The sequence below is a fragment of the Colias philodice genome, chromosome 28, assembly GCF_061535455.1.
Source record: "Colias philodice isolate Cphi_HAF_F1 chromosome 28, ilColPhil1 Martin Lab GWU primary, whole genome shotgun sequence".
Classification (NCBI taxonomy): Eukaryota; Metazoa; Arthropoda; class Insecta; order Lepidoptera; family Pieridae; genus Colias; species Colias philodice.
In genome coordinates, this window is record NC_143113.1 from 3,770,572 (window position 1) to 4,047,601 (window position 277,030).

Below are 277,030 nucleotides of genomic sequence, written 5' to 3' on the forward strand. Positions count from 1 at the left end.
ACAAAAGCAGCCGACGGTAAAATAATTCCATGCTATCGTATTTACTGTTTATTCATTTGTTAAAACTGTCACGTAATAATTAAACTTTTTAAATAACAATTAGTTGAACAATGAGTTTAATTGATAATAGAAATTATTTTAACAGCTAATTTAAATATATGCATAAAATATTCCATTGCCGGATATCTTTTAAAAGTATTTTATCCTGTGACATTCCACAGGGTAAAAAAAACTATGCATTGACAGTTCCGAAATCCTAGTTGCCTGATTAAAAATCAAAACACATTTTACAATAAAGTGCTAACGACTTTTTAGTTATTTTACGATCGGATCGTAGGCTATAAAAATCATTTGCACACCTGTTACTAATAAAGTAATAAAATATCTATTAAAAAGAAATTTAATCATTGTTTTATGGTCGTAAAGTTGTTTCGGTTTTGTAAAGAGAATTTTTTATTATTTTTTATATGGCTATTGTTTTAAGTTGTGATTGAAATTATATATATATAAAGCTACACTACCACTGACTGACTGACATCGCTTTTCTCGGAAACTACGTGGAAAGTGGGGGGGATAACGACGTGATCGTGTAGAGGTGCGCCGAGCGACCAGAGGAAAAATATAGCGATTTCGATCATCTTCGAAAACCAAGTGGACCCCTGGAGGTGCGCAAAAACGGTGATACCTGGAGGGGGGGTGTCTGAACAAAAAATGCTCGGAACTGGTGGCGATTACCAGGGGTGGTGGAAAAATGGGGATTTTCGCGAAAACAAGATGGCCGCCGTACTTTGCCAAAATCGCCGTTTATGAATCCTTACGTCTCAAATTTGGCAAACGTGCTCTGTTCGAGCCGGCGAATCGATCGGTGCCCCGTTCGAGTGGCTCCGGGCCCCCGTTTCTGACTTTCATACATTGGAAAATCCAACGGCCCGCGGAAACGGTGCGAGTTGGGTGGGGGGTCCCGGAACTAAAAATGATCACCACCCTGGGACGCTACCAGGGAGCCGTAGTGGGACGCTCGATTTTGGAATTTTTCCATTTTTGGCGCAAACATAAAAACGTAAATTTAGACGAGGTGGCGCATCGCGGAAACACATTCACACCACGTTCGTACTCGCCCAGCTCCCAGGATATCCAGAAAAATCCGATATCTAGAACTTTCTCACAGCCCGCGGAGACGGTCAACGGCCCGCGCAAACGGTAGCAGCAACATCTGGGGTGCTCGAACTAAACTTGTAGTAGACCTCGAGCAATTACCACAGATAGTGAAAAAAATTCAAAATGGCGGAAAAAATGGCCGCCGCCATACAAATGCTAAAACGGCCATCGCTGGTCCGATCGCGCTGAAACTTGGCACAGGGGCTTTAATCGAGCCTCACATTACGTTGGAATACTCATCATCGAGTTTCCATCGCTGGTTTCCGAGTTTCATACAACGCGAAATTCGACGGCTCTCCGAAACGGCGCCAGATAGGTGGGGGGTGTAGAACTAAAAAATGATCAGGAAGATGGGGCGCTACCAGGGCAATGGAGAAATTTCAAATTGGACGCAATTTTTTTTTCAAAAATGGCCAATTTTTCAAAGCAAGATGGTGGCGCCGGTTACTTTACGATCGGTCTGAAAATTGACTTCTATGCTCTAATCGGCCAGATTTACAAAACTGCATACTCAGAATTTCTCTCCGACCCCCGGTTTCCATTTTCCATATATCACGAAATTCAATGGTTCTCTGAACTGGTGGCAGGTAAGTCAGGGTCGCCGAAGTAAAAAATGCTTCAGAACCTGGTCCGCTTTCAGGCATATAATATTTTTTTGTAGAAAGTGAAATTTTTTTTTTTCGAAAAATTTGTATGGAAATTTCCATAGTAGGAAGGGTAATAGGAATATAGCAACGGAAAAAGATGGCACCGCGGGCTGCTTGCTGCCCGCGCACCGCGCAACCTCGAAGGTCAACAGCCTCCCGGAGCAGAAAATATTTATTAACTTTTGAACTACCGCACGAGCCAAGCGAGCGAAGCGAGCGAATCACGGCAGCGGCCGGCGTAAATATTCAAAGAAGTAGCGAGGAGCGAAGCGACGAGCGAGTTAGGTTAACTTTTGAACTACTGCACTAGCCAAGCGAGCGAAGCGAGCAAGTCACGTCAGCGGCCGGCGTAAATATTCAAAGAAGTAGCGAGGAGCGAAGCAACGAGCGAGTTAGGTTAACTTTTGAACTACCGCACTAGACAAGCGAGCGAAGCGAGCAAGTCACGTCAGCGGCCTGCGTAAATATTCAAAGTAGCGAGGAGCGAAGCGACGAGCGAGTTAGGTTACTTTTGAACTACCGCACTAGCCAAGCAAGCGAAGCGAGCAAGTCACGTCAGCGGCCGGCGTAAATATTCAAAGAAGTAGCGAGGAGCGAAGCGACGAGCCAGTTAGGTTAACTTTTGAACTACTGCACTAGCCAAGCGAGCGAAGTGAGCAAGTCACGTCAGCGGCCGGCGTAAATACTCAAAGAAGTAGCGAGGAGCGAAGCGACGAGCCAGTTAGGTTACTTTTGAACTACCGCACTAGCCAAGCGAGCGAAGCGAGCAAGTCACGTCAGCGGCCGGCGTAAATATTCAAATAGGTAGCGAGGAGCGAAGCGACGAGCGTGTTAAGTAAACTCTTTAACAGTTTATTATGAAAAGTCACTGCCCGCTATCGATTAGACACCTCAAAATGATGAAATTCGGGGATCAAGTTTCAAGAATTTAACCAATATTTGAATAAGTAATTTATAAACAGTTTCGACTGACTGTAGAATCGCTGTTAGCAGATGTAACAAATGGACAGGAAATTCAAATGCATTTTCAAATGACAAGATTTCTGCCCTGGGATGAGCCGCGAGCTGCTTGCAGCTCGCGCACCACGCATCCTCGAAGGTAGACAGCCCCCCGGAGTAGAAAATATTTGAATGGGAAATTTATAAGCACTTCCGATTGACTGTGGAATCGCTGTTAGCAGATATTAACAAATTGACGGGGAATTTTTATGCATATTCAACTGACTGAAGATTTCTGCCCTGGGATGCTTCGCGGGCTGCTTGCAGCCCGCGCACCACGTACCCTCGAAGGTGGGCAGCCTCCCGAAGTGGAAAATACTTGAATGGGGAATTTATAAGCATTAGCGACTGACTGTAGAATCGCTGTTAGCAGATGTAACAAATGGACAGGAAATTCGAATGCATTTTCAAATGACTGCCCTATTGCTTCAACCCAGAGGCAAGAGAGGCTCGCGGGCTGCTTGCAGCCCGCGCACCACGCACCCTCGAAGGTCCACAGCATTTCGAAATAGAAAATATTTGAATTGGGAATTTATAAGCACTTCCGATTGACTGTGGAATCGCTGTTGGCAAATAATAACAAATTGACGGGGGATTTTGATGCATTTTCAAATGACTGCCCTATTGCTTCAACCCAGGGGCAAAAGGGGCTCGCGGGCTGCTTGCAGCCCGCGCACAACGCACCAGCTAGTTTATTTATACAGATACATAATTTATTTCGTTCAAAAATCATATGAAATATTGTGATGTTAATATCTAATAATAATTGTTATAATAATATACCTAAACGACAACTTCGTACTAACTTTTTGCTTTAATTTGAAACTCCGAATTTACATTTTCAATAGTAGGTAAAGAATAGGGGATATAGTTTTAATATAATATAACACCACTTATTGTAAAATATCGACAAATACTTATCATATTATGAAGTAAAAGTCCCATAATGATTTCTCTACTTAGATTAGGAATTAGGATAATAACCTAACTAGGTAGGTATTAAAACTTATCAAACTCTTTCCCACAATAAACAAAACATATCTCCGAGCAAAGCTATTTTTTATTACGTTGTTAAACTTTAAATTTACGCTTTTAGCAATTGCTCCTTCATATATGCTATAAGACTTTTCAAAACTGTGTTCACGGGAAGTTATACCCTGTAGGTTTCGATTCCCTTGCGAATGTCGAAGTTTGCGAAAATTTGCAGAATTACAGTCTTATAAGTATAATTTTTTCACAGCTTCAAGGGACCGTAAACTTCAGTCTTCAGTATTCAATATAAATTTCAACTTGATACATCCACGCGTTCGTGAGAAAAAGGACCTTGACAGACACATAGACAACAAAGTGATCCTGGATTCCGTTTTTACCTTTTGAGGTTAGGAACCCTAAAAACTTAGGACAGCTAGTAGAAAGTTTTAAACAGTAGTTATATACTAATTGTCGTACAGCGAATGCATTGCGCGTCCGTCGGCAGCATAAAGGTGGTATGTGATATGTATCCTCAATGCACTTCTAATTGCCGTGCGTCATGGGCCACGTTTGTCGGAACCTTATAGATATTATAATTGTTTTTGCGTTGAGTACCTAGTACTCATTTATAATACTGTATTGATTATAGAGTATAGGCTAGACGTATATATACTAATACTTACTAATATTATAAAGCTGAAGAGTTTGTTTGTTTGTTTGAACGCGCTAATCTCAGGAACTACTGGTACGAATTGAAAAATTCTTTCGGTGTTAGATAGCCCATTATCGAGGAAGGCTATAGGCTGTATATCATCTTGCTAAGACCAACAGGAGCGGATCAATGCGGGTAAAACTGCACAGCTAGTACAGTATATTTCTTAAAGAGTATAGATTATAGAGTATAGGCTAGACGTATTTGTCTATCTATCTTCTTCTTATATATAAAAATGAATCGCAAAATGTGTTGGTAAGCGCATAACTCGAGAACGGCTGAACCGATTTCGATAATTCTTTTTTTATTATATTCCTTGAAGTACGAGGATGGTTCTTATGTAGAGAAAACGTAAACATGTACCACGGGCGAAGCCGGGGCGGACCGCTAGTACTCTATTTAAAAACAATCGCCAAATGTGTTGATAAGCGCAAATCTTGAGAACAGATGTGCTTACATAACATTGCCTATATATTTTTAGAAAGAATTTCTATGACGTCATAAAAAATGTCAAAACCACCCACAAATAAATACATAACTCAAATACTAAAGTACTAGCACGTACTATCATAGTATTATATTATTATATGTTGTTAAAGGTACATGGAAGTTAAAAAATCAATCATGTCTGCCTAAATACCAATTGATAATACATTCAATATCGGAATGGATTATTTAGTGTAGCTGGTTGCGTGCCTTCACGAGTGTACGGTCGGCAAAACAGTTTTTTTTTTAATCTATACTAATATTATAAAGAGGACAGGTTTGTATGTATTATGGTTTTCACGCATAAACTACTGGACCGATTTTGATGAAATTTGGCACAGATAATCTTTAGACCCTGAGAAAGAACATAGGCTATCTTTTATTGCGAAATATGTACGACGGGCGAAGCCGGGGGTCCGCTAGTAGTTCTTATAAAGGTATAAATATTTAAATTATGAATTCATTCAAATTCAATTCAAAGAAACTAATGTCTGTTTAAATTTGGAGCTTTCAAATTTTTTTTTATTAAATTTTACCCCTGGCAACATTGCAAAATGGAAGAGGAAACGGTTATTTATTTATTATTATGTTTACTGTTCCAAAATTTTGATACAAAGCATTGTCTTTTCTGCTGGACAAAAGGCTTTCTCTTCATACATTTCCAGAAAATCAGCAGCTCTATCCATCCGAGGCTCCAAAAATATTGATATTAGTTATTCTACAATCTTCAACTTCTTAGGTCGAGTCTTCATTCTTTATCTCAAGTGTTTAGTGAAAATTATGTTAAAAATCTGTTTTCTGCATCGGTTTTACCATATTTACAAGCAGGCAATGTAAGCTGATCAGCCATTTCGTTATTCGTGTTAGACTGAGACATATTTTATTTAATTTAAAATAATTTTCAAGGCTAAAACATTATTTCAACATGCATGCATGCAACATAATAATAATTAATAACACGCGTAATTTGAATTGATGATTAACGAACAAATAAATATATTATGTACATTAACATTTCAACAAAATAATATTTAACTCTATAAAAAATGTGCGCGTTTACTAGTGTACACACGTAAGAAGTGAAACTTCTTTATGACCTTATTTTTCAAAAAATAATTTACTATATGCAACTTTACAGAAATACGTCGAATCACGCGTGGTAGGGATAAGAAAAAGATGGCGCGTAACAGAAAAATGTCACGCGTAACGAAAAAATGTTACACTAAATTTTTTTCCAACCCCGATAAAGAAGTTTCACTTCAATATTTTATTGAAAAATATTTTTTTGTTTATTTTGCTGACGCTACATCTAGCCAGCGTCCGGTGCCCTCTCACTAGTGAACAAATCTCTTTATTATGATAATTTCGATTCTTCATCTATTGTCTCATACAAGACGGAAATTATTTGCATAATATTAATTATTATTTTGGGCTTCGTACTCATTTTTAGGGTTCCGTAGCCAAAATGGCAAAAACGGAACCCTTATAGTTTCGTCATGTCCGTCTGTCCGTCTGTCCGTCTGTCCGTCTGTCACAGCCGATTTACTCGGAAACTATAAGTACTACAGTGATGAAATTTGATGGGAATATGTGTTGTATGAACCGCTACAAAAATATGACACTAAATAGTAAAAAAAAGAATTGGGGGTGGGGCCCCCCATACATGTAACTGAGGGATGAAATTTTTTTTTTCGATGTACATACCCGTGTGGGGTATCAATGGAAAGGTCTTTTAAAATGATATAAAGTTTTCTAAAAAACATTTTTCTTAAAGTGAACGGTTTTTGAGATATCAGCTCTCAAAGTCGTAAAAAGTATGTCCCCCCCCCTCTATTTTTATAACTACGGGGTATAAAATTCTAAAAAAAATAGAGGTGATGCATGCTAATTAACTCTTTCAACGATTTTTGGTTTGATCAAAGTATCTCTTATAGTTTTTGAGATAGGTTGATTTAACAGTAATTTATTATATTTGCTGCTACGGAACCCTTTGTGCGCGAGCCCGACTCGCACTTGGCCGGTTTTATTCTATTTCGGTTGGAGTGAACCGATTTTGTCGATATTATTTTAAAGTAGGTACTTACCTACTTAGTAAATTTTTTGTTATACTTAGTCGATATAATAAAGAAGTAAATTTTATATTAAAAATACCGTAATACGTATTAAGATGTAAACTGTATTAGTTCCTATTATTTATTAGCCGATTTATTTACTTTGTACCTGTGAAAAATAAATAAATTCATGCAGCGGTCTACTTTTAATTTTTAAACCAAATTTCAGCAAAATTGGTTTAGTTGTTTTTGCGTATAAAGCAAACAAATCTTTAGAGATGTAACTAAGTAGGATTCATTGAGATAATATTAATAGGAGACGACACCGCCTACATAACTTATGTTCCACTCAACATACGTCATGTGACGTATGTTGAGCGGTATTTTTTAATGGTTTTAAAGTGAAACGCATCAAACATGCCTTCGTGTGTGTTACGATATTGCACAAATAATACAAATAATACGGAAAAGTGCAAAGGAATAACTTTCATCGTTAAGTACCTAACTAAATAATAATTTTTAAAACTTAGTTAGAGCAAAAAAATGGCGCACAGATTTTGTTCGTGGTGTCTCCTCCATACGTAGTAATATTATCTCAATGGTAGGATTCAATAATTTTCGTTATAAATTCATAATGAGTATAGTATATTATTATTATATGTGAGAATTGTGTTACAAGTATATTAAAAGTATACTTACCTACTTATTATCTTGTTTGCCTGTTAGGGATTTTTCAAGTAGATAAAAAAAATTTCCAATATTTTTAAGTTATATTCTAATAAACAAGCTGCCCGTCTGTCTGGCTAGTCTGGCTGTTCTTGTAAAAAAAGTACAGTTAGATTTCAATCTAAATTTCTTATAATGTGCTAAAAATAAATTAAAATATGCTATCCTATTATTGATATTCAAATTAAAATGAGTAATGTACAATAATAATTAATAATCAATAGCGCCATTGTTATGACAAATTAGCGTAACAAAGACGACCTTTTTTGGCGGCACTAATTCAAAATGGCGGACAATTAAATGTCATTTGTGTATTGAATGCTTGATTAGCCGCGTCCAGACCGGCTGAGCGCGGCTCGCGAGCCGCGCTCAGCCTTCCTGCTCGCGAGCCGTGGCACCAGAGCTATTTGTGAAAAGTTCCGAGCCGCGCTCGCGAGCCAAGGTGAGCCGGTTTGAGCATTCAGTTTATCTCCGTATAACGATGGAAAACCACGTTTTATTAGCTGCTGCGGCGCTTGTGTTGTCTGGATATATCATAAAAAAAAGAAAAAAGAAACAAAAAATCTGGATTAAAAAATTGTACCAAAACCGAAACCAATACGGTAACAGTTTATTAAAGGAACAGGAACTCGCTTGTTTTTATTTAAATGATCTGGATCTTTCGAATTCCATAACATTTTGAAGCTTCCGTAAAGTTGTATTAAGCAAATACTGTCTTCTTTATCCATTTTTGATTCTGGCTCGCGAGCGTCGTTATGTCCGTCCACACCGGGCGAGCCGCTCGGACTGAGCCGCCTTTGAGCATCGCCAAAAACCGACAACGCATGGCTCGGGGTCGAGCGGCGCTCGGCCGAGCCAACGTGCGCCCGAGGAAGCCCGAGCGCCGTCCACACCGGCCGAGCTATTGACTCGCGAGCGGGACTCGCGAGCCGCGCTCGGTCGGTCTGGACGCGGCTATTGAATGCACAATATTGAAGTACGTTGCATGGACTTTCATTGAATTGAAACACGTTGAAACTTAGAGTATTTAATTTTCTAACTGTGTTTTCTAACGGTCATTTACATCAAACGAGCGAATGCTCATTCTAACCGAAATAAATCAAATTATTTTAGTGTAAACAGGCGTAGAGCATTTCGTTGTTCTTAGTGCGTTCGTAAATATTCTATGCAATGTTCTAATACTGAACTATACTGAATACGAGTTTTCGTTTACACTAAGGTCACGAATAAATGCTCTTGCTTTATGTTCGTTTGATGTAAATGCACCTTATTAGATAAAAATAAAACTCAAACTCGAATTTTTTCGACTCGTTTTGAGAAATGCAGGATTTTATATTTCATATTCTTCCACTTTCTACAAAATCTATTTAAACACTGAATATTTATTATTCTGTACATTCCATGGTACGCCAGGCTTAGCAAAAACTCCCTAAACTTCAAAAATAAAAGTACGCCCAATTTAAATATTATAATAAGTACTTAGTATTAGAGTATAGTATCTGTGGTATTAGTCACCTGTCCATATTCCCGCTCAACTCATCAGTTCCAATATATCATCTGTATCCGCTTGCCTGACCTCAACGTTTCATTAGCATGCTGGCTTGTACAAATCGGAAGCTATAATCTATTATATGGCCCACTATAGTTCCACCTGTGTGGTGTAAGCTTTTATTTTTAAAAATAGAATGTGCGTTCGCGCCTAAACTTGACAATTTTTATTTTTAACCATAGAGAATAGAGAATGAGTAGGTATGTTTTTTTTTAGCGCTATTGTATTTTTTAATTAGGTGTCATTTAATTAGGTGACTGACTTTTGAATAGTAATTAATTATAAGATAGTTAATTAGTATTGTATACACTCTACGTTATTTGCCATACTAGGTAGGTATTTATAGCAAGGAAAATGCAAACACAGTTAATTGTGATAATACTATTTATACACAGAAATGAGATTTTTCATTGGGTTTAGCAAATTGTTTTGCATTTGCATAACAACTTCCTCTTAAAATAGTATAAAAAATACTTTCTTTGAACTTACCTGCACACAAGATAATTTCACGACTAACTTCGTAATTTAGACTCTACATTACGATTTTTTTATAAAACTAGATTTCCGCTCGCGGCTTCGCCCGCGGTATCAAAGAAAAACCCGCATAGTTCTTGTTCCTCTGGGATTTCTGGGTAAAAAGTAGCCTATGTCTTATTCTGGGTCTTCAGCTACCTACCAAATTTCATTGTTATAGGTTCAGTAGTATTTGCGTGAAAGAGTAACAAACATCCATCCTCACAAACTTTCGCATTTATAATACATATTAGTAGGATAGATTGAGGTAGGTATGTGAAATAGCTTAACAACACGGTTATTAAGTGATTGTACATTCTTAACGTCTATCGAATGAGTCATAACGACTAAATAGGCCGAATTCTAACTAACAATAGTATTGGTCGTGCAGGATTGCTCAATTTACATTACATACTAGCTTGTTAGTCCGGCGTTGCTTGTATATTTTGAAGATATTTAAATTTTTTGATTTATTTGTGACTATTTTTGGAACTGAGAAGAGAGATTTTTGATGGATTCGGATTAGGTTAACTGAATAGAGACAAAAAAAATCTGATGAAAATATTGAATCCTAAACATTTTGTGCCCTTGTTAAAAACTTTTTACCGAATTTGAAAGTCCGATATTTGATTAGTTTGCTATAAATTTTTACACAGGATATTGGTTTTACGCTTATAAGTTACGTAAATGAAGTTTTTGGTCCTGATCTTTTAGAAGTGAAACTTCTTTGGTAAGATTCAAAGATACCAAAATCGTTGCCTTACGTGACGTGTCGGTATTACCATGACTTACTCTCAACGCGCCTAAAAAAGTTTCATTTCAAAAATAATCTAAATTTTAACAGTCGTAGAAAAACTATAGTTACTTAGGTACTGTTATATTAAAAATCAAGAAGAAATCTATTAAATAAAAATTAAAATAACATTAAAATAAACGGTTATTGTTTATTACTAGGAATAACCATTGTCCTGCGTTCACAGAACAATAATAATAAATGGTCACAAGTGACGTAAGCGCAGGATATTGGTAGTAATTCATGTCATTGAGAAAATATTAAAGCAGCCATTAGGTACATTGTCATAGAGTATAGAGTATGATGTATTTATTATCTATGTACTTACTTATAGAAAGTTTCAATTTATTTATTTTTTATATTGTGAGCGAGTTCAAACCGTCGAGATAAAAATAATAAATGAAGCGTATTCCATCAAATCCTACTAATCACTACATAGTATAAAACAAAATCCCTATATCCCTATGTATGCTTCAATCTTTAAAACTAATCAAGGGATTTTGATGCGGTATTTTTAGAAATAGAGTGATTTAAGAGGAAGGTTTTAGTATATCTAGATATAATTTATAAGGTTTTAGACAAAGCGGACGAAGCCGCAGGCGGGTCGCTATAATAATATTATAAATGCGAAAATTTATAAGTATGGATGGATGGATAGGATAGGTAGGTGTTTGTAATTCTTTCACGTATAAAATACTGAACCGATTATTATGAAATTTGGTATGAAGGTAGCTTAAGACCCAGAATAGAACATAGGCTAGTGCTCAACCGCGGGCGAAGGCGCGGGCGGAAATCTAGTTACTACATACACACTCGCATGAAATTAGACACAATAAAATAGTATACTATGCACGTGTCCCTGCAGCTTCGCGCTTCGGCTGGGATTTATTTATTTATAATTCTTTATTGTGAAAAATAAGAAAATAAATATGTCGTACCTATGTGAAATGGAGCAGGGTTACAAAAGCAAAATTTGCACAAAGGCAGCCTTATTGCTGAACAGCAATCTCTAGCAGGCAACCTGGCTGGGGATATCTATAAAAAATATTATAGGTATATTAGTACGTTTCTCGCTAAAGGTGTAGATTTCTAATCGTATTTTTTTCAAGTAGAGGTAGTTAGTTATCTATTTATTTCAATTTTCCACTTTTCACGTCATCAGAAAACTTCATATTTCTCTCATCTCAATAGCGAGTTACAACCGGTGAGAGCTCATAAATAATCTTCTCTGCAGTTCCTGAAACAATCGTTACAATTTTATTTGTTCCAGTTTAAATATATTCTTATTTTTTATATAAAAAACACACGGATTGGTAAAATATTATAAAAACAACAAAAACAACCGGAAATTGAAATAAAGTAATCAAATAAACTCAACAATTTATATACCACCCGCTTAATCCTTTACACCGTGACTGGCCGAAAAGAAAACAATGTGTAATACCATAGACAATCGCGCCAAATTACCAAACAAACGCGGCAAAGAGCTGATATTATCTGTGTAAAAAACAAAGAGTAATAAATAATAGAGTGGAAAGTGACAAAACAATATGTAAATATCATTATTTGGCGGTCGTGCATCGTCATCGAACCAATTTGTTGTTTAGACTCGGCGCCGCCATATTTGGTTTTTGGATGGGGAATAGGGGTACGAATGGAGACGTTTTGAAACTATTTTTAAATTTAAAGAGTTTTAAAGAATGCCTATGAGAACCTAAAATACTAAGTTTATATAGTGATTAATTCTGGCTTGCTTTATATTTCATAAAATACTAAATATCGTAAAAATATTCAATTAACGAAATTGTTAGGTATATCTACATTTATTAAAATTATAATAATTAATATCAAAGCCGACTGCTGTGGCTACCTTTTCATATTTACTTGTTCGGGGTAATCAGTTCAAAATTTTATCTTACTGTTATAGAAAACTTTTCCATTGTATTTCAATTATAAATGAATAATGAATAGTTATGAATCTATTAAAAGGGACATGTTAAAAAAACATTGATGTTACAAAATACAATAGACCTAAACGATTACATTTATTTTCAAATAGAAGGACAAACACATTTTTAATAACATTAATCTGCGACTCTATAAAAAAAAACATGATAACAGCGACTCCACAGCTCCCATGTCTTCGATCTACATTTAGAAATTGGAACGTAGCGAGTATAGACAATAATGATGGTATCGTTGGCCGTTTAGCATAGAACAAGTTTGGCAATGGTCGTGGGTCTGTTCAACATTGTGGAGTTATATAATTATGGGAGATGAACACAAGTTCTGTAGACACAGGGGATATTATTATATACTGTAACACACTTTACTAGGTACCTATCTATATTCTATACAAGTAATGAAATCGTAGGAAAGTCAAAACTGTACATTGAATATTTTTGAAGTGAAACTTCTTTATCGGGGTTGGAAAAAAATTTAGTGTAACATTTTTTCGTTACGCGTGACATTTTTCCGTTACGCGCCATCTTTTTCTTATCCCTACCACGCGTGATTCGACGTATTTCTGTAAAGTTGCATATAGTAAATTATTTTTTGAAAAATAGGTCATAAAGATGTTTCACTTCTTACGTGTCTACACTAGTACACGCACACATTTTTTTTTAAAGAATTCTTGGGGCGTCATTTTCACCCGATATACCGAAGTCTAAAATATAGTTAATTTTTGTCTTCAAATGCATTTAGTATGTACTTCAAATTTTGCATGAATATCGTACCTATCATAACAGGCCGGGTCAACGGGCCTAGGCTATATTGTATCATTAATATTAGCGGAGCAATGCGGGTAATACCGCGGGGCGCAATTATTTGTCTAAACTATCTGGTAACGCCAATATAATTAAAATAATTTGGAAAATCCAAAAGTGCACGCCTCATAATTTTTTTTTAATAAATATTTATTAATTATTATTTTTGTTTATTTAATAACAATTAAACCACATCGAATCAGACCCTGAAAAATGAAAGGGTTCTATTCCTGAGCATACTCAAGCGTAAGAGAAAAAAAAAGACTCGATTAGTAAAGTATTTCGGTCGCTATCGTGTTAACAAGAAAAAGGATCCGCACATACAGACACACGGACGTCCAAGACAGAACTTTTTTAAACTGTTTTTTAACTAGTTTAAATAACAAAAATGACATCAAAAATATCATAAACGTTAAAAATAGTGTTTTTTCTTAATATGTGTGTGTATGTATTATCTTACAAGTGCAATGTATGATACATAAAGACATTTTAAGTTTGAAAAATCAGATGTTTTGCGCGAAGTGACAGTAGTACCCACCTCAACGCTTCGCTTATGAGGCGTGCAATAGACTAATTTAATTTAATTTATAAAGAGGAAAAGTTTGTATGTATGTATGTATGTATGTATGGTTTTCACGCATAAACTACTGGATCGATTTTGATGAAATTTGGCACAGATAATCTTTAGACCCTGAGAAAGAACATAGGCTACCTTTTATTGCGAAATATGTACTTCGGGCGAAGCCGGGGCGGACCGCTAGTAAAATATATTCCTACTACCTACGATGTTTGACTAAACAATTTAAGTTTCTATTTTTAAAGATACAATTTATTTATTTGGTTTTGTCACTTTTATCGTGACAAAACCAAACGTTTATCTCGAGAAAAAAAGAGCGCCAAAAGTGGTTTATCGCAGATAGAACCAAAACTAAAAGTAATTACACAAAATGCTCTGACAAATATCTTGCAAATGTTTTAATATAATTGTTTATGAAAAAAAAATCATAATAAGTATTACCATGTCAAGTAGAAAAAGTGAAAATTAGAGCTAACTTGGTGATTTTTTTTTATCGAGTAAATTTTAATATTTTATGTTTTTGATTAAACAGAATCGTTGAACATATAATCTAGTTTGATATATATTTTATTTCTTAGATTTGGTCTTGCATATTACACGTATCATCTAATAGAAGATTGGTTATTTTGCTTTATGCCCCCCCTTAAAAACCTGAAAATTTTACAAGGATGTATTAGTGGAAGAAAGGTTACCAATATTATCCATACTAATATTATAAATGCGAAAGTAACTCTGTCTGTCTGTCTGTTACTCAATCACGCCTTAACTACTGAACCAATTTGCATGAAATTTGGTATAGAGATATTTTGATACCCGAGAAAGGACATAGGCTACTTTTTACCCCGGGACATAGGATAGGTTTTATCATGGTAATCCCACAGGAACGGGAACTATGCGGGTTTTTCTTTGACTGCGCGGGCGAAGCCGCGGGCAGAAAGCTAGTTAAAAATAAATTACTAGAATATTATTCCTGCACTATGATAGAAAACTTACCTAGTTAACATAATATTAAATTATTAATTAGCCTAGAACATTTCGACAAAAAATTATGGTATAAAAAATTAGATATCCAAGGTAAATGGCCATTATAATATGGCTTCCTTTATTATTATTATAAACTAGCGGTCCGCCCCGGCTTCGCCCGTGGTACATATTTACGTTTTCTCTACATAAAAACCATCCTCGTACTTCAAGGAATATAATAAAAAAAGAATTATCGAAATCGGTTCAGCCGTTCTCGAGTTATGCGCTTACCAACACATTTTACGATTCATTTTTATATATAAGATTATTAATTAGCCAAGAACATTTCGACAAAAATTTATGGTATAAAAAATTATATATCCAAGGTAAATGGCCATTATAATATGGCTATTGGCTTCCTTTATTATTATTATAAATTCTTGGACATAGAATACAAGATTCAAAAATTAATCTACATAAAACAGTAAAAATATTTTAATAGGTACTTACTAAATAAAACATAACGTATAAGTATATAAAAAAGGTTTCTGATTTAGGTATATCAAAGCTGAAAATGAAAAAATAGAGAGTTACTAACCAACTGTTTAGTTTTCATACATACCTCATTCCCAGGTGCTTATTTTTCTCTTTTATGCTTACTGGGATAGTTAGAAATGATAAATGATGCTTTCCACGAATCTTTTAAAAGTTTATTGAACACTAATAATAACTTACCCACATTTTTTGTGAAGTTGTACTTTTATTTTACGGAAATAGAAAATATACACGTAACATATAGTAGGTATGAACTATATTCAGGGTTTAATTATTTTTGAAACTTTCAAATAAATAATAGTTTAAAAAAATTCATAAAACATGATAAAACTGCTCGATTTCTTTTTAGAATTTAGAATTTAGAACACTGGTGCCATCTAGCGGGCAGTAGCAAAGGCTGCATTTCTATTTATAAACAACATGATTTGTCTATGGAATTTGGCACAGCCACTTGAGTAAAGTCAACTTTGACAGATCTTCTAATGTAACAGTGATCATTTATTTTTTTATAACCACTTGCATTTCGATACAAAATATTAGTAATTCGTGTAGTGGTATTACGTGAACAAGATGAAAATACGAGCCCACGCATTTCGCGAACCGTGGAATGCGACCCGTTAGCATCGGTAAGTGATCAAATTTATAGAGCGTACGCATTAGATGTCCTTATTTTTAACTGATTAAAAAAACTGTAGTCAATTGCCTGTTAACCTTTTAACTAAAGGCGAGAGACGCGTAATTTGACGCTGTGTCGTGTATAATTTTATTACTAATCGCCTAGCCGTTGCCTATATTGTCGCGTACCTTAGGTTGCCGCTATAACTATACTATTAGAGTTATCAAAATATAAAATATCTGTTATCTCAATTAGTACAAAATTTAAACCATTGATTGGCGCTAAACCGCTAGATAAAGCTATATAACTGAATATTATCGTGTTTTTACGAAAATTAATTGATTACGGATATTTTTACTGATTATTTTTGTTAGTGTTTAACAGTGGTGTTAAGGAATTGAACCTTTGAATACTCGGGATTAATAAAAAGGTCAGTGAATATATTTTTTTTGTGTTTCAATAAAACAAAACAGTTGTTTTATCAGTGAAATGCCATCAAAATAATCTTTGTCTGATAATAATTTCTCATACTTACCTTTGTTTTTATTTTCACGTCACTAAGATGTTTTTTTTTATAAATCCAAAATCTATTGCCATTTTATATTTTGTATTTTTATTTATTACATTCCTATACAGATCATAGATAATTTTGTAGTTTTTTGAACTGTTCACTATTCAATTTTATTATCTAATATTTTAATTGATTCTGCTGATAAGACAAAATTTATATTTAGATAGAAATATTTTATATCTCGTACACAACAAGAAGTATTATCATGTAATAATGAACTAAGTTACATAATATTTTTAATTATCTCACACCAAATGCCAATTTTGAGTTTTTTTTACAGTTGTTGGCTAAACCTATAGTTTATCTTTTTTTTTCTCGACTACTACTGTTTTTTATTTCTAGAAAGTGCACATTATGATTGTCTTTAAATTTATTATTTCATCACCTTATGAATTTTGTTAATCACATACCTAAATTATGCATTCAAGATTAAGATATTTTTAACAATTTATCTTATATGATAAAATGACTTGTACTTCTACTTGTCTATAAATTTGATTAATTTGTATAAAAGGTAATTCAGATGTAAAAGAAACAAGTACTCAAAGTTTGAATTTTTAATTCATTCTCACATATTATTGATTTTTTTTTTGTAATTTTTGTTTGATGCTTGCAAAAATAATTTTTTATCCCCTTTTATTAAATACATACTAGCTTCCGCCCGCGGCTTCGCGGTGCTTTGATAAAAGGTAGCCTATGTTCTTTCTCAGGGTCTAAAGATTGTCTGTGCCAAATTTCATCAAAATCGGTTGAGAGGTTTAAGCGGGAGAGCATAACAGACAGACAGACAGAGCTACTTTCGCATTTATAATATTAGTAGGGATTTATATTTTAGTAATAATATATATGTACTTATATATAGGTTATATAATATTCAAATTTAGATCTCAATAATATGTTACAAGACAATAAAATTTTCTAAAATCTCAATGCATTTGTTCAGTGAAAAATTTATATATGTATTTACGTTTTACATTATAAATATTAGGAAGCAATAGTTTTTGGTATGTTTTAATTAAAAAAAATAAAAAATGAATAAGTTCCAAAAGTGCCAACTGGTTTTGAAAATATTTTCCTCATTTGAGAGTTACTAGTTGGGGTGAATGGCTAGTAGGTACCTTTAATTATAATGTTTTAATTTTATACATATATTGTTAAAAATAGACGTATATACTAATAAGTATATACTATTTATTAATTTATAATATATTTGTATATTGTATTGTAAATTTAAATATTATTTTTTCGTGGCAAGTACATACCTACTTAGACAATATTTTTTGTCTTGTGGGATTTCTCTCCACTGCCTATAGTCGAAATCGAACCTCTAGTCTGGATGTTTTTTATTTGCCTCCTATAAATTTTACTATTATCAAAATTATAGGAAACATTAAATTTAGTTCTAAAATTCTTGAGAGTGAGACAACCATACAAAAAATAACGTATTTTTTACTTACTCTTACTTACTGGAGTGGCGCAGGGACCCAAAGTGAGTCTTGGCCTCCGACAATAAGAGCCTCCATTTGGCTCTATCCTGCGCCATCTCTTGCCAGTTTTCAATCTGGAGGGTGCGCAGGTCTTTGGCGATTGGCGAACGTATTTTTTTTAAATGCAAATTTGCTAACTTCGCGAACTTTGTAACGCCGCGCAGTTTGCTATAATTTTTTCGTACAAAGCTTCTCCTTACAATAAGGAACAAATAATAAAAGCAATATTTATCCAATTTGTTAATTTATTATTACATTCAAACATTTCGTTAATTATTTTTTATTTATACGGTTATCATTGCTAAATACGTAAGTATAACGAACTAGCGTCTCCATTTGTCTAGGCTTTGTCTATATGTTAGGTAGGTTTCACTATTTCATACTAAAACTTATCTGTATAACAGATATCATCTAAATTTGTTCACTACTAGTTATTTGAATCTTAAAAAGAGACAAACATATTCACTAACGTTAATTCTTAGGGCGGCCGTACACGGACCGCGGAGCCGCGACCGCGCGGTGAACTATAGACATTCATTCACTGCCGTACACGGACTGCTCGAGTCAGTCAACGACCGACCGCTCGAGCAGTCCGTGTACGTCGCTTAGCCGTTAACTGCTCGAGCTGTCCGTGTACGGCCGCCCTTATAGCAATTACCGAACGTCGTGCCGCTTCATATGTCAATGATTATTTAACTAACTAGGTGTAGATATGACATCCATGTAGAAATCGAAAATTGAAGCTACGCATGGCCATTTAAAATTTAAATTTTTCGTATCTGTGTTCTGTAATATGCACTTAATAGTTTTCTAATTTCCATATTTATTCCAGATTTTTATGATTAACAGTGCATTTCGCATTAAAAATAAAGAAGGTTGGAAATTTCACAAAGGCCCTATTAGGGTAGCCGTACACCGACCGCTTCAAGCAGTTGAGACCGACGGCTTGAAGCCGCGACCGCGCGGTAAACTGGTCATTCATACACCGCCGTACACGGACTGCTCGAGCCGTGGCGACCGCTTCAAGCCGTCAACTGCGCGGTTTATAGCGACAGCTCGAGCAGTCAACGACCGACCGCTCGAGCAGTCCGTGTACGTCGCTCAGCTTCAGTTTCGGAGCCTATTCATTTCAAAAAATCAAATCTTTCCACTCTTTAATATGTATAAGATTAAATAGAAATTTACCCATATAAAATATACCTAATAAAGTTACAAATTTCAAACTTTAACAAAAGCGGACTTTCTTACGAACTTACAACCCCTATTTTACGAACATTCTTTATATTAATTAGTGTTACTATCAAAACTTATGAACTATGAACCTCACTAAAGTTTACGGGTATTATGGTTATTTACCCTTTATGATGAGTCAGTCTTTCAGTTACTAAGTACATTAGATATCTTCTCTATATCTATACTATAATAATATAAAGCTGAAGAGTTTATTTGTTTGTTTGAACGTGCTAATCTCAAGAATTATTGGTCCGATTTTAAAAATTATTTCGGCGTTAGATAGCTCATTTATCGAGGAAGGCTATAGACTATATATCATCACGCTAAGACCAACAGGAGCGGAGCACTGGGGGTAAAACCGCGGGGCACAGCTAGTAATATATATATAGGTATATAAAATTTTCGTGTCATGAAATTTTGTACATCATACATGCCTATTGGGTTGATCTGAGAATCGGCTAACGTCTATTTTCATACCCCTAAGTGACAAGAGTTCGAGAGAAAATAAAAATCGGTTTACCTAGTCGAAAATTTCTAAGGTAACAAACCCAAATTAAATAATTGAATTCATAAAAAAGGATTTTTAAAGTCAGTTGAAAAAAAAAACCTGTGTAACTCATAAAGAATGTAGCTTCTTTTTTGTGAAAGAAATTTTCAATCGGTCCAGTAGTTTACAAAACGCACATACATACAATTTTTTTTTAATAATATTAGTTTACATACAAAAAATATTAAACCAGTAAAAAATAAAACATAGAAAGCTTAATAATAATAAATATAAAATAAATATCAATTTGTCAAGGACACATTGGAACAAGATCAATAAAACGCAGGATGCTGTTCGATTTATCTTAAAAACTAGAAGATTCTAGTTTATTATATTTGTATTAACTTAATGTCTGAACTGAATACATATTTTTCTGGTTTTAACCGGCTTTTGATTGATTATTATTATTGATAAATTAAAAAAATCTTGCCTGTGGGAGACAAATAATATGCATAAATCAACAATTTTTTTTCGATACACACGCATATCTATCGGTCAACAAATAAAAAAAATACTTAAATAATACAATGAATAATAAATAATGCTTTTAAAATTAGTTAAAAGCCTTTAATTTTTATTTTTTCAAAAATTAGATAAAATCTTCAAAAACTCGAAAAATACATAAAAAATTGTTGGTTTTTCACAAAAAAACTAATTGTGAACTTTTTAACAAATATGAGACGATTAATTTATTTTTTATTAAAAACACAAGATTATATCAATATCTAACGTATTTGTAATCTATAGAAATTAGGTTTTGTCGAAGTTGTAATTTTGCCAAAGTGAAGTAAATTTTGACCAATTAAAAAGGTTTACAAGTATATATATATATAACAAACGTACATAATATACATGTACCTACCTACATAGAAAAAACCAATAATATCACTAACATTTTTATTTAATTAAATATTAAATTAAATTAAATATTTTCAGGACAATTTTCACACACGGCCCGATCTAATCCCATACTAAGCTTTCACTTGTATTATGGAAAAAACCAGATGGCTGATAAACATACATTATATATAATTTTTAAATAAATACTTATATAGATAACTAGCGGTCCGCCCCGGCTTCGCCCGTGATACATATTTACGTTTTCTCTACATAAGAACCATCCTCGTACTTCAAGGAATATAATAAAAAAATAATTATCGTAATCGGTTCAGCCGTTCTCAAGTTATGCGCTTACCAACACATTTTGGGATTCATTTTTATATTATAGAAGATTAACACCCAGACACAGAGCAAAAATCTATGTTCATCACACAAATATTTGCCCCGAGTGGGAATCGAACCCACGTCCTCTGGCTTGGAAGGCAGGGCCACTACCAACCAAGCCAACCGGTCAGTCGTATATGTAGTTACCTTAGATATCTTTTAGTTTTTCTATTTCATCAGATTTTTTACAAAAAATATTATTTATAAGTATATTGTGTTATACATACCAATTGAAAAATCATACAATATCAATTTTTCCCTCATAAAACGTTGTTTTAATTTTAAGAAGGAATATTTTATATTGATTCAATTTATTGAATGTGCAGTTTCAAAATTTTGCACATTCAATTTTTTCCATACACATCTAATAATTGATATAACAACTTGTATGCAAATGTACATCTACCCTCATAAATTTTTTATAAGGAAGATTATAAAATTAGTTTTCTTAGAAGATAAATGTTATATCGCGTTAAATTATTGCACTTTCAATTCATAAAAAGCGAATAATCAATAACCTCGTTTTTGAAATCAGTTAAATGATCGAAATAAATTAAGATTAAACATACTTTACCAGTTATATGGCCATAAAACAGAGACAAATAATTAAGAATTCGCAAAACGAAAAGTAATAATTAAATATCGTGGGAACCGAAATGTGGTACCTTTCTAATACCATTAAAAAACGACTTAATTCTACTACAGACTACTCTAGTATGTTAATTATTATAATGCCGTTACCAGACCGCACTGTTGTGACACGTGACGCTGCCCGTGTGAAGTGCACTTAAGTTCTTATGTTTTTGTGTCTGAAAATTTACGTATCAAAAAGAAAGTTTTCGGACGGTCGCGTTGATAAAAAGTTTTTAAGAAAATTAAAAGAAGTGACCTGAAAATATGCTCATTATTTATTGGTAAACTAGCTGTGCTCCGCGGTTTTACCCGCAGTGCTCCCCGCTCCTGTTGGTCTTAGCGAGATGATTAATAGCCTTCCTCGATAAATGGGCTATCTAACACTGAAAGAATATTTCAAATCGCACCAATAGTTCCCGAGATTAGTGCGTTTAAACAACCTCTTCAGTTTTATAATATTAGTATAGATTAAAACATTATTTGAATAGATTCATTCTCGAATTTCGTATCGAATTTTAAGCTCAATCGATGCAGAACTTTTCAGCTTTTATTATCATAAATGCAAAGTCCGTAAGCGCCAGAGCACCAATTCAGTTTATATCAATTGAAGGAACAGGACAAAAATTAAATATCCATTTTAAAAATCCCTTAAGGTTAGAAATTTGACTGGCCGGTTGGCTTGGTTTGTAGTGACCCTGCCTTCCAAGCCACTGGTCGTGGGTTCGATTCCCACCCGGGGCAAATATTTGTGTGATGAACATAGATGTTTGCTCTGTGTCTGGGTGTTAATCCATACTAATATTATAAATGCGAAAGTAACTCTGTCTGTCTGTCTGTTACTCAATCACGCCATAACTACTTACTGAACCAATTTGCATGAAATTTGGTATAGAGATATTTTGATACACGAGAAAGGACATAGGCTACTTTTTACCCCGGGAAATAGGATAGGTTTTATCCCGGAAATCCCACGGGAACGGGAACTATGCGGGTTTTTCTTTGACTGCGCATGCGAAGCTGCGGGTGGATAGCTAGTTATCTATATTATAAGTAATTATTTAAAATTATATATGTATTATGTATATGTTTATCAACCATCTGGTTTCCATAACACAAGCGAAAGCTTAGTATGGGATCAGATCGTGCTGTGTGTGAAAATTGTCCTGAAATATTTATTTTTTTAATAAGGGATGAAAGTTATTACCCAAGGATTTTGTCTAAATGCAAAAGCATGAGCGATTTAATAGAAGGCTAATTATGTGTCTGGATTCTGGAGAAAGTTGTAAGGCTAGATTCATCTCTTTCCCTTGGGAATTTCCCTTGAATATGCAGTTAGAGCTAACAGTCCTACTATCCTATCCTACTAATTTAGTTTATAAATGCGAATTTGTCAGGATGGATGTATGTGTATGTATGTTTGTTGATCTTTCACGCAAATACTACCGAACCGATCACAATGAAATTTAGCACACAGATGGTGACTTGGATTAACACATAGGATAGGTTTTACCCCGGAAATCGCACGGGAACGGGAACTATGCGGGTGTTTCTTTAAAAACGCGGACGGAAAGCTAGTAGGGTAAACTCACCTAATTATGTGACTCACTTAATTCGGAGATACAACGTTTGGACTCTTTTACAGCGTTATAGGAGTAAAATACAATACATTAAAATTAACCCTATGGTACGGTAATAAAGCTTCTTTTTGTGTACAAATTTTGGTTAAAATCGTGCGGGTGAGATAGTAACAATCACGGGATTTGTCACTGCGCCCGCCATGTTTGACGCTTCACCGATAGCATGCAACTGTGCTGTCATTATTTAATTAATTTTAAATAGAAAAGGTGAGTGTAAGTTCATGATACTTTGACAATTAATTGTTAAAAACATATTCTTGTTGATACCGATAACGGTTTTAGTAATTTTTCATTTGTTTTTGCATAATACCTTATTTCCTGGGTTCAAAAAGTTAACGATTCTCAAGATTGCAACTCAAAACAGTGTCACCGAATTAACCAAGCAAATTTTTATTATTTTCAATTCGTGTATTAATAATTGTTTTCAGTACGTATACGTTAGTCGTTTAAGTCAGAAAATATTTATTTTTACTCAGGTAAAAAAGTAGGATCGCTTTCAAGCATTTTAAAAAAGTCCGTTATTTTTTTTATAACATAATTAAGTGAGTTATTTTTTTATTTTAGACAGCATGGAGGAAGACAAAAATAAAAATAGAAAATATAATGAAACAACCCTGACATCCGCAATTCAAAGTATTCTGCAGTCAAAAATGAGTCTGTACACACAAACAATTATAAAGTCCAATATTGTTTTTTATTGTTCCCTTCTTTTGATAGTATCTCGTTGATTAATAAAAACATAATTATTACTTTCAATATGTTTATATTTTTTATTAATTGTATTTTTTTTTTTACTTTTGTGTTAAAAAATAATAAATACTCGCATAATTCGGTTATAACAGAATTAGAGAAGTACTATCACCGAATTATGGTGATTGTCACAGAATTAGACAAGTCATCGCGGTTTGATTAAGCTCATTTTACGCTGAGTTAATTCATATGTGTTAAGATTACACTTGTTCCATATGATAAATAGAAGATTGATTAATGTTCCTATTAAAAATAAAAATAAAATTTATGAAGTTTAACCTGCTTTTTTTTTCATATTCTGTTTTGTCACAGAATTAGATGAGTTGACTATAACTAAATAAAGTTTATACATAAGCACAGTCATTTTTCGATCAAAATGTTAACTGCTATATAAACGAAACTTGGCTCAGTTTTATTTTTTGTTATAACAAGCCGAACCTGTTATAAATGTTAGAACCTCCAACTGTCCTGATCGCAAAAAGCGTATTTACATAATATCTCGAAGTCGTAAATTGATCTATTTTTTAATTCCGAAAATCTCTGCATAGCGATGTAATATACTTAATGTTTTTTTTTTTTTTAACTAAGAAGGAATGCCAATGGCTAAAATGATCAGTTGTAAAGAAGGCTTTTTTCATTCATTATATGACTTACTAGCTTTGCTCCGCGGTTTCACACGCATTGCTCCGCTCCTGTTAGCGTGATGTCCGCGCCTTAGCGTGATGATGTATAGCCTATAGCCTTCCGCGATAAATGGGCTATCTAACACCGAAATAATTTAACAAACTGGAACAGTAGTTCCTGAGATTAGCGCGTTCAACAAACAAAACATTTAACGTGTATTTTTCAGTAACAGTTTCTATGGAAATTTAGCAAAAACTGCACGCAGAACCATCCATACTAATGTAGATGGGAATCCTGTCCGTCTGTCTGTTTCGCTTTCACGGCTAAATCACAGTACCCTGTACCAATTTGGATGAAATCTGCAATGAAAATTGTCGAAGTGTCTTCAAACAAAGCCTCTTTTTATAACGCTTTTATTAGCGTCACGTCGTTTGCGGTTTTCCTAATAAAATAAAAATGTTATATTAGTAGGTATAGGCAGGCCACTGGCCTCAGGGCCCAGACCTCTTTCTTAATCAAATAAAATTCTTTTAGCTGTGTTGTTCGGGAAAATGCCGTTTTCTTCTAGAGAAAGCTTCAGTATGATTTGAGTAAATCTATCTGAAGAGTTTGTTTTTTTGTACGGTTAAACGTGTAATATCAGGAACTACGGGTCCGAATTTGAAAAATTATTTCAGTGTTAGATAGCCGATTTATTAAGGAAGGCTATCATAGGCTAAGACCAATAGGAGCGGAGCAATGCGGATAAAACCGCGGGGCACAACTAGTTACGAATACAGTTACAATGTAGAGAAATTAAGATATGTATAGATTAAGATATAAGATAGCAGAATAGATAGATACAGTATAGATTAGAAATTAAAAACTCAAAATAATAAATGGGAGCCAGTTCGTTAGGATTCAATTTTGTATCACTAATGTTTTCCTTATTTATTTATTTTTTTCGAAATAAACGAGCCGGTTTTAACAAAGACTATATATTTAAAATTTATATGTAAAAGCTAGAAGGCTATCTCCTTATAAGAAACTAGCGGTCCGCCTCGGCTTCGCCCGTGGTACATATTTCGCAATAAAAGGTAGCCTATGTTCTTTCTCAGGGTCTAAAGATTGTCTGTGCCAAATTTCATCAAAATCGGTTGAGAGGTTAAAACGGGAAAGCGTAACAGACAGACAGACAGAGTTATTTTCGCATTTCTAATATTATGTAGGGATTTTTAAAATCGATATGTCGTTATATAATTATGAAAGTATCCTAAATTTCAAAAATTCCTTGTTACAAACTGTCATCCCTTTTTCATTTCCCAGGGCTAGGATCCTATTCATCAAATCCTTTCCTAACGGTTGCCACCATCACAGTGGCTATCTGCATGCCAAATTTCAGCCGGATCGATCCAGTAATTTAGACTGTGCGTTGATAGATCAGTCAGTCAGTCACCTTTGTGATTTGCGAGGATAGACAGCTCTAAAAAGACGAACTACTATTATTATAATATACCTATTAGATGCTAGTAGTCGTCCAGTGAAATTCATAAATGTAACAGTGTGTTGTGTATACGCGCGTGTGTGTGTGTCAAATGTATGGTAATGTGTGTAGGTAATGTATGTTTTTTTTTTGCTTTTTTTTATTTTAGGTACATATTTATTTCTCTATTCATTTAGGTGTGCTATATTTCGTACTTCTGTATTTGCGCAATTTGCCTACAAATGGGTATAAAGTTTTTGATTTGTTATAAACTATGCTGTAATTGTAATATTTTCTTTTCTTTTCTTAACTTTTCACTATTATCATAAATTCATCACATTGTTTTTTGGTCTGTTATTCATATTTAGGGTTCCGTACCGTAAGGATAAAACGGGACCCTATTACTGAGACTTCGCATTCTGTTTGTCAGTTTCCAGCAACATTGTCAATCAACTGTTGCACAACAAGTGAATACGATTTTAAAGTAGGTACATATTTTAAAGTGAAATTAATAATAGTAGGTACTTTTGTCAGACACCGGAAATCTCATACCGGTATGACTCGATCTATGAAGACATTAAAGAGCATTTTTTTTTCACACTAAAGATATTATTCAAATTATCATTTATTCGTCGCATATTTGAGTGCAATTAACAACCCGGTTTTAATCGGTTAAATTTGTCAATCCATGTTTTTTATACATGCATGCTTGGTACTTGCGGGCTACTCACATACCTGCAGGGGTATGTGAGTAGCAGGGCCTATCCAGCAGGGGCAATATTGGAATTGCACCCTTAATTGACTCCTTAATTGTGATGTGTATAGGCAAGCAGGAGCTATTTAAGCCGGCTACTCACGTATCTGCAGCAGGGGCAATGTTGGAATTGCACCCTTAATTGGCTCCTAATTGTGATGTGTATAGGCAAGCAGGGGCAATTTAGAGATCAACTGAAATTGCTCCAACCGCCGTGCAACCGATATTTTCCCTGCAGATACGTGAGTAGCCGGCATTAGACGATACTACCAAATTTAACTCATATATGAATATGTATATGACATATAAAGGTTAATTTAAACAAATGAAGAGACTTGGCATTGATTTATTGCGAATTAAAAATAGATATTTATTCTGACTGTGGTTTATTTTATTTGGAAATTTCTAGAAAGTGAGAAAATTTGTGGAAAATCCAAGAGAACCTTACTAAATGTAACGAATTTTTATTCTAATTTAATAGTTACCAGAATTTCATGTTATCTTATATCTGGACAACGACTTGAGGGGATACCATGATGTCTTATAGCAGTATTATTTCCAGTGTGGGAAAGTGATGTCGCTAGACGACCTATATAGCGCTGTCATTTTTCCACAATGGAAGTAATACTGCTTTTTAAGATATTGTACGGGGAATGATGATGAATGAATATACCCAAAAAAAATCCTAACGTATAATGCGTTCTGAAGCGTCCTTCAAATACAAATTTAAAATGGGTTTTGCAATAAATGTTTTGTTTCTTTATTTTTTAATAGAAAATTTCAGTTCTGTAAAATATTGTCTGTGTGAAAATCATTTATGTGTATTGATTAATTCTGGTTATTTTCATTTTTATAGATAAATGAAGTCTGGTTTAAATAACGTACCAGACGCTATAAATAACCGAACATATTAAAAAATAACCAGTTAAATGTATTAGCGATGGTGTACGACTATTAATGCCTGATATTTTCATTTTTTCTAATAAAAAAGTAATTGATAAATGAAGTCTGGTTTAAATAACTTACCAGACGCTATAAATAACCAAAAAAATAACCAGTTAAATGTATAAGCGATGGATATATCGTGTAGGGGTAATGTAATAATCTTTTTTTGGCAATTTAAATAGGAATGCCGTTGAAATGCCAACAGTCACGTTTGCATGTAATAAAAATATAACATAATATTATATATTTGTAACGTGGTCGGATAGTAGACTGCTATTCGTTCAACCGACTTTTAAAAAAGGAGGCGGTTTTCAATTCGACTGCATTTTTTTGTGTTTGTTACCTTAGAACTGTCGTATTGAATAGAGTTGGGTAATTTGAAAGCTACTGCCTTCCAGTAGGTTCTGCCCATTTGAAGACGGTTTTATAGATATGGATGAAAGATTTTTTTACTCTGGTAAAAATAGCCCTTGCCCTCCTACGATCTATATCTCAAAACCCCTACCGCGACGTAAGAGAAAGACGAACGAATACTCTTTCGCATTTATAATATTAAGAAATGATACCTTTTTTTTTAACGTTGGGAAATGCATTTACGCATCCCCCTCTGCAGTTTTTCTGCGTGAGGGGGTATGTGGGACTCGCGAGAAGCCATACCCACTAAAACCCAACGGTGGCCACCATTCGCCTTCGACGGCAGGGGTTAACAGCCAGGCCTTATACCCCCACCGCCTACGTGTAAGAAATGATACCTAATAAGCATTATATTGAAATTTAAAAACCTCTTACTCGTACACTCACACACACACATGTACGCATGCGTTCACGCACACAGATGCGTGCACACACACACACGCATAAACATATTCAAATGAATCAAGTAATATTACTTGCTAGATAATGTGATATTTTCGCTTCCGTAACTATTGCAATTTGCAATCATTTTCTATTCACTTCTTGTTATTTTTGTAATCGGATAAGTACTAGATATTAGTTGATTATTAATTTGATTACGTCTTCTGAAGTTATTACAATGAATAGTATATAATATAGCTGATGAAACATTTTTCCAAAAATGATTATCACAATTATCGAAAATATCTAGTCATGTACGTTTAAAAAAAAAATTTTGCCACCACGACCTTTCTTTTTTCTCATGTATTGCAAAGAATTATAATATACGTAAAAAATACATAAAAACTATAGTTGTGCTCCGCGGTTTTGCCCGCGTTGCTCCGCTCCTCGAGAAATGGACTATCTAACAGTGAAATAATTTTTCAAATCGGACCCGTGCCCGTGGTCGACTCATAAACGAACAATATTTGTGTAAATGTGTTAAAATTTTTATGTAATACATTTAAAAAAATGCGTAAAAATATGCAAAAAAATGCATCAAAAATGTGTAAAAAATACGTGTGGTACTCGAGGACTGCCGCGGTAAAGCTATTGCATAGCATCGCATCGCTGTGCCGGTTGATGTGGGGGGTGTTAGGTTTTTTCGTTACGGAATTTTTACATTCGGTCGCCGCGCTCAAAGTCTGATATAAAAGCTATGCAATAACTTAAAAAAAACAATAAAATGCATCAAAAATGTGTGAAAAATTCTCACTTATAATATTCGATCTAGAATTTTTGTATGTATATTATTCAAGTAACCAAAGCCTTGAGAACCAGTCTAACTTAACCAGTTTACTGAATTAGAAATGCTATAAAAACCTAGGTTTGAGACAGCTCCATATCTCGATGGACTGGTTAATTAATATCATTATAATAAAACGTTTGTTTTTATATTATTAAATTTAATAAATCGGACGACATTTGAGCCGATCGAAATGCAGGAATCTGTGCAGAAAATATATTAATTAATATGATTACAAATTCTTAAATACATATGTGTATGCATAAATGATGGATGTATTATGTAACATTGGTAAATAATAATTTGAAATAAAATAATATTTTTTTTATATATAAAAATGAATCGCAAAATGTGTTGGTAAGCGCATAACTCGAGAACGGCTGAACCGATTTCGATAATTCTTTTTTATTATATTCCTTGAAGTACGAGGATGGTTTTTATGTAGAGAAAACGTAAACATGTACCACGGGCGAAGCCGGGGGGGACCGCTAGTATAAAAATATATTTTTAAGGTATGACAATATTATCTCAATTGTAAGGAGGTAAAATTCGTATTTTTGAATATATAGAATTAACTTTAAATAAATTATCTGAGTGCAAATTTTAAAAATTTAAATGGGCAATTTGGGCATATAATTATCGATAAAATATTAATTTTGTCTCAATGCATAAAACAATTTAATTTAAAATTGTATTATTTGCATTCTATTTTCTCACTATTTTATTAATATGTTTCTAAAAGTATAAAATTGTTTTATTTGTGATAATTTGTAGCAGTCAATCATACTTGAAAAATCCTTTTTTGTTTATGTATATAAAGTTTTACAAGCGCTAGGCTGTTGCCCGTAGCTTCGACCACCTGGTCAAAATAAATTTTCAGGGTAAAACTTTCACCTATTTTCTTTCCCCTATTTTCTTTCCCCTACTTTATACCCTTGGGGGTAGAATTTATCTTATTCCTTTCTTAGCGGATGCCTACATCATAGAGGATACCTGCACGCCAAATTTCAACCCGATACAGTTCTGACATTTTTCTACACTAAGATAATACTTACTGCTTTAAGAGTTAAGACAACATGGCAGTATATAGTTTGGGCTGAGCGTTGATTGATCAGTCATTAAGTCAGATACCTTTACATTTTAACGTGATAACGTTTTTAAAATCGTTTTAGTCGGGTGACATGTTCAGAAACTTGTGTCACACCAAAACCTCACGAGCGCGATCGCAGGTATAACGAGGGAGAGACGATGAGATGGGAGATCGGTCGATCTCCCGTCTCATCTCGGGCGCTGCCACCAATAAGACGTTATCACGTAAACATCTCGATCGTAAACCTACTTTACAAAAAAACAATTTTTTTTTTAAGTATATGTTGAGGTATTAATTAATTATCTTCCCGCAGACTGGATATGTCGACGCGCAGCGGCGCGGGCGCGATACGTGCGCGGCGCGGGCACAAGGAGCGCTCGAAGAACTTCACCGAGTTGGAGAAGCGGACCGTTCTCGAGCTGATCGCGCGGCACCGGGACGTGCTGCGGCAGGGCCGCTCGAACAACGCGACCAACAGGAGCAAACAGGTAAGCGCCCCACTCACACTCACTCTCACTCTCACTCACACTCACTCACACTCACACTCACACTCACTCACTCACTCACACTCGCAAGGAGCGCTTGAAGAACTTCACCGACCTGGAGAAGCGAATGCTCGAGCAAGTATACACTACGGCTACTACTAAGTGGACACTACGGCTTTACTTTGCTTGGTATTGGGTAGCCTATTTGCTAATCCAGATTGTAAACTATCTGGTTACCAAATTTACGCAGACGTGATCACCTTTTTTGCGTGAAAAATAAAGTTTGGAAGCTACTTTCAAACTTTAATAGAAATCAGCTATTTGGTTGGTCTTTAATCTATTTCAGGATTTTCAAATCTTCAAACTACATATATGTGATTAAAAAGGTTGGCATAGTTTAAATGTGCATTTTTGTTTGGCGTAATATTAATGTAGTTGTGTGTAGAAAGCTATATTGTCATATACCTGTGCAATTATTGTGTTTTCTATGTGTGAAAATACTAAAAGTAAGGTTTAGTCGGTACATACATACAGGCTACATAAATTGTGATAAAACTATTTTTTATTGATTTTTTGTATAATACCTAACCTAAGAGACAAGAGTCCGATACTGGACTAAGCCTACAATCCTTGAAACAGTCCAGTTACAACTTCCACGATAAATAGATTAAAACTAAGGTCAATGTGAAACGGTATGTTATTTTATCAATTAACTGTACCAAATGATAGTAACGTTAAATAATCTATGTGATTACGTAGATTACGTAGAGCAGGAATTGAAATTATTACATGTATGTTATGAAATGTCCCAATCTGTGAGACTTTTTTCAGTTTTTTTTTCTAAATTTTTTTTCCTACAAAAATATTTTTTGCGCCTTTTATTGTAACGACGTTCCAAAATCTTTTTTAAAGCTGCTAAGTGAAATTAAAAAAAAAAGTCGAGTTCTAAGAGAGTCTTCTCATACAATTTCATTAAATTCGGTTCAGTGGTTTAGTCGTGAAAGCATAACGTAGGTACATACAGACAGTTTTATATTAATAACATGTCAGATGTTAGATATTATAATATCAAAAAATTTATGCCAATAAAAATACGCTATTGGTTTATTTTTCTGATGGAAGCCAAAATTAAATAAAACTGATTTAGTTGAAAATTTTATGCTGATAATGTCTGGAAAAACATACTCACATTTTAATGTATATATAGGCCCCATCATTAAAGCGGCTGGACGGAACACAGGTCACAGTGGGGTTTTAGTCAGTAACAATCCGACATAACCCACGGCTCTTTCCCCGGACCCCGGGGGTCGTTGGTATATATGTAAGACTAGCTTTCCGCCCGCGGCTTCGCCCGCTTTGTCTAAAAGATAATAAATTATAATATACTAAAACCTTCCTCTTGAATCACTCTATCTATTAAAAAACCGCATCAAAATCCGTTGCGTAGTTTTAAAGATTTAAGCATACATAGGGACATAGGGACAGAGAAAGCGACTTTGTTTTATACTATGTAGTGATTTCTCCACTTAAAAAAAAAAGACTTTTTATATTCAATCCAAAGTTCTAATCACTATAATTACAATTATTAGCAAAAACTTTCATCACTTTACCATCTCTTGATTATCTATTTCGCTTTTTTATATCACTTAAATCTTTTAAATTTAAATAAATAATAAATTACTATGCAATTAAACTAGAAATTTCGTACAAAATCTAGTCTCAAATTAAGCTAGACTTGTACATATGTAAATTAGACAAATTAAACATTTTCAACAAATTTAAAAACATATTTCATATTTGAAAAGTATTAAGAGGCCGTATCGATTTAAGAGTGATTTTGACTTGTTTCTGTTATTCTTTAAAACTAAATTAGTAACAATGTGTTATAATATCTTAAATTAAAGATTTATTCAATATCTAAAAAGCGTCCGAGACAATTTATTGATTTTCATTGTCCAGTTTGTTTAATAGCCAATAACCAATTCAATTTTTTCAATGCGGGACGTTCGTGTCTTTGTAGTTACAGAATTTTCAATATAATTCGTGATGTTTAAACTAACATTGACTAGATATCGAGTATCAAAGCATAACTATGAATATGTTTGTATGTGTAAAACGATGCTAAGGAATGCTGAGTAAGCTTTGGTTCATATGCAAGTGTTATGGTATAAAGGAGGTTCTATGGCTTATTTATTTAATGTATATGTTGTAAAAGTTAAAAACTTCACAGGCAAAATTGTCAGGATATTGGAGAAAGATAGCTAATTTTAATTGTAATTCCAATCCCATCAAAAACATCCTGTAAAAAACCCAAGTCTCGCAGCTCAATCTTTCTACCGTCAAAAGTTGTGAGATCCATGTAATACCAAGTCGGTTAATCTATTTAGTGTCTACTTGAAGGACCTTCTGTCTTAAGTTATTACATAAGTTATTATCATGCCAATATTAAAAATATTTAACGTTTTAAACAAATAGATCGACTTGGACATCGCTTGATTTGATTATTAGTATGTATCACACTACACAGCACGACGGGCCAGCGACCAACAGGAACGAGAGTTTCAATCGCGTGAGGCGCGAGAGACTAAAGAATCTAATATAATATTGTAATATTCATTTTGTTTTCATGCGATGTCCAAGTCGATCTATTTGTTTAAAACGTTAAATATTTTTAATATTGGCATGATAATAACTTATGTAATAACTTAAGACAGAAGGTCCTTCAAGTAGACACTAAATAGATTAACCGACTTGGTATTACATGGATCTCACAACTTTTGACGGTAGAAAGATTGAGCTGCGAGACTTGGGTTTTTTACAGGATGTTTTTGATGGGATCTCACTTCTTTTTGTAGAGCCTTTCTTTTTGATACCATCTACTTCTAACAAATTTTGTTAAAGGTCTTATGATATTTTCTTATTTTTATATGTAGTCTTCCTCTTTTTCTTTTCCGGTACTACTTCTTGAGCTTCAGCCTCAATCGAAATTATAAATGAAAATCGCAAACTTATAGGTTAGGTTTCGAGGCACATCCGAACAGCATGAGGGCGCTCGCACGTATGCGTGCGGCTGCCGCTCGCTCGAAGGCATTCACATTTCATTGTTCTGTCATTTTGGCGTATATTTTGCTTGTCAGTCATAGAGTAAAATAGAGGCCAGTCTGTCTGTAAGGAGGCTAGTCGCGCCAACAATTTATATATAACAGATTTAAATTATAATATATTGTTTTATTAGATTTTCGTACTTCAAGACATGTCCAATCATGTGTTTTTCATTACGTCGACCATTTTACAAGTAATAATGTTGTTCAGTTTCATGGGCTAAACACACCCTTACCCACCCTATACCCCCTCCCTTGCCTCATATGGTAGGTACCTATCTACACCTATTAAATTTATAACCACCACCAACCACCAACTGCATAAATAACTTTGTAATCCCATATATTTATATGGGATTACAAAGTTATTGATGCAGTTGGTGTATTTGGAAAACTGGACCGAAATTACAAAATATTTAAGTTTTCCCATGATTAAGACACTAAACTCTATATGTATTCCAAATATGAAGCTTCTAAGTCTGCTAGAAGTGCCTTGGACTTTTGATGATCGGTGAGTCAGTGAGTGACAAAATTTAGAAACTTTAACAAGTTGTCATTCTTAAACTACTGGTTCAAATTGACTGAAATTTTAAATATTCCGTGTTTATACAATGCCGGATTAGTTACTGAAGATTCAGGTTTCTTGCTTTATCCACAACCGAATTATAGGGGGTCGAAAAAGGCCCGAATTGCTTCGAGAAAAGGATGGTACGGCCGTGCCGCTTTTTTTTTGCTCGACTTGGCGGGGGCACTGCCGTGCCCCCAGATATTTACAGTAACAACTAATAATTAATTATTTTATAATTATTCGGCAATGGGGCAGGACCACCTGACGTAAGTCACAGAATATACCTATAGTTATAATAGTACTACGGTAAAGTGGTCACCACCGCCCATAAACACTTACAACACTGGTATAATAAACATATTAAGATTAGTGCGTTTAAACGAACAAGCAAACTCTTCAGCTTTATAATATTAAGTATACTGTATAGATAACATCAGCCTTATTGAAGTGAAACTTCTATATCGGGGTTGGAAAAAAAAATAGTGTAACATTTTTTCGTTACTCGTGACATTTTTCCGTTACGCGCCATCTTTTTCTTATCCCTACCACGCGTGATTCGACGTATTTCTGTAAAGTTGCATATAGTAAATTATTTTTTGAAAAATAAGGTCATAAAGAAGTTTCACTTCTTACGTGTGTACACTAGTACACGCACACTTTTTTTTATATTTATTCTTTTATTTATTCTTCCTCAGCTAGTCTGGTCGACGATCTGCGACGAGGTGAACAAGCGGTGCGGCGGCGAGCGGCCGCGCACGCCCGCGCAGGTCAAGATGTGGTACGAGAACTATAAGAAGAAGTGCAAAATGCGTGCGCACGATACGCATGTGGTCAAGGTGCGTGGGGTTTTTTGTGATTTTTTTGTGCTCTTTTCTTCAATATAGGTAGGGTGGTAGACGCAGACTGGCTAAGAAGACATACAGTTGTATAAGGTAGATGTTTAGTCAGGTCAAGATGTGGTACGAGAACTATAAGAAGAAATGCAAAATGCGTGCGCACGATACGCATGTGGTCAAGGTGCGTGGGGTTTTTTGACATTTTTTGTGCTTTTTTCTTCAATATAGGTAGGGTGGTAGACGCAGAACAGTGTTGTTCGTCATAAAGTTGGTAAATGACGACGTTTAGTCAGGTCAAGATGTGGTTCGACAACGATAAGAAGTGGATGCGATGTGTATTATTGTTCTTATTTCAGAGCGATTTTATGATAGGATTTTTGCATCTAACGATAGTTAGAGTGCTGGAGATTGATATAGTGCTCCTTTTACTACCACGTGTATTACATCTCATTCCCATGTAATTTTTCTTAGATTACGCCTGCAAAGCTGCGAGCGGAATACTATTACTATAAAATATGTTTATATTTTCCTTCCTAATATAATAAAATAAAATAATTTCCTTCCTACTATTTTGCTTACCTAAGTTAAATATATTAATTATCTACACTATTATTATAAACAGAAAAACTTTGTTTGTCTGTTTGATTGTAATGAATAGGCTCATAAACTACTGGACCGATTTTGATGAAATTTGGCACAGATAATCTTTAGACCCTGAAAAAGAACATAGGCTACCTTTTATTGCGAAATATGTACCACGGGCGAAGCCGGGGCGGACCGCTAGTTATTAATAAATTAATTATTTGTTTCAGCAACAAAGTAACGAAACGCCGGGCATTCTCGATGGCATGCTGTGGCAGAATATTCATCCTCTTGACGTTAAAGGTAATAATAATTTAATGGCAAGTTGCTGATAAAGTCACTGATAACCTATTCATCACTTTTGAAATGTATTTTCGTATATTAAATGGATTTTTCGAGGTAATCAGAAATTTTTTAAGTGTTTTTATTTTAAGGCACATATTCATTCATCATTTTTAAATATGTACCAGTACATTAAAATTTACCGTTATAAGTACATTTAAAGATATTACCAATATTTATTTTTATGATTTTTTTTTTATATTTATTTATTTAAGGTGAGGACAACGACGCCACCACTAGCGCGGAGGCTCACAGCGTGAAGGATGACGACTGTATACCAGTTAATGTGAGTTTTGTTTGTTTAAAATAATGATTAGGTTAAAAAAATTAGAGAGAGATTTTTTTTTGTGAACATCACGAACAAAAGTTAGAGAAAATCTCTTGTGTATATTATTTATACGAAGCTGTTTGGTGTCGAAAGAAATGTAAAAAAATGCGCTTAATCTGTAAAAAAAACTAATAATACTGGGTAATATTCAATTTCAATTAGATTAGGTTAATAATTTTTACATTGTATCCATTACAAACTAAATTTAAAAATTACAACTTATATGTGTGTTCTAAATACCTATGTATGTACTATACAATCCTTGCCAAATATTTTACAAACATTAAAATTAAATAAAACCTCTCCGCAGATGTCAAACGGGCGCCTCTCAACGAACGACAGCGACGACACGATGCCAAACGTACTGGAGCCCCAAGTGCAAATCATCCCCCAATCATCCCCCAGTCCCCCCCTGAAACCCCTCCCCAACCCCCTCAACCCCCTCCTCCCCAACCTACCCCTCCTCGCCAACCCCCTGGCGATAGAACAAGCGCGTATACAACAAAACTTTTTACAGAAACTAAACGAACTATCAAATACACCATTAAACCTCAGCCACTTGGACGACGATAAAAGAAAAAATCAAGACCAAAATCACGATAAAACAGACGAACAAATTAAACACGACTGTGGTAGCGCGACTGAAGAAGAAAGATTGTATTTTACCGCTAAACGACAGCACGCTATATGGGAACACGAGGCGAAAATGAAAATTTTAAATATGGAACTCAGGCAGAAGGAGGAAATTTTTTCCCTCCAAAAGCAACTTTTTCTCATCGAATTGCGTTTGAAAATGGACTTCCTTGAAAAGGCGAGCGCCAAATGACGCACAGATTATTAATACTTTGGGCAAAGGCTTTATGTCATACAGCCAAGGGAAAAAAAAGAATTTTCTAGAAGGCGGGAAACGCAATACAGGTTCGTTGTAGACCGCCCAATACTAATTAAGTTTATATTTTTGTAAATGCAAAATGTTTAGATCCGAGTGTTGTTCGCGTTCTAGAGAATTTTTGTTTTTTTTTTTTATTTAATCCACTGGATGGCCAGTGCTATAAATATAGCGTAAGGAGGATAAATGGTTGTTTCAAAAGCCGCCATAAATACCGCCATAGTCGATTAAGTGCCATTTTAATTGTTACCGCTTTCGCGCCTTTTTATTACTCTTTATTATTTGCTCTGTGACGTTTTACGTTTTTAATTCGTAATTCAAATTGTAAAGAACGTTGTTGGAAAGAGATTTTGTAGTTTGTGGCGTTAGGTTTTGTTCCATTTTTGAAATGTGAATAAACCATAGAGTATGTATATTATTTATGGAGGTAAGGTTGTTAGTATTTTTGGTACAATTTGCTTGTAATATACAATGTGATTGTGCCAAAGTGGGTTTTGAAATGTGATCATAAAGAGATAGTTTTATTATTTTTGTATTCGTTATTTCGCATAGCTTATTTTGTATTTTTTTTTTAGTTTTAGTACATAAAATGTGCTTAGTGCCGTTAGGCGGTTCTCTTTAAGTATTATATATTTTCTTCGATGGCAGCTGATCGCGCAAATAGAAACTGCCAAATGTATAGAATTTCGCATTGTTATTTTTTACGATTTTTTTTAGTACTTAGTCGAGTCCAATGGAGTTTACAGTTTAGATATGTTTCCCGCGTGCGCGGGGGTCAATGTACTTTTGACGTTAAACGAAATGAAATAACCTAGTCTTAATAGGAATTTAATATTTTTATCTAGTTACGAAAATACAGATAAAAAATGCATCGATTTTTTCGTCCTGGCAACATTAGGAGATACTAATGTTGCATGGTGACCATAAAATAAGATAAAGCTTGACTAGCTTTAAAAAATGCGTTTGATTTATATATCTATAGATATAATTGTTCGTAACGCATTTAATGCATGTAGATTACACAGATGCAAAGTTACCAACATGAAAAAAAAATATTTTTGTGTTTGCATTATATATAGTTAAATTCTAATATATTATAATAATTTTCGTAACTACATAAAAATCAAATATCAAGTCAACAACGTGCCAACAAAACAACATTTGTTATTAAATATATAGTTATTACATGTATAAGATATTGTTAGACTTAAAAAATAATAAATACGTACATTAGACAAATACGAAAGATCAAAATTAGTAACAATATGATATTATATTATTTAAGCGAGTTTTAAAGAGATAAGTACAAAATTCAATCAATAATACCTCATTGTGAACAGTGTATTGTAAATAAATAATAGTAGATATTAAAAATAAATTTTAGACGTGTTTTTATGGGACTTACAGTTTTGTGATCAAATGTTGCCAGGTGTGAAAATTAAAACTCAATAAATATTTGTTTTTAACGATTTTTTTATAAAGACGTTACTTAATTCTGGCAACACTGTTCAAGGCAAATTTTATATTGTGATGTATTTTATAAGATCTCAATAGAAGGAAATGAAATTATCTACATAATATTTTAGTATCAAGAATTGTTTGGATACGATTTTATGTTAATCTGATGAAATTGGATATTATTGATATTGAATAAAGAATTTATTTTTTTGTTCTGATTTTATATTTTACTGCTGCTCCGCGCGGTTTCACCCCCGTGGCTCCATTCCTGTTGGTCGTAGCGTGATGATATAAAGCCTATAGCCTTCCTCGATAAATGAGCTATCTAACACCGAAAGAATTTTTCAAATCGGACCAGTAGTTCCCGAGATTAGCGCGTTCAAACAAACTCTTCAGCTTTATAATATTAGTATAGATTCTCATTAACCTGATTCCTGTTCCTTCTAATTAGATTCAACTATTTATTAATACCGCTCGCATAAAAGCCAAAAACTTGGATCACTCAGAATCTGAAACAATCTTGCTTTCTACAGATAAAAGAATTTTCAAAATAGGATTATAATTACATAAATAAACATAATAATAATTACTGTCAGCAAATTATCTGGTTTATATTAATAACTAGCTGCGCCCTGCGGTTTCACCCGCGTTGCTCCGCTCCTGTTGGTTTTAGCGTTATGTATGATAATAATTAAATATTAGTAATTATTAGTTATTAATAATATTATTAAATATTAGTGCAATTAAATGTTCGAAATAACGTTAATTATTGAAGAACAAACGATATTTAATAAAAATATTAATAATTTTGAATAGGGGGGCCAATCAAACAGTATATTTTTATTATGTACATATATTATATATTTTATTGTTAATAAACAATTAACGAACAAACAATTATTTATAGCAAACAATTAAGAACAAACCATGAACTATCGATATGGCTTAATAAATATTTAAAACTAAAAATACAATTTTGCGGGGGCCGTTGGTGAGCCTAATAATTATTACAGTATTGCAATATTGCAATTATGTATATTATTATTGCAACAATGGTGTCGTAAGAAGTAAGAACTGTCAACTCTGCAAAATTCCTAAGGCAAAATTCCCATGCCATCGTGCAAAAAGCAAATGCCAAACAGTGTTGCCAACTCAGTGGAATTTCCACTACATCTGGTGGTTTAGCTCCCCCATTTAGCGGACAAATATTGGTTTTAGTGGCTGGTGGATTTTCCTAGTGGTTTAGATGAGTTCAATTAGTGGTAAGGTACGAGTTTCAACCACTAGAAAGATTTACATAAATACTCAAAAAGAACGACTTGAACTATGTGAAACAAGGGTATGATTTTGTGTCATGTTGGTAACAGAACGAACATACGGGAATTCCCCGAAAGTTGTTTGTCGCTTTGCTTATTGCTATTGCTTGAATATTTTTGATTATAGACTTTATTACTATTGATCTAAAATATGATTTGATTCAAAAGGTTATATGTACATTGTACATTCTATATTTGTGTACAAAAACAATCTGTATAAACAATCAGTCGGTATTGGTAATGCCGCGGCCGCGCGGTAGCCTCTAGCTTGTCGTATTTTAATTAATTTTGTGAAGTAATATGGTTTTACCATAAAAGGGTTTTACATTAAATATGCCGAAACCACACAACAATTTCTTTCATAGAAATTTATTCTTCACATACTGAAACTCTAGAAGAACATTCTTCTGAAGATGATCTTTAAATACATATATTGTAACAAAAATAAAAATTACTTAGTTCAAAATAGATGTTATTTACAAATAACTCGCAAAAAATTCGCCAACGGGCATTCAATATTTACATGTCTCTGGATATTTTTTAGTGTTTTTTCTGGTGGTTTTAAAGACCGATTACTTTAGTGGATTTCTGGTGGGCCACGAGGCTCCAATATGTGGGTTCGAAAAAAAAAGTTGGCAACACTGATGCCAAATTGCCAACTTGTCAAATGTCAGATTGAGTGTCGCTCATACCTGTCGCGTTTAGGTTATTTTCAGCGAATGGAAATTAATTTTTTTGTAATTATTAAGAAGATAGAACACTCTGAAAATGAAGATTTATACAAACGATAATAATACGGCGACCCTGAAATTGCTAATAGCTGCGAACTTAGCTGAGAAAACGTTAGAATTACAGAAAGCTTCATTCGAAGGTAGATCACATAAAATTGTTCCTTTTATTTTGTTTACCTTTATTTATTCGGTAATATCTTTAGTAAATGAACATTTTGAATACATTTTATCGATAATTAGTAAATGATAAGTGTAAAAGACACTTTAATCCAAAGGTATAGCTGTTATTGCATCAGTCACTCATTCCAATAAGATGATTTGAATTAATTAACCTTTACGTAAATGCTGTGTATTGTGGTATATTCGCTTTAAATTTCCCGCTTTATTTACTTTTTTAAGGTTTATAAGATACATTTACATACATAGACTCAACACCGCTTTACTCCAATATGTCTAATAAAACAGATAAGAATAGCTGAAATATTTGAAATACGGTATTAGATAGATTAACAATTGGAGACTTGTGTAACAAAAACCATACAAACAGAGATAATTATGTTATATTAATAGATACTTGAATGCCTATGTTTAGGTGTTTATGATACATGCATGTTGTTTTATCATACATCTGCAATATGTATATAATTTTTTCATGGTATATTTGTAGACTAACCAAAAAACATTTCAACACAGACACATTCTAACATTAAACCTAGTTATAGTATGATTCAAACTTAACCACCGAGCGGCCAGATCCGACCGCGACACAATAGATTTTCTATTGTGTCTGTGATTCCGGGGCCTGATGGATTAATGGCGGCTCGGAACATCGTACAATCTGATGTGCAGAAAACAATTTTAGGTATTAGCGGGACGTTAAGGGACCTGCACACCCGAACCCGCAACTGCACCTAACTTAGTAGCCACCATTAAGTTTGAATCGTACTGTACATTATGTATTAACATTAAATTACACACTTACATGTACTTCATTTTAGTCTATAATTTAGATAACTACCTCAAATATGTCTACCCATTATTCTATATCTATTATTATAATTATATTTACAGTAGAGCGTCAATTATCCGAATTAATTGGGACCCGGGTTGATTTGGATAACTGAACAAAAACTGATAATGAAGAAAAATGAAGTGTCACACATAGAATAAACTTTAAAAAGGGCAACATGAAGTGTCTTGCCTCTAGCTTTCAACAATATCAGTTGAAATATATCCGAACTCCAGTGATTTCCAACTTATTACAACAAAACAAAATAACTACTTGTTTTTATTTTTTTATATATGCTTAGGATCAATTCGCATAATTGGCGATTCGGTTAATCGGCGTTCGGATAATCGGCGTTCTACTGTACATACTATATGGGGATGGTGTTGGTACTAAACAACAAGTCTGCATCGCAGACTATTTCGCAGGCCCAAAGTCGCTACCACTTCTGGAAGTAGATGAAGAGCTGACGTTCTTCTCTAGTAATGCAGCGGCACAGTATCTGTTTCCGGTGCTTGATCTATCTGCAAATGGACAGTGGTAAGACTTTTCTAATGAATACAAACAAAGTCAAATTAAGGAGTATTAATTTTAACAACTATTTAATAATATGCTACTATTTACAAAATATGGTATACATTTCTTATTAAGAACTACAGAAAAGAACCATTTAAATAAGTTTAATTTTTACTATTTACAATCCACATATATAATTATAATATGTGAAAGAAACATTTTTTAAATAACATGTAATGTCCTTAGCTATGTCAAGTAATTTCACACATAACATAAGTACATTATAATATGTGGAGTCTTTAAATAAAAATATAATATTACTTACATTTCCTAAGACCCTCTTTTAATCAATTTCAGTCAGCAAATGCAAGAATGGGAGGCAACACGTCTCCAACCAGCCATCGCTACAATATTAACGGCTAAAACTGTATCGTCAGATGTTAAGGAAGTGACGCAATCATTATTACGCATGGTCGATGGGTTGTTGAGTAAACACAAGTATATTATTGGGGTAAGAATTAAGAATGAAGAATTTCATATATTATTAACTAGCCGCGCCCTGCGGTTTCACTCGTGGCTGCTGCTGGTCTTATTATGTTTTTACTCTTCACAAAAACATTCCCTATGCCTTAAAAAGAACAGAAAACAAATTGCTGAATTAATTGAGCCATACTCAAGTTTTACGATTATCACTTGGCGATTCAATTGTATTATTTATATAAATTTTTGCATGTTTAGATCAGATAGAAGGCGTAATCTGATTTCAATTTAAATTCATTATACATATTATGTTATGTATAGGCAGTTTGGATAAGTAGGATTTAAATTTGACTTAATAAATGTGACCTTTTTTGCAGGAAAAGTTATCAGCCGCTGACATTTCAATATGGAGCACTTTATATCCATTAATCTATAGTCCAGAGAATAAGCAAAGTTATTTGAGTGAATGCAACAATATATTGAGATGGGCGGAAGAGTTAAATGGAGCTAAGGCTTTTAAGGTATTATTAGAAAATACACACAAGGCTAGGTTAAATATTAGTTTTAATGTAATAAGAATGTACTGCGATTCTACACAGCTACCTAATATTTGATGTAGGTAGTTGATAACATATCGCAGCAAGTCAACGACTATTAGCAAAGTGAGGGTAGTTGGGTCGTATAAACAACGTCCGAGCCCCTAGGCACGATTCGTACGAATTTGCCACGAGTCAATGGAAAGTGGCTTTAAGAGCCTTCCTCGATAAATAGGCTATCTAATACCGAAAGAATTTTTCAAATCGGACCAGTAGTTCATGAGATTAGCGCGTTCAAACTTCAAACAAACAAACTCTTAATAGATATAGATTCAGTACATACAAAACTTTTACCATAGATTATTTTTATACACCTTCAAATTACATGTAATTAAATAATTATTATTATAACAGGAAGCAGTAAAACAATGGGGTGGTACAGTAAATGGTCCGTTTAGCCCCACATCAGCATTGGGAGTACCACAAATGAATAATGTGTCCACGCCAGCAGGGTAAGTCTTTATATGGCTAGTTTATTAAGGGCTGATTTTTCAATCCTTGGTTAAAACTTATTCGTCGAATAATGTATAAAACTACCATTTTAAAAACGTATTCTAATTGCCCGTAATTGACAGTTTACGTGACATTTTAATATTATCGTGTAATACTTTATTGGCGGATAAGTTTTATCCAAGCATTGAAAAATCGGCCCTAAATCAAACAAAAATAAATAGTGACTCTATATGTCAGAAACTGATTGTAAGACTGCTTAAAGTTAAGTAATAATGATTTGTGTACGTATTTTATTTACAAAAAAATTATTACACATAGAATGATTTTTAACATTAATATTAATACACTAGCCGTATCTTTTATCCTATCCTACTCCTACTAATATTATAGGTAAATGCGAGAGTTTGTGAGGATAGATGTATGTATGTTTGTTACTTTTTCACGCAAATACGTCTGTACTCTGTACCAATTACAATGAAATTTAGCACACATATAGACGATGACTTGGATTAACACATAGGATAGTTTTTATCCCGGAAATCCCACGGGAACGGGAGCTATGCGGGTTTTTCTATTAAAACACGGGCGAAGCTGCGATATCAGTAGATTTCAATAGTCGGCTAATTAGTTCAAACAATTAAATATTCCCTCTTTCACAATACTCTAGCATAATAGAAAAAAATTGTTTGTCTGTAAAGTCGGTTTACTGACGATAGTTGAACGTGACAACGTCTGATTGTGCTTCTTTGTCGCTCGTTCCGCGCTCTCGCTCGCACTTCAAGCCTTGGAACGCCTCAGAGCGAGGTAACGCCGCATGAGTCATGTTTTTTCGTGCGTGCAGCCGGCTCTATCGAATTATAAGACGTTGTCACGTCAAAAAAATATTATATCACTAGCAATGCCCTGCGGTTTCATCCGCATAGATAGCGATATCGTTACAGTGAAAAGTGTACTATAGGTCGGACTGGTTTAATTTTTAATCACATGATAATCACCTTTACCCCGTCCCGCACTACGGCCTTTTTTTTTTTGTTTTAGTGGGGAAATCTTTCATAGATACCCACGGCCTCCGGGGGAGGGGCCGTGGGTTATGTCGGATTCCTACCGACCAAAACCCCACTGTGTTCCGTCAAGACGCATATTGGTAGAATTTCTCCATGACCCCCGCACTACGGCTTGCTCGAACAGTATACCTACTATTTTCTGTAGATTGACACTTTTAAAAATTCGTTATATCTTTTGAATGGAATATCCAATTCTTTTCATTTAAAAAGAATTTTGCTGGTATTGAAACAGTCTATAATAAAACATCATTTAATGGGATAAGGATTAATATATGTGTATCGATAACATGGTTTGATTACTGTCGGCACTTCTATTTACTTTGAAAACGTAAAAAAGTTGTTGTAGTAACATAACTACTGAAGATGGACATATGGTATCGCGGACTTTCTTGTAGATATTGATCCATTCTATAATACCGTAGAACATTTTTTTGTTCTATCTTCAATAGATTCCGCAGCGCACGCGATGACAGAAGTTTTATTGAGGATTTTTTTACACCTTGGGTTACATTATTGCATTTTTGGTAAGGATCTCTAATTTTTTTGAAAATGCAATATAGCCTATGTTGCTCAGTAAAGATGCAGCTTTCTAATGGTGAAAGAATTTTTGAAATCGGTCCAGTAGTTTTTGCGTGAAAACCATACATACATACATACATACATACATACATACTTACAAACTTTTCCTCTTTATAATATTAGTATAGATTATATGTATACATGTATTATCATTTTGCAGGTCACCCGACGATTCAGTACAAATAGGAGTGACGGCGGAAGAATTAGCTCTAGCGCAAGAGAATTGGTTGAACGGTTTGAAAAACCTACAGCCGCCGTTGAAACAAGAGAAAATTGTGTAAGTGATAACAAAAATAATACACTAAAAATGAAAACTACACGTTTTTAGAAAAATCTGTTAAAAAATGGCACTTTTAAAAAATTATAAATATACAAGTGTGTTTATCTGTTTGTAATTATCTCACAATATAATGGACGGATTTTATGATAAGAGTTTGTGTCTGAAGAGGAAAGCTCCTAAACCACTTAACCGATTATAATAAAATTCGCACACCATGTGCAGTTCGATCCAACTTGAGAGATAGGATAGTTTAAACATGTAGGTACCACGGGCGAAGCCGGGGCGGACCGCTAGTAATATTATAAAGCTGAAGAGTTTGTTTGTTTGAACGCGCTTATCTCAGGAAATACTAGTCCCCCGTCAGTAGTTTCCGTGTAGTAGCTTAATGATATTAGTATAGATAATAATAAGTTTGTTTGTTTGTTCACTTGAACGCGCTAATATCAGGAACTACAAGTTCGATTTGAAAATTTGTATCAGTGTTAGATAGTCCATTTATCGAGGAAGGCTACATGTCATCACACTGCAATGCAGGTAAAACCGCGAGGTACAGCTAGTATTTTATGAAACTACTTTCTTTCAGGTTACCAGTAAAAGGGCGTAAGAACATTTTGATAACATCAGCGTTGCCATATGTGAATAATATACCACATTTGGGTAATATTATTGGTTGTGTCCTGTCGGCTGATATTTTTGCTAGGTAAATTATTTTTTACAATACAAATAAAAAAATCTTAACTATTTTTTATTTTCTTTAATGCTTGAGAAAGAAACATATACGTTTAACAACGAAGTAAGTTGCTCAATAGTTTTATTTGATTTTCCATAAATTGTAAATAATTTAAAATAATTCATTTTGGTTATTTTTCCAATATTAATTCGAGTAAACTTTGTGTTAAATAATTATGTGAGATGAGCTATTTTTATAAAGTACCTTCGTTTCGCAATGTCACGAAAAAAATCGGAAGGAAACTACAGTGTCAATTGAAAGTAAACAATACAATATTTATAATTGACTTGTAAAGTTGAAGATATTAATTTTTCTTATTTATTTCATAAGGTATTGCCGTTTATGCGATTACAACACCCTGTATATAAGCGGTACAGACGAATACGGGACAGCGACTGAAACTAAAGTGAGTATTCTAACCCCTTGACCACCGAGCGGCCCGATCGGGCCACGATTCATAGTCATCATCATCAACATCATAGACTATTGTCAGTATTACAATTAAGTAATGTTTTTTTCAGGCTATAGAAGAAGGTCTTACCCCGAGGCAGATTTGCGACAAATACTATGAGATTCACAATAGTGTGTATCGTTGGTTCGATATTGGTTTTGATTACTTCGGAAGGACCAGTACGCAGGAGCAGACTGAGTTAGTATAACAATTATCTATTTATTTCAATAACGAAAGAGATTGTTTTATTATTCTAGAAAAAATATACCGTGACTTTTTTTGATTAAATTTTTTTAAACGTTTTTTTTTTAATTTTATTTTGTATTTTTAAAAAATTATAAGGAATATAATATTTATAAGATAGAACTGATTGGAAATACTTTCATTGCATGTCATATAGGAAAGATTATATTTTTGTATCGTTTTCGTTCGTTAATTAGACACTCAAAAGAGTATACCCTATTATCACTATCACTACATAGTATTCAAATTCAAAATTCAAATTCAAATTGCTTTATTTGCAGAATGTAGAATTACAAAGATGTTTGTAGATATAGATAATATAGATCCTTAAACATTCTGCTCGTAGTTGAGCGTGCAAATATATTATAAACTACATTAAATATAATATTATATCCCACAACACTTATAGATCCCAATACAGTAGCAGAAAAAGATTAAAATATTAATTTATGTCCAGATATGATATCCATTAATTTTAAATTACTATTTTTGATTTGTCAAGTCACTTATATCATAGAATTGCTTTGAGATTAGCCAGTTTACTAACCTCGTCCGGAATATATGTACAGGTAATTCTTTGAAATCGTCTGGTATTTTATTGAATATTGTAATGCTTCTAAAAATTATACTATTTTTCGCAGTATTTATTCTACACGTCGGTAAATAAAGTTTGTTTTGAAATCTGGTCATAAATTGAGTATTGATTTCTCCTTTTTTCGTGTAATACTCGGGATGCTTTCTTACAAATAAGCATACATCTCTAATATACATACATGTCAATGTTAATATACGAAGCTTAGCAAATATGGGTCTACAGCTGTCTCTTTGTCTCAATCCTACTATGGCCCGTACGCATTTTTTTTGCGCTATAAACACCTTTTGTTTATCACAAGATTGCCCCCATAATATAAGTCCATATGAGAGAATTGATGACACATATGCATGGTAAGCATTTAGGGCCGCCTCCATGGACACTGTGTTCCTTAGTCGTCTTATGACATAAACAAATCGGTTTATCTTGTCACATATGTATTCAATATGCACATTCCATTTTAAATTTTCGTCCAAATGGATACCTAGAAACTTGTGGCTTTTTACCTGTTCTATGGTTTTGTTTTCATAATCAACATTTAATTCGATTTGTCGACTATTTTTAGTGCAAAATTGGATCATTTTAGTTTTGTCAAAGTTGATTTGGAGGTTATTACTATTTAACCACCCTACTATATCACATAATGCTTTACCTATTTCTAATTTGTAAGAAGTATTTCTTGCATTGCCTTTCACAATAAGTGTTGTATCATCAGCGAATAAAACTGTTTTATGTTTGGTTATGTTTGGCAGGTCGTTTATATACATGAGAAATAGAAATGGACCGAGAATACTGCCCTGTGGCACTCCGGAGCTATTTAACCTTCTACTGGATTTATATATAATTTTATTTTTGTTAACACATTTTCCTAGTTCGACATATTGCTCCCTTTCTCTGAGATAGTTTTCAATCCATTCATTCGCTTTACCTCTGATCCCATATTTCGCTAGTTTATATAAGAGCAAATTATGGTCTACAAAATCAAACGCTTTACTCATGTCCAGGAATATAGCTGTCGCAGCATTTTTTTCAATAAAGGCTTGAATAACTTCTTTTACTAAATCAAAACAAGCTAAGGATGTTGAACTATTTTTTCTGAAGCCAAATTGTTGTCTAGTTAATAATTTATTATTAGTATAAAACAAATTCGCTTTCTCTGTCCCTATGTCCCTTTGTATGCTTAAATCTTTAAAACTACGCAACGGATTTTGATCAGGTTTTTTTTAATAGATAAGAGTGATTCAAGAGGAAGGTTTTAGTATATAATTTATTACGTTTTAGACAAAGCCGGCGAAGCGGCGGGCGGAAAGCTAGTAAAAATTAAAATGGACAATATCAAGGTCTTGTCATAATTAGAAGTAATGTCAATCTAAACCTTTTTTAGGTAAATTATCGGCATACATATAAAAATAAATTTTCTCTTTAACCTTTTTCAGGATAGTACAAAAGCAATTTATGAAACTGCTAGACAACGGTTTTATGAGCACGCAGTCAGTGGAACAGTTGTTCTGCGAGAAATGCGAGAGATTCCTGGCTGATAGGTATGTATAGCGTTAAAATAAATAATTACTGGAAATTGTAGTAGATAGAACCTTTTTTACCACTATATTCAATAAATAATATTATATATTATTATGACTAGTTAGTTTCTGTTGATTTAATAATGAAATAAGTATTTTAAACAGCTGTCAGCAAAGCAGAAATGTTTTTAATATTAATTCTAATAAAAGTGAAATATCAAAGAAGTCTGACTTCTTTACATTATAGATTTTGCAAATATTACTTTGGTGCTCCTCAAGGATCCAATCTAGGTCCTCTGCTTTTCCTCCTGTATATTAACGAACTTTTTGACACTTCCACTTTATTTTTCATTGATAATTATTTCTTTTTTATTATATTTAATTTAGATTCGTGGAAGGCACATGTCCGCACCCGGGATGTCTATACGACAGTGCTCGTGGTGATCAATGTGATAAGTGCGGCAAATTGATAAACGCAATAGAGCTGATACAGCCGAGGTGTAAAGTTTGCGCGCATTCGCCGAGCGTGAAACCGAGCGAACAACTGTTCATTGAGTTGGGGCAGGTGAGTGTGGGAGTAGTGAATATCTTAATATATATATATATATATATCTGAATAATATAAAATAAATAATCCATACTAATATTATAAATGCGAAAGTAACTCTGTCTGTCTGTCTGTTACTCAATCACGCCTTAACTACTGAACCAATTTGCATGGAATTTGGTATAGAGATATTTTGATACCCGAGAAAGGACATAGGCTACTTTTACCCCGGGAAATAGGATAGGTTTTATCCCGGAAATCCCACGGGAACGGGAACTATGCGGGTTTTTCTTTGACTGCGCGGGCAAAGCTGCGGGTGAAAGGCTAGTCTTAATATATATAAATCTCGTGTCATAATGTTTGTCCTCAATGGACTCCTAAACCACTTAACCGATTATAATAAAATTCGCACACCATGTGCAGTTCGCTCCAACTTGAGAGATAGGATAGGTTTTATCCCGGAAATCCCACGGGAAAGGGAACTATGCGGGGTTTTCTCTCAAAACGGGGGCGGAAAGCTAGTTTTTATATGTATGTATTTATCTCTTACCCTATTTTCAATTCATGCACTTCTCGATACGTAAATTCATCCATCACATTAATTATAACACCAATATTTTTTAAGTTCTAGCCTTATAATTAATTTTTACACGCTTTATATTAGCTTCACCTGTATGTTTGTATGTTTGTAACCGACTTCTTAGGGTGCGATTTTGACCCACTTTAAACGGCCAGATTTCGTTCAAACTTTGTAGATTTATTGAGGACCGATGACAATACACTAATTTGATAAAATAAATAATAGTTAAAAAAAAAACACGCGTTTTATAGAAAACCGAACTAAAAGCGTGTTTTTTAGTTTTTTTAAACTATTATTATTTTTCAATTGAAATTACAATTTTCTTTACCATTAGCTAGAACCGTCAATCCGTACCTGGGTGTCTTCAACCGAAAGCGGGTGGTCAGCCCCCGCCCGGGCGGTGACGAGGGCCTGGTTGAGAGAGGGACTTCGCCCCCGGGCCGTCACAAGAGATCTGAAGTGGGGGGTGCCTGTGCCCTTGCCACAGTATAAACATAAGGTAAGGTAACTTTCGTGAAAAAAAATAAACTTATGCTGGTTTTTTGAAGTGAAAACTTCTTTAGCGCTTACTCGCGTCAGGACACGTGACCTGATCGAAAAAGCGTAAGGCGCGGGATATACAGGGTGTCCCACTTTCGGTATACTAAGCGCGAAGGGACTTGTAGTTTTGCATACACTGATCACGTAAAAAATACTCAAATAACAAAATTACGTGAAAAAATTTTTGCAAAATTTTTCCTTAAAATCCATGTATTCTTCTCTAGCTTCGCGCAGCCGGCATATATCGCTTTGCTAATGTGAGCATTTTGTCTATGAAAACATAATCTTAAACGATAGCTCACGTGCGGGTGGCCAAGTTGGGCGGGTTGCTTGTTAGGGGTGTACACATGTAATTTTTAGAACTCCTCTATTTGAAAAAAAAAAATGCGTCTGGAATTTTATAAGTATTTTTTACGTACTCAGCGTATGCAAAACTACAAGTCCCTTTGCGCTAAGTATACTGAAAATGGGACACCCTGTATACAAGCGGCGGGCGCGCTGCCGGCGTGCATCGGGTGCGATATTGGCATTTTGTATGAAATAATTTTGGGGCGGCGCAACCTTGGCACAACCGTGGCGTGCCGTCTCGACGCCTGTCCAAAATTCTTTCATACAAAATGTATAAGAAGCACGTGGTGCAAAACAGATTCAAGAGGTGCGCTTATGGCACGCCCGCGCCAAGCCGCTTGTGTTTGACCCGCGCCTAAGACGGATACCATTCCAAAATATCAAACATGCTCAACGTTAATAATCAAGTTTTCACTTCTGCCGGCACTCCCCCAGTGCAACCCGTCTTTTTTTTTTCATACTTTCTGCTCCTTTTCTGACCGAAAAAATAACTTAAGTAACAGTATAACTTACCACTAATTGGATTTACAAGCTTGAAAATATACAATCTATACTAATATTATAAAGCTGAAGAGTTTGTTTGTTTGTTTGTTTGAATGCGCTAATCTCGGGAACTACTGGTCCGATTTGAAAAGTTCTTTCGGTGTTAGATAACCCATTTATCGAGGAAGGCTATAGGGCTATATAGGCGTATAATATATAATCAAAAATATATAATCTAATACTTATTGTATGCTTGTACATAACTGTAACTATAGTTTGGGTAAAAAATATAAAAAAACAAATCCCTATCGTAGGTTAGCTCTTTTTAAAATACCTTGTATTCTATTCTTATTTAGCCATGAAGTATTGTAATAATAAGACATATATTTTCTTGCAAATAAGAATAATAATATAATTAATTTATAATTTGAAATTAGGTATTCTACGTATGGTTCGATGCGCCGATCGGCTACACCAGTATAACCCAATGTGCAACTAAACAGTATGAAAAATGGTGGAAACCTGAAAAGGAATATGATGTAAGTATACATGCATTAATAATGTACGTAGAAAGACGTAGTCTATGGTCTATTAGTATATGTAGAAATCGAAATGGATTTTGTCTGTGATTCCGAAATAATTTTTAGCCGTGTTTGCCACTTTTAATTTACATGACATAACAATACATTATTCAATCACTAGCTTACAGCCCGCGGCTTCGCCCGCTTTGTCTAAAACCTAATATAAAATAAGTATATACTAAAACCTTACTAAAGCCGCATCAAAATCCGTTGCGGAGTTTCAAAGATTTAAGCATACAAAGGGACAGAAAAAGCGACTTTGTTTTATACTATGTAGTGATTGAATTATAACTATTCAAAAGCACTACTAAAATAAGTGTATCGTGTTATAAAAGAGGATCAAAAATTTGTCCGAAGATAAACTCTGCCTATGCGTGTATAAGGCAGAGTTTTCTAACAAGTGATATAATAGACTTTGAGCTTTACTGCCACGAAATAAGGTGCTAATTTCAATGAATGCTTTTGAGTAGTTGTTCAAAGTACTTCAATTAATAAATAATATCTTTGTTACAATAAAAAAAATGTTTTTTAAAATAAAATAAATGATTTTCTTTGTTTTTAGGTTAAACTCTACCAATTTATGGCGAAAGACAACGTTCCGTTCCACGCTATAATGTTCCCAGCGAGTGCTATAGGAGCGAACGATGGAACGAAATTAGTTGATTATATATTCGCTACTGGTAAGTTCGCTTTCGCTTTTGATTTGTTTTTATTATTTTCAGAAACAACAAAGAAATATGGTTTTATACGTGTAGTAGGAATACAATTTTATAAAAAAAAACATTAAGAAACTTAACTACACTCTTATTATTATTATTAACTAGCGGTCCACCACGACTTCGCCCATGGTACATATTTACGTTTTCTCTACATAAAAACCATCCTCGTACTTCAAGGAATATAATAAAAAAAGAATTATCGAAATCGGTCCACCCGTTCTCGAGTTATGCGCTTACCAACACATTTTGCGATTCATTTTTATATTATAGATATAGATTTAATTTTAAGTTTATATTTACTAGATACATACTTAAAAAAAAATGTATTTTATATTACTGCTTCTCATATTAGATAGATACTAGCTGTCCGCCCGCGGCTTCGCCCGCGTTTTGAAAGAAAAACCCGCATAGATCCCGTTCCCGTGGGATTTCCGGGATGAAACCTATCCTATGTGTTAATCCAAGTTTCCCTCTATATGTGTGCTAAATTTCATTGTAACCGGTTCAGTAGTATTTGCGTGAAAGAGTAACAAACACACACACACACACATCCTCACAAACTTTCGCATTTATAATATTAGTAAGATATTTTATCATTTATAACATTCGTTGTATAAAAAAGTATGTTATTCTAATAACACTATTTCGTTCAATACCATATTTAAAAAAATACTCTAATTTTTCAGAATACTTGAATTACGAAGAAGGCAAATTCTCCAAATCTCGCGGTGTGGGTGTATTTGGTACAGATGCACAGGTAAGTGATATTTATCCGACTCCTATAAAAAGAGGGTTATGATTCTATATGTATTTATATTTAACCAGCAATTCAGATTGTAATTACATAAATGCAACGAAATGATGATATATTCTTTTAAAAGAATACTAGATCACTTGACACTTACTATTAAAGGGGAAGATTTAAAATAATTTTATTTGAATGATAATATATAATATTAATACTAGGTTTCCGCCCGCGGCTTCGCCCGCGCAGTCAAAGAAAAACCCGCATAGTTTCCGTTCCCGTGGGATTTCCGGGATTGCGTCATTTTCCCTGGATAAAAAGTAGCCTATGTCGCGGGTAGCAAAATATCTCCATACCAAATTTCATGAAAATTGGTTCAGTAGTTTAGGCGTGATTGAGTAACAGACAGACAGACAGAGTTACTTTCGCATTTATAATATTAATATATCTTTAATGTACATGTCTGCCTGTGGCAATAATTTAGTTATTATAATAAATTCATAAATACTTTAACCATAAAGATATTACTTAATAATAAATAATTAAATTACAGGATACAGGTATCCCATCAGACGTTTGGCGTTTCTACCTCGCCAGTATTCGTCCAGAAACGTCGGATTCTAGTTTCAATTGGACTGAGCTTGTCACACGGTGAGTTTTAAGGTATATTAGGAATTTAATTAAGTGGCTAGTCGTTATATTATTTAATGTTGATCATAGAAATTGTAATTGTGGCTATCTGACGTCAGATAGGTGAAAATAAACGTTGGAAGTAAGAATATTGAATTGATATAAACAGGGTCTCCCACTATCGGTATATATACCCTGATCACGTGAAAAATACTTAAACAACAAAATTACGCCAAAATTTTGTTGCTAAATTTTTTACTTAAAATTCATATTTTATTCTCCAGCTTCGCGCAGCCGGCTTATACCGCTTCGCTAATGTGAGCATTTTGTCTATGAAAACATAATCTTAAACGATAGCTCACGTGCGGGTTGCTTGTTAGGAGTGTACACAAAGAGTTTATTTGTATTTGGAAATTAAAGATATTTATTTATTATAGATTTAATTAATAATATTTGACTCTAAGGACCAAATGCAATGGTCTGAGCCAGATTCATATAAATACTTAAAAAAAATTATGTACCGTTAAGATCTGTCTTTATTAGGATTATATCAAATTTCTACAAAAAAAGGTAAATATTGTTTTGTTCGGTAATTTTAGGGGTTATTTGCAATTTTTAAACCTATACAATCAATCAACAATATTTCATTAAAAATTAACATAAATACATATATAATATAAATAGCTTTTTACAATAAATAGCTTTGAACTTATTTCACCCCTGACTGAAAAAAATATAAAAAACTATATGTATGTTTCTCCACAGCAACAATTCAGAACTGCTCAACAACCTGGGTAACTTCTGTCACCGTTCCCTAAGTTTCTGCGTGAATTCGTTCAACGGAAAAATACCTGAAGCGAAGTTGAGTAGTTCGGACTATGAGCTATTTGCGTTGGTCAATAGGGAGGTTGTTGGTGAGTAATGAAAAACAATACCTATACATATTATAATAATAATATTTAAATAAAGACACAATTGCGTTTTTTGTTGTAACCAAAAAACAACATTTGAAGCTTTTAATCCGCTTGAAAATTCTACAATCTACAATACAGAGCGTCGATGTCACTTTGACATTTCAACAGATAATCAATCGGCATAGAAGAACTGTACATTGAATATTTTTTTAAAAGAATACTTGGGGCGTGATCTACAATAGATACCGAAGCCAAAATATAGTTATAAAAAATTTTGTATGTTTGTCTGTATGTTGTACGTTGCCGCATCGCGCCTATTGCATAGCGGGAGCATAGTTGCATCGAAGATATTCACAGTTTATTTGTAAGATGTTATGATTTATGACACCCTTATAATCTATTTATTCTAATCATAAGTATTCATTGCATAAGGTTTGAATAAACAAGTTTTTATTTGTACCGTTCATGTTTGGAAATACATTAAAATACACATTTTAATGCACGTCTTTATCGATGACCCCTTTTTTGTCCCATTATTTTTTTTTAATCGTCGTGTTCTTCTGTTTTGAATCCACAATAATTTTATTGGGGCCAAAATCTTTATTATAAAATATTTTCACAAAAGACACATTTCTTCTTCTGTTTTTTCTTGTCTCTCCACCATGAAACATCTAATTGTAACAATGTTAACATAAACAATAACAATAAAACCTATACAATTCTAACGTATTTTCCTCTAATTTCAAGCGTACGTCCAAAACATGGAGCGTGGTAGATTGCGTGAAGCCCTACGCCATGTGCTAAGTGTCTCTAGACTTGGCAACCAACACATGCAAAGTGAACAGCCCTGGGTATTACTTAAAGGCAGCGAGGAAGATAAGTGAGTATTTGAACTCAAATTCAACAAAAAATGTGTCAAAAACGCACTTACACTATACATCTCACACTGACACTACACTCACACTTTACACTTACGAACACTTTACCAACACTCACTCATTCAATACCTTAAAGCACACTTACACTGTAGAGGTATAAACCAACACATGCAGAGCGAACAGCCCTGGGTACTACTAAGTATTCAAACTCAAACTCAACAAAAAAATTAAGTACACTATAAAGCTACTCATACTCACATTTTACTTACACTCAAAACTTGACACTGACTATATACTTACACTGTACACTAACACTTTATATGAACATAGATGTTTGCTCCCTGTCTGGGTGTTAATTAATATATATATAAAACTGAAAGGTGACTGATATAGTGATCTATTAACGCACAGCCCAAACCACTGGACGTATCGGGCTGAAATTTGGCATGCAGGTAGATGTTAGGACGTAGGCATCCACTAAGAAAGAATTTCCCGAAATTCTTGCGGGAACTGGGAAAAACGGGGATGTACGTACAAAGTCGTGGGCGGAAGCTAGTTATCTATATAAGTATTATTTCTATATAAGTATCTATATAGTTTATCAGCCATCTGGTTTCCATAACACAAGCGAAAGATTAGTATGGGATCAGATCGTGCCGAAAATAGTCCCGAAATATTTATTTATTTATTTATTTTTCCCCCTATTTTTACAGAATCCGCGCAGCCACAGCGATATCCGTGTGTTGCCAGCTAGTAGCATTACTTTGTGCGCTGGCAACCCCATACATGCCGCACACGGGCCGCAGACTACTCGCGCAATTGAACGCTGGCAACACTTGCTTGAAAATCAACCCCACGTGAGTGTTTTAAAGCTTTTTTAGGCGCGTTGAGAGTAAAATTTCAAGGTCGCGTCATGACCGTCACGTCATGGAGTAAGGCGACGATTTTTGTATCTTTGAAGCTTGACAAAGATGTTTAGCTTCTGACACGGGCTCGGCACACGCACATGCTCTTTTTTATTAAAAACAATATTAAAAAAAATGTGTGCGTGTACTAGTGTACACACGTAAGAAGTGAAACTTCTTTATGACCTTATTTTTCAAAAAATAATTTACTATATGCAACTTTACAGAAATACGTCGAATACGTAAAAGATGGCGCGTAACGGAAAAATGTCACGCGTAACGAAAAAATGTTACACAAATTTTTTTTCCAACGAAAGAAGTTTCACTTCAAAAAGTAATAAATGAAAATGGATGGTTATTCTTGATAAATAAATGCTTATTTTAATTTAATTAATCAAACGTATTCCCGTTTTGCAAGAAATGGTTATTTTTGTTGTGTCTTATCAAATCTATTTTACAAACAAAATCTATATACATATATAAAACTCAAAGGTGACTGATATAGTGATCTATCAACGCACAGCCCAAACCACTGGACGTATCGGGCTGAAATTTGGCATGCAGGTAGATGTTAGGACGTAGGCATCCGCTAAGAAAGGATTCCCGAAATTCTTGCGGGAACGGGGAAAAACGGGGATGCACGTACAAAGTCGTGGGAGGAAGCTAGTTAAATATATTGTCCATAATATTTACAGGAATCCATCATTAATCCAATACTTGCCAGTCGGCCATGTTATCGGAAAACCGGAGCCGCTTTTCGCGAAAATAGCCCCAGAATTAGCGGACACTTTACGAGAGAAATACAAGGGCACACAGACGGAAAGAGCTCAGGTATTTATATATACATATCTATGGGTACTAATATTGTAAAGCTGAAGATTGTTTGTTTGAACGCGCTAATCTGAGGAACTACTGGTCCGTTGAAAAATTCTTTCGGTGTTAGATAGCCCATTTATCGAGGAATCATTACGCTATCATTACGCTAAGACGAACAAGATCGGAGCCACGCGGGTGAAACAGCTAGTCCCTTATACATGTAGTACTAGAAAAAATATTACACATTACAATTCATAATAATATATATTACCAGCTTTCCGCCTGCGGCTTCGCCCGCGTTTTCAAATAAAAACCCGCATAGTTCCCGTTCCCGTGGGATTTCCGGAATAAAACCTCTCCTTTGTGTTAATTCAATTTACCATCTATATGTATGCTAAATGTCATTGTAGTCGTTTCAGCAGTATTTGCGTGAAGGAATAACAAACATACATACATACACATACATCCATCCTCACAAACTTTCGCATTTATAATATTGTAGGATTACAAATCATAATAATATATGCCTTTTGGTTAAACTATGCATAAGTTTCAAAACATGGTTAAAAATAAAAATGATAGCTTATAAAATCTCTTAATTTCAATATCAATATAAAAGAAAGCCTTTTTTTGGATTTTGTTTAAAAGATAATTGGAGCATTATACATATTGCTCCAAGTTGCTTGTGTAAGGATATTTGACCAAATAAGAAAAAGTACTAAAAAATTATTACTTTTTTAGCAAAATGGCGAAGCAGCGAAAACATCAGGTGCATCAAATGTGGCTGAATTGGAAAAAGCTATCGCGGCTCAAGTGAGTATTCATATTTATATACTAATTTAATAACCCGGCTTTTTTGCGTACATTTTATGTTGATTGTCCTAATTTTTAATCAAAAATATTAAAACTACGGTGAAATACACAAAACTTCGTCCAAATATTTAATTTCATTTCGTTTCATTTATTACACTATGTATCAAGTTTACAAATGAAAAAGATTTCAAATTACTACAAGATTGCTCATTTTTAGAAAATTCACTAAACTAATACTAAAAACTATAATATAGTAACAAATAGACATACGGGAAAATAAAAAATATATATTTTTTGTCACCATAAGTACTGTATATTTTGAAATAAATACTTTTTTCGGTAATTTTTACTCTATTTTTTTCAAAAACAGGGCGAAAAAGTGCGCCAACTGAAAGCGTCGACAAAAGACAAATCCGTGTGGCAACCCGAAGTGAATAAACTATTGGAACTAAAGAAACAACTAACACTTGCGCAAGCAACGCCGCAGGGCAACACTGTGCAAGGTGGTGGTGACGATGTTGCCAGCATTGAAAAAGCTATAGCCGAACAGGTATGAAAATTTGATTTTTGTTATTTAATGCTTCAAAAATTATGAAAATATATAATTTTTTGTGGTTATCAACGATTGAAACTTTGTTTTTTCTTTCATAAAAATCATATTTTTTTATTTAAATTAATAATTAAAAATAATAAAAAATGCAGTAAAACATTTGCACTATAATCTCTATCTTAGTAAGTGTATTCATTATTATGAACAAGAATTTTCGAAGAAATAATATTTAAAAATCGTAACAGTATTTTCAAATATAATAATTAGTAATATAAATTTAACATTTTCATAGTAATTAGAGATTTTATTTAGCGAATATAAAAAACATTATTTTCACAGGGCGACAAAGTTCGACAACTAAAAGCATCAACAAAAGACAAAGCAGTATGGCAGCCCGAAGTGAATAAATTGCTAGAGCTAAAAAAGAAATTGGCTAACGCGCAGTCAAATCAGGCAACACCGGCCAGTGACAGCGGGGATAGTGTTGCCAGCTTGGAGAAGGCTATTGCTGAACAGGTAATATTATAATAAGTTATTTTATATAAAAAATATAATTATTGGTTTATTTTTTATATATAACTAGCGGTCCGCCCCGGCTTCGAACGTGGGTATAATTTACGTTTTCTCTACATAAGTACCATCGTCGTAATTCATGGAATAATAATATAATTAATAATAAAAAAAGAAATATCGAAATCGGTTCAGCCGTTCACATGTGATGCCGTGACAACGCGAAACGGGTTATATTTTTATATTTAGATACGCGTTTTTATAGACATAGAAGTAGGTTTGTGTGAAGAAATAAAAAAAAATCCTACATTCTACGAATTGCTTTTATAAGAAACATCTGATTTGCGATCGCAGAGAGTTTCATTAAATTCGGTTCAGTAGTTTTTATTACACTTATTATCTGTTACTGAAAATTCTCATACATAAAATACAGTATTGTAATAAAATTTTGGTATTTCGTCTATTATTTATAAGAAATATGTTTGTTTGTTTCACAAAGATAAATAAAATAAAATAATTGTTTTTTTTTTCAGGGTGACAAGGTGCGAAAATTAAAAGCGTCGACCAAAGACAAGTCGGTCTGGCAACCGGAGGTCAATGTGTTGCTAGATCTAAAAAAACGTCTTGCCGCTGCACAGAATAAATAAATAAATGACAAATAAAAGATAAAAAAGACCGTGTCAGAAGTGAAACTTCTTTGGCAACATTCAAAGATATCAAAATTGTCGCCTTACTCCATGATGTGACGGTATTGCCATGACGCGACCTTGAAATTTTATCCTCAACGCGCCTAAAGAAGTTTCACTACAAAAATTTAACAAAAAATGTTCTGAGTATTACCGTACAGTGGTTTTATTTGTATATACGTGTAGTAATTTATTATGAAAAAATAAAATTGGCGTAAATGGAGAAAAAATAAAAGAATTTTGGCTTGAAAAATCATTTTGTGCAATGTCAGATTATATAGAGATTGATTAGATGTGTCATCATTGGTATATTATGACAAGAATATTTTTTCTTAAGTATAGAAATAATGAAATATTAATTGTAGTATTAAAAATCGCTCAATCTATATTTAAAACTAGCTGTGCTCCGCGGTTTCACCCGCATTGCTCCGCTCCTGTTGGTCTTAGCGTGATAATAGCCTGTTTATAGCCTTCGTCGATAAATGGACTATCTATTCACCGAAATAATTTTTCAAATCGGACCATTAATCCTGAGATGAGCGCGTTGAAACAAACAAACTTTTCAGCTTTATAATCTATACTAATATTATCAACCAACAGAAGCTGAGTCACGCGGTTGAAACCGCGGGGCACGGCTAGTCATGTAATAATCATATTCAAAATTCACTGGTACATCTTCTTATATATAAAATTCTCGTGTCACAATGTTAGTCTGCATACTCCTCCGAAACGGGTGGACCGATTCTCATGAAATTTTCTGTGCATATCGGGTAAGTCTGAGAATCGGCCAACATCTATTTTTCATATGTACCACGGGCGAAGCCGGGGCGGACCGCTAGTTTTTCTATAGAATTTTAATTTATTGAAGTGAAACTTCTTTATCGGGGTTGGAAAAAATGTAGTGTAACATTTTTTCGTTACGCGTGACATTTTTCCGTTACGCGCCATCTTTTTCTTATCCCTACCATGCGTGATTCGACGTATTTCTGTAAAGTTGCATATAGTAAATTATTTTTTGAAAAATAAGGTCATAAAGACGTTTCACTTCTTACGTGTGTACACTAGTACACGCACACATTTTTTTTTACTTATAATATACCAATGATCTATTTTTTACATGTGTTCGTTACTACGCATTGTAATGGTATTTATTGTTAGATCTTAAGATTACTTGGAACTGATATCTCAATAAGATTTCTATGAAGTATTCTGTGTTTTATTTTACCCCTTCAATAATAGTATAAAAGCATTAATAATGGAATTTGATTCATAAAAGAAAATATTCACGATCACGATGTGGACGAAACCGCGTGCAAAAACATGTATTTCTATAGCTCATGTGTTATTCTGACGTATAACCTACATTCCTGTAAAGTTTAATCCAAATCGGTCCAGTAGTTTTTAAGCGAAAGAGTAACAGACATATATCCAGTCATACTTGCATACTTTCGCGATTATAATATTATTATAATTACCATGATGATTACTAGTTAGGTAAAAAGTAGCCTTTGAAAACGGTACTATAATGATTTATTTTAGTACCTTCCAAATTTCATACTTATCCCATGTATGTATGATAAAAAGCAATAAACACCTATCCTCATACTCATTCCTCACTTAATTTGAATGTTAATATTCAAAATTACGTTTTGCTTAATTTGGTTGATCACACCACGAACACACTCGTACTGAATCAATAGTAAAATACATATTATACACTGAAACATTACTTAAATGGATATATGGCTAAGTCAATCTTTGTCGCTATATAGGTAGGAAGTAGGAAGTAATAAAAATCTTAATTCAAATATAAAGAAAAACGCATCATATCCACTTTCAAGTGAATACAGTGCCGACTGCCGCTGATAGTTGTGGCAATATGGCATACTTCAGCTAGGTTATCTAGGGCCGCCCGAGACGATCACAGTATGGTTATAAAACATGATATTACAGAGCTGTATGTACCTTCAATACTAACAACCAGAAAAACGCATTGCAAAAATTATTATCTGTCGGTGTGGCCGCTTCCATTACATCCAGTTAGTATTGTATATTTTGTACTCGAGTAAAACCATAAAAGCGATACGGTAAAATTCAGTGGTGGGTTAGCCGTAGTCTGACCGTAGTCTGTAGTCCATCTACCATCACAGAGCAAGTTTGCTTACCGCTCACCGCTTAGCGGCGCGCCGCGGCCGCGGCCCGGCCGGCCGTTCTTCGGTGTGGCTAGGCGGTATCACAGAGCAAGTAATATAGTACTTAGGCGGTATTGTGGAAAATTTGGGAGTATTTTTTTTATAACGGAAATGATTTAATTCCACAGAAATCAAGTTTCGTTCTTTTTTTTAAAGTACGTAAGTACTTAGAATATGACAGTGAATATTAGATGCCTATAAGAAATGATTAGGTCGGTGTTTTAGAATTTCTGAAATTTGTCTATTGTTTCTGTTTACATTCATACAGGATACAGTCTTTCATCGTACGCTTATATTAAAACTTTGGAAGCATTTATCCACTACTACTGTTAGAAAGATGTAATTTGTCATGCGTGTACATGATAGTCACGTTGAAACAAGAGGTAAAATGAATCCTGAAAAAAATTAAGCTACACAGTGATATCCCTACATATTGTGTAGTGAGGATAGTCGAATCGAATAATTGTATTTTACTCGAAAATTAAAATATCGATAGATGGCGCTAGGCGTCAGTCATGTTATGATTTTAGACTTTAGAGCTTGGTACGTACTTTTAGTCAGCGAATCTGAATCGACTTGGCTTTTGTACAAACTACGAAACAATTTACAAGTTTATTTTATTTCGTATTCACTATCTTTACTTATACTTTGAGTGTATGTATTATGTTTAGATTTTAGAATAGCTTTGAATGTAACAGGGAGATGAAATAAAACAAAATATACCTTAATAATAATATTTATTATTCTGGTAGGAAGTGATGTGATGGCAAAAAACCTTTAAGCGCGTCACACACGGTGAAGATATGTACTATAATATTTTATCTTAAGATACTGTTATATTTTATATTACAGTATCTTAACGCATCCGGTATCAGCGTTCGGACCATCATTTTTCTTTTTGTCATTGCGTACTAAGACTCCTGTAGAACCGCCATCCTGTTACAAATCACCCACAAAATTTAGCGTCATCTTCACCGTGTGTGACGCGCTTTATACATTTAAATAATAAGATACTATTTATCAAAATTAAGATCGATTTTTATATTTGACTAAATAGATTATATTTTAACATTGATGCTGCCGAGAATTAAAACTCGTTAGGATTTTTTTAAAGAAAATTATAATGAAATATAGAGATCGGTCTTAAATCTCGTGACAAATTGATACATTCACACACAATAATAATGTAAAAATCAGGTACGAAGTTAGAGATTAAACACACTAGAAACTAAAAGTATAAGTAGACTTAAACCTAAATATTAGGTCAATCACTGAGCAATGAATAATACTTCCTAATTATAATGAATAATTACAATAATTATGTGGTAGGTACACACTGAAACTTTTTCAAACATAGTTTTCGAAAAATTTAATAAATTAATATTATGTATTACACGAATAAAATATAAAACTTATAACTATAATATTTCGAAGATTCGATTCAATGAATGAATTTTTTTGAGTGTGACACATATTATTAAAAGTACACAATTAAATATTATTATGTCATAATTTATTACTATTTTGATTTAACTAGAGTCTTCAGTCGAGTATAAAATTCAATACTTAAAAATAATACTTACAACGAAAAAATTAATTAACTGGCATGGCAAAGGTAATAAAAGCTTAAAATTTCCTTACAAAAATAAATAGCATTTGGCACATCATGCCTATATTTTAATACTTGTCATAGCAAATTGTAATACATGAAAATACTGTAATTAAGTGTATATTATGTTACAGCCAAAACCCTCAACCAGTAAAATTAGTCAATAAGGTTATTGACTAATTTTACCGGTCAATAAGGTTTTTGACTGGTTAAAGGTTTTCACTGTAACATACATATAAGTTTTTTAATAATTACTATCACATATAGCAGAAAAAATCAACTGTGTAATTGTTAAATGTGTTATATTGACGTTAATCAAATACTATGTGGTTAATTTATACTTATAAAAAATACTATTTTTGTGTTTGATATTACAAGAAATACTTTGTTGTTTACTTTACAATTTTAATTCTACTATTTTTGCTTCTTGTCTCAATAATATTTTTGTTTTTCCATTTAAGTATATGATATTATACATTTAAAAATTCAAAATGATGTCATGAATAAATCGTGTTTAAAAACCATTTAACTAAGTCTTTAATTACTAAATAAACAATTATTGTCCTAAACTTGAACCTGAATACCGTGCAGCAAATCCCGTTCCTTCCCATGTATTTTCAAATGCACTTTCAGCGCTGAAGCCTTCCTAAACGCTTGCCCACAGTTTGTACATACATATGGTTTCTCCCCCGTGTGACATCGAACATGCGATACCAAATCCTGTCTTTGAACAAACGCTTTTTCACAAAACGAACACTGATACGGCTTTTCACCCGTGTGTGTTCGTCTGTGATTCTTTAAAGTTCCCGATGAAGCAAATTTCATAGAACACATGTCGCAGGAAAATGGCCGTTCCCCTGTGTGTGTTCGTCTGTGTTTTACTAGAGAACTGGAGGTAGTGAAACCGTTACCGCAGTCGTCGCACACGAAGGGATGAGCACCGCTGTGTTTGCGTGTGTGCGCTACTAACTCGCCTTTTGAAACGAACCTGTTATGTTAATTTTTAAGTTAAGTTTTATAAATGCATGACTAAACTATAAGAAAAAATAAAATAAATATGTCAAGTGAAATTCGAGGTTGAGATTGAAGATGATATTAGATAGTTGAATTATTTAAAGAGTTTATTTGCTTTAATCTCAGGATCTATAAGTCTAATTTGAAAAATTCTTTAGTTGTTATATAGATCATTTATAGGCTTATATAAATCTTATCGCTAAGACCAATAGGAGAGGAGCACACAAGTGAAAATACTATTATAAAGGCGAAAGTTTGTAAGGATGTATGGATGTATGGATGTATGGATGTATGGATGTTTGTTACTCTTTCACGTAAAAACTACTGAACCGATTACAATGAAATTTAGCACACATATAGAGGGTAACTTGGATTAACACATAGGATAGGTTTTATCCCGGAAATCCCACGGGAACGGGAACTATGCGGGTTTTCCTTTGAAAACGCGGGCGAAGCCGCGGGCGAAAATCTAGTTTATTCATAAATGTAATTTGTTTTTTACAAATTTATTCTAACTCTTGCAAGATACCTTTTATCACAATTTTCACATGGAAACGGCTTCAAACCAAGATGCCTCCTTATATGTTGTTCTAAATTAGTTTTCTGCGAGAAGCTGCGTCCGCACGTCGAACATAAATACGGCTTTTCGCCTGTATGTGTCCGTAAATGGTCCGTCAGTGACGACAACATTAAAAACGACTTTTTACATATCTTACACTGATGTTTCTTCTCTACTTTATGTATTTCTTTGTGGACATGTAACGCTTCTAGTGTCGTAAAGTTTTTATCGCAACAATCACAACTAAACCCTCTATCTCTCGTATGAACTAGTAATATATGGTTATCCAAATGAGCCTGATGCATAAATTCTCGTTTACAACTCTTGCAAGTAAATTTCTGTTGATTCTCGTCATGCTTTTTTAAATGTGCGAGTAAGGACGCTTCATTCGTGAATTTACGCATACATTTGTCACACTTATGACTGTATGTTTTTATTTTGCTTGAGGTTTTTGATTTATGATTTTGTATATGAGATGTTAGTGTCTCCAAATCCGGTAGATTTACATTACATTTTGGACAAACTAAGTTAATAGCTGTGCCTTTCACTTCGTCATTTTCTATGTCATTTATTTTACATTTAGAGTGTTCGTTACTTTCTGTTTCAGTGTTACAACTTGTGTTAAAGTTTTCTTGACTATTATCACTGTTGTGACCTGTACTATCAAATTCATCATCATATTCGTTCTTTACAGTTTCTTTTTTCACACAACTTATGCTTATCTCCGATAATTCATTATTTTCGTTAATTATATTATCTGTTTGTGTTATCGGTATGTTTATAGGCTTAATTTCAATATTATTAGCAATATCATTCTTTTCTAAACTATGGTTTAATACGTGGTATTCTAAATCGATTATATTAGAGTATTTCTTAGAGCACACCGCACACTGGTAGAGTTCAGGTAATTCTGTTATTGTAATTTCAACTTTCGTGCTGAAATGGGACCTTTTTTCTGCATTTGAAAGGGTTTCTTTTAAAAAGTTTTCTGAGATGATACATCGTTGTTTCAGCTCATCCGCCTTAATCAACGCATTGTGACACTCACTACAAATCTGTTTTGGGTATTCATTGACTACAGATATATTTAAATTAGTTACAAATGATAAAACTTCGTAAATAGTACGATCATCACCATCTATATGGTCTAGTATTGAAATTTGACTTGAAACATCGCAAAGGCAAATTCTACACACTTTTTCAGGACACGATAATACATTCCTGATAATGTCCATACTGTAAACGTAATAAAATATAAAAATAATATTAATGAGATTATAAATAAAGCACAACAGTTGATTCCTTTCATGACACAAACAACACTGACATTGACACACGAAATCTGACAGTGTGCGCTATACAGATAATATATTTCGATATAACAAAATAGTATAATGTCATTTAAAATGTATGTCTTAGATCATTAAGTAATGGATAACACTCGCAGGCGTTTCCCCTTTTGCTGAGGTATAAGATTATTCGAATCGAGAAATCTTATGCTTTCATAAAAACTACTTGCGTAATCGATTACGAACACTCTGCGTATTCGTAAAACATCGAAAGGACGTCTGCGAGTGCTCCGCTAAAAATGCCGTTTTGCACTGTCAAGTCTTGCAGAAGCAATTCAAACATGTCGAATATTAAAAAAGATGGAATAACCTTTAATTTGTGTATATTTTTTTATTTTTTAACGTACATTTCTAATTAAATGCAATTTCTAATAATCGTCGATGTATCGTTTAGCGATATGATCAAGACAAATAATCGAGTCATGTTTCGAGAGAGAAAGAGACGAGACTATCATGGAAAGAAAATATACAAATTTAATCTTTATCTACTAAGAGAGAAAGTTGAATTTAAAACGCGATAATGAACCGCATTCCTTACGAGACTATCTTTTAAAGAAATACAAATTTAATCTTTATGATCTAAGTTATAAAATTGAATTTAGAACGCGATATTGAACCACACTCCCCACGAGACAACTTGGAATGAAATACAAATTTAATCTTTATGAACTTAGGGATAGAGTTGAATTTAAAAACTCGTCACTTAAAAGGTCGTAAATTTTTACGACTTTCGTGACACAAATTATTTTTGTGAATGTGTGATTGTGTTTCAATAGTGTGAGTTGCCCTCCCCGCACCAAAATCAGCAGAAATTTTAGTTAGTACATTTGCCAGCGTACTCCATCCATTATTTAATGATCTAAGATGTATGTACATAAAATTTACACAGATAATTTAATTAAATAAACTGAAAGGGTCAGTTTGGCTTTTTTCCAATTACAGAGGTCAGAGCATAATGCGACTCAGTGGCGCACAATGCCGAATTATGCTGATGCTTAATTGGAACGTGAATTAGTTTTCAAATGCACCAGCAGGTTGCGCTAAGTTCTGTGTTGAAAAAAAAATATTCATAGAGTTAGCAATAACCTCATTGGTTGAAAACTATTTACGGTTATTTTAAGTAATTTGGATTTTGATTATTTCATTAACATTTTTTTCAATGTTTGTATCTTCATCCATACTTATATGTATTTAATTTTTTAACACAATTTGAATTAACTTTGATTATTTCGAAAAAACTACAATGAAACGAAAGCTTTAAAATTTTTTCCAACAATTTATAATATTACTAACGATAAATCGATTGCACGCATCAATAGGCATGACGACAGTATCCATAAATGATCGTATTAGTGTTTTTAAGGGAAAATGTATAATAAATAAATTAAATATAGCGACTTAGAAATCTTAAAAACATGAAGATTAATGAGATTATCAATAAAATAAAACATTGAAATTCTGAAGTTCGCCATTTTGACTAAAACACGCGTGACGTCACGCATAAGTAAACAACTCACGTCAGATGTATTTTGTTGTTATGAATATGTTGAGAATACGCATTTTTATTTATTTTCTATTGTTTCACGTATGCTTTATCGACTCAGAACAGAAATATAATTGCGAATTCACGAATACATGGTTCGGGATTCTCCGCGCCAACTTTATACAATAATTTATTATTATTTTTTCGATTGAAATAATTACTAACACATTTTTGAGCATTATTTTTATGTGGATTCACACTGCAATACTGCACACCACTTATAAACTTTGTAATTCGTTTCTATAACACATATTAAATAAAGACTTTTTTAATTTTCTTCGCAATGCGTACAAATAATTACGTATTTACCAAAGTTTGACGTCACGCCTACGCCATGACACCTGCGAGCTGTTTTGGCACAGATATTAAATATTTTTTGAAAAATGGCTTTAATCTTCGTTAAATTTAAGTATATTACCGAAATATAGGGTTTTTCTTGTATAGTAAACGTATACACACATTATGGAAGAGAATTTCAAAATCTTTCGTCATGCCTATTCACGCGCATTACTTTTAAGAGTGCTCGATTGTGCGAAGCGTTGCTGTAGTTGAAACATTCAACATGATGATGGGTATATTTTTTTATATGTAGGCAACACTCCTAAGCTAGATGGTGTTTGTCGGGTATTCCCATATATTCAATGTACTCTGTGGGTATTCCCCTGTGGTATTCCCCGAAAAGAGTTTGTCAATTTCCTAAATTATTTTGATTATAGTCTTTATTTGTATCAGTATGACTACTAGGTCAAATCTGATTTGAAATAAGAAGATTTGTATATATACATCACAGATATACATGTTTGTTTCGTATGCAAGCACAAAAATATAACTTAGGCGTGACTTAGGCGTTTTGTATTGTGAATTCTGTAATTGTGATCAAAATTGTATTAAATACTCAATAAAATATTCGTTTTAATATAATTTTCTTCGTGACAACTTGATTTAAAATGTCTGAAAATATAGAAGATTACCAAGATCAAATTATTTTAGCAAGAATAGAAATTAATAATTTAAGGTAAGGGATGTATTAAACTGATAATTTTGTATGAAAAGTAGTTTTAATCATATTAATTCCATTTGAACTTTAATATTTGTGTTCTAGGCTACGTATTTCGGCTCTAAAACATAAGCACATAAAGGAAATTAAAGAAATTAAGGGGTTATTGAACGATCTTCGATGCGTTAAATGCGCGGAAAAAGGTAACATATACATATTAAGTACAAATATTTATAAAGAAAGTGCTAATCAACAAAAAATTCAGAGAATTGTTTAGTATCATTTAAATCATTCCATCTCCCTTGTTTAAATTCCTATATCATCATGCTTAATCAAGACTATGTTGATATTTCAGAAACTACCGGAATAACACCCAACTCCAGCAAAGATATTGTTCAATACCCTCAAAGAACAACCCACACCAAAACTGGATGGTCTAAGGAAAAGTGCCAGGAAATGGCAAATTCATACAAATTTCCCATTACACTGAAGGACTCAACAACTCAGAGAACCATGATAATTCAATTTATGAACTTTTACTTCACCGGAAATATTGACAACCATTATAATTTAACTGATATCCTTCTATTTGTTCAATGTTTAATATTTAAGGATGGAGCCACAACTTCAGAAGATCTAATATGGACAAACTCAGATTATATTCAAGATAAATCACCTGCCTCACCTGTATTCTCAGTTGTTAAGAGCCAGGCGGTTATTAGACCTGAAGAAGATATTGAAACTCTGGTGAAAAATGTAGGTTCATTAATGAACAAAGGTCTTGAAAGTTCATGGAAATTTTATAAGTATTGCAACAGTGTTTTGAGGAACTCCCCTTCACAGAATGCTCCAAATCAAGAATTATTAGATTTGTACAGATTATTTAACTTTGTGGCCTTAACTATGATGAGGGCCGCAACCAAAACTAAAGCACAGATGACAAGAGAATTTCTGAAGAGTCAATATAAGTCCAATGTCACTGCATTTGTTGGACGCACCTTGGGTAAGTTGTTTTCACCACCATGTTCACAAGCAGTAATAAAAACTGTATCTTATTTAAACATAAACAACCACGTAGAGGTGCAACCACAACATAAACGTAGAGTAGCATGTGTTTTTGGGAAATTACTAGTATTATACTACACCCAGGGAGCATTCATTAAATCCAGGTTGGAACACACACTTCTTGGCATGGATTAGGCATTTTACAAATGTTGTTTGATGTGTGTGATTTCTTTAGAATAACATGGGTTGAGGTGTATAATTTAACTGCCTTGACATGCACAGCTGAAACCTGGAGAGCAATATTGAATTATATGAAAACATATCTAGTTAAAGGCATGGAGGATCCGACAGTTCCATGGGCAAGAGTCATTGATGATGCCTATTTAACAGAATACAATCCTCAAAATCACGTTGTACTTGCTTCTCTTCTTAAGAGAAGCTTGGAATACGCTCAGGGAGAAGAAGGAAATGGTATTGATAACTCTGTATGGGCACAAAAAAACCATCACATAGTTGAGAAATATTCTGCAGGTTCCGAATGGCTCCTTTCTCAGTTGAATGAAGAAGATGTGGTAGTTGAAGCAGGAACTTCTAAGACTATAGAACTAGCCTCTATATTGAATGCTCATAAGAGAGTGGTAAAAACCCACAACACAAATGGTTCTAATTGGCTCCTTTCTGAGTTGAATCAAGGTGTGGTAATTAAAGCAGGAAGTCCTGAGACTATAGAACTAGCCTCTATATTGAATGCTCATAAGAAAGTGGTAATAACCCACAACACAAATTCCAACAGGGACCTATTATCAGATATCTAAATTCTTCTTTTTATAAGTGGACCTTATCCATAATGTAAGTATACTACTCCATGCCATATCTCCAACAATAATTAATCGTGAAAAGCTTTATTTTAATCTTAATTGTAACCTTTTATACTTACTTTGTGTATTCAATTCCATCATTTCACAATTGTATTGTTAATTTCAATACTAAAAGTGTATTATTTTTTTGGTTTTATAACCCAGAAGATAAAAATGTTTTTTTATTAGTTTAGAACAGGAATGTGTAAGTTTCCTTTCTTATATAAATTAGTACTAGAAAGTTCTTTTGTTTATTTGATAAAAGTAAAAATATGTTATGTCAAAAATGTGTCAGTTTGTAAGCACATTTTCTGTTATCTTGTTTTGTATGTTAATCTGTTTAAGGTAAAAAATGTTTTATGTTTAAAAAATGTGTTAGTTTGTAAGAACATTCTCTATTTACTTGTTTTGTATCCTGTTGGGAGTATGAAAAAGGTCTATCTGTTTAAATTTAAAAATGTTTTATGTTAAGAAATTGTTCATTTTGTATTATTATAATTTTTGTATTATTATAGTATTTGATTTTCCCTATAATAGTTTTTATCATAAATTTACAATGACAATTATGTATTTGCGATAGTAAATAATGTTTTATTGGAATTTGACAAAATATGTTCTTTGGGAAAAGTTGTTCAGTTTTAGGAGCTCATCAGTATTATGGGGATTTTGTTGCATTCTGTATACGTAAATATGATAATTCATTTAAATACATACACAAATACCATAACAAAAAATAAAATAATTATCCATTTACGTTGTTTTTATTTTCTTTTTTGCTGACCCTACCATACGTCAGGGTCAGCTTTGGCCGCCATTGAAGATTCGTTTCTTTATTGAAACGCGTTATACTCAGTTATACTACATATTAACTCAATGATTTTGTAAGAATTGTTCTCTATCAACTTGCTTTGTATCCTGTGGGAGTCTATCGCCTGCTCACAATACCTATTACCAAAAAATGTTCTTAAACGTCTATCTCGCTCAACCACAATATGTGCGAAAGAGACAAAGAATCAATATACATTACACATATGACAATCATTTCTCACAATAAAATAAGTTATTAAGGTTAGTGCACACTTGAAAAAGTTAATTACTAAAGAAAATTCAAAGTATAAATTATTATGCATTGTAAAATTTGTGTGTGAAAAATGGTCTAAAACAGTTGCATTAAAAATGCATATATATTTTTTAAACTTGTCTGTGTGCTACATACATCTAGCTTTGACAGCATATGTATTTAGTCCCTTAATAAATTTACGACATTTATTCGTAATACATTCTCACTTTTTAGTCAATATACATATATCGGGAATAACTACTTGAGGTATTTAAAAACGACAATAAAAAAAAATTTAGACGTGATACAAAAAAAATGAAAGCAGATCTAGATTCAGCATGTTAAGCATATTTTTATTTATAGGATTTCTTTGCAGACCAGTGTAATTATAGCGATAGTTGCCTGAAAGATGTCAGTTGTCACGTTGTAGTTCAAGGCGGTAACTACAGTATTTGTCTTGGCAATATTTGTCTTATTTGCCATGTTAACGGCACTATTGTGTAAGAAATTAGTTTAAAGGTTTTGGTTAACGGAGTACATTTATGTGTTAAACTAAATTTATAAATTTACCATGGGTGAAAAGTAAATAAAACAAACGACTCACATTGAAAATTTTAATCACAAAATTAAACAATTTCATCTATAAATCATTCCTACATTCTAAAATTACATAAATATCAATTTGGAATAACGCTTAAAACTAAAATTAGTAGAAATGCAATTAAATCTTGCTTTATTTCATATACTTACAGGTACAAAATATCTTAAAGCTGTGTAAGAATGATAAGTGAAAAAAAAATATTTACGGGTGGTAACACTATAACGACTTGTGCATTACCATATTTAAAAATTATTGTACTTTTGTGAGACAGCTAACATTTACATTAAAATACTACAAGCTTTTTTATCTGTACAAAATTATGTCTATCTCATTCCCACATACACATCACGCGTTTGCTAGAGTGAGATAGAATATGGCTTGATGCTTTCTGTACTTAGACAATCTTGTACTAATGATTAATTTTATTTTACTTACAAAAAGATGATGAAATATGGTAAAAGTGCATTATTATTTAATTGTAATAAATACAATAACTGCATAGAATGAAAAATAAGTATAATGAACTCAAAAAAAATAAAAGAAATGTATGATATCCAACGATAACCTGATCTACCAATTCTAATTGAATTACTTACTCTATGATATATTCTTCTTAAATCTACTTAAACCTAGATTATCTATTTACATTCGTTATCTATGGTCCGTCTTCTACGGTGTTGCCTGATTTAAATCATAATAAAAAGTGAATAAATGTGAAAAGCTATTTTTAATTATGAATATTTGCTACTTGCCCTAATTGTGTTTATTTACAATGAGAAGACATTGATGAACAAAGTTCGTTTAACCTTTTCGCATTTATCATATTTCCGTCTCTTTCCATCACCTAGAAATATACATACATAGAGGGAGATAGCTAATTGATGCTAAAGAATAATAATTGAAAGTAATCCATCCCTTTTTATCGCATTATATTTCCGAATAACAGGATGAGAGATGTAACAATTAAAATTCGAACAAAGGTTTTATAAGGTTACATTATCCTAAATATAACCTAAAAAAATACGTGTTCAAATAGCAATAATTACTATCTATTGCGTTATAATGCGAATCCGGTTAAATCTGAATGAATATTCAAAAATACAGTATAGAAGCTTTGTTTTGTTTACGTACTGTTTAATATTTATTCTCTAAAAATTGCACGTCACATTGATTCACTTTTTTTTTAATTCGCGCCATTAGCGCCAACCACAGATAAAACAATCTAAAAACGAGTATCACATAAAAACATCTCGCAGGATTCAAATCCCCATCGATGGTAATGAAATGAAACTTATATTTTACGCAATTCCTTTTAAAATCTCAATTTTACATGCGCACGTATAAACTATCTCCGTCTCACTCTCACATACGCAAAATGGGCAGTGTGTGAAAGAGAGCCACGTTACAAGGGGCTGACATATCAATTTTTTTTGTGCGACTTATGTCTTATAAGTACTTTATTTATATATTTTTTGTATGGTAAATTTTTTTGTCAAAAGCCCCCACTGAGTATCCCGCGAGTATTCTAGCATCTTCCATCTCGCTCTGACGTCGCACGCTAGAGCGAGAGAAACGATCAAGTTATCACATACCAAAAGTAAATTTAACCTTAACGAAGTTTTGGTCAAAACATTGAGCCAAAACAATAAATAGCACAAATTATGTATGTCTACATACATATAGGAAACGGATTAATTTTTGGCCATGTTAATTGATTAAAATCGAAAATATTAACATATAACCCAACTTTTTTGTAGTCAAGTTGTCAATACACTTGCTGTCTTGCTCATTGTCTATAGAAAAATACGGGACAGCTTTATTAAAACTTAAATTTAACACCGAACATTTCACATACAACCGTCTCGCTCACACAACACACGTGGGAGAGAGACAGCACCACTCATACCTGTTTCAAATTTGGTCACACCATCATTCAAGTACAAGTAAATTATTAAATATACATAATATTATTACAATCAAAAGGCGACAAGTAATATCAGCCAACCCGTACTTGGCCAGCGTGGTGGATTATGGCCTGTACCTTCATAATATGGATTGAATTCATATATTATAAAAATTGGTTGTCTGTAAAGTCGGTTTACTGACGATAGTTGAACGTGACAACGTCCGATTGTGCTTCTTTGTCGCTCGTTCCGCGCTCTCGCTCTTACTTCAAGCCTTACATGGAACGCCTCAGAGCGAGGTAACGCCGCATGAGTCATGTTTTTTCGTGCGTGCAGCCGGCGATATCGAATTATAAGACGTCGTCACGTCAAAAGGTGTAGATAGGTTCACAACACAACATTTGAACTTCAAAAACGGCACACTAACGCACACACAATTAGACGTCAAAGTGGCATGGCATGATATCTATTGGCCAACTATCGTTAGCGAAAAAGAGACTGAAGTAAAAAGTGGCTAATTAGCCACATTTCAACGTGCCACCCACGGAGCTCTTATAACCTATCTACACATTTTTATATTATCATTGCCTATATCCCTGCAGTGGTAATACAATCGGCTAATGATTATAATTATTATTACAATAATTTGTCCTTCTTTTTACCTCTACACGCATAATTAAATAAATACATATTATTAAAAAAATAATCCTCATACATTTATCTCGCTCATGCACGATATGTGCGAAAGAGATGAAGAACCAATTTAAGTTATACCTATGTACCAAGTTATACATATTACCAAAAATTGTTCTTATACATCTATCTCGCTCGTGCATCATATATGCGAAAGAGACAGAGAATAAACATACATTATACATATGGCAATCATTTCTCACAACAAAATAAGTTATTAAGGTTAGTGCACACATTACAAAGATAATTATTATAGAAAATTCAAAGTACGAATATTTTGCATTGTAAAATTTGTGTGTGAAAAATGGTCTAAAATAGATGAATATAATATCTTTATTAATTTTTTTTTAAAGTTGTATGTGTGCACTAACCTTTAGGGTCTACATACATCTAGCTTTGACAGCATATGTATTTAGTCCCTTAATAAATTTACTACATTTATTCGTAATACAATCTCTCACTTTTTAGTCAATATATGTAGGGGAGTAACTACATCTATCCGTGCTTGTGTAACTAATATTTCGTGTGAAATAACTACGCTATATACGGAATAGATTACTAGTTCCCATTTTATTATATGTATTTAATATACATATCTAAACAAGGTCATATATCTATACGACTACAAAAATACGCAGACTGCTACAACATAAGGTATGCCAGCGGGACAGACTTCACCAAAATCTACCTGCAAAAGATAATAATAACTTATATACTTTCAACCAGTAAATGTTTATTTTAAATAATCATCACTTGATACTACGACCTTTATATCCCCCGTCCCTGTCATATAATAACACTATCAAAAGTAGAATTAAACATCCCGCTCGAAATACTCTATACAGGGTGTCCCACTATTGGTATACTAAGCGCGAAGGGACTTGTAGTTTTACATACACTGATCACGTAAAAAATACTTAAACAAAAAAATAACATCAAAATTTTTTTGCTAAATTTTTCCTGAAAATCCATGTTTTCTTCTCTAACTTCGCGTAGCCGGCATATACTGCTTCGATAATGTGAGCATTTTGTCTATACAAACATAATCTTAAACGATAGGTCACATGCTGGTATTAAAGTTGGGCGGGTAGCTTGTTAGGGGTGTACACATAGAGTTTGAAGAATTCATCTATTTGAAAAAAAAATGCGTCTGGAATTTTATAAGTATTTTTTATGTACTCAGCGTATGCAAAACTATAACCTCCTTTGAGCTTAGTATACCAACAGTGGGACACCCTGTATAAGACATACATAGCGCCACCTACATTATTATACACAATGTAACTCAGCACAAACCACAAATCATTACTACGCATACACCCGCTCGCTCTTAATACACTATGTATGTTAAACAGCGCCACGTACCCCGCTATCTCTATCCCGCTCGCACCCTCACGCACCGTCACTGCCCACTATCTCTATCCCGCTCGCACCCACACGCACCGTCACTGCCCACTATCTCTATCCCGCTCGCACCCGCACACTACACTACATACGCACCGTCACTGCGCACTATCGCCGTCCCGCTCGCTCCCGCAGCGCTACGCCGAGTGCGAGAGGGACGGGCGCGGCACGGGCGCCGACCAGTCCGCCAGCACGGGCCCCGAGCGGTAGAACTTGCTCGATGTGCGGTTGAATATTGGGAGCAGTTCGTTCGCTTCGTTCGATAACGCCTGTAATAGAATAATTACAAATAAATAATTTTAATATACATAAATCTCGTGTAACAATGTTTGTCCTCAATGGACTCCTAAACCACTTAACCGATTATAATAAAATTCGCACACCATGTGCAGTTCGATCCAACTTGAGAGATAGGATAGTTTAAACATGTAGGTACCACGGGCGAAGCCGGGGCGGACCGCTAGTTTTATTATAAAATGTAGAATTAAAAATTAAATAATAAAAAGAGCAAAAACTGGAGATATTCCTGTTTAATTCGAGAAATGTATAAAATGTGTGACATTCGTTCCAATCATTGACTCAAATACTACAATTGAAGCGTTTAGCATATTATTATTAAATCTACATTGTACATTTTTCAATTTAACCTGACCTTTGGAAACACATTTGAATCATCAAAATACAAAACGAAATTATTTTCCATCGTTTTGAGAAGCTTATTTATACTTATTTAACAGTAAAAATAACAAAACTTACCTTCAAATAAATAACGGCGTCCGTGCCGAACCCTTCGCAGGACATCAACACCAGATCGCCGTGGAAATAACGCGCGTAAAGCCGCGAAATTGGTAAACCGTAGCCGTAACCTGGAAGAAATTATTTATTACTAGCGGTCCGCCCCGGCTTCGTCCGTGGTACATATTTACGTTTTCTCTACATAAGAACCATCCTCGTACTTCAAGGAATATAATAAAAAAAGAATAAACGAAGTCGGTTCAGCCGTTCTCGAGTTATGCGCTTACCAACACATTTTGGGATTCATTTTTATACTAGAGGTCCGCCCCGGCTTCGCCCCTGGTACATATTTTGCAATAAAAGGTAGCCTATGTCCTTTCTCGGGTATCAAAATATCTCCATACCAAATTTCATGCAAATTGGTTCAGTAGTTTAGGCGTGATTGAGTAACAGACAGACAGACAGAGTTACTTACGCATTTATAATATTAGTATGGATTATAAGAATTAAGTGTATTGTTTTGTAAGTGGTTGGGTAATATTCATAGGTATCTTATTAAAGGTAAAAATAAAATAAAATCCTTATTATATTATACTGTTTAATTATCATGTTAATGGGTTACCATATTATATTGTAACCAAGTTAACGCATAACCATAATATACTGTAACCATGTTAACGCATAACCATATTATACTGTAACCATGTTAACGCATAACCATATTATACTGTAATCAATTTAATGCGTAACCATGTTATACTGTAACCGAGTTAATGCATAACCATATTATACTGTAACCATGTTAACGCATAACCATATTATACTGTAACCACGTTAAAGCGTAACCATATTATACTGTAACCAGGTTAAAGCGTAACCATATTATACTGTAACCAGGTTAAAGCGTAACCATATTATACTGTAACCAGGTTAAAGCGTAACCATATTATACTGTAAACACGTTAAAGCGTAACCATATTATAGTATAACCAAACTTACCAGCCAGCGGAACGGTATGTGAATCAGACTTTGAAGGTTGCGGTGCCGTACTGTACATGTACTTGAACAGAAGGTCTGTCACACTGCGGGGGATACCACCGCCGCGGTCTGACATCTTAAAATAAGAAGTAATTTTATTGAAATGTTGGCTTTCATTATCTATAGTAGAACGGTATATAATTTACGGTACATAATTTTTTGATGAATTAATAAACAGTAGATGAAATAATAACAGAATATCCTTTAGTCATTCAATTAAATGTTGTTATTCAATGAACATGCTAGTCATACAATCAAATAGCAGATTAAACCAGACGACAACGACATGCATATTGCTTATAGAATATTGATTTTGAAGGGTAGTTTTTATGTATGTTTGTAATCTGCAATTTGTTTAAATAATATATTTTTTTTTATATTGTCACAATATCCTAACTTTGACCCACTTTGCCCACAATACTCACTTTGACCGATATATCCTCTTTCCCCTGTACAATGTTGACAGTGACCGGTGGCGGTGAATTCTCGTATGTCTCCATGACTGCTCTCATCGCGTTCTTGAATAGCTCGAACAGCATGTGATAGAGATGGGATGGTACGTAGATTATCGGCATTGGACGTTCGCTTGGCACTGAAATATTTGGAAAAGAAATATGTATATTATATTGTGGAAAAAAAAAATGTATGCGTGTACTAGAGTACACACGTAAGAAGTGAAACTTCTTTATGACCTTTAAAATGTCACGAGTATGGCGTAACGCAAAAATGTCACGCGTACGGCGTAACGCAAAAATGTCTCGCGTACGGCGTAACGCAAAAATGTTACACTAAATTTTTGTCCAACCCCGATAAAGAAGTTTCACTTCAATAAGAAGGTTTCCAGAAATTAAACTATCCATTTTACCTTCACCTTCCCCACTTAGTTCTATATACTCACCACTTTTCTGCATCAAGTCCAGCTCGGTCGATGCTAGATAGTACACAGAGGAACATTTCAAAAGATTCGGGAATAAAACTGCCCATTTTACCCAAGTCCCAACCCAACATAAATAAACTTACCACCATTCTGCAATAACTCCAGTTCAGGCGACGCCAAATAGTATCTATCGCAGAGGAACCTTGCGTTTTCGTACGCGTCCCGTACTACCGCTGCGACGTCACACGCCGGGTCTATCGAGCCGATGTGACGACCTCCATTGCCCATACCGTTCACTGAGGCTTGTTTCGAGCCGATTTGCTCGCCGAAGAGTAATGCTGAAAGGGATAAATAAATAAATCATTTACAAATCTAAGTGACCCAGGCTATCTATATCACTATCACTACATAGTATAAAACAAAGTCGCTTTCTCTGTCCCTATGTCCCTTTGTAATTTGTATGTTTAAATCTTTTAAACTACGCTACGGATTTTGATGCGGTTTTTTTTAATAGATAGACTGATTCAAGAGGAAGGTTTTAGTATATAATTTACATATTAGGTTTAAGTCAAAGAGGGCGAAGCCGCGGGCGGTAAGCTAGTAAGGTATATATTAGCATATTGAAGAGCACTGAGCAGAAATAAAAAGATTTGTTACTCAAACTCGATTCGTCAAAGTCAAATTTACTAGAGAAATAAAAAAAAGTTTATATTATTCTAGCAATTAACTCTGCATAGCAAGATTTGTATGAAATAATAGTCTTAAATAACCTGTGCGTAGATAATCCTTTGCTAACTTTTCGATTGATCGTTTGTATAGAGATCTTTCTCATGAGAAATGTTCTTCTTCATGAAGAACTAATCCAATTTACACGAGGAAAATGCTACAAAAACCACCCTTAACTATCTACCAAACTATAACCTCAGCTCGAGCACGCTTTGCGCCATCGTTTGTATCACTTCCACATGCCAATGACATATGATCGCACCCCAAAAACATGTTAAAGGTAAACAAAACTCACTGTGCTGGTTGATCAGCATCCGTATAGATATCCTGCTCATATAGAACCGATCGAGGAAGTACTGTATCGAGCTCTCGATCCCTGGGTCCACTTCATGCGATTCCTTCAGTTCGAGCACGCCTTGCGCCATCGTTTGTACGACGTCCGCGTGGCGGTTGCGTATGTGTATGAGGCGCTCGCAAAACCTGGAAGAGAAGTTTAAGTCAATTTAGCTAACAGAAACTGTTAGGAAAATCTTAAAAGTCAAAATAACATTGACTTCTTTGAACATATGCAACAGTATTTTTAATATAGTTTGGAAAATCCAAAAGTGCACGCCTCATAATTTTTTTTTTAATAATTATTTATTAATTATTATTTTTGTTTATTTAATAACAATTAAACCACATCGAATCAGACCCTGAAAAATGAAAGGGTTCTATTCCTGAGCATACTCAAGCGTAAGAGAAAAAAAAAGACTCGATTAGTTTAGTATTTCGGTCGCTATCGTGTTAACAAGAAAATCCTCCACCCATACAGACACACGGACGTCCAAGACAGAACTTTTTTAAACTGTTTTTTAACTAGTTTAAAAAACAAAAATGACATCAAAAATATCATGAATGTTAAAAATAGTGTTTTTTCTTAATATGTGTGTGTATGTATTATCTTACAAGTGCAATGTATGATACATAAAGACATTTTAAGTTTGAAAAATCAGATGTTTTGCGAGTAGTACCCACCTCAACGCTTCGCTTATGAGGCGTGCAATAGAATAGAATATCTTCCACGATATCAGAGGTAATATAATATATTGGAATTCGAAGAGGCATTAAGTATGTGGACCCATAATCTGCTCATATAGTGTTGCATGACTCAAATCTTGCATATAACTTAACCTTTAATTCTTCTTTTTCGTTTATGGCCAACCTTTAATTCAAGAAAGCTGTTAAAATCTAAACAGACGATACTTATTTTTGATTTTCATCAATTCTTCTTTAAAAAACACGAATAAGTATTTAACTTTCCATTGCTAATAGCAGAATCTTGCATAAATACCCTATCGGACACATTTATGGCGGCCGTACACGGACTGCTCGAGCAGTTAACGGTTGAGCGACGTACAAGGACTGCTCGAGCTGTCGCTACAAACCGCGCAGATGACGGCTTGAAGCGGTCGCGACTGCTCGAGCAGTCATGTGTACGGCAGTGAATGAACGTCTATAGTTCACCGCGCGGTCGCGGCTTCAAGCCGTCGGTCTCAACTGCTTGAAGCGGTCCGTGTACGGCCGCCCTTCGACCTGCTGTTTCCAACAAATTCTATAAAAACCCATACTTACGAGCTCAACACCGGCTGCTCGGGCTCCATCTTCTCAAACTCAATGATCTCCTCAAAAGACCGCTCGTACCATTGGTTGACGAGGCCCACTGACGGCATCCGCAGTAAATTGGCGGGTAATAGTGCTATCTCTTTCATTATGTTCGCTAATCTGAAATTTAAGAAGACAATTGGAATTTTAAAAACTTTATACGAAAAGCCACCTTTGAAATATGGTATCATTACTAATATTATAAATGCGAAAGTGTTTTGTTTGTCTTTCCTTCACGCCGCAGAACGGTTTTATGATATGATCTTTGTGTTAGATAGGCTACTACCATAGGCTTTTAACCATGGGTAACGGTATATCATTATTAATGGAGTGCCATAGTAATAAAAGAATAAATACAAATACATAACTTTTAATAATATATTTTAAGCTATTGCATAGCTTCTATCGCGGGCCTTGAGCGCGGGGACCGAATCCAGAAATTCTGTAACGAAAAAACCTCACGCTCCCCACTCCGACGGGCACGGAGGTGTGGCCAGTGGCTTGAAGGCATAGCATGCAATAGTTTAACCGCGGCAGTCCCCGAGTGCCACACGTCTTTTTTTATTAGTTTTTGGTTAGTATAATAATCGATACTTTGCTGAAAATCTAATATTATGTAATATCGCGTAACATATTTTATTATTGTTACAGTTATGTTCAAATTATCAAACATTTCATTAAATATTTGTCTTAATTGTTTAATTAGTAATAGCTAACGAGATGATTGTATATTTGCTTTCTAATTGTGTTTTCTATAGTAATAGTTTATTAATTATAAAACATATTTGATATTATTGATCAACCAATTAATCATAATTAACAAAGAAATATACAACTCTGATTAGATTCAAATAAAATATCAAGATAAGGCGTGTATCAGATTTCGTAAAATGCTATTATTACAATACATAAGATTTTATTATTTATACTAAGACTAGCTTTCCGCCCGCGGCTTCGCCCGCTTTGTCTAAAACATAATATATTATATACCTTCCTCTTGAATCACTCTATCTATTAAAAAAAAACCACATCAAAATCCGTTGCGTAGTTTTAAAGATTTAAGCATACATAGGGAATTGAAATTTTTATTGTTTGTAAGTAAAATACATACAAATCCGTTTCGAAGGACCAATTTTGTAGTCCTTCATGTGGTAAAATAAATTCATTAAACGCGCACTGATATGTTAATTCATATAATCATCATCAACCCATATACGTTCCCACTGCTGGGACACGGGCCTTGTGCCATTGTATGCTATATGTTTATTTCTAATAATTTTAAAAGTAAATATTCAATCATGTTTTCAGTAAATCTTACAATGTAGTCTCACGACTATAGCCATCTAAAAAAGGGGGTGGTCTTAAGCATATATTCCCACGCACTAATCGAATACAACAAACAATGCGTGTAAACCTAGGTCATGTATACACTATACATATACAGGGTGTCCCAGCAACGGTATACTAAGCTTCAAGGAGGCAATAGTTTTGCATACGCTGAGTACGTAAAAAATACTTTAAAAATTCCAGACGAATTTTTTTGACAAATAGATGAATTCTTAAAACTCTATGTGTACACCCCTAACAAGTAACCCCCTCAACTTTGCCACCCACACGTGAGCTATTGTTTAAGATAATGTTTTCATAGACAAAATGCTCACATTATCGAAGCGGTATATGCCAGCTGCGCGAAGCTAGAGACAAAAACATGGATTTTAAGGAAATATTAAGCAAAAAATTTTTGGCGTAATTTTGTTGTTTAAGTATTTTTTACGTGATCAGTGTATGCAAAACTACAAGTCCCTTCGCGCTTAGTATACCAATAGTGGGACATCCTGTATACACTTTTACTGCGCAGTTGATCAAGGTCAGCATCAGTTTGATGGAAGGTCTAGGCTTACGTGATCACGTAGGTGGTAGCGAGATAAACACTAGTTATGTATATAGGTCGATGCTGCTTGGGTAAATTTTAACTAGGAATTAATAAGCTATTCTATGTCACGAAAATGAACCTTAACGCGATTGAAATAGGGAAAACAACGTCTATAGTTACTGTCATAAGCTATCGTGACGTGCAAATTTGTCATCAAATTAAATTGGATTAACCGTCTCCCTGTCATTACTGTCAACGCTGGCACTGGCTCTACACACATCTACATCATACATAATTGGCCCTCTTCACAATGGGCAGCATTGGCCCAACAAATAATCGTCGATGTTTGCCGCCATTACAGCGATTATGAATAAACATCTACAATGACGGTCGATCATAGACATTTGGGTCTTCTACACTATCCTGATTGCCTCTACTCGCCCAACGCCCAAATTGTGAAGAGGACCTTTTACATAATACGTTATGGTGCATTTACATCAAACGAACATAGAGCTAGAGCAAGAGCATTATTTCGTGATGTTTTAGTGTCAACGAAAACTCGAATTCAGTGTTGTTCAGTATTAGAACATTGCATAGAATCATTTTGAACGCACTAAGAACAAAGAAAGAATGCTCTACGCCTGTTTACAGTAAAATAATTTGAAGGATTAGAATGAGCATTCGATCGTTTGATGTAAATGGACCTTTACATTGCACACGATCGCTCGGACGTCATTGCGAATGACGTGACGTCTCGTCATCCGACAATTACCGGTGTTGAATAAGCGGCAGGCGGAAATAACCCATCTTTCTATATACCACCAGCTGGCGGGTGCTAAAATTAGTTTAGTTTAGAACCACTTATGTAGTTCGCGAATTCGTGCAATAACTTCTCGTTGCAATCTACATCCGTATCTTTTTTAAGGCTATCATTAGAGCCCTGTACCATGATGTCTTAAAGCAGTATTTTTACCAGTGTGGAAAAATGACAGCGCTATAATATACAGTGGTGGACGTTTAATTAGAAACACCTAACCCGATGAATTAGTCATCAAGTATTAGGTGTTTCTAATGAAACGTCCACCACTGTAGGTCGTCTAGCGCCATTACTTTCCCACACTGGAAATAATCTAATATCTAATATTATATTATAAAGGCGAAAGTTTGTAAGGATGTATGGATGTATGGATCTATGGATGTTTGTTACTCTTTCACGTTAAAACTACTGAACCGATTACAATGAAATTTAGCACACATATAGAAGGTAACTTGGATTAACACATAGGATAGGTTTTATCCCGGAAATCCCACGGGAACGGGAACTATGCGGGTTTTCCTTTGAAAATGCGGGCGAAGCCGCGGGCGGAAATCTAGTACAGCTATAACTGCTATAAGATATCATGATAATCTTCCAGTTTAGCCATCTAATCCATCCAAAAATGAATGCAGTTCTGTAAACATATTCAGTCTTACCACAATAAATTTTAGACAGGGTTTAACTTTAAGCGCGGGTTCTCTTTAATCTGGTTTTGTCGTATTTCACATTTGACGACGCGGTTGGCGCAGTGGTAAAGTAACTGCCTACTGAGCCGACGGTCCCGGGTTCGATCCCCGGTCAGGGCAAATATTTGTGTGATGAACTCAATTATTTGTTCTTGGGTCTGGGTGTTATTATCTATATATGTATTTATTAAATATTATATTTATCGTCGCCTAGTACCCACAACACAAGCCTTAATTGAGCTTACTGTGGGACTAGGTCGATTTGTGTAATAATGTCCTATAATATTTATTATTTATTTATTTATTTATATACAACTATTAAAGTGACAGATCCTTGTTTTAAAGTTAGACTGTGTTTAAATTGTTTTATGGTAAGACAAATTAGGTCTACTTTTGAATCCAATGCGGTCATTAGAGCAATTGGTATAATCAAGCACTGGACTGCATCACTGGCCTACTATGTATGTATAATGTAAACCAAGCATAGAAGTAAATAACTCATAAATGCTCAGAAGCATATACTTAATTTATAAAGCTGAAAAGTTTATTTGTTTGAACGCGCTAATCTCGGGAACAACTGGTCCGATTTGAAAAATTCTTTCGGTGTTAGATAGCCCATTCATCGAGGAAGGCTATATATCATCTCGTACTACTGTGACTACTTTTGAATCCAGTGCGGTCATTTAGAGCTCACTGGCCTACTATGTATGTATAATGTAAACCAAGCATAGAAGTAAATAACTCATAAATGCTCAGAAGCAGATGTTGTTTACATCTTCTCAGTAATCAGTATCTCCTAACTCCTGCTTTTGGTCACGTACTCATGTGGCTGAATCATCAAAGAGTCTACTACGTTTAAGGCCAATCTATACTTAATTTATAAAGCTGAAGAGTTTATTTGTTTGAACGCGCTAATCTCGGGAACAACTGCGATTTGAAAAATTCTTTCGGTGTTAGATAGCCCATTCATCGAGGAAGGCTATAGGCTATAAGTAATATATCATCTCGCTAAGACCAACAGGAGCAGAGCACTGCGGGTAAAATCGCGGAGCACAGCTAGTTTAGTATACCCACACTGTTAAATTGTTTTCATTGTTTCTGTCAGAATATTGAATGAATAGATTACAGTTACTACTACACCTACCTAGTCCAGGAGCTACTACCAACATTACCATTTAGTAAACATTAAATATACACAAATTACGATACTAATTAAGATATTAACAAACACATGTATTAGTAATTGGAAAATCTTACCTCACTGGTAGCTCCTTCCTGAGGAAAAGGTAGGACTTCCGCTCGCAAGCGTTTAGACCTGAAACAATTGATAAATAACGTTATTTTACAGTGCCACTTATATCATTGCATACAATACAATATAATAAATGCGAAAATGTGTTTGTTTGTCTTTATTTCATGTCACAGGAGTTGGTTGCTTTTTTATATAATTTTTAGTACTTATATAATTTATTAGGTTTTAGACAAAGCGGGCGAAGCCGCGGGCGGTAAGCTAGTATCCAATATGATGCGCATTTGAATCACTACGACATAATAAATAAATTCCTCTAGATGCCGGTATATTAAAAATAATACATGTAAGACAAAAACTAGTAATTTTCTTTGATCATGTGGTCAAAGAAAATTACTATTCAATCGTAACAGATGAATCTATTTGTTTACTTACTCCAAAATTACAATTAATCTGCATCAGCAGTTAAACCAATGAAGAGATTCCTGGCAACGTCTGTGATAAAATAATTATCCTACTACTATTATAAAGGCGAAAGTTTGTAAGTATGGATGTATGGATGTTTGTTACTCTTTCACGTAAAAACTACTGAACCGATTACAATGAAATTTAGCACACATATAGAGGGTAACTTGGATTAACACATAGGATAGATTGTATCCCGGAAATCCCACGGGAACGGGAAATATGCGGGTTTTCCTTTGAAAACGCGGGCGAAGCCGCGGGAGGAAATCTAGTTTTGCTATAAATTCCTCATTAACATACAATTAGATTTCAAAAGTGACCGCGATAAATGTTCGTCACGATGAGAAGCAAAGTCGCAGGTCATGGAGGACATTACAACACTCTTTGATACAATTTTTATTCACAGCACATTTTTATTAACATTTAAGCTGATTTTATTCATACTTTCTGGTCACGTTTCTATGCTGTTTTATATTCAATTCTATTTCTTAGGTCGTAGACTATAAAATCACGTAACATGTCGAAGAGTATAGTATACCTGTAGCCTGTAATCGATTTTGCCGACCGTACGGTTTGTTCAACACTCTAGTTCTCAATTGGACCTAATGTTTGCTGAACTAATGGTACATCTTTTAGTTTGAGCTAACACGTGTTGTATAAAATGGATTCCTACTACTATCGACTAAGTATTGTGTAGGTATACTAACTCTGAAGGGATTTCCGGGATAAAACCTATCCTAAGTGTTAATCCAAGTTAGCCTCTATATGTGTGATAAATTTCATTTTAATCGGTTCAGTAATATTTGCGAGAAAGAGTAACAAACATACATACACATACATCCATCCTCATAAACTTTCACATTTATAATATCAGTACCTACGATTTAAAATGGAGCCTCACACCCTAATTATATTGGGCGACAGACTAAAACCTATTTGTTCTCAATATATTCTTTCAGGTCACCGCTCTGCAAAACACTTATTGCTAAGAGCCAGCGCGCACGAGCAACTTTGTCTCCGCAACTATTTTGTCTCCGCAACTATTTTGTCTCTCCACCCATGGGCTAGTATGAAAGTGCGCGCACGTAGCGACGCAACTCCCCATACAAATTGATGGGAGAGACAAAATAGTTGCGGAGACAAAGTTGCTCGTGCGCGCTAGCTCTTAGCGTAAATTTCAATTTACCATCCTAATGTCCCGCCATTTTCCGAGCTAATGATCGAGAAAACTAAATCCTTGGAGACATTATAGCTTCGTTCATGTGATCTATTGTCAATCGTTTCAGCTGAATGAACTGTCATTATACCACCGATAAAAATAAATAGTTTTCAAATGTTCACGACCCAACCGTATTTTTAATCACTATTCATAAGAGTTTTCAAACTTCAATTGTGTATTGAGACAACAAACTAAGAATAACATAGGTAATTACTACCTACGTTTTATGTCATACACTACAGGCCCATGTTGAAAAAGTTATGGGTCATTTGAACCACCAGGTGACCTATCTAGAACGATATAAGAGCATAAAATAATAAGATTCAGCACTATGCCGTCACTTGTAAGCTGTCCAACTGAGTGCAGATGAGAATTCGAAATGTCTAAAACCTTAATTATATACTAAAGTCTAAAAGTCTAAAACCTTCCTCTTGAATCACTCTATCTATTAAAAAAACCGCACCAAAATCCGTTGTGTAGTTTTAAAGATTTAAGCATAGGTACATAGGGATATAGGGACAGAGAAAGCGACTTTGTTCTAAAATATGTAGTGATTATATACGCAGTACCAAAGTCCACAATATTTTCGTATATATGCCCGTGTTATATATTTCTAGTTGAAGGTCAAACTTGTTTATAAATAATGGAACGGTGCAAAGTCCAACTCTTTCATTCATCCGAAAATAATTTAGCTTTCTTTGTGAATGCGTTTTACGTCGACTTCAAAAAGAAATAAATTTTAGTTAACAACGAAATTGGAATTTCGTATACGCAAACTTAAAACGTTTTACTTTAGGAACGGATTTCATTCATTTGTATTGTTCAGCACGTTTAATTTTGATGTGAATATCGCCTTTTATCTTTATTTTTAAATGAATGCGCGAGTCCAAAATATAGGTATTAATATTTAAAATTCAAATTCATAATTCGAGTCGAAAATCCCAAATCTCAAATTTTCAACGGAGCATTATATTAGTTGCTTCAACTAAATTTAAACTGAAACCTATTTGTTATCAAGATAAACAAAAATCTAGATCATTCGAAGTTCACCTAAAATTACGATGTCGGTAAAAAAATTCCAAATCCTAAATGTCATTGACATTGCGCCAAAACTAAGAGAGATCGTTTACCCACTGTGTTGTCGCGCGTGAAAAAAATTAAGAGCAATTACTTGAAAGTTCGACGTTTTTTAATGTTAAAAATTGAAAATATTACAATACAACTTCATAGTATCTGTATTAAAACACGTAAATGGTTACACTAATATATATATTTCCTCTCGTACCATCGGGAAGTGAATCAAAGTTACTTGCTACATTTCAAACTAGCAGTCCGCCCCGGCTTCGCCCGTGGTACATATTTCGCAATAAAAGGTAGCGTATGTTCTTTCTCAGGGTCTAAAGGTTATCTGTGCCAAATTTCATCAAAATCGCTCCAGTAGTTTATGCGTGAAAACCATACATACATACATACAAACAAACCTTTCCTCTTTATAATATTATTAGTATAGATGAGTCATCAATTACAGACAAAAATGCTCATCAAATAAAAACTACTGGGCCTATCCGAATAAAATTTTTAGGGGACCAATTCGACACCATGCCGCATTGAACAAAGAAAGAATCACGAAAATCGGTTCAGAAACCTCGGAGTAATCTGTGTACATACATAAAAAAAAATATACCGGCCGAATTGATAACCTCCTCCTTTTTTTGACGGTTAAAAATTATTAAATAAATAATTAAATAGATTTGATTATTTGAAATATCAGCGTTGTTATTATACACATCATTCAATTTAATCAACCCGCAATTTCGAATTGCTTTGCCCAATGTTTAATATAGAACATTGATTGAAACAATTTTCAATTCTTTGCTTTGATCACATCAAAATAGCGTAAACAACGTCTTTATTTAAACAAACATTACAACGTTAAACGAATAAACAGTAGATTTGTGTAACAATAACTAAATACCAAACCCACAGTGTGTAAATGTTTACCATTACATCGTCTATACGTAAAGAATTCTCTAGTATCGTGATAATTTTTAAATAAACCGTCCAAGGGCGACGCAGTGTCGCTCACCGAGGGTTCTGTATATTTAAACCTGTTTATTTTTATATTAAAACTGTAAATTCATGCTTTTCACACTTTTCCTTTATCTGTGCTATAATACGTTGCTTTGAACTACCAAATTTCAAGATTCTGTGTTCATGTGAAACCCTATAGGTTTTGATTCTCTTGAAAATGTCGCAAATTTGCACTTTGCAGTACAAGCGACGACAGACTTGTGTATTCAGTACATACAAATGTGCCGAGCATACGTGTCAGAAGTGAAACTTCTCTGGCAAGATTCAAAGATACCAAAATCGTCGCCTTACTCCATGACGTGACGGTATTTCCATGACGCGATATTGAAATTTTTTCACTACAAAAACACATTTTATTACCTACTCATAAATTTTCTAGACTCGTCGTGTTTACGTAAAACCGCGTTCACTGTGCTAAGCGTCACTTTATCTAAAAATAAACATAATTTACATTTTATAAATGTTTACGTTACCAAGTAGCAATCTATTTATGAAAATATCGCGTTATTATGGTTTCTAACACCTTGAATTTCCTTTACTAATTTTCTTTGCATTTATTACAACTAGCTTTCCACCCGCAGCTTCGCCCGCGCAGTCAAAGAAAAACCCGCATAGTTCCCGTTCCCGTGGGATTTCCGGGATAAAACCTATCCTATTTCCCAGGATAAAAAGTAGCCTATGTCCTTTCTCGGGTTTCAAAATATCTCTATACCAAATTTCATGCAAATTGGTTCAGTAGTTAAGGCGTGATTGAGTAGCAGACAGACAGACAGAGTTAATGACAATAAAACTTAAAAGCAATATGCATGAAGATTGATGTATTTTTTAATTGATATTATGAATAAAAATAATTTAAGTACTAAAACACCACTTTAACATTATTAGACCTCACTAATGATAGTTACACTGAACCTTATAAGCCTCAATAATACTCAAATTTTAACCAGAATCAACCTAAAACATCACAAATATTTTTTATCTCTAACCCACTTAACGCAATCAAACAAACATGTTATTATTGAACAAAGATACTCTCACTCGAAAACAGATTTAATACGAATTCAAACATTTCAGAATATTTACAAACACAATTAGCGGTGAGCACTGATCACGTCACAACTCTCTTATATCAGCTCGTATCATACTGCTATAACGGTGCATTTACATCAAACGAACATAATAAATAAATAAATAATAAATAAATAAATATTATAGGACATTATTACACAAATCGACCTAGTCCCACAGTAAGCTCAATTAAGGCTTGTGTTGTGGGTACTAGGCGACGATAAATATAATATTTAATAAATACATATATAGATAATAACACCCAGACCCAAGAACAAATAATTGAGTTCATCACACAAATATTTGCCCTGACCGGGGATCGAACCCGGGACCGTCGCGGTCGGCTCAGTAGGCAGTTACTTTACCACTGCGCCAACCGCGTCGTCAATATCATAAAGTTAGATCAAGAACATACTTTCGTTATTTTTAAGTGTAAACGAAAACTCGTATTCAGCGTTGCTCAGTATAAGAACATTGCTTGGGTTTTTTTCGAACGCACTAAGAACAACGAAAGAATGCTCTACGCCTGTTTACACTAAAAATTTGACATTCTGGGGTTGGAATTAGCATTCGCTCGTTTGATGTAAATGCACTGTAATAATGTTATCGTCACGTTGTCGATACGAGGTTTCGTATGCATACCATAATTACCGTTAACATACCTAAAATGAAATTGTATATGGCAAATCTGAAAATGAGTTCCAGATTTTGGATATTTTAATTTTAATTGAAAAATAAATCAGAAAAAAGGTACACAGAGTTATCAAAACATTGGAAAGCCCTTACTCTCCCCCTTACAATCAGTAGTAGATACAAGCCGATAGGATTATAATTCTTGTATAGTTCATGAGTAGTGAATTCGTACATACTTAGGTATATTACTTAATAACTTAAAAATGTATAATTAAACCGTTTTTATCTTCTATCTGTAACGTTTAAAGACCTTTAAAAAGTGTTTTCCTTGTAGTAAAAACAAAACATTTGGTAGCGGATTAAGACGTTAAATACACGTGGAGCCGCAAACTAGTACATCACTACATAGTATAAAACAAAGTCAAACGCAACGGATTTTGATGCGGTTTTTTTTTAATAGATAGAGTGATTCAAGAGGAAGGTTTTAGTATATCATTTATTATGTTTTAGACAAAGCGGGCAAAGCCGCGGGCGGAAAGCTAGTATATATGTATATAAATATCTTCATTCAGGTAAACCCAGTTATATTTAAATGAGGTGTACTCAACGTAATCCCATATTATTCCACTATTACTTAGGCCTTCTAAGGTAATCCTAATCAGCTTAATGGATCTTTTACGTTACGAACTAATCAAACAAATGTATTACAATAAAGAGAAAATAAGGCCAAATGTTGAATCGGTTCGAAAATATTATTTAAAAACAGACTACTGATTCATTTTCAAACTAAATAATATACATTACAAATAATCATCAATGAATAATTGAATAGGTATTTGTTTAGTGTACATTTTCTATACTACATCCTAAAGTACAGTTTCATGAATGAATGAGCAACTATTTTTGGAAACATGTCAGAGACGGCGAAAATTACTAAAATTTTGAAATGAATTATTAAATATGATTTCTTATTTACACGGATTCCTTCAAAATGTAAAAGGTTATTACTTATTACCTAAAACTCGGTTGACTTTCATTAAAATAACCATCCATTTAAGACCAACACAGAACATTCTAATGGGCAGCGTTGGGCGAGTAGAGGTAATCACGATAGAGTAGAGGGCCTTAATGTATGATCGGCCATCATTGTAGATGTTTGTAATGGTGGCAAACATCGACGATCATTTGTTGGGCCAACGCTGCCCATTGTGAAGAGGGCCCATAACACTAATCGGTCAAATGACGCAGTATGACAAGGCACCTTAACGCCCACTAGGTAAACTCATGCGCTCTCTAAATACAAATCCGATAATCGTGTAATTCACGTCATTTAGCACTTTGCTTCTGTCACGACGTGACTTGTGACGTCACGTTACATAATGACTGCTATAATTACTGCACTATATAACAGCTTAGCTATAGCCTGTAGCATATATTCACACTACAAACTAGTATTTTTGCAGTTAGTTTTTGTTCGCACCATCTGCTTCTTTTAAACCCGATTTTATTAGTTTCATCTATGTAATGTAACATACTCACACATGCTCACACTCTAGCAACAAGAGTGACCTTTACCTATAGAATATGGTATTTCTAAATTTGAGACAAGTCTAACGAATTCCTACTCTATTTTCACATATTGAAATTATAATGTATATAAAAGCACAAATACAAAGGTTTCTTATATTCGTTATAACCCTAAAATAACTAACACAGACAGTTCGATAAAATAATTCCATAGTTTTTTCATTGTCATAAAATTATACTATAGGGCACTCGATAGTTTATAACTTATATATTTTTATAAAACGCTTACCGATAGACACAGAGGAAATGCACTTGATATTCTATACAATTTTACACTTAAGGTCAAATAGGCGATCAGCATTCCAGTGATTCCACTCTGATATATTGAATTACTACATCCATCTAATGTAAGATTTGTATTGTACTAGATGGATCTGTATTTATGAGATACAATATTAATCGGTGTAAAATCCTATACCATCCTACAATTATTATAAACTAGATTTCCGCAATTTTCGGTCTTCCATTTCATCTGTACCATTAGTTTATACCCCTATAAGTAGGCAATCAAATTCTCGAACATTCCAGAACAATCGAGAACAGATCACCCCCACGTAGTACACTCACTATCAAACATGGTTCATGTCAATGACAGGTCAAGGTCAGGAAGCCCTATTGTGAGATCGGAACAATGTTGACGTGCTGAATGTGTTATGTAAACATCGTGTACTTGGGGGTATTAGTTTTCTGGCATCGTATATCGGAGATGTGGAGTCAGTTTAATTTTTATGGCCATTGTATGAAACTGAAGCTTGCTTCGCCCGCGTAGTCAAAGGAAAATTTCATGGGAATGAGATAAAGAAGCCTATGCCTTTTAACTGCACCATGATATCATCTGAAAGAATCACACCATTATATAAAGCTCTGTTGTGACATAAAAGAAATACAAACAAACATACTTTCGTATTTAGTTAATTAGTACGGATAATTTTCAGCAAGGACAATAAAATTGAATGTACATGTAATGCTATTCGCAGTATATTCAATGTATGTAATTAATAATAATTGTTATTATGAGGATATCCTCGTTATGTCTGTTATGATATTAATAGTCATAACTGTTTCGGTGAAATTATATCAGATGAAAACACACGTGGTACTTAACTAATTTACATACTATGTGGACTTACTGAAAGTGAAATATGCAAAAAATTGTAAACAGACAGACACACACACGGACAACAAAGTGGCCAGCTAAGGGTTCCGTTTTTTAATGTAATTGTTGGCGTTTGTTTGTCTGTTACGAACTTACAAATGCATAAACCGCAGCACTGATTAATATTGGCAAATAATTCTACCTAGTTACAGGTCTATTGTATACTCTTTCCCCGTCCGACTAGGGCCCTTCCGGCCTCCTCCACTCAAGCGACAGCCCAAGCCGAGGTTCGAGATCCCCGTCAAGGGGGGACGCCCTTGCGCATGTGGCTACCAGGGTGAACCTTCAGTTCACCCACGCGTCCGCGTTAAAATGTAGTAGGCAGTAGCCCTTCTGGCTAACATTGAGAATCACCACACAAAAAAGTATACTCTTTTTTAATAATAAATGTTTCAGCAGACGGTTCTAAATTTAATTTTTTATGGCTTCTTATAACAAATAATATTGTTGTTTTTTATTTAATTTCATATTATCATAACATGCGTAGGTATATATCAGAATTTTTATGATTTCTAATTTTATTATCGACTATCTACTATCAATAACAACCTTGTATAGGCCTTACATCTGGAAACATCCACTTATTGATTAGAACCGATAAAAACTTGTTTTTTTTTAATCTACACCTACGCACTTTTATTGTTATTTTTATTTAAAATGCGTCAAAGATAAAGATGTAATGTGTATAATATCATTGGGTACACTATAATCAACAAAAACGAAACAGCTTGTACGAACTACATACATCACAACTCTAACATCTTTATACGGCTTCATTACCAAACCGACACAGACAATCAACAACCAAACTAAACATGTGCTAAACATTCACAATTTCTTCCAACCTTGACACAGTGACAATCAAATTAACCCGTTTAAGGGGGCGCATAAAGCAAAATAACCAATCTTCTATTAGATGATAAACCACTTTTATCGTGACAAAATCAAACATTTATCTCGAGAAAAAAAGAGCGCCAAAAGTGGTTTATCGCAGATAAAACCAAAACTAAAAGTAATTACACAAAATGCTCTGACAAATATCTTGCAAATGTTTTAATATAATTGTTTATGAAAAAAAAATCATAATAAGTATTAACTACTATGTCAAGTAGAAAACGTAAAAGTGTGAAAATTAGAGCTAACTTGGTGATTTTTTTTTATCGAGTAAATTTTAATATTTTATGTTTTTGATTAAACAGAATCGTTGAACATATCATCTAGTTTGATATATATTTTATTTTTTAGATTTGGTCTTGCATATTACACGTATCATCTAATAGAAGATTGGTTATTTTGCTTTATGCGCCCCCTTAAGATAAGGCCTTGTGCAGAACGACTTGTTTTACACGCATGTTTAAGGAAAAATGATGCGACTAATTCGTCGTATATGCAGATTTGGAAATTGTGCCCACGTCTTTATATTTTGTTAAAGTGCAAGGATTTCTAAATGTTCATGATTTATTTGACTGTTCAAAAAGTGTTATACCACTAATCTTTTTTTTTTTTTGAATATACAAGTTGATACACAAGCTTTAAAAAAATGTTATCAATTAACGTTGGTCCAGCTGTTTAAAAGAAGCTTAAAGTTACACCAAAATAAATCAAGACTCTTATTCGTAAAACTTGGTTGTGTAAGTGAATTTATTCACACCAAGAACTTTAAACCAGGGATCTGTCACTTTAATTGTCTCTGTAAAATACGACAAAACCATATTAAAGAGAACCCGCGCTTAAAGTTAAACCCTGTCTAAAGTTTTTTCTGGTAAGACAGAAAATCTTCAACTACAACTTATGCCTAAAAGAATGCCCAAAAAAGTCCACTCACACCCATTCTGCACACAATCTTACTCATGCTAGCCAAAAATACGTTAGTAGGTCAGAATCAGATAGTAAACCAGTTTAGAGACACCACGATTCGCGAAAGTAAATAACGTTACTGGCCAAGTGCGAACATTTATGAGGTATTTTATTGTATCAATCCCAGACCCAACTAGATTTGTTTTATATGTAAGTACACTAGAGGTCCGCCCCGGCTTCGCCCGTGGTACATATTTCGCAATAAAAGGTCTATCCTATGTCCTTTCTCGGGTATCAAAATATCTCCATACCAAATTTCATGCAAATTGATTCAGTAGTTTAGGCGTGATTGAGTAACAGACAGACAGACAGAGTTACTTTCGCATTTATAATATTAGTATGGATATGTACTTATTATTTTTGCTCTATATTTGCTAATATGTATCAAACAAATTTTCTATTTACATTTTTTTTTATTAATTAACATAATATAAACTAATTACTTTTTCTATCCATATTCTCAATTAATAAAAACTCGAACGAACAACGTAATTGGTCATAACTCATAAGTTATTTTCATAAGTAGAGCAAAATTAGTGCTAAATGGGGACTTTTTTATTTCTTTGAAGCAGAATTTTTAAATAGAATAAGCCTTATTTATTATACTTAGCAGTAGAAACAAAATAACCTATTAATAATATAGTTTATTCGAGTAAAAGTTTATTGAACTAAGGGCCGATTTTTCAATGCTTGGATAAAACTTATCCGTCCAATAAAGTATTACACGATAATATTAAAATGTCACTTAAACTGTCAAATACGGGCAATTAGAATACGTTTTTAAAATGGTAGTTTTATACATTATTCGACGAATAAGTTTTATCCAAGCATTGAAAAATCGGCCCTAAAAGGCACGTGTAAATCCACGCGCACGATAATAATATTTATTTAGGTCGAAGAATGTATGATTATTAATGAGTAGAAAGGTTAATTATATGCATTGGAATCTAATTCAAATAAATGCTATTGATTACGATCTATTTACTTACTCGTTTATTAAATGCTAGAGTGTCGCTATAAGTAAAATTACTTTCTCCATTTTGAAGTAAAATTTGAACATTTTAATCTGAATACGAATTGCTGTTGCAAATTTTGCAAGAGAGTAGAGCCTAAAATGCAAAAACAAACAATCATTTACCTAATGAGAGGAGCGAGCCAGCTTGTCACAAAATTCTAAACGGAATAATAGTTAAAATTAAATTAACTTTCAATGATAAATTAATATTACATTGTTGGGTTGCCTGGTAAAGATCGCTACCTAGCCATAAGGCCGCCCTTTGCTGATTCTATATCTTGTTTTTGTTATAATTATGTATTTATGTATTTTCGATGCAATAAAGTATTTTTCATTCATTTATTATTATTTATAAGCTTAATTTAAATATCATCATCAGCCGATATACGTTCCCACTGCTGGGACACAGGCCTCCTATGAGGGTACGGGCCATAATCCACCACGCTGGCCAAGTGCGGCTTGGCGGATGTCACTTGTCTTCGAACTTTTGATTCTCCGACATGTCTGTTTCCTCACGATATTTTCCTTTGTCGTTTCGAATGAAATAATTAATTATTTTAATTCAAATGTAAAACTTTAGTTAAAGTAACCAATTCGGTTAATAAAATTCAAATGTGGTATAAATCTGACGCCAACTTGCGCAGGCGCATAACCGGTTACCACCGTGTGATTAAGCAGTACACTTTTTATCGTTTATTATTGTTTTCATTTGGGAAACGAGTTTTTAAACTATTTTCTTAGTACCACAGATTACTAAAGAGGTAAGTACTGGTAGTACATGACATGTTCTATGTACTAAACTGTGTACATGTCTTTTTAAATAGAACAAATTATATAAAACAGTGTGAGATATGAATCGTCGATACTCGATACTAATTACTTTGTAGTTTGTATGTTTGTTATGTTTTCGCTCCGCTGAATATATTATAATAAATTATTTATAATGAGAGCCTGGAATTTTTATGAGGTACATGATTAAAATTATTAAGACAAACTTATCGAAAGGAAAAAAATAAAAAATCTAATTTTATAGTAACTAGTACGCACCTAACCTTATTCGTACACAGTCATATACCTATATAAATCATATTATCTTCCCCAATGTCAAAGAAACACCGACATTCCGTAATTGTCTTCAAGCTGTTAATCAGTCCAAATATACACCCTAATCCTCATTGTATAACATAAAACATGGTAGCATCTTTACAAGGGGGCTATTATGCACAAACACTATCAAAGCCGCTATTATGTAATCGCACGATAAACTTATCTTTCAATAAAAACCGCATCAAATCGCCATTCGCAATAACAATGTGTTATGATAAAAAAACATTACCTTGAATTAAGATAACGATTTATATTTCTACATATTGCATAAATAAACACTTGATCTTTGGAATATAAATAATAAATTCTTTAAATAGACTATAATATTAATATTTAATTGAACAAATACAACAATAACAGTAAATGGATTGCAGAGTTGCAAAAATAAGATAAAGACTCTAAAAAGTTGATGCAATTGGCATTAATTGCATGGTCATGTTTTAGTTAGATTTCTGTTTTGTTTGTTCTGTCTTGTGGAGTCGTATAAACGTTTATTCCTTTCCTACTTTCTATAAAAAAAATTCATGACATCGAATAAGTACATAAAAAATAAAAATAAAACTAAGATAAGAAGCCTTCTTCTTTGAAGTGACTTAATAACAACAACATTTTCATCATTCCTAATACAAAACATTACACATCATTTCTAATGTAGTATCTCAATCTAGATTTTTATTTATCTAGACCTCGCTAAAGGACTCAGCCTTCAATAAGTACCGATAGAGAACAAAAAACAACCACTCGAACTGTATAAAAGTGTTTATGTACTTGTCACATGTACTATAATCTGTACAAATATTTGTGAAATGATAAGTGCTAAAATGTATCTATTGTTTTCTATGACGTCGATTGTTTTGGATTAGCGTTGACAAGTAGTATGTATGTATGTGTGCGCGTATGTGTATAATGGCGCGCGTGTACATGTGTGTGTGTGCTCGTGTATGCATGTGTGACGATATTCACACGTGTATGTGTTAATTAGATAATCGACTACTAGAATAATTATTATCACATAATAGATGTGATAGATACAATTTAAGAAGTTCGTCTTACAAAAATATACACACACATACACACAAGTAATTATTATGTATTTACCTTTTACTATATATGTATCTAAAGTATAGATAATCCATCTACTCAACATAATAACCTTATCAAACAAAAACAATAATACGTATACGCACGAATCATACGAATACTTACAAAAAAAATCGGTCAAGTGCGAGTCAGACTCGCGACCACAGCTCGCGACACTTGTTCCGTACATATTATACGCTATTAGCTTTGCCGCGCGGTTTCACCCATATTGCTCCGCTCCTGTTGGTCTTAGCGTGATGATATATAGCCTATAGCCTTCCTCGATAAATGGGCTATCTAACAACGAAAGAATTTTTAAAATCGGACCATTGGTTCCTGAGATTAGCGCGTTCAAATAAACAAACTCTTCAGCTTTATAATATTGGTATAGATAGAATAAGAAGCAGCAGCAAAAAAGATTTCATCTATCCAATTTAATATCGCGCCAACCGTTGATTTACCTCGAATTTATATTATGTATTGTTATAGCGACAAAAGAAATACATCGTCTTTGGAAAATTAAACTGTCTAAGTAATTATTACCACGGTTCATGAGATACTGTTTGCACGGTGACAACGAAGTCTCAATAATAGGGTTCCGTTTATCTTTCGGTACGGAACCCCAATAAAATGATATCAAAATAAAATACATAAGTAATAAAGTAAAAATGATTAAGGTGAATGTTCGTTACGATCTTGAACTTGTGAAGATAACCTCTTTTTTATATGTTTAAAATATTATTGCACATCGCACATATCTTTTGAGCAGTTCAGTAATAAAGATATGGCATAATATGTTGTATAACCATACATAAAATATACCCTTTGTTTGTTACCCTTACACGCGAAAACCATTGAACGGATTTTGATAATACTTGGCAGTGATGTAGCTTGAGTACCTAATACATAAACTACAGAAGTACTAGCTTTTGAGGTGGCGCAACTTGTTAATTAATTTATAAATTATACAAATTTAAAGAGAAGAATATTTAAGTTCTAAATATATCCCACTATCTGTGTTACACGTGATAAAATGATAATAATAATTACGCCACGGGAGCGGCTATTTTTGGCGCCAAAATATTCTTCAAGTAGCGTACAATTTACATCACCACAGACTACTTAATAGTAGCCATCTCTACATAGTAAAAAACAAAGTCGATTCTCTGTCCCATTTTCCCTATTCCCTATGTATGCTTAAAGAGAGTGCTGGAAACTGTTTTTCCTCGGTTCCACAACTGTTTAATTATTTATTTAATTGTATGACAAAAATTATTTGAAAAAAGTATAACGTCGAGGTAAGGATAACACCAAAACAATAATTTTTAAAATGATTCTTATACTCGTAATTCTTTTAACCTCATCAATTCAGAGATCAAACAATCATCTTTAGATTATATCATTAAAAGATAGAACCTACAATTACATTTAATTTTGACATTAAATACAAGAAACCCTATAATGAATCTATTTTGATATATAATAAGGCAATTTTGACCGACATATCTATTCTGATAAATAATACACCGACAGACCTAATAACGAATTTATTGTTAATTGCGTAGAAATCTGATTATTGGGGCATAATATGGAATATTTATCGACACGATACAATTTATTGGGAGCACGTAAGATAAATAGCTATGCATTACTAGTTGCTAGCACTGGATCCGCCTGTTTGTCTTTCTTTCAGGTTGCAACGGAGCGTTTTTATGGCAAAATATTGCCCGCAGCTTCACCAAAAAACATTTTTACGGTAGTATCAACTTTCATCTCCTATTTTATCCCCGTATCGGTAGAATTTACCAAAATTCTTTCTTAAAGCATACCTACATTATATCTATAATAGTGGAACTTCGTATGTATGGAGGCGGGCGTTGGCACCTGTGCCGCAGCTTATTTAAGCTTTTATGGGTGCCATCGTTCATAAAGTTTTTGTAAGGTGTGTTTTTATTGTTCCAAATAAACAATTTTGATTTTTTTTTTTGATTTTTTTTTTGATTTTGCCATAATTATGGCTATCTGGCTATTATCATTGTGGCTTTATGCAGGCTAAATTTCAGCCCGATCGTTCCAGTAGTTTTGGCTGTGCGTTGATAGATCAGTCTGTCCTTTACGTTTTATATAGGTAGTAATGTATTAAGATTTTTGTGTCTGGAGAAGGAGATAGAAGTGGGTCTATAACGGGCAAAGCTGTGGTCAAGTACCAACTTGTTATGATTTACATATATTGTTAATGATTATTACGTACAATTTCGTATGACATATCCGACATTGACCCACAACGCATGGCCGCTCGCCAAATAGTTAGTACTGTTGGCAACACAGCAAGTTTCCTCCATACTTAGGCAACGTTGGAAATTCTAAATATTCATACATGACGTGTAGGTACACTGTACAGTGATAAATTAACTAAAATTATAGTCTCTACAATTGAACGCGCTAATCTCAGGAAGTACTGGTCCGATTTGAAAACTTCTTTCGGTGTTAGATAGCCCATTTATCGAGGAAGGCTATAAGGCTATAGCCTATATATCATCACGTTAAGACAAATAGGCGCCGGGCACTGCGGGTAAAACCGAGGGACACAGCAAGTCTAACATATAATTGTATATATACTGGTACGGGAGCCAGGTGCAAATCTGGTTAATTATTTCCTCTCAAGAGATAATTCGTCAGACGCCTCAGAGTATAGTATTATAAAGCCTCGTGAACGTCAGCTGGCGCTCGGTTGGGGGGGTGAGCGGTTGTAGCCTCCCACGCACGTAGGAAAAAAAATACATTCATTCATTCATTTCCTCTCAGCTAAAAATTTGTCAAATTGTAGCTAACGCAATATCTCAACGAAAAAAAAATAATCAGCTGGTTACAACATGGTGTATTATACGTCGGCTGGTGTCTCGAACATGAAAGTTAAATTTAAAGAAAAATTTATTTTCCGTTATTTCCTCTCAAACAAAAATTTACCTGATGATAGCTTATATGTAACTGTGGATAAATATATAGGTCAGCTGGCTGTATCTTGGTGGAAAAACCGTCAGCTGATACGGGAGGCTACAACCGCTCTTCCCCCCAACCGAGCTCCAGCTGACGTTCACGAGGCTTCATAATACTATACTTAGATGCATTTTACTAATTACCGCTTGAGAGGAACTTGGTCATAAAATCTGTTCCTGGCTCCCGTACCATACCCATTTCATAATATTTAGATTACCCGTATGCTGCAGCTATAAAAATTCACCTTACGATAACAAACTGTGTCTACCAAGGCCTCGTGCCAAAAATGAAGTTTATTAATCACGTAATTGTAGCTTTAAACATTTTTTTTACTAACTAGCCAGTTTTAAACTGGGATAAAAACTAAACAAGCAAATAAAACCGGCGTAATTATGCAACTTTTTAAATTTGATAGTAATTGCAGTAATTTATTTCAACTACAGGAACTTTTAGAAATTCCATTATCTGTTTGAAGTATGTATGAAAAAAACACAGAAAAACATGTACATAGTACAAAACCAATACAAGATACACGCGCAAAAATACGCAAGTCGTAGTAATAATTAGACTTTATGGTGGCAGTACACATGGGCCCAACGTGTTGGGCCAACGGGTTGGGCCAACGTGTAGAGAGCTACTTGGCGGTATGTTGGCTTCATTAGCCTAGTTGGCGCCAATATTGGCAGGCCAACCGAATGTTGTCGGTTTTTTGTGCACACTTCAAAGGATCTTGGCGCGCTCTGCAAACAGCGTTCACACGTTGGTGTCTTGTTCAGATTGTTGTTACTCGTCAGCGGAGACAGTATCGTTGCGCGTCAATGAAATTTACGTTTCCATGTTCCGATAGCGATGGCGGCGCCGATGTTGACAAGCAATGAGGTTTTACAATTCGTAGAATTGTATCGACATGAAGGAATTTAATAATTTGGAATCGACGGCATGAACTACACAAAAATAAAAACCTTATGACTCAATAAATTAGATGTTTTATTTTCTATTTATTATATTATATTATTCTAGATGTTTTCATAACTCACTTTCATACATTTTCGAAAAAAAAAAGAATATATATTTATAAAATGAGTAAAATAGTAGGTATGAAACAGTTACTTGTTCTTAAAAATTAAATAACAATATACAATGAGCATGATTTTGATTAAATTGTGCTAATTGATCAAATATCACCAATCAATAGGTACATCCGTCCGTAATATTTCAAGTTTCGTTTTATAGGTAATTAAAATTAAATTGATATCATTGCAGACGGCAGAGTACACTCATTGTTATTGGTGCACATATAGGTACGTAATAATTAAACGCACTGTTTATATAAATTGCCGCGGCTGCAAGAACTTCTACGGACTACGTCCATCTTTGAAGCGCCAATGCAGAATGATCAGTAAGCCAATGTGTGAACAGGAATCTTCATTTTTGCCCAACACGTTGGCCCAACACGTTGGCCCCATGTGTACTGCCGCTATCAGACTAACCCTAACCAATCCTACAAATAATATTATAAATGCGAAATACGTATAAATGCGAAAGTTTGTCAGGATGTGTGTGTGTTTGTTACTCTTTCACGCAAATACTACTGAACCGATTACAATGAAATTTAGCACACATATAGAGGGTAACTTGGATTAACACATAGGATAGGTTTTATCCCGGAAATCCCACGGGAACGGGAACTATGCGGGTTTAACGGGCGGAAAGCTAGTACAAGATATACGCAATTCGTAGTTATTAATAATTATACCCGGCGCGGCCTAAGATGATCCCTATGACAGTTCGTCTTAGTGATTGCTCGTATGATGGATCGTGTCGATACTTTACTATTTTATAGGCTAAGGCGTGGTTTGCATTCAGCCACGTCGGTAAACATGTTTTTACAAATATTATAAAATGAATTTTTAACGTCTATTATGTAAACGAAACGGTAAGTAAAACGAAAGTTTTCCAAAACATTATAATGCACCTTATCATTTTCTCGTAATCTTTAACCCGTTTAACACAGTGTATATTATTTTATCATGAAAATGGAATCCCCCATTTAATTTTTCTAAAAAACTTATATTATCATAGGTAAGTAAATTAACGCGAACGGTAATTAATTAATTAATTATGCTGCGATCTTCTGTTCCATTCAATAGAGAATGAACTATAGCTTAAGCATGGAAAAAATGTGAACTCGTTTCCATTATCGAAATTTGTTTATCGATACTTTCCGCACTAGTCGATAAATGCCAACGATGTAAGTTTTGAAGGACGTAAACGTAAAGTCAGATTGATATAATTTCTCGTAAATGTTAAGAATTGTTATAATTCCAACGGAATATCATTGTAATGGCATAAAGCTACGTAAAAATTAATAAATGCCATTATTAAGGTGCGTATAAATTAAGCGCGGCAGCCGCGCGAGCCTATGTTCGACCAGAGTTGACGTTAATTTGCTGCGCGAGCCAATATGTAGATATATTTTAAGTTGAACGTAGTAGCCGCGCGCGGCAGGCGATCCATCACGAACAGACCGCGGCGGTTAGTTCAGTGTTCACTCTTGAGTATGGACGCGCGTGGTCGGGCGGCTGCCGCTTTCATTGTGATTCACCATCACCAGCCTATTTGTAAAAAAAATAAAAGAAAAAGGCGTTGGTGGATGAAAAAATTATATCTAAATAGATCGCTATATGGCGTGAAACTTAATTGTGGTATTTATTGTAGTATTGGGAGGATTTGCTGTTCCACAAAAATTCATTAGCGCCATACAATTGTAGTAGTAAACGGCACTTTTCGTTGTCCATTTTTACGTATACGCCGCGCGAGCCGAATCACCAAAACTACAAACCGTCCACACGGCGCGCGAGCGAACGCCTGAAGCTCCTTTGATGCGGTCTCAAAAACCGACAGTGAGCGGATCGCCCCGCGGCACGTTCGAGCGCGGCAATGTTCGCGTCGCCGCGCGCGGCGATCCCGTCTACATAGTACGCGGCTGCAGCGCGCGCCTATGTTCGATGGTTTGCCGCGCTTAATTTATACGCGGCTTTAGACGCCTCCAATACGTTTCTAATTTAATGGTGACGCCATTACAAGTTTGTCTCTTGAGAATAACTGTCAGTGTCATAGGGATCATCTTAGGCCGCGCCGGGTATAAACTTTAGAGACTCTTGAGTAAACGTCCGTTCCTATTGTAGTCATTATAAACGATGACGTCACTAAACATAAACATTGTTTTGACATTTCTCGCGATAATAGAGGCCGATTGAAACCGCTGAACGATAAAATTTATTGTTGTTTATTTCGTTATCGTATGGACATGTGTGTGTGTGTATCTACATATACACGCTTTAGTGTTTGTGTGCGTGCCATTGATACAAACATTTATGGGTAGTGATAAATATTATGTATACAAAATATGAAAGAAAGATAGAAACAGTATGAATATTATTAGCTGCGGATTTTTTTTTTGGAACGAAGTTCAATATCGCGCGTTGCGAAAGGGGGCTAGACGGAAAAAATTAAGACGAAAAGTTGTAACGACACTATTTGCTATAGTTTAAGCCGGGCGGCGTGCGCGTGTATCTCAGTCTCTCTGTATCCAGGTGTCCCTTGACATCTCTTAATTTTTTTTTAATTTCTTAATATAGCAATACAGAAAATTACTTTTCAACACAATGTAAAGATAACGAATTTCGTATTCATAATTTTCCGCGATCCTCAAGGAAAATTGCAATATAATTTGGTCAAAATTAATAATTACTTATAATATGACGTCAGCAAAACATTGCACCGTGCCAAGTTTTTGGCGGTTGAAACAAAACTACCGTTGGTGTCTAATCATTAATGTTTATCAAATACATAATGTAAACATACTTAGTTTTGATATTTACAAATGGGTCAAAGTATAATCTTAAAAAGAAACTGAAAACTATTCATCCAAGATAAGATAAAAGACAAAAGTATTATATTTTTTCATTTTATGTTACGATTTAATTCGAAAAAGTCGAAAACTACTAGACCGGTTTTAAAAATTATAATATGAATAATTATATTCTATAAACAGCAGTAAAAACAACTATCAACCTTAAAAAAACCTATTCTTAATTCTTATCAATATTCGGAATAAACAGTATTAGGTATATAATCATGACTCATAATCTGATTATAAATTATAAATAATATCATAAAGAGGAAAGGTTTGTATGTATGTATGTATGTATGTATGTATGGTTTTCACGCATAAACTACTGGACCGATTTTGATGAAATTTGGCACAGATAATCTTTAGACCCTGAGAAAGAACATAGGCTAACTTTTATTGCGAAATATGTACCACGGGCGAAGCCGGGACGGACCGCTAGTAAATTATAATGCAATCCATAATACTAACACAAGGTCACGTCACGTGTTATTAATTCTAATAATATCACAAAAACAATAAAATAAAGATGATACTATACCTACCACTTACCAGACTATACAATAGTCTTATGACCAGACTTTTGTATACCTAGTCTGGTCATAAGTTCTGTATTATTTTCCATTTTCAAACTTTAAATGTGTACCGCTTTTCTTTTCACGTTCGATTTCTTGAATATTGCGTATGCGTACATGCGTTTAAAAAAGAAACAGTTACGATGCATTTAGATCGAAGCGACAACTATAGCAAAAAGTATCGTTACAACTTTTCGACTTTCGCAACGCGCGATAAGGAACTTCGTTCCAAAACTAAACATGAAACAAAATAGCTATAGAACTATTTACTAGGAACGGCTTTAAAAGGTAAAATTTATGCGAGCGTAGAACTGTATTCTTAAAACTAGTATCTTTGTAAACCAGGTCAAGGTCTATCTTAATGCGAAATATCATCAAAATCCATTCAGTGTTTTACACGCTATTGCAAATCAAACTTTCACATTTAACATGTAAATCTTTTCAAATATCAAGATTGTTATGTTATACATGGTTATACTATAGAATAGATAATACGTTATATAGCTGACTCGAAAAACCGGACAAGTGAAACCGCAGCGAGGGTTCCGTATAAACTATTTTTTATAAGTAACTGTAAATAATTTATACTTTTCACAACACAATTATCTCTATAACTGTGCTAGAAAACGTTGCTTCGTATCAAATTTCAAGATTCTGTATCCACGGGAAGTACCCTGTAGGTTTTGATTGCATCATGAACGGCTTTATATTCTGATTGAAATGAAATTAATTAACCTTTACTGTTTTCAGAAACGTCACTTAAAAGGCAAATATTCACCAAATTAAATTATCTAAAGCTTCCTAATTTATTTAGCAAACTGACGAGCCTCTAAAGTCTAAACTCTGAAACTGATACTCATAATGTACGTATACATAAGGTATGTACGTGTTTGCGTACGTGACTTCAAACTGCTTTTAGCGTTAAAACTTAAATTATTTGTTTGTTCACAAAAAGCTTTAAGAATTTCACTTGCCTCATGATGCATCATGCAACATCCTTTGTGATTTTTACTGCAGTTTTCCTCAAGATACATCTTTATACATTACTCAAGGTACATTATAAGAAATAAGGTACTCGAAATTAAGCAAACTACAATGATCTTATTAACTAGCGATCCGCCATTTAACTCCAAAATACCAAAATATAGAAACGTTTCTTAACTTAGATTAATTATCCATACTAATATTATAAATGCGAAAGTAACTCTGTCTGTCTGTCTGTTACTCAATCACGCCTAAACTACTGAACCAATTTTCATGAAATTTGGTATGGAGATATTTTGATACCCGAGAAAGGACATAGGCTACTTTTTATCCCGGGAAAATGACGCAATCCCGGAAATCCCATGGGAACGGGAACTGTGCGGGTTTTTCTTTGACTGCGCGGGCGAAGCCGCGGGCGGAAAGCTAGTTAATAATAATTCGTTTGAATCATCACCTGTGACGTCACACAATTCCTATCCTTCGTTGAATCGCTGTTCTAGAACATTCGACACCAAAACAATGACACTTATATCACATAACATAAAACATACATATCACATAACATCATGCATGTACGACACTACCGCAGAACCTTGGCCAAGGTTTCACCTCAACCTTCGCAGGACACGCTGCACTTCCGTTAATAACATCTCGTGACTTTATTACGCAGTTTATCTTCACTACATAGTACATATGTAGGTTATACTATATAAATAAACATACTTTAGAAAACTAAAAAAACGCTCTAATGAGATAATATACTACATAGTACATATACAGGGTGTAATCGTTAAGTGTGCACAGGCGATTTTTCCGTAAGTATTACAGATAACAAAAAACTTTAAACTGATATCGAAAGTACTTAACCTAATGAGTAAAATGGCCGTAATAAATTTTTAAAAATAAATCGAGAAATATCAAAAAAATTATCTTTAAACCCTCCCATACATTAAGTATGTATGAAATATGAATATCCCATATACATTTAATATGAAAGATTTTTAGCTTTCTTTTTCTTTTTTGGTTTTCTGCTTTAATTACTTCGCAAATTTGAAGTGGCATTTTCCACGCTTTTTCCGGACATTTTCACGCATTTTCCGGATATTTTCCGGGGATTTTCCGAGCATTTTCTCGACATTTTCCAGGCATTTTCCACGCTTTTTCCGGATATTTTCCAGACATTTCCCTGGCATTCTCCGGGATTTTCCAGACATTTTCCAGGAATTTCCCAGGCATTTTCCGGGGATTTTCCGAGCATTTCCCGGGGATTTTCCAGACATTTACAGGCTATGTCAGGGAAATGTCCGGAAAATGCCTGGAAAATTCCCGGAAAATATCTGGAAAATGCCTGGAAAATCCCCGGAAAATGCCTGAGACATGTCCGGAAAATGCCTGGGAAATGCGTGGAAAATTCCCGGAAAATGCCAGGGAAATGTCCGGAAAATGTCTGGAAAATCCCGGAAAATGCCAGGGAAATGTCTGGAAAATATCCGGAAAAAGCGTGGAAAATGCCTGGAAAATGTCGAACAAATGCTCGGAAAATCCCCGGAAAATATCCGGAAAATGCGTGAAAATGTCCGGAAAAAGCGTGGAAAATGCCACTTCAAATTTGCGAAGTAATTAAAGCAGAAAACCAAAAAAGAAAAAGAAAGCTAAAATCTTTCATATTAAATGTATACGGGATATTCATATTTCATACTTAATGTATGGGGGGGTTTAAAGATATTTTTTTTGATATTTCTCGATTTATTTTTAAAAATTTATTACGGCCATTTTACTCATTAGGTTAAGTACTTTCGATATCAGTTTAAAGTTTTTTGTTATCTGTAATACTTACGGAAAAATCGCCTGTGCACACTTAACGATTACACCCTGTATATTGTTTAGGCAGCACACGCAACGGATTACGGAAGCCCTCAAAAAGGAGTATTTTGCCGGTCGTGCAATATTTTTCATTACTATGCCCCGCTCCGATTAGTCGTAGTGTACTTTGCAAATATAAAAAACACGTGATTGCAAACAATTGTAATAATAAAATTATATTTACTGTGATTCCTAGACACCTCATAAAACTCAAATAGACAACATAAGGATAAAGCCTAATTATATTTTTTTACAACTTTGACACACCCACCTCATACCCAACTCACCCACCCAACTATAATGATTGACCACGAAATTATCTAGTTTGTGACGTCAAAATACCTACATACACATACATAATAATTAGAAAAAACATTAGCCCTTTTCCATTAAAATCGTTTAAAAAAAGCATACAGATAACACATGTTTGTTTGTCATCATATCAAATTCCATAAAACAATAGACAATGCATTTATCATATTCGATGTAGGACAGCATTAAGTTACTATTGAATTGTCTTTCACATTAGCGTTGTTTTATTGTGCGCTGTTTAGCCGTTTAGATAGCTGTTATCATTGATATTAAAATAGTTTATCGTCAAAAGAACGTGACTTGAATACATCAGTGTTATGATATTATTAATTATCACAAATAGTTTATCAAAAATGTTGCCGGTAAGTTTCTTTAAATGCTGTCAGTAGCCAGGACAAATTTTCAAGATGGCGTCATGGCAATACGGTCACGTCATGAAGTAAGGCGACGATTTTGGTATCTCTGAATCTTGCCAAAGAAGTTTCACTTCTAACACGTGTGCTCGGCACACACGCTGTTTTTTTAATATGTATTAGCCTGCGATGTTCCGAATCCGAAACACCACGATTGTTACGTTTACGCCCCAACCACTGACCCAACGCGTCAATCACAAATATATAATTAAACTAGCGGCCCGCCCCGGCTTCGCCCGTGGTACATATGAAAAATAGATGTTGGCCGATTCTCAGACTTACCCGATATGCACAGAAAATTTCATGAGAATCGGTCCACCCGTTTCGGAGGAGTATGCAGACTAACATTGTGACACGAGAATTTTATATATAAGATTCCACTAATTTAATTTAATTCTTGAAATTACATGAACCATCGCTTTCGTCATTCCCAGTTTAATTTCACTTTCGCGAAGGTTTCGTATGAATCAACCACAGAATCAACAGATCATAAGGAAAATTCTTTGAAAACAGTTGTTTTGCAAGCTCGACCTCACAATAACAAAGTTTAATTAATAAAATACAAAAGAAACGGCGGAAATTTAACTTCGTCTTTGTTAACACTCATATTACAGAAAAAAAGAAAGAAAAAACATTTTCTTAACGATAAAATTGCGACTTTTTTATAAAGAACTAGCGGTCCGCCCCGGCTTCGCCCGTGGTACATATTTACGTTTTCTCTACCTAAGAACCATCCTCGTACTTCAAGTAATATAATAAAAAAAGAATTATCGAAATCGGTAATTGAGATACCAAATAGAAATGGAAAACATCGAAACAGCATCAATTAATCATTTTTCTGCAATGCAGATATTCTGCCAATAAAAACAATCTGAACACTTATAAATACCACTATCTTTGAACACTATGTTAATGCGTTGTATTGTTCCCATTACATATTTTATGAATATTATATTAATTTATTAAATTAAAACTGTGACTGTAGGTGTACTTATTCTAATACATACGTATAATATTTTATTTTATTGATATTTTGATTGTATGTTACTTGTTTGTACTTCAATGGCTGAAGAGATTTAGATGAAATTGTGTGAACCTGATTGTGTGGATAGAAGATGTGTTATGTACATATGATTTTTATTCATTTTAATTTAACCGTTAATAAATTTAAATTTTTACTGCTTTACCAAATTCTCTAAATACTTCACCAGTAGAAAGCTGCATTATTCCTACATAACATAGGTTACATTTTATATTGTCTAGATAGGCAAAGCCAGAGCAAGCACCTAGTCAACAATAAATAGAACAAACTCTGCCCTATTTAATTTAAACGCAAACATTGTAACATTGCTTTCAATTGAACTCAATATTCATTATTATTAATTCTCCATTCAGCTATTATTGTAGGACGTAATAACAAAACAATTAAGATATTGATAGAAGACGAATTGCCATGGGTTATGTTTGTTTCATCATCATCATATTATAGTAGACTGGCTGGTCTAGCTAGGTCTATAATTCTCACAGGACACTTTTATCAATTAGAAGAATAATAATCCATACTAATATTATAAATGCGAAAGTAACTCTGACTGTGTCTGTTACTCAATCACGCCTTAACTACTGAACCAATTTGCATGAAATTTGGTATAGAGATATTTTGATACCCGAGAAAGGACATAGGCTACCTTTAATTGCGAAATATGTTACCCCAGGACATAGGATTATCCCGGAACTACTACGAGAATGGGAACTTTGCGGGTTTTTCTTTGACTGCACAGGCGAAACCGCGGGTGGAAAGCTAGTATTAAATATTTTTTCAAAAATAAAAAATAAACTAACTTTAATGTTACTAAATTAATTGAAAAGTACAACATTTCAATAATTAATACAGTCCGTTAAAAGTGAATCAAATTTGAGTCTAAAACAGTTGGTTACAGTGGTGAGTGGGTTATAAACAAACATACATAAGTGTGTAAAAAAAAAGGTAACAACATAATATTTTTTTTTTTTATGTCAGAGCAAGCAAAGGAGCAGATGGGCCACCTGATGTTAAGTGGTCACCACCGCCCATAAACACTTGTAACACTAGGAGTGTTAATATTCTCAGGCCTACCAAATGTACAAAATAAATTCTATCAAAATCAATCAGAGCCCTTACAGGAAACAATATAAAAAAATATGTTTGGAAAGTGTTAGGTACCTACATTCTGTTTAATATTTTATTAATTTTACATTTACTTTACTAAGTATCTGTATCATTTCATTCGGAGTTAAAAATTGTTTATCTACTATGTATTATGTACTTAATTTACATTCACTGAAATAAGTCATATAAGTCACTACACTTAGACTTATATAATTATTATTGTATGATAAGCTTCAGAACATATCTTTATCATATTACTAGCTTTCCACCTGCGGCGTCGCCCACGCAGTCAAAGAAAAACCCGTATTGTTCCCGTTCCCGTGGGATTTCCGGGATAAAACCTATCCTATGTCCCGGGGTAAAAAGTAGCCTATGTCCTTTCTCGGGTATCAAAATATCTCTATACCAAATTTCATGCAAATTGGTTCAGTAGTTAAGGCGTGATTGAGTTACTTTCGCATTTATAATATTAGTATGGATAATAACATCGTAGGCCTAAACTGTATAATATATTTAAATTAAACTGTCCTTGACTGACTTTCATAACGTGTTTTAGTATCAATTATGTAGTACTATTACTAGGACCTTATTCATCCATAAATTATGGGATATCCATTTGACCTTGAAAGTTTGTTGTGATGAGATCAAAAATCGATGTGGAAGAATGTAAAATTAAATATTTTAAAAGACGAAATATTGGAAGATTTTTTTCATAAAGCAAAGATACAAAACAAACTACGAACGTATAATATAGTAAAAGATATTGCGTTCATAATGAACTCTGATCCAATGCTTGAAATGGCTTGAAAAAATGACTTGATAAATGTTGTTGACTTACCAAAATCTATAAACTGCTTTATTGAGAGCGGCGATGGATTAAATTGCGAATAAAAGTCCAACATCTTCGTCACATTGCTAAAAATCGTGCCCGCCAGCCTCATTTTTATTGATTTCAATTAAAAACACAGCACAAAATACGAAAGAGTATTAGTTATTGTTCGATAGTATCGAAAAATACTAAAGTTGATTGCAAAACATAGTGTTTTATATTCAGCGAAATACTGTATCAATTTTTTATCATCACTAATAAACACAACAACTGCGTCGCAATACAAAAAATCAACTGAATGTCTGAAATCTGAATCATCAATCATGAATGGCAGAGTGAATGACTGAAATCACTGAATGGGAGTTGGGACTTGGGACTGAGTCGAACAACGGATGACGTTTAGATAATCAATTTTTGGAAACCAAATCGATATGTCATTGACCGATGGTCGTCGATTTTACTACAGATTCTATAAAGATTTTTTTGTTGCACTAGGTATATAAATAATTATTGTTATTAATAATTAATTAATGCTGTGCGATTACCTAATTAAAACCAACTCTACAAAACACTAACAAAGACTTTTAGCACTTTGCTACAGGCAAACTCAACTTTACTTACTCTGTGCTACATAGGTAGCAACTAGCAATGTCAAATGCCAATGTCATAAGTTTTTAATTCTGACTTTTCAATTTTTTGCGAAATATCAGGGGCGCCCAATTTAAAAATAATGTAAAATGTTTTAGTTTCAAAGTATTTATTGATTAATGATTAAGGTTTTGAGTGTAGTTTTGATAACTAATTTTAAAAATAATAATTTCATCGCATATCGAGACGTTAGTATTTTCTATAATAATACCTATAATGTTCATTTTTTCACTTAACTACCATCCTACCTTATTGACTAATATTTGTATTTTAATTAGATCTCCTTTGATAGACAGGCAATAAAAGGTAGTGTTAACACGATAATATTTAGTAATATATAATACAGTAGGTATCTCGTATATGTTATTCAGGTAACCTTACTATAAATGCTTAATTGAAGGATAACTACATCATAAAATTGTTCAATTGTTCCCTGACATTTACATAAACCAATATTAGACCATATTAGACCATAAACCTATGATTGTACTATTATCATGTAATTTAGAATTAATAGTGAATGTAGTATGTATATCATTGTGATAACACATCCTTTAAACATTAAATGATCATTCAAAAGAGATCTGTTATTAACTAATACTAATTATTTGTAATTATTTTATAGATGTCTCACAAAGTATTTGTGTACGGAACGCTAAAACGCAATGAGCCCAACCACCACTGGCTTACAAACCCTGAACATGGCACAGGAACGTTTCTAACCGAAGGGATTACTAAGAATAAGTACCCACTAATCATAGCCACAAAGTATAATATACCATTCCTCTTATATAGCCCTGGTGATGGACATCATATTAAAGGTATTTCATTCATTTATGTTCATATATTTTTTTCTTTGTGTGAAATTTTATTTATATTAGTAGGTAATTCCCAACTTCTGGATGTGTAACTGTATGTTTTAACTGTCATTTTAAACGAAAAATTATGTATAATAAAGTGTGTGTGCTGAGCATTCGTGTCAGAAGTGAAACTGCTTTGGCAAAATTCAATGATATCAAATTGTCGCCTTACGTTCTGACGGTATTGCCATGACAAACGAATCAAGAAACTGGCTCTGCATTTTATTTTTCTGGACAATAGAAGTCATACATAACAAGGAAGTTGCTATTTTTAATAAAAAAAATCTGATAATTTCAGGAGAAATCTATGAAGTTGATGACATCATGCTCAGCAAATTAGATATTTTGGAAGATCATCCCAAATGGTATGTCAGAGAAATTGAAGATATACTGGTGAAGAAACCGTAAGTAATATTTGATTTTTTAAATTTAATTAGCCTTATTTTGTACTTATATAAATCATAGATAATAGAGGATCTTAGTTTTATATAGATCGAAATTAAGATATTTTTCTCTAGTATAATACATATGTTTATATGCATTATGGTTTAAAAAAATCATATATTGAACACTATAAGACTTATAGTGTTCAATATATGATTTTTTTAACGCACAAACTTTTGTATTACTTATAGTATAAGTAATACAAAAGTTTGTGCGGACTGATGTATGGTATTCTTTCTGTCGAAAACCACTGAACATATTTTGATAATACTTGGCTGTGATATTTACATATAAGAATAACACAAAAGCTATAGAAATACTTGCACGGGTTTGTACTAAAGTATTTTCTAAATTTTACTGTTATAGCATATTAGTCTATGGTTATAGAGCTTGAGTATATTAGTCTATGGTTATAGTCATGAATTTTAAATATAATATAGAGTAACAATTTTCAGAGGCTCCAATGATGAAGAAATAGTAAAATGCTGGGTGTATTTCTTGAAAAACTTTCGACCGGAATTATTGAAACGGCAACTTTTTGAATGCTACTCTTCTAGCGGTACACATGGCTTGAAATATTTGGAAAGGTCAAAACGCGATCCTAATCATAACCATTATTCTGAAGTTAAGAAATAAAAAATGCTTTTGGGTATGAAAAATTAAGTTAAGATGTCTATGGTTTTGCTAGAGTTTTTGGTAATGGCAATTCTTTTGCGATTAAGCTTGTCTATGGTGTTTTTATGAGTGTGCCCTAGATGTGCCTAGATTTTGTGAATGCGTAATTGCCAGATGGAGTAATAAAACTCCTTTACATAATGGACCATATAGAATCAATTGTTTATACTTTATGTAATAATTTAAAATGTTAAACACAGTATCTACCTACCTTATAATGCTATAGCAATTACCTTTTTATTATATGCACTATGTTAGATTATTCATATATGTATTTTATAAAGATTATAGTTAACTATACCAAATAAATATATGACACATTTTTTGTGATATAATAACATAAGGTTTTAGCACTTTTTAGAGCGTTTTCACATTATCCGATCCGATATCGGATATCGGAAGCCGATAGCCGATATCCGATATCGGAGGGAAGTAAAATGTATGAAATATGTGCCTGTCTTTCACATTGTCCGATCCGATATCGGATATCGGAGCCGACACCGATATTCCCAGTGGCTATCGGACGATAATGTTCAGTGTTGCCAACTCAATTTTCGAAAAGGCAGTATACCAACAGCAAAAAAGCACTAGTTTGTGTATTTTCAGTCTTATAGGGCGCTCAATCTTTAAAAAAATTCTTTGCTTTTAACCTAAAACCCTTTCTATTAAAAGAAACCTTTTTTTATTAAGTAAACACACATTTAAGTATTTAAAGGCATTTAAAATACGATTTATACGGCAGCTATTTTTATTTGCCGTATTAAAATATACGGCAATTGGCTGAATTGAAGTAAACAAAAATATATTGCGTTCTTAAATTCAAATATCTATCTTCGAAAACATTAGTGTCTATCATCTTTATTTTATCTCATTCTGCCTCGCTCCTCCTACTCGGATGTTGGTTGTACTGTTTATTGTATTGTTGTCATTGAGTGCTTTGTTTTTAACCGACTTCAAAAAAAGGAGCCGATTTTATTTTTATTTTGAATTCACAACAAAGAATACAAAGTTTGAAAACTCTTAATTCTAAAATAATTGTTTATGAGAATAAAATAATTTATGTATCTTTACTTACAGGAAATTAACTACAATAATCATATTACAAATATATTTGAACGAGTGACAATATTATTTTAGGATATTACAGTGTAATAAGAAAAAGAAAAGAAAATGTGAACAAAGATTGTATCACTTAATAAATTTATCATAGGTACTACATGAACTTTTATAAATGTATGTAGCGAAAAAATGACTAAATGACTAGGTACGTCTTGCTAAAAATACATTTAATAGATTTTGAAAGGTATTTACTAATATGTATGTATTACTAAAACTATTAACTAATACTAGGTTGTAGTAGGTATTGATATAAAGGAGAATGGGCATTTTACTATGGAAGTTGGGCCTGAACCCTTGAGTTGGACCAATACACATAAGATATTGTTTTTATAATAGATCATAACACATACATAACGGGAAAAATATATATAAAAAAATAATCAACCGGGTTTTTGTACAGTCACATCAAGTTTTATTTCTTTGTGTATAATATTTTTTGCAATAAATAACTGTTATAAGACAATGACAATATCTTTATGTTACTCCAATTCACTTTCACTTACAAATACTTACTAATCTTAAGCCTTCTAATAAACGAAATACACTAACATTATGTTTTGTAACAGGTACCTATACCGTGTTTATTATAATTCAACGTAGTTAGACGTTTTTTGTGGTTAAACTCAGTCACTCCAGTGACATTTAGATTTATATTTATCACTCGAATTAAAAACACCGTTATTGTGCGCAAAATAATAGCCAAATAAATAAAACTTTTTGCCTTGACTGTACAAGAACCCGGTTGATTTATTTTTTTATTTTATTTTTTTCGTAAGGTATGTGTAATGATATATCACAAAAACAATATTTCGTGTGTATTGGTCCTAGCCCAAGTTTCAGGCCCAATTTGCCCATTCTCCTTTATTTAATTTATAATGTGTTAACATATAAGTATATTATGTTATACAAATGACCGATATCAAAATTATTTAGTAAATAGCACATCTAAATAATATGCAGTAATTTGTGATATCAAATCTTTTTTTACATTTTACTTTTCTTTTTTGAAGTTGTTTTTCTTTATCGTAGTTATTTTTAATGTACATGTACAACTATGATTTCTAACATTAGATTTTTTTTAATTATACCTTTTTTTATCAACTGGCAATTTAGTTTAGTTATCTCTAAAAATTTCTGGCAACACTCATGATGATATCGGAACGATTTTATCGGACAATGTGAAAGGGCCTGAAAGGGCAAATTGTATCCGATATCGGATATCGGCTATCGGCGTCCGATATCCGATATCGGATCGGATAATGTGAAAACGCTCTAAGTCGGCTCGTATATTTTAAGCTAGTTTCGCTTTTTTTATCGAACCAGATAAAATTGCTTCTTCTGTATTTTTATTTTTGTATTTTTTTTGCAGTGAAGAGAACGAAGCAACCTTTGAAGACCTAAAAGAACTGCAGAAATAATAAATATTGTATCAATATGATATATTTTTGTATGATAAATTATTCATATATTTTATATTAATCTTTATGTACCTACCTGTGTAGTTGAGACATTCCTATGTGATTGAAAATTATACATCGTGTGTTATTATAATAAAATTGTTCCTATAGAAGATGTTTGAAATTTATTGTAAAACAACTCATTAATTAATTATTAATGGATAACTAATGCTCAATTTTATGTAATACTAGCTGTAGCACGCGACTTCGTCTGTATTGCTATGAACAATGAAAATTAATAGTGTTTCATCTCTCATTTTTAACTTATTAAATCTGAAATGATAGTCGTTTTTTCATTACACATAATTATAATATTAACTGCTTTTCTACCACATTTTTTTCATATTACATTATAATGTAATTTTTAATATTTAGCATGCTTTTAGAAAACCTTTTGTAAAAGTTCTTATTTATCTTTGTTAACTTTTAACCTATTTAAATAGTCTGTAAGTATTTGTCATGTGTCAAAATCATTCGATAGCAGCGTTCCCAACCGTACGATAATTATCGTACAAACACGATAATTTGGTGCCTACGTACGATGTACGATAGCATGTTATTATCGTACGCTGATTTTACGATAATTTCTATCAGGCAAAATTCGAGAATTTATATTATTTCACCCATACAAATATGAAATTTTGACGTGTTTCATATCGAACTTTCATGGGAACAGTGAAATTTTGTCAGATTGAATTTTAAACTTGGCGCGTTTATTGAACATAAAGTGGAAATGGAATCGGTTCAGGTCTGTAGTCTGTACCATGCGTAAAACCAAAGAGTATAATGAATATTAAGGCACGTAAACGTTTGGGTTTCAGTGTCCCGTTCATGTCCCGTTGATTTGACAAATTGACAGCGGTAGTTAAACAAAGATTAACTATAGAGAACTTGCATACTTATCAATATTACAATTTATATGATTTATTTATTTATAATTGACTTTATTCTAAAAAGTACGATAATTTCGAACCAAAAACGCCTAATGTACGATAATTTTACGCCCCTGGTACGATAATCAGCTCACTTCAGGTTGCTAACACTGTTCGATAGTCGACACTTGACCGCTTGACATAGACATTCAAAACAAACCAATGTGGTTATTTTTAGGTTATAAATATTATCATATTTAATAACAATAATTATACTTTATTTTTATTAATAAGAGTTATGATTTAATTTAAATGATATAAAGCAATGGATTTCGCACGCAAACAATTAGAAAAATATGGCTGGACCGATGGTAAATATCAACAAACTCAACATAATAATAATTATCGTCGATAGTTCTACGAATTTGTTTTTAAATTTTTTTAGGCAAAGGTTTAGGAAAACATGAAAATGGTATATCGGAAGCGCTAAAACCGAAGTTGAAGCGTAGTGTCACGGGCATTGGGCATGATGCAGCCGCGGAATTTACAGAACATTGGTGGACGAAACTGTACAACACGGCTGCTAGTAATGTTGAGGTAACTACGTTAATATATAAATATAATCAAAGTACATATATGTTATACTAGCTGCGCTCCGCGGTTTCACCCACATGGCTCCGCTTCTGTTTGTCTTAGCGTGATGATATATAGCCTATAGCCTCCCTCAATAAATGGGCTATCCAACACTGAAAGAATTTTTCAAATCGGACCAGTAGTTCCCGGGATTAACGCGTTCAAACAAACAAATTCTTCAGCTAAAATATGTATAGATATACTAAAAAATCTGCTTAAACTCATGAAATTATTGTCACTGATTGTTGATAAGTGTATGTTAGAATTAAATCTGTCTGTTTAAAGGTTAAAATCAACTCTAAAGGAATTGATTACATATAAACATACAGATGAAGCTTATAAAATGTGTTTAAAATTTATATGAATTGAATTCTTATGTAACTGAGAAGGTGATTAATAAACATTATAGCAACAAGTCGCAACACTATTAAGAGTTAAATGTTAGAAAACTGTATTATTTGGATAAAATAGTAAATAATTAACAGCCTCATACATTCTTATTTAATTTATAAATTTCAGGTTAAAGAGAAAAATGGAAAGACAAAGGCAATAAAAACTAAAGATGACGAGTTTGAAATAACAAACAGTTCTTGGACCTACAAAAAGAAGAATAAAGATAAATCAAAAGAGGAATATACAAACTTTTTTGTTAAAACCTCCATACTATCAAATGGTGGTGCTAAAACTGAAGATTTGAATGATCAAGGAATTGTAGACGAAACAGTACCTGGTGTGAAATTGAGTGATGAGGAGCTATTTGCAGCTTGTGAAGGCAGAACTGCTCATAAGTATGGGATTTGTATTGCTATTAATATTATATTTTGTACAGTTTAAAGTATGTTAAAAAAGTTGCTTATTATAAAAGAGACTTTTTTACATAAGCCTGGTCAGTACATATATATGGCATATTTCAATATCTTGATGTCCTTCAAGTACCTACTACCTTTTAATTTCCATGTAAAAATAATTTAGATAATTTTTTTTAATGAAATTTTATAAAAAACTTTTCAACTTCAAAATATTAAAGTTAGCATGTTCAATATCTATTACTATTTTAAATATCTTTGTAAACAAAAAAAGTGTCACTGTACTGTGTATTATACTGTTTCTAAAATTGCAAAAGATTTGCAAATTTTTCATTCAAAATATTATTTATCTTTCAGAGGTGCCCGTCATGGTCTAAAAGCATTAGGTAAATTAGCAAGGATTGAAATGCAAGAACAGGCATTATTACAACAGGCTAAATATAAAGGTTACTCTCAAGCCAGGAACAATAACAGTGAAGATGATATTTCAAGTGAAAACGAAAATAAAGTAAAGAAATCCAAAAATAAGTCAGTAGCACAAGAATCAAACCTTTGCAATGAGAAGGAACCTGTAAAAAAAGTAAAACGGAAAGCAAATGACAGTGATGCCAGTAGTGAAAATAAAAATGTTGAATTAAATGATCAAGATGAAGGAGTAAATGAAATTTATACTCTAAATGAAGAAACAGTTCCCAAAAAGAGAAAGAAAAAGAAAAAAGATAAGAAAGCTGTTGATGAAGAACAAATTAGCCAGACAGATAATATAACTGAGACAGATGTGCCTATAAAGAGTAAAAAGAAGAATAAAAAGTGAAATGGGATTTAAATTATTTTGTATAATTTTAGAACATTTATAAATATAAGGTTTTTATTTACACTTGTTTGTTTTGCTCTTTGGTGTCATTTTTTAAATATTTTCTGCCCGCGGTTTTGCCTACTTTGTAAACACCTAATAAATTATAAATATAAATTCCTCTAAAATCACTTTAAAACCGCACATGTAGTCGTTTTAAAGATCTAATCATCACACAGACGCGTGGATAGTTTTGTTTTAAAATGCTTTAATCTTGGAGTATACATTTAGCCTCATTTAGCCATACATTTAGCTAGCTAATGTAGCAAGCTATATGCGAATTGCGAGCCTTTTAAAAATATGTTTTAAGCACACTGCAGTTGTAACTTTGAATAAGACCGAGACTACATTATACTTTATTTTTTACTACTAAATAATATTTATTCTGGCAATATTTTAAGATCGTCAAAAAAATGACAGCAAACATCAGATACACTTTTACGTCAAAGTCAAAGGGGAAAAATACGAAATTCAGCTGATATTTTTCATACACTGTAAAAATGTCGATCGCCAAATACTTGGCGTTAGATAAAATATCCACACTTTTTAATACTATAAAACAAAACGGGGGCATCCGGAGCTCCTTGTTCAAGTTATACAGGTGATGTTTTGCTTTTGTTATTATGTAATTTATCAGGTAACCTATGTTAGATTTCTGCTCATTTATGATAGCATTATTTATAGCTTCATCATAATATAATTATTAATAGAAAAGTAATTAGTGAATGCATCCATGCAGAAAGTTACAGAATATAATATTTTGCAGTCGTGTTTCTTGTTGATGTTCAAGTGTCAGGCTAATGTTTTCATTTCTATGAGTTATCACATAGCTGTAAAATATCCATCATTTCACTATAGAAATAAAGCTAAAAAAGACTCCCAGGTCGCCTTAATGCTTATCAGTAATTAATAAAAAAAAAATTGGTTGTCTGTAAAGTCGGTTTACTGACGATAGTTGAACGAGACAACGTCCGATTGTGCTTCTTTGTCGTTCGTTCCGCGTTCTCGCTCGCACTTCAAGCCTTACATGGAACGCCTCAGAGCGAGGTAACGCCGCATGAGTCATGTTTTTTCGTGCGTGCAGGCGGCTCTATCGAATTATAAGACGTTAGTAGCACAATACCACACAACATATTTAACAGATGTCTAGATACCAAATTATTATTTTTTATTTCAGACAAGATGAATTAAAAGATGGTACACTCGTCGGCGAAGACAGGTTCGGTAACAAATACTTTGAGAACCCAAGATACTTTTTCGGCAGAAATCGATGGGTGGAATATTCAGAGAAGTTCCATATGAACTATGACGGTAGTCAGGTTCGTAATATTCTTGTTATGTATGAAGATTATCTAACTAGCCATGATGTTTCTTAATCATAAGTAGGTAAAAATATTTTTACAAGCTTTCCGCGAGCAAAGTAAAAAAAAAAACAAATTACATTTAAATCTCCTTCCTTTATGACATGATCAAAATTATAATTTACTAGTTGTGCCCCTCAGTTTTCAACTCCATTCCTGTTACTCGATAAATGGACTATCAAACAGTTAAATTTTTTTTTCTAATTGGACCCATATGTCCTGAGTTCTGTGCGTTCTAGCGAACGAACATACTCTCCAGCTTTATAATATTAGCATAGTTACGTTATGATAAGGTTTACCTCATACCATTATGAATATATCCCTGCTTATAAGTTATCTAAAATTAAATTAAATTTTTATAAAATTAATAACTAATTTTTATAATCTAAATAAATAAATAATCTAGGTTCCTGGTTGTCTTAAATCTTGTATTCTGTATCAATTGATATACTTGGTTGGTAATTTAAAGAGAGAAAGAAAGAAAAAATGTGTGGTTTTATGAAACCACGGTAAAAGTGAAACTTAGGCACAAAATTATCGTATTTGTACGATAATGACTCCGAACACTGCTTTATGCCTACTCGGCAGCCGACCGTCACGCGACATGCGCTACACAGACCAAAAAGTTTGAGACGATGTAATAAAAGTTTCACTTTAAAAAAGTTTAAATAATATTAAAATATTGTTGAATTCCAGGTGCCCGCTGAATGGTTTGGCTGGCTCCATTACAAAACTGATCTGCCCCCACATTTGGTAAGTATATGAAGGATAAGGAATATTACTTTCTAGCTGTGCCCTGCAGTTTTACCCACATTGCTCCGCTTCTGTTGGTTTCTACTTTCTAACTTTCTATAGTAATTTTCCGATTTTCAAAAATTCGTTACTCAAAAACTAAAAGTTTCCTGAGTGTGAAATTTCAGATTTAGGTTCCATAGGAGAATAACTAACGACAAAAAAATTTACGACTCACAACTCCACCCCCTATAATGTACAGTTTTACCTAAATTCTTATTGCAGTCCCATAACCCATTGTATATGATAGTGATATGACAAAGTTTTTTAGTTATCCTTAATAATGTATTTGCACACTCAACTATGAGCAGAATGTTTATGGATCTATATTATCTGTACCTACCTAACATCTTTGTAATTCTACATTCTGCAAATAGAGCAACTTGAATTTGAATGCATACTTTAACCTTGCCTGCGTTACAATTAGAAATGTATTATTTGTACCACCTCTTGAACTTAAAAAAATATTGTTTTTCAGGACCCAAACCGCCCCAAATACAAATGGATGGAAGACTGGAACGAAAATTTATCTGGTACCACTGGTCAATACACTCCATACAGCACAACCAGAGCTAAGGTTGAAGCCTGGGAGCCAAAGCCTAAAACGAGTGTTTAAAAAAATAAACCACAGACAAAAAATGGCTTGATTATCTGTCATTGTGTATAGATTAAGTAGAAAATGAAATAAACTGTTATCATTTTATTGGTGTTTGTGTTTTATTTGATTTGGTATAAGTTGATATGATTTTTGTGAATTTGCAATTGGTTGATTTTAAAACAAATGTTCAGTCAGGATACATACTTATTACCTTACTTACTTATTACTTAAGCAGCCAGACCTATATTATATTCATTAAAAATTAATAAATATCGAACAAATAAAAAACCTATCCTTAATTCCTTACTAATATTCTCAATTAAAAGTACCAAATAATTGTAATTCAAAGTGTTCCTCATTTCTTTTCTTTCGACAAAGCGTTGTAATTTAGCCTAAACTTTCATAAGTAATGCAGGTAATTGAATAAAAATAAGGCGGTGAAAATAGGGGATTGATAATTATTTAATTAGGTACCGTGAAACCTGCTTACTTTGCCACTTTTTCATGTGTTAAAAAGTTTGATTCGCTTTAAAAAAATATAATTGTATGAAAACGTAATGAGTAACCTGCACCTAGACGTAGTAAATTTCATGAAAATTTACATTATTACTAAATATCTATTTCATTTTTGTAAATTATAATATTTTAAGCATAAAAACAATTATGGCAAAGTTAGCTGTCTCTTCTGGTAAATTTGCCATATGAAAGAAAAAATGAAATTTTTGGAGTTTATGAGGTTAAAAAGTAATATATTTGCACTCATCCTATATCCCGTAAAATAAAGTAACAACTTTATATTATTTAGCACTGGTAATTTAACTCTCTAAGAAGGTGGCAAATTCACCAACCTTTCCAAAATATTTCCTATATAAGAAGAAGTTAGGGTTAGGGTTGTCAAATAAAAATGTTTTCGTAGTAGGAACAATTTAGTAAAAGTAAAAAAAAACATAATCAATTACTTCTAGTTAGTTTCTTAACTTTGAATTGTTTTACATAATAAAACAAAAAAAAATAGTATTCATTAAACTAACTAACTTTTTTTTAATATCACACATTACACGACATTCCTAAAAGATTTAAACAATGACAAATTCTTATTTATATGATCTTGATTGAATATAAAAATTGTTGTTATTTTAAACTTGATAAAATATTCATCAGAAATTTTGTGGCAGCCCTAACCTCCAACAAAACATGGCAAAGTCACCATCACAGACGTTGTGATTGGGGTTGTTGAATTTACCAATACCAATTGCGAAGTAAAGGTAGCTTGTAGCACAGTAAATCAGCTTTTATTTAGCTAAAGAACATTATGTTAACATAATATCAAAACAATACTTACGTAGGCAATGCTTTTCCCGTTTGTTTTTGTAAAAGTTCCGGAGCACTAAGTTTCATACCGCCAAAATTCGAAAAAAGTAACCGCCGAAAATTACATCTCAAAAACAAGCTGGGCTGCCACATCTCATTCGGTTTTGCCATTTAACTCATAAATTTTACTATAAAGGCATGCATACATGACAAAAAACTGATATTAAGATGTGACTACACTTTTTCCCTCAGAAGTTGGCTATGGCAAAGTCTGCAACCGTTGGCAAAGCTAGCAGGTTTTACCGGTACATGAAATGGCTATCACACGATAACGTCCCATTGCAAACAAAGCTCTCGGCAGAAAGCTTAGATCATTATTTTGCTAGTAGACAAAGACAAAAAACTAAAGCATCATTAGGTAGGTATATAATTAATCATCCAATAAAAAACGATTCACCTTCTTAAAACTATTATAATATGATAATACACAGGCAAGTTTTCGGCAAACGCCTAGATAACAAGCTAAAATGAGTTAATTCATATTGGGGCCTTATTTTATTATTTCTCTGAGAAAACCAGTTCCGTTCTACGGGTCCTGGCCTGAGGTTCTCAAATTGTTAACTTAAATTATTGTGGGTCAAAAATTATTCATTACGCGACTTTAAGTTCGTGTATAATGGTCTAAGCTCTAAAAGATTTGATAAAATATATTGTTAAAATTCATTGAAAATATAAGATTTCATAGAATCTAATGTTTTATAATAATTGAATAGAAAATGATATTTTACCATAGGTAGGTAGGTACTTATTGTGTGTGAAATTGTAATTATGTTCCTAAATATTCTAAATTCATTGTAGTAGCTCACCAATATTATTTCTAATTATTTTCTAATATTAGTTACGATTTTAAATGTAAATAGCTAAATTATTTACTAGTAAATATTTAAATCAAAAGATTTAACTTTATTTAATTGTAGTCCAACCATTAATAAAGATCAACATTCATCTGCTTGTTTATAAACGTGTCTACTATATAAAATAATGTTAATACATACCATGGTTAATACCATAAAACTTTGGAAAACTTTGATTCCGAACAACTGCCCATTACATACATACAAACGCATAATCGTGTAAAAGCTTCATTCACAAACATGTGACTTTATAGTCTATCAGCATAGCAATAAAGATCATTTTCTAATAACTCCACCGTAAGCTTTGACAACACAAATGCAATAACAGCTTACAAAGAAAAATGGTCCTTCAGTGTACACGTTACGTTCTAAATTTGGCGGCAAAATTGACAATCATGTTCGTGCACATTTTTTTTTCTGTCAGGTAAAAATATCTCGATTCCTTATTCAGTCAAAATGCGACGCGCTACAGTATTAGTATCGTCCGTGAGTTTCGTTAGTTTTAAACTGTTTTAAATAGATAAAGTTGAATAAAAGTGTTAATAAAGTAGTTATCGTTACAACAATATGGTGGCTGTATGGATGTAAGCTATCGTTTGTGATTAAAGTTTTAAAAAGTTTATGTGCAAACTGCAAAATGTTCGAGTGAACAGGATTTGTGTTGTTTTACGGTAAATAATTTGTTGTTTTATAATTATTATTGTTAATTTGATGAATAAATTAGTTTTAAAACTTTCTTTTCGTTTATACCTTGATTTTAAAACTTTAAGCTTCATGATTTTTGTGTAGCGGTATAAGTTCGCGTGGGTGTCGTATAGTAATAGTGATGTATGGTGTTTTATCGATAAATGATTGATTTACATTTCACGCAATTAAATGTGGAATGCAAATTTACGTTAGTCAATTTGAATTTTAAGTAAGGAATTACAAGTGTTTAGTTAGTGTTTTCTATACATTTCCAAATTTATTATTTCATTGTACCTACCGAATCATAAAACGAAACTAGCAGTGTGATTACTACGTTTACTTCATGCTTAAATGTAAATATTGAGTTGTTATAACTGTACCGTAGAGGTAAGATGTAAGATTGAAGCCATAAAGATTCACAATCTCGTTGGTATCAAGGAACAAAAGCGTTCATTTGTTTCGATCCATTAACATTCCGTCGTTGGGTGTCGGTCTAATTCTCTTCACGATATGACCTTAGTTCTATTAATTGAATTGGTAAAAGTATTTGGATTATCTTCTTATTATTGCAGTGTAATTTCTGCAATAATGTATTAGTTAATAAGAATCGCAGGCGCATATTCCTTTGAATTGTATAAATTGGCTATAAAAATGTTTTGTTCTCTGGATTAGTGATCCTTTTTCCTCGTTATAGTTTTTTTGTGACGACGCAAACCTTTTTTTAGGAGTGGCAAATAGCAGGTATAAATAATATTTAAAGTAGATAGTTCCATTTTATAACACAACAAAATACACTGAACTAAACTAAAATCGTTTTATAATTTGAAAGTGAATATAATATCATTGGTTTTCTGGGTATGTTTTATAAGTAATTTGTAGGAGATATTGTAAATTGTAATGGCATGGCATTTATGTGTCTTTGGGATATAGGCATCTATGTATGTAGGGATGTATATTTAAACAAAGCATTATAATCATAAACATAAACAGTATTGGTAGGTAGCAGTGTCAGAATCATCATTGAGATAACCGAAAGTCTAAATCGTTATTTTAAAATTCCTAGCTCAAGTGTTTTCATTCACCCTCAGCATTCACCAAAGCTAACTTGAATCAACAAAGAAATGTGATACCATGCCCGTCATCGCTGTAAACAGTTAATAAAAGAAACTTCTATATTCCGAGTCAAACAGTAACCATAACGAGCGGAGTGCGTGACAGTGAATGCTTTTAGATACAGATCTGGCGTTGCACGTGATTCCTCTTTTCTGGAATTCCCTAGTCGTGATCAACAGTCGTAGATTGATTGGACGCACTCAGCATTGTCACTCGATTCTTGCGTAACCGTCGTTATGTACCTACATTGTTTCACAAATAATTGTTGGAACTTGGAACATGAATTTGACGAACAGACCATAAATTTGAAGTTAAGTAGTTTGTAATGAGCTCTTATCGTGATGATTGCGTGGCATCGTCTTGTGAACTTTTTTGTTTCAATAATAAAATTGACAAATTGTAAGTTAGATCCATTGTGTTGAAAATTCCCAGTTGTTGATACACAACAGTACATAACAAACATACTAAAGGTATTTATCTCTAAATGAAATTGATACTGCGTGAGAAATGAGCAAATAGTCTATTTCTTAAGAGTTTTGGAACATATTGGCCAATATTTATAAACGAATTCATTTATTGCTAGAATGAAATTTATTCACTTTAATACGTAACCTAGATATAGTCGATACAGAAACTGGATACTCTACATAGAAGAATATTCTTCATTTTTCAATTAAAGAATGTAATGCACGCTAAGTATTTTAACATAGAATAACAGCGCGTAATTCGACCACAAAGGCCACATGTCAGAAGTTCCGAGCAAAATGATTGATATAAAGCTGCTCGATTAAACAGGAATTTCTCCCACAGTTATCGTATGTAAATAAAGCCATATTCATGCGAAAGGTATTATATTTTTACCATTTGAAGTTAATAAGTGGCTCTTAATCTTGGATGAAAACCAGCATTGAAAACCAATCAACGCAAGTTTAAGCTATATAATATTGTTTCAAACGAAAATAAGAAGAAATAATTATTAAAAATTGTAGTTTATAGGTATATAAATAAACAACTGATTGGGAAGAGGATCAAATTTTAATCTAAAAATTTGTTAGAGCCACTCAAAAGATGCAGCAGAAGCCCATAAGTAGATATATAAAAACAACCCAGTGCTTTTAAGCTTTAAAATTGAACTTAAATATAACAACATTCACATATTTTATAATACATAGGTAATAGGTAATGAGATCAATTTTGTCAAGATTTCTGGACGTAGAAATGGTTAAACGTATATTTATTATTTTTCACATAATTTTGCATTAAGTAGTTCATAAAGTAACTAGCTTTTTATTAATTAAAAGCTTAATATAGTCTTAATAAGTATGAGAACGAGGCGTGTTACTTAGCGCGGAACTAATTGTAAGGTCAATGACATTAATTGCTTATATTTATCGATACATTCTATCACATCACCATGGAGGAGTTTTTATATCTACACAATAACAATAATTTTGTAAATCTCAGCAATACTGTTTAAAGTCACCTAAGACACAGAAATTTTGGTAGAAATGGATTGAATAATCAAATCAAGTAATACAAACACGTGATTTATTATTTTAAGTAGTTATATGTAAAAACTTAAGAACACACACAACAGTACAGATTGAATAAAATACATTAAAGAAACAGTGACTTTTTTTTACCATTTTGACTCCATCAAAAATCAACAACGCTCGGCATTATCCGAAATTAACGAACTTTCGCACAAGGATCCTTTGAGAAGGGCCTTAATATGGAGAATTAGTGAATTGACCTTTGACCCCGGCCACCATGTATCATATATGTACCATATTTTTAGGGTTCCGTAACCAGAGGGTAAAAACGGGACCTTATTACTGAGATTTCGATGTCCATCTGTCTGTCCATGTGTCACCAGGATGTATCTCAAGAACCGTTGGCACGGTCATAAGCAGGATGGGTATTTTTTTTGTAATTGGTCTTAGCTGTACAGACACGAATCCTTATAGACACGAATCCGACTCGCACTTGGCCAATTTCTTATACGACATGCCGTCTCCAGATGTCGCTTCACCGAATTACGCATGCAAGGTGCATGCAGGGATATTTTGACGATAACTTTCACCCGAATAAGCATGGATAGATTTACATATGAGTACCCTGAGAAAATATCTTGTAAAACATCTGCATCGTCTTTTGTTACACTGTTCATTAATGAGCAGCTTATTTAGTTAGGCCTCCTATATGCCTCCTATTATCCTATATCCCATAGGCCTCCTATGACGGTTTAGGTCATAATCCACAAAGATAGAGAACTACATACCAAATATAGGTAGTGTGGATAACGTATATATATATCTATATATAGAAAAGTTAATTTGAAAAGTCAAATATGTTTTGTTTGAAGCTGGAGGTCCATTAAACCAAACGTGTCTCTGTTGTTCCGATAAACGCTTGTGGACAGATGTATTTCACATCTGCTGATTGATTTTTTACCTTCTGTGTCCTTAGCATTGAGGACTTTAAACTATTGAATTGAAGAATTATCGGAATAAACATAAGTAATATTAATCAATAATAATGTAATAGTCATCGGATTATTGGAACTAGGTGGTATCATATCATACAATGAAATGGAACAACTAGCCCGGCGGGACGTGAAATAACGTTCATGAAGAAGTACCTTCTGTATTAAACTTTCATTTCTTTAAAGCACATACAGCTAGAACTAACAATAAAACTGTCGACTTATTTTCATGAACATCATAAAAAGATATAATGACGATACCACAGACATATATGTATTAAGTACATGTCTGTGGACGATACTTACCCAATATCCTAATAGTACATTATATATTTTATTGAAATTCTTAAAAACAATATCATGCCTATATCTTAATAGTATTTTACTCATAGATCATGCTCTATTAGTGATACGTTACAATCCATTGAAATGAACTTTAAAACATAACTCCATGTGACATAGTTCTGCCAATTGACTCTGTACCGTCACGAGACAATTCCTAATCATAAAACATAACTGTCGCATCCCACGCGGATGGTGAATTAAGAAAGACTTGAAACGTATGTATGTATGTATGTACCTACGATCTGCATTGTGAAACGTATGTATGTACCGACAATCTACATACTGACCGTACTCTTTGGAACACAAGTTGTACTATGAAGAATGTATAATTATTGATACCTAAAGCTATATGAATTGGAGCAAAATCTTATTTATATTTATCGAAATTCTATTGTGAGTAATGTTCGCTTATACACAGGGCATGTAGGTACCTACCGCATTTTAAATCTAATGAAATAATGAATAAGCTCAGAACAAACAATGTACTTAATTTAAATATAAAATATTGTTTTTCCTGCAACTTAAAAATTGAGTATTATTTAATTTAAATTTTATCGATAACACTGCATCGGTATCACATTACTAAATTTTTATTTTCGAATTGAAAATCGTTCCATATTTTAAAAGGCATTGGTTTTATATGATGCAATTTTTAATTGTTTCCTATGCCCGTAACTATGTAAAAACGAAATCCTTGTACATACAGAAGTACTTCAGGTACATACAGAAATGTAATTTTGCAATACTAGGTTTATAACTGGAAAAGAGAAATATAAAAAATAAATAAATAATACACAAAACGAATTTGAGATTGCTTTGAATGTTCTCAATAATAATAAAAATTGATTACTATAACGAATTACAAGCAAATATTGTTGCAAAAGCTATTTAATTTAACTACTATGACCTTTAAAATACAGCGTTACATATTGTATTTTATTTTTATAACTAGCTGTGCCCCGCGGTTTTACCCGCAGTGCTCCGCTCCTGTTGGTCTTATCGTGATGATATACATATAAATTGTAGCCTAGCCTTCCTCGATAAATGGGCTAGCTAACACCGAAATAAGTTCTCAAATCGGATTAGAAGTTCCTGAGATTAGCTCGTTCAAACAAACAAATAAACTCTTCAATTTTATAATATTAAGCATATAATAGATATTTAAATAGAAAGCAAGACATAAACATTGCAATTTGCATGTAGTCATAATAAAACTGATTTAGTTTGTTTGCCTGAACGCGCTAATCTCAGGAACCATGGGTTCGATTTGAAAAATTATTTCACTGTAATACATATGTATATATACGCTATAGATATGTACATAATATATATTATGTACATATCATCACGCTGTCCATTTTTCGAAGATGGCTATAATATATCATCACGCTAAGACCAATAAGAGCGGAGCAATGCGGGTAAAACCGCGCGGTACAGCTAGTAATTATAATAGGCGTGTTTAAAACAATAAGAAAGCTCAAATTAATGGTTCAGTTTTAACTTTCTCTGACCTCCGACATGAGAACGTAACGAAAATTATCACTATTGTTGAAATTCGCCATTTATACAAAATGGACGTATCTGTGAATGAAGTCACGTTATTTTAATATCTATAATGGTGATAATTGACAGTTACTTCGTCCCGGTTTTGCTCGGTTTTAAGGTTTATCTATGATGAAGTAAATCGAGGGCATTTCTCTGTAAGCTCGTACGGCTCCCATGCAAAGGCTGTCCTGGCAATTTTTGTAATATTTTACAAAAAAAATCGTGTTCTGTTTGAGAGGAAATTAACTTTTACTGAATTTATATATATTTCTCGAGTTATTTAACGATTTTCCAAGAAATCCTGACAGGGGACTGTGTCTTCTTTGGTAATTCAACTTCTATTCTATCATTTCTTGACTCTTACTTACGTAGATTTTAAGAATTGTGATGAGTTTATTCTATGGTTATTTACTTTGTTATTTATTAAGAACTAAATTTACTTTTTCCCTTGTTGAAAAGTACGTACAAAATATTTTAGAATTTTAGAATGTCCAATTTTTAAATTTAAATTAAATAACTGAGTCCTTACTATGTTAACTCGATTAAAAGTCTAGATGGACAAAAGACTAGGTACAATTTCTAGAAAGCCAAGCGTTGTGTAATTTAGTTAGGTCACAGTTCAAGTCACGATTTGGCCTAAGTCTGTACCTATTAGACGTAGTGCTGTGTGTTTTTTCGAAATTAAACATGTTGGTTGCTAAAATACTTATGTAGGTAGTTGGAATTATCTCACCCCTGAGATTTGAAATTCAAATATTGTTTACTAGCTTACCGCCCGCGGCTTCGCCCGCTTTGTCTAAAACCTAATAAATTACATATATATAGGTACTAAAACCTTCCTCTTGTATCACTCTATCTATTAAAAAAACCGCATCACAACCCGTTGCGTAGTTTTAAAGATTTAAGCATACAAAGGGACATAGGGACAGAGAAAGCGACTTTGTTTTATACTATGTAGTGATGTCAAATGTGAAATGTCGTGTACATAGGAAGGTCATACGCAATTAGAAAGAAAGAAAGAAAGATCATTTATTTGACTCCACAATAATAACAAACACAATTGACACAGAATACAATACTTAATTATAATTAAAACAACACAACATGAAACAAAACAATACAAGTATAATAAATTAAAGAGTAAAATAAAATAAAATGAAGCCGAAAAGTGGAGCCAAGTCAGGTAGCCACTCAGCATAAGTTGCAATATAGTTGCAACGCTGATTTTCAGTGGCCCCTCTCAATTACTATAATAAGAAGTGTTTTCGTTTTTAAAATAAAGCTAAGACCAAATTAACATTCCTTAATCGATGATAAAAAATGTATACAATAGTAGATGTATTCTTAACTGAAGGATCGAATTGGAACTTTCGGTATGCAGAAACAATTCATTACTTGACCTTTTGCCTTCAGCCTTCTGTGCCTAACAAGATAAAGCCACTTTTTTTCAAGTATATTTTGAAAAGAAACCACTCATATCAACATTCGAATGGACTATAATAGTATAATAATTGTAGTAGGTATAATAGACTAGAGTAGATCATTTTTGAAACAAAAAAAAATCGCAGTCGGATGAAACCCATTAGAAAAGGAGGGGAATATGATAAAAATGTAAGGAAAAATAAATTACGGTCAATCCGAGTTTGGGAAGTGGGAGGGGAGAGCTTTTAAGAGAAAAAAATGGTCTCTCTCGATTTCCGACAAAACTACAAGTCCTATAGAAAAAAGTTCAATGGCAAAGTTGTAGGTAATTAAAAGTTCTACAACTTTTGTATTCACAATTTTTTCACATAACCTAAAAATTTAGGTGAAAAATTCAAAAAACCAAGTTTTTGGTCTTTTATTTCTATCTACTTCAAAATTTATTTTTTTTCTACGAAATTTGGTGGAAACTTACATTATTATGTCCCAAATACACTGTAATTTATTTGATTGAAAATATTTATTTTTTCGCCTTATTTTGAATTAATACCAAAAAAACAACCTAATTTTCAATCGAAAAGTCACCCGTCAAAATATCAGCTTTTTTCAAAAACTTGGGGTGCCTTTTATTCATTGAAATCTCTACTTTCATATGGTGTAAAAAAAATAAACACCACCATAGTAAATGTTCTCAGGAAATGCATACAAACAGTCTGAAAATTAGCTTTTACTAAATCAGACACACTTCTCGAACTACCTGAAATGTTTTTATCGACATCATTTTGCTTTTGAATATGCTGTAAAATATTAAACTTAGAACAGATAATTATTTTTCTTTTGAAGTATTACCGAAAAGCCGATACAAGAGAAGATATAGAGTTCAAGAAGTGTGCCTGATTTAGTAAAAGCTCATTATCACACTGTTTGTATGCATTTCCTGAGAACATTTACTATGGTGGTGTTTATTTTTTTTTACACCATATGAAAGTAGAGATTTCAATGAATAAAAGGCACTCCAAGTTTTTGAAAAAAGCTGATATTTTGACGGGTGACTTTTCGATTGAAAATTAGGTTGTTTTTTTGGTATTAATTCAAAATAAGGCGAAAAAATAAATATTTTCAATCAAATAAATTACAGTGTATTTGGGACATAATAATGTAAGTTTCCACCAAATTTCGTAGAAAAAAAATAAATTTTGAAGTAGATAGAAATAAAAGACCAAAAACTTGGTTTTTTGAATTTTTCACCTAAATTTTTAGGTTATGTGAAAAAATTGTGAATACAAAAGTTGTAGAACTTTTAATTACCTACAACTTTGCCATTGAACTTTTTTCTATAGGACTTGTAGTTTTGTCGGAAATCGAGAGAAAACATCTTTTTCTCTTAAAAGCTCCCCCCTCCCGCTTCCCGAACTCGGATTGACCGTAATTTATTTTTCCTTACATTTTTATCATATTCCCCTCCTTTTTTAATGGGTTTCATCCGACTGCGATTTTTTTTATCTTTTCATTATTTTCAAAGGCTTCTACCCCAGTCTATAATAATTCTTTAAGATCAGAGAAACAGATCTATATTTTCATTCCCACGAAAGCATTGTTAATCAACCTTGCTTTGCCTATTAAAATATTGTATTTAGACTACAGATAACCAATATCGATGCTCTTTATAATATCACCTTGACTCCATAACCTAATATAATGTATTACGTCATCAACTTTCTAAACGGATAATAGAGACCAGAATATATGTACCATGTACCATGATGTCGAAGCAGTACTATTGCCAGTGTGGGAAAGTGATGGCGCTAGACGAACTATATAGCGCTGTCCTTTTTCCATACTGGAAATAATACTGCTTAACATGGTAAGGAGCAGGTAAGTAAATATACAATGGGTACCATGTGAACTTTTTGCAATATCACAAAAGATATCAAAAGATGGCTGACTTATTATCTGATAGTTTTCAATTGTGTTACTTTGAATTCGTGGGTATATTTTTTTATAAATACTGCGGGTAGAACGTGAAACAGGTAGATCTATATGAATGTGGCTTTTTGGTTGATTTGTAGGTGTTTGAAAAGAGTTTCTTCCGTAGTAAATAAATTCTTTGAAACGTTTTTATTATTAGAATCTATCTATTTATTGAATCGGTGGTAAATGGCAAAACTATCATATGACCTTTAGTATTACATTATATGTTAATATGTGGTTATGACGATTCAAAAGTGCTTCTAGAAGAAGTCATATTGAATAAACTAGGTGCGTGCCGCATTTTCATCTACGTGGCTCCGAACCTGTAGGTCTAAGCGTGATGATATAATATATAGCCTCTTCCTGTAGCCTTCCTTGATATATGGGCAAAGATTTTTTCAAATCGGACCAGTAGTTCCTGAGATTAGCGCGTTCAAACAAACAAACAAACTCTTAAGCTTTATAATATTAGTATCGAAGTATAGATAAATGTTTGAGTTTGAGTTCCTATACTGAACCCACGAGGTTAATAAAACCATAGCATACCTAAGGCATACTAACACGCTCTTCCGGCCATCTGGGTGGCTACATCTGCCGTGTTTTGTCCATTTTTGTATGAATTTCATTCATGACATTTTGAGGGTCGATACCCTTTTAACCGTGATCGAGAAAGAAGGTTAAGTCAATTGCCTAGTGGGGTATGATGGCACAGATGTCGTACCTACTAATATTATAAATGCAAAAGTTTGTATGTTTGTTACGCCTTCACGCGAAAACTGCTGAACCGAGTTTCATCTTGAAAATCCCACAGGAACGCGAACGGTTTTTCTTTGAAAACACGGGCGAAGCCGCGGTCGGAAAGCTTTCATATTACATATTTTATTGATAGATTTTGATTGTGGAAGTAGGTGATTACAAAAAAAACTAGCAGTGAGTAAGCATATCGAATATACGATTACCTAAGTTTGAAAAAAAAGCATGATTTTATTGATACAAGTTTAAAAATTCGCACTAAAACAGTCCGGAATTAACTACACCTGCCTCAATCAATCAATAAATTAACGAGACTATTACAGCGATGACGTAATCACATAAACAATTAAAGATGTCGGATCAAGTTGACATACAACTTACGGGCACTGACCGTGTGTTTATGGTGTACCTACGATTGACTTATGTACTAGCATTATTACGATAAGATTTATTTGTGTGCTTATGTTCTACTGTAGCTTTGGATTGTGGCTTTTTATGCAGTTAAGGTAATTTCGACCGTGGCTTCATTACGGTATGGTTTACTTATATGCTACAATGCGAAAGTCGTTTTATAAATGTACATTTTCAACACATAGGTACTCGTCTTGTTTGATTTAAGAACTGAATTATCTCATAATGCAAATATGTATGTATATAAATATTTTCCATCTATTTCATCTTTCACATCTCGCCCCGGATTGGCGTGAAAGGATGCGGGTTCATAAGTCCCGCCTCGTGATCGAATTTTTTCTATTCTAGATATAAAATTTTATATTTTCCATCCTAAGTTTCCATCTATTCCATAGTGAGATATATATATTGATTAAAATAATATAATTTATATTTTTAAAATGAACTAGCGGTCCGCCCCGGCTTCGCCCGTGGTACATATATACGTTTTCTCTACATAAAAACCATGCTCGTACTTCAAGGAATATAATAAAAAAAGAATTATCGAAATCGGTTCAGCCGTTCTCGAGTTATGCGCTTACCAACACATTTTGCGATTCATTTTTATATATAAGACTAGCGGTCCGCCCCGGCTTCGCTCGTGGTACATAATATTTACGTTTTCTCTACATAAGAACCATCCTCGTACTTCAAGGAATATAATAAAAAAAGAATTATCGAAATCGGTTCAGCCGTTTTCGAGTTATGCGCTTACCACCAACACATTTTGCGATTCATTTTTATATATAAGAATATAATTTATTATGTTTTAGACAAAGCGGGAACGAATTTACTACAAACAGCCATAGACAAAGTTATTTATCTACAATTGAAAATCTTTCAGCATCCACGATGGCGGAAGTGACGTCATCTCGCAGCTCGCCAGCGCCGGAAGCGTGTCCCGAGTGCGATACGGGAGCGTCGGTTACTTCCGATTTGCATAAGGTAGTATTTTATTTTATGACTAGTGGTCCGCCCCGGCTTCGCCCGTGGTACCTACATGTTTAAACTATCCTATCTCTCAAGTTGGATCGAACTGCACATGGTGTGCGAATTTTATTATAATCGGTTAAGTGGTTTAGGAGTCCATTGAGGACAAACATTGTGACACGAGATTTATATATATTAAGATAAGTAAATTAATGGTATTTAATATTAGGTAATAAATTGTATCAATTATGTGTTGGCAGATGAGTTCACAAAGACGCAAGTTCGTCTGCTATACAAAAATATTTTTTCAATTCGAACTGAGATTGAAACAACAGGTTTAAGAATATATTCAAATGTTAGACTGCTTTGTGTATTCTCAAAAATCTAGAAAAGTTCTGTATTGATTTTGATTGCACTCAATCCGAGTGAAGATGTTCTAATATTTTTCTAAATTTCATATCGATGTAATCAATGTTTTTATAAATCTACACTAATATTATAAAGAGGAAAACTTTGTTTGTTTGTTTGTTTGTTTGTTTGATTGTAATGAATAGGCTCATAAACTACTGGACCGATTTTAAAAATTCTTTCACCATTCGAAAGCTACATTATCCACGAGTAACATAGGCTAGGTTTTATCTCGGAAATCCCACGGGAACGGGAACTATGCGGGTTTTTCTTTGAAAACGCGGGCGAAGCCGCAGGCGGAAAGCTAGTCTTTTATAAACATCTACATTTAAAAAAAGGAAAGGAGATTATGCATATAGGTATACATATTACGTTGTATTTACTCCACTTGCTATATTTATTTCCTAGAGATTTCTAAATCCTTAAGCCTTGAATCCACTTGAGCATGCTCAGGCGAATGAGCGGCTCATTTGGCCGAGCCGCTCAAGTGGAGACGCCTGAGCATGCTCGGGCCGCGCGTGCTCAGGCGTCTCCACTTGAGCGGTTCGGCCAAATGAGCCGCTCATTCGCCTGAGCATGCTCAAGTGGAAACAAGGCTTTAGGTAGCCTGGAAGATATTGCTATTTAGTGATAAGCCATTTGTTTATATAGACTAACGCTTTCCTTTGTACTCATTTCGATGCTTTTATTTTGTGTATTATAAAGTGTCATTGTGAGATTAAACTTTTATGAGTTCTAATATTAAGATGTTTATGTTTGTCCGCTAATTTCTCCGAAACAACTATCAGTATTGTTAATTTTATTGCTTTTTATTTAGGTACTACTTCTACTAAGGAAAATACAATACATATACACGGACTTACACCGGCAGGTTTTGAGATAATTACGAATACTTCAAATAATGTGAACTGCTTTGTAGTCATTGAAGTTAAAAATATATCTTTATGACAATATTTCTAATTGGTATTCATCTACACCACCTACACTAATATTAGAGGAAAACTTTGTTTGTTTGATTGTATTGAATAGGCTCATAAACTACTGGACCGATTTTAAAAATTCTTTCACCATTCGAAAGCTACATTATCCACGGGTAATATAGGCTATATATTGTCACGCTAAGACCAACAGGAGCGGAGCCACTCGGGTGAAACCGCGCGGCACAGCTAGTTCATTATACAAACATTACATAGCTGTAAAACTATTGAAAAGTGTAGAAGTAAATATCTTGTATTTCATGTCGTAGCTAAACCAAAAATAACGTCATTTCACTATAGTATCAAGTGGCATGCACATGCAAGCCAGCCGCACAGTACGCATGCGCGGACGAGCCGGGCCCGCCACCGCCCGCGAAGACGGACACGCCGCCTGCGCTGCCCCCGCGCCCGCCGGCTAGTGTGTTGGCGACTAACAGACGACATAATGGTGAGTTTGTTAGTAGGTAAGTATGAATGTTGGAGTCGTAATTGTGAGTTCGTTAGTTAGTAGTTTTCAGGTGCTATGATGAACACTCTAATAATATACTTTGGTAGGTTATTAACCTATCCACGTAAATGTGTTGGCGACTATCAGGATACATGATGATGTGATAGGTAAAGTCTCGTGTTGGCGACTAACCGGAGCCATAATCATGGCATACATACATTAATCACCAGGGTTATAACAACATGTAGCGAAGTTGCATCAATACAGCATCTTATTCTTGGCGGAAGAGTCACAGGGAAGAGTGACAACATTTCATCAACATATTCTAAACAGTCTCGCACTGTCTGTTGATGAATGATGTCTAAAAAAAGATGTCTATTGTCTGTTGATGAATTAAACTATTTGTCGAGTTAAAAATTAGAATTTTTCTTATGCAACATTTACCACAATAGCCGCTCCCGCCTTGACAAACATTATAGGTGCTGAATAGTATTTTTAATACGTACCCATAAAACTTAATAATATATTTAAAAATAACAATAAATTGTTTAACAATCTGCATCACTAGCCTTTATGTAAAATGTCTATTCAGTGACATTTATCTGTAACATTGAAAATGCAAACAAAAATCACAAATTTATGCCTTCCGTTTGCTCCATTTGTAAAAAGATGTCACACTGATTTACGCAAAATAAAATTTCACATACATTCAGAACAGGTGTCCAAAATTCCCACAAACCTTTATCAGGCTTTCAAAAGTAAGAATGTTACTGTAACAATACTATTTACCTGTTATTTTTTTTAAATGTAGTCTATAGCTAAGGTTTTATGTCAACGTAATCCCTTTTTACCTGATGTAATGGAGTACTGCGCCTGCGCGAAGCAGTCCCATTGTTGTACTCTACATAACCTAGACGCGTCTCCAGTGCTAAATAGTAAATAATATGTTAATTACGAAAACAAATACGAAATTATAAAGCAGTGTTCGGAAATTAGACTGTCATTTTTTTAAAGCATACTCCAGTTGGAATTACGCTCTATACGTTTAAAAAAAAGTGATATTAGAAAAAAAATTGACGTTCTTTTTTTTTTCGGATAATCAATTGTCAATTTTATAAACAGCCAGTACATTTAATTACGGAATTGTTTTTTTATAAGCAGTATGTGCCAAGCGTAGTGTTTGCGTGTAATATCGATTTTCCGAAAATGGCGCGCGTTTCGAATTCGTTGTCAGATTTGAATCGGAACTTTTGACAATCGATATTTATTGATGTTGTGTGTGTATAAGTGTGTGTTTGTGTTATGGTAACTTTTGGTATAATGCAAGTGTTACAATATCAAGTGTCAACACCACAGTCAACTATCGCCGCTGACGTAGCTCAACATTATGTGCCGCCTCCACCGTATTTTGGTAAACAACATAAATATAGATTGTAAATTAATAGTTTAAATTTCTTTTGTTTATAAAGCTAACTTCACACATGGAAGTAGTTTTTTCAAATATTATCTATCTATGTACAAAATTTCAGCTAAATCCGTTGAGCAGTTCCGGGTTGAAAGCATAACAAATAAAAAAGTATAAAACAAAGTCGCTTTCCCTGTCCCTATGTCCCTATGTCCCTTTGTACGCTTAAATCTTTGAAAATACGCAACGGATTTTGATGCGGTTTTTTTTAATAGATAGAGTGATTCAAGAGGAAGGTTTATATGTATAATAACATCCATTAAATAGTGGAGAAGTACTGTTATTTTTTAGGTTTCTAATGTGATGCCGTAAAAAATTACATTTTTTGGAAAACGCAGGCTGAACCCTACGAGTTTTATCAAAATAATGTACTAAGTATTATACACATTGAAAAGGTCTACAGAAAAGTCCGCGATGGTATATGTCTATCTCTTATGGCTAACCCACAATAACTTTTTTTTGTCATTTACTTTTTACGACAAATAATGGCTAATTTTCGATGCGATTTTAACCAATACAGCATTAATCCTTAACCAATTAAATACCTTGAATACATTGTTCATTTAATATAGATCTATATGGCCCTTTACACCGTATGATTTAAGTGAATATTTTCGAAGATATTACAGATTTAAAAATTGCGGGACGTAGCATTTGCGGCGGTACCGGCCGGCCGCGCCGGGCCGCTATGTTTTTTAGACAACGTTCACAGTTTTTCTGTAGTGTATTAAAGTAGAATCAGCATTGCACCCGTGCGAAGCCGGGGCGGGTCGCTAGTAACAAATAAAAATATGATGTTGAACCTCTATATATATTTCTGTAACTATAATTAACATTACAGCCCATTTATTTAGCGAAAATTATAAGGCTTTACAACCAGTTTCATATCTGTTCTGTAAAGAACAACAATAATTACACATTTCTTGTAAAAAAAAACATACATACGTACACCTGTATATACCTATGTATGTAATTTTAGTTAATTTGGTTTCAAAGCTTTGCGTAAATAATTAATATACCCACGGACGACAAACTCGTGTTAGTACATATTATTATATTTTTCATTAAAATTCTTTACAATTTTTGAAATGAAAACTTATTTAGGCGGCTACGGGAAAAAATCTTATAGGTTCGCTATACGCTTGTTTAACCGAAACTTTAGTTAAAAGTTTTCATTTTTATCAACCATTATTATTTTTTACTGCTTATTTTTTCTAATCTTCCCTGTGATTATTTTATAACCATATATTATTTTTTATCAATACATTTATCCATATATCCTCGCTTCCAGCGCCAGTCGGCTGCACAGACACGCCATGCCGACGCAAAAAATACGCCTGGTGGTGTTGTGGCTGCGGGGCTCTTGCAGCTGCGCTCGGCGGACTGCTAGCGGCACAGCATATACTGCTGCGGGCGTATACAGCCTCGCCGCATCATTTGGAGACTGTTCCCGCTGCTGTGCCTGCTGCTATGGTAAGTGGAAAAAAATCGAAAAAAAAGACAAAAAATATCTCAAAAAATGCTTCTGAAACACACTTTATCATGAAAATGAACGGTTATATGGTGAGGTTTTAAAGAAAAAGTTAAAAAAAGAATGTTCCCATACACATTATACCAAAAATAAACGACTAAAATAATGCTTTTGCTACAGACAATATCACAGAATGAATATAAGTGTGATATTGTGAAAAAAAAATGCTTTGTATAAGTACATGCAAAAAATTGCTAAAATGATGGTGCCTTCGAACCTCGCTTAAAGTAACAAAAAAAAAACACAGTTAAACAATCTTCTCTCACGAAAATTCGCTATATTTTTTCATGTATTTATGTATAATATAATAAAGTGTATAAGTCTAATAAATATATTTTGTCCGCAGTTGGTGCTAACAGGCGTCTGCATTATGAGTCTGGCCCGCAGAAGAAATCGGTACAGCTATATGGTAAGAAAAGTATGTTCGATTTACATTTATTGGCATGATTTATCGAAATTTAGCATGCATATGGATATAATAGCATGATGTAAAAATTAAAGGAAAAAATAACTGATTGACTGACCGAAACCCAGTTTTTTTTTGATTGCATTACAAATATGTTTTGAAGTTTATAGGTTATCACCATAGAAATCTAAATAACAAGACACTAGAAGTCGTAAGCGTGCGTGACCTTGTCGCCACTCAGGTGATTTGCACATCACCAGTGCATTCGTCACTGTTCAGTTGCTCTGGAGACGTATGAGTGTACCTATACATGGTGTGTTTCAGCAATTCCCATTGCGGAAATTCTTCCACAAGTTGTAATTATACTTATAAAGGAATAATATTTCATCGGAAAATATTTTTTTTTAGAAATAATGCCGTTTTTTCTTAAAATTATAGAATATTTACAAGTATTACGAGTGTCACCATAGTAATCGAAATAACAATGAATGACACAGTCGACCATTCTTATTATCACGTTTGTTCGTATTGGAGCAAAAAGTCTCATATACTTAGGGATGTTATTCTAAAATAAACCGTAAATTCGTGCGTTAGGATACATATTCAAAAGCTTAATTTAATAGTTAGTTAAGTTAGTTTTCACTAAAATCAAGCTGTCCAATAAAAGGCATAGTTTACTTGTGTGTACTGTTTAGCTTTCGGTTTGAATGTGTTGATTTTGGCGACAGCGGTTTTCATACGAATTATGACATTATAGCACTTCTATGTGTCTTGTTATTTAGATTTCTATGGTTATCACTATAAAGGAATTTTTGGAAATTCATTAAAAGGATATGAAAGGGGTGGAATAATTATTGTGAAATCGGTAAATTTTTAAAGTAAATCGAAAAAAAAGATGAATGTAGTTCATGCATGCATTAATATGATTTTTATTGATTTTTATGTTAAAAACAAATGAATTTTACTTTTATTTTAAATTTTTGTGAAAACAATTTGCCAAGATAAAGTTCCTAACTAATATGTATTAACAGAATATTTTAGCATTGGCTCCAATAATCGTAAATGAATCATTTCAGTTTGAATATTTTTTGTTATTCAGCAAAAACTACTGTATTTGTAACATGTTAGAGGAAAATTAGCCTTTACAATAATACACATAAAACACATTATTCAATCTACAATACTTCACAAAATTGCCAAACCAAAATAAACGTTATTACTATGCAAATAAAACACATTTTCCCTTATTCCAGATCAAAGTGGTCGGCGCTTGCTGTCTCGTGTGCGCGCTCACTTGTGTGCTCGTTACAATAACAACTACAGTTATACATATGAATAAGTGAGTATTTTTTACTATTTTTTTTAGTCTGAATTCATATTTTTTATAGACTTAATATGACCGAGGATAAAGCTTATCAAAATTTTCTATATTAAGTTGAATTCAGGTCCTGAAACTGGTTAAAAAAAATCCATTCAGCAGTTCCAAGACAAACGAACTAACAATCGGATACTTAAATTATAGTGTGTCTGTTTATTATTGTGAATGATATTTTAATAATAACTTATCTAATGATCCAATTATGTAAATTTTGTAATTTGTTAATATTATTCTATTTGTTTTCAATCTATGTTTATATCTGTAAATTACAATATCCTCTTACATAAAAGAAATATTTCGCTGAAAACTAAATTTTAATAACAGCGCCATCTAGTACTAAAACACGTTACAACATTTTTAAATTGATATTATTGTGATTGCACTAATAATAATAATTGTAAATGGAAGGCACACACTCCTGAATAACAGTCTTTACTATTTTAGGGACTGGGGTGGCTTTTCGTTTTAATGATTTTATGCAGAATTTAGTTTTAGTTTTATGGCATTCAAATGCTTTATAAATATGAATTTATAAAGAATAGAAAAAAATCGTTCCCGCTTCTTGATTTTATGCAATTAAATGATTTATTTATTTATTTATAACAGGCTCCAAACTCTCAAGTATTGTGAGTACACTCGACTCACGCGCACGTGTTCCTGTTTCTCGATATCGCCTGAAGCACAGCAAGCGGGTATTGATGATGATGGTATGTATTATTTACGAAAACTTGAGCTCAAACTCAAACTTAAGCTCATACTTATATTTAAACACAAACTTAAGCTCGAACTTGAACTCCAACTCAAACTCAAAATCTCAAATTCAAAATCCCATTCTTCTCCCATTCAATATTTTTCCGAAAATGACAAGAAATGTTTACTATGTATTCTAACACGCTTGTATTAGCTTCAACTGTATGTTTGTACTTTCAACTGGATTTTGAACCACTTACGAACAGATAATTCAAACTTTGTACTACAAGGATCTGTCACAATACAATAATATCATGTGTTTAAGCGTGTTTTTGACGTGACAACGTCTTATAATTCGATAGCCGGCTGCACGCACGAAAAAACATGACTCATGCGGCGTTACCTCGCCCTGAGGCGTTCCATGTAAGGCTTGAAGTGCAAGCGAGAGCGCGGAACGAGCGACAAAGAAGCATAATCGGACGTTGTCACGTTCAACTATCGTCAGTAAACCGACTTTACAGACAACCAATTTTTTTTTAATTTTTAGGTGTCCGTTGCGTATTCGAAGGCGTAACCGACTGCGCAGTAGTACACGGCGCTCTATACTGGTGCCTGCGGGGGGTCTTCGCGCTGTCTGTGACCGCTGTGCTCGTGTGCATATTTAGTTGCATGCTCGCGTATCAACTGCTGAGGTGAGTGAGTGTGAGAGGGAGAGGAGAGGGTGAGAGGGAGAGGGAGAGGAGAGAGGGAGAGGGAGAGAGGGAGAGGAGAGAGAGAGAAAGCAGAGAGGGCGAGGAGGGAGAGAGGGAGAGGAGAGAGGGAGAGGAGAGAGGGGGAGAGGAGAGAGGGAGGGAGAGGGAGAGGAGAGGAGAGGGGAGAGGAGAGGAGAGAGGGAGAGGAGATAGGGAGAGGAGAGAGGGAGAGGAGAGAGGGAGAGGAGAGGAGAGAGGGAGAGGAGAGAGGAGAGAGGGAGAGGAGAGAGGGAGAGGAGAGAGGGAGAGTAGAGAGGAGGGAGGAGAGAGGGAGAGGAGAGAGGGAGAGGAGAGAGAGAGAGGGAGAGGAGAGAGGGAGAGAGAGAGAGGAGAGAGGTAGAGGAGAGAGGGAGAGGAGAGAGGGAGAGGGAGAGGAGAGAGAGAGGGAGAGAGGAGAGAGGGAGAGGAGAGAGGAGATGGAGAGGAGAGCAGAGAGAGGAAGGGAGAGGGAGAGTAACCATTTTTGTACAATAACAAATAAAAATTAAAATACTTCTCGTCGAAGTTTTTTATACTAATTGTGTTTGTCAAGGTAGAGAGGTGCATGTGCCAATATAAGCTTATATGAACATAGAAGTTACACGCGCTCTATAGCTTGCTAATATATACTTTAAACTTAAAAAAACAATTCTACATAATACATGCTAAAACATGCTAAAATTTACATTATATGAAGAGACCTATATGAACCTTATACTATTTACAATGTGTGTCAAAGTATGGCTTTTTTAAATATAAACAAAAGTAACAACAAATAGATTTTAATAAATAATTTGCATACACCATTTAACTCATAAACATCATATTCAATTTCCTAGTCAAAGACGTTAACGCAATTTGTTGAATATGCACTCTGTTTTCCAATAATTTTATACTATGTTTCAAATCAGTGACTTCAGACTTAATATTTACATAATCCATGATATCTGGTACCTCATAAGCGAGTCTGACTTTTTTAACATCATCCAGTCTTTGAGCCAAACTATCCGCTTGTACTTGAATAACATCTCTTTCCTTGTCAAGCTCTTTGGTCTGTTTCTGCTTCAATTTAATCGTTTTTAGTACGTTTGTCAAATAACTATTTTGCTCCATCATTGATTTCTTGTGCACTGTTAGGTTTAAATTCGCGTCGCCCGTCATTTTCTTTAATTCAGCTAGCTGTTGTAATTTCATGTCTATAATGTCTTCGCATTCGTCGTTCTCTATTTTGAGTTTATCAAAGTCGACAGGGCGTAGGCTTTCGCTTAATTCGGCTTTAATTTTTATCTGTCCCTTCAGTTTGCTATACTGCGTGTTTAGTGTACTAGTACGTAAACGCAATTTACCAATCTGTCCGTCGACTATTTTAACCCATTCTGTCATGAATCTGATCCATATTTCAGCGGGGATCCTTTGAGCTATTTTATCCCAACCCTCAACTATTACTTCATGTTCGAACATTTCACTTGCTTTTTTAATTTCCACCTCTCGAATACCAATTTCTTCCAACTGTGCTTTTAATAGAGCGTGCTGTTTGTCCGCTCTGTTCCTTGCCTTTTGTAAGTTATTGACTAGAATCTCCATTTCTACACCGACTAATTCATGTCGCTCAAGGACGTTTATTCTCGGGCCGCTTCCAAAGATAACTGTTCCGCTAAATTTGGCGGAAGATTCCACGCGTCGTGCGGAAACTTTGGAAGGGCTTGTTAACATTCTAGAAGGGCTAGTTACTGATTCCATACCTAATTTAGAAGACGATTTGATGAAACTGCTTACGTTTAGAGATGACCCACTTTGCATTTTCGCAGCAAATTCCAAAGCCTGTTGTATTCCATGCATTAAAGCTGGTTCCAACCTCATAATAGTCCGTTCGAAGATCTCGTTTTCCAAATTTAGTACACGTATCTGCTGTTTTAGATCGTTTACTAGTTTCACAAGTTCTGAATCGGACAATTCGTCCGTATCGTTTAGAAATTGACACACGGATCGCGAATGTTGGCTTATACTACTGCGATGGTGCGTTTGTATTTGCGACATGATTTTTAGTAAATGGTTATAAAATTCTTGTAAATAAAGTTGTATTGACGCGTCTTGAATGTTTTTGGCGTTTGACATGTGCGACTCTTTTGAAGGATTATCGTATTTATTAGGTAGGAATTAAAGGCGGTTTTGGTGTGAATAAATATGACGTTTCCGTTGCTATGGCAACAATGCTACCGTAGAAATTAGGTTTCAGTCAAGGTTGTTTATGACGTTAATAGGAAATTGGATAAAGTTCAATGGATTTAGGTTATCGTGTTGCGATTTATAATTTTACAGATTTCCACCGATGGCTATATTATGCTCGTGGCGTCGTTTGCAATATTTTTTTGCTGTCTTGTTTCCTTTAGTTTCCAAAATACATATGTATATGTAGCTTCCATAGTTTCAACTTTCACACATCACCATCGTCTAGATCATCGTCTTTAAATTTTTCTGATATTCTGGACAAAATATGTTTAGTTTATTGTAAATAGAATTACTGACTAAATTTCATGTGTTATAATATTGTACTTTTCTTTTAACTTTTTATTTCGCCCAGTTATATTATATGTATATATATGAAATATCCAAAGATTTTGACTACGCTTTCATCGTTCAATATCTTTGGAAATATCTAAAATTTTTACTTGTTACACGTGTATACGTGAAGAAATAACAACAAACAACCTACAAATATTTTTTTATCTACCCTCATAGCCACGAACGTAAGAAAATGTACTGGGAACAGTTAGAACTGCGTTGTCGCTCGCTGTACCGACCTCCGGCTGGACAAGCTGCTGCTACTACTGGAAGACCGGTACAGGTACATTTTTACTAATATTATAAAGCTGAATAGTTTGTTTGTTTGAACGCGTTAATCTCAGGAACTACTGGCCCGATTTGGCTATAGGCTAAGACACGCTAGAGAATAGATCACGCTAAGACCAACAGGAGCGGAGCTATGCGGCACAGCTAGTTATTAAATAAATACCATCTATGTTAAGTAATAAAAAATATGTTAATTCATAAAATAGATAAGAATGGACTTTTTCTTAATGTCGTTTAGCCTCAAAATTTAAAATACAGCAATCATAACCAATAACTTTACTTTTAAAAATTAGTTTATAGTAAAATTATTGTAGAAGAAAAAGAAGAAAAAAAACAGCATTTTTTTATAGATTTTACTGTTTATATAAATCTGTAAATTGTAATAATATTTCTTAATTATATTCGCAGAATAACTGCAGCTGCTGCGCGCAATGTCATACAACTCAGCCAGCCTGGGATTTTAGTTTACAACATAGATTCTGGGCGCCTGGTAAGTTGCAAAATTTTTTTGGAAAACACACATACATAAACATACACACATATGTACACATTCACATCATACACGCATTCGTACCTACACATTCAAAAGCACACAAAAAATACGATATACATAATATTATTTTAATGTTGAGTCAAAGCAAGCATTAAATAAATAAATAAAAATTGTGATTTCTCTCATAATTGTATTTTTGATACTTATATTATTTACACTTTATACGCAAATACACATAAAAAATAATAAAACGTCTTGTCGTGTGTAACTTTAAAAAAAATCAATGAAAAGTGTCTAACTAAAATGTGTACATAAATTGTGGATATTTTATCAAAAATATAATTTAAAATTGCAGGTCGTATAGGAAACTTATATTCACCGAACCCTGGATCTGGTAGAAAGACATCGCCATGGAGTTGGTTCCCTTGGCCAAGAGGGAATAGTCAAAAGTGAGTTGTCTATACTAATCTATACTAATACTAGCGGTCCGCCCCGGCTTCGCCCGTGGTACATATGAAAAATAGATGTTGGCCGATTCTCAGACTTACCCGATATGCACAGAAAATTTCATGAGAATCGGTCCACCCGTTTCGGAGGAGTATGCAGACTAACATTGTGACACGAGAATTTTATATATAAGATATAAGATTATAAAGAGGAAAGGTTTGTATGTATGTATGTATGGTTTTCACGCATAAACTACTGGACTGATTTTGATGAAATTTGGCACAGATAATCTTTAGACCCTGAGAAAGAACATAGGCTACCTTTTATTGCGAAATATGTACCACGGGCGAAAACGGGGCGGACCGCTAGTTTATAATATAATTTAATTTGTAGATATTATAAATTATGCCGGTGGTACTTTTATTGAAAACACTATAATTTTTTGCAAATCATCTACTATATAAAAATAAATCGGGTTTTCCTTCCTGACGCTATAACTCCAGAATGCACGAACCGATTTCCACGGTTTTGCATTCGTTGGAAAGGTCTCGGGCTCCGTGAGGTTTATAGCAAAGAAAAGGTGTCTCTGGTGGCGAAACGGAGTTCGCCCGGTTTGCTAGTTTGTTATAAAAATTTATAAATAATTTTTGATGAATATATGGTAACTTTTACTCGTTTAAAATTAATTAAATCACAAACAGGTCCTAATTTTTGTAATAAAAATAAATTTAAAAGCGAATAAAAGTCTACATATGAAACAAATGGTTCAATAGCTTCTTCTATTAATTTTTTATTAAAAAAATCTAAATTATTTATATGTATAATGTATATATATCTTTTTAAATAAAACCCACTTTACCCAGTTCCCGCTGTCGCATGGAAGGCGTCCCGCAATCAGGCGACAGTGCTTACGGTTTCTGCGACACTGACCAACCGCAAACACAATACCCAACCTTCGAGCAGTTCGGGCAAAGCGGGAATTACCCGCAGACTTCGGGGTTGCAAGGGTTGCAGGGGTTGGAAGGGTTCGAGGGGTCCAGTTTGGATAATCAAACTGGGGTTTGGGGACCACCGCCCCCGTATAGCCCGCAAGGCAGGAGTGGTAGTCGGTAAGTTTTATATTTATTATTGAGTTAAATTTTTACATATGTGACAGTATAATATAAGAAAATTCTAAATGTATCGTTTATTATTTTTATATATTATGTTTAATAATGAAATTAGAAAATATGTTTCTTAAATAATTAAATCACACTTTATCTAACAAGTCAACAGCTGTCGAATTTGGAGTATACTTGATATATCTTTCACAATATATTTTGTCAGTTATATATGTAGTAGGAAAATAGTTTAAAAATGATTTTGTGTATGCCATCAGACTATCATAGCAATTACGAACAACCGGTTTTTCAGATAAATCTGTCTCTGTTTGTCTATCTATCTGTGTTTTATGTTAATTTGTGTGTGCAATAAAGAGTAATCTATCTATATATAAATTGAAGTCATTCTCAACTTTTTACTTTAATCCAATTTAATTAAATTCCAGACACCATTTACACCAAGACCCAGCGACCACCACACTCCTCCATCACATCGATGTACACAGAACAAACGAACACAACGCACAAACACACACGTGTACAAGAAATTCGTATTTACACCAGGATATAGTTCGATTGAACCCGGAAATAGTTAGGTTGAACCCGGAACTGTTGAGAACCAATCCAGAATTGTTACGTAACCCAGAACTATTACGTAACCCAGAACTATTACGTAACCCAGAACTGTTACGTAACCCAGAACTATTACGTAACACAGAACTATTACGTAACTCAGAACTATTACGCAATCCAGAACTATTAAGAACCAATCCGGAACTATTACGCAGTGCAGAACTGTTGAGAAATAATCCGGAGTTGTTACGAACCAATCCAGAATTATTACGCAATGCAGAACTATTACGTAATCAAGAACTATTACGAACCAACCCGGAATTGTTAAGAAATAACCCAGAACTATTGAGAACCAACCCAGAACTATTACGTAACCCAGAACTATTACACAACCCAGAACTATTACGTCTAAACCCGGAATTGATGAGACTAAACCCAGAATTCGCGCACATGAGTCAAGAAATACATTTATACCCGCAAGAAATTCAAGAAATTAACCAAGAAAGGTTTAATACTTTAAGGGGTCATTTGGTTCCGTATAGAAATTGTCCACGTATGGGACTAAGTGTGGGCAATTTACATAGAGAATGTGGGGAGGAAAATATGGAGTGTGTACATCAGAAGAGTGCTAGTAAAGGTATGATTTTATTATATTTTAAAAGAGAAATATAAATAATAAAAGAAATTTATGAACTTTAGAAAAAAAGGTACTGTAATTTTTTTTTGTAAATTATACTATGTAATTTCAAAACAAAAATACATCGGTCCCTCCAGAAAAGTACTTCTATAAAAAAAAGATACAGTAAAATAGTTTGCCTGTTTTATTACAGTAATATGTGCATCTATTCGCTCTGGTAAAATGGCATTCCAATTTATTGTGTGAATGTAATTAAATCTATACTAATATTATAAAGCTGAAGAGTTTCTTTGTTTGTTTGAACGCGCTAATCTCAGGAACTACTGGTCCGATTTGAAAAATTATTTCGGTGTTAGATAGACCATTCATCAAGGAAGGCTATAGGATATATAATATCATCACGCTAAGACCAACAGGAACGGAGCCACGCGGGTGAAACCGCGGAGCGCAGCTAGTTATTTTATATGTATTAAAAATAATTTATTTCAGTTTCAGATCAAAGCGCTGACTCGTGCATGAAACAAGGCAAAGAGAATTTAGCATTTCAGAATGACAAACAATCTCCAATCAGGTAATACTATAAAAATTATTCACAACTTAGGAATGGCTAGATCGTTTTTTATAATTTGCATGCCTGTTTGACCATAATACGAGAATAAAAATAATGTAATTTATTTAATAATATAATTTATTTACTCATTTGAACTAACATTCAACTTAATACTATTTTATTGTCTAAAATAAATTAATACTCATCTTTGTATAATTTTCTTTTATTTTCAAATGTTAGTATATAAAATACCAATACATTTAAACTGGCAAAAAATTTTCTGTTTTTTTTTTATATAATATTAATAATACAATCAATTTATACCTAGATCTTCAATGCAAGACTGTCACCGTGGAGGGAACCCAAACACTGAATCTGAGGTGTATTTCGCAGATGTATCTAGCTGTTGCAATGTGAGTATTAAGAATTAATAATTTCTGTATTATAACCTTTATCATATTTTTTTCATTATTTTCTTAACCATCATCTAGTGGTTATTAAAAAGAAACTACAGATTTGCAGCTATTTTTTAAGTAATTTTTATGAAACGTAGCGTGAACCAGCATAATAGACAGACAAACTGACATTTACTACATAAGCTTATGTTGAAATTACCTTGAAAAGTGATTCGATAAAATTATACCAGTAATATGTATTTATTCACTGTGAATAATATTTTTCTATTTACAATTCTAATGTTAAGAAATCTCTTATTCATTACAGGCGGATTGCTGCATAAATCCCAACGTATCTGCATTAGTCGGTACAATAGAGAATCATCCAGAATCAACATCTGAATCCGATACAGGCTCATTCACATTAACACGACAACAAAGACCACAGCCCCAAGTGGGTTCCAAACGTAGACCCAGACAGACAGACAAAAAAACTGACAAAATGCGCCAGGATATAAACAATTCGATACGTTTGACGGAACAACAGATCGAACAGTTGAATAATTCGATGAGAATGAATGAACGGAATGATAGAATGGATAGAATTGAACGGATTGATTCTAGAGATCGGTTAAATGATTCTAGAATTGATGGGAGGTTGAATGATTCTAGAATCGACCGTAGCGATGGAAGATTGAATGATTCAAGAATTGATAGAAGCGATGGTAGGTTGAATGAGTCTAGAATCGACAGGAGTGATGCAAGATTGAATGACTCTAGAATTGATGGACGATTAAATGATTCTAGAATCGAAGGCAGATTGAATGACTCCAGATTCGATAGAATGAACGAATGCAGACATTCTAGAATCGATAGAATCAGCGACATGAATGACATGAAGGACTCGAGATTGAACGAATCTCGCATTGAACGAATGAACGAAGCTTCCAGAATGGAGAGAATGGATCGCATAGATTCTAGAGATCGGATTGGCGAAATGATTGAATCGAGAGATAGAGTCAGAATGAGTGACAGAGAACGCATGAGTGACAGAGAAAGAATGAGTGACAGAGAACGCATGAGTGACAGAGAACGCATGAGTGACAGAGAAAGAATGAGTGACAGAGAACGTATGAGTGACAGAGAAAGAATGAGTGACAGATTCGAAGATAGACGAATGTCAGACTTAAACTCGAGCCTCAGAATAGAAGGAAGTCCTAAAATGCGGCCACATATAAGTCCTCTAAAAATGACAAAGAGAAGTCCTAAAAACCCACCTAAAGATTCAAAAGATTTCCAAGCTCCAGTAATATCGCCTCTATCTCCTAACACAGAAGAGTCATTATTGTCTGACGATGATACGAGGCAAGAAATAGTGTATTCTAACGAAACAGAGGCTAAATGTTTAGGACCAGATTCTCAATATGAGCCAGTGAAAAATGTGAAAGAGGAAATATTGAAAACGAACCACCATCATTGCTATAGTGATACAAATACTATGGACTCTGGTTGGCAGAGTGGGTCTGAGAAACAAGTTACAGATTGATTTAATGATATTATAAATCGGTCAAGTGTGAGTTGGACTCGCAAGGATTCCGTATAAATAAGCTAAAGAGCTAGAAAAATGAGTAACCCATCCAATTTATGACCGTGCCAATAGTTGCTTAACCTCGTAATTTATTATTTGTATAGCGGCAACAGAAATACTATAATTTCATTGTCTATCACAGTTCATGAGATATAACCTGCTTAGAAACGGACGAACAGGCAGACGGACAGTGAAATCTCAGTTATTTTTTTACTGGACCAAAATTTTTACATTTTGGGTACGGAACCCTAAAAAGTTATGGATACCTACACAACATTAGATCTTCAAGAACTGCACACTAACGCACACACGATTAGACGTCAAAGTGAGATGGCATTCAACTATCGTGAGCGAAAGAGACAACTGAAGTCAATTGTGGCCAATTAGCCACATTTCGACGATTTTAGCTTATAGACCTTTCTACTTATAATATCATTGTTTTAGTACAAATGGTTGTTTTTTAACCGTAAATAAATGCGAAGGGATTTTTAACATTAATTGGATTGTTGGATTAAATCGTTTAGATTTTAGTTTTTAAGGAAAAAGAGCACAAATTAATAGGTATAATTAAAAAATGGTTTTCTTCGTTAAGTGAAAATTTTGTATTTAATGTTACTTTGCTAATATTTTTGTTCCTAAATCTTTATTTTATGTATTAGAATTAAAAGGGACATTTTTTATGCGATTTTTGTTTGTCTATGATTTTTCTTCAATATTTTTTCTAATATTCTAGATAAAATTATTTTTTAGACGCTTTATTGAAGTGAAACTTCTTTATCGGGGTTGGAAAAAAATTTAGTGTAACATTTTTTCGTTACGCGTGACATTTTTCCGTTACGCGCCATCTTGTTTTTATCCCTACCACGCGTGATTGACGTATTATAGTATGTAAATTATTTTTTGAAAAATAAGGTCATAAAGAAGTTTCACTTCTTACGTGTGTACACTAGTACACGAACACATTTTTTTCTTATATATTTTATTTAAAAATAACAACGATGTGTTTTAAAAATAAATATAAGTAATAAAAATCGGAATTGTTGACGGAATATTATAACCAAGATGGTTGGTAATCTTTAAAATTTCGATACAAGGCTATAGAGACGTTGATGTAATCAAAAATGAAAATATAGTACCAAAACTTGATTTTTAAATATTCAATTTACTATTAAAATTATTTGAAAAATCTCAATTTAACTTGCAAAACCATCTCTTTCTTTCATAATTCATAAAAAAAAAATACAGAAAAAGCTCACTTGTGAACTCACTCATTAAATTTTAATAGATTTTAAAGCAAAAAAAATTAAGCTTAAGCCTATTAATATATTTTTTCTTGATTACATCAATGTATAGAATTAATACAACCGTGTTCACTATAACCATTCTGTTTTTGGAATTTGTATTGTAGCAATTTTAGTCTATTGTAAATAATAACGATTTTCTTTATGGCTCTCTAAATATTCTAATACTCGAATTGCCAAATTTTGTATTCCTACAAAAATCTTCGAATTTATTTCCTACCTTCTTTTATTAGGAATAAGGATTTTATTCTAAAATAATACGCACATTTTACATATTCAAGCAATTTTTTTTATAAAACATGACATTTTATTACAACGCATGACATTTTTGAGCTGAAACTTCTGTAGCGATGAGAGTAAAATTTCAAGGTCGCGTCATGGCAATACCGTCACGTCATGGAGTAAAGCGATTTTGGTATCTTTGAATCTTGACAAAGAAGTTTCACTTCTGACACATGTGCTTGGCATACACGCCCTTTTTTATTATGACGTCACAAAAAATGTCATGCGTATGTCATGTGCTCTCTAAAAATGTGAATAAAGTAATCCATTCCATAATAATAGTAAAGTTTCTGATACTTTTATACATTTGTTTTATTAACTAAGAAATTTCGTAGTTTTGTATGTGTATGTGTATAGATACTGTGCCAATTTAGTAATATTATAGTGTAAGAGCTTATTTTTATCTGGTAACAAAATTATGCATTTCTCAATTAATTGTTCTGGCAATACTTTGGAATAATAGCTAAAGAAAGATCTTTTATAGAGATAAAAAAATGTTGTGTGGTTTTACACGGTAAAAGTGAAACTTATCGTACGGTTCCGAGCATTGCTTTATACCTACTCGGCAGCCGCGATACACGCGACATGCGCTACACAGACCAAAAAGTTTGAGACGATGTAATAAAAGTTTCACTTTAAAAATATCACCTATCTCACTCTATCATATATACTTAACGTATAAACCATCTCTTTTTGTTGCTATATTCCAATCTTAATAAATTGACCAAGCTCAAAATTGTCCAAATGTTTTTCCTTTATATTCATTTTATTCATTAAAGATTTTAAATATTCTAAATTTCAAACGAATTTAGTGTCGCCGGAATGGCAATGGCCATAAAAATACTTCCAAGTAAGCAATATTTTGTAAATAATTTAGACTAAGAATGTACTTATATTTAAAACTATTTCGTAAAGGCGGGAAACATTTTTGATCAATTTCAATGAATTTTTACTTATCTATTCCCACTTTAACGAAATAGGTTTCTATTTTAAATCTATGTCCATTATAGTAATTGAACTTGTTATATTTTTAATTATTTATGTGTCTTTGGTTATCATAAATATCGTAGTTATTATATTGATAATTGATATTACAGTGCCACAAACTTATCTGACCCGGTGGCAAAAACTGGAACTACGTGCCGCCATTTTGAAATGTCACATTTTCACAGACTTTTCATACGGAATATTTTGTTTAAATATAAAAGAAAGCGACATCAGTGACACTGTCACCGGGTCAGATAAGTTTGTGGCACTATACATATGGGCGTATTCAGAAAGAAAGCTTGAAACTTATAAGCGCTTATCGGCGCTTGTCATGTTCATATATTTTCCTGTCAGTGCTGTCAACCCGCGCAGGAAAATATATGAACATGACAAGCGCCGATAAGCGCTTATAAGTTTCAAGCTTTCTCTCTGAATACTCCCTATAGTAAAACGTCATTTTAATTAAGCTGTAATGCAAAAAGGAATTGTTTTCTTTATTGAGATTAAAATGTATTGTAAATCGTAGATTATATTTTTTATCTGTGAACAAAATTTGACAGCTCAATCTTGACTAATTTCTACTATGTATTCTTTTTTATGGCAATAAATTGATATTATATTCTTGCCAGAAAAAAAAATTAAATGTCATAATTGATATATTTTTAATTGTGTTACCATCTTTTTCTTGCTATAATAATATTATTAATTATTACTAAATTGTCTGTCCAATTTTGTATACTCTGTGCTTTGTGAATGTATTGTTTTATAGACGTAATATTTTTAATTTACTTATTTAGTACGTAGATAATTGTTAGTTCAATCAGTTACATGGTTCTATTAAAAGACTGAAATCTTTTACTGCCTTTTATTTTTTTACCTTACACATTTAATGGTATCATACTACTTAATTTTTAACATATATTGTGTCACTAAGAATTATTAAGCTTCCCTATTAATTGATAAAATCAGACGTGAAATTAAACATTTTCATATTTTTTTCATTCACTGCAACATTATGCTAAACAGCAAAATTTCATAAAAAAATATCTAAAATGTCTATGAGGACGTCTTAAGATTAGGCTATATCATGTAGAAAGGTGTTTAGAATTTTACTTTGCACAAGTTTCACACTTTCCAACTAGCATTCCGACATTTTTAACCGACTTCAAAAAAAAGGAGGAGGTTATCAATTCGGCCGGTATGTTTTTTTTATTTTTTTTTATGTATGTACACCGATTACTCCGTGGTTTCTGAACCGATTTACGTGATTCTTTTTTTGTTCGATGCGGGATGGTGTCGAATTGGTCCCATAAAAATTTTACTCGGAAAGGCCCAGTAGTTTATTTTATGAGCATTTTTGTCTGTATTTGTAAATGTTGCAAGTGCAAGTTTGAAGTCGGTTGTTTTTAACGCAGTTATCCATGATCTCATCCACTAATCTGTCTAAACTGTAAAGACACTCACGCCATCTATTGAGAAGTGAGAACGTTAGTTAAACATCTCAACTTGAGAAATTAGATATCTCAACCGATATGAAACATTATTTCATTGATTACAAATAATTACAATATATGTCGGCGCAACGACGATAAACGACTACCCTCAAACTACTAAATAATTATAACTAGCTAAAGTTTACTTTGATCTTTTTAAATAAGTGGTTGATTCATTAATCAACCACTAATGAAACAATTAAATTAACGAAATAATTAATGTTTGTTAAAACTGATGAAAATTCATTGTAAAAATTCGAGTGGCAACACTCAAACTAATTCTTGTGAGTCATGGTTCGCTTTAAATACGAGCGCCCGACGGCACAGAGCACATTCACTCGCCGGCCGTCGGAGCGTTCGGAGCTCTCTCTATAATTTCGACGTAGATTAAAAAGGCAGTAAAATACCTACGGGCGTTCTACTTCGAGTATGAGCGCCTGCCCTGATGATGGTGACGTCAGAATTGCTGACGTCACTCTTTTTAAAAATAGCCTTTGGGGCCCTTCTCCCGTCATCAGAAGTTGGATAGAATTCAAGCTCTCTCTTTTTAAATGTTAAACGTTTACGTAGTTTTGTAACGGCATACTGGCGTTTGTGTTTTTTCGTGCGTTGTAAAGTAAAAGTTTGTTACGTGGATTATTGTAACGGGAGTGTAGTTCATCGAAGGAATTGTGTGTGTTATCTGAGCTGCGCCTCTCTTTGTGATAAGCATAAATCTACGAGAACCTCCGAGAAATCTACGAGAACCTCCGAGAAATCTACGAGAATCTGCCTATATCACAAATGAGTAGGTGTTGATCACATGATACGCGAACGGACTGTCTCTGTCATGTGGAGTGTTCAGTATTCTGAAAGGTCAGTGTGGCCGAGGCAGTGTGTTTTTGAAATCCTGAGATGAACTACCGTAGTGTTGTAATACGAGAAAAGGCGTACGAGGACGTACGATTGTCAATATGGCCGTGTTAGACTTAAAATCTACGAGAACCTTCGAGAACCTCTGAGAAATCTACGAGAACCTTCGAGACTCTCCGAGAACCTGTTACTTGACTGTCTGGTGCAGTCTGATACACAAATTCCTATAGCAGATTTCACTTGGTCGGTCCAGCGCATTGGTGACCTGCTTGGCATTGTTACAGGCATTTACTACGAGGCTGGTGCAGAGCGCGCACCGCCTGTCAGTATGGCCGTGTCGGCGCAACGACGATAAACGACTACCCTCAAACTACTAAATAATTATAACTAGCTAAAGTTTACTTTGATCTTTTTAAATAAGTGGTTGATTCATTAATCAACCACTAATGAAACAATTAAATTAACGAAATAATTAATGTTTGTTAAAACTGATGAAAATTCATTGTAAAAATTCGAGTGGCAACACTCAAACTAATTCTTGTGAGTCATGGTTCGCTTTAAATACGAGCGCCCGACGGCACAGAGCACATTCACTCGCCGGCCGTCGGAGCGTTCGGAGCTCTCTCTATAATTTCGACGTAGATTAAAAAGGCAGTAAAATACCTACGGGCGTTCTACTTCGAGTATGAGCGCCTGCCCTGATGATGGTGACGTCAGAATTGCTGACGTCACTCTTTTTAAAAATAGCCTTTGGGGCCCTTCTCCCGTCATATACAAGATAAAAAATAATCTATAGAAGACGGCCTCTTTAAGTGCCTACATGATTTTTATATTTATAGCAATGCAATTATAATGATGCAGTTAATTAACACATTCGAAAATTAATTCGCAGTTGTATCAATGCAAATGAAAAAAAATTTAAGTGTATTCTTATTTCTTACTAGCCGCTCCGCGCGGTTTCACCCCCGTGGCTCCTCTCCTGTAGGTCGTAGCGTGATGGTATATAGCCTATAGCCTTCCTCGATAAATGAGCTATCTAACACCGAAAGAATTTTTCAAATCGGACCAGTAGTTCCCGAGATTAGCGCGTTCAAACAAACAAACTCTTCAGCTTTATAATATTAGTATAGATAGGCATGGGCGTAGCTAGCCATGGGCACAGGGTGGGGCAAAAAAAAACCGGCCAAGTGCGAGTCGGAGTCGCGCACCGAGGGCTCCGAACAAACCTACTTTTTATTAAGTTGTAACTCTAAAATGTATGTTTTAGCAATTTTTCCTTTGCAGAAACAGCAGCCAGATCCAGGTGGAGCTTTGCTCGCAATCTTATAGTTTTTGACCGATATCTCGAAAACTATCCACTTTAGGGCAAAAGTTGCTTAGACTTTTTTGTAGAAAGTAAAAGTTCGCATATTTTATACCATGTAATATTTTTTGTAAAACTTACTATTGCACGCCTCATAAGCGAAGCGTTGAGGTGGGTACTACTGTCACTTCGCGCAAAACATCTGATTTTTCAAACTTAAAATGTCTTTATGTATCATACATTGCACTTGTAAGATAATACATACACACACATATTAAGAAAAAACACTATTTTTAACGTTCATGATATTTTTGATATCATTTTTGTTATTTAAACTAGTTAAAAAACAGTTTAAAAAAGTTCTGTCTTGGACGTCCGTGTGTCTGTATGTGCGGATCCTTTTTCTTGTTAACACGATAGCGACCGAAATACTTTACTAATCGAGTCTTTTTTTTTCTCTTACGCTTGAGTATGCTCAGGAATAGAACCCTTTCATTTTTCAGGGTCTGATTCGATGTGGTTTAATTGTTATTAAATAAACAAAAATAATAATTAATAAATATTTATTAAAAAAAATTATGAGGCGTGCACTTTTGGATTTTCCAAATTATTTACGGTTTATGGCCTATTTGATGAACCGGTTGATCGTTAAAATATTGGATTAATGAAAAAAATGCGTTTTTAGGTCACTTTATTGTCTACAAGTTTTGTTTGAAATTTTTTTTTCTAGTGCCCATATTTTTTGAGTTGTTCCACGTATAATGTAGAAATGCCGCCGCTCGGCGGGTAACGTAAAGTTTTTTACGTATGTAATAAAAACGAAGAAGAAATTTCCAATGCAAGTGTATTTTCACCGTTTCCGAAACGGCAAAATTTTTTATTTTTTTTTACTTATAGAAAAATTTTAATAGATTTTTTAAAATATTTTCCTTAATTTTATTCTTGCATCCGAATATAAAATAACTACTCAATATTATTTAGTTATACGAAACATACATAGGTAGGTACCTTGTACTATTTATCGCCAAACGTTAAATAACTCAAAAAGCATTAGAAAAAAAAGTTTCAAATAAAGTAATCTTAATAAATGGATAATGCATATGTATAATATATTAATGCCTATGCATTTTATTGATTAATCCAATATTTAAAGAGTTACTTGCCAAAAATGATTAACCGGCTCATTAAATAGGTCATAAATCGTAAACGGAAAGTTTTACATAAAGTTCACAAGGTATAAAAGATGTAAAATTTTACTATCTACAAAAAATTCCTAATATTTTTTGCCTTAAAATGGATAGTTTCCGAGATATCGGCCAAAAACTTTTATGTAAGATTGCGAGCGTAGCTCCACCTGGATCTATCAGCATTTTGTGGTTTTATGGTCAGTAACTTATCCTAAAAAAAAAGTGAAATTGGATGGGAAATTTAGTGCGATTTTGGCTAAATAAAAACAGCTTTGAATGGGGTAACAGTACTACACTACTTTTTCTGGCACCAAAAGTGGTTTAAATCATGTAACATAGAAGCGCAACCTTTTTGTTTAGATCGTATTTTTTTGTGTCGCCTGACAACTTTCGAGTGAGAATTTTTTAACAGATATTAAGTTTTGTAGTCAGTACCTAGATAATTACGTTTTTTAGATTTGGTTAGGTACCTTCCAGGTCAGAGCCAGGGTGGGGCAAGTGCCCCACCCTGCCCCACCGTGGCTACACCCATGTAGATAGGTCACTCACATTCCCAGTTTACGCTGCATATGCATATACCCGTATATTTGTAGATTGGTAAAGGTAAAACTGAGTATGATAATGTGTCTTTAAAATATGTTATGAGACTGATATTTTCAGTTCAAAAAAGTCAATGTTTTCTCACAACATTTTAAGAAGACTCCAACAAACCTACTATGTACAAAATATTTAGGTACTTACTTCGTAAATTGTTGAAGTGAAAGGACCACGGAGTAACTATTCACAGTGAACCGTACTTTAACTTACCAACTTATGCTTTTATTCAATCGTTAGGTACATAATATGAATCGCTACATTCATATACTTACGCTTCAACATGTACCTAGTTTATGAACACATGCGAAGTAGCTGACCAATTTGTATGAAATTTTGTGTATAGAACATTAGAGTAACTCCGGTACCAACTACTAATTTTGTAAATTGTGAATACCACTTGAGCATGAATATTGTGAAGGTATCGCATGAAAACAAACGGGTTCGATAATAATAGCATTGATATATTTGTTTCATCATTCACTAGTTTAATTTATTATTGCATTTACCCGTCATCCGGAATTACTCTAATGCACTTTTGTATATTCGGTAGAATATTGACGAAATTTACTATTTTTTTTATATTCCTATGCTGGGTCACCTAGTTATAGGTGTAGGTAATTTACTGCGATTCGAGTGATTTTATCATTTTTAACTTGTATACGTAGTATATTATTATTAGTCTGTGTTTTTAACACGCTTTTATTAGCTTCATCTGTATGTTGGTTTGTCCACTCCTTTCGATCGTTTTTGATTTTAAACAGACATTTAATTCAAACTTTGTTCAAATACTTATCAGAAATCGGTGACAACACTATTTTAATGAGTTTATCTTAGAAAAAGCGTGTATTTAGTTTTTTTAATTTTATTTATTCTCCCTAGTAGTAATAGTTCACTCTAATACACATAAAAATACGTAGAAAGGATTTCATAATATGCAGTATTTGACAATATAGGTAATATTTTCTTCTATACCTACATTCTATCGTAGACTAATTCAGGTGAGTTTTTGAAGTGAAACTTCTTTTGGTGCGTTGAGAGTAAAATTTCAAGGTCGCATCATGGCAATACCATCACGTCATGAAGTAAGGCGACGACTTTGGTATCTTTGAATCTTGCTAAGAAGTTTCACTTCTGGCACGTGTGCTCGGCACACACGATCTTGTTTAATAAGAATATGGTGTTTGGGAAATAAAATAAAAATGCGATATTAGTAAAATAATAACTTTATTCACGTTAAACTACTTATTACAAATTATGAATCACAAATGAGAAATACGTATTCGAAGCACCTCAATGTTATAATTAAAATAATGTCGAGTAAATAAGAGGTTTTTTTAGATACTGTTATTTAAAAAGCATTGAAAATTCGTCATTTTTCTATGAATTAATAACTTTTTAAAACACAATTTTATTAGTGCAAAAGGAGTATAAAAATACAGTCAGACAATTAAATTATGGTTGCCAGTATTAAAAACTATTAAAATGAAATAAAGCATCTTATGTCTATGGTAGAAAATGGTAGAAATTAACTATTTCTTATGGTTTAATTTTATTTTAAGACTAGTGGGCTTAAATGCGACAGCATTAACTAAATTAGGAAGGCACTTATTTTAAAATGGACGGATTCGTTATATTATTTAGGTTAACTTTTGGACGGATTTTATAACTATAATAACCTAGTCGAGTAGAATTGAAGTACATACAATTTTTTTACAATAATAGGTACATATTATAAAATACCACAAAAATAATATTTTGAAATATTGTTATTACAATTATTAAGTCCCAAATACAAATAGATAATACTTATGTATTAAAATCGATATTCGCATGTTTTAAAATCATATTTTTCGTATAGAAATAAATCGTTCACTGAGATCACAAATAAAACTTCTCCATTTCTTATCTGTGCAATTTTTTACAGATTTCAGTGTTGCCATTTTGCGCAATCGTTTTTTACAGATATTTTAGTGTTGCCATTTTTTGTCATTTTTTTCAATTTACTTGAAAATGAGTAAAGAGAGGGAAATTAAAATTAACAAAGCGCTATATTTATTAATATTAGTGTTGGATGTTTGTATAACTAGTTTGTTGTCCTGTGTGTGCTCGGCTACTGTTGCTGGAGTTCCGTCTGTATCGCCTAGTAGTTGATTTGCTACTTTTAATTTTTTTAGTAGCGCATAAATGTCTTCTGTAAAAGAAAAATAATTCATTAGAATATTATTTTTTCATTAAAAATTAAAAAAATGTAATAGGCTCTAGTTTTCTTAGAAAGGAAAAAATTAAAAAAAGTGAATAATGCATATGGTTCAATTAATATTAATAACAATACTACTTTAAATGTTTTTGCAGTTTAGGTTTAAATTTGGGACTAAAGTAACTTCGAGAGATTAAGTAACAAGAAACACATAGAAATATTATATTAAATTGTATGCTGTTGTAATGTCTAATGTGGTAAAAAAACATTAATTTGATATTTAGCTTTGAACATTTTTAACCGATTTCAAAAAAGGAGGTTATCGATTCGGTATGTTTTTTTTATGTATGTACACCGATTACTCCGAGGTTTCTGAACCGATTTACGTGATTCTTTTTTTGTTTGATGGGGAATGGTGTCAAATTGGTCCCATAAAAATTTTATTCGTTCTCTGTGCTTCGTCTTGAACGTGGCTGCCCAGTTTGTTTATTTATTTATTTATTTATTTAACATAATATTAATTCTTAGATGATATAATTTACATTGATGCAATCATAAACTCATTCAAGTTTTTCTGTGCACCATAAGCCCACAAACCGCTACATATGTTTTAATACTTATTGTTAGTTCTTAATCCTAATGAGGGTACTTAGAAAATTTTTAGTGACGAGCGACATCGGTAATCTGTCTGATATATTAATAATTGTCGATCCCGTTTGCTCGAACTTCTTGACCCAAGCTATACTTCAATTAACACTTTGGTATCCAAGTTGAATACAGATTACAATGTGTAAAGCGCGTCACACACGGTGAAGATACTATAATATTTTATATTACAGTATCTTAAGATAACCGCCATCCTGTTACAAATGACCCGAAATTTTGTGGGTCATTTGTAACAGGATGGCGGTTCTACAGGGGTCTTAGTACGCAATGACAAAAAGAAAAATGATGGTCAGAACGCTGATACCGGATACCTTAAAAATAAAATATTATAGTATCTTCACCGTGTGTGACGCGCTTAAGTGAGTATTCATTTACACGTTGTAATCTGTATTCAACTGTGATGAGGCATGGTAAATTAACGTAGAATAGTTGTTTTAGTAAAATTGTTTTACGCAAAAAGCACGCTGCCGATCCGTGAAGCTCTACACCTTGACTAAAATTGCATTAAGTTATGCACAATTTCCCACCACCCGCGGGCGCTTATCTGTCACTGTTTTTAAGAAATCAAGTTTTGCTATTTCCATAAAATTTTGGCCCACCTTGTATTATTTGTGCCATTTATACAGTTCAATCAATATTAATTACCGTTATAATTTATATATTACACACGCACATTTTTTTAGGAATAGAGCACACTCAGATACTAAACTTACGATAATCAACCCAATTTTAAATATAAAAATAAATAATTAAATGAAAATCGTATGCAATAAGATATAGAATGACAAATATATATTATAACTAGATTTCCGCCCGCGGCTTCGCCCGCGTTTGCAAAGGAAAACCCGCATAGTTCCCGTTCCCGTGGGATTTCCGGGATAAAAACTATCCTATGTGTTAATCCAAGTTACCCTCTATATGTGTGCTAAATTTCATTGTAATCGGTTCAGTAGTTTTTACGTGAAAGAGTAACAAACATCCATACATCCATAGATCCTTACAAACTTTCGCCTTTATAATATAATATATTAGAATATTAGATATTAGATAAATAACTTAATTATATACTTCATTATTCATACATATTTAGTAATTACGTGGTAAACCTAATTACACACAACATACATACAATACAACATAGATACAATCTATATATATAAAACTCAAAGGTGACTGATATAGTGATCTATCAACGCACAGCCCAAACCACTGGACGTATCGGGCTGACATTTGGCATGCAGGTAGATGTTAGGACGTAGGCATCCGCTAAGAAAGAATTTCCCGAAATTCTTGCGGGAACGGGGAAAAACGGGGATGCACGTACAAAGTCGTGGGCGGAAGCTAGTCTAAGATAATCCAAATCTGACTAGATGTCAGATTTTCCAAAAAGTTCAACAATAAAATCTTTAAACTCGCTGTTTACAATATTAATGTGCTCGACCATTCGAAAATTATATTAATATACAACAAAAAACTTTGCTAGCGCGATTCAATTCTACTGAACAGCGTGTAGCGTCATCTATTTTCACTGAACAAAACTTGATACTCGATATAACATTTTTGAAGTGAAAACTTCTTTAGCGGCGTTGAGCACTTTTTCTGTAATGGGTATAAAATCTTAAACTCACGTCAGGACACGTGACCTGATCGAAAAAGCGTAAGACGGATACCATTCCAAAATATCAAACATGCTCAACGTTAATAATCAAGTTTTTACTTCTGCCGGCACTCCCCCAGTGCAACCCGACTTTTTTTCTCTACTTTTGTTTTGAGATGATTTCTGTATGTGTTTCAAAATGTTCTTAAATATTAATTTAATAAAATAAGGTCAGGTCATTACTTATATATTATCCCCATTAAAAGTTATCATATAATAATTTCTCAAGATAGAGCATGCCTTATTAAATTCGCACTTTAACCTCGTAAGGCCCAGCCTAAATTTTGAGGCCTAGTAGTTTTTTTAAAGAATAAAAACTCTAAAAACATCAATTTATAACAAATACTAAATTTACCTAGCAAACTATTCGTAGCCATACATCATAATATTATTAAATTGAGATAAATTAAAAAAAGACGTGTGTCACTCGGGGACTGCCGCGGTAAAGCTATTGCATGCTATGTCTTCAAGCCACACCTCCGCCCGTCGGAGTGGGGAGCGTGAGGTTTTTTTCGTTACGGAATTTCTCGATTCGGTCCCCGCGCTCAAGGCCCGCGATAGAAGCTATGCAATAGCTTAAAAATCGAGAATTATAAAAATAAATACCAACCAGCATCTCTATTCCCATCCACATAGTCGACTTTAATGAAGGTAGTTAACGAAACCTCGTAAACTTTATTGGCGTCCGCGCTAGTTGATATTTCCCGGCGTTTCCTGCCGTATGCTGTTACACCGTTACTGCATTGTACCTGTCGATAATATTATTGATTACAAAATACATATATATTACTCAAAAAGTAAATTATAATTGATAAAAATTATTGTAAAAGGAATATAATTATAATAAGGTTTATAATTGTAATAATAAAATCGACGATCGACTTGTAACGACCAAACAAAACAATTATTTTATTAATTTAGCTATCACGTGACTAAATAATAAAAAATAAATTGCGGTTTCATGAGACATTTTTAGATTGAATTTACTTATGATCATTATAAAAATATATTTTTTAGGATTATCATTACTTTAAATCAATCCAAAACGATAAGTAAAAAAAATTCTACACTCAAAATTGGCACAATATTAATCTGGAAGTTTTTTTTATTTCTGGTGTTATTAATTTTATATCTTTTATATTTGAAAAAATCTCACACCTTCTTTTACTTGTTAGTAACTTGTTCCTAAAATTTTTAAATTCCACAAAAAAAATCTAGAAAAATGACAAAAAATCCATAAAAAACATACTTTTAATAAAAAAAACTCACCCCCTGACATTTATCCAAGCAAACAGTGACCGTCCCTTTAAATTGTACATAAGTTGTATCTGGGAACTTAAACGCTTTGAAGTTAGCGGTTAAGTTATCTCCGTCTTTTGTCATGAAGTTATCGAATAAGTACGGGTCTATGGAACAGCTGCAAATAATAATATTTTATTAGGAAAAAATTAAATATTAAACAAAATGTGTGCGTGTACTAGTGTACACACGTAAGAATTGAAACTTCTTTATGACCTTATTTTTCAAAAAATAATTGACTATATGCAACTTTACAGAAATACGTCGAATCACGCGTGGTAGGGATAAGATAGAGATGGCGCGTAACGGAAAAATGTCACGCGTAATGAAAAAATGTTACACTAAATTTTTTTCCAACGTTAATAATCAAGTTTTCACTTCTGCTGGCATATGTGCTTACATTTGGCGATTCATTTTTATTAAAATAACTAACTTTAACTCACCCATTAAAAATAATAGTTTCCTGCTGTTTCCCAGTATCAGTGACGTGCATGTAATTAACAAGAAGTCCATAAACTGGCGCAGACGAATTGTCCAGAAATATCTCCATTGAGAGCGGAGTTCCGGGGGATACTGATATTTCCCCGGATACCCTGGAAAATATAATAAAGTTGAAGTATAATTAGTTAACTATAATAAAGTTATCACTACATAGTATAAAACAAAGTCGCTTTCTCTGTCCCTATGTCCCTATGTATGCTTAAACCTTTAAAAATACGCAACGGATTTTGATGCGGTTTTTTTTAATAGATAGAGTGATTCAAGAGGAAGGTTTTAGTATATAATTTATTATGTTTTAAACAAAGCGGGCGAAGCCGCGGACGGAAAGCTAGTAATATTATAAAACTGAAGAGTGTGTTTGTTTGTTTGAACGCGCTCATCTCAGGAACTACTTGTCCGATTTGAAAATTTCTTTTGGTGTTAGATAACCCATTCATCGAGGAAGGCTATAGGCTATATATCATCACGCTAAGACCAACAGGAACAGAGCCACGCGGGTGAAACCACGCGGCACAGCTATATGATTCGAGATAAATAAATATACAGATGTTTATTTATTTAATAACTGACCCGACAGACAATGTCCTGTCTTGGACCTTCGTGCGAACTGTCAAAAATGTAAATTATGTTTTCTTATATTGTTTTTATACATATATATTATGTAGTGATTGAGCCAATCTCCTCAAATTTCATTACATCCATTCTATAACATAATTAAATCTCTTCAAAATAATTTTGAATTTTATTAAATTAAAATATAAATAAACATAAAAACTCACTGTTTCCCATTTTGTCTCACAATCGCACCCAAAATCGGTTCAGGCGCTCGTCCTTCTTCATATCGAGTGATGTCAAGTACACTGGAATACAAAAAAAATTCAATTAAAATTCATAATATGAAAATTTTGTAAAAAGAACATTGGAAATCAGTCCATTTCTGGCAGAAAATTTCAATATAAATTCGTAGATGGACATAGGTGATAGGAGGACCTTCTTTAAAATTGATAAAAAGTTGCGGTATCATCACTCAAATTATTCATAGTAGGTTTAAGAGGCCGTATCGATTTTAGAGTGATTTAGACTTGTTTCTGTATAAATTCGATTCGGCCTCTTAATTGATACGTATTTCGATTTCATGTATGTATTTCTTGTTGATTATAAATCTTTTGAAAAACTGTTGTTAACTAATTCAATCTAACGAAAATCCAAAGAAACGGTTCGACAGTCCAGCAACTGTCAATAATTCACGCAAAATTAGCCTTATTTCCTAAGTTCAAGAAATAACAAGAACTTCTCTTTCTGAATCTGTCGAAAGTGCTGAAATATGTACAAAATTTATATTTTTTTTATATACAAAAACCAACTCACTCCGGCTCACTAAAGTCCAAAGGGAACGGTTCGACCGCTCTCCGTGTGATCGCCCTCTTGTTAGTGACAACACAACGCACTGTGACGGTTTCTCGACCGCCTGATAGCGTTTCGATTACTATCTTGTGGTAGTATGTGCGTTTGCCCTGGAAATTATGTAAAAAATAATAAATAAAATATACATATTATTATTGTGTAAAGAGATAAAATAACACAGCTAATAATTATTAGTGTACAAAATTGGCAGCCATATTGCTTAGAAATGCGCTTGGCCAATACATCGCCCGTGGTACATATTTCGCAATAAAAGGTATAAAAGGTAGCCTGTGTCCTTTCTCGGGTATCAAAATATCTCCATACCAAATTTCATGCAAATTGGTTCAGTAGTTTAGGCGTGATTGAGTAACAGACAGACAGACAGAGTTACTTTCGCATTTATAATATTAGTATGGATGTAAAGATAGTGTACCTAACAGTATCTCTAAGATTGTGTTAATCTGCTACAAAAGCTACATCGCTGCAAAATCATCAAAATTCGTTCAGTGGTTTTCGCGTGAAAAAAGCAACATTTAAGACGATAGTAAGATATATTACTTAATCGTGATAACCAAACTAATATATTCTCAAGTATAAATAAAATAATTAACACTTACAGTAATTTTATTGAGCACTTTGGTGACAGCACATTTGTGGTAATCCTGAAGGTCCAACATGTATGAAGCCGCTGTTCCCTCCATGATGGGTTGGCATGGGGAATACTCTGAAATTTACAATATTACTTAATTATTAATGTGTCAATTAAGCTATAATAATATTATAAAGCTGAAAAGTTTGTTTGTTTGAACACGCTAATCACAGGAACGCTAATCACTGGTTCGATTTGAAAAATTCTTTCGGTGTTAGATAGCCCATTTAACGAGGTATTATAGGCTATATATCATCACGCTAAGACCAACAGGAGTGGAGCACTGCGAGTAAAACCGCGGGGCACGGCTAGTAATTAATAATTTTGTATTAACTGCATATATTCGAATCATTACAATACGACTCTTTAAAAAAGGAAATTTAAATAGTAAAATTATAAGGCAGTAAAACCCCTGAAAGTTTTGATTCTCTTGTGAATGTCAAAAATTTTGCAGCATAAAGTGCTGCATCTTTTGCTTGCGATGGCTTATAAGTTTGATTTTTTCGTAGCGTATTTTTCGTTCTTTGTTAACTAGGTATATGAATTGAAAAAAAAAAACAGGCAGGCGCAGAACGAAGTAATCTTATAAATGGGTTTTTCTTTTATCGTTCGGGACCCTAAAAAATTGCAGATAATCTAGGCTATTTATTATACGAGTTTGCAAATTAAAAACATCCAACTAAACGAACAGTAAAAAAAGTTAAATTTTATTAGTTAAGATCCGTTTTTAGATATGTATTATAAATTGATAAACAGTTAGGAAACTATAAAAACGAACTAACGGAGTCTTATCATCTAATTTTAAAGAGAAAGTATCTTTTACTCACGAAAAATACACAAAGATTAGAGTTTACGATAAAATTAACAATTATCTGATAATTTGTTGATTGTTTAACGGTTTGTATTTAATAGATTTTTAGTAGGGAAGTTTGTATCTACACTAATATTATAAAGAGGAAAACTTTATTATGTACTAGAGGTCTGCCCCTGCTTCGCCCATGGTACATATTATTTCGCAATAAAAGGTAGCCTATGTCCTTTCTCGGGTATCAAAATATCTCCATACCAAATTTCATGCAAATTGGTTCAGTAGTTTAGGCGTGATTGAGTTTACAGACAGACAGACAGAGTTACTTTCGCATTTATAATATTAGTATGGATTGTTACTTTGGTCTGTATTGTAATGAATAGGCTCATAAACTACTGGACCGATTTTAAAAATTCTTTCACCATTCGAAAGCTACATTATCCACGAGTAATATAGGCTATATATCATCATGCTAAGACCAACAGGAGTAATGCGGGTGAAACCGCGCGGCACAGCTAGTGTTTGATAAATGGCAAATAAAATAAGTAAATTTATTGGTCATATTGATTAACTAGGTTCATCATAATGATTTAAGAAGCTTTTTAGCCGTTAAATGCGCCGCAAGGTTTTATTTTAAAATTTTACCTTTCTCTGAAGAATTGTAAAAAAATAGTAAATTTCTCACATGACAAAATGTCATGAAGTCAATATTTTAGTTATAAAGAGTAAAAAACCTTGATAAGTGATAAAATAGTTGATTTTAACAGATGATTTCGAATCAACGTGGGATTCTCAATGTATCTTTATTTATATATATGTTTTTAAGTAAAACTTCTTGAGAGTAAGATTTCAAGGTCGCGTCATGGAGTAAGGCGACGATTTTGGTTATCTTTGAATTTTGGCAAAGAAGTTTCCCTTCTGACACGTGTGCTCTGCACACACGCTCTTTTTTATAGGTTTATAATATGAAGAAACTTACCTTTTAATTGATCGAGGTAAGATATTTTCCTATCCCCATCCATCGGCACTGTGACCTTCATGTATTCTGGTGTACATTCGATTTGCGCTTCTGATCCTGTAAAAATAATAAATATAAATAAATAAATGTTCTGTTTACGATAAATAACATAACTTATATTAAGTGTTTTCGTCATTCTTTTTATTAAGAGTAAAAGTATTTTGGTACCTTGTATATTTTGGTACTTGAAACCGTTACTCGTATAAATATAAAAGTGGTTTATCGCAGATAAAACCAAAACTAAAAGTAATTACACAAAATGCTCTGACAAATATCTTGCAAATGTTTTAATATAATTGTTTATGAAAAAAAAATCATAATAAGTATTACCATGTCAAGTAGAAAACGTAAAAGTGTGAAAATTAGAGCTAACTTGGTGATTTTTTTTTATCGAGTAAATTTTAATACAATTTTATGTTTTTGATTAAACAGAATCGTTGAACATATCATCTAGTTTGATATACATTTTATTTTTTAGATTTGGTCTTGAATATTACACGTATCATCTAATAGAAGATTGGTAATTTTGCTTTATACGCACCCTTAACTGAAACCTGCGGTTTTACTCGCATTGCTCCGCTATATTGGTCTCAGCGTGATGAAATAATATCATAGTCTACCTTCCTTGATTGAATTATATATCTTGGTAGGAACAATAGGAGCGGAGCAATGCAGGTAAAACGCGGGGCACAGCTAGTCATATATATTGATGACTAGTGGTCCGCCCCGGAATCGCCCGTGTTACATGTTTATGTTTTCATTCCATAAGAACCATCCTCGTACTTCTAGGAATATTATAAAAAAAGAATTATCGAAATCGGTCCGCCCGTTCACGCGTGATGCCGTGACCAAGGGAAACAGGGATTCATCTTAATCATATTATATAAATCTCGTGTCACAATGTTTGTCCTCAATGGACTCCTAAACCACTTAACCGATTATAATAAAATTCGCACACCACATCGAGATAGAATGTACTAAATATATCTCGATGGCACACCATGTGCAGTTCGATCCAACTTGAGAGATAACATTACTATAACTAGGTACCACGGGCGAAGCCGGGGCGGACCACTAGTTTTTATATATAGAAAAGATATTCTTCACTATTATTACAGTAACAGTAACACACATCTCCAAAAACAAGTCCTGGCAAAACGAAAAACCGTTAAAATTCGTCAGCTAAAATCAGGTTTTGTGGAGCCAAAAAACTGGTAGGATTCAGTTGACCTCCGTTCGAACGTGATTACATCATTCTTTGTCCTGTTACTTATATTGAAGTACATAATATATTATGATATCTTTGAAATAGATACGTCTTAGGTTATGGTATGAAGATTGTAGTTTAGACCACTTATTTTATCTAGTAATACAATTATACGCAAATAAAGTGCTTATCTCAGGAACTCTGTTTGATTTAAATTATTATTTGTGTTGAATAGTGAATTGTCCATTTATCGATGAAGGTAAAGGCTCTATTTAATATCGCGCTGCAACAGAGCAGAAAGCGGAGCATCTATATTACAAAATTGGAAAACAATTTAGATAAAAATACACTCTAAACTAGTGTTATAAAATTTAACCCTCTTTACACGGACAAATTCAATTTAAACTTTGTATATGTGTAAACGATCAGTGACAATACAGTAATTTCATGAGTTTAACTATCTGAAGAGTTTGTTTGTTTGTTTGTTTGAACGCGCTAATCTCGGGAACTACTGGTCCGATTTGAAAAATTCTGAGGAAGGCTATAGAGTATAGGCTATATAATATCAATTATCATCACGCTAAGACCAACAGGAGCCACGCGAGTGAAACCGCGAGGCACAGCTAGTATTACATAAATATTAAAGCGATTAGAGCTGCGTCTTTACCGATTTACATTTTTGCTATGGATGTATTTCTTTATAGAGGTTGATACTACTTTTTACCGCGGTGAAACATTTCATTCCAATGCGAATTTCCTTTGACCACCCAGCCAAAGTTGGTAGTTTTTTTTAAACCCCAGAGCACAAAGATAGATTACTAATAATTATTACATGTGATTATATAAGACTATGTATTCTGTATTCACTGTGACCGGTCGACAACCGTTCCGCGGTCTGGCGCCCGTGTGAAAACGCCATCAAAAATGGTATAATATGTTTATATTCTATTGTTATACTCTCATTGTTTTATATAATTGATGGAGCGAATCATTAGATTGCTGTTAACATGGTGATAGGCTTTGACGGTGTCTTGTCTGTATATTTTAACTAGCTTACCGCCCGCGGCTTCGCCCGCTTTGTCTAAAACCTAATAAATTATATACTAAAACCTTCCTCTTGAATCACTTTATCTATTAAAAAAACCGCATCAAAATCCGTTGCGTAGTTTTAAAGATTTAAGCATACAAAGGGACATAGGGATATAGGGACAGAGAAAGCGACTTTGTTTTATACTATGTAGTGATGAAGAACGTTAAGAAAACTTTTTGTCAATTATGTATATTGTCCTATAGTAGGTACATACTTTGTTGAACTTTGTAAGAGCAATGTGTGTTATTTTGGCCTATGGCTTCAGTTTATACCTATGTGATACCTACCCGGATTAAAAGTATAATAAATAATTTTCTGGGCTTTTTCTATTTACTATCCAAATTATATTTTAATAAATTACACGCGAAGCTTACGAAGTAATATCATAATAAATATAAAAAATAAAACTTCAAGCTATTTTACTAATATTGGTTCATATTTTTAAGGTGTTGCGTGATAGAGTGACAAACAAGCATACATACTTTTCGAATTACTATAATATAGGAAGTAATAAATACTAAGATAACAAAATAACGGTAATAAAATGGGATATCAACGTAACGAAAATAGCCTCTAATCTGATAGACTTAAAACATGAACAAAGCCACGCGGCGGAACTAGTAGGCTACTATGAACCGTGAAAAATCTTCCTAGAGTGAACAATTTTATACAGGCTGTTTCTTTTTTAACACGCTTTTATTAGCTTCACGTGTATGTCTGTATGTAACCGTAGATCGAAATAATTCAGTTGTTCTACTTAAATATAAAAATAAAATTTATTAAATATAGGTTACGGTAATCTAACCACGTATTACATAAATTCACAAAGTGTAAAAATTTCTTATTTGTCTGCTTCGATTTAAGCGATTAATTAATGAACCAACGACAATAATGACATAACGATAGTTAAATATCCTAGACACGCTTGAGATCAAGTTAATCACGAGCGGAAAGCTTAACTAACTTTGACTGACCGGCTGGCTTAGTTGGTACTGACCCTGCCTTCCAAGCCAGAGGTCATGGGTTCGATTCCCATCCAGGGCAAATATTTGTGTGATGAACATAGATGTTTGCTAGTCTGTCTCTGGGTGTTAATTATCTATATATAAGTATTTATTTACAATTATATATTATGTATGTTTATCAGCCATTTGGTTACCATAACACAAGCAAAAGCGGGATCAGATCGTTCCGTGTGTGAAAAATGTCTTAAAATATTTATTTATAAAAACTTTTTACGATTAGCGGTATCTTTTCTATAAAAATCTTTAATTTAAATACAAACCTACACCTTAAATGCTAATTGACTGCTGTCACTTGCAAACGAGAAAGATAAACTGCCGTTATATTACACTTATTAATTGGTAGTTAGTCTACATCAAGATTGGATTTTATTATATGCAATATACACCTACACTAATAATATAAAGAGAAGTTTGTTTCTTTGATTGTTTAAAGAGATAAAGTAAAATGGAATATTCCTGCTCTAGTAGATAGCTATATTATTTCAAAAACTTCAAAAGAATTGGTAAGGTTCGACCAACAACCAAAATAACAGCTGTGACTCGTAAGTGGCACATAGTATATTGGCAACATTTAAAATTCAACGATACGATACGATATAAGGAGTGTGAAGCCCCGTGTCCCCCAGTGGAGTAAGGGGCAGATGCATTATACATATGTTTCACTGATCGATTTTCTTTAGGGTCAAGTAGGTGAAAGACAAGAGATAGAAAAAAAAGTCTCGTTCTGGTAGCCTTCTGTATCCTACCAGACCGAGACATTTTTTTCTTCGTCTCCACCGTAAATCTAACCCAGGATCCCTCGGTGTCGCTCACGCGTCAACCACTGTACCAAGGAGGCGGTCATTTCACGATATTAGGAATTACAGATTTATTATGTGTTTAATAATAATTAGTTAATACTTATACATTGGTCTAATGATGAAGCAGTATTATATACGTCTATAATAAAACCGGTTACTATCGTTAAATAGTGATGACAGGCAGATCGATTGAGATTCATTTATACCGTGTAATTAAAATCTTCAATGTGATTTGTTCTCACTTCTCACCGTTGTGATATGGTTTTTAATTGTGTGATATTATGTTTTCCGTATTCTCTGCGTGTTTCAGTATTGTTAAGTCTTATGCTTTTTTAAAAACATTTATTGTATATGATTTAATTTTTTCATTTTAATATGTCGGATCAGGAGGTAATACGTTATGTTTATAAATAAACCAATAGCGGTATAACTATTACTTGAAATTTATGTTAGTTCATTATTTTAATATATTGTGTTTATTTAAACATATTCTTCGCATTTATTTCGAAATACGCAAACAACTTATTTAAAAAGATTATTATGAAATTCAAATATTTAAGAAAAGAGCACTCTGTATAATGATTACGACGCGTTACGCGATCAGATAATTTTGATTGTGCTCAGACTGTTAACCTGTGGTCAAGTATCTGTTTATTACAATACTTTATTACCTTTTGTACAATCATTTTTAGCTCAATCTAGAGTGTAGAGCTTTGCCAGTAATTCTAATAGAGTCTAAATAATCTCTCACGCGTCCTACTATAACATACTGATTTAGTTACGAGCAAATAATGTACGGAGGACGCGTGAAGCTTTAATAATATGTAGTTTAAAAAAACTAAAAAACACGCTTTTCATAGAAAACCGAACTAAAAAATAGAAAATTTTATCAAATTATTGTATTGTCATCGGTCCTCAATAAATCTACAAAGTTTGAACGAAATCTGGCCGTTTAAAGTGGGTCAAAATCGCGCCCAAAGAAGTCGGTTACAAACATACAGTCGGTTACAAACATATAGGTGAAGCTAATATAAAGCGTGTACAATATAAAACCCAATTTAAATTAATATCATAGTATCAGAATAGAATTTTCTAGATTCTGATTCCCAATATGTTTCTCGAAATTACATTATTATTTCACTTTTTACTAAAACTTTTTTATTTAAATACTCAAACTTTTAGCTCACTTTATAATATGCTCTACACGAGAAAATATATCATCGCGGCTTATTGTAATACAATGGACCAAAATATCATTAAAATTGGCTCAGCCGTGCTTGAATTATAAATAGTGTAACTTACACGACTTTATTTTACGTATTTACATTTTACATATTATAATAGACTACAAGCCCGCATAGGACAAAAATATGGGTCAAATGAACCACCAGGGGACATATCTAGAACGATAGCAGAGCAAAAAATAATAAGATTCATCACTATGCCGTCACTTGTAAGCTGTCCAACTGAGTGCAGATGAGAATTGAAAAGTACAGGTAGACTCGGTAAATTTTGGTCATATATTTTTGTACGGCATTCTTAACCATCGATAGATCCATTAAAAATAATAAGAAACCGCTCAGTGCCGTACAAAAATGGTGGTCCACCAAGTCGGAATTTTTATTTAATTTCCGAGAGTTACCGGGGGTAAATTTGGTCATTTGACCATGTACGGCATCTGTGTCATACTATTGCTATACTGCTTTTAATCCATTATTCCGCAACGCCGTACAAAAATCATGGGGACAAGGGGAAAAAATCGAGAGTTGCAATCCCCTCTCTTTCCCCACTCCAGGGGGTCATTTGACTAAGTACGGCTTCGGTTCCAAAACATTATCTAGCACTCAAAAGTACTATTAAAAGCAATGCCGTCAAAAAATAATTGTTCTTTTAAATGTATACCAATAATCATCTTAATTTCATCAAATTCTTGATATAAAGAGCTGTAAGGTCATTTGACCCTGTACGGGAACTTTTTTTTTAACATGATATTGTAAAATTCAATTGTTGTATAGTATTGCCGTTCAAAAGAAACCGTTCTAAAAAAAGTTATAGAGAAATGCAAAACCAGAAATTTTGTTAAAGTTTAAACATCGTAGATTAATGAAATATAATAGTTTTCTACACTTTATCCGTTGTTTTAAATAGTATTAACATAGATAAATTAGGAAAAAACGATGCCGTACATTTTTGTGCAGACCACATCTTTTAGGCTGATGAAAGCGACGAAAGCTACAATTTTAAGGGTGCTTTATGGCCATTTGATACAGTACGGCATTAACATATTTTTACCCAACTACGGCAAAGCAAAAGGAGGGTTATGGTTGTTTACAGGTCATGTATGTATGTTCATCTATTCCCTCGTAACTTCTAAACTACTTATCAGAATTCGACAAATGACATATCATTCGTCGCGTCTGAATTGTTCACTGGATAACCAGCGACCAGCTAGCTAAAGGCTATATGGGGTTTCACAAAAACTAATGTGGCGCCCTCTAGCGGACAAAACATACAGAGTAAAAAAATTAAGTTAAGATAAATATGCAGTGTTTGGTATCATTTGAAAGCGCTTTACTTGTACATTTTGAATAAGTATATATTACTAGCATTTGCTTGTGACTTTACCTGTATTCATGGACTGATTGCATATAATTCACATCTTTTCGTTTATAGCTTTTTTATTAGTTCATCAATTTAACGGAGTCCATTCCAGATGACTCCGACTTTCCAAGGTGATAATTAACCACCTCGAGCTTCTTAATATTAATGTATATTTATATTTTATTATAAAAATATAAAGCAAACATTTCGTTATATGGATTTTTTTCTTTTTCAGATTTTTCCCCTTTGAACCAACGAAAATGTACGGCACATGAAAAAATATTATCTATGCATAAAATACTTTAAAAATAAATTTATTTCGTGTTGTGTCAAATGACCCCCTGGAGTGGGGAAAGAGAGGGGATTACAACTCTCGATTTTTTCCCCTTGTCCCCATGATTTTTGTACGGCGTTGCGGAATAATGGATTAAAAGCAGTATAGCAATAGTATGACACAGATGCCGTACATGGTCAAATGACCAAATTTACCCCCGGTAACTCTCGGAAATTAAATAAAAATTCCGACTTGGTGGACCACCATTTTTGTACGGCACTGAGCGGTTTCTTATTATTTTTAACGGATCTATCGATGGTTAAGAATGCCGTACAAAAATATATGACCAAAATTTACCGAGTCTACCTGTACTTTTCAATTCTCATCTGCACTCAGTTGGACAGCTTACAAGTGACGGCATAGTGATGAATCTTATTATTTTTTGCTCTGCTATCGTTCTAGATATGTTCCCTGGTGGTTCATTTGACCCATATTTTTGTCCTATGCGGGCTTGTAGTCTATAAGATATGTAGTTTTTACTACTTATCTCGTTTGAACACCGCTACTCTTAGTGAATAATCCGTTTTACGGTAAAATTTTAATATTTACGTTACGAAAAAAACCGTTCCTTTTTACGTTGGAAAAACGTTATTACCGCTTATTTGGTGAAACGTAAATAAAGTAAAAAATTCCGGGTAATTTGAGGCATACACATGTTTATTAAATAAAACGATAAAAGTAAAATGCCTGAATATAAACGAACATACATAATATTAATATGACGATTTGCTCTTGATTCCGCTCGAGTGGACATTATTTTTTATATCTATGAAGTCGGTTAAAAACAGAATTTACAGAATTACTTTCCAACTAATATATTAAGTGTATGAAAAAAGTATCAAAAAACATATGCCTATAAAATACATAGGTAGGTATCATAAATTATTACATATACTAATATATACTTAATACATAATAATATTTACTAATAGATTGTAACGTATGTATGTGAACTATGAATATAACAGTTTCAATAATTTTACCTACATATAAATAAGAACTCTAGAAGGCTAAGTATCCAGAAATAGCCACAAGACAAATTGCACTTTATAAGCAAGTTATTCGCAATAAAAATAAAAACCATTATTTTCCATACAATCGCGGTAATTTCAACGCAAACGCATGTATGGAATGGCGGCAAATTTAATATTGTCATTCGGTTTTCCTTTACGCATATATTGTGATGTCACAAGGCAATATGGCGGCGCAAAGCAAATTATTAATTTATTATAGAATGAATCATTGTTTGTGGCAATGATTTTTCAATGCCTTATAATATTAGCATATCAAACGAGCAGAGCTTCTTTAATATTATGGTTTCTATGAAGAAATGTTTTGCGTGATGTGAATTTAGTTGTGAATGCAGAATTAACGAAAGCTCGATAACTTCTGCAAGTTATCGAATGCCATTTTTTGGCTAAGTTTAAATATATCGGAGTACAATGTACATTTACAAATGCTGTGTTAACTGTGAAATTCTTTAAAATAAATAAGTAGCTTAATAAAAAAAAAACATATCAATATTGGTGGGAAAACATCTTTTGTTTCGTCAGGGCATTCGATAAACATTCGAATTTCGCGCCACTCCAAATGTCATGTGTCATTCGGTTTGTTTTTTTTCACCGCGTCACTAGGCAAAGGAGACGAGCTGATGACATAACTGTCAATGTCAAATGATTATTATGCAACACACGTATTTGGGACGGATGTCGGCCCGTCTTATGTGGCCCATTTCACTATTGTTAATTAATTTGTCTCTGAGTCTTGCATAATATATCATGGTTATGTGGCTACCGTTTTGTGAGCTATATATTAATTATGAAATACGTTGAATGTAATTATAATGGATGTAGGTTATAAACTATGTATCGGAAAATTATATTGATTATTGAAGTCTCAATATGTGTTCTACTAATATTTCTGTATTGTTTATTTGTCTTCACGTCGCAACGGAACGATTTTATGATATGATTTTCTGTCTGGAGACAGTTGGGAGGCTACAGAGTCTTATATAAACTAAGTATAAATTCGTTTTCATTCACTATTTCATATATCCTTCAAGTCATTTTTGTACAAACACAGATAATATAATACGATAAGAACGTATAGGTAAAATTTAAACATACTAATTTACGACTCGCATACCAAGGCGTCTAATGTGTGAAGGAAAAACAACTAAAATACTCAAGTTTACCGACAAAGGTCGATAAATACAACCAAGTATGCAATTGTTAATAATTTGTATTTAGATTGATAAAATTCTACTCAGGCCATTTAAAGTAAAGAATCTGATGACAATGGAGATTAAATGCGCCGGCGCATGTCTGTTTGGTATTTATTCTATTTCTTTTTATTATGTTTAGAAAGATTAAGCTTCAAGCTGGAAAGTTTTTCTTTTAAGTTGAGATTTATTTATGTGTTTGTATAGTATCTGTGGTTGTCTTTTAAGAATAAACGCATTTTTCCAAGCACGTTTATTTTAGCATTTTTACACGACGAAGTATACACGCAGAATATTAATAACTTACTTTAATACGCTAAAAGTTTATAGCAAGTATAGATGGTATTACCACAAAATAATGTCAACACAGTCTAACTTTAAACCAGGGATCTGTCACTTTAATAGTTGTATACGTGAAATACGACGAAACCAGATTAAAGAGAACCCGCGCTTACAGTTAAACCCTGTCTAAAGTTTTTAAATATTTAATGTGTGTAAAATTATAATTATTATTTAGGGGTTATAAACCTACTATTGTCGATTCTTATAAAGAAAACCGGCCAAGTGCGAGTCGGGCTCGCGCACAAAGGGTTCCGTAGCAGCAAATATAATAAATTACAGTTAAATCAACCTATCTCAAAAACTATAAGAGATACTTTGATCAAACCAAAAATCGTTGAAAGAGTTAATTAGCATGCATCACCTCTATTTTTTTTAGAATTTTATACCCCGTAGTTATAAAAATAGAGGGGGGGGGACATACTTTTTACGACTTTGAGAGCTGATATCTCAAAAACCGTTCACTTTAAGAAAAATGTTTTTTAGAAAACTTTATATCATTTTAAAAGACCTTTCCATTGATACCCCACACGGGTATGTACATCGAAAAAAAAAATTTCATCCCTCAGTTACATGTATGGGGGGCCCCACCCCCAATTCTTTTTTTTACTATTTAGTGTCATATTTTTGTAGCGGTTCATACAACACATATTCCCATCAAATTTCATCACTGTAGTACTTATAGTTTCCGAGTAAATCGGCTGTGACAGACGGACAGACGGACAGACGGACATGACGAAACTATAAGGGTTCCGTTTTTGCCATTTTGGCTACGGAACCCTAAAAATAAACACTCATCTAACAGACGATAAATATTTTGCGAACTCTAAAACATTATGTGAATCATGAAAAACAGAAAAATGAAAAGACCACACCCAATGTGAAATAGAAACCCCTCGGGGGTAAATACATGCTACTTGCACATTAGGGTAAATGCTTGCATTATACCAACTGCTATAAAACGAAATAGACGTTTCTGATAAGATAGTATGTATTTTAATTAATTACAAAGATTAATATTTACGTATTGGAACATTATAATTTAAACTCTCTGATAAATTTAACAGAAAATTGAAAAATAAATATCAATAAAAATCTGTTGACCGTCATGTCATGGAGTAATGCGACGATTTTTGTAAGTATCTTTGAATGTTGCCATAGAAGTTTTACTTCTGTCACAATATGTGCTCGGCACACACGCTCCATTTTTAATAACCGCCATCGTAGTGGATGCCACATACATCCATACTATAATATTATAAATGCGAAAGTAACTCTGTCTGTCTGTCTGTTACTCAATCACGCCTAAACTACTGAACCAATTTTCATGAAATTTGGTATGGAGATATTTTGATACCCGAGAAAGGACATAGGCTACTTTTTATCCCGGGAAAATGACGCAATCCCGGAAATCCCACGGGAACGGGAACTATGCGGATTTTTCTTTGATTGCGCGGGCGAAGCCGCGGGCGGAAACCTAGTACATAATATATTACTTTATTAAATGTTCCTAATTTCATAAATCTCAAGTAAATGCAAATTCCGAGTGAGAAACATTAAAATGTTATCGTACGCACGAACGGGGAATCGAATCGGTTATCTCTATTCGATCGGGGAATCTCTGAACCACGGATTGTACTTAGCTCCTGAGTCCTGACTAACTGTGTAAAGAGGTATGTGGTTTTTGTGTGGTTTAAGGAATAGGAACTTACTTCAAAGTTTCATAGATAGGTAACATTTTCTTAAAACTATTTTAGCTTTTGTCAAAGAAATAAAAACTATAATCTCCAGAACTTGGATACTATTTAACTTTCGTTCCATTTAAAAATATGTATACCGTCCAATTAAGTTATACATAGTTACTTAGAGATAAACTACGATAACATGGCGCGCCCCTCCAAATTACTGTTTCAATGTGTGTAGTGAAATACAAATATTTAAATATTATATTATTACTAGCGGTCCGCCCCGGCTTCGCCCGTGGTACATATGAAAAATAGATGTTGGCCGATTCTCAGACTTACCCGATATGCACAGAAAATTTCATGAGAATCGGTCCACCCGTTTCGGAGGAGTATGCAGACTAACATTTGTATACGTAGTATATTATTATTAGTCTGTGCTAACATTGTGACACGAGAATTTTATATAAGTATAAGATTATTTATAATAATATAATTATTAATTTTTATTATTATATTATTATATTATATTATTATATTATATTATTATATTATTTATTATGAATTTCACAAATACTTTCAAACGTTTTGAATTTTGGAGGGGCGCGCCATGTTATCGTAGTTTATCTTTACACTCTTTTTTTTGAAGACGCTAAAAAACTGAAAGCTTTGATAAACATAGACTGGATTAATAATAGTGGCATTATTAGGCAGTGGCGTTCCTAGTTCCTAGGGCCGAAAAAAATTGATCACCCATCCAATTTAAGACTGTGCCATCCGTTGCTTAACCTCGATTTAAATACTAACAAATTAAAAAGGCTATTGTCACTCAGTTTATGGCTTACACCACTTCTAGCTTACATTTGAATAAACGGATTGAATAAATACTATAGCCATCTCCAACTAGAAGCCTTTATTGAAATTTGAAAGTTCTATAACATTCGTTGAAGAAGTAATCTATTATCAACTGTTCGCACGGGTTACATCCTTTATTATTTATTGATTCAAAATTTAATTACAAACCAAAAATCACTAGAATCCGTTCAGCCGTTCTTGAGTTACTAGTGATGCCTATGACCATGTTCTTTATAATTCCTTATCAATAAATCGCGTTATAATTCAACAAAAACCTAGTTTATATTACGCACTAGCTTTCCACCCGCGGCTTCTCCCGCGCAGTCAAAGAAAAACCCGCATAGTTCCCGTTCCCGTGGGATTTCCGGGATAAAACCTATCCTATGTCCCGGGGTAAAAAGTATCCTATGTCCATTCTCGGGTATCAAAATATCTCCATACCAAATTTCATGCAAATTATTTCAGTAGTTAAGGCGTGATTGAGTAACAGACAGACAGACAGAGTTACTTTCGCATTTATAATATTAGTATGGATATATTAAACAAAGTACTAAATGTATATTCGCGTTAAATCAAACAAAAAAGGACCATACATTTGACGTTATCCTCAGACCTCAACCCAAAACCCACATACGCAAATATAAGCCTATACACGTAGCACTTAGCTCGTTTGCCCTTCTAGTGCTGATATATGACAGTAATACGACTGAAATGATTAGCACCTGCTCTTCGGGACTCGTAAACTGTCCGCTACTCCGGCCGTATATTAGTAACATCTGCTTTGGTTTAGGCTGGTCGTGGACTGAGCGTTTATGTTTTATTATTTTATATTCCACTATATGAATCTATATTGCTTCGGGATGCGAGATGCCAGGAATTTTATACGTCTTGAGAAACATCACTGCAAAAGAATAATTCTAGTTATTATTACTTTATTCATTTCAAATGTTCCGAGCACATGTATTGAAGTGAAAATTCTTTAGGCGCGTTGAGAGTCAAATTTCAAGCTCGCGTCATGGAGTAAGGCGACGATTTTCGTATATTTGAATATTGCCAAAGATAATAATAAGAAAATAAGAAATATTATTTTACAGTGATGTTTCACAAGACGTATACAATTCCGAGCATCTCGTATCTCGAACCAAGCGATCTATATAGATACATACACATATTTTGGAATAATTAGATGATACATATTAAATCTCACCCAACAAATTCCTCACAGTCTCTAACCAGATGTAAAATAACTAGGTTTATGATATGTACATAATAATTAAAGTGTTAAACGTATCCATAAAGCCACCCCTTTACCCGTTCGTATCTAAACAGCCTAACGACAGAGTCCTCGTATAAAAACACAGGCGTAACAGTGAAAACTAACCAGTTCGTACGTTTTACGAGTTGAAAAAGTGGCTCAGGAGGTAACTGTGACGTAGTGATGTGCCTGAATATCGATGTTTTTGTATCGGTTGGGAGATACGTGCCTAGTATATGTAGGTACATAAGATGGAAGAATTCAGGACAAATGTATGCTAGCTACATAGTAATAACATTTGTAGGAAAGAAAAATGATTTTTGTTTTTCGTTGTTATTTGTAACTACTAAGGCTTATAATATAAACTAGCGGTCCGCCCCGGCTTCGCCCGTGGTACATATGAAAAATAGATGTTGGCCGATTCTCAGACTTACCCGATATGCACAGAAAATTTCATGAGAATCGGTCCACCCGTTTCGGAGGAGTATGCAGACTAACATTGTGACACGAGAATTTTATATATAAGATAAATATAAAAACAAACAAAAACAATCAGTTATGCTGGCAAAATATGATGTTATTACACACGTCATTGGTTCTCAGTCGTTTCCTCTATAAAAACTTAAAATTTATTAAGCTATTATTAAGATAATTAAAATGTAATATGTAATAATACTCATATCCGGGTAGTGCATATTGTCATGCATCATTTGATTTGCTATTTATTTTAATATCCTAATACCTGTATTATTACAATTTACTGGATTTGCATATAGGATAGCTTTTTCATGAGTATAACACGAGCGAAACCGTGGTAATTCATTGTCTATTTCTACAGATTTTCGGAAGTATCAAGTACGCAAGCTTTCATATCACTTACTTGTCTTTAATTTTTAATAGAGCAATAAGAATGATATTTCAACTAGTAGTCACTGATCTGTCAGCACTATATACTCGATAATTAATTGATAGTGATGTAGTTATCGATTATTTACGATTAATTGCCTTTATTGCGCTTCCATATAAATACCATCTCAGGGTATGTAATCAGTTTAATTACCTGCCGTATCTTATTTTTAAAGGGTTAAAATAAAACTAATGATGCACAACTTTATTACATCGATAATATCGGTAATTTACCGGTCTTACACATAGATAATAATTAATGCTTTTTCTGTTTTTTATTTGAATCGTGTGTGTTTAAGAATTCTAAATAGTTACGTACCTAATTGATAATAATATGTATAATACCGTTTAAAAGGATTGTTAATGTTTATAGTTTTTCGTTGTTTTATGTCATTTTTATAGCATTCCCTTTGATTATATTGCCTGGGAAAGGGAAGGCGTACTATTGTAGTTCTATGTTTAGAAAAAAGGTAATTCCTCATAGATTTGTGCAATGATGTGAGTAATTATTGTTTAAGTATAAAGCGAATGTTTGAGCCCTTGAAGTATGTCTGAGGAATTTTAATGGAAATAATTAGAAATTTAAAATGAATTTAATTGTTGGCTCGGTGCGGATTCCAACTGAATCAAATTCTTATGCTGGCATGTTATCTTATTACTTTGTGACCAATTTAAATACATTATTTACTACGTTTTATAACATAGTTTGTAATTAATTGTAATCGATATTTATATATACATCCCTACTGTGCAAGATTGGGAATGTATGAATGAATTTGCGTACAATATAAAACTACATGAATAAAAGGAGTTCAACAAACGCAACATCAAAATACAAATAATTATCTTATATTTTGTGTAAACTGTAAATCATAGAGTATTCGTAAGTATATATTCAAACGGAATATTTTATATTATTTATACGAAACTTAGTATAGTATTGCATTTTACAATGCTATATAATATCAATATCTGAATGTACAACCGCGCATTCATCGACAGCCTTACCCACTAAATAACAAAAAAAGTATCGATAATCGGTACAACCCTATTAATCCTACCAATACGCTCGATGTAATGGACGGCGCTTGTAATCTATTTTTAAACCGATAACTTAAAACAACCGGTTAAGGTTTTTACGATTCTTAATGTTGAGGAATTTCAAAATGAAATGTGAGGACTTTTATTACGCGACACGACCGAGACATCGTTACGATATAATATCGTGTGGTTTAAATAGATTCAGGGAAAGTATTGCTGGCTTTGTTTTGAAAATAAGTGTAGCACCTACGATGTGGTTTTTATTATTGTTAAGTTGTATATTTTCTTTAATGAATATTGTAGAAACATTGGAAAAAGAGCACAATCTAATATCGATTACAAACATCGACAGTTAAAGAAAGAACTGGGGCCTTAGACAAAGTAACAATTAAAAAACGATAACGAAGTTAGAAAAGGCAAAAATGTATGGGATTGACATACGCCGCGTTAGATCACGTGGTCTATCTAATGTCAATCCCATACATTTTTCCTTTTCTAACTTCGTTATCGTTTTTTAATTCTTACTTTGTCTACGGGCCCTGATCACAATTATTGTGTTGTAAGTTGTAACCTGCCCCCCTAATCAATCGTCGTCATCGTCGTAATCAAACGTCAATCTCATACATTCATAATCTATTCTATTGAACTTTACGCTAATAGAAAGCCACTTGTCTAGGGGGGCTGGTCCACACGGTTTTATTCTAACTGATATTAAATAAATTGTTTACATGATGCTAACAAGTTGTCATTAAGTTGTGCCATAATATTACAATAACTTTACAAGTTGTAATTGTATACTTACGCGACTATAAGGTTTCATTTATTATTCTGATAGATATGAACTTAATTCCGTAAGTAAAATATGTATAATTCTTATAATCAGTTACTTATTACGCATTAGGTATACAATATATATAGGTAATAGGTATATCTTCTTCTTATATATAAAATGAATCGCAAAATGTGTTGGTAAGCGCATAACTCGAGAACGGCTGAACCGATTTCGATAATTCTTTTTTTATTATATTCCTTGAAGTACGAGGATGGTTTTTATGTAGAGAAAACGTAAATATGTACCACGGGCGAAGCTGGGGCGGACCGCTAGTACTCTAATAAATCTAGCTGTCCCGGCAAACATTGATCTTTACTCTTGATGGTAATTGACCAATTTGGAAATTTTGGTTTAGGTATGTTGGTTAATTATTTTCGACATGGAAAATGTTTAAACTAAATGTCTTATTGCTGCATTATTCCAAATACGACAGAGGTTTCAATTCTTAGCTTGTATTGTCACTTCGTTCATCCAGCCAATAAAAAACAAAAGATTACTCCCCTAAAAATATTCAAAAATAAAAAAGAGCGAGTGTGCCGAGCACACGTGTCAGAAGTGAAACTTCATAGGCAATTTAAAGACACCAAAATCGTCGCCTTACTTCACGACGTGACGGTATTGCCATGACGCGACCTTGAAATTTAACTCTCAACGCCTGTTGAGCTAAAGAAGTTTTACTTAAAAAAATAACACCCTGTAGCTTCAGGCAATAACAAGGCAGTCAATAGCAATGATATGTAAATCGTGACGAAGCAATTCCAGTTTATTTTATTTGTATCGAACCTTTGTTATAAAGCAATGACCTGTAGGAAGTGAGAAAATATTTTTTCAATACGTTAACAGCTTAATTGAAAAACATGACGGACAAATTAAATATGTATAGTGTATACTAACTGTATACTACTGTATGCAACTGTATGCTAACTGTACACTAATATTTTTAATGCCTTTTTTCAATAAATAGTGGCTTAATCGAATATGATGACGGGCATTTTACAGGACAGGTCTGTCTGCTGGTTACTCTTTCAAGGCTAAACGACAGTACCGATTTGAATGAAATTTGGAATGAAAATAGGTAAAGATACAGGGTCAAACTTATTTTTATACCTACTCATTTTTCCGAAAATTTACCACCAAAAGATTGATATAGGAAATCAAATTTTAAAGTGAAACTTTTATTACATCGTCTCAAACTTTTTGGTCTGTGTAGCGCATGTCGTGTATCGCGGCTGCCAAGTAGGTATACCTACTCGGCAGCCGACCGTCACGCGACATGCGCTACACAAAGCAGTGTTCGGAACCGTTCGAACAGTTTCACTTTTACCGTGGTTTCATAAAACCACACAGCATTTTTTGTCTATGTTTGTATACGCGAGAGAAACACAGCCACAGCTAGTGATAAAGATTATTTATTAAGTTTCTTAAATTACAGTTTTAGTTCTTTATAAAGTTTTGTATTAAAACGTAAGTTATGCATGCCACTTCACTTAATTTCCTTTTAAAACAATAGACTCATTTTCTAAAGAGAAAGTATTTCACTGAAGCTTTCGACATTGTATTACGACGTACAATTATTACTGAAGATATAGGTATAGGTTATAGAATAAAGCTTAATCCATACTAATATTATAAATGCGAAAGTAACTCTGTCTGTTTGTCTGTTACTCAATCACGCCTTAACTACTGAACCAATTTGCATGAAATTTGGTATAGAGATATTTTGATACCCGAGAAAGGAAATAGGATAGGTTTTATCTCGGAAATCCTACGGGAACGGGTTTTTCTTTGAAAACGCGGGCGAAGCCGCGGGCGGAAAGCTAGTTGTGTATATATCCTGATTTCAGTTGAAACGAAATAAAAAATGTAGTATGTATAAATGAAGCTTTCTAGTGAAAAAAATATTGTCGATTGAGACCATTTTGTAATAATCCCTACCTACTAAAATTATAAATGCGAAAGTAACTCTGTCTGTTTGTCTGTCTGTTACACTTTCCCGCTTAAACCTTTCAACCGATTTTGATGAAATTTGGCACAGACAAAAAATCATTTAGGATAATAGATACTAGTAATCTATACTAATATTATAAAGAGGAAAGGTTTGTATGTATGTATGGTTTTCACGGTTATGGTTTTCACGCATAAACTACTGAACCGATTTTGATGAAATTTGGCACAGATAATCTTTAGACCCTGAGAAAGAACATAGGCTACCTTTTATTGCGAAATATGTACCACGGGCGAAGCCGGGGCGGACCGCTAGTATAGTATAATGAGCAAACTGTAAGTATAGTAATTACTAATTAGATTCAAAAAACATTCTCTATCAATGGAAACAGTTAACATTAACATATATAACATGTAATTGTAGAATTTATTAACTAAAGAACTAGATAAATAGTTCAATAATACATTTTTTATCTATGGCAACCCTATCCAATCCCACAAGAAGGGCATGCGGATATAAAAACTACAGGACAGGTTTCCATGATTGAGTTCTAACGATGGAAAGTAAAGTATGCTAGCCCCGATTACCTATATTCACACTAGGACGTATATTTTTTATTGATGGCAACATGTGAGTCCGGCTTGTGTCCGGCCTGGTGTGATTTAAAAAGTTAATATGTCACTTTGACGTTTGTGAGGCAAAATATGTAGAAATTATTAGTATATTTAATTATTGGTGTTGTAAACTATTGCTATAAGTAATTAAAAATTAAAAACTGAAGCTTTACAATTAAAAAACTTCATTCTGAGATATTACATTTTATTTAGATATTTTTAGGAACTCTTTTTTGAGGAAGGTGAAATTTTCAGTTGAAGTTAACAGTATTAAACTATGAATGTTCACAATTTTGCGAATAATTTCAAAGAAAAGCTTGTTTACAATTTCTTTAGATTTTCCTATGTGAATAAACAACAACACATACATTACATTTATAATTAGGACATTATATTTACACCTAAGTAACTTATAAAATTTATAGCCCCTTTATTAGTCAGTAGAAAAAACCTTAACGAGTAGAATTAAAACATTAACATGTGTGCGTTTGTACCATAAATTCTAGTCTAGACTGAAGTAATAACTAACTTAGCGTACCGTAGTTCCTCTTGTAAGGAAACCTGGGTGATTAACATAGTTTCTTCATCGATTTACTCGGAAAGGGCAAATACGGTACGCTTGTAAAATGTAAATGCAAAAATAGAGAAACAGTGCGATAAGTTTTATTACACGCGTGTTTAATAAATTACTGTAATTTGTATTGATAAATTTAAATAAAAAAATTCGAATATTGTATGCACCTGCTAATTTTTATGCTTTTTTGTGAAATTTTCGACGTTTTGATAGATGTTATACTCTATCACATTATTTTTAGAGTTCAAAGCTAACCGTCATCATCTAAAGCAATTTTTTTTTTAATATTTTCTCCCAACCAGCTATTAGGTTATTTTTTTGTACTTTATACATACATGTACATAAAAAACAAAGGAACAGACAAATACATTTTGAATTTCAAACTTCATATATCTAATTTACTACTTTTGGAGTCGTTAATTTAAAATAGTGTTTACGACACTGATGACAGATAACTACAAAATAGGCGGGCGCCATCTTGAAAAAAATTAAGAATAAACTTACCGTAGAATGAAGGCGGCCATTATAAATTATGTACAGTGACAATTCACAAGACATAAAATATATCAAACGATCGTGCGAACGAATTATTCTTGAAATGTAATTCTGTGATATGGATCAGGCTTTTTGTCTTGAAATAATTACGTGAGAATTTTTTTTATTATGGGTGTCGATATAATATGTATGGTGAGACGGTCTCTTTAGAATGTAAAGAAAAACTTAGCTTGTCTGTGTTTCTATTTTTAATAACCTTTTTTTTCTTTTTTGTTATCGTTGAGCAATGGAAGATATTGCAAGAGCTTTTCCTGTGTATTTACAGTGTCGCCATGATAGCCATAGTTTAAAAAATGTAATGTATGCAACATAAAGCTAGATATTAAAAAATGAGCACGACTTTTATCCAGGCAGCACTTTACAACTCAGACAGGTCATGTGATGCTCTATACGTATATTATATAAATCAGTTACAGCTTCTAAATGTTACGAGAGTATAAAATATGAAACACCCGAAACCTTGTACTGATTATTTTGAAATTAAATAAATAAGATTATACATACTGTCTGTGTCTTTATATGAAGTCGTATTTACTTGGCTCTCTGATATTGAACGTAAATACTTATAAGAACATAATGTATGAAGATATTAAATTAAAAAAATATATAACTGTTGTACGATATACAGAAAGAAATAACAAGCTACTAGAATAACAATCAACCTCGCTCTTTCCATTAATCAATACTTAAAAAAAAACATATCAAAACTTAATGATACAATACGAAATGTAATTAGTTACCTTTTACGATTGCTAACTGAACACCATATAAAAACCTTAATTATCTTTATAATCAGCTATTTATTTAGTAGCAGTTTGTAAAAGGCATTTTAAAAACAATGCAAAAAGGCGAGGCTGGTTTGCCTGAGAAATATTAATGTCGTTATAAAAAAAGAAAAAACGCCGCAGCGGGAACGTGTTCTATTTTTAAAGCAGTGTCAATTTTGCTTTTTTCCCGCCAACCTGCATCCGTTCGGTGTGGTCAGCATAGAACATAATACAGATTATATCGACGCGTTCACCGATGACAGCCCGTTTAGCATACTGTTCAAACCATAGATTTATATCGGCCCTCAAGAAACAATCGTTTTTAATTTATTCACGTTGTTTATGGTGATATTTTACTGTGTGCCTGTAGATTTTATAGATCGAGTAACCAGTTTTAAGCGTTAAATATAGTTTTAATTGAAAATGCTATACGATTGTTAATAGTCTTCTTTTTAAAAGAACATAAAATCCTACTATACGGGTGTAATAATTTATTACGTTATTTATATTTGTATCGGAGTGTGTTAATTACAGAATTTTTATAGCCTTTTTCTTTCATTATTTAATCATAGGCCATAATAATTATCGCGTCAGGACTAAAAGACATGTTGAAGACTTTAAGAAGAACTAATTATAATAATACTAGCAGTCCGCCCCGGCTTCGCCCGTGGTACATATGAAAAATAGATGTTGGCCGATTCTCAGACTTACCCGATATGCACAGAAAATTTCATGAGAATCGGTCCACCCGTTTCGGAGGAGTATGCAGACTAACATTGTGACACGAGAATTTTATATATATAAGATAAGACTAGCGGTCCGCCCCGGCTTCGCCCGTGGTACATGTTTACGTTTTCTCTACATAAGAACCATCCTCGTACTTCAAGGAATATAATAAAAAAAGAATTATCGAAATCGGTTCAGCCGTTCTCGAGTTATGCGCTTACCAACACATTTTGCGATTCATTTTTATATATAAGAAGACTAGCGACCCGCCCCGGCTTCGCACGGGTGCAATGCTTATACTAAATACACTACAGAAAAACTGTGAACGTTGTATAAAATAATAATAGTTTAAAAAAACTAAAAAACACGCTTTTTATAGAAAACCGAACTAAAAAATAGAAAATTTTATCAAATTAGTGTATTGTCATCGGTCCTCAATAAATCTACAAAGTTTGAACGAAATCTGGCCGTTTAAAGTGGGTCAAAATCGCGCCCAAAGAAGTCGGTTACAAACATACAAACATACAGGTGAAGCTAATATAAAGCGTGTAAAAACATAGCGGCCCGGCCGGCCGGTACCGCCGCAAACGCTACGTCCCGCAATTTTTAAATCTGTAATATCTTCGAAAATATTCACCGGTGTAAAGTGCCATATAGATCTATATTAAATGAACAATGTATTCAAGGTATTTAATTGGTTAAGGATTAATGCTGTATTGGTGAAAATCGCTTCGAAAATTAGCTATTATTTGTCGTAAAAAGTAAATGACAAAAAAATGTTATTGTGGGTTATCCATAAGAGATAGACATATACCATCGCGGACTTTTCTGTAGACCTTTTCAATGTGTATAATACTTAGTACATTATTTTGATAAAACTCGTAGGGTTCAGCCTGCGTTTGCAATATAAGCGGAAACAATGTAATTTTTTACGACATCACATTAGAAACCTCAAAAATAACAGTACTTTTCCACTATTTAATGGATGTTATTATACATATAAACCTTCCTCTTGAATCACTCTATCTATTAAAAAAAACCGCATCAAAATCCGTTGCGTAGTTTCAAAGATTTAAGCGTACAAAGGGACATAGGGACATAGGGACAGGGAAAGCGACTTTGTTTTATACTATGTAGTGATTGTTATGGCAACACTCAATCTGTACGTCATGGAATGCAATTTGTATTCTTAAAAACGTTTGTTGTTTGAGATTATCTAATCGCAAAATAACTATCACGTCCGCAGATATGTAAAAGCCTAGGGTTGCTACGTGTTTCTTTTTGTATTATTTATCTATGTATCTATTATTTCAGTCAACATAGTTGTGAATTACCGAGCTTAATATCATGCGTAAAGACATACTTACATTATGAATGGAAATAAGAACGATAATATTTTATTTATAAATATTTTATATTATGCCATTTCATTCACAGTTCAATATAATTTGAACTATTGAGAGAAAAATAATTGGGCTATTGGCCGTTTTCAGACATATTTATATAGTATCTGTTTTATTTACATATTCATAAACCTATTGATTATTAGTTATTAGTTTATTACATACTTTATTACAAGATAATTTATTATTCCCATATTACTTTAAAATGTTATCATCTATGTATTTATAATGCCTGTCAATAAATAACAATTTTAAGTACTAGCAACCCTAGAATTGGTCCTAAATTTTCTCAGCCTTCAGGCGTTTGTAGTACAGGCTACAGGGTGTAGTTAGTATAGCAGGTTAATACTAAAAACAGGTTAGAGAAAGCCGTAGGCAGGAGCTTTGTTCGGTAAATTACTGTGTAAAAAGGAAAGTAAGGTATTGTGATGTGTTTTGGACATGTTTCATATACGTCGTACCTGTATTCTAAATATTTCATAGTATTATATTATCTGTGACCGCCTCCTTGGTACAGTGGTTGACGCGTGAGCGTAGCACCGAGGGGTCCTGGGTTCGATTCCCGGTGGAGACGAATAAAAAAAAATGTCTTGGTCTGGCAGGATACAGAAGGCTGATCACCTACTTGTCCCTAAAGAAAATCGATCAGTGAAACAGATGTATAATGCATCTGCCCCTTACCCCACTAGGGGACATGGGACTTCACTTTACTTATATTATCTGTATTACACAGATTACTAAATAGTAAATAGTTGCTACACTAGCTTTCTGCTCCCGATTTTGTTCACGAGAACTTATTATATGTACGTACTATACGAAACTCAAATTTGTTTGTAGGAAGATTGTAGGTAATAGATACATTCTTTTTGAAAATTTCTTTACCAGCAAAAAGCTACAATATTGTTTCTTTTGAATGAATGACGAATCAGGATACAATTCATAATGGGTATACCGGGCGAACGGTAAGAAAATTACGAAAAAGCAATGAAATGAAAGCCACAATATTATACATAGCTATATTCGTCCCAAATCCCAATATTTAATTTTGTCACATGACTATAAGTACTTTGCTTTGGAATTTTTAACGTTATTTTTATAAATGAACTCAAGGTACACTGAAACCCTACCCACAATTTCCTCGCTTCCTTCGCTCATCAATGTCTCGTTGCGGTTGTTTATTGGTGACGCGCGTCGCCTACCATTAAGTGACGTTTGTACTTGATAGACTATAATGATTGTAGACACCTTTGATATTGAAAAATGAAAATTCCTGAATCACTTAATTAGGAGGGTTTTGTTATCTTTTTGGATACATAACAATGTAGAGTCACGATGTTTGTCGTCTAAACTACTAAGCGACCTTCAATGCAGGAGACTATGCTAGTAATCTTTATGAATCATCATCCATAATAATTGTTCCCGAGGTCTTTTATGAGGCGTCAGGCCATAATCTAATCTTAATACTATTATAAAGGCGAAAGTTTGTATGGATGTATGGATGTATGGATGTTTGTTACTCTTTCACGTAAAAACTACTGAACCGATTACAATGAAATTTAGCACACATATAGAGGGTAACTTGGATTAACACATAGGATAGTTTTTATCCCGGAAATCCCACGGGAACGGGAACTATGCGGGTTTTCCTTTGCAAACGCGGGCGAAGCCGCGGGCGGAAATCTAGTATGTACATAATTCAATATTTTAATTTATGTCAGTACTGCGTTGCCATAATTTTGCCAATGTCCTGTAGTGAATGGGTTCGCTACAGTACAGGACATTGGCATTGTCCTGTAGTCCAAGCGCGAGTTGGTAGATGTCACTTGTCGTCGAACTCATGCCGATTGCCAGTTTCCCAACGATATTCTTCACTTCCCACAGTAGACAATGTACACATTAACTGAACATCTTCCTAATTTTGCTACTAGTATAAATACCCCCCATTTTAACTGAAGTCCAAGACCCTAACCACTCTGCCAATACATTCTTGCACCAAATGCCTTGCAAAAGTTCGTCAGGTCATCAACTAAATATATAAATCACTTTCCCAGTATAATGAAGAAGTCACTATAGATGGATTGATGCTGAATTTTCTTAACAAAACTCAATGTTTTATTTATACACTCGTTATTTGAGCCTGGCGCGACGACGTCGGAATAATCGTGGCCTCTTAACATATATCAATATACTAGCTGCTCCGCGCGGTTTCACCCCCGTGGCTCCACTCCTGTTGCCCGTAGCGTGATGAAATATAGCCTATAACCTTCCTCGATAAATGGGCTATCTAACACCGAAAGAATTTTTCAAATCGGACCAGTAGTTCCCGAGATTAGTGCTTTCAAACAAACAAACTCTTCAGCTTTATAATATTAGTATAGATAAGGCAGATTATTGTTAGGTAGGATAGTGGAAGAAGATACGTTTTCTGATATTATGATATAAGGTCAATTGTTTAATTGTAAATCAAGAAATTTCAACAATATCCGAAATCTTCTCTATATTTAAAAATGAATCCCTATTTCCCTTGGTCATGGTATCACGCGTGAACGGTTGGAGCGATTTCAATAATTCTTAATTTGATGGGTTCGTTATCGTCAGGAGAACGATTACTCAACAATTGCGTCAGAAAATTAAGCAAATGTGAAAATATAACGGCCATGTAAACTTCACGGGTTGGATTATTTACACGAAGACAGAATAACGTCTGTCGGACTAGCTAGTTAAAATTATAATAAGCCGTTCTTTAAATATTTTATCAAATTATTGTTTCCTGTATCTAGAAATAAATGATTTGATTGGTGTTATTGGATTTAACGATCTGGTCGGAAATGAGCATATCGACGATATGGCCACGACATATACACCCAGTTAATTAGCTGTACCTAAGTTTTGACTTTTGTAAATAAAGTGGCATATATTTAAAACAGGTATGTATTTCAAAATCTCATCTAAATCGATGCTGTTATTAGAAGAGAAAGTAATAGAGTGACAGACATACATCGTAAAAGTAATCCTAGTTAATCCAGAAACTTGTAACAAATATCTCCATATTAATATTGATTAGTATAAGGGATTTTAAGACCCTACAGTGCAACGAACTGTACATGTTATTGAAGTTAATATCATAATTAGATACGGTCCCATGACTATTGTACTTTGCCGACTTACTTTAGTTTTGGTCACGTAGTTTGAGACTGTGTTTAGCACGTGGTTTGTGTAGTGTGCTGATAAAAAGTTGCGCTTTAATATCTTGTGGAATTTGAAGGAAGCCCTTTTTTAATTAAAGAGTACATTTTTTTGTAATCAAACCTACTTTGAATGATTATTAAGTTTAAGTTAGTTTTAATAAGAAAAATATACATATTATAAGCCTGATTTTTATTCAAGTAGGCTGTAGGTACCACGCAGCCTACGCAGTATTTTTCTAGTATCACAATCAATTTTATATCCCGCTTAAAATATCTATAACATAAGACAGGATGAAATAAAATAACTTTTCAGTTCAATTGATAGGTACCAAAAATAACTCAATATATTTTTTTTCTTGATATATTTTTGAAGTGAAACTTCTTTAGGCGCGTGTAGAGTAAAAATTCTAGGTCGCGTCATGGCAATACCGTCACGTCTTGGAGTAAGGCGACGATTTTGGTATTTTTTAATCTTGCCAAAGAAGTTTCACTTCTGACACAATTTTTGTTTACATTGGTGTTTGTTTTACGATAAAGTATTTTCTGTTGAAATTGATATTTTTGGTTAAGGCATTCAAATGCTTTATTAATATAAATTTATAAAGAATAGAAAAAATTCGATCCCGCCTCGTTATCGAATTTTTTCTATTCTTTATAAATTTATAAAGTATTTTCTTTCTTTCTTTATAATTATGAATATGTATCCAGATAGTGAATTTACTATTAAGATCAGAAGTCACGCACACATTTAATTATACTAGTATTTATATTCAAAACGTGTATGTCTATCTGTTTGCATATCACGACTCGAACCCACCACGTCCCATTCTGCGAATAATTCTTTAACTTAAATTACATAAGTTGCGCTAAGTTGGTATTCCCGACATTATGACGTCATAGGCTTGTTTGGTTTTCCTAGATATTAAATTTTCTGCGATTTGATGATAATTTAAATATACTAATTAGTAATTATTATGTTTATGGAATTAAAATTGGTTATTTTGTTATGGATTATGTCACAACTCGTCACAATGCGTACAGCGTGTACGCATAATATTACATAGATTGTCTGAAAGAGATTGCTATAAGCAATAAGACCGACTTCTTGTACAGCAGCATATTTTGTTTGACCATTGTAAAATATGGAACTATACAATATTATATAGCAAATAAATGTGTACATACAAATACTATACGGATTTTAAACGAGATTTATTCATTACTAGCGGTCCGCCCTGGCTTCGCCCGTGGTACATATTTCTCAATAAAAGGTAGCCTATGTCCTTTCTCGGGTATCAAAATATATCTATACCAAATTTCATGCAAATTGGTTCAGTAGTTTAGGCGTGATTGAGTAACAGACAGACAGACAGAGTTACTTTCGCATTTATAATACATATTAGTATGGATTCTATTATACTGACGCGACGTTTCGCACATTTTGCAGCGAACGTGCAATTTTAGATTTATATCTAAGTATTGTAAATTTAATTGATATGGGTACTAAGTTTTATTTTACGACAATGTCCTGTAAGTTCATAACAATAAATTAATTCAACAAACACAAAATTATAACAGCGTTTCATAAAAGATAAGACTGAAGCTAATAATATAATTAATGTAGGTGTAGGTATGTACCTACTGTGATTCTTAAAAACTGCCTAATTGGGGTAAATTTTAAGGACATTATAACTTAATAAGGGTTGTATGTTAGGTGGGTTGGATATTAAAATAGTTTTTGATAGGTGCTCTTATTTTATAAACAAATGAAGCATAACATAGTGTTTTTGCGTTTAGTTTATTGTATGTTACCTATTTAGCTATAATTTTATAAAGATAATAATTTTACTAAATCTCAGCAACTACCTACTGGTGATGAAGGCTCTATAACATCACGCTGTGTGCATTATAATTACACAATATGTTTGTTTTTTAATGCTATGATTAAGATTATTAAACAAGAATACACACATCAACAAAGTCTAGGGATAATATGTATTGTACGAATATACTTTAGATATTCGTACAAGCAAAATATCCCTAGACTTTGTTGTGTATTTATATTTCGATGGCTTTTAGCAAGTTAGAATACTATTTAAATAACTTAATTTTATTGTATTCAATTAGCATTAGTATTTAGTTTCTTTTACAATATTGCAAAAATTACAAAATTTCTTTCAATATAAGTCACCGTAAGTACCTATACAATTCCTCTATCCCATCTTTATCCAATTAGTCTTAGATTATTAAAATAAAAAGCACAATTCACTTCAACCAATTACGTACAACTTTATTCTTGACATCTGACATATAGCTGTCAATAGACAAACATCTTTTCCCGCGCTTACCGTGTAACGTGTAATCACATTGTTTTTAATTATGGGAGCATAGATAATGGAAAATATGCCTTGATAAAGAACCTTGAGAGTATGGTTATTATCTGTTCTTGAGATGTAATTTTTTTAGAATATTATGTTTTGCTTTCTAATCTGTGGTTTGATGTGAAGATTTTACGTGAGAGAAAGATGGAGATATGTTTTATCTCTTTTTTACGTTTGAGTTATTGGAAAATTAGTTATTCTAATTCGGTTTTATGAGCTTTTTTAATAAATTCAAATGAATATAGATTCAATAAGATTAAATGTAATATTATGCGGGAATGAAACATATTATTATGTATACGTGTTATTATTAAAGGTAGATAGCTATGCCTTTTTACTTTAAAAAAATGATTTGCTGTAAGTACGTTTAAATATGCATGGGCGTAAGTAACTTTGTAATGGTGTAGGTTTCATCAAAATAGTTTCAACACTTTTGTTGATAGATGTTGACAAATAGATACCAAAATGTTTAATGAATTCGTTTTATTATATCGACTTGGTTTGTGTAGGCTTTAATGCGAAAAAATCTAGACTATTTCTAGAAAATAATTTCCTTAGCAGTTGATATTCTAAGGTAGACAATTTAATCTAATTTAATATTAATAAAACAATTAGGGAGGGTTCCTAAAATTCATTTAAAGTTGTTTTAGGGTGTCAACTACCAATTTTTTATAATATTGATTACATTAAACCAACATAACCTTTATAAAAACGTCAGTACAAACCTGTATAACAGTAAAATGTGATTCATTACAACCCACACAAATCCTTATGCGGCGATTACACCTAACGAGTACAGTGGCGAGTCAGTGTCCTCGGCCGAGTGCTCGGTTGGTATAAACACTTCAACGAGTGCTCGGCCGAGTACTCGGCCGAGAAGAGCGGCGAGACAGTCACTAGAATCCCAATTTGTTTACTCGGCCGAGTACCCACTCGCTATCCCGCTCGGCAGGTATAAACACGCACTCGTCGCGTCACTCGGCCACTCGCCACTCGTTCGTTTCGTCATTGTATTTTTTCAAAGAATTATTATTTTTATTTATTATTTCTAATAAATCCCACAATTCATTAATTATATCTGGTAACAGCCGATTTAAAACCCGTTAAAATTCTTTTTTTTTACGATCCATTGTAGACGTCCGCGTCGTGATCAAAACTGAACTGACTCGCCACTAGTGAAATACGTATAAACACCCACTCGGTTCGGCAACTGTCTCGGCCGAGAGCGTATTTACTGACTCGCCACTGTACTCGTTAGGTGTAATCAGCGCATTAAGGCTACCAAAAATGGTTTTGATTACAAAACACAATGAAAAATCCACCTTAAGACTCTAGTATTAAAGCTTACTTTTGAAAAAATATTATAAGGGTATCTTGGTCTTATTGTCAGATATGAATAGATGATTTGAACTCTATTTTAATTGGGGTAAGGTTGATTTTTGAATGAGTGAGAAATTAACAAAATTCTACCCACATTACGCCTACGTATGATGAGGCAAAGGCTCTTAATAAAGATTTCTTTAATGTTACGAAGATGTAATGACATGTTAATCTTTGTTAGCAAAAGGAAAAATGTTCTGGTATGTTTCATTGAAGGAAAATTGTTAGGTATTATTTTAAGTACCTACGTTGAAGAACGAATAGTTTCACTTGTGGTTTCACTATTTCTAGGTATTTAATGTCGCAGGATAGCTAAAAAATACAATGGCTCTTTTATATTTTGCATAAGTAGGTACATACTTTTAAAACAATAATTCACATACTGTGGAATACTATGAAATAATAAGGTACCTAATATGTTCAACTAGCAGTGCCCCGCGGTTTCACCCGCATTGTTCCGCTCCTGTTGGTCTTAGCGTGATGATATATAGCCTATAGCCTGCCTCGATAAATGGGATATCTAACACCGAAAGAATTTTTCAAATAGAACCAGTAGTTCCTGAGATTAGCGCGTTCAAACAAACAAACTCTTCAGCTTTATAATATGTATTAGAATAGATGTGTATTAATTAATGTTCACTATAATAATATTTAATAACTAATTAAGTAGGTATATTGTTACTTTGTATACGTTTGTTTTATAAACAATGAATAATAATTCTGAATTTTTTCACACACTGCTGTCTGCTACTTAGTTTACAAAGCAAGGCTGTTATAGAAGTTAAGAAGGCAAGTAAAACACAATTTTCTATGTGTATAGAAATGAAAATAGTATATGTATGAACGGATATTGGATATATAATTTTATAATACAGTCACGAAACCGGCACATTTCAAAAAGCTATTAATAATGACAATCGATAGGTACATACCTCTCGTTAGAGAGTAGTATATTCTTTGGTACATACTGTAACAAAGGTTTTAGGATATTATTTGTTAAGTTTTAGACACAGCCATAGAGATCTAGAGAGATGCCAATCGCTTGCGCTGAGTACGAAACCGTGTCTCATAAAAAATTTACGCACACAACTGCAGTAAACAAAATCAAAACAATACTTCGCGTTGTGTGCGTGTCATCACACAAAAATATGAGAGCGACTATTCGTTCGCACACTAGATTGTAAGTGACGTACGTATACAGCACCGCTACAGCTTGTTCTTTTTTTGGGCATATTGCTGCGACACCGGCCCCGCCCCCTAACCATATCTCCCTTTAGTTTCTGTAATCTGTGGACACAGCGGAAGCTCCGGGCAATAAGCTAGTAAAAAATAAAATTATTAGTTTATAGTTACAGCCAGTACAATTTATTATGACTGATGCGTTCTCTTCACAATGAGCAACGTTTGGCGAGTATAGGCAATCACAATAGTGTAGAGGGCCTAAACGTCCATCATCGGCCATCATTGTAGATGTTTATTCATAAAAGCCGTAATGGCGGCCAACATCGACGATCAATTGTTGGGCCAATGCTCTCGATTGTGCAGCGGGCCCATGGCAATTATTATTAATTGTAATCTGTCCCATAGGACTGTAAAAATGAATGAAAGTGTTCTTGCTATACCGTTGGATAGCCTCCGTAGAGATTTGCCTGTGCTAAAGAATTCGCCATTCGGTCATTATAATATATTATTATGTTGTTTAATACATTCCGTTCTATTTAAATAAATTATTTATATTAAATACATGCTACTTATTTGTTCTCTATCTAAAAAAAACTGCATCAAAATCCGTTGCGTAGGTACTTTGAAAGATCTAAGCATTCAGAGTGTTTTATTATAGCATATTGTTTTATTTTATGAAATACAGGATGTAATAATGTACATCAATTACTTACTGAAACTTTAATAAATATTTATTTATTTATTTATTTTATTTATAATCTTTATTGCATACAACACAAATACAAATTTCACACACACAGACAGGACATTAGATGCAAAGGGCGGCTTTATTGCTTCAAGCAATTTCTTCCAAGCAACCCGAGCAGCCAATGTATTGGAAAAAAAAGAAAATTAAGGTAGATTATGTACACAATAGAAATAAAAAAAGGACATCACATAATAAAATAAAAGACAACAACAAAATTATGACAAATAAAAACACATGAAAAAAACAGTAAAAAAAACAAGCAAGAAAAAAAAAATGACAATAATTAATAATAAAAATAATTAACAGGTTTGCAAATAGTGACACTTAACCATATTTTTAAAAGAGTGGAGCGTTTGTGCTTTCCTTATGCTAGTAGGTAAGTCATTCCAGAGTTGAACGGCTTTTACGGTGAAAGAGGCGTTGTAGAAATTAGTATGGTGCACTGGAACACGTAGCATTAGGTTATCATTAGATCGTAGGTTCAAACTCCTGGCAGATAAAAATTCAAAATTATCTTTTAAGTAGCATGGGATACGGGGATCAAATAGGATGGAGTAAAGGAGAGAGAGGACATGAGCGTTACGACGAAGTCGTATGGGTAACCACTGAAGCTGCTTCCGGAAGGCTGTGACATGATCAAATTTCCTTAACCCAAAAACGAAGCGCACCGCAAGGTTCTGTAAGCGTTCGAGTTTATTAAGTTGCTCCTGAGTAAGGTTTGAGAAGCAAACGTCAGCATAATCTAGTGTTGGTAGCATCAGGGTCTGAGCAAGCATAATTTTGGTGGGAATAGGTAAGAAATTGCCCAACCTTCTTAAACTAGACGCTGTATAAAATATTTTTCTGCTGATATTTTTAAGGTGTACAGACCAAGACAGTGTTTCATCCATATATAAACCCAAGTTCTTAACAGATCTACTATAAGGCACGATTACGTTATTAATAATTATAGGTGGTAAAGTAGTCCAGTTTATTCTAGCCACAAGACTCTGGCTTCCAATGATAATAGCTTGTGATTTTAGAGGGTTAAGCTTGAGGCCGTAGCACACAGTCCAGTCGAACACCTTGTTTAAGTTATCGTTAATGCTATTAATTGCAGAATTAAGTTCATCTAAAGACGACTGCGCGTATATTTGGAGGTCATCTGCATAAAGATGATATAAGGAAGTCAGATGGGGAGTTAAAAAGTTGATAAACATAGCGAACAGTAAAGGAGAAAGCACACCTCCCTGCGGCACGCCAGCAGTCACATTGCGCCACGTTGAGAAGGAATTGTCAACAAGAACGCGTTGCTGACGACCAGCCAAGTAGCTCTGGAACCATTCTAGGACATTGGGAGATAGGTTGATTGATTGAAGCATGGCCAACAATAAATCAAAGTCCACGGTATTAAAAGCGTTGCTAAAGTCTAAGAGTACAAGAACTGTGAGCATCTTATTGTCCATACCCCAACGTATGTCATCCGTGATTTTAAGGAGGGCAGTAGTCGTACTATGACCGGGGCGGAAACCAGATTGGAAAGGATTAAGAAGGGAATTTTTATTAAGGAAGGAACTGAGTTGTTGTTGTATAAGACGCTCTAGGATTTTGGACAGGAAGGGTAAGATGGAAATAGGCCTATAGTCAGATGATGATTTAGGAGAATTAGTTTTAGGGATCGGAATAACATTAGCCTTCTTCCACATTTTAGGAAAAACACTGGATGTGATAGAGGCATTCAGGATGTGGGTAATGATAGGAGTGACAATGTCAAGGATAGGAACGATCATATTACGACTAATGCCATCCACACCAACAGAATTTGAGGTAATAGACAAGATGATTTTCTCAACTTCACTAACAGAGAAGGATTTAAAATGAAATGATGGAAAGTTAGAAGGGGGCAAAGAAGATAAGTAGCTTAAAGTTTTAGTTTTGATGTTATTATTAAGGGAGAAAGAGGCTGAAGTAAAGTGCTGATTCAATGATTCGAGGTTTATGTCCTTTGAGAGACAGCTACTATCCTTACTCCCAACTCCCAATGTTTTCAGAAACTTCCATACCTTGGCTGGATCGCCGTTTTCAATAGAAGTATGTATATGACGCCTCTGTGCATCTCTGCAAGCTGTGTTGCATTTATTCCGGATGATTTTATATTTCTCTCGGTTGATATCTGACGGCTTCATCTTATATTGCGTTTTAGACTTATTCTTTTTATGTAAAAGGACTCTTAATTCGTCCGTAAGCCATGGAGCAGGAAGGTGTTTGATTTTGACAGGCTTTATGGGTGCATGTACATCATATAGATTTATTATAAAATTACTAAATACTGACACTTTTTCCTCAACCGTATGAGCTTTCAATATAGCATTCCAGTCAATATTTGCAGCATCGTTGCGGAGACGGTCAAGATCCATTCCACCAAAACTACGCTGCATCAGAATCCTATGCTTTAATTTAGGAAGGCGCAGCCGATATGATAAGTAAAGGAGATCGTGATTAGAGAAGGCATCCGCAGCGCACTGACCATGCTTAACAACATAAGTCGGGGAGGAAATAAGGATAAGGTCGAGTAGGGAAGGTCTGCAATTTGGTACGGTATGTGTAGCATTGAGAGGCAGTAGGTTGAGATTGCAAGCATCTACCAAATTTTGTAGTTTTTTGGACCGAGAATCGTTTTTAAGCATACAAGTGTTTAAATCGCCCATACAAATTATGTGGTCGTAGATGGAAGATAAATTTTCAAGTAAAGTTTCTAATGACGAGAAGTAATTAACATTAAGTGAGGGACTATAAAAAACTCCGAGTAATAATTTAGTCGAATTAATGGTAATTTCTACAATGAGGTGCTCAGCAGCATCGGCAGGCGGGGGTTGAGCCGAAACGCTAACTATAGAGAAAGGAATGCAATTTGATAGATATATCGCGACACCTCCCCCGCCACGGCCTACCCGATCGTTGCGGATTAAATTATACCCAGGTAGGGAGTATGAGGATGAGGAGAGGCAAGGTTTAAGCCATGATTCCGATATCAGGATTGCACTAATAACTTTTGGGTCAAAGGATGTAAGTAAGTCGGGAAAATGTGCTGGGACACTTTGCGCATTTATATGCACAACATTAAAATTTTTAACACAGTTCGAAAAATGAGAAAGAAGGGTTTTATCAAGGGAGGGAAAGGAAGTGCTACTAAAACTGTTGTCATTGCTACCACTATCTGAGGATGCCGAAAAAAAAACGTCACTGTTTGCACTGCTGTTAGACATAAAAGAAAATATATATTATAATAATAATAGAAATACTACCAAAATATTATAATAATTTACAATTTTTGCAAATATAAACTAATTATTCAAATGATACCAGCCATAAACATAATCAAAGTACAGCAAGTTAAGCAAAAGAAAACACCAAAGATACAGAAAAAAAAAATAACAATTAAAAACACAGAGAAACCAAAAACCAAAAGAAAATACCAAAATAAAAATTCAAAAATAAAAATTTGTTTGCCCAATTGCCCTACGCTCAATGTAGAAATTGTAAAAAGATTTTTACAAGGAAAGCTTCAGTAAACGTCAAATGTCAAAATTGACAAATATGACAGCTGTCGAAAACTGTCATAACAAATCTTCAATGTTTACATTAGTTAGTTTGAAGTTTGAACTTTGACAATAACTATTTTGGCATCTTTACATTAAGTACACAATTATTACAAGAATGAAGGTATGCAGTTTTGATATTGACATTTTATTGCATTGAGTGTGGGTAACTAGTAAATTTAGTAAGCTAAAAACTACAGGTTGATACAAATATAACCATATATATGTAGCAGACAAGAAGCAACGAAATTTAGAAAAGTTTATACTCATTTAAAAACCAGTGGATAAGACAAACAACACAGAGTCACAAGAGACAGCAGAAAGCGATAGTTAATAACACACAGAAAAGGAAAGTTAATATACATATAGTAATTTACCGTCTATTGCTTCTTGAGGTTTCGTTTGGGTCTAATATTATTCAACGCTGCATGGGATTCCTTAGCCACATCACTGGCCTGTGTCAGCCCAGGCTCCGAGGCACTTTTGGTAATACTGTGCAGATCAGCCATACAAGTTACTTGCCGCTTAACACCTTTGGGGTCCAACACAATCACACAACCATCTCTGGTCCAGCATTTATTAATTCCAAAATGCTTGCGAGCAGCAAGAAATACTTCATGCCGCCCCTTAGTGAGGAATTCCGAAATAGTAATTCCAGTTGATTTTAAAGAAGTTTTGCCGAACCAAAGCTTATTTCTAATGGATAAATCACTTAACTTGACAAGTATCGGCCGTGGTTTGTCCAAACCAGTGCGCCCAATTCGATGGCATCTGGTGATATTCACTGAACTGAATTCAGAGATTTTGAGATGTGAGCGAACACACTGCACCACTACATCAGATGTATTTTCTTGATCGCCTTCAGGCAGCCCGTGCATCAAAAGAATTTTCTTTCTACTCCTCATTTCTTGATGATCACACAATTTAAAGAGGAGGTTGACTTGTGTATGAAGGTGTTTTAAAGAGGAGAGAACAAAATTCCGAAATTCTGTAAATTCCGCTTCCAAGCTGGAGTTTGCATTGGAAGCCGGTTCAGCATTAGTGCGTTTCAAGGTGTTCTCAAATTCTGCCATCCGTGTAGTGAACATATTAGTCATGCTCTCTATTGACTGTTGAAGTGAGTCCATTATGGTGATATATAATAATTATTGAAAATGCTGTTATTGATAGGAGTGAACTTAGGAGTTATATTGCTGGTATGTACTGGGCACTAATTAGCCATTTAATTTCAACTTTATTTGTAATATATTAATTAAAATGATTTAAAAACTTGATGAGCGTAATTTTTACGTGTTGACGTGTACACATCTACCCGCGAAAAAAAAAATAATATTAATAACACCACATAGTATCAAAATGAATTAAGTTCATTGTGGTGAAACAAGATACCGTCATTGCATACAAAAAGGTCGTATAACCAATTGTAAAACGATATTGCACGCCTCATAAGCGAAGCGTTGAGGTGGGTACTACTGTCACTTCGCGCAAAACATCTGATTTTTCAAACTTAAAATGTCTTTATGTATCATACATTGCACTTGTAAGATAATACATACACACACATATTAAGAAAAAACACTATTTTTAACATTCATGATATTTTTGATGTCATTTTTGTTATTTAAACTAGTTAAAAAACAGTTTAAAAAAGTTCTGTCTTGGACGTCCGTGTGTCTGTATGTGCGGATCCTTTTTCTTGTTAACACGATAGCGACCGAAATACTTTACTAATCGAGTCTTTTTTTTTCTCTTACGCTTGAGTATGCTCAGGAATAGAACCCTTTCATTTTTCAGGGTCTGATTCGATGTGGTTTAATTGTTATTAAATAAACAAAAATAATAATTAAATAATTATTAAAAAAAATTATGAGGCGTGCACTTTTGGATTTTCCAAATTATTTATGATTTATGAATAGTATTTATTTATTTTCTAGTAATTAATAATCGTACCTTATATTATAATCTTAAATACGATAGAGTCTCTTTAATGACAGCGTTAAAATTGGGCTAACTTCTGCATGCATGTGTGTGTGACAACTTTGGTGATGTTTTTGTTTCTCGATGTTCGTGTAAAAGCAAACGAGGAATCAATCAATAGCTGGCTGATATTTTTTTTATATTTCGTTTTCAAATCTGTCTTAATCACTTGTAATCACTAGGTACTATTTATTTATTTTTATTACTCTAGATAATTTACAAATTAGCGATTTCTCGCAGACATCCGGTATTATATTTCTATGAAATAATGTTTATTCGATGTCTTAGTTTCGTTTTGCAAATAATAATATGGTTAGAATAATAATAGTTAAAAAAAACTAAAAAACACGCTTTTTATAGAAAACCGAACTAAAAAATAGAAAATTGTGTATTGTCATCGGTCCTCAATAAATCTACAAAGTTTGAACGAAATCTGGCCGTTTAAAGTGGGTCAAAATCGCGCCCAAAGAAGTCGGTTACAAACAAACAAACATACAGGTCACAGGTGAAGCTAATATAAAGCGTGTAATAAAAATACATAGGTAGATGACATCATGCTTCATTATACCTACACAAATATTATTAATTCATATCCATAAGTGAACATGAATAAATTAAAAATCGTATGTTCGTAAGTAAATTAACTATTTGGATGAATTAAAAAGTAAGAATATTTTAATGGCGTAAGATTTGTTATTTAATTATTTTTCCTTTTGCTAGAGTAAATTTAGAACATTTTAAACCGTCTGAAAATTATTTGCATTAAATAAAATTTTTATTACGTTTTTTTACCTTCTAAAATTATTTATCTAAGACCAAAAATTTATTATCTCGAAATCGGTTTAATATATCTAGATGTAGATAAATACATATACATATATAATGTACACATATAAATTTAAACAGACGAAGCTTACAAAAGCGTTAAAAAGGTTCATTATAGTGTTGATGGCAATCGAATATGCGATAGATACATCATTTGTAATAGCGGACGTTTGACTGACGTATCATATAATAGACTTGTGTTTTCTATAGTAAACTAGCTTTCCGCCCGCGGCTTCACCCGCGCAGTCAAAGAAAAACCCGCATAGTTCCCGTTCCCGTGGTATTTCCGGGATAAAACCTATCCTATGTCCCGGGGTATAAAGTAGCCTATGTCCTTTCCTGGGTATCAAAATATATCTATACCAAATTTCATGCAAATTGGTTCAGTAGTTAAGGCGTGATTGAGTAACAGACAGACAGACAGAGTTACTTTCACATTTATAATATTAGTATGGATAGTCATAGTTCTAGCAGCATGGTATCGCTTGTATCACTAATTAGCTGTGTTCCGCGGTTTTACCCGCATTGCTCCGCTCCCGTTGGTCTTAGCGTGATGATATACAGCCTATAATAGCCTTCCTCGATAAATGGGCTATCAAACACCGAAATAATTTTAAAATCGGACCAGTAGTTCCTGAGATTAGCGCGTTCAATATCAGAAACCGCGGGTCGGATTTGAAAAATTATTTCACTGTTAGACAGTCCAATTATCGAGGAGGGCTATAGGCTATACTATAATATATCATCACGCTAAGACCAACAGGAGCGGAGCAATGCGGGTAAAACCGCGAGGCGAAGAATGTCTATAGGTACATAGGTAGGTATGCTAGAGAGTCAAAGTTCAAACAGACTAATATAAAAAGATGACAATATCGCAACTGTTAATTGAATATAGGGAATTTGGAAAGCGTCTAAATTTGATTACCTTTTTAACTTTTGCATATTTATAAACATACCAACATCATCTAACGAAATATTTCTCCCAAATTGCTACAAAATCATTCGAAATAGACACCAATATCTGTATCAAACAATTAAATGTTTTTGCCCATTGATACATAACGGATTTTAGCAGGTCATTGGCGTATGTTTTTATGACTGTTCAGTGTACCTATTGCGTATTGTGATATCCTTAAAGATGTATGAGTGACAACTGTGTAATCGATTTTTCGGTAAAGGTCACTGACTTATTTCATTGAGCTCTATGGAACTGTATAAATATAAATATTCCAGGACAATTTATCACACACGGCACTATCTGATCCCATACTAAGCTTTCGCTTGTGTTATGGAAACCAGCTGATAAACATACATATATATATTTTAAATACATACTTATATAGATAATTAACACCCAGACACAGAGAAGACAGATAGATATCTATTAGGTTTTAGAAACAGCGGGCAAAGCCGCGGGCGGAAAGCTAGTTCATATATAAATCTTATTGCTATGAGTAATTGCGTTGTTTTCAAGACATCGTTCTATTTTTTTCTTTATTTTTCTTTTAAAAATTTTCATTATCTACCGTTTTTCTTGGAAAAACATAGATTAAAGATTCTGTTTATAATGAGATGTTCTTTTACATTTACATTATGAAATAAATAATTTAAATTACTTTAATTTCAGGCTCCGTTTCTTGTTATAATTAATCTATACTAATATTATAGAGCTGAAGAGTTTGTTTGTTAGAACGCGCTAATCTCGGGAACTACTGGTCCGATTTGAAAAATTCTTTCGGTGTTAGATAGCCCATTTATCGAGGAAGGCTATATTATATCATCATGCTAAGACCAACAGGAGCGGAACTCTGCGGGTAAAACTGCAGGACAGCTAGTTTTAGATATCTACTTCCATCCGATTTCCATTTATTAATTTATAAAACTTAATATCGACGAAGAAACTGCCCGAATTAAAATATAATAAAAAATAATTCCTAAATTGAATCAATTTCGTCACAGCAATTTGGCACATGGGACTAACATACTGACATTCTAACAATTATTATACTATGTTAGTAGGTTGTTATTTTTATATGGTCGTATTATTCTTTATAGCGTCATGTCATGCTCTAATTTACGTTAATAAATGTTCTGGAGCTTTCTTTTAGCACGCGTCATTTGTTTAAATTATAATATTAATAATTGATCTACTATTCAAATTACTTTTAATTAAATCTATTTTATTTAATTATTTATTTATTTATTTATTTAATTATTTATTGCACACACAAAGGAAATAGAGACACATAAAGTACAGATAAGAGGAAAACAAAGTGTACAAACGGTGGCCTTATCGCTAGGTAGCGATCTCTTCCAGCTGTAGCTATTTTATTTAATTATAGAAAAATGCAGCGGATCGAATTCTGTCTTATAAGTAGTACCTCTTGTAAGAAAGACAGTAGAAACGGACAATTAATATGTGCTGTACAATTTTCTCCAAAAATTGACCTACTAATATAAAACACTGTACAATTTTTGGAGAAAATCCTGTAGCAAAAATTCGTATTTTTCATATCTATTAGTTGTCAGTTTTTATGCATTTTATGCTGAAGTTTATGTTGATTATTACTTTCTTTCTTGTGCATCGTTGTGCTCCGTTTTATTCTGCTTTACTAGTACCTAATCCCATAAATTGTATAATTTCTAAATATTAAAAAACAAACCTTTAGCCGCTGCCATGTGCAGGAAACTCAAACATAACACTAGTTTATAGAGCGCCATTTTGAAACAACTGTCACTTCACCTGCAACAAAAATGAGGATTCAGCACTTAATTTACTATTTATCTTTATTTATTTATCAGTTTTGTACAAAAATAAATCTAATATCTAATATATATTATAAAGGCGAAAGTTTGTAAGGATGTATGGATGTATGGATGTTTGTTACTCTTTCACGTAAAAACTACTGAACCGATTACAATGAAATTTAGCACACATATAGAGGGTAACTTGGATTAACACATAGGATAGTTTTTATCCCGGAAATCCCACGGGAACGGGAACTTTGCGGGTTTTCCTTTGCAAACGCGGGCGAAGCCGCGGGCGGAAATCTAGTAGAAAATAACTTAAAACTAAACCATAGTGGAGTAACTCATATACTTAGGTAAAGGCATGTCTCATTTATTTATTCCTCCCCCCTCTCATTTAATTACTTCACTAAATCACTACATAGTACTTATAAAACAAAGACGCTTTCTCTGTCCCTATGTAGTATGTAATGCTTAAATCTTTAAAAATCCGCAACGGATTTTGATGCGGTTTTTTAAATAGATAGAGTGATTCAAGCGGAAGGTTTTAGACTTTAGTGTATAATTAATTAGGTTTTAGACAAAGCGGACGAAGCCGCGGGCGGAAAGCTAGTTCATTATATAATATATTATTACCCGGACGCGACGTTTCGCACATTTAGTAGCGAGCGTGGTCACGGGAAAACACGGGAAATAAATTAATATAATATCTAATTACCTACTCGCGTAAAATCAAACACAAGACAAAATAATATACATTCATCCTCACAATTTATTTGTATGCTTCTTATTATTTACATGTTTACAGTTATTTTATTAATATTGTCCATAATCTAGTATTAACGGGTAATTAATTTGATGAATGCTTCAACCGGGAATCGATCCGGTCCGTAGCCACAACTCAAGCATACAAACAAACATTCGTTTTTTATATATGTATTTCAATAATAATGGGAATACAGTTATGGCGGAAATTAAAAATTAATTATAACGGTGTTTATTATTCTATTTCAAACTCAAACTCAAAACATTTATTTATTCAATTAGACTTTTTCTAGAAGCACTTTTGAATGGTCATAACGTCATGCTTTTAACATTTATCATCGATTCGGAAAGCAGTATCTATGGAAAGGAACCGACAAGAAACTCCATACCTATTTGTTCTTTTAAATTATGTCAATATTACCATTTAATTTTCCATTTAAATGTGGAAATGTGTGTGTGTGTGGAACTTTAAATAAGTAGTTACAGTATTTTTTTCACAAGTTTAAGTATTAAGCTAAAAACTGAATTAATAAAGCCATATCTTTGAAAGAAATAAAAATGTTCTGACATAAAAATTAATAATAATATCGTACTTGTAGATTTTAAAATGCTTCACCGATTTCCATATAAGTTTGACTAATCTCTAAGATAAATTTAATTAGTAAAAGTAAACAGACAAAACACATACTTACCTATCAGTGAATAATTACGGAGATATTCATGATGTTTACTTTTAAAGTAAAAGTAATAATAATTTATAAATTACCTATATCGATGACATGACATGCACATGTGTCGATGACCTTTCTTTTTGGAAGTATCACACCGCGTTTTCTGATTATTATGACGTCATTTTACACATTTTTCACTCTTTTTAATTAATAACAATTTACTCTATTTTATTAACACTGCATAGTGCTTAAATAACAACAATTCGTCGTAACTAAAAATGTTATAGAATTATGGCGGCATATTTGAAATTAGAACACTTTTTATTGGCAGTCTAAGAATTAAAAAGTTAATTTTTTATGGCGCCGCGCTGCGTCCTAAAACTATTAACGTTTACAAAAAAAATCAATACATAAGTAAGTAATATCTAATAATTTTAAAAATAATTAAGAGAGATATTAATTATGACGATAAAAAAATTATCCACAAATTATAAACTTATAAAAATAAACTTTTAGTTTTACATAAAATATTATTTCTTTTAATAACTGATATGAGCCTAGTAAATTATAATATACCGTATGATATTATTAAAGTGCCATAAAATTTTATTATCTGTATATTATTCGTGACCATAAATTATTCGATTCATTTATTTATGGCAATTAATACGGTAAATTTAAGAAGTATTATTTTGCCTTAAAATAAATTAGATATTATAATATTTTTTACTGTGAGTAGGTATTGTATGCAGGAAAGAAAAGAAACAAAAAAGAAGTGATTGTTTTAAAGGTATGTACCTATAATTATGTACGTTGGCATGTTGTAGGTTATAATAAAATAGTTGATAAATTCAGGTTTATTATAGTATAAACTTCAATCTTAAGGCTTTGTCAGATAGGACGCGTATTTTAGCGCTGCGTAGTAGCGCTGCAGCGTCCTGTTTTAACGTCGCGCTAGGCTTCGTCAAACAGAACGCTTTAGCGCGCGTTAGGACACAGTAATTGATATTATTAAAGATGCATGTTGTTTACATAATTATTACTTACGAACAAAACAAGGTACAGCGATATTAACTCCGGAGTCGGAAGAATTTTTTACTTACCAGTTTCATTAATTTCTTCTCCGATTTGTGCCCACAATTTTGCCTTCATTGATATATCTTTATAGTTTATATGAACTATCCTTCGTATTATATAAGCATGGATATTTTCTAACCAATTCTATCAAATTTTCGGTCATTATGCAGTATTTTATTATTATTTTACGCCTATTAACGCCGACGCTAAAATAAAATTTGTAAAAAAATACAACACCCGACGTTAAAGCGTCCTAACGCCGCGACAGAGCGTTGCGTACTGCTAGCGCCGGCGCTCTGTTTGACGGTATTCTACGATGGAAGTAGAACACATCTTAGCGTCATATCGCGGCGTCAACTTAACGCTCTGACGCGCGCTAAGTACGCGTCCTGTCTGACAAAGCCTTTAAATTCTACCACAGAATAGGTACCTACTTAATAATAGCAAGCTAGCATAAGATAGCTTAATAAATTTATTGTGTTTTCTTGACTTGCTTTTGTTTTCTACGTGTTTTTTTACACCATAACTTATTACCTAATTATTTTCTGTGTACTGTCTACTACTAGAACTCAAAGTAAATATCTAAATTTCAAAATCTAGATTTACAAGCTAAGCTATTTATTTACCTTTTTATACCAAAACTATACATCAAGCAATGACTTTAAAAATTACGAAGTTTTTGCCGACCAAGCGCACAAAAACAATACCACGTTTTTCTTCTAGACGTATATTTTTTTTAATTAGTTTCAAAGTACATTTACAATGGTAAATGGTCAATTAAACCACAATTAAACTTAGGTAGGTCTGTAGTTATGTTTCTTTCAAATAAACCAACTTTTAAGAATTTCATAAGAAGGTAGCTAAATCTATACGGACGAACTAGCCACGAATTGATATAGGTCTCTGTCCCTGTCATCTCTGTCCCACCGTCCCACGGGAACGGGAACTATGCGGGTTTTCCTTGGAAAACGCGGGCGAAGCCGCGCGCGGAAATCTAGTCATTTTATAAACTACATTCTATTCCCTTAATAACATATTAAATTAGAAATTCCAGATTCTAAGTAGGATTTATATATCACAGAAACAACAAGTCTACTGTCTAACTCTATCCAAGCCATTTATTACAATTAGGGCTGATTTTTCAATGCTTGGATAAAACTTATTCGTCGAATAATGTATAAAACTACCATTTTAAAAACGTATTCTAATTGCCCGTATTTGACAATTTACATGACATTTTAATACTATCGTGTAATACTTTATTGGACGGATAAGTTTTATCCAAGCATTGAAAAGTCGGCCCTTATAAAACAACTTTGAAATGAAAGGGATACATATAGTTATATGTTATTTTAGGGAATACTAAATTGTTATTATGACCTGATTTTATTGGCCTTTTATATTATAATTTAACTGATAAATTAGTTTGGATGTAAAATAAGCATTAATTTTTACGTCTAGATGTTTACGTTTTCGTAATATAAGTAAACGCAGTGAAGAGTTTGTTTGTTTGAACGCGCTAATCTCAGGAACCTGGTCCGATTTGAAAAATTCTTTCGGTGTTAGATAGCCCGTTTATCGAAGAAGGCTATAGGATATCATTACGCTAAGACCAATAAGAGCGAAGCTACGCGGGTGAAACCGCGAAGCGCAGCTAGTACATCATAATTGAGGTATGTTTTTCACTTTTATTAAATAATCCATAACATTTATCTTGCATTTCCCATTAAATCTCCTTCTAAATAACGAACATAGTAAATAAGTGGGAAATAACAAAAGTCAGCGTCTCAGCTTTTGCTGAACTGTAGTGGACAGCGCTGTTTATCAGCTGCTATTCAGGCTCTATGATGGTGTATACTTATCAGTGTACTAGTAGGTAACTATGTATCTTAACTTTTACAACAAGCAATAATATTTTAAAAACTTGTAATCTTCTTATATATAAAAATGAATCGCAAAATGTGTTGGTAAGCGCATAACTCGAGAACGGCTGAACCGATTTCGATAATTCTTTTTTTATTATATTCCTTGAAGTACGAGGATGGTTCTTATGTAGAGAAAACGTAAATATTATGTACCACGGGCGAAGCCGGGGCGGACCGCTAGTGATAAATAAGTTTATTTATAATTCAATAAACTTGGTGTCCTTGTTTGCTCTTTGACAAAAGCTCTTTTAAAACTTATCTTATTATTTGGTTTGTTTTACTAGGATTTTAGTCTCAATTCAACTTTTAAACGTTCTTAAATAAATTAAGACTTTTAAAACATTTCAAATTGATATTGCAAAAAGTGGGTTTTTCGCTTAATTCGGAATAGGTATGTAGGTATATTGTGAATTCATGAATTATTAAATAGGTGTATGATTATCCCATAACAACAACAACAACAACAATTAACATACTATAAAATAGTCTACAATATTGAGTTAACTTTTAATAAAGTTATATTATTTTAAATAACATTTAAATACACATACAAACTATTTAAAACTAAAACATGAACGTATCCTCTCAAATGCGTGCAACAAAAAACACAAATGTCAAAATAACATTGACATATATTCGAATTAACACTATTTACCAAACTCAAGGTTATTCAAAAGTGCACAGATAGTAAAAGAATACTCACAAAACACAATAATTATTGTTGACAGCTGACTAAATATGGCACTATCGAGCGGCAGACAGTCGCCGCGCGCGCACTCCACGAGTCACGACTCGACTGAGTGGTCGAGTCGAAATCGTAAAGCAGCGGTTAGACTGGTCACTAAATTAATATTGTAAGGATATATTTGTATGTATGTTTGTAATGTTTTCATACAAAACTACTGTACCGATTTTGAAATTTATTTCGCTAGCGGAAAGCTACATTTTTCTTAAGTTACATAGGCATGTTATTTCGTTTTTATCCCGGGTAAGCGGGAGTGGAGCCGGGACGAGCTGCTAGTGTAAAATAAATTTCTATATAGTATAAAACAAAGTCTGTCTGTCCGTCACTGCTTGCTTAAATATTAAAAACTAAATTTCCGCCCGCGGCTTCGCCCGCGTTTTCAATGAAAAACTCGTTCCCGTGGGATTTCCGGGATAAAACCTATCCTATGTGTTAATCCAAGTTACCCTCTATATGTGTGCTAAATTTCATTGTAATCGGTTCAGTAGCATTTGCGTGAAAGAGTAACACACGCACACACACATCCTCACAAACTTTCGCATTTATAATGTATACATATAATGTATAGTAGGACTAAGCAACGGATTTTGATGCTTTTTTAATAGTAGAGTGATTCTGGAGGAAGGTTTTATTATATAAATTATTAGATATAGCGGTCGAAGCCGTGGGCGGAAAGCGAGTTTAACAATATAATACTAACTCCAGTTATTTTCTTATTTCCATGCGTAATTGGAATAAAAATAAAAATGTTTAATTTACGAGTTGTCATATAAGCATGTTTTGTACTTTTTTAAGACAATGCACAAACCGGTCATTATTTAATTAATCGAATGTTTATACTTTATATTAACACACATTACACATACCTAGTTAAATAAGTGGAGTTAGTGTGAATTATTTATTTAAATTGCATCAAACTACATACAAAATGAAAACTGTGTACGACAGAAGATCTATTTTAATGGTGCATTTACACATTCATGCGAATAGCGAGGTGAATAACGAACACGCGTATGAACAATGCCACTATTTGCCTTGACATTCGCGTATTCGTATGAAGTTCGATTATTTTTCTGAGTTCGGACGTAGTCAAAGGTCAGACGAATGTGCGAAAGTGGTTCACGATGACCAAATTGTATTGTATTAGAAGAAGAATAGTAAAGAAAGGTAGGTAGTTCTTATATATTTTTATCACATCCTTCAGTACTATTTTAACTTATTTATTTTCTGTGGTCTAGCAGAGATCGGTATAAGTCATAACCCTTTATTAAGTTTGTAAGAAATGATATTGTAAAAGTTAATAATTAATAATGTGATTTATTTAGTGATTGTCAAAATACCCACAAATATAAAAATTTCAATATACAATAAACAACATTGCGAAAAAAGAGAAATATAAAACAATAAAAAATTAAAAATGTATCATTGTGAACAACGCTTTATTCATCAGAAGCTCATTGCAAGAGAACCTGTGAAGGCTGTATTGGTTTTTCTACAAATTAAAACGTCGTAACTACCATATTTATTCATGGAAAATTCAACTATATTTGATAAGAATTAAGGTATATTTTTGTTTAACACAAATAACATTACCTTATCCTCAAAGTAAGTAAAGACAAATTTTAACTTTTCAACCAAATCTGTCTATTTTTAGCCGATTCGTCGATAGCGCAGAGGTCGCAGGTTCGATTCCCGTGGACAATTGTTTCGTTACTGTGTCGTGACGTCATAGCCCAAGTATGGGGATAGCCGCGCAACATGCTGTCGAACAAAAAATCGGTCAAGTGCGTGTCGGCCCACGCACACAGAAACCTACGTACCACGTAGTAAAAGTGTTAAGAAATAATTATTATTCTGTATATATCTATACTTTTCTATACTAATATTATAAAGCTGAAGTGTTTGTTTGTTTGTTTGAACGCGCTAATCTCGGCAACTACTGGTCCGATTTGAAAAATTATTTCGGTGTTAGATAGCCAATTTATCCAGGAAGGCTATAGGCTTTATATCATCACGCTAGGACCAACAGGAGCGGAGTACGCGGGTAAAACCGCGAAACGCAGCTAGTATATTATAAAAACATTTTAATTTTTAACGAATAAGGTAGGTCCTACATTTCATCGTGTAAGCGCTAGCTATTCAATAAAATAGCGAATTCAACCAGATGACTGCATATATTATACAAATCATTCTATGAGATTTTTCGTTACTTGTCCATTTCTCTACAATATCATAAAACTAGCGGTCCGCCCCGGCTTCGCCCGTGGTACATATTTCGCAATAAAAGGTAGCCTATTTCTCAGGGTCTAAAGATTATCTGTGACAAATTTCATCAAAATCGGTCCAGTAGTTTATGCGTGAAAACCATACATACATACATACAAACCTTTCCTCTTTATAATATTAGTATCTAGATAAAGTGGTGAAGCAAAAATCTATGATAATAATAGCATTTCTAAATAGGTAAAAAGCGTACCGCTATTATTAAGTATTTTGTGGTATTACTTTATTTTTATTAATTTACAGTACATGAAGACTCATTGTACATAGAGATAGAAATCATATTTGAATAATATGAATATATAATAATATAACGGCATACGTTATAATTCAATATTTTTAAAACAATATTAATTGTTTAAAAACGAAAAGAGAAAACTAGCACACACGATTAAATTAACATGCATCATGTACCTATATAATTAAATGAATATTTTCACTTATACCTACAAATACATCCAGATAAAAAAAGAAACACAAAAAGATTGAAGATTCACGCATATTCACCATAGGTATGGGGTTTAAACTTTAAAGGTACAGTCTTAGTTGTCTACTGAATATAAAAATATTATTCATTCTAAGTAATTTATTATAAATCATACAATATTAATATTTTGAAAATACAAGTTGGCAACCCTAGCATGTCGGAACAATATTAACAATAACAAGTCCACACAATGTATTCGATATTCTATTCTTGAGTTATCACTTTGATAGCGCCGTGAAAGTAAATAGGGTTGTCTATTTCAAGTTTAATCATTTTTTTTTATTTTAGTAATAATTTCCTATTTCAATAAATTTCTAATTGAGACACTTACGATAAATGTACCTTGTTAAAATGGTAGTAGTTAATAAAAATAAACGGTTGATTCGTTTATATTGATAAGAACTTATTTTATTTTATTTTTAAGTCCTTGCATTCAAATTATTCAGTTATTGTTAATTAATAAGGATACATCTAGTTTTTATATAGATTATCCTTATTATAAAGAATGAAAATTTAAAAAAAATAGTGTTTTGTGTGTACTTTCTAATGTTAACGAAAGTTGTTTTTTTAATATATATTTTTTTTTTTATTAAAAAATATTAAAAAATTTCGTTTTTGGTAATTTGGTAAAGATTTTTTTCTAGTTATCGATAGTAATTACTTATATTATATCAGTATTTGTTTCACTCCTACAGCTTTTACGTTTGCCTCGTGCAGTCAAAGTAAAACAAGATTTATTTCAAAAACTAGCTAGTAACAGCCCTATACACATCTATCAGAAATAGATAGAAGGATTTATTTATTTTTGAGCTCCAAACGACGCTTTCCGATACGGTAACAACGGGAAATTTGTTGAGCTTTGTTTTCAATTTTATATTACATACTACGTATTGTTTGCTCCTTTGGTATTTTTCCCTTAATCGAATTTTATAGAAGGTTCTGGAATAAGGAGCGTGGAATTTGGCGTATTGGGTTAAGGATTATAATTTACTAGCTGCGCTTCGCGGTTTCACCCGCGTGGCTCCACTCCTGTTGGTCGTGATGATATATAACCTTCCTCGATAAATGGGCTATCTAACATCGAAATAATTTTCCAAATCGGATCAATAGTTCCCGAGATTAGCGCGTTCAAACAAACAAACAAACAAACTCTTCAGCTTTATAATATTAAGTATACTTAGATATAAGTACTACGTGTTGTTTGTACCTTTGATATTTTCCGTTGATATAATTTTCCAGAAGGCTTTGCAAATGGCATAATATCTCGATGATGGCATATTAATTTATTAAAAATCTTTTGAATGTTAAATGTAATATAGGTGTCCGTCGCGGTCGCGTGTAAAATAAATATGTAGTAGGTATTGGCATTTGGCACTCCGTAATATTGGTTCTTTGTATTATAATTTTAATCAATATCATAATATCATTTTCAGTGCTTTTATACTCTCGTTAAATAATAAAGAAACTCAAATGACATCCGCGCATCATTTCTTAGTATAAATCTTTTTAATTTTCGTCCTACAACCTGTTTCGGTCATTGAACCTTGCCAAAATGCAGACCCATAACTCAATTCGGCTTTTTGGACGTTTAGTTTAAAATAATCATAGGTTATTTATCATTGTTTGGCGGTCGCTTTGATTTTGAAGGCAAAAGTAGAATTAAATTATCTAAATCTATATTAAAAAGTGCGAATATATTTATGAGTTTATATCTCTTTTATAGAAAGAAGTGCCGAAACCATATGGCACTATTTTTCAAAATTATTTCGCCCGTGTGTTCAAAACTCAACCAACATAGTTCCCATTCCTGTGGGATTATTCTGGGTCTTCAGCTATCTACATACCAAATTTCATTGTAATCGGTTCAGTAGTATTTACGTGAAAGAGTACGTATATTTAATTTTAATACTATAGATACTGATACACATTATATCTGCAAGTAAATAAAATCTAAATTTATCATCATCATCATCATCAATACATATAATAAAATTCTAGAAAAGTGGTGTCTGTACAATGAAAATATGTAAAAAAAAATTAGCAGGGGTTATTACTAAATCGATCCCAAACCCAAAACTGTTGTTAAAAAAATTTTTGTCTGTTTGTCTGTATGTTTGAACACGCTAATCTCAGAAACGGCTTATCCGATTTAGATGCGGTTTTCACTAATATATTGTGGTAAGCTTCATTTAACATTTAGTGATTATTTCATGTCAATCGGTTCATAAATAAAAAAGTTATGACCATTTAAGTAATCACAGCGAACATTTGCTAAGGCATTCTATATAGTCCAGGAGGAATCGGCGCATGAGTACCGAAAACTATTCCACCTCAATTTTTTTACGTGATCCTCTTCAAATTGCCCTACTGATGATATAAATGCATGTTGCCATGGGGCAACCCGGTGCCATATTGTTTAAACCGAAATTGTTTAAACAATTGCAAGGAATTGTTATTTTTCAACCGGACAAATTTTTTTTATATTTTTTATCGAAATACCAATAAAAAAGGTCCAATTACTTTTCACGATAAAGTTAATATTTTCAAAGATATGAATTTTTTAAGGTTTGAAAAATCTCAAATTTGGGTACTTTCGACCCATGAAAAATATATTTAAAAAAAAAATAATATATAAGTAATATTTTTTTTTCAATTCTCTATACAATAGTTAATAATATTGTTAATAGAGATTTAAGAAAATTTCATTGTTTATATCTGTTTTTTAATTGTTAACTTCGCGCGCTCACAAATAATATAAGTTGCATACTTCTATGTGGTTGTGATTCAGAAGACTGTAAGAATATAATATATAAAAATAATATTGATAATAAATAAATACTTATTTTTAAATCTTGTTTTATTATTTCATACTTCTCCATCTATAACTTTCGTTTGAAGAAGTTATTCAATGTAATTAATAAGGTAAAAGACCTAGTTATTGACACTTTAAATTTTATTTTAGTTAAAAAAAAAACAAATCAATTCTAATAAATTAATAAATATAATTTTTGAATTAAAAATTTTAAGATCTTTGGTTTTTTGAGAACATTTCATTCTTTTAATTAAAATCAAATTGCGAGTGTCAAACAACTAGGCCAGTGTCAATAACTGGGTCTTTTACCTTACTTGCTGTTTCAATAACAAAAAAGTAATATAAACTGACAAAAAAGTAATTTTAATTACATGTTTCAATTTATGCTTAAATAACTTTAAAAAAATTGATTTCAGAAAAAAATATATAAGAAACAAATTGTAGACAATTTAATTATTAATAAGATTGCTCTCTTTAGAAATCTTGATAAAGTTGATAGTTTTTAAGATAAATGATAAATAATGATTCAAGACACAGAGAGGCCGATGCAGCGCATGAGTAAGAGAGAGACGGCGATACTTAAAGGTAAGCGGCGCGTACTTGTGAGCGCGCGAAGTTAACAATTAAAAAACAGATATAAACAATGAAATTTTCTTAAATCTCTATTAACAATATTATTAACTATTGTATAGAGAATTGAAAAAAAAATATTACTTATATATTATTTTTTTTTTAAATATATTTTTCATGGGTCGAAAGTACCCAAATTTGAGATTTTTCAAACCTTAAAAAATTCATATCTTTGAAAATATTAACTTTATCGTGAAAAGTAATTGGACCTTTTTTATTGGTATTTCGATAAAAAATATAAAAAAAATTTGTCCGGTTGAAAAATAACAATTCCTTGCAATTGTTTAAACAATTTCGGTTTAAACAATATGGCACCGGGTTGCCCCATGGCAACATGCATTTATATCATCAGTAGGGCAATTTGAAGAGGATCACGTAAAAAAATTGAGGTGGAATAGTTTTCGGTACTCATGCGCCGATTCCTCCTGGACTAATACATGAATTACTTTATTACGTAAATTATACGCTAAAGTTATTCCTTGACATGTCCAGATGATCATATCGAAAGTCCCCAAGCGTGGGGGGGGGAGGTGGTTATGCTGAGGGGGTAGTAGGGGAGGTCAAAGGACCTTTATTTAGATTTTTGCTCATAAGTCTAAAACCTGCACAAATATGTAGCATTATGGTTACTTCTAGGTAAATTTTCTATATAAAAGGTCTTTGAAATTATGTCGTAGGTATTATTTTTAACCCCCGACGCAAAAAGAGGGGTGTTATGTCCGCTATGTGTGTATTGCGTGTCTGTCTGTGCCACCGTAGCTCGCTAACGGGTAATACCAATTAGATGAGTTTTTTTGTTACATTAGTTGTTTATTATATTATATAGGGGTAAGTGGGAATGAAAAAAACGAATGTTAGTTGTTAATGTAGGTTGTTAATGTAGGTTATGAGGTTATACCCAAGTGATATATCAAATGAAAATAGACGACATGTCAGAAACAATTAGTCAAATTTTATCAAAATCGGTTCATCCATTTATTTGATATAGGGGTAAAAGTGGGAATAAATAAATGAATTTTATCAAATATACTCAAGTGACGTATCTAATGAAAGACATGACGTGTAAAGTACAATAAGACATATTTTATCAAAATTGGTTCATCCATTTATTGGATAAAAGTGGCAATAAAAGTTGTCAAATATACCTAAGTGGCATATCAAATGAAAGGGCAAGACCTGACGTGAGAAGTATAATGAGGCATAGGTATTTAATCAAAATCGGTTCATCCATTTATTATACATATAGAGGGGTAAAAGTGGGAATGAAAAAAACGAATGTTGTCTGTTATACACAAGTGATATATCAAATGAAAAAAGATGACCTGTCAGAAACAATTAAGTAGTCCAATGTTATCAAAATCGGTTCATCCATTTATTTGATATAGGGGTAAAAGTGGGAATAAATAAATTTTATCAAATATACTCAAGTGACTTATCTAATGAAAGACATGACGTGTAAAGTACAATAAGACATATTTTATCAAAATTGGTTCATCCATTTATTGGATATAGGTATAAAAGTGGGAATAAAAGTTGTCAAATAATATACCCAAGTGGCATATCAAATGAAAGGGCTAGACCTGACGTGAGAAGTATGATGAGGCATATTTAATCAAAATCGGTTCATCCATTTATTGATTTATAGCGGTAAAAGTGGGAATGAATTATCGAATGTGGTCAAATAATATAATCAAGCGGCATATCAAATGACGTGTGAATTACAATTAGTCATGTTTTATCAAAATTGTTAATCTGTTCATTACATATAGGGCACCTTAGGGGTGATAGTGGGGATAAATAATCCAAATGGAGTACCAAACGAAAGGACATGTACATAATATATAGGTATGATTAGAGTGCCATTAGACAATAGACATGGTTTAGATCAAAATCGGTTCTGCCATTTACTAGGGGTGAAAGGGAAAAGTTGAACGTCTGTGAAAGTAGAAGGAATATGGGAGCGGGAGAATAACCACATCCTGGAAATTTTGAACTCTTCTGTACCTAAGTTTTATACCTAGCTCAGTTTAGTAATAAATTTTACTAACAGTTCTTTTGTGTTATTATTTATTTTATTTCTTAACTTTATAATAATGTGTAAGTACTTATAATTTAGTTGTATATGATAGTACGTGTTTCAAGACGTGTTTACTCAATAATTGTGTGTTAAGTAGTAACTACTATGCAGTCACTATTCCACGCGGACGAAGTCGCGGGCACAGCTAGTCTATAATAAAATAAATAAAAGCAATACTATTCCACGATTGAAAGTGTACGCTTTAACAAAATATCTAGTTCCAATATTGTATTCGGAGATAAAATATCGGTTATGATTTGAAGGAAATGTAATATATCCTTCCTTGAGGCTTCAATGAAACGTCTTCAACATTTATATCTCCTACCACAAATAAAATATGATATCCGTTTCACAAACTTTGCTAACACATTTTGTCAGGCGTTTCAAATTTCTTCAAATGAGTTTTCTAGACGCTCTTCTAATATCTTCCACTTTGCGCTAGTCTTTAAGGCGTAATAAAGATGAAACTATACGTATTTAAATAGTTCTTATGTTGGGAAAGACATTTCCAACTTGATAAAAGCGTGTCTCCCGTTTATTTTAGATCTAATATTGTTTTACGTAAATCAGACTCTATTTTGAAGGCAACACGGTCGTGTTTCGAATGCAGTGTCCTGATTAGCTTGGTTTAGATATCATAGGTCAAGTACGATAGTGACGTAAACGGGAAACAGGATGTCTAGTGATGGCGAAATTCGTTTATCGATTGTCGATAAATAAATACTTATAATATACCACTACACCCAAATACATAACTAATAAAGAACTATTAATTAAGACTAAGTATCAAAATTAATCTTATTTTAAAATTCGGCAATTATCTATCTCTTTAATTTAAACCAATGTCAAACATTCTGTAAATTGGTAAACATGGTGAAATAAATATGTCAATATTATAACATTTGTATGTATTTACGGTATATAATTTAAAGAAAAGATTCAAGAAAATGTCATACGAAACACGATCGGCACTAAATACAAAATAGTTTTCGTTTTAACTACAATCTAGGTAAGTATTTGCCTAATGCCTTGTTATATTTTATTACTTATACAATAATTTAAAAGTATGTCACGAATATTTTATTCAGGATTGCCATGAAAACAGTAATAAACTGAACTTGAAACTTGAATTTTTTTACTTCTAGAATCTAGATCAAGGTCAATTGTAGCATACACGACATTTTCTAACTTTTAAGTACTTCAAGTTTGAACATAGGCTCTTAGTTGAAATTATTTCGCTCTCTTTTCACGCTCACTCCATCCATTATTTAAGGGAATGTTAAATCCTTGAAATTACGTTGACAGATAATATAATATAGAGAGAGCGAGTATAGACATAATGTGTAAGAGAGAAAACATGTTAAGCTCCATCACTTTTGATTCCTTTCTTTATAAAGTGAATGTCGCGTGAGCGTAGAAGCGAGGATTATTCATACCACCACTGCTCACATAATACAATCACAGAATTTAAAATAAAGAATTGTCGATAGTTTATTTTATCGATAAAACACATCACTATAGTATCAAGAGCGCATCTGCAATGTTGCAATGGGTCGATTCAGCTCGCCCGGCTACCTTCATATAGGTTACAGGTCAAACTAGATCTGGAAATTTCTAGATTTCTTTGTATAGTTTCGGGAAAATGTAATATTCTCAATATACTTCAGTACTTCATACAATCGTTCTATTATTATAATGTTTTTATTGAAATGTAAAGCTTTTCTGCAACACGAATAAAATATTAAATACTTAAATAAATAAATAAATCATTTATTGCATAAAAACATGGTAGATACATACAAAGATATTAAGATCAAAATTATAGAACATTCATGCTTTTACTATAACTACATGTACATAGCATACAATAATTATTATTAATTCACAAAATGAACGTAGAATGATTAGTTAGAATCTTGTTAGAATAATTTTAATATGAGTCAAATATTGTACCTAGCATAAAACAAAGTCGCTTTCTCTGTCCCTATATCCCTAATCCCTATGTATGCTTAAAAGTTAAAACTTTAATACTGCGCAACAGATTGTAATGTTTTAGTAGATAGAGTGATGACAAGGAAGGTTTAAGTACATAATTATTTAAATGTAAAACTTTATTTGAAACTAGCTAGTAGCTGTGCTCCGCGGTTTCACCCGCATTGCTCCGCTCCTGTTGGTCTTAGCATGATGATAATATATTATAGACTATAGCCTTCCTCGATAAATGGGCTATCTAACACCGAAAGAATTTTTCAAATCGGACCAGTAGTTCCTGAGATTAGCGCGTTCAAACAAACAAACTCTTCAGCTTTATAATATAAGTATAGGTAGGTGCTGAAAACGTAATAGACAGACAGACTTTTATTTATATATCAGTATAGATTGTGAATCACTGTATACTCTGATTTCTTATTCAATTATTACGAAGTATCTAATTTTATTTAACAAAGGAAATCCCCACGATCTGCCTTGACTCTGTCATCTACAAGGTGACTTTTGTTCTAAGTTATATTTAAGTAGGGTATTCCCCATTTTGCAGTATATCGATTCATAATATACATAAGTAATATCTATGTACTAGCTGAGCCCCGCGGTTTCACCCGCGTGGATCCGCTTCTGTTGGTCTTAGCGTGATGATAATATCTAACACCGAAAGAATTTTTCAATTCGGACCAGTAGTTCCTGAGATTAGCGCGTTCAAACAAACAAACTCTTCAGCTTATTTTTCTACTAACCACGTCATATAATATTGAAATTCTCACATACATTCATACATAATATCGCACGCTGAGAACGAAAGTGACCTAATACGAAATTCGTGTTTTTGGGAATCATCAAAAAAGTGTTCGTAATTTACAGAACTATTTACAAATCATGTCATAATTTGTTCGCATGCAAAGTTATATAAGATATTAAAGTCTGATATCATTTTAGAGGATATTGTCCACCCATACAATCCATAAAAAATAAATTAAATTAAATTTAAATATTTTTTATCTTTTTTTAAAAATTACCATTAGATATTGCGTCACTTTAGTACTGAAAGCTTGTAAATCATCTTTGACTAGTTTGGGAATGAGTCACTTTAGTATTTTTGTTCTATGCATGCATTTGGACGTAACCTGAATTATGTCAACTTAGTATTAAAATATTAATGGGAAGTAGTCTAATGAAACCAAATGTTAACTAAGAATTTATATTTATTGTTTGTTTCCAGACTCATTTTTACTATTTACTTAATACCTATGGGCAATCAACTCTAATATTGGTATTATTAATCAACAAAAAATTATACTTCAGTATAATTAATTAAAAAAAGTAATAAAAAAGTGCAGTTTTAGTTAGGAACTAGCGGTCCGCCCCGGCTCCGCCCGTGGTACATATTTCGCAATAAAAGGTAGTCTATGTTCTTTTTCAATGTATAAAGATTATCTGTGCCAAATTTCATCAAAATCGGTTCAGTAGTTTATGCGTGAAAACCATACATACATACAAACCTTTCCTCTTTATAATATTACTAGCTTACCGCCCGCGGCTTCGCCTACTTTTTTTCAAACCTAATAAATTATACACTTAAACCTTCCTATTTAATCACTCTATGAATTAAAAAAAACCGCATCAAAATCCGTTCCGTAGTTTTAAAGATTTATTTCGCACCTCTTAAAGTGAAAGTTTATTAAAAATTTTGGCTCAGAGCAGATAGATAAATAGCGAACAAAACGCAAGTAAGATCCTGGAAAGTACTAAGTAAAATTCTACTAACAGCTGCGAGTGAAAATCTAGGTAATGAGATACGATGCAGAAACAAGTGGCCGAATGCCAAAAGGTTACTAACGAAAAGAATGAAGCATACCTATCGTTACAGCAGACCTACACTTGCAGACGAGAGAGAGCATAAAGCGCGACGAAGGAAAAAAAATAACTACACAAGAGAAAGAAGAAGAAATGTGTTGATGTCAACTAACTTGGAGAGATTGCTAAAAGTTTCTCAACGAAGGACTCGAGAAACTTTTACAGCCAAACTAATAGAGGTAGGAAAGATTTCAAACCTAGAACCTCAGCTTGTAAAAGTAAGGTGGTGAGCTACTAAATAGTAAGAACGATATTATTAAAAGATGGAATTAGTACTTCCAAGAACTGCTAAATAGCACAGAAACTGCTGAAACACCTTCTGCCATACAAAATTATACTAACATCCCAGATATCTCGCTGCCTACAAATAGACGAAGTTAGATTGGCCATTAGGAAACTCAAAAATCATAAGCCACCAGGAACTGATTACATCTCTGTGGAATTGCTTAAATATGCTGAAACTAGCTTTAAGGAGAAATTTTATAAGCTGATAGTCCAGGTGTGGAAGTCTGAAACGACGCCCTGTTAACTTTTCTTTATTCTTTCTAAAAGCACATTGCCTTACACATTGCATAGGTACATGAACCACAGACTAAGTACAGGGTTGCCACAACAATGACATAAGAAAAATTATAGTTAAGTTTTTCTAATATAATCTAATACGCCCGATGAGTGGAACATCGCAGTAACATAGGGTATATATTACAGCGGTGTGTACAGCACAAGAAAGGTGACATATTTGATTGCCAGAATTATCACGGTATATCTCTTTTAAGCACGGCATATAAAATCTTCGCCTATGTCCTTTTCAATAGAATATCTCCATACACAGAAGACAAACTAGGCGACTACCAGTACGCTTGGGGCCCTAACCGTTCGACTACTGATCAGATTTTGAAACACTTGAGTTCAATGTCATAACACACCATATTATTTTCGTGAATTTTAAGGCTGCATACGACAATGTTCACCGAAATTTCCTGTTGTCCAAGCGTTGACTGAGATCGGCATTCCACCACAATTGGTGTCACTTACAGCAATGACGTTAAAAAAATAAAAAAGCGTCGTTCGGATCCATTCAGTATCTTGCAACCTTTTAGGGCAATGGAAGGCCTTAGGCAGGGTGATGCGCTCTTCAGCCTTCTGATTAACATAGCCTTAGAAAAATGCATCCGAGATTCCAGAAATTGAGACATCGGGCACTTTATTTTTCGAATAGATACAAATACTGAGATACGCGGATGATATAGACCTGGATCGGGAGGACGCTACCAGCAGTGATCCTCTACTGCTGTTAACGCATATCTTGCTATAGACAAAACTGCCCAAAAGCTCGGTCTACAAGTCAAGTTCGTGGCTGTACGTGACTTTGTGTACCTGGCATAATTAATAACAAACCAGAACGAAATATCTGCAGAAATATGTAAACGAATTATGGCTGATTCGGCCTTCTAAGATATTTTTGATCGAAACTGCTATCCCGAAACATAAAGGTACTGCTATAAAAGACCCTACTAAGACCAGTACTAACATACGGGTCCGAAAGTTGGGTCCTGAGCAAAAAAATGAGGATTGCCTGCGGTGTTCGAGCGAAAAATCCTTAGACGGATTTTCGGTGCTGTGCTGGAAAATAGACATTGGAGAACGCGGTATAACCATGAACTTTATGAAAATATGTACGAGGAGCCGAATGTCTTATAGACCATAAAACTAGGCCGTTTACGCTGGGCCGGATACGAGGCACGTATGGACGACAAGAAGGCACCTCTGCGTCTTCTCTATGGAAAACCAGATGGGCCGAAGCTCCGATGGTTGGATGGCATCTAATGATTGCTGTGAAAATCTGGAGAACTCAGACAAAGGACCGAGAGATCTGGAAGAAAATACTGGACCAGACCAAGGCCCACTAGCAGCTGTAGAGCCTCAGATGATGATGATCACTCAGCGAGGAAACTCTTGTATTTCATGATAACTTTTTGGGTATGAATTTTTCGTTTTCTTTTTCATTTTCTTGAACCATTTGTAATATAAAATCATCTTTAATCTCTTCATATAATGACCTAAACTTAAATATTTAAACAAATTATTATTGAAACAACGACATAAACTTTAATACGCCATAAAATTAACTTATCAAAATATTATTAAAACGGCCTATTTATACATAATACACTTAAACAAAGAAAGCATTTAATAAAGTACAGGCATAACGAGAAATATGTCGTTACCTTTAGAATAGTTGATAATACAAAAATGACTTAATATGATTTAAGTCACAATTCAAAAACTGCATTTTAGTACAAAAGTGACCTAATACGAATAACGGTCTTGTTAGGATTAGAACATTGACAAAATATTTACTTACCTTTCGGTAAATAAACGCCGCAATCAGGATTAAATCACTTTAAAACTAAGAAATGTAATCACCGTGCCGACATAATACTAAAACGGTCACTATTTTAGCGGAGGGACGTTTAAAATACGCAAATTATAAAGAGACGCAACATACGTGTTTTTCGGTTTCTAGGTGACATAGGATAGTTTTTGATTTATTAGATGATAGAATACCTTATTCTGAGTCATTTTATGAGTATAACTCATTTTTGCAAAATTTTGAGTTAGGTCACTTTCGTTCTCAGCGTGCGATATTATATCAATAAAAATTAAATTTAAAATATACTATCGTTGATCAGCAAATAACGAAGTTTTCTTTAAGGGCCGATTTTTCAATGCTTGGATAAAAGTTATCCGTCCAATAAAGTATTACACGATAATATTAAAATGTCACGTAAACTGTCAAATACGGGCAATTAGATTACGTTTTTAAAATGGTAGTTTTATATATTATTCGACGAATAAGTTTTATCCAAGCATTAAAAAATCGGCCCTAAGTGAAATAATTTTAGTTCAGTAGTTACAAATAGTGTTGGAGTGGACGCTAAAGTAACGTTAGTTACTATTAAGTATTCTGTGGCTAAAGTATAATGTTGGCAAGTTTATTTAAAACAAGCTGCGCCCCGCGGTTTTTCCCGCGTGGCTCGGCTCCTGTTGGTCTTAGCGTGATAATACATAGGCACATAGCCTTCCTTGATAAATAGGCACCTTAGGCAAATCTTACACCTTGAACACAAAAAATTCTAATGATTACTCATTAAAATTTGTTTGCATGATATTTCATAGGAAACAAAAAACAATCAACATTAAAACGCAAATCATTTTCTGGTTCTATGTCCTTTTATTATCACTCTAATGCTAAAAACTATATTGGATTCAAAAGGTACTAAGTGCTCATTTCAATTTTTGATCTATTTTGAACTCTATTTCATAGAAATAATAAAGTTTTATGTAATTGTTTGAACGATAAATTTAGAAGTTTGTATATAAATGTAACATCGACTTTTTCAGTCATAATTACACCAAGAGTCTTTGTTTCATTCAGTTTTTAAGCTTTTTTTAAATATAAGAAGTAAAAATGAAAGGGATTAGTGTGTGTGTTTTATTACTAGTTTTAATTGCTCTTATTCAAGTAAGTAACATTTTTTTTATTAAATTTTATAATGAACTAACGCTGTGTCAATTTTTGAATCCACAATGCGAAATTTGTAATCATAACGCGTTGTGAACTATTTTTAACACGCTTATAATATTAGCTTCACCTGTATGTTTGTACACTCATCAAAGACTGGTGACAATATAATAATTTCAGTTTTTCAGTTTTTTAAACTACATATAGACTATTTATTTGTTCAATGAGTATTTTCGGTTTTGAGCGTAACACAACTTCTTTAACATAAAGACAAATTTCTCAATAAGTCAAAAAAATGCACAATAAATATTGCGCATTCAAACTGAAACTCAAATTATGTAGAGTCACAATAATGCTTTTTATTTTTTCATTATAACATTGGTTGGAAGAAATTCCTATACGCAATAAACCTGATTTGTGCCATAGTTATTTAATTTTTTTTCGTTAGGTCTATTGATACAATAGTGTGTATTTTATTTCTTTTATTATTTCTTGCAAAAGGTTTTGCGTAGGTGTCCTATTTGAAGTTAGCTCGTAAAGTTAAATGGGCTGTGAAATTTATTCAAGATATTTCTAGATATAGAAAGCTTTTCTTCTACAAATAATTTATAGAAATGTAAACGATGAATTTGAATATTATTTGTGTAAACTATTTTTCGTGTAAGTCTCGATTTATATGATACTAGCTTTCCGCCCGCGGCTTCGATCGCGTTTCAAAGAAAAGCCCGCATAGTCCCCGTCCCCGTGAGACTTTCGTGTTAAAAATCATAAGTGTTGATCCAAGTTACCCTCTATGTGTGTGCTAAATTTCATGAAAATCGATTAAACATTTTTTGCGTAACAAACAAACAAATAAGCAATCATACAAACCATTTATATAATATCAGTAGGATTATTAATAAAATTGGATAATCATTAAAATCTTATTACTTTATTAACACGCAGTTTTACTAGTAAAGTATGCGTTTACAAAATCCATGTTAAATTCATGCCAAATAAATAACGTAGTTTCATTATCTAGTATTTCAACATCCTGAAATTCAATAATAAAAAAAAATCGGTTCCATAATACTCGGGTACCACCAGAAGGACGGTACCCGGACCTTTGGAAGGCTTGCGTGAAGACACGGATCCAACACGCAGAGGGCCCTTTCGAGAATTTTACTGTGTTGTGGGACACCAGCCGCAGCCTGCCCATGACTGCACTATAGAGATACAGTCCTAGGCAGTCCGCGGCCGATGTAGGACTATTGTGAGAAATGGAAGCAAAATAAACCGGGCTATGGAATGGGATGCTACATGGACTGGCATTGGGGACTATGGAAACTATGGCACCTGCCTTTCTACTTAAGGGAAGTAAAAATTTGTTGGCAGATGGTGACTCGCCCTCTCACTGTATGGGCCCCCGAAATAAGTCGCTGCAATAGTGCGACAAGGGGGCAACATCAATAATAATATTACTATTTTCTAGGTAACTTAATAAAAATATTGTATAGCAGATAATGTTCATAGTCAAAATACCTCAATCGAGAGATTTTAACTATGTAGTTTAATTAAAGTTTCAAAATTGGTAAATTCAATAACAATTTCGATTCAAAGGCCATTTATAATAGCCCCGGGTGTATACAGCCCCCCTAGTCAAGTGGCTTTCTGTTAGCGTAGCGTTCAATAGAATAGACTACGAATGTATGAGATTGACGTAGGCTGTAGATAAACGTATCTACAGGTTACGTCAATCTCATACATTCGTAGTCTATTCTATTGAACGCTACGCTAACAGAAAGCCACTTGACTAGGGGGGCAGGACCGGCTTCACTACATAGTATAAAACAAAGTCGCTTTCCCTGTCCCTATACCTATGCCAATGTCCCTATGTATGCTTAAATCTTTAAAACTACACAACGAATTTTGGTACAGTTTTGTTTACTAGATAGAGCGGTTCAAGAGGCAGGTTGTAGTATATTATTAATTTATTAGGTTTTAGACAAAGCGGGCGAAGCCGCGTCGGAAAGCTAGTTAAAAATAAATATAAAAGCAATTCGTTAAAATTGAATTTGTACACATTTTTCATTTCTATACATATAAATGTTATGAAAGTATGTATCAAAGGATGCCAAATGATAAATTAAATCCAAAATGGGTAGCTAGAGCATGTATAATAATATACTAGCTTTCCGCCCGCGGCTTCGCAAGCGTTTTCAAAGAAAAACTCGCATAGTTCCCGTTCCCGTGGGATTTCCGGGATAAAACCTATCCTATGTGTTAATCCAAGTTACCCTCTATATGTGTGCTTAATTTCATTGTAACCGTAACCGTTCAGTAGTATATAATTCGCGTGAAAGAGTAACAAACACACACATACACATCCTCACAAACTTTTGCATTTATAATATTAGTATGTAACCCATTACCCACCCAGTTTATCAATTAATAACTATATTTTAATAGGATACAATATTTAACAAGATTATAAACATAACTGAAGCAATTAATAAACTAATTTGGGCCAAAACTCACCACTTTGAGCCCTTCGTAATTGAAGTAAGACTTGAGTTGTGAATAAACTAGTTTACGACCATGGTTTCTCTTGTGTGTGTGTTATTGTGATGTATGTAATATAGGTTCTTTATTTATCTATTATATTAGACAATAGTAAAATAGTTTCTGAAATATGTATTTGCAAAATATACGTGTATTTTTTACAATTCATTGATTGTTATTGAAATGGTTTCTCGTATTTAATTTAATTAAAAATGGTGAACCAGATAATACAACAGATAATACAGTTATAGTGTTAGTGTATATAAAATAAAAAATAAATAAAAATAGTCGAGAACTAACAAAACATGAATATTAAATTTGGTTTAATGCTCTAAGATTAAAATACTCTTCATTTTTCGTAATTATTTTAAAATTGCCAAAACAAGACTTACATATTATGGTAATTGTTTTATAGTAATATTAAATCCATATTGTGATCTAATAAAAACGCTACGCAACGCTTTGCGATTTTTCTTTAATTTTAAAAGTCCTAAGAAATAGAGCTTCAAAATTGTACTGATCAATATATAAATAAAAACTATTTTTCAAATTCGGTCAATTTTTCCACACGTTAAAATAGTCAAGCTTATTAACACATAATTTCTCTTCCAGACAACAACAGGACACTGGTATGGCGGCTACGGCTATGGACGCCCCCGCGGTTTCGGTTTTGGTTTGGGTTACGGGGGTTTCTACCGCCCCTTTCCCCCTCCACTACCCTATTTCTACCCCCCACCACCACCCTTTTTGATCGGATAAATTGAAGATCTTTTGAAACGACTGAAGCTGTCTTTGACTGGATTTTTAAACTATTTATGAACATGTACAACAAAAATGATTTTAATGTGGTTAAAAAAGATAGTATCTACCTAATAAGTATGGATCGTATGAAGTTTTACAATATGATTGTCTTCAAAATATTATTATTAGTATAGTATAAAATGAAAGAGTACAATATTTGTTCAATTCCATATTAACTTTGTATGCATTATAGGTCTTGTAACTGATACTTAATATAATCTGAATTTCATAAAATATGTACATATATTCTAATGTTAAAAAGATGTGTATTTTTGTCATTTATATTATTTTGATTCTTGATGTCGATATTTACAAGAGTTAATAAATATTCGAATGCATTGATATGTTTTATTTATTGTGTTTGGGAATGTTTCAATTATATTTTTACTGGGAAACAAATGAGATACTATTATGTAAATAATACATATAATATGTTCAAGAAATGTGTAATTTTTTTCAACTCAATACGTAATATAAAGACTGCATGTCTTTGGTAGAAGGTATGTTAAGTAAACAAAAATAAAACACGATTGCTGACATAATTCATTTAATATAACACATATTATTCAATACAAGTAATATGAGGACTTAAAACTATGACAAGATTAACGGCGACCATATTTCTATGTCCGAAGCTTAGGCCCAACCTTGAATTAACATTCAGAAGATATTTCATACCTTTAACAGTTAAATTTTGGCAGAAAAATAGATTATTTCAATGTCAGAAAAATACACCATCACAGTTATTAGGCAAACATTTTACGGTAAGAAAGGAAGCCGTCCCGATCTTTAGAAAATACGCGGGAAATATCCATTATGTTTTTTTTAGAAGAAAATTCCATCAAGTATTCCCGCGCTTTTTCGAGATCGCGAACATAGGTTTCTGATAGTCTCTGATATGTATTTAAATGTTATTTCTACGTATTAATAATACAATGATATGTATCGTTTACCTAAGCACCTAGCAGACAGTATATTTATTTTTTTCACATTTGACGTCTGACTATGCGTAAGCGAATTGTATCCATAACCCACACATTTACAACATTGCACACATAGTCAAAACGTCATTGTGAAATTCGTAACCTATTTATGTACTTATAATTATTAATAAAAGAAGCAAAGATAATCTTTACACCAACTTATTCTACAAATCGATAAATCTATATGATATGTTATTTTATTTGAATCAACATCGATATTATTTAAATCTAATAAATGCCTCAGCCAGGATATATTAAATTTGAAGACTTATCACGTTCTATTATTAAATTTATTAAAGTTTAAACACATATAGTATATTATTTAACAACATTCATAAGATATAGAATAATTAAAATGTTACATCTAAATATGACTATGTCTACAGCAATTTGACAATAATTGAAAATAAAACCTCTTTTTTTTCTACTAAATATTTGTAATTTTAAATAAATAAAAGGACTTTCAGTTGACCGTTTTTCAAAGCGATGATTCATTTAGTAGACCTTAATTTGACATATTATTCATTAATCGTTTGCCGTACTGTGAAAAAAATACCAAATTATTCATCTGCTACGAAATATAGTCAAAAATATTCCATCTGTAATGTTAATTAATGAATAATATATCAACGAGTGGCCAAGAAAATGATACAGTTATATTCAAATCTCAAAATCTGCAATAACTCTACCATTTTTTGGTAATGTAAAATTTATGAATAAAAATGTTCATCGTGATTCATGAGAGAAAGGAACAAAGTGAACGAACATTTCGATTCATAAATGAACAATCGGTAAGAGTAGAATGAACAATTGGAGTAATTTCAAGGATGGGTTGTTCATTTTACTCTGAAAGAGAAATTAGTGCATTCTGAAGACGCCGATGTTCTTTTCACCAGCCGTGTGCTGGACAGCTTCGCGGATCTGGTCGGTGGCTACAGGGCCTATGCATACAAGGGCCTCTTTGAAGTAGCCGCAGCTCTGTAAATAATGTTGTATTAAGTATGTATGATGAATCGTTGCTGACCAGAGTCAGTCCGTGCGTTAAGAGGGACAGAAAATCGAAGTTTGTGAGGATGGATGGTATGTAAAAATGAATTATTGCCAAATGTGTGGATGAGCGTAAAACTCAAGAACGACTGGACCAATTCTGCATTTTTAACGTTTTTATTATGGCAGAGTTTTAATGGAGAGAAAAACGTGAATATGAAAATTAAATCAAATTTTTTTCACTCTGTTCGGGAATAAGCTATACTTGCTATTAGCTAATATTTATAGCTTGGGACGGACGCACGGAGCGAAGTATTATTTGAAAAGAAGAAAATAAGATATATTTAAAAAATCGTACCGAGAAATGTATGCCCTAATACAACTGAAAAAACAATCAAATTATGTAGGCATAAGCGAGCTTCTAAACAATCAGAATAAATATAACATTAGAAAAACAAATGCTAAAGAAAATATTCAAGTAAAGAGAAAACAAGGGACTTTTTCGTCGAAATTATAACCCGCAGTTGTTATAATGTAATTTTTATATTCTGTTTTTCCAGTAAAATACCCACGTAATGAATAACCATTCGTTTGGAAATTACAGTGATGTTTTCTCGAAATAATACTATTAAAGGAAAACATGGTACATTAATTTAGAATATAATGAACTAGCTATGCCCCGCGGTTTCATTCGTGTACAAAATAACGGGCCAAAAACTTTCATATTCATTTATTTTCTTAAAAGAAGTACCTAGCTTATGTTTATGTGTTCAATTATTTTCATTGTATAATTTCGACAAAATTTCACGGAACAAGAATTTTTTTTTATTGGTCGATGAATCTGAATATTTCTTTTGAGTCAAAATAAAGCGTTTTAGTAAATATTTGTATTCAACAAAGAAACTCTAATTATATGAAGAAAACACGACTACGTATTTTATATTATTGACATAGGTAATATTATACTGCCTACAGCTGCCTACTAAGACATTTTGGTCACGTAGTCAGTTTTAGTAATAGATTCGACTAAATTAGGTATTTCGATTTAAATTTTAAAAGATAGACATTTTACATTCCATCTCTAGGTACTAATATTATAAATGCGAAAGTAACTGTCTGTCTGTCTGTTAGGCTTTCCCGCTTAAACCTCTCAACCGATTTTGATGAAATTTGGCACAGACAATCTTTAGACCCTGAGAAAGAACATATGCTACCTTTTATTGCGAAATATGTACCACGGGCGAAGCCGGGGCGGACCGCTAGTAGGTTATAAATTTACATTGGAAACTTTTAAAAAATCAAACATTACATCGTACGTATCTACCAATAATATATTATATACTACTAGCGGTCCGCCCCGGCTTCGCCCGTGGTACATATGAAAAATAGATGTTGGCCGATTCTCAGACTTACCCGATATGCACAGAAAATTTCATGAGAATCGGTCCACCCGTTTCGGAGGAGTATGCAGACTAACATTGTGACACGAGAATTTTATATATACCTAAGACTATATTGATGTTTTACAATGAATTACTAAATATATACCTAAAACTATATATTAAAAACATAGATATACCTAATGAAAACGAAAATTCTAATTCCTAACCCTCTAGTTTTCTGTGTTTATTTTTTTTCACTTAAATGTCCTGGGTCACACTGAAAACATAACACCTCTTTTATTAGGGTTCCGTACAGTAACGGTAAACGGTCTGTCTGTCTCCAGGTTGTATCTCATAAACCGTGATAGCTAGATAGCTGAAATTTTTACAATTGATGTATTTCAGCAACAAATACTAAAAATTAAAACCCATAGTACGGAACACTTCGTGCGCGAGTACGACTCGCACTTGGCCGGTTACATTAACCTACCTTCCTCGGCTTCTGTCGGTGACGGCGTTGCATGATGCAGCAGAGGCCCCGTGTGACGTCACACTCACTGGACGTGGTACAATCGTCGTTATACTGCTTGTGGCCGGCGGTGGGCGGGCGGCAGACGTGCATCTCACCTGGATTTTGAACCTTATTTGTAGGTTGTGTAGGTTGATTTTTATTTGTGTGTATAGGTATGTAGTAGTAAGTAGATAAATTGTAAAATTTTGCTGTTTAAAATCAAACGGTATTTTCCTTAAATATCCGACGCCGTTTGTGGCGAAATTAGGTAAAGTGACCTGTAGTAGCCTAGTAGGTAAATAATCTTTTCGGAACTATATTTTTTTAGGAACTACACCATCGATGTCATTCATAAAAACTGCATTCACATACATTTGAATAAGTAATTTTTTGAACAGTCGGGGACATAACCAGGAAGTTTTAATAAACGATGTGTTATTTATATTCAATTGTAATCTTCAATTAGGTAATTAAATCAATTGTTATGTACCTACGCATCCTTTAATTAATTTAAGTAGGTAGGTGTCCGAAATTATATTTTTCCATCATGAACAAACATTATGTTACACACATTTGTGAAATATTTACACAAACCAGACATGTCAATAAGCAATGAACTCAAGCTGTTATAGGTACCTATTGTTGAGGCAAATAGTGCTAATATAACACAAATGTATCGGCAAAACACTTAGATAAGTAATAAAATATAATATAGGTCGGTAAACTTACTTTAAAACATTTTTTTTTAATTATTATTCTGTGACTTTATAAAAGAACATGATTTTGAAACCCTACTGTGACTCATAGTGTACAAACTAAAAATAACATATTATTACACAGTCAATAGGTATAAAATCTAAGAACCGAATCTAAATCGGAATTCTTTTTACAATAATATTTCAAAGTGATTTACATTGCCATTAATAAACAAAAAAATAATTTCTTTAAAACATTCTAATAAAATCTAAACTATATAAACATTATGTATATGATTAACTAAGTACAATTACCTGGCAGAACCTCCTCACATACAAGCCCGGCGTCACATTGGTTTTCACGGTTGCATATCTCACCAAGTTTTCGACCAGCAAACGCCGGCAGGCATCTCCCGCCTTCATCTATGAACAAAACAATTGATATAATACTTGATAATACCATAGACAAATATATTTAAATTATATTCGTCCATGATAATACTAGAAAATGAATAGAGAATATAATAAGAGAATTTGCTCTAATATTCAGAGCAATAAAGCCTCAAAAGAATATTATGTCCTTTCCTATCCTGTAGGTACTTTTATAATAATCTTTATGTACTAATATCATAAAGCTGAAGAGTTTGTTTGTTTGAACGCGCTAATCTCAGGAACTACTGGTCCGATTTGAAAAATTCTTTCGGTATTGGATAGCCCATTTATCGAGGAAGGCCATAGGCTATACATCATCACGCTAAGACCAACAGGAGTGGAACTGCGGGGAACAGCTAGTTATAATAATATATTAGTAGCAATAGCAAACTAACTTTGACCACTTTCTATTTAACCGAATAGGCAACTTTTATCTGATTGAAACTGCATGCCTTAACTAGTCATTCGTAAAACGCAATTTCAGTAAAGTTATTACTTTACTGAATTTATATGAAATTGTGCTCTTCCAATTATTGTAAAGTATTTTCCAAAATAAAAATATAGTATCCTCTACAGTCTACAGTATTCCATATATTTATCGACATAATATCATCCTAAACGGAAAATCGTACAATTGTTTATGTGGAATCGTAAAAAAAAAACAAAGAGTAGTTTTCGAATTCAAAATATAAGTTTAGCTGAAAAAATCGATCGTCTTAATATATTTATCATCTTGTTATTTAGATTTAAAGACACGTTCACAAAAAAGTAATTCCTTCCACTAAAAGCTGAGCAAATACGCAGGTAAGGTTATTTGCGTTAATGAAATTACGATTCGTTTTTACGAATTTTCCGTGAAATTTTCCCTCAAATTTATAACAAGGTTCTGTTCGAGGCTTTTCTTTTTTGTTATTCGAAACATTTTGGCGACAATAAAACGGTAGAGCAATTTTGTATAATATGTAGATGAATTTTTACGCAACAGAAAACGTAGCAAATTTATTAAATTTTATACTACCTATAGTAGGTATTATATTATTATCTGTAATAATACTATACATAAAAAATCTTACTAATAATATTATAAATGCGAAAATTTGTGAGGACGGATGTATGTGTGTATGTTTGTTGCTCTTTCACGCAAATACTACTAAACCGATTACAGTGATATTTAGCACACATATAGAGGGTTACTTGGATTAACACATAGGTAGGTTTCATCCCGGAAATCCCACGGAAACTGGAACGATTCGAGTTCTTCTTTATAAAACGCGGGTGAATCGTGGGTGGAAAGCTAGTAGAATATAGTTTTAAGCATGTATAAATTTCATACATTGAAAGTGATATTCTATTACAATTTATACCATTCAGGAACTGTAATTCGTTGACTTTTACATGAAAAAAATATCACCTTTAATATTAGTATGAAACATTAATTAACTCAAGCCCAACCTTTATACAGACTAATATTTGTGTCCATTAACAAGATAACTTATTTCATGCCTTCTCATTCCAATTGCTAGAAGTGCGAAAAATTCTGTTATTTTGTTAAAAAATGTAGCGTCAGCAAAGAGAATGCGATGTAATTTATTTTTAGTACTGAGAATGTCTTAATTTTAAATTAATGTTGCATTTTTTTTAATTGCCAGCCTCTAAAAGAATGACGATGAAAACATTAAAATATTTTATTTTCAATTATTATGTACGTACGTAGGTACGTAATATTTTTTTATTGATATTTTTAATCAAATCCTACTATGTAATAATATTATAAATGCAAAAGTTTGTGAGTATGTATACGTATATGGATGTTTGTTAGTGTTTCGACTTTCACGCAAATACTACTGAAACGATCACAATGAAATTTGGTAGGTATGTACTATGTAGGTAGCTGAAGACCCAGAATAAGACATAAGCTACTATTTATCCCGGAAATCCCACGAGAACGGAAACTATGCGGCTCTTTCTTTGAAAACGCGGGCGAAAATCTAGTATTTTTATATTTCAAATCAAACTGAAAGAATAAAGAAGAAACTGTCTATTAACTAATTTATAAAAATCGTTAAATATTCCTGTTATTCATGAGTAGGTAAATTAATTATAATAAACAATTTTCCTGATTTCCTCGGAGAATTATTTTGCGAAAGCAATTCGCTGGCTTAAAATTTATTTGAACGTTAATTAATTTCTTTGATCATATATTTATTAGAAGCACGTAATATTATTATTTATTACAAGGGAAAATATTAAATTTTTATTTGGCGGAACACTTTAATCCTGTATTCACGAAATTACAAGAAGTATAAGTTATGTACGTTTTTTTAATGTTCTTAGTTGTGTTTCTACACACGAGATTAATTCAATAAAAAAAGAGCGTGTGCGCCGAGCACATGTGACATAAGTGAAACTTCTTTGACAAGATTCAATGATACCAAAATCGTCGCCTTATTCCATGACGTGACAGAATTGCCATGACGCGACCTTGAAATTTTACTCTCAACGCACCTAAAGAAGTTTCACTTAAAAAAATGATATTCACATATTTTTTATTTTAATTACAACTGTAATGGGTTTAATCAAGTATAGGGTTTTGAAATAGAAGATTAATTTTGTTGAATTAAAATAATTCTGGATTTCATAAGTTACGTGATTTAAGCTGAAATATGAAAATGTTTGAAGGCATAGGGCTGCCAACGTTAGAGATTAACGATTTACCTAACATATTATTATGTAGTAGGTAAGTAAACAGCAAAGTTAATTATTGCCCTTTACGGAAAAAATATTTAGCGGAAAACTAATACACAATATAACAAAGTGAAACATTTAATAATATATTATTATCAAGGACTAGCGGTCCGCCCCGGCTTCGCCCGTGGTACATAATATTTACGTTTTCTCTACATAAGAACCATCCTCGTACTTCAAGGAATATAATAAAAAAAGAATTATCGAAATCGGTTCAGCCGTTCTCGAGTTATGCGCTTACCAACACATTTTGCGATTCATTTTTATATATAAAGAAGATTTATAAACACAAAGGTGCCAACCCTATACATTTGTAAATGTACAAAATAATTTGTATTTCAGACGAGGGTTTTGATAAATCCCTCGTGAATAATTTTAAGTAGAATGAAATAATAAATTTATCCTTGAATTTCACATTTGATAATATTATGTAAGATTTTCATGTTATATTACTTGCTAATTATTAGATTTAATTGAATGAACTAGGTTTTAATTATACTATTAATTTGTACAAATATGGAAATTGGATTAATTTTCAACAGTTTCTGCGTAATAATATGTGATGTTTTATCATAACATTACCTATAGTTAGCCTAGCTATGTAAATATTATGTAGAACGCTATTTAGCTAATAAATCTATAATCTTTATATATAAAAATGAATCGCAAAATGTGTTGGTAAGCGCATAACTCGAGAACGGCTGAACCGATTTCGATAATTCTTTTTTTATTATATTCCTTGAAGTACGAGGATGGTTCTTATGTAGAGAAAACGTAAACATGTACCACGGGCGAAGCCGGGGCGGACCGCTAGTCTATAATAATATTATAAAGCTGAAGAGTTTGTTTGTTTGTTTGTTTGTTTGAACGCGCTAATCTCGGGAACTACTGGTCCGATTTGAAAAATTCTTTCGGTGTTAGATAGCCCATTTATCGAGGAAGGTTATAGGCTTATCTATCATCACGCTACGACCAACAGGGGTGGAGCCACGGGGGTAAAACCGCGCGGAGCAGCTAGTAATTAAATAGAATGAAAATCGCATCAAATTTTATGCAAGAGTTTGCTAATACGCGATTCTCTTGTCCATACTGAGTTTGAGTAGTATATACATTCATGTAATGATGTAGAAAGATTGTGTGTGTATGTTTGTTTGGAAAGAACGCTCCAAAAATACTGGACCGATTAGAAACATTCCTGAGTGATATAAGCTATTTTTTTTTATCATGAGTGAATCCAGGCGGAGCCGGGACAAGTGGCTAGTATATATATAACAACATTCACCCAAGGGCAATCTTTGCCATTGTAATAAGGTAATAACAATAAAACCATTTTGTATGTAGGCAAAAATAATATTATTAAAAGGTTCAGTTTCCTCTATCAGACGCCCTAGGCTTCGACCGTTTGACCTTTGCTCAATTATATGACGTAACATCTCTACAAAAGATTTCACATCAAAATAAAATGTCTTTTTTAAGTGAACAAAGAAATGGGAGACCTTATCGTTATGAGGGATTTCTACCAGGCAACAGTTTACCTGTAATAGTGGCTATATTATGAAGTCTCAAGTATATAATTGTTATATGGCAGAGATATATTACATTTGTTTCAATTAAATTATGACGTCCATTTTGTTGTTGATTATGGTTGCCATGGTAACATACCATTTACTTTTTCCTTATTGTAACTTGTAAACAGTATTAAATTCTGCAATGTATTTCAGATTTGTATCGAAAATATGTATATTATATTTATGTGTTTTTTGTATTCGATATAACTTTATAGACCACTGACATCGACTCGAAACCATCTCAAATTATTGAAGTGAAAACTTCTTTAGCGGCGTTGGGTATAAAATCTTAAACTCGCGTCAGGACACGTGGCCTGAACGATGGATATCAAACATGCTCAACGTTAAGACGATACACAAAAAAAAATCTACTGCTTGGCGGGCGGAGTCTAATAGCTCGCTATCGCGAACGCGGGTGTGCGCGAAGTCATTCTTGCAAACTCGCCGCGCTGCCGCTGGCCGACTCGGGACAAACATAAATGGAGTCATCATACAGTTATAATATTCTTATACATATATTTAATTGTTGATTTATTGGTTTTATTTTCTTGCTTATAAACAAATAATCTTCTTTTTAACAACTACTTAGACATTATTAATAATTATTATTATTTCGTAATGTTTACTTTATTACAAAATAATACAGGTTATAAATACTTAATCTTTAAAATAACAAAAAATATTGTTACTCTGAAAAAATGAAATGGTACTCAATAACGCGGACTACTGAATGGATTTAGATAGAATTTGATGCTGACGTAGATATTACATCATGCCCAGAAATGAAAGGTAATATTTCTGAAAGAAGTTATAAACCCTAATTCTTCTCAGTCAAAGTCAAGAGTGGAAGATATCGCTAATACAGTTAAACTGATGCGAAACTTTGGATGTTAATTTGTATATTTTTTTGTTAGTTGTTACTTAATCACGTCAAGACTACATTACCAATTTTGATAAAATATAGCTAATTGCCTGGGTTTACACATAGGATACTTTTTATCCGAACTGAACACTTCTGTGGGATAAGACAGAATTCACGATATAATCTAATTCCACGCGGGCAAAGCCGCGGTCGGAATGATATTTTTTTAAATAAAAAAATTGTTTAAAAAAAACACAAAATATATTGACGCATGTATTTATTTTTTGCACTCTATTATAATTGTATTTATTCATTACAAATAATCAAAATAAAATAGCCAGAACAAAGTTAGGCCCTGGTAGGGTAGGTAGGCAGGTACAGCAATGTGAGACGAACACTGGCTTATTTATACCAATAATAATGTATTATAAACATTAAATTAAGTTTACTTTCTAACAACAAAAATACATAATATTAGCTAATGTGAAAGCGAATCAACCAATCATCCCACAAAAATGAAATGTGCACACAAATATTCATCCAAATCGGTTCATGTCATTAGGAGGAGTGACTGCAGCGCCATCTTCCGGGCCCAATTGTGTTTCCAGATCACCCAGGAACTCAATTTAATATACTTACACAAAATTTTTCGAAATGAAAACTCACATTACTATGTAAATATGAATATAAACCTGTTTTATTACTAAGCAATTTCCCGCACAGGTGTAGTAAGTATAAATGAAATAAATATCAACATCAAATTCTTTATACAACATACTTATCTACCACCTTCTAAGAAATGTAATTCTTGAAATTATTTCGTATTTTTTTTAAATATAATACTACTCCAATGAACTCCTGTTCTATATTATGTCCGCCATACTTCCACTAAGTTCACCATGATTTTTTATTTCTTTGCACTTTGTTGCTTTTTGCTAAAAATGGAATCATGCGATAAAACCAGTAGAGCTTTGATAACATACATTTTTGACTGAATAAAGGTACTTACGAAGGAGTGGATTCACATTGTGAACAATCTGTGGGTTTATTTTCCTTCTGGATTCCGGATTTCTGAACAGATTATTTATGCTATAAATGAAAAAATCTAACACATTCGTTATGTACTTAAAACAGGGGTACATATCAAACATCGTCTATAATACAATTATCATCAAATTTAAAATAAAACCAACTTACTTCATTAATTTGTTCCAATTGTAAGCATTCTTTTTCCTCCAACCTTTATGTTTCTTCTTCTTATTTTCTTTATTGTCCCCATTTGTCTCATTTTGTCTTATCGTGTTGTCACCCTTTTTTACGATTGCGCGAGCGACACAAGTTCCCCGTGTGACGGCCGTAGCGGGAATGACTCGTGCAGCGATCGGGGTAGGAAGGTGCAGGGCGGCTCTCGATATATTGGCTGGTCGCGCGCTAATTTCAAGTATTTCTTGTTTATTTCAAAACCATCGCATATTTCAAAATTCTAACACGGTAGACGTATAGGTTGTATATTTTATAGTTAATATCCAAAAAGTCGTAACTTTACGTTTGTTATTTTGAAGATGCCAGAGATTAAAAAAAAATAACAATGATAACTTTGTATTTTTTTTCTATCGAGAAAATATCATGGAATCATGTTTCTAAAACGGTAGACGTATTGTGTTACTATTGAACTTTCTTGTCAAGAATTTTCATCACGACAACTTTAATAATATAAAAATTACGAAGGTTTGAAAAGGGCCGTAAATGTTAGAAAAATTAATTCATCACCTTAATAATCAAGTTTTCACTTCTGCCGGCACTCCCGGAGTGCAACCCGTCTTTTTTTTTAATTTGAAGACGGTTAGGTTATAAAATATATGTTCATGGTGTATAAACAATCAGTGCAAAATCTTACAGCTGTATATTATTAACAAGAACAAAATTATTATTAAAACAAGAAAACTTTTAATTACAAAATTTGTAATGGATCTGCAAATAAACTTTTTCTATTACAAGTTATATTTGAAAGGTGACGATTTTCATATTCGAAATGTTTGAAGTAGAAATAAGATGTTTTTTTAATAAATAGACTTTGGATTAAGAAGCTGAACTTAATACAAGTTAGAAGGTCACTTTGACAACATTTTTTTGCAAAGGCACAATTCTTTTTCTGCAAAACTTTTGCAATGAAACTTCTTTAGGCGCGTTGAGAGTAAAATTTCAAGTTCGCGCCATGGCAATACCGTCACGTCATGGACGATTTTGGTATCTTTGAATCTTGCCAAAGAAGTATTACTTCTGACTCGTGTGCTCGTGTTAGATATAAAAGTGTTTCTTATATTATTATAATAAAAATGCAACGATATTTTCAGTTTCAATTTCATAAATATTCGAATATTCTGTTAAAAAATTAAAATACACTTAATAGCAAAAAAGAAACAAAAATTCTGTGATATATTTTAAATATTAACTTCATTAATTCAGATTTTCAGTTAAAATCTCGATTTTTTCTATTTTTTAAAATATATATATGTATATCTAAAAAGCATTTGAATGCTTTAAAATTGAAATATCAAATACACTTAAAAAAATAAAAATTGTAAACGCCATTTAGTGAAATTCCCTTTTATGTTAAAAGCTCTCTCTAATTCACACCTCCCAAGAGCTTTTCAACTTGTGTTGAGTGGAAAGCGTTTTTCTTTAGCTTTTTCTGCTTAACTAGCTGTGCACGTGACTTCGCGTGAATCACTAAATAGTAAAGTTAAAACTACGTAACGGATTTTTATGCGGGTTTTTTAAGAGAGTTATTCTCGAGGAAGGTTTAAGAATATATTTTAAAGGTTTTGGATAAAGCGGGCAAAGCCGCGGGTAGTAAGCTTCTGTCATAAAAGTTATACAATTTAGATACTTCTGTGTAATTTATGCCCGTGGTACATATTTCACAATAAAAGGTAGCTTATGTCCTTTCTCGGGTATCAAAATATATCCATACCAAATTTCATGCAAATTGGTTCAGTAGTTTAGGCGTGATTGAGTAACAGACAGACAGAGTTACTTTCGCATTTATAATATTATATTATACTAGCGGTCCACCCCGGCTTCGCCCGTGGTAGGTACATAATATTTACGTTTTCTCTACATAAGAACCATCCTCGTACTTCAAGGAATATAATAAAAAAATAATTATCGAAATCGGTTCAGCCGTTCTCGAGTTATGCGCTTACCAACAATTTTTGCGATTCATTTTTATATATAAAGATAAAAAAAGCTCCTGAAATATGCTTGTAATTGAAACCCAACCGTTCTTCATAGATTTTCCATTCACTCTTTCAATCTCTGCAAGTACTGTTGTTTTCAACGAAAAGAAGTTACGAACATCCTTTATATTACAAACTAGCTGTGCCCCACGGTTTTACCCGCGTTGCTCCGCTCCTGTTGGTCTTAGCGTGATGATATATAAAATATAGTCTACCTCGATAAATGGGCTATCTAACACAGAAATATTTTTTAAATCGGACCAGTAGTTCCTGAGATAAGTGCGTTCAAACAAACAAAAAAAATCTTCAGCTTTATAATATTAGCACATATTATTAATATAGATGATACAAAATTATACAAAATAGCCTATAGATGCTTCAATTTATCGCGTCCAATAAAAGTAATGAGCTTGAGTTTGAATATAAATTGATGCCATAATTCATGGAAATCGGTTAACATATCCGATCAAAATATAACTTTACTGAAAAATATTATGCTTGAACTTTTGCAATGAATTTTCGTTCCGGAATGAACGATTTTTCCAATATAATACATATATTTTTAACAAGCTCATGTTTACTGAAAACCAACGCATGGTTTATTGATTATTATATTAGAAAATGGCATGCATAGGTTACGTCAAAAATAACTATCTTTTACAGTTTTAACGTTTCAGCTTATATACCTAATACTAGCTGTGCCCCGCGGTTTTACCCGCGTTTCTCCGCTCCTGTTGTTTTTAGCGTGATGATATATAGCCTATATCCTGCCTAGATAAATGGGCTATCTAACACCGAAAGAATTTTTCAATTCGGACCAGTAGTTACTGAAATTAGCGCGTTCAAACAAACAAACTCTTCAGCTTTATAATATTAGTATAGATTTAATAATGTGTTTTATATTAAACTAGCTTTCCACCCGCAGCTTCGCCCGTGCGGTCAAAAAAAAACCCGCATAGTTCCCGTCCCCGTGGGATTTCCGGGATAAAACCAATTCTATTTCCCGGGGTAAAAAGTAGCCTATGTCCTTTCTGGGGTATCAAAATATATCTATAGCAAATTTCATGCAAATTGGTTCAGTAGTTAAGGCGTGATTGAGTAACAGACAGACAGACAGAGTTACTTTCGCATTTATAATATTAGTATGGATTAATTTCATATTAAATTTATAACTGGTTTAATAGTACATTATCTGTCTCAAATTGACCGCAAGTTTGAAAATTTTCTTTTATTAAAGGTAACTGTTTGGTAGGTATACATGTACTATGTACGTAACTACTTCACTAATGGCATGCATACTTTGTAAAATATGTACAATAGATTAGATAATATATGATTATAAACAAAAAGTATTTACTTAGATCATGGTCGATTTGTATGATGACAATGAAAACAATGTAGGTTTTCACCTTTACTGTAAAAGAAAATCGATCAGTGAAACTTAAGTGATAGGTATTATTCTACCGCATAAAGGAATACGGTTATACACTACTCTACGAACATGTACTATCTCTACGAACATTATTAATTCTAAAGTAACTCTGTATGTCTCTTTTTCATGAACCGATTTCATTGCAATTTGGAAAAAAATATAGTTTGAAACTTAAGAAAGGACAAAGGTTTTATAATGGTAATTCCAAAAACTATGCGGGTTTTCGTTTGACTACGCGGGCGAAGCCGCGGGTAGAATGCTAGTCTACTATAATTTAATGATATTATATACGTGTTTATTATAAAAATAAGAACTAGAAACCTTAACAAAACTGCTGACAAAGAAAATATTGCTGACGTAAAATACAACTGCTTAGTTGTTCAAATTCGTTCGATAACTATGCAGTTCTGAAATGGTTAGATGTTTATTTTAGATTTTCGAACATTGCAGTGTATTATGAAACAAATAAAATATTTAGCCTAGTATTTCTTTTTTTTCTAAAGATTTTCTCGTTGTAAATTAAGATATTGTAAAATTGTTAATTAAACGCGCTTTTTTAATTCATGTTTTAAATCCGTCAAGATAACTTTTATTGCTAAACTATCTATATATCTAGCTAAGCTATCCGCCCGCGGCTTCGCCTGCTTTATCTAAAACCTAATAAATTATATACCAAAACCTTCCTCTTTAATCATTCTATCTATTAAAAAAACACATCAAAATCCGTTACGTAGTTTTAAAGATTTACATAGGACATACATGTTTACATAGGACACACATGCATACATGGACAGGTAAAACGACTTTGTTTTATACTCTGTAGTGAATAGTGATATTATTTATCATACTTTGTATTTATGTTTGAATTTGCCAAATAAGTACAAAATATTGTCTTGTTGTAAATTGAGATAAAACCAATTTATTACTTTACTTATCTTTGATCAAATAAATTATTACCTAAACACTTTATCAAGCCTGTAGTTTAGAACAAAGCAAATTCATTTTAGAAGTTAGTCAACTGTAAAAGTTTTAATGGTATCCCGAAAATATTTAGTAATTTAGTGAGTAGAGTTAGCAGGGGTTACTTTATTATTTTAGTAAAATTTGTGCGCTAAATGTTCAATTACTTTAAGAAAACGAAAGGGACCAATATAGATTAAATTCAAAAATATTTGTAGGTATATTGTGTTATGTACATGTCGTGGCCATATCGTAGATTTGCTCACTTCATGAAATGATCGATCATTTAATTGATCATGAATTTTCAATAGAATCATAATCATACTTTACTACACATTTTATTGTACTTAAAATAAATATAATATTTTTATAAGGACAAAACATTCACCATGTGTTGCAGAAGCATCTGCAACCCTGGTGTAATGATGACGATGCACAATAGCTTATAGTCTATTTTCATAAAGAAATGCTTACTAATTATGAAACGAATCCTACCTGTGTCTAATTACAGCCCACAGCAGCAGTTTCTATGAGAAAATAGCCTTTATTCATAAAGAACACTTAAATTAGATTATAACCTAAATCCTACCTGTCTCCAAGCACATGAGACCACGGCAGCAGTCCCCGTTGGTGATGCAGGGGGAGCTATAGCAGTGGGTCTCGTCAGCGTCCTCTATGCGGTTGCCTTCGAGGGCCTCCGCGTAGATCTCTTCGGGTTCCACCTAGGAAGGAGTTGTCTTTAGTAAAATCCACAGTAATTAATCAAAATTGTATTCTTGACTAAGCCTGGTAAATTTTTGTAGCTTCAATCAATGATATAATTAGTAAAAAGTGCAGATAGGTTACTACCACGATCTCTAAAAACAGCACATTTAAATCATGTTTTTAAAGAATATAAAGATGCTTTGCTTCGCCTCGGAATGGATGTAAAGACGCGGGAATCTAACCTCGTGCTTTTTTTCTATTCTTTAAAAAAATCTTTTAAAATATTGTAGTAAGAAATGGTTAGCTTTTGACCTTATTGGTAATAATCTATTCATAGACAGTAAACTAACAATGTTTAGTTTACTGGTTAGGTTAGGGTTGGGTTAGGGGTATTCGGTTATAGAATGACTGCCCATAGACATCATAAGCTGTTTGATCTGTGACATATAGGAGCTTTAAAGGTCTACATCAAAGAGGTCTAGTTCAACTGTTTAAAAATAAACTTCATTCAATCGTGTTCACTCAATGCCCGCTCATGCATGGCTAAAATCCTTGTTTCGTGATCCATACACGTGACCTTTACTAAATAGGTTTATGGCGTGTTCATGACGTATTTCGTTGAATAATTTTAAAGTTGATAGAGTAATTATTATTGATTCAGGGGGTTTATGTAAAGCTAGAATGTGTGCAGATTTATGTGTTTGTATGACATATTAATTTGCCAGAAAAATGTATAGGGGGAATTTTAATTAGTTAGGCCGTTAGGGTAAATAAAATTCGTGGGAATATAAAATGGTTAGGGTAAATGAAATTCATAGTCATGATGATGTTCTTGTTGAATGTTGGTGTAGATGATGATGATGGTCATTTTGGTGTTAGAAGCACTGACAGTGACTACGGTAATGAGGAAAATATTCTGAAGGGATGTGTAAAATAGCAAATGCAATTGGAATATGAATTGAAATTCTATCTTTATACATTATGCTTTTTAAATACGATTGAAGCCATAACAAAAAAAAAAGTTGAGAGGTGTCAAGGGAAACCCCGATTCAACGAAGTTCCTAATATAACGGGCTTGCTTTCTATGAGAGAGAGAAAGACAGAAAAACACGCGTATGTCGTGCGGCTTACAACTATAGGAAAAAGTGTCGTTACAACTTTTCGTCTCCTTTTTTCCGTCCGTCCAGCCCCCATTCGCAAATGTCATGTCATGATGATAAGGAACTTCATTCCAAAATTATTTCGTAAAAATAAATGGACATGGTTTTTGTGGTACCTAATTCTGATTAAACGGTTACCTACTATTGCGTATTTCCATAACTTTACTGAATCAATCAGGTAACTTCAACCTTTACAGTGACGTCATTTCATGGAATTGGATCGATAAATTCATTTTCATTATTCGTAGAAGTCGATAGTTACAATAAAGGCTTTCGTAACGATTTGTAATTTTTATGTGGATTAGTGTGATCGGCTTTCTTTAGATCGATAATTTTTTTTCTAGAAAACTAATCACATGCAAAACAAAATTAAAAGCCATAATATTTTTTGTTGTAAAAAAAATCTTTAATTAGCTAGCCTGTGTGTATTTTAAAATAATAAAGATATTTATTTACTAGGTACTCATAGTTTTTTGGACCTTCGTTTCTATAGCTACTTTTTACCGCTGTAAAACAACTCATTTCTCTCATAAGGAAATTACAATCATATTATTACCTATAGTGTTATGGTCCGGGAGCCAGCAGCAGATTTTATGACCAAGTTCCTCTCAAGCGGTAATTAGTAAAATGCATCAAAGTATAGTATTATGAAGCCTCGTGAACGTCAGCTGGAGCTCGGTTGGGGGGAAGAGCGGTTGTAGCCTCCCGTATCAGCTGACGGTTTTTCCACCAAGATACAGCCAGCTGACATATATATTTATCCACAGTTACATATAAGCTATCATCAGGTAAATTTTTGTTTGAGAGGAAATAACGGAAAATAAATTTTTCTTTAAATTTAACTTTCATGTTCGAGACACCAGCTGACGTATAATACACCATGTTGTAACCAGCTGACTATTTTTTTTCGTTGAGATATTGGGTTAGCTACAATTTGACAAATTTTTAGCTGAGAGGAAATGAATGAATGAATGTATTTTTTTTCCTATGTGCGTGGGAGGCTACAACCGCTCACCCCCCCAACCGAGCGCCAGCTGACGTTCACGAGGCTTTATAATACTATACTCTCATGCGTCTGACGAATTATCTCTTGAGAGGAAATAGTTAACCAAATTTGCACCTGGCTCCCTAACCATTATAACCATTTTTCCCTTCAATCAGTACCTACTGCGTAGTGCGTACCTATTCTCCTAAAACGAATTGCTAGAAATCTATATCTATACTAATTACTAATTACTAATAATATTATAAAGGTTTGTATGTATGTATGTATGGTTTTCACGCATAAACTACTGGACCGATTTTGATGAAATTTGGCACAGATAATCTTTAGACCCTGAGAAAGAACATAGGCTACCTTTTATTGCGAAATATGTACCACGGGCGAAGCCAGGGCGGACCGCTAGTCAATAATAAAATTGGAGTGTCTGTTTTAAATATTGAAATAATTGATTTTTACTATATGCATATAAATGTATACACTGTACATAAACCAAAATAGTATTTTTTACAATTTCTGTCTGTTTATTAGCTAATATCAGGAACGGCTGGACCGATTTTGTCGTGACGTTCACTGCCATTGCTATATGGCTGTCGTTTTAAGGAGAAACTTAGAAGAGGATGCATAGGATCTTCCCACAGGAACATTATTATTAAAAGGAAAAATTCGGGTCCAACCGCGGGATGCGGGGCTAGTTATAAAATAAGAAATAACAATCCACATACCTGTCCATATGGGTAGTGACGGTACGGGGACCTCGCGTACCCCAAATTGGCCAGCATGTCAGAGCTGAAGCGGTTGAACAGACCCCCCCAAGCGTAGCCTGAGCCGAGGCAGGTCAGCACCAGTAATGCTGTGATCCCCATGTTGATACTGCAAGAGATTGTCTTGTTAGTCTACTGGATGAGTCTACTAGTTTCAAAGGAAAAAGGAAATCAGAAAGAAGAAAGAAGAATGAGGAATGAGGAAAGAAAAAAGAGGGCAGAGAAAAGAGAAAAGAACGCTATAAACCGCACATAAATGAGTAACAAAAACCCTTAACAAATAATTCACAAACTTACATAAGAATTTTACGTTTTTTATTATTCAATTAAAATTATAAACCAATATTTCGGGTATCAGAGTCAGTCATTTTCATTGCAATACATATTTTCTTAGAATTGAGGAAGCTTTATCGTAAGTAATGGTAAAAGCTGCTGTTGTATATTTATTTTAACTTCGTCGAAGGTGTAAAAATTTGAATTGATTAATTATATTAAGTACATTTGGATTGGTAATTATATGACGACGACATTTTGTTTTTACAACATTAGCTACTTTACAAGGCCGATAGATTCAGAAAATTTGCAGTTCTCTGTTTTACGACTTGTTTTTTAACTTTATGCAATTATCCTACATCCCCATAGGTTTAACAGAAATTGGATTTTTAACTTACATAAAAAAATAAAATTAATTTATGTTTGCGTTTTTATACTTTATTTATTTGTTGTTTATCTCAAAGGACAAGTTATATTTGCCACCGTAAGATTGTAAAAACTGTAGGAAAATTGTGCATTCGAACCTAACAATGTTTACAATAATTTTACTGTGGCACATTCATCAAATAAACCGATTTCTCTGATACCTACTTAACATATTAAAGTTTTATTTTAGCGTACTTAGTACATAAAAACGTATATAGATTTTTTATCAATGGCCGTCTGAATATTAAAAGAGCAAGTATATTTAAATACTATGTAAGTACATTGTTTTATTTTATATTGATTTATAGAGAAAAATACTATTGCACAATATTTAATCGATTTTCCAAGATTTTCTTCTCATTCATTAAAGTAATTTTCCAAACAGAAAGCATTTAAAACATTTCTTATGCAATAAAATTACTTGCAGTATGTCTTTAAAACTGCTCACAAAGGTTAAGTACAATAAACAACTCGTAGAAAAGTTAAATTAATTTACCAAAAAGCTTTTAATTTAAAAACGGCAACTTTTTTAACAATTGAACGCCACAGGTGCTTTTAAGCACAGCGCACAGATTAAAAAGCATTTCACGAAAAAAAAAGAACATTTTTTACGCGCTCATTCATTATCTGTATTTCAATTGGCGCGCGAATTCTTTTTTATTCAGCCTGTCCTTGGAATCGTTTTTTTTATGTATACTTACCTATACAGTATGTACTTACCGGTACATGGTCTGTCCTGTCCGACGTCCTGGCTACGACTGTGGATCTATACAAGGGTGTTAACTGCGCATGGTAGGAATAGTTAGGGCGGGAACATCATGTAGGGATGGGAAAGCGATTTTTCGTCGCGTGACGTCAATGGTTTGTCGCAATGTTTTATCTATACAGTTATATACAGTATAGACTATACTTCTTCGCGTAATATAAAGCTGAAGACTGAAGAGTTTGTGTGTTTAATTGAACATGCTAATATCAAGAGCTACTGAATCGATTTCAATTCAGTAAGGGATAATTTGATTAACATTTTTTTGAAGTGAAAACTTCTTTAGCGGCGTTGAGCACTTTTTATGTAATGGGTATAAAATCTTAAACTCGCGTCAGGACACGTGACCTGATCGAAAAAGCGTAAGACGGATACCATTCCACAATATCAAACATGCTCAACGTTAATAATCAAGTTTTCACTTCTGCCGGCACTCCCGGAGTGCAACCCGTCTTTTTTTTATTTACAGTGTTATGTTTCATAGTGTCTGGAAGTAAAATAAGTAGTCATATATTTCTCTTTCAGGCGCACATGAGTTAAACACATTATTGATAATATCGTTCATTGTTTGTTTATTATATTTACCACCGGTAGATGATGAAAAGATTTAGTACAATAATGTTAATTATTATATTTTGAGAGCTTTACATTACTTGCAGTCTGATGTAGGTATTTATTGGGTTTGCCCTATTGATTTTAACAAAACCTATGCAAAATCCCTTATAAAAATATTTATAAATACACATATTATCACACTCGTTATTTGTTTTAGTGGTTTACATAATATTTGTTTTTCCCTTAATATATTTTATTCTAGCAATAATGAAGGCATGCAAATTAACTAATATTATTATCTCCCATAGATGTTTATATTTTTCATTACTATTGATGTAAGTACTTAGTCAATCACTGAATTTTTTGATTCGAAGCCCATTCTTACCGTCCAGATAACAGTCATTTAATTAATACCAGGATTAAATTGTTTCAATTAAGCTTTTCCAATGTACCTACAAACTTGAAAAATGAAATCTATTGATCTGCTCTATTTATAACTCTCTAAATCAATAAAAAAGACGTGTGGCACTCGGGGACTGCCGCGGTAAAGCTATTGCAAAGCATGCCTTCAAGCCACACCTCCGAGCCCGTTGGAGTGACGTGAGGTTTTTTCGTTACGGAATTTCTCGATTCGGTCCCCGCGCTCAAGGCCCGCGATAGAAGCTATGCAATATATATCAGAGTAGTAAACCTCAGTTAAAATGACTAGCTCAAATGTTTATAACATACATAATATTCTGTTGTCTCTTAAGCTTTAGCTTCAAAGTACTATACAAACGTCATAACCAAACATAACCTTGAAAATGTTGCAAAAATTTGCGACTTTTAGTCGCAGCCTTGACGCTTCAATATAAACCCCGCTCTACACAGCTGATATCCGGTACATTAAAACATTTTCGCGGAAGCAATCCTATTTTTATTCCCCTCATAATTTATTAAAGTAAAGATTAATAAAGTGAAATTCTATGTGTAAATATTCGTCTTTTATACGTTTCGGAGTTAAACTTCTTTAGGCTTCGAGAGTAAAATTTCAAGGTCACGTCATGGCAATACCGTAACGTCATGGATTAGGCGACGATTTTGGTATCTTTGAATCTTGCCAAAGAAGTTTCACTTCTGACACGTGTGCTCGGCACACACGCTCTTTTTTATACCTATTTTCATTCTTTTCTAAAATCATGAAACAGAATTTATTATAGAAAAAGTTTCACTTCTGACACGTGTGCTTGAACACACGCTCTTTTTTATACCTATTTTTATTCATTGGTAAAATCATGAAACAGAATTTAGTATAGAAAAAGTTTCACTTCTGACACGTGTGCTCGCCACACACGCTATTTTTATACCTATTTTCATTCTTTTGTAAAATCATGAAACAGAATTTAGTATAGAAAAAGTTTCACTTCTGACACGTGTGCTCGGCACACACGCTCTACTGTACAAACTGTATTGAACACTTTTGAGTTTTGACCTTTAACTTGATTCGCTTTTGATTGAATATTTTCTTTATTTGTTTTTTTAGTTAAATTAATACTTACTATCGAGATGTTGTGTAGTTAAAATAATATGAGCGTTTTTGTCGAAGGAATAATATCTATACTAATATTATAAAGCTGAAGAGTTTGTTTGTTTGTTTGTTTGTTTGAACGCGCTAATCTCGGGAACTACTGGTCCGATTTAAAAAATTCTTTCGGTGTTAGAAAGCTCATTTATCGAGGAAGGTTATAGGCTATATATCATCACGCTACGACCAACAGGAGCGGAGCCACGGGGGTGAAACCGCGGGGAGCAGCTAGTAAGAAAATAATAATGGTGTAATTTATGTCTATGTAATTTTTTTAAGGAAATTAGTGCATTAGTTTCTGGGTATTCTGAACACAATTTCTTTTATTAAATAAAACTAGCCACTTATGCCGATTACACCAGGGCCAATCCCTTCCAATATGATAAAAACCTAAAAAAAATCACAGTAGGATGAAACCCGTTAGAAAAGGAGGGGAATATGATAAAAATTAAAGGAAAAATAATTACAGCCAACTGAGTTCGGGAAGTGGGAGGGGGGGAGCTTTTAAGGCTCTTTATATTTTATAGGCTTTATCGGCCCTGGTCTAGATGGTAATTAAAGCAAATTAAATATAGAATAATCTTAATATATATAAATCTCGTGTCACAATGTTTGTCCTCAATGGACTCCTAAACCACTTAACCGATTATAATAAAATTCGCACACCATGTGCAGTTCGATCCAACTTGAGAGATAGGATAGTTTAAACATGTAGGTACCACGGGCGAAGCCGGGGCGGACCGCTAGTACCTATATAGAGATACAAATATTATGTAATAGTAGAGATACATGATAGAGTTTTTCAATTTTTTTTAATCGGTCGAGTAGAGACAGAGAGATAGAGTAGTCATATTAGTTTAGATTTATACAACGAATAGCAAAAGATCCACGAGTAAAATCTAGGTATATATACAAAAACGAAACCCGTTTCGCGTTGTCACGGCATCACGTGTGAACGGGTGGACCGATTTCGATAATTCTTGTTTTATTATATTCCTTGAAGTACGAGGATGGTTTTTATGTAGAGAAAACGTAAATATGTACCACGGGCGAAGCCGGGGCAGACCGCTAGTAATCTTATAAAATACTGGCCGATTCTCAGACTTACCCGATATGCACAGAAAATTTCATGAGAAACGGTCCACCCGTTTCGGAGGAGTATGCAGACTAACATTGTGACACGAGAATTTTATATATAAGAAGAAGATAAACTTAAGACGTTATGATGTATAAAGCTATATCCACTGTATATCAGTTTTGTGTCATATGACATTGAATACCCAAATTACCTATTATTATAGTGACATGGATATATGGTCACATTTTGCGTGAGTGAATCAGAAAGGTCTTGGTGACCATACGTTTGGAAAATGTGGAATGCATAATATTAACTAATCAGCTAAAAAACAGCTATTTTGTTTTTAAATACTGTATTGTTTTAGTGTAGAGCACTTATTATTTTGTTCATGTATACTTTGTAATTTATTTTGTTTCTTATTAGTTTGGAAGGACTGTATGTGTGTGTGTGTTCTATTGCGTTTTAAGCAGTATGAAGCGGTCAGCATTTTCCAACTCCATCTTTAATTATAATAAATTGATTATAATAAACTACTTTTGATAAACCAATACATACATTTATTTAAATGTCACCATGCGTATATTACAAAAAACGCTAGCATATGTTATATATTGCATATTTGCCACATTTAAAAATCAATAACACAAAGCATGGACGCAGTGACAAAATTGAATGACTCCCACCCTCCGCCCACGGCTGCGACGTTCATCAACTACCTATATTTTAGGGGACATTGTGCCGAATTATCATATTATTTGGGTGAAATTACGTTTATGTTACCGTAAAATTGTAAATTCCGTTAGAATATAATCGTCGACTCTGCACCTGATCTTCGTTTGGGAAGTATATTATCAGAATAATACAAAATTGCGATGTATTCTTAAGTCTATTGAGAAATATTGCGTAAAATTACAAGCAAATGTTTCGAATCGAAAGTTGTCGACATGTACTATGCTATCCACCTAGGAATTATATGTAGGTGTCAGATGTTTTTTTTTTATAATATTCTAGCTAGCTCTTAGCCTGCGACCTAAAAAAAATTACATTGTCTTCTTATAATATAATCCTCTTTAAGTTTATACTTAAAATTTGTTAATTTTCATTTCAACTATTAACAATAAGATTCTTATTCCTATGACGTTAAATTTATATCAAACCAGCAAATGCTCATTCTAACTCCAGTATATAAAATTATTTTAGTGTAAACAGGCGTAGAGCATTCTTTCGTTGTTCTTAGTGCGTTCGAAAAGATTCTATGCAATGTTCTAATACTGAACAACACTGAATACAAGTTTTCGTTTACACTAAAAGATCACGAAAGAATGCTATTGCTCTTGCTCTAGCTCTATGTTTGCTTCCTGTTAATGCACCGATAAAGGAATATCACGACCTTATTATTTAGAAAACGAAAAAGATATTACTATTAATTATTACGATTAAATAACAGCAAGGTTTAAATAAAACATTCAATTAAATGATTCAACAATTTATTAAATATATAACAGCTTACTCTAGATAACAGGTAAGATTAGCGTCTAAATCTTTAAAGTAACAGGTTAAGCACGGCTTGAACGACCATAACAACCAATTGGAGTAACCCTGGTAACAGACTGCCGCCAATGCCAACCAGAACGTCGTCTGCCAAGTCTGTGATCGCTGATACCAAAGTCGAGAGTAGGTTTTGCATGTTGGCAACCCCTGAACTAGGAGTTGAAGGGTTCGCGCCCACTGCATATTCTGGCAATGATCTCAAGAAGTTCACAATGGCCAACGCTTGGGAATATAACTTCAATAAAGAAGTTTCTAGAGCGCTCAGATCTACAGGAATCAAACAGCTGATGGATGGCGGGAGGGTGTCGAAAATTGACAGTAGAGATAGAAGGAGGTTGTAGACGTTGTTCAGTAATGGTAGTAGGATGTTTACTAGGGGATATACTGCTGGCAGTTGGACGGATGTCGCGGTGACTGGTCGCTGAAAAAAAAATACAATAGAATGTTAAAGATGGATCAGGGTGACAGCTGCTGTCTCTTTCTTTAGAGGGATGTAAATTGGAGGAAAAAAGACAGTCTTATTTCTGTATTTATTGAGAGTAATTTTTGTAAGTGTAGGTATCTAATTCCCTTGTGATATCGGGTCAAGTTATAACTTTTGCTGATCGAAATAATTTTCCAGGCAAATAGATAATGAACTATTCTGAATTTTTTTATACTATTTCTTTTCTGCAATACTTAAGTTTATTAAAGCCCTTACAATATTACTAATTCTTAAAATATTATACATATTATCTATACACAAGTCCATGAAATCTATTTTCATTTTTTAGTAATTTAATATTATTGGAATCTTGCAGATTTGTTTAAGTACATATATGTTTTCCTTTGTAAAGTCACAGAATGTTCCAGAAAGGTACTTATTTTTATCAAATTTAATGTATTATCTGGAAGAACCAGCGTACCTTGATCTCTGATCCCAATGTACCGTCATACAACAAGAGCTCTACTCTTTCTGGATTTTCTATTAAACAAAGATGTGATAGAACATCTTTCTAATTTAGAAATAAAAATGGTGACTACCAAACTCACCATAAGCAAACAGACGGCTACAAACAAAAACGCAGCACCGATTTTTCGACCCATTTTTGTAAATAAAAAAAAATATTTACCGAAATGACCTATTCCCGACTACCAGACCGTTTTTTGTGGCGCTTTTGTAATAAACACATATTTTATATAATCATTTATTTCAATATTTTGTGTCAATAGGTATTGATAAGATTGTAATTCAAATATTTCTTAAGCGATTCTTTATTGCGCATATCTAACTATCGCATTCTATCAAAACATAGTTTATTTTTATGTAATCATGCAAAATATTGATCGAAATATAACTGATATATTATTTATTAGATAAGTACGTTAACCAATTGAGCCCCGAACGGCCCGATCGGGCCACGACACAATAGATTTTCTATTGTGTCTGTGATTCCGGGGCCTGAGTTATTTCTATTCGCATGCCACTAAATTCTGTGCCTCCAGTGAATAAGGGAATAACTCAAAAACAGCACTTTTCAGGAGAGACAAAAAACTGTATATCAATACTAAATCTTTAGTAATTCAAAATTTTAAGCTTGTATGTGTAAGATATGATGTTAGACTATATTTTTACATAGGAACACATATTGTAACAACCCCATAAATATACTTTTTTCGTGTTTTTTTGTAGTTGTGGCCTTATGAACGAGTACTTCATGGAATAACTCAATGTATTCACATAATTTTTTTTTACTCTTTGCAATATAACGACTTATGCCCTTATGCACTATGTTCATAATCGCACAACACGACTTATATTATTGCCAGTTTTGGTTTTATAGAAATGATGTGACTTATTATGCTTGAAATTTGTGTACTTTATGACTCAATTGAGGCATTTTAGTGGAAAAACTATGCACGTAGCTTGAAAAACGAATGAAATCAACGGGTTTTTTTTCGTTATTAGATAATAAAAACAAAGCAACATTTAGGTATTTATGCATTTAACCCTAGAAGTCCAATCTACGTAAATTTGACGTATGAACTCTTCTATATTTACCATCGAATCGCTGCAAAATCCAGAACCAACTTATTAGCCGTCGAGACCTAGCAGTACATAGTTGGCTCATCCAGGTAAATTCCGCCATTTGGTTGTAAAGAGGATGTTGTGCGTCATTTTGACGTATAATTGGGCTTTTCGTAACTTTTAAGATTGTTTCAAATTTTTATTTTGTGATTTATTTGAATAATTTTTTTCCAAGTCACGTTTCACATGATATCTATAGTATTATACTATAGATTGTGTATAAAATGGGATCCAGACAACTTTTATACTAGGACGAAAAACCTTCAATTTTAGTAAATGACGATTATTGTCCTCCGCTGGATTTGGACTTCAAGCAAGGGGATTGGGTGGCTGAAGATGTTGTCCGGAGTAAAACCGAATATGTTATGGGGTTTTGTTACCCATGTATAATGAAAGTCTTAGATTGTAAAATAAACGTTTAATCGATCTTTCAATAATACAGTACTATGTTGTTAATGCTATACAATGTTTCACCAGTCACCACAATGAGCCTAGTCTGTACAGGTTAGCAGGAGACAATCATTGAGTATTGGTATTAAATACGTATCAACTGCGTATTGCGTTTTGCGTATTAACTATTGTCCTAGTGAAAATTAATCGTCGAATCAATTTAAAATTCGATCAAGTGCGTTCCGTTTCGTAAAATATAGATAATAAAAGTGGCAACGCCACAAATGTCATGGTGGTATACATTGAGGATACAAGCACTATAAAGAGATAAGAGAAGAGCGAAAACCATATTCCTGTATGTTCAGTTAATACAGGAAAAGTTATAGGTGGTCAGTGGCGATTTTTTACGGCATGATATAGAATTTTAACAATGTCTATATCATATAATATCAATATAATGTAATGGCCGCAAAGATTTTATGCAAAATTAAGCACAGATTTGAAGGTGCCTTGGATGCAAATACGACTTGTGAGTTGTGGCACGCACTTTGAAGAGACTCTACGTGACAATAGCCCAATTTTTTCAAAATATGTGGTACCAGAGTATCCATAAAATGTTTACGAAAATGCAGGACCAAAGAAGTATCGATATTGCGGATTTTTTTCCTATAAAAAAGGCAAATTACCAAAGCACAGTGGCTAAAACGCTATATGCGGAGAAAACAATATTCATAATTATTGTCAAGCCTGGTTATAAATAGTAAATACTTTTTTTTATGCGACTATTATAGACTATAATATTATTGTCTTGATTATTGTAGTTAGATAATTAAAAAAAAAAAAATTAAAAACGAGTTTTTTTTTTTAAAAAACTTACCCAGTTATTTAAGAAGAAAATATAAGTTTAACATTTTTGTTGGCTTTTTTTAGATGATTCAATTATCGTTCTGTATTTATATAAACAAAGAGTATAATATCATTAAATGCACTTGATGTGTTTTAACTGTATTTTTAATATCTATTGCAAAAAATAGTTAATTTCCATAGAAATATATTAGTATCCCAAGTTAACTGATAAATACCTTTTTTAAAAAATATAAAGATTTGTTGTTGGAGATTTATTGAAAAAAACGATTTAAAAATAATAAGGAATAGGTATGGTGTGTTGTTTCCGTGCAGTATTCAATTAATAGACCAATAGCAACACGGCATTAATGCCAAACTGTCTCATGTCGTCACTTGAACCAAGACACTAAAAGAGTTGTTCCTTTATGCTCATGTTAGAAAAATGACACAAATGCGTTTATACTAAAATAGTGTTAGGACTGATGGAACAAAATGAATTAAGTCTTTATTCAAAAAGTATAACTACACATACGTCTTTGTGTTCGTGGGTACTTTTGACTCGAGACGAATAGTTCCTTTGCGATTGCCTAAAATGATGGATAAGGTAACTTATACCGTTAATCACACCCTACTTATACCGTTTGGGTCATTCGAAAAAATGGGTTAGGACGCAGCTAGAGATATGACCTTTTGATATGTTGTGTATTTTGACGAGCTGAATCCAATGGTGCAATAAAAACCAAAGGGAATAACTCGTCTTACTCCCTTATTCACTGGAGGCACAGAATTAAATGCCAAATAAGATTCTTATTTGAAAACTTACACAATAAGGTTAGAACTTTCTAGGTGGTTTTAAATGTTATATTTCTTCTTTGCAACATTCTTTATCTAACCATTCTAAACTTTACTGTTCTAAAGACAGGAAAAAATATAATTATATGAAAATAGTAGTCTATATTAATTATATAAAATATGCTCACTTCAATTATATATAATTCACTTTATAATACGACAGTTGTTCTCAATGCAAATTACATACAAACATTCAAACTTCATCTAAATATTACCTTTCGTGCTGTATTTGTGATCTCTATGAATAAATTTACCTTTATTTAAAAAGTAATTCAATTGACAACGAAGTCTTCCCTGAAAGAAAAACTTGATAATTAGATAAGAAACAGGGATCGTGCTTATAAATGAAAACAATTCATAATATACATATATAATTAATAAAATATTGACTTTTTGGACATCCAAGTAATATTGCTATCTTACATAATCTTAATATATATATATATAAATCTCGTGTCACAATGTTTGTCCTCAATGGACTCCTAAACCACTTAACCGATTATAATAAAATTCGCACACCATGTGCAGTTCGATCCAACTTGAGAGATAGGATAGTTTAAACATGTAGGTACCACGGGCGAAGCCGGGCCGGACCGCTAGTATTATATAATATGCTGATTTAAATTACACATTTGAAAGTTCTATACATCGTATGTAAGAAGAACCATATTATTGCTCATATATCTGCAAATTGTAGAGTCACGAATTGTATTTTTTCCTATTTTAAATTAAATCTTTTATCACATTGATTTTCTGATTAAGTAGTTAGATTTTTTGATTAAAACATGTTGAAATAAATAGAATGGAGTTTCCATTTTCATTTACATTTTATAAAGTAAATAAGATACAAAGTATTTAGAAGTAATCAAATTATACCTAATTGTCATCTAATGAAGTTTTTTATTCTAAGAAATCTTGTTTCATTCATGGAATTTGCAATTTATAATATAGTCCATTGAATAAAAAGTTCTAGAGTGCGTGAGTTAGTAACGTAAGATGTTTCTTCGGAAACATGTCAAGAGTCCCTAGGTAATAAACATACTAAAACCCCGGGCCACTAGGAGGAGCCCCGGAGTGGGGGGAGGGGGGAAATGGGTCCATTTTTTCATTTTTCGCTTAAATCTCAAAAACGGTACATGTTAGAGAAAAACTTTTAAGGAAAAGTTGAAAGGCCATAAAATTATCTACAAGTTGTACCTGAATCATTTTTTCCTATATCCTACCGTTTCTGAGTTATACGCAGTAAAACATGATTTTGGCTCAAACAATTTCCACATCAATCGATCAAAAAATATTTCTTTCTTCCAAAAAACTCAAATGTGCAACTTGTGACCGGTACTGACAGATTACTCTTAATTAGGTCTATAATTGGTAAAATAAACACATTCCTCCATGGAAGCCTTTAGGAGGAATCCATTGTCAAAATATTATATTATGGTAGTTTGAGTTACTGAACTTGATCTTTTTATTTTTTTCTTCCAAAAAACTCAAAAGTGCAACTTGTGACCGGTACAGATAGATTGCTCATAATTGGGTCTATCATTGATAAAAATACCAGATTCCACCACGGAGGCGTTTACGGGGAATTGAATTTTATTAGGGTAGATACGATACTTGAACCTTTTATTTTTTTTCTCCAAAAAAACTCAAAAGTGCAACTTGTGACCGATACTGATAGATTGCTCTTAATTAGGTCTATAATTGGTAAAATAAACACATTCCTCCATGGAAGCCTTTAGGAGGAATCGATTGTCAAAATATTATATTAGGGCAGTTTGAGTTACTGAACTGGATCTTTTTATTTTTTTCTTCCAAAAAACTCAAAAGTGCAACTTGTGACCGGTACTGTTAGATTGCTCTTAATTAGGTCTATAATTGGTAAAATAAACACATTCCTCCATGGAAGCCTTTAGGAGGAATCGATTGTCAAAATACTATATTAGGGTAGTTTGAGTTACTGAACTTGATCTTTTTATTTTTTTCTTCCAAAAAACTCAAAAGTGCAACTTGTGACCGGTACAGATAGTTTGCTCATAATAAGGTCTATCATTGATAAAAATACTAGATTCCACCACGGAGGCGTTTACGGGGAATTGAATTTTATTAGGGTAGATACGATACTTGAACTTTTTATTTTTTTTCTTCCAAAAAAACTCAAAAGTGCAACTTGTGACTAGTACCGATAGATTGCTCATAATTAGGTCTATCATTGATAATAAAACCAGATTCCACCATGGAGGCGTTTAGGAGGTATTGAATTTTATTAGGGTAGTTACGATACATGAACTTTTTAACTAACTACCCTAATAAAATTCAATTCCCCATATACGCCTCCATGGTGGAATCTGGTATTTTTATCAATGATAGACCTTATTATGAGCAATCTATCTGTACCGATCACAAGTTGCACTTTTGAGTTTTTTGGAAGAAAAAAAATAAAAAGTTCATGTATCGTAACTACCCTGATAAAATTCAATTCCCCGTAAACGCCTCCGTGGTGGAATCTGGTATTTTTAGCAATGATAGACCTAATTATGAGCAATCTATCTGTACCGGTCACAAGTTGCACTTTTGAGTTTTTTGGAAGAAAAAAAATAAAAAGATCAAGTTCAGTAACTCAAACTGCCCTAATATAATATTTTGACAATCGATTCCTCCTAAAGGCTTCCATGGAGGAATGTGTTTATTTTACCAATTATAGACCTAATTAAGATCAATCTATTAGTACTGGTCACAAGTTGCACATTTGAGTTTTTTGGAAGAAAGAAATATTTTTTGATGGATTGATGTGGAAATTGTTTTGAGCCAAAATCATGTTTTACTGCGTATAACTCAGAAACGGTAGGATATAGGAAAAAATGATTCAGGTACAACTTGTAGATCATTTTATGGCCTTTCAATTTTTCCTTGAAAGTTTTTCTCTAACATGTACCGTTTTTGAGATTTAAGCGAATAATGAAAAAATGGACCCATTTCCCCCCTCCCCCCACTCCGGGGCTCCTCCTAGTGGCCCGGGGTTTTAGTATGTTTATTACCTAGGGACTCTTGACATGTTTCCGAAGAAACATCTTACGTTACTAACTCACGCACTCTAGACCCCCCTTGGAGGGACTCATTCAATGGACTAATAGGCAGATACTAAAATATTTAAATTTCACATCTTTAACTTATACATTTTTTACGAAGTAAGCTAATGAGCTATTGAAAAATATAATCTATCTCTGATCGAATATCCAAATATATTCAGCCATTTTGGTATAAGTAGATAATTAATTAAAAACATACAACCTTCTAATATGTTATTAAGTTTACAATAAAATAGTAAGCAAAATTATTCATACGTATAAATTTTAACTTGAAAAATTATTTGAAATTTACAGACCAAACTCTATGGTCTCTTTTTATCACAAAGAACAATACATTACGAGGTCTTTTTATATTGGTCACGCTTATTATCATATCACATCTTCGATACTGTCAAGGCCAAAACCACTGTCAATATATTCCTACAAATATTTTCGGAAATCCGTAACAATAACTATTGTTTAATAAAAAAAAACTTTGATTAAACTGCTTTCTACATCTATTCTTCGCAATTATTGCCAAATCGGAAGTAATAATAACATAAAAAAACTAATCTATTGCACATATTTATGCAATAATAATTTTAAAACAACGATAACATTCATTTATATAATAGTAACACTATTTTTATAGACAAGTTGATATATTATTTAGATAAGTATAGTCTGTATTACGTTTGAATGTTTTAAGTTTCGTGGTTTTGATTTTTGGTTAGTATTTTTATTTTTAGTTGTTTTAAAACGAAGTGAGATTACATTAATATTTTAAGCCATAATTTTATTTTTATCGTGGTTAAATAGAGCAAGATAATTCAATATACCTAATTGTTTAAAATAATCATAATAATTATCATAGTCGAAGATTAACACTGCATTTATTATAATCTATGTGATTTTAAATTCTCTTCATTTTTTCTCTTTGTGCAAAATTTGGTTACTCCGGAGAGAAAATCTTAAGTTTTTCGGCTTTATCGTAGCGACATTTGCGACCGCTAGCCGAAACACGAATTCTTTAAAGCAATTTTGTTGTTATCTATTTGATTGTCCACTGTTTACATTAGGATGCTAGTAATCTTTAAAAAACTGCGACTCTATATATTTTGTTTAAACAACAAAATGGTTCGAGCATTGTCCAGTACATTTGATTTCTTTTAATTTAAAATATTTATCTAAAGTAACGGCAGTGTGTTATTAAGTCAGTAATTCTAGTATACAATAGTTATAGATAACTTTAATCATTGAAGATAAGAAATAGATCGTTGTCTCTATACGAGAGAAATTTACCAATTCTCTTTTAGTTCGATACATAAATATTTGATAGTATTTGACATTTCTAAAGTATAAAAGACTAAAAATTCCTTTTTAAAATTGGCCAAGTCAGGGAACTTATATCTAGCCTTACGTAATCAAATCATTATCTTTTTATTTACGTATTTTATTTACAAAAGCAGAATTAAAATTATGAAACCAATTTCGTTAATAGTCCATCCTATTTACAAACTATATTTAACAGAAACTATTTCATACTGTTTAATACTAGATAATCTATTTGTAAGAACCATTTTACCGTGTAGATAATAATTTAAGCTAAAATATTCTTTATTTCTTTCAGATTAAGAACGCAAGTGCGATGATACCAGCCTACTCAGTCTCGGCTTTACGCCTTGCCTTCGACGAAATATCAACTGTACTACCAATAGCAAATCAACTAGCTTGCCTGTTAATTCCATTCCTAATTAACCTTATTAATAACCTTAATAACCTTTCAAATATTGTACAGAATCTTACTCCTGCGTTACTACCGTATTTTGGATGTACATTGCCTCTTTTGTACGCGACTTTAACAGATTTGACGTCCGTTCTTTTTCTGTATATAAGTGTATTGATATCGTTGTTCAGATCTAATGTTTTGGCTGCTCCAGGATTATTGTTAGGTTTAGTATCTCAAGTACTAAATTTGGTACTTAGTTTGTTAACTGGCTTGTCTGATGGTAGCGGCTTACTTTCCGGGTTGTTGAAATTGATCACAAATGTTCTCGTTGAATTGGAGAAGTTGTTAATTTAAGTGGTTATTAAAGTGTTTCGTTTGTTATCTGTTTGTTTTATTGTATTTGTGCTGTAGTATTTTATTGTATAGACCATACATAATATTTTACTATTACTTATTGTGTTGGTTTATGCAAGGTTTAATAACCCTATCTATTGCATTTGTGATTTGAGACATTCTCGTCTGTAATGAAAAAATATTGTGTTTCTGAAAGTGTTTTAAAATGAAACTTTTATTACATCGTCTCAAACTTTTTGGTCTGTGTAGCGCATGTCGCGTGTATGGCGGCTGCCGAGTAGGTATACCTACTCGGCAGCCGACCGTCACGCGACATGCGCTACACAAAACAGTGTTCGGAACCGTTCGAACAGTTTCACTTTTACCGTGGTTTCATAAAACCACACAACATTTTTTTTACCTGTATGTTTTTTTATGTATTACTATAGCTTCCGCCTGCGGCTTCGCCCGCGTGGTGTTGTGCCTATGTTATTTCTCAGGGTCTAAAGATTGTCTGTGCCAAATTTCTTCAAAATCGGTTGAGAGGTTTAAAAGCGGGAAAGCGTAACAGACAGACAGACAGAGTAATTACTTTCGCATTTATAATATTAGTAGGGAAGTAGGGATATAGTTCATACCCGCCTCATAGAAAGTTATTTATCTTTTTTGAAACAACAAAGCATTAAGCAACTTGAAACAAACCAAATATCTAAATTATTACAAAATAGAGCCTTAAAAACGTCGTTTTTTATTAATTATTAAAATCAATTTTATAGTTATTCAGTAAAATTATTTTTTTATATAATAATAATATACTCTATCCTAATAAGAATGGAGTACACTTTAAAAGGAACAAAGATCTCCGACGAACTTAATACAGAGTATATTATTTTATCATTGATTGATTTTCATGCGTAGATAGGTTATGAAATAATAAAAAATAAGATATTTTTCATTATTAAATCAACAACTAGTACTACTAGATAATAATACTAGTTTCAGTTTTTATTTATAAGGTTGTGTATAGAACTGCCATAATAAAAAAAGAAACACTAAACATACATATTATCAGAAATATCTCCCATTTATTTTCATTTTCCAATGAAGTTGCGCTCCTGTTCATTGAATCAAAATTTTAAAGCTTAAATGATAATATGTTCGTTGAATGTATACAGCAAAAACATATTTCAGTTCGAGCCTACAGTATCTAACAGCCTATTCAGAATTGCACAATTATACAGTCATAAATAATCTATATACCTATATAAAAGTAAGTCCTCTTATAACTCAAGAACGGCTGAACCGATTTAGCTGAAAATTGGCAGGGAGGTAGTTTAGAGCCAGGAGAAGGACATAGGATATTAAATCTGTACCACGGGCGAAGCCGGGGCGGACCACTAGTCTATATATATAAAAGAAAGTCGTGTTAGTTACTCCACTTATAACTCAAGAACGGCTGAACCGATTTAGCTGAAAATTGGCAGGGAGGTAGTTTAGAGCCAGGAGAAGGACATAGGACTAAATATATACCACGGGCAAAGCCGGGGCGGACCACTAGTAGAAAATAAATAGTATTCTATTTGTAGAGTTGAGTTTAATCAAATCACTGAACTGAAAATCAATCTGAAAATGAACATAGATAGGTACTTTTCACTAGATTAATATATCGAATCTGTCTCACGAAATAAGATTAAAATCTGTATGATCACTACATAGTATAAAGCAAAGTAGCTTCCCGCGTCTGTATGTATGTATGTTCAGATCTTTAAAACTACACAACGGATTTTACAGTGTTTTTAATAGAGTCATTCTCGAGATTGGTTTTAGTTTTTAAGTTATTCAGTTATAGATAAAGCGGGCGAAGCTGCGGCCAGAAAGCTAGTTTATATACGAAATAAAAATAAACATAAATTTCTATAATCACGTATATGTTTTAATCAAATAGTACAAGCCCGCAGCTTCGCTCGCGTAGTCAAAGGATTGAAAATTAGTAATTTAGGAATGAAATATTTAAAATAAATGAATATCTATGTACTAGCTGTGCTCCGCGGTTTTACCCGCAGTGCTCCACTCCTGTTGGTCTTAGCGATATGATAATATAATATAGCCTATAGCCTCCCTCGATAAATGGTCGATAACACCAAAATAATTTTTCAAATCGGACCAGTAGTTCCCGAGATTAGCGCGTTCAAACAAACAAACAAACTCTCCAGCTTTATAATATTAATATATTATATAAGTATAGATTAACGAAATTGAAATACGAATAAGTAATTATTATGCTGAATAATTTCGTTTAACCTTAACCCAGTGACCAATTTGGATTTTGCTAACTTGTATATTTACTCGTAATCAAAACTTGATGTGTTTTGTAAAATATGAAAACGTTAATAGGTAATGTATTACCTTTTCATGTTA

The 277,030-nt window shown here is 33.2% G+C and overlaps 14 protein-coding genes and 2 long non-coding RNA genes across 28 annotated transcripts; 8 read left to right on the forward strand and 8 right to left on the reverse strand.

The window, feature by feature from the left end:
* Positions 1-15,930: 15,930 nt before the first annotated feature.
* Positions 15,931-37,797, forward strand: LOC149476281 (uncharacterized). Of its 2 annotated transcripts, none has more exons than XM_089712320.1 (6): positions 15,931-16,095; positions 30,995-31,169; positions 35,531-35,671; positions 36,484-36,556; positions 36,811-36,881; positions 37,234-37,797. In XM_089712320.1, exons 2-6 carry the CDS (start codon positions 31,002-31,004, stop codon positions 37,747-37,749), a joined length of 969 nt encoding a protein of 322 aa, XP_089568446.1. In that variant the 5' UTR covers positions 15,931-16,095; positions 30,995-31,001; the 3' UTR covers positions 37,750-37,797. The 2 variants fall into 2 exon arrangements, with proteins under 2 accessions (XP_089568446.1, XP_089568447.1); XM_089712321.1 differs by lacking the exon at positions 15,931-16,095 and adding an exon at positions 16,207-16,515.
* Positions 37,798-41,261: 3,464 nt separating this feature from the next.
* On the forward strand, positions 41,262-62,279 carry MetRS (methionyl-tRNA synthetase 1). Of its 2 annotated transcripts, none has more exons than XM_089712156.1 (24): positions 41,262-41,457; positions 42,740-42,863; positions 43,197-43,350; positions 43,697-43,840; positions 44,270-44,367; positions 46,172-46,288; positions 46,875-46,991; positions 47,352-47,427; positions 47,543-47,670; positions 49,744-49,848; positions 50,215-50,392; positions 51,289-51,453; positions 52,763-52,864; positions 53,469-53,586; positions 54,312-54,382; positions 54,924-55,021; positions 55,766-55,914; positions 56,662-56,794; positions 57,506-57,649; positions 58,393-58,528; positions 59,255-59,326; positions 59,697-59,876; positions 60,216-60,392; positions 60,920-62,279. In XM_089712156.1, exons 1-24 carry the CDS (start codon positions 41,355-41,357, stop codon positions 61,031-61,033), a joined length of 3,003 nt encoding a protein of 1,000 aa, XP_089568282.1. In that variant the 5' UTR covers positions 41,262-41,354; the 3' UTR covers positions 61,034-62,279. The 2 variants fall into 2 exon arrangements, with proteins under 2 accessions (XP_089568282.1, XP_089568283.1); XM_089712157.1 differs by having other exon boundaries at positions 42,752-42,863.
* Positions 62,280-65,429: 3,150 nt separating this feature from the next.
* LOC149476283 (uncharacterized) lies at positions 65,430-67,755 on the reverse strand. The gene is made up of 2 exons (XM_089712046.1): positions 66,417-67,755; positions 65,430-65,861 (listed from the first exon to the last, which is right to left on the reverse strand). Exons 1-2 carry the CDS (start codon positions 67,679-67,681, stop codon positions 65,438-65,440), a joined length of 1,689 nt encoding a protein of 562 aa, XP_089568172.1. The 5' UTR covers positions 67,682-67,755; the 3' UTR covers positions 65,430-65,437.
* A 2,292-nt stretch (positions 67,756-70,047) lies between these two features.
* On the forward strand, positions 70,048-72,808 carry LOC149476284 (uncharacterized). Of its 2 annotated transcripts, XR_016317857.1 has the most exons (4): positions 70,048-70,353; positions 70,441-70,538; positions 70,691-71,909; positions 72,099-72,808. XR_016317857.1 is itself a non-coding variant. In XM_089712072.1 (3 exons), the coding sequence occupies exons 1-3, from the start codon at positions 70,286-70,288 to the stop codon at positions 71,533-71,535; spliced, it is 1,011 nt and encodes a 336-aa protein (XP_089568198.1). In that variant the 5' UTR covers positions 70,048-70,285; the 3' UTR covers positions 71,536-72,806. The 2 variants fall into 2 exon arrangements, 1 of the variants encoding a protein (XP_089568198.1); XM_089712072.1 differs by having other exon boundaries at positions 70,691-72,806.
* Positions 72,809-75,488: 2,680 nt separating this feature from the next.
* Positions 75,489-115,112, reverse strand: Pdk (pyruvate dehydrogenase kinase). The gene is made up of 10 exons (XM_089712289.1): positions 114,827-115,112; positions 87,513-87,570; positions 82,850-82,999; positions 81,531-81,715; positions 80,653-80,847; positions 80,058-80,224; positions 79,594-79,708; positions 78,616-78,725; positions 77,956-78,128; positions 75,489-77,143 (listed from the first exon to the last, which is right to left on the reverse strand). The coding sequence occupies exons 1-9, from the start codon at positions 114,927-114,929 to the stop codon at positions 77,997-77,999; spliced, it is 1,215 nt and encodes a 404-aa protein (XP_089568415.1). The 5' UTR covers positions 114,930-115,112; the 3' UTR covers positions 75,489-77,143; positions 77,956-77,996.
* Positions 115,113-115,505: 393 nt separating this feature from the next.
* Positions 115,506-120,133, forward strand: LOC149476286 (putative gamma-glutamylcyclotransferase CG2811). Of its 3 annotated transcripts, none has more exons than XM_089712030.1 (5): positions 115,506-115,653; positions 116,091-116,286; positions 116,624-116,729; positions 117,225-117,418; positions 119,933-120,133. In XM_089712030.1, exons 1-4 carry the CDS (start codon positions 115,585-115,587, stop codon positions 117,403-117,405), a joined length of 552 nt encoding a protein of 183 aa, XP_089568156.1. In that variant the 5' UTR covers positions 115,506-115,584; the 3' UTR covers positions 117,406-117,418; positions 119,933-120,133. The 3 variants fall into 3 exon arrangements, with proteins under 3 accessions (XP_089568156.1, XP_089568157.1, XP_089568158.1); XM_089712031.1 differs by having other exon boundaries at positions 117,225-117,356; XM_089712032.1 differs by lacking the exon at positions 115,506-115,653 and adding an exon at positions 115,718-115,771.
* A 991-nt stretch (positions 120,134-121,124) lies between these two features.
* LOC149476287 (G patch domain-containing protein 4) lies at positions 121,125-123,208 on the forward strand. Its single transcript, XM_089712054.1, has 4 exons — positions 121,125-121,263; positions 121,338-121,489; positions 122,045-122,313; positions 122,689-123,208. Exons 1-4 carry the CDS (start codon positions 121,218-121,220, stop codon positions 123,143-123,145), a joined length of 924 nt encoding a protein of 307 aa, XP_089568180.1. The 5' UTR covers positions 121,125-121,217; the 3' UTR covers positions 123,146-123,208.
* A 400-nt stretch (positions 123,209-123,608) lies between these two features.
* On the forward strand, positions 123,609-126,040 carry LOC149476288 (putative NADH dehydrogenase [ubiquinone] 1 alpha subcomplex subunit 12). The gene is made up of 4 exons (XM_089712377.1): positions 123,609-123,785; positions 124,362-124,503; positions 125,242-125,298; positions 125,816-126,040. Exons 1-4 carry the CDS (start codon positions 123,685-123,687, stop codon positions 125,951-125,953), a joined length of 438 nt encoding a protein of 145 aa, XP_089568503.1. The 5' UTR covers positions 123,609-123,684; the 3' UTR covers positions 125,954-126,040.
* Positions 126,041-128,628: 2,588 nt separating this feature from the next.
* On the forward strand, positions 128,629-159,881 carry LOC149476289 (uncharacterized). Of its 6 annotated transcripts, none has more exons than XR_016317863.1 (17): positions 128,629-128,831; positions 139,776-139,876; positions 141,547-141,694; positions 144,451-144,632; positions 145,037-145,108; positions 146,350-146,435; positions 147,081-147,181; positions 147,712-147,856; positions 150,635-150,740; positions 151,154-151,235; positions 151,594-151,687; positions 152,549-152,794; positions 153,232-153,995; positions 154,485-154,566; positions 154,874-154,958; positions 155,269-159,180; positions 159,520-159,881. XR_016317863.1 is itself a non-coding variant. In XM_089712141.1 (17 exons), the coding sequence occupies exons 2-17, from the start codon at positions 139,784-139,786 to the stop codon at positions 156,484-156,486; spliced, it is 3,396 nt and encodes a 1,131-aa protein (XP_089568267.1). In that variant the 5' UTR covers positions 128,629-128,831; positions 139,776-139,783; the 3' UTR covers positions 156,487-159,201. The 6 variants fall into 6 exon arrangements, 5 of the variants coding, with proteins under 5 accessions (XP_089568267.1, XP_089568263.1, XP_089568265.1 ...); XM_089712141.1 differs by lacking the exon at positions 159,520-159,881 and having other exon boundaries at positions 155,269-155,597; positions 155,706-159,201; XM_089712137.1 differs by lacking the exon at positions 159,520-159,881 and having other exon boundaries at positions 155,269-159,201.
* On the reverse strand, positions 148,703-149,932 carry LOC149476290 (cilia- and flagella-associated protein 263). The gene has a single exon (XM_089712434.1). The coding sequence runs from the start codon at positions 149,930-149,932 to the stop codon at positions 148,703-148,705; it is 1,230 nt and encodes a 409-aa protein (XP_089568560.1).
* A 5,856-nt stretch (positions 159,882-165,737) lies between the features above and the next one.
* On the reverse strand, positions 165,738-220,733 carry qsm (Zona pelucida superfamily protein qsm). Of its 2 annotated transcripts, XM_089712296.1 has the most exons (11): positions 220,650-220,733; positions 215,424-215,503; positions 174,691-174,786; positions 172,872-172,978; positions 172,219-172,364; positions 171,630-171,710; positions 170,793-170,942; positions 170,320-170,467; positions 169,661-169,799; positions 166,500-166,721; positions 165,738-166,459 (listed from the first exon to the last, which is right to left on the reverse strand). In XM_089712296.1, the coding sequence occupies exons 2-10, from the start codon at positions 215,479-215,481 to the stop codon at positions 166,531-166,533; spliced, it is 1,116 nt and encodes a 371-aa protein (XP_089568422.1). In that variant the 5' UTR covers positions 215,482-215,503; positions 220,650-220,733; the 3' UTR covers positions 165,738-166,459; positions 166,500-166,530. The 2 variants fall into 2 exon arrangements, with proteins under 2 accessions (XP_089568422.1, XP_089568421.1); XM_089712295.1 differs by having other exon boundaries at positions 165,738-166,721.
* On the reverse strand, positions 210,339-211,148 carry LOC149476292 (uncharacterized). The gene has a single exon (XM_089712004.1). It carries the CDS (start codon positions 211,083-211,085, stop codon positions 210,339-210,341), a length of 747 nt encoding a protein of 248 aa, XP_089568130.1. The 5' UTR covers positions 211,086-211,148.
* A 15,518-nt stretch (positions 220,734-236,251) lies between the features above and the next one.
* On the forward strand, positions 236,252-240,018 carry LOC149476293 (uncharacterized). The gene is made up of 2 exons (XR_016317848.1): positions 236,252-236,352; positions 239,506-240,018. It is a non-coding gene; the product is annotated as an uncharacterized LOC149476293 (long non-coding RNA).
* A 206-nt stretch (positions 240,019-240,224) lies between these two features.
* spab (space blanket) lies at positions 240,225-260,589 on the reverse strand. Its single transcript, XM_089712338.1, has 6 exons — positions 260,539-260,589; positions 259,081-259,228; positions 256,080-256,212; positions 244,568-244,675; positions 243,537-243,673; positions 240,225-241,655 (listed from the first exon to the last, which is right to left on the reverse strand). The coding sequence occupies exons 1-6, from the start codon at positions 260,544-260,546 to the stop codon at positions 241,536-241,538; spliced, it is 654 nt and encodes a 217-aa protein (XP_089568464.1). The 5' UTR covers positions 260,547-260,589; the 3' UTR covers positions 240,225-241,535.
* Positions 250,122-251,680, reverse strand: LOC149476295 (uncharacterized). 2 transcript variants are annotated; one of them, XR_016317876.1, is made up of 3 exons: positions 251,057-251,680; positions 250,869-250,930; positions 250,122-250,794 (listed from the first exon to the last, which is right to left on the reverse strand). It is a non-coding gene; the product is annotated as an uncharacterized LOC149476295 (long non-coding RNA). The 2 variants fall into 2 exon arrangements; XR_016317877.1 differs by having other exon boundaries at positions 250,869-250,948.
* A 4,728-nt stretch (positions 260,590-265,317) lies between the features above and the next one.
* Positions 265,318-266,415, reverse strand: LOC149476296 (uncharacterized). Its single transcript, XM_089712077.1, has 2 exons — positions 266,362-266,415; positions 265,318-265,750 (listed from the first exon to the last, which is right to left on the reverse strand). The coding sequence occupies exons 1-2, from the start codon at positions 266,413-266,415 to the stop codon at positions 265,322-265,324; spliced, it is 483 nt and encodes a 160-aa protein (XP_089568203.1). The 3' UTR covers positions 265,318-265,321.
* Between the last annotated feature and the right edge of the window lie 10,615 nt (positions 266,416-277,030).

Coding starts and splice junctions, on each gene's coding strand:
- LOC149476281 (XM_089712320.1), top strand. CDS start 31,002: ATGTCGACGCGCAGCGGCGCGGGCGCGATACGTGCGCGGCGCGGGCAC. Junction 35,672..36,483: donor ACGATACGCATGTGGTCAAG/GTGCGTGGGGTT, acceptor TATTTGTTTCAG/CAACAAAGTAACGAAACGCC. Junction 36,557..36,810: donor TCATCCTCTTGACGTTAAAG/GTAATAATAATT, acceptor TATTTATTTAAG/GTGAGGACAACGACGCCACC.
- qsm (XM_089712296.1), bottom strand. CDS start 215,481: ATGGCGCTCTATAAACTAGTGTTATGTTTGAGTTTCCTGCACATGGCA. Junction 170,468..170,792: donor GAAACTATTATTTTTAATGG/GTGAGTTAAAGT, acceptor TATTATTTGCAG/CTGTTCCATAGACCCGTACT. Junction 169,800..170,319: donor GCTTGGATAAATGTCAGGGG/GTGAGTTTTTTT, acceptor TATTATCGACAG/GTACAATGCAGTAACGGTGT.
- LOC149476283 (XM_089712046.1), bottom strand. CDS start 67,681: ATGGACATTATCAGGAATGTATTATCGTGTCCTGAAAAAGTGTGTAGA. Junction 65,862..66,416: donor TGTGAAAATTGTGATAAAAG/GTATCTTGCAAG, acceptor TTAACATAACAG/GTTCGTTTCAAAAGGCGAGT.
- LOC149476289 (XM_089712137.1), top strand. CDS start 139,784: ATGGCGGAAGTGACGTCATCTCGCAGCTCGCCAGCGCCGGAAGCGTGT. Junction 146,436..147,080: donor ACAGTTATACATATGAATAA/GTGAGTATTTTT, acceptor TATTTATAACAG/GCTCCAAACTCTCAAGTATT. Junction 150,741..151,153: donor CTACTGGAAGACCGGTACAG/GTACATTTTTAC, acceptor TTATATTCGCAG/AATAACTGCAGCTGCTGCGC.
- LOC149476288 (XM_089712377.1), top strand. CDS start 123,685: ATGTCGATCGCCAAATACTTGGCGTTAGATAAAATATCCACACTTTTT. Junction 124,504..125,241: donor TGAACTATGACGGTAGTCAG/GTTCGTAATATT, acceptor GTTGAATTCCAG/GTGCCCGCTGAATGGTTTGG. Junction 125,299..125,815: donor CTGATCTGCCCCCACATTTG/GTAAGTATATGA, acceptor ATTGTTTTTCAG/GACCCAAACCGCCCCAAATA.
- LOC149476284 (XM_089712072.1), top strand. CDS start 70,286: ATGTCTGAAAATATAGAAGATTACCAAGATCAAATTATTTTAGCAAGA. Junction 70,354..70,440: donor ATAGAAATTAATAATTTAAG/GTAAGGGATGTA, acceptor TTTGTGTTCTAG/GCTACGTATTTCGGCTCTAA. Junction 70,539..70,690: donor CGTTAAATGCGCGGAAAAAG/GTAACATATACA, acceptor TTGATATTTCAG/AAACTACCGGAATAACACCC.
- MetRS (XM_089712156.1), top strand. CDS start 41,355: ATGAAGATTTATACAAACGATAATAATACGGCGACCCTGAAATTGCTA. Junction 49,849..50,214: donor GAGAGATTCCTGGCTGATAG/GTATGTATAGCG, acceptor TATTTAATTTAG/ATTCGTGGAAGGCACATGTC. Junction 52,865..53,468: donor AACCTGAAAAGGAATATGAT/GTAAGTATACAT, acceptor CTTTGTTTTTAG/GTTAAACTCTACCAATTTAT.
- LOC149476286 (XM_089712030.1), top strand. CDS start 115,585: ATGATTAAGGTTTTGAGTGTAGTTTTGATAACTAATTTTAAAAATAAT. Junction 115,654..116,090: donor ATTTCATCGCATATCGAGAC/GTTAGTATTTTC, acceptor ATTATTTTATAG/ATGTCTCACAAAGTATTTGT. Junction 116,730..117,224: donor GATATACTGGTGAAGAAACC/GTAAGTAATATT, acceptor AACAATTTTCAG/AGGCTCCAATGATGAAGAAA.
- spab (XM_089712338.1), bottom strand. Junction 244,676..256,079: donor TCTCATGTGCTTGGAGACAG/GTAGGATTTAGG, acceptor TTTTGTTCATAG/ATGAAGGCGGGAGATGCCTG. Junction 241,656..243,536: donor ACCGACAGAAGCCGAGGAAG/GTAGGTTAATGT, acceptor CATTATTTACAG/AGCTGCGGCTACTTCAAAGA.
- LOC149476296 (XM_089712077.1), bottom strand. CDS start 266,415: ATGGGTCGAAAAATCGGTGCTGCGTTTTTGTTTGTAGCCGTCTGTTTG. Junction 265,751..266,361: donor TAGCCGTCTGTTTGCTTATG/GTGAGTTTGGTA, acceptor TTTTTTTTTCAG/CGACCAGTCACCGCGACATC.
- LOC149476292 (XM_089712004.1), bottom strand. CDS start 211,085: ATGGACTCACTTCAACAGTCAATAGAGAGCATGACTAATATGTTCACT.
- Pdk (XM_089712289.1), bottom strand. CDS start 114,929: ATGAGGCTGGCGGGCACGATTTTTAGCAATGTGACGAAGATGTTGGAC. Junction 81,716..82,849: donor GAGCAGCCGGTGTTGAGCTC/GTAAGTATGGGT, acceptor CTTCTCTTCCAG/GTTTTGCGAGCGCCTCATAC. Junction 80,225..80,652: donor GGAGTTATTGCAGAATGGTG/GTAAGTTTATTT, acceptor CAAATATTTCAG/TGCCAAGCGAACGTCCAATG.
- LOC149476287 (XM_089712054.1), top strand. CDS start 121,218: ATGGATTTCGCACGCAAACAATTAGAAAAATATGGCTGGACCGATG. Junction 121,264..121,337: donor AAAATATGGCTGGACCGATG/GTAAATATCAAC, acceptor AAATTTTTTTAG/GCAAAGGTTTAGGAAAACAT. Junction 122,314..122,688: donor GAAGGCAGAACTGCTCATAA/GTATGGGATTTG, acceptor TTTATCTTTCAG/AGGTGCCCGTCATGGTCTAA.
- LOC149476290 (XM_089712434.1), bottom strand. CDS start 149,932: ATGTCGCAAATACAAACGCACCATCGCAGTAGTATAAGCCAACATTCG.